General features: G+C 43.0%; 3 protein-coding genes across 6 annotated transcripts; all 3 read left to right on the top strand.

Moving 5' to 3' along the window:
• Positions 1-48,445: 48,445 nt before the first annotated feature.
• LOC140487866 (RNA-binding protein Musashi homolog 1-like) lies at positions 48,446-191,026 on the top strand. 2 transcript variants are annotated; one of them, XM_072587229.1, is made up of 15 exons: positions 48,451-48,633; positions 48,940-48,980; positions 49,439-49,520; positions 49,751-49,835; positions 62,569-62,610; positions 93,220-93,312; positions 154,374-154,422; positions 177,152-177,234; positions 178,154-178,271; positions 178,579-178,659; positions 178,821-178,940; positions 181,169-181,234; positions 181,642-181,796; positions 184,744-184,814; positions 188,122-191,026. In XM_072587229.1, the coding sequence occupies exons 1-14, from the start codon at positions 48,464-48,466 to the stop codon at positions 184,783-184,785; spliced, it is 1,227 nt and encodes a 408-aa protein (XP_072443330.1). In that variant the 5' UTR covers positions 48,451-48,463; the 3' UTR covers positions 184,786-184,814; positions 188,122-191,026. The 2 variants fall into 2 exon arrangements, with proteins under 2 accessions (XP_072443331.1, XP_072443330.1); XM_072587230.1 differs by lacking the exon at positions 93,220-93,312 and having other exon boundaries at positions 48,446-48,633.
• Positions 191,027-208,932: 17,906 nt separating this feature from the next.
• Positions 208,933-214,721, top strand: LOC140487651 (phospholipase A2, minor isoenzyme-like). The gene is made up of 4 exons (XM_072586936.1): positions 208,933-209,063; positions 209,159-209,315; positions 210,944-211,071; positions 214,600-214,721. The coding sequence occupies exons 1-4, from the start codon at positions 209,030-209,032 to the stop codon at positions 214,719-214,721; spliced, it is 441 nt and encodes a 146-aa protein (XP_072443037.1). The 5' UTR covers positions 208,933-209,029.
• A 21,491-nt stretch (positions 214,722-236,212) lies between these two features.
• LOC140487865 (solute carrier family 2, facilitated glucose transporter member 11-like) lies at positions 236,213-287,949 on the top strand. 3 transcript variants are annotated; one of them, XM_072587226.1, is made up of 12 exons: positions 236,213-236,237; positions 246,268-246,366; positions 246,472-246,632; positions 247,175-247,299; positions 249,852-249,981; positions 252,830-252,978; positions 255,597-255,784; positions 258,549-258,659; positions 272,524-272,625; positions 273,881-273,956; positions 282,521-282,648; positions 286,049-287,949. In XM_072587226.1, the coding sequence occupies exons 1-12, from the start codon at positions 236,223-236,225 to the stop codon at positions 286,220-286,222; spliced, it is 1,458 nt and encodes a 485-aa protein (XP_072443327.1). In that variant the 5' UTR covers positions 236,213-236,222; the 3' UTR covers positions 286,223-287,949. The 3 variants fall into 3 exon arrangements, with proteins under 3 accessions (XP_072443327.1, XP_072443329.1, XP_072443328.1); XM_072587227.1 differs by lacking the exon at positions 236,213-236,237 and adding an exon at positions 237,673-237,683; XM_072587228.1 differs by lacking the exon at positions 258,549-258,659.
• The last annotated feature ends 409 nt before the right edge of the window (positions 287,950-288,358 follow it).

Raw genomic sequence — 288,358 nt, 5'->3', positions numbered from 1 at the left:
TTGTAATCTGAGGTAACCCTCTTTGCTAACGCACAAAGCCATCCATAATCATTCCTTGCCTTTCCAAATACATGTACATCCTGTCCCTCAGGATTCCCTCCAACAACTTGCCCACCACCGACCTGGTCTATAGTTCCCTGGCTTGTCCTTACTACCCTTCTTAAATAGTGGCACCACGTTTGCCAACCTCCAGTCTTCCATCGCCTCATCTGTGACTATCGATGATACAAATATTTCAGCAAGAGGCCCAGCAATCACTTCTCTAGCTTCTCACAGAGTTCTCGGGTACACCTGATCAGGTCCTGGGGATTTATCCACCTTTATCTGTTTTAAGACATCCAGCACTTCCTCCTCTGTAATATGGACATTTTGCAACATGTCACCATCTATTTCCCTACAGTTTATATCCTCCATATCCTTCTCCACAGTAAATACTGATACAAAATATTCATTTCGTATCTCACCCATTTTCTGCAGCTCCACACAAAGGCCGCCTAGCTGATTTTTGAGAGGCCCTATTCTCTCCCTAGTTACCCTTTTGTCCTTAATGTATTTGTGAAAACTCTTTGGATTCTCCTGAATTCTATTTGCCAAAGCTATCTCATGTCCCCTTTTTGCCCTCCTGATTTTCCTCTTAAGTATACTCCTACTTCCTTTATACACTTCTAAGGATTCACTCGATCTGTCCTGTCTATACCTTACATATGCTTCCTTCTTTCTCTTAACCAAACCCACAATTTCTTTAGTCATCCAGCATTCCCTATACCTACCAGCCTTCCCTTTCACCCTGACAGGAATATACTTTCTCTGGATTCTTGTTATCTCATTTCTGAAAGCTTCCCATTTTCCAGCTTACCTTTACCTGCGAACATCTGCCTCCAATCAGCTTTTGAAAGTTCTTGCCTAATACCATCAAAATTGGCCTTTCTCCAATTTTGAACTTTAACTTTTAAATCTGGTCTATCCTTTTCCATCACTATTTTAAATTTAATAGAATTATGGTCATTGGCCCCAAAGTGCTCCCCCACTGACACCTCAGTCACCTGCCCTGCCTTATTTCCCAAGAGTAGGTCAAGTTTCTCTAGTAGGTACATCCACATACTGAATCAGAAAATTGTCTTGTACACACTTAAGAAATTCCTCTCCATCTAAACCTTTAACACTATGGCAGTCCCAGTCTACGTTTGGAAAGTTAAAATCCCCTTCCATAACCATCCTATTATTCTTACAGATAACTGAGATCTCCTTACAAGTTTGTTTCTCAATTTCCCTCTGACTATTAGGGGTCTATAATACAATCCCAATAAGGTGATCATCCCTTTCTTATTTCTCAGTTCCACCCAAATAACTTCCCTGGATGTATTTCCGGGAATATCCTCCCTCAGCACAGTTGTAATGCTATCCCTTATCAAAAATGCCACTTCCCCTCTCTCTTGCCTCCCTTTCTATCCTTCTTGTAGCATTTGTGTCCTGGAACATTAAGCTGCCAGTCCTGTCCATCCCTGAGCCATGTTTCCGTAATTGCTATGATATCCCAGTCCCACGTTCCTAACCATGCCCTGAGTTCATCTGCCTTCTCTGTTAGGCCCCTTGCATTGAAATAAATGCAGTTTAATTTTTAGTCCTACCTTGTCCCTGCCTGCCCTGACTGTTTGACTCGCTTCTGTTCTCAACTGTACCAGTCTCAGATTAATCTCTTTCCTCACTATCTCCCTGGGTCCCACTCCCACCTTACTAGTTTAAATCCTCCTGAGCAGCTCTAGCAAATTTCCCTGCCAGTATATTAGTCCCCTTCCAATTTAGGTGCAATCCGTCCTTCTTGTACAGGTCACTTCTACCACAAAAGCGATTCCAATGATCCAAAAATGTGAATCCTTCTCCCACACACCAGCCCCTAAACCATGCATTCATCAGCTCCAACCTCCTATTCCTGCCCTCACTAGCTCGTAGCAATGGGAGTGATCCAGATATTACTACTCTCGAGGACCTCCTTTTTAAATTCCTGCCAAACTCTCTGTAATCTCCCTTCAGAATCTCAACCTTTTCCCTTACTATGTTGTCATTACCAATGTGGACAATGACCTCTTGCTGGCCCCTCTCCCCTGTGAGAACATTCTGCATCCTCTCTGAGACATCCTTGATCCTGGCACCAGGGAAACAACACACTATTCTGTTTTTTCTCTGCTGGCCACAGAAACGTCTGTCTGTACCTCGGACTACAGAATCCCCTAATACAATTGATCTCTTGGAAGCCGACGTACCCCTCATTTCATGACAGCCAGTCTCAATACTGGAAACGTGGCTATTCATGCTATGTTCCCCTGAGAATCCATCACCCCCTACATTTTCCAAAACATTATACCTGTTTGAAATTGGTGTATCCACAAAATACTCCTGCACTAGCTGCCTACCTCTCTTACTTTTCCTGGAGTTAACCCATCTATGTGACTATATCTGAGACTTTCCCCCCTTCCTATAATTGCCATCCATCACATATTGTTGCTGTTGCAAATTCCTCATTGCTTCTAACTGTCTCTCTAACCGATCCATTTGATCTGATAAGATTCGCAGCCAACAACATTTATGGCAAATATAATCTGCAGTAACCCTTAAACTCGCTTTAAACTCCTACATCTGACAAACAGATCCAGAAAATAACACCGTCTTATTCCTCTGGAAACACTGCCCCAGGTTAAATTAATAGCTATGGATTATATTTTAAGTTTAATCAAGAGACATGGCTCTAAAAACATATAATCAAGAAAGAACCCACTCTACTCACTACTGCTGATTCTCTGTCGGCCACACTTAAAACAATGATTAACTTATCTGATTCTGTGCTGTGAACTTCGCCCAACAGTTCCTTCAAGATCAGTTGTAAATCATGGAGATGAACAGCACAAAAATAGAGCCTTCAGTCCAACCCATCCATGCCGACCAGATATCCCAACCCAATCTAGTCCCACCTGCCAGCACCCGGACCATACCCATCCAAACCCTTCCTATTCATATACCCATCCATGCCTTTTAAATGTTGCAATTGTACCAGCCTCCACCATTTCCTCTGGCAGCTCATTCCATACATGTACCACCCTCTGAGTGAAAACGTTGCCCCTTAGGTCTCATTTATATCTTTCCCCTCTCACCCTATATCTATGCCCTCTAGTTCTGGACTCCCCCACCCCAGGAAAAATACTTTGTCTATTTATCCTATCCATGCCCCTCATGATTTTATAAACCTCTATAAGGTCACCCCTCAACCTCCAACGCTCCTGAGAAAACAGCCCTAGCTTATTCAACCTCTCCCTATAGCTCAAATCCTCTAACCCCGGCAACATCCTTGTAAATCTTTTCTAAACCCTTTCAAGTTTCACAACATCTTTCTGATAGGGAGGAGACCAGAAGTGCACGCAATATTCCAACAATGGCCTAACCAATGTCCAGTACAGCCACAACATGACCTCCCAACTCCTGTACTCAATACTCTGACCAATAAAGGATTGCATACCAAACGCCTTCTTCACTATCGTATCTACCTGTGACTCCACTTTCAAGGAGCTATGAACCTGCACTCCAAGGTCTCTTTGTTCAGCAACACTCCCTAGGACCTTACCATTAAGTGTATAAGTCCTGCTCTGATTTGCTTTCCCAAAATGCAGCACCTCGCATTTATCTAAATTAAACTCCATCTGCCACGCCTCTGCACATTGGCCCATCTAGTCAAGTTCCCGTTGTAATCTGAGGTAACTTTCTTCGCTGTCCACTACACCTCCAATTTTGGTGTCATCTGCAAACTTATGAACTGTACCTTTTATGTTCACATCCAAATCATTTATATAAATGATGAAAAGTAGTGGACCAAGCACCAATCCTTGTGGCACTCCACTGGTCACAGGCCTCCAGTCTGAAAAACAACCCTCCTCCACCACCCTCCGTCTACTACCTTTGAGCCAGTTCTGTGTCCAAATGGCTAGTTCTCCCTGTATTCCATAAGATCTAACCTTGCTAATCAGTCTCCCGTGGGGAACCTCGTCGAACGCCTTACTGAAGTCCATATAGATCACATCTACCACTCTGCCCTCATCAATCCTCTTTGTTATTTCTTCAAAAAACTTAATCAAGTTTGTGAGACATGACTTCCCACACACAAAGCCATGTTGACTATCCCTAATCAGTCCTTGCCTTTCCAAATACATGTACATCCTGTCCCTCAGGATTCCCTCCAACAACTTGCCCACCATCGATTTCAGGCTCACCGGTCTATAGTTCCCTGGCTTGTCCTTATCGCCCTTCTAAAACAGTGGCACCATGTTAGCCAACCCCCCAGTCTTCCGGCACCTCACCTGTGACTATCGATGATACAAATATCTCAGCAAGAGGCCCGGCAATCACTTCTCTCGCTTCCCACAGAGTTCTCGGGTACACCTGATCAGGTCCTGGAGACATATTCGCTTTTATGCGTTTTAAGACATCCAGCACTTCCTCCTCTGTAATATGGACATTTTGCAAGATGTCACCATCTATTTCCCTACATTCCATACCTTCCATGTCCTTTTCCACAGTAAATACTGATGCAAAATACTCATTTAGTATCTCCCCCATCTCCAGCAGCTCAACTCAAAAGACCACCTTGCTGATTTTTGAGGGGCCCGATTCTCTCCCTAATTACCCTTTAGTCCTTAATGTATTTGTAAAAACCCTTTGGATTCTCCTTAACTCTATTTGCCGAAGCTTTCTCATGTCCCTTTTTTGCCCTCCTGATTTCTCTCTTAACTATTTGTTGATATTGATGACATTTTCTTCCTTTGGACTGATGGTGAGGAATCACTGAAATGACTACACAACAATATCACCAAGTTTCATCCCACCTTCAGACATACTGGGAATTACTCTTCAAAATCAGTCTCATTCTTGGACTCAGGCATCTCCATCAAGGACAGACACCTCAGTACCTCAGTCTACCGCAAGCCCAGGATAACCTCACAATGCTGCACCTCTTTAGCTTCCACCCTAAACATGTTAAAGGAACCGTCCCCTACAGACAAGCCCTGCGTATGCACAGGATCTGCTGAGACAAGGAAGAATGCAACAGACACCTACAGACACTGAAAGACACCCTCATAAGAACAGGATACAATGCTCAACTCATTGATCATCAGTTCTGGCATGCTACAGTGAAAAACCAACCTCCTCAGAAGACAGACACAGGACATGACTGATCGAGTACCCTTCATCGTCCAGTACTTCCCCAGAGCATTGACAGTTTACTCACACTGTCTGACATTTTTCATCATCTGCAAACTCTTGTTATTCAGCCTATTGCCACTCCACTCACACTATCTGTATTTATCGTTTGAAACTCTTTTGTCTATAAATGCTGTGCTTCCCTTCACTTTACCTGATGAAGCTGAATATCTTGAAAGCTTGTGATTTCAAATAAACCCGTTGGACTATAAACTGGTGTTGTGTGACTTCTGATTTTGTCCTGACTTAGAGGTAGGAATACTACCACTGCACCACAAGAATCCTAAGTCATAGTCATTGGGTAATTGACTCATACAACATGGAAACAGACCTTTCAGTCCAACCAGACCATCAGGTTCCCAATATAAACTAGTCCCACCTGCCTGCACTTGGCCCATATCCCTCCAAACCTTTCCTATTCATGTACTTATCCAAATATCTTTTAAATGTTATAACTGTATCTGCATCCACCACTTTCTCGAAAGGTTCATTCCACACCTGAACCACTTTCTGTGTAAAAATGTTATTCCTCATGTCCATTTTAAATCTGACTCCTCTCACTTTAAAAAAATGCCTCCTAGTTTTGAACTCCCCCACCCTAGGGAAAAGACCCTTGTTATTCACCTTTTCTATGCCCTTCATGATCTTATATACCTCAATAAGTTCACCCTTCAATCTCCTACAATGTCCCAGTCTTTCCAATCTACTTTGTATCTCAAACTCTCTAGAGTCATAGTCATAGAGATGTACAGCATGGAAACAGACCCTTCAGTCCAACCCGTCCATGCCAACCAGATATCCCAATCCAATCTAGTCCCACCTGCCAGCACCTGGCCCATATCCCTCCAAACCCTTCCTGTTCATATACCCATCCAAATGCCTCTTAAATGTTGCAGTTGTACCAGCCTCCACCACTTTCTCTGGTAGCTCATTCCATACACATACCACCCTCTGTGTGAAAAAGTTGCCACTTAGGTCTCTTTTATATCTTTCCCCTCTAGTCCCAGAAACATTCTGGTAAATCTCTTCTGAACCCATTCCCAGTTTAATAATATCCTTCCTATAACAGGGTGACCAGAACTGCGCACAGTCCTTTTGAAGAGGCCTCACCACTGTCCTGTACAACCTCGAATGACATCCCAATGCCTATACTCAAAGGTCTCAGCATTGCAGGCAAGTGTGCTAAATGGCTTCTTAACCACTCTGTCTACCTGTGATGCAAATTTCAAAGAATTACGTATCTGAATCTCTAGATCCCTCTGTTCTACAACATCACCCAGTGCCCTACCATTAATTGTATAAATCCTGTCCTTGTTTGTATTTTCAAAAAGTCAAATTTTATAGCGATCAGGGGAGAAAATTGAAAGGAGGAAAGAATTAAGACGGCACGATGGATCAGTGGTTAGCACTGCTGCCTCACAGCACCAGGGTCCCAGGTTCGATTCCAGCCTTGGGTGACTGTCTGTGTGGAGTTTGCACATTCTCCCTGTGTCTGCGTGGGTTTCCTCTGGGTGCTCCAGTTTCCTCCCACAGTCCAAAGATGTGCAGGTTTGGTGAATTGGCCATGCTAAATTGCGGGGGATCCACCAATGTCATTTATCGATGCCCCCAATGCGGTCTCCTCTACATTGGGGAGCGCTTTAGGGAACATCTCCAGAACACCCGCACCAATCAACCCCACCGCCCCATGGCCCAACATTTCAACTCTCCCTCCCACTCTGCCGAGGACATGTAGGTCCTGGGCCTCCTCCACCGCTGCTCCCTCACCACCTGACGCCTGGAGGGCGAACGCTTCAGCTTCCGCCTTGGAACCCTTCAACCCCAGGGCATCAATGTGGACTTCACCAGTTTCCTCATTTTCCCTCCCCCCACCTTACCCCAGTTCCAGCTCAGTACTGTCCTTATGACCTGTCCTACCTGCCAATCTCCCTTCCCACCTATCTGCTCCACCCTCCCCTCTGACCTATCACCTCCATCCCCACCCCCATTTACCTCTTGTACTCCTTGCTACCTTCTCCCCAGCTACCCCCCACTTATCTCTCCACCCTGGAGGCTCCCTGCCTCCATTCCTGATGAAGGGCTTTTGCCTGAAACGTCGATTTTCCCGCACCTCAGATGCTGCCTGACCTGCTGTGCTTTTCAGCACCACTCTAATCTAGACGCTGGTTTCCAGCATCTGCAGTCCTCCCTTTTGCCATGCTAAATTGCCCATAGTGCTAGATGCATTAGTCAGAGGGGAAATGGGTCTGGATGGGTTACTCTTCAGAGGGTCGGTGTTGACTGGTTGGGCCGAAGGGCCTGTTTCCACACTGTGGGGAATCTAATCTAATCTAATCATTGAACAACAGGAAGTTCCCATCAGAAAATAACCGAGATTAATTACATGGTAATTGAGGCAATTCACCAGATGAGCAGCTTTGTTAGACTGCACGCCAAGTTGAAATCAGCTTCTCCAGCCGATGGAATCACTGGTAAGTGTAGTAATGTTGAGGAGACACAGAGACAATCAGGCCATTATTCACTGGCTTGTTTTGTGGAGTACTGCCAACTCTCAGTAAATTAATTAAGATTTAAAGATATATTATATGAAACCCATCATCAGTAACGAGTGAAACAATTTGAGATGTTCAATGCCCTGTTTAACCTGTTCAGGCTTCTCACCATCAAGATACAAGCTTCTCTCCTGATATTTTTTTAAAGCCTAGTTTCAGAACCAATCACTCCTGAGCCAGACGTGACATGGATTTCCTGCAGAGTAAACCTCTCTTGGCTCTCCCAGTGACGAGCCTTGATCTGATCTCAAAAGGGATTCCATTACTGTGGCCTTTCCATTTCCTAACCTCATTCTCTTCAAGGCATGTGGAGGTGAAGTTTGTCATTTAATGCTAATTAGGTCGAATTAAGTGAAGTTTTGCGCCATGGGCTCAAGCAGCTAGGGGCTGGGTTGAGACAAGCCTAAACTTATTTCACTGTGGATTATTACAGCTGATAAACAGGGAAGATCTTTGTTGCTTTTATACTGTGTATCTGCTGTGTGAGTTGCATTTGGTCCAGATGCTTCGAATTCACGTAGCGTGTGGTAATTTACGTTCCGAGATGGCGGTGGAGTAAGACACTTCAGCCGGAGCTCATCTGCCCTGTCCGTTTCTTGTCATTTCCTTCTCTCTTCACCTTTTTGGGTGATTTTGTTCTTCTCATTTTTTCTCAGAGACATCCTGAACTCCGGGCCTCAGCGTGAACTCGGAGACTCTCAACCTCAGCGTGGACCCAGCAAGGTGTCCTCTTGGCCTGGCGTAGTGGTCGTTTGGCGGCCTGGCATCGTAGTTCCCCCCCTCCCCCCCCCCATCTGGAGTGGTGGTCTCTTGGCGGCCTGATGTGGTGGCCCCCAGTCTGAAGTGGTGTCCCGCACCCCCCCCCAGTCTGGAATGGTGGTCTCCCCAGGTCTGGAGTGGTGTACCCCCCTCCAGTCTGGAATGGTGGTCTCCCCAGGTCTGGAGTGGTGTTCCCCCCTCCAGTCTGGATTGGTGGTCTCCCGGTCTGGTGTGGTAGTCGTCCCCCCCCACCGCCCCAGTCTGGAGTGGTAGTTTCCCGCTCTGGAATGGTGGTCTCCCGGTCTGGAGTGGTGTTCCCCCCCCGAGTCTGGAGTGGTAGTTTCCCAGTCTGGAGTGGTGGACTCCTGGTCTGGACTGATAGTTTCATGGTCTGGAGTGGTGTTCCCCCCAGTCTGGAGTGGTTGTCTCCCAGTCTGGAGTGGTAGTTCCCCCCCCAGTCTGGAGTGGTGGTCTCCCGGTCTGGAATGGTGTTCCCCACCAAGTCTGGAGTGGTAGTTTCCCGGTCTGGAGTGGTGGTCTCCCGGTCTGGAGTGTTGTTTCCCCCCGAGTCTGGAGTCATAGTCTCCTGGTCTGGAGTGGTGCTCTCCTCTGAGTCTGGAGTGGTGGTCTCCTGGTCTGGAGTGGTGCTCCCCCCCAGTCTGGAATGGTAGTTTCCCAGTCTGGAGTGGTAGTCTCCTGGTCTGGAGTGGTGCTCTCCCCTGAGTCTGGAATGGTGGTCTCCTGGTCTGGAATGATGCCCCCCAGTCTGGAATGGTGGTCTCCCAGTCTGGAGTGGTGTCCCCCAGTCTGGAGTGGTAGTTTCCCGGTCTGGAATGGTGGTCTCCTGGTCTGGAGTGGTGTCTCCCCCCAGTGTGGAGTGGTGGTCTCACGGTCTGGAGTGGTGTTCCCCCCCAGCCTGGAGTGGTAGTTTCCCGGTCTGGAGTGGTGGTCTCCTGGTCTGGAGTGGTGTCCCACCCCAGTCTGGAGTGGTGTTCCCCCCCAGTCTGGAATGGTGGTCTCCTGGTCTGGAGTGGTGTCCCACCCCAGTCTGGAGTGGTAGTTTCCCAGTCTGGAGTGGTAGTTTCCCGGTCTGGAGTGGTGGTCTCCCGGTCTGGAGTGGTGGTCCCACGATATGGCCTCAGTAAGGACCTCCAGCATTGAGGTGATTCTAAAGCAGTCTCCTGCCTCAATAGCCTCGAGGTGAGACCTGATACGGTCTAGAGTCCAGGTCTGGTGTGGACTGGAGTCTAGGTGCCAGTGTGGATTGGGTTGGATGGACTGTTGTTCTGAACTTTCTGTTTGTTAATTTTCTGATTTATTCTTACATTGTAATGCTGGACTTCTTATTTCCTTACATTTCTAATTTTTCTCTAAGAATTCGTACTGGAGAATCTGTACCTAGGTACCTTGTCCCTAAGGTGGTACCATAAGTGGCAACTTGTAAACTTTTCACTATACTCATTTGAGTACATGTGACAATGAAGTTAATTCAATTCAAACCAAAAGTAACTTCCCAGATTTGCTCCAGTCAGCTCTCAGGAATCTTTGTGAATCAACAAGCCATTTCAGCCTTAGTGAATCGGTCAAACTTATATCTTACATCAAAGTTATACCTTAGTCTAGTGTCTCTCCTGTCTTCTCTCATGTATTCTCTGAACTCCTGTTCCTCTCCAAAGTCTGTAAATATGTTGCCATCTCCCAAATCTACATTCATCTTTCACATAGTTCCATGTTTGAATTTCTCCAATCAGGTCTTTCACCTTGTTACAGCACTGGAATTGTCCTGATCAAAATCACTGACATCATCTGATGTGAATGTGTCTGTAGTGCACTCTCAGTCCTTGTCCTTTTTGAGTTCTTTGCAACCTTTGACACATTCCACCCCACCATCCTCCTTTGCTGCATCACCTTGCATTCAGCTGAGTGGGGCTGCCTTTGTCTGGTACTACATCTAGCTGGCTAGTCTGATACAGAGAATTTCCAACAGGAATATGTCCCACATTGTGATCTGTGGAAGTTCCTCGGATTTAGCCATTCCAGCATTGTGGCTCCTGAGGAATCATGATAGACCCACAAATCCTGCCAGTCTGTGAGGGAGGTTGTACTTGTTGAAATGGGTGGGTGGGATATTTTGGTTTTCAAATTGTTTCTGCTTCACCTTCCCCTTAGCTTGGTTGGAGAGGCCTATAATGATTGGCTACTTTGCAAATGTTTCTTCTCTAAATTGGGTAATCTTGGGCTTGAGAGTCCCCCCCACATTGATAGGGGTATTACATTTTCTCAGGGAGGTTTTGGGGTCATCCTTGAAGTGTTGCCTATACCCTCTTAGTAACTGCCTGCCGTGAATCCCAGAGGAAAGAGCTTGCTTTCATGGTCTTGTATCTGCCATGTGGATGATGTGACTGTTCTAACACAGCTGACTGACTGAGACCAGTGCCTCGATATTGGTCTGAGAGAGGACACTGGTGGTGGAACACCTATCCTTTTGGTGGATTATCAGGAGTCATCGCTAGTGATATTTCTATAGGGATTCGAGATGTCCGCTGCATATTATCCATGTATCTCATGGACACAGGAGTTCTGGTAACACTGCCCTGTGGACTGGGGCTAGGTATTGACTTTCAGATCCAACTCCAGTTCTTTAGCGTCTTCTTGTTCCCTTCACGGTCTCTGTCTTGTCAGACGGCTTCGACTCCTGGCAGGGCAGAAATTTGCCCCAGTCAAATACTTGGCCTTGCGCTCAACTTCTGATCCCATATCTTCATGACCACCCACTACTGTGTCTGTACCACTGCCTGTCTCCATGTCCCACCTCAGCCTTTTCTTTATGGGATGGAGGTAACACTGGTGGGACTAACATTTCTTGCCTGTCCCTGGTTGACCTTGAGGAGCTGGTGGTGAACTGTCTTTTTGAACTGCTGCAGTTTGGTTTAGGTAACCCCACAGATCTATTAGAGAGGGGTGGGGGGTGGGGTGGGGTTCAGGACTTTGAACCAGCAACACTGCAGGAACAATAATATATTTCCAGGTCAGGATTGATAAATGAAGAGTGATTCGATTGGTTTAGGGCATCCCCAGGAGTTTAGAAGAATGAGTTGGGGTGAGGGCGATCTCATCGAAACCTATGAGGTTCTAGCAGGATTGGACAGGGTAAATACAGGAAGGATGTTTCCGGTGAGTGGGGAGTCCGGAATCAGGCATCACAGCTGAAGGATGTGGGGTAGGCCATTTACGACTGAGATGAGACGTTTCTTCACCCAGAGAGTGGGGAGCCTGTGGAATTCTCTGCCACAGAACGTAGTTGAGGCCAAAACATTGAATGTTTTCAAGAAGCAGTTAGACATAGTTCCTAGGGCTAAAGGGTATGGAGAGAAAGTGGGAACAGGGGACTGGTTTGGGTGATCAATCCTGATGGTGGAGCAGGCTTGAAGGGTTGAATGACCAAATCCTCTCTGATTTTTGATGTTTCTGTGTGAGTAGCTTGGAGCGGAATTTGCAGATTCGGTGTTCCCATATACCAACTGCTTTTGTTCTTACAGATGGTAGTGATTGAGGATTTAGAAGATGATCTGTTGAAGGCATCTTGGTGAATTTCTGAAGTGCATCTTTTATATGACACACTATTGAGCATTTGTGGTGGAGGGAATGGAATATCTCATCCAGACAGTTGGGAGTACAGTATTTTGCTTTGTCAATGATAGATGGGCTCTGGGGAGTGAGGAGGTGAGCTACTTGCAGGATTCCTAGCCTCTGACCTGCTCCTGTAGCCTCTGACCGGCTCTTGTTGCTACTGTATTCATATGCAAATCCAGTTCAGTTTCTGATCAATGGTAAACCCTGATATGTGGCCAATGAGGGATTCAGTGATGGTGATACCAATGAATGTCAAAGAGCAATGATTAAATTCTGTTTTGTTGGAGATGGTCATTGCCTGGAACTGAATTAGTGTGAATTTATTTTTTTTCTTCTTTTTCTTCCTGAACTGAAGAGACTCTGAATCTCCTGTTTATTTCTCCCCCCCCCCCCCCCCCCCCACCACCACACTACCGCCTAACAGCAAAAGTGCTTATATTTAGTGTGAATTCATTGTGGAATCATTCGGTCTTATCAATTAATTGCTGTTATGCTATTTAGAGAAATTAATCCAGTTTTGTAGCTTCACCAAGTTGACCCCCTGGTTTATTGGTAATGGTAGAGTGGAGGATATGCCAGGCCACAAGGTTACAGATTGTGCTGGAGTACACAGCACCTCATAGATGTCCATTCCTGAGTTGTTAGATCTGTTTCAAGTAGCACTTAATATGCTGATAGTACCACACAACATGGTGGTGTCAATGTGAAGATGGGACTTTGTCTCCACAAGGGCTCTTTCTGCTACTGTCATGGACAGATGCATCTGTTGGTAAGGATGAGGTCAAGTATGCTTTTCCCACTTTTTGGTTCCCTCACCACCTGCCACAGACCCAGTCCAGCAGCTATGTCCTTTAGGTCCTGATCAGCTCAATCAGTAGTGCTGCTGCCAAGCCACTTTTGATGTGGACATTGTAGTCTACCAGCCAGAGTACATCTGTGCCCTTGCCACTCTCTGTGCTTCCTCCAATTGGTATTTCACACAGACTGATTCATCACTTAAGGGAGGACAGGACGTGGCAATCGGCAGGAGGTATTCTTGCCCATGTTTGATGTGGTGCCATGAGACATCATGGTGTCCACAGTCAATGTTGAGGCCTCCCAGGTAATACCCCATGACTGTATAGCCCTGTGATGCCACCTCTGCTGGGATGGTAATGGTGGTGTCTGGGACATTGTCTGTAAGGTATGATGAGTATGACTATATCACACTAGTCTATGGGACAGCTCTCCCAATTTTGGCACTTGTCCCATTGTTGGTGAGGAGGATTTTGCAGCATTGATAGGGCTGTGTTTGTTATGGTCATTTCTGGTGCCTCGGTCCAGTTCCCTTTTTTGAGACCTGTTAGCAGCTCGAGTAACTTGTTGGGATATTCCAGAGGGCAGTTGTGAGTCAACCACATTGCTGAGAGTCTGGATTCATGTATAAGCCAGATCAGATAAGCACGGCAGATTTTAGAACCAATTGCGTTTTTGAAAAAGGAACAATTAACAATTGATTCATTGTCATTTTTACATTTTTAATTCCAGATTTAATTCAATTCCAATTCCATCACCTGGCTGTGAAATTTAAACCAGGGTCCCTCGGATTACTGGCACAGCAATACTGCTATGCCATTACCCTCCAGATCAGCGCCTGTATTCCAGAAGTGACAATTTCAGTACTCTCCAGCTGGCATCCTTCTTTCCACCCTCCAAAACCCTGAGCTTATCCAAGACTCTTCTGCCCATCTTCACCAAATCCTGTTCATCCATCATGCCTGCTTATTGCCTTACTGCTGCTGTTTGACAATATCTGTATAATCTCCTACAATCCTACCACCCTTAAGGAACTCTGGGAACTTTATCAATGGCTGTCATGCCATCAGCTATTTAGATCCTAAGATTGGAAATCTTCCCCAAGACCTATCCTCTTTGCTTTCACCCTTTAAGTCACTACTTAGAACCCAGCTCTGTTGACTCTTGGAGGGCAATGGTGGCTCAGTGGTTAGCACTGCTGCTTCTCAGTGCTAGGGACCCAGTTTTGATTCTAGCCCTGGGTGTGTGGAGTTTGCACCTTCTCCCTGGGTCTGCGTGGGTTTCCTCCGTGGGCTATGGTTTGCTCCCACAGTCCAAAGATGTGTGGGTTAGGTGGATTGGCCATGCTAGATTGCCCACAGTATTCAGGGTAGATTAGTCATGGGAACTACAGGGAGAAGGTGGGGGTCTGGCTGGGATGCTCTTTGGAGGGTTGGTGTGCCCTCAATGAGCCATATGGCCTGATTGCACACTGTAGGGATTCTATCTAAGCGTTTTGTTAGCTGCACCAATTTTGTGAAATCTCTTTTAGCTCAGTGTCAAGAGTGATTTGTCTTAGTTATATCCTTTGAGTCAGAGAATTCAGGTCCTGTTCCAGACTTGAGTGTAAGAGTGTAGACTGACTCTCCAGTGTGGTAAGTGGAATGTACTCCATTACCAGAAGTTCTGACTTTCAGTTGACTGAGTCTATCTCCATACTTACAGACTGGGACCTCTCAAGCAATATCTATGCAACCAACTGTTTCTCCCTAGTGGAGAGAGATGCCAGTGGTCTTTCTGGGCCATGGTTAGTAACCTGCCCTTCAATCGAGATATCAAACTAGTGTGACTCTCTCAGATAGATGTGAAAGATCCCACAGCACCACCTTGAAGAAGGGCAAATGCGTTATTTCTGGTGTTGTTTTTATTCCCTGATATTCCTTCCTGAAGCAACATTGCGAAAACTGACTATCTGCTCATGATCACACTGTGAGAGCAGACATCTACATTTGCATTTCCTCCAACACAGGAAGGTGCTATATTCAAATGCAATTCTTCAAAATTACACAATGGTTAGAACCCTGAAGCAGACTATTTTGCCCATTGTGTCCACGTTGACTCTCGGGAACAACAACTCGCTTCATCCTTTTCCCCTTAGCCCTCCACATTGTTTTCTCTTTGGATGACAATCCAATTCTCCTGTGGATGCCATAGTTGAATTTGCCTTTACCACATTCTCAGGCAGTGCATTCTAGAACCCAGTGATCCGCTGTGTGGGAAAATCTTTCTGTCTGGTGCATTCCTGTAAATGCTTCCAGATTTCTAGAGCACTATACAAATGCCAGTTGTTGTTGTGGCAGAGGCATAATGTTCCTGATTGATCAGAGAATGGAGCTGCAAGCTGGGGACCCCTGGTCTGTCTGGGTCACTGTCACATTAGATGGTGCACTTACTCACTGAACACTTGGGCAGCTGTCTGCTGCCTCTTTAATTCTAATCAATTTAAAGCTTAGCTTGCACAGTGATTTGTTTGAACTAGAATGCACTCTTAATCTGTCGCCAATTTGTACACGCCATGTCGGCAAGTAGTGTTTCTTTCGGAAGGGAAATGATTGCTACAGAGAGTTGCCTATATCAGTGTGACTGCAGCTCCCTATTAATTATGGGCAGGCTTGAAAATGACCTAATTCCGGCAAACAATGGGAATCATGAAGCTTTCCCCATCCCCCCCATCCCCAACTCTGCACTGCCCTGGCACCTGTGTCTGTAGAACAGGTCTTTGTCATACTTCCATTCCCCTTCTCCTCCTCCCTGTTCCCTCTTTACCCCCCACCCCCAACCTCCCAAATACATAGCTCCTCACAACGAGCGAGCTCCCACTGGCTTGATAAGAGTTTAAACAGTGGCGAGGGCTGAGCACAGATGGGCAGGTGCCAGCAGGGTGGTATCAGCCACAGCTGACACTGTATCCTGCCAGCATCTGGGTTGCCATGCAGCCTTCGAACCTGCTGGGAGAGAGGCTGATGGTGACAGGAGATCAGGGGAGGACTCTGTCTAAAGTGCACCGTGTCCCGGTAACCGCAGAATCTCAGCTGGAGGGTACGGGGCGGAAGGCTGTGGTCTCCTCAGTTGTTGTGCAATCACACCCCATGCATATGACAGTCCTTGCCTGCACTTTAATGTATTCCGGTGCCGGGTTTTACACGCGTTTACAAGTGAATGCATGTTTCTGTAAAGTTATAAAGAAGTGAAATTTTGCAATTATAGATGGAAAATGATAATGAACACATTATGTGAAGTGCACTCCCAATGGGTAAAATGCCACACTGGGAATGTGCATGCGAACAACTACCTAGGGAGTGTTGTGTGACAGTGTGCAAGCTTGTTTTGTTTCTTTACAATTTCCATCTTGTTTAAAGATACAGGCTATTCAGCCCTTATACTGAGTGGCTTGATAAACTATAAGCAGTTTAAGATCGAATCACATTATTGCGTGTGGACCAGACCAGGTAAGGGTAGCAGATTTCTTTGTCAAAAGGACATTAGTGAACCCGATGGCAATTGACTATGGTTTTTTAGTCTCCAGTAGACCAGCTTTCAATGCCATATTTGTTAATTTAACTTTTCCTCCTACTGCCATGAAGGGGGTTTGAACCTATGTCCCCAGAGCATTACCCTAGAATCTGGATTACAAGACATTACCCTTATGCCTCCATCTTTAACTGAGACATTGGGTTACTCTTGCTAGGTATTCAGCTTCCAATATGCCAATTATTTGAAGCCAGATGAAAAAGCCAAGGCAGTGGGTATCTGCATTCACTGGGAAACTTAATTGGCAGGCTATGTAATCACATGGTTCATAACTAGCCTTACTCTGTCCAAGTTCAATACCCAGAAAAAACATACGTCCCTACTTTCTCTCCTAATTTTAAGATCATGCCCGGTCACCAGGTGAACCTGCCCTGCACCTCTTCCCAGGCCAAATAGATTTGTTTTGTGGTGTGTCACCCAAAACCGAACACTGTACAGGGGTCTAACCAAACCAATTCACAGACAGTGGTGAGAAAATTGTAAAGGTTTCCTCTGTGATTAGGAATCCATTGGAGTATCTAGGAGCCCGAGGCAAGAAGCAGATTTTGTATGGCATTTGTACAAGCACTCTTTTGTGTTGTCTAAAGGGGGAGTTGAGTTCATTAATTCAGTGTTTGCACCCATTCTTGTTACAAACTCAGCATTGACGTTGTATGGAGTCATGTCCCACAAACATCCCTGTGATGAATGACTGGTGGTGCATTTTATTGGTGGTGTTTTTACAGAAAGAACTATTGGTGAAGAATCCTTCTTCTAAAAATAATGATCTCCTTGACTATGACCTCACTATTTTAACTAGGAGAAAGTGAGGACGGCAGATGCTAGAGATCAGAGTCGAAGAGTGTGGTGCTGGAAAAGCACAGCTGGTCAGGCAGCATTCGAGGAGCAGGAGAATCAACGTTTTGGGCATAAGCCCTGCATCAGGAATGGAGAAATGGTGTTTGTTGAGGGTGTGAATTCTTCTGAGAATGATGAAAAGCAGAGGTCCTTTGCAGGTCTGAGAGAGTGTGGCCCTGAGCTGGCTACAAGGAGAGTAGGTGGTGGCACATGGCTGTGAGTGTGGAGCAGAGGATCTGGAGGGAGAACCGTTTCTGTAGGTTTTGGATTTGTTGTAGGTACTGGTTCTCCTGGTCAGGTCCAAATTGCGATGGTCTGAATGTAATCCGAAATCCATGCAGGATCAGTCGGTTCCATAGGCAGGAACTGATGAAGGAGATGTGGCTGTGGTAGCGAGTCTGCTTCAAGGCAGAGGAGATGATCTCGGGGGTGCAGTGAGAGAGAGACTCACTGAGATCCTTGTACAGGGAGGAGGAGAACTTCTTCAAAGAAGGCATCCTTGGAAGAGGCTTTGCAGTAAGGTTATAATCAACTGGGAGAAAGTGAGGACGGCAGATGCGGGAGACCAGAGTCGAAGAGTGTAGTGTTGGAAAAGTACAGTATCCGAGGAACAGGTGGGTCGATGTTTCGAGCATAAGCCCTTCATCAGGAATGGAGAAGGGCTTATGCCCGAAACGTCGACCCTCCTCCTCCTCAGATGCTGCCTGACCTGCTGTGCTTTTCCAGTGCCACACTCTTTGACTTACTATTTTAGCTAAACATACACCCAACATCCCAAAGGCAACCCATTATGTTAGAGTTACAAAGTACTGAACTGAGTATCAACTAATAACCAGTTGATTGTTTCAACCAAGTTAGGCAGTAGTTTAAATATTCATTCTTGAATACAGATGTTCAAGGCTGACATTCCTAGTTACCCCTGAGAAGTTGGTGGTGATCTATCTTTTCGATTTGGAGATGCCGGTGTTGGACTGGGGTGTACAAAGTTAAAAATCACACAACACCAGGTTATAGTCCAACACTAGCTTTCGGAGCAACACTCCTTCATCAGGTGATAGTGGAGGACTCGATCGTAACACAGAATTTATAGCAAAAATTTACAGTGTGATGTAACTGAAATTATACATTGAAAAATTGATTGTCTGTTAAGCCTTTCATCTGTTAGAATACAGTGATAGTTTCACTTCTTTCATGTGTAAATCACAAAACCTTATTTTAAAGTTGCATTCTCGGGTTAGCTGTTAACAATGGTGATAGCGAGACAATATGTTGAAGGTATACTGGATTAGTGGTGTTGGAAGAGCACAGCAGTTCAGGCAGCATCCAACGAGCAGCTCGTTGGATGCTGCCTGAACTGCTGTGCTCTTCCAGCACCACTAATCCAGTATTTGATTTTCAGCATCTGCAGTCATTGTTTTTACCAATATGTTGAAGGTGTTGGCCCCCTGTGTTCTCTGTCTATGACCTGATGTTTAGATTGATTCCAATCTAAAAAGTGAGATAACGGAGTTTTACATAAATTCATGCAGTTTTTGAGCAAAGTACAATGTAAACCTGCAAGTACAAATTCACCCACAAAATATATGTATGCATGTGGGTCTTTGTCTGTCTGTCTGTGTGTGTCTGTCTGGGGTGGGGGTTGTGAGTGTGAGAAAGTGTGTGTGTATGTGTGTGTGTGTGTGAGTGTGTGTGTGTGTGTGTAGTGAGTGCAGAGTGTCTTAAGTCTGTGAGGGGTTCATGTATGAGTGTGGGAATATGTGTGTCCATATGGGTGTGTGTGGGTATCTGTGTGCGCGTCTGTGTGTACCTGTGTCCGTGTGTATGTGAGAGTGTGTGTGTGTGTGTGTGTGTGTGTGTAGGAGTGTCTGTGTGTGTATAGTGTAATGGTGATCACCTGTAATGTAACATGAACCCAAGGTCCCGGTTGAGGCCCTCCCTAAGGGTACCGAACTTAGCTATCAGCCTCTGCTCGGCCACTTTTCTCTGCTGCCTGTCCCGAAGTCCACCTTGGAGGATGGTCACCTGAAAGTCCGAGGCTGAATGTCCTGGACCACTGAAGAATTCCCCAACTGGGAGGGAACCCTCCTGTCTGTTGATTGTTGTGCGGTGCCCATTCATCCGTTGTCGTAGCCTTTGCTCGGTTTCCCCAATGTACCATGCCTCCGGGCATCCTTGCCTGCAACGTATACGATAGACAATGTTGGCTGAGTCACATGATTACCTGCCGTGTACAAGGTGGGAGGTGTCCCCACGCGTGATGGTGGTATCTATGTCCACAATCTGACACGTCTTGCAGCATCCACCATGACAGGGTTGTATGGAGTTGGTCTGAGAGCCGGGCAGCTTGCTACGAACAATGATCTGTTTGAGGTTTGGTGGTTGTTTAAAGGCAAGTAGTGGAGGTGTGGGGGAGGTCTTGGTGAGGTGCTCATCCTCATTGATAATGTGTTGCAGACTGCGAAGAACATGACGTAATTTTTCAGCTCCTGGGAAGTACTGAACAACGAAGGATACCCTGTCAGTTGCAGCCCGTGTCTGTCTCCTGAGGAGGTCATTACGGTTCCTTGCTGTGGCACATCGGAACTGGCGGTCGATGAGTTGAGCATCGTACCCTGTTCTTGTGAGGGCATCCTTGAGTACTTCCAGGTGTCCGTCACGTTCCTCCTCATCTGAGCAGATCCGGTGTATGCGTAGGGCTTGTCCATAGGGAATGGCTGTTTTAATATGTTTTGGGTGGAAGCTGGAGAAGTGTAGCATTGTGAGATTGTCTGTGGGTTTGAGGTAGAGTGTGGTGCTGAGGTGTCCGTCCTTGATTGAGACGCATGTGTCCAAGAATGAGACAGATAGTCGAGAGTAGTCCATGGTGAGTTTGATGGTGGGATGAAACTTGTTGATATCACTGTGTAGTTTTATCAGTGACTCCTCGCCATGGGTCCAGAGGAAGAAAATGTCATCAATGTATCTGGTGTACAATGTACCTGGTGTACAATGTACCTGGTGTACAATGTACCTGGTGTACAATGTTGGTTGGAGATCCTGCATAGAGAAGAAATCTTGTTCAAATCTGTGCATAAAAATGTTGGCATATTGGGGTGCAAATTTGGTCCGCATGGCTGTTCTGTATATCTGGATGAAGAACTGGTTGTCAAAGGTGAAGACATCGTGATTGAGGATAAAGCGGATGAGTTGTAGGATGGTGTTTGGAGACTGGCAGTTGTTGGTGTTGAGTACCCACACACACCCTTATGGACACACACACTCCCACACTCACACATGCACCCCCTCACAGACTTAAGACACTGCACTCACTACACACACACACACTTTCTCACACTCACAACCCCCACCCCAGACAGACACACACACAGATAGACAAAGACCCACATGCACAACTATACTTTGTGGGGTGAATTTGTACTTTCAGGGTTACATTGTACTTTGCTCAAAAACTGCATGAATTCATGTAAAACTCTGTTATCTCACTTTTTAGATTAGAATCAATCTAAACACCATGGCATAGACAGAGAACACAGGGGGCTAACACCTTCAACATATTGTCTAGCTATCACTATTGTTAACAGCTAACCCGAGAATGCAACTTTTAAAAAAAGGTTTTGTGATTTACACATGAAAGAAGTGAAACTATCACTGTATTCTAACAGATGAAAGGCTTAACAGACAATCAATTTTTCACTGTATAATTTCAGTTAAGTCACACTGTAAATTTTTGCTATAAATTCTGTGTGTTAGGATCGAGCCCTCCACTACCACCTGATGAAGGGGCGTCGCTCCGAAAGCTAGTGTGCTTCCAATTAAACCTGTTGGACTATAACCTGGTGTTGTGTGATTTTTAACTTTATCTTTTCGATCATTGAGATCAGATTAGTGTAGGTACTCCATCAGTGTTGTCAGAGATAGAGTGACCCAATGGCAATGAAACAATACCAATTTCTGTCCACGTTTACAAAATCATGAGGGGCATGGATAGGGTAAATAGACAAGATCTTTTCCTTGGGGTGAGGGAGTTCAGAACTAGAAGGCATATGTTTAGGGTGAGAGAGTAAAGATTTAAAATGGACCTAAGGGGCATTTTTTTTATGCAGAGGGTGGTGTGTGTATGGAATGAGCTGCCAGAGGAAGTGGTGGAGGCTGGTACAATAACAACATTTAAAAGTAGTCTGGTTGGGTATATGGATCGGGTGTTTGGAGGGATATGGGTCGAGTGCTGGCAAATGGGACAAGATTACTTTAGGATATCTGGTTGGCATGGATGAGTTGGACTGAAGGGTCTGTTTCTGTGCTGGTCATCTCTATGACCCTATGACTCCAAGTCAGGATGATGTGTGACTTGGGAGGAAGCTTTCAGGTGGTGATGTTCACATGTACCTACTGCCTCTGATTTCTAGATGGTTGTGGGTTTGGAAGATGCCTTTGAAGATGTTTTAGAGTGTGTACATTTTGTTTCATTTGCAGTATACCTGTTGATCAGGACACACAGCAGCCCCGGTTTGTCATTGATAAAGGGAGTGAATGTTTCTGAAGGTGATGTGGTGTTCATCAAGCTGGTTGGTTTGTCCTGAATGGTGTTAAACTTCTCAAGTGTTGTTCGAGCTGCACCCATCCAGGCAAGTGGGGAGTGTTCCATCACACTCCTGACTTAGTCATAAAGCCATAGAGATGTACAGCATGGAAACAGACCCTTCTGTCCAACTCATCCATGCCAACCAGATATCCTAAACTAATCTAGTCCCATTTGCCAGCACTTGGCCCCTATCCCTCCAAACCCTTCCTATTTATATACCCATCCAGATGCCTTTTAAATGCTGTATCACTTCCTCTATCACTTCTTCAGGTGCTCATTCCATACATGTACCACTCTCTGTGTGAAAAAGTTGTCCCTCAGGTCCCTTTTACATCTTTCCCCTCTCACCCTAAACCTATGTCCCCTAGTCCAGGACTCCGTCACCCAAGGGAAAAGACCTTGTCTGTATAGCCTATCTATGCCCCTCATGATTTTACAAACCTCTATAAGGTCACCCCTCAGCCTCCAACACTCCAGGAAAAATAGCCCCAGCCTATTCAGCCTTGTGAATCTATTCTGAGCTCTTTTAAATTTCACAACTTCCTTCAGATCTGGAAAGTCAGGATGTGTCTCACATGCTGAAATGTATCCAGCTTCTGACTTGCTGTACTGGCCAAGATATTTAAGTGAGTGATCCAGCTGAGTTTTTGATCAGTGCTACCTCCTAGGATGTTGATATTGAGGTGGTTTTGATGGGGGTAGTGGAGAAATTGATTATGGTCATGTCAAGTAGACATGATTAGCCCTGTCTTTCAGGGGATGATCATTGCCAGAGAGGGAAAGGCAAGGACTGATTAGGGATAGTCAACATGGCTTTGTGTGTGGGAAATCATGCCTCAATGATTGAGTTTTTTGAAGAAGTAACAAAGAGGATTGATAGGGGCAGAACGGGGATGTAATCTATATGGACATCAATAAGGTGTTTGACAAGGTTCCTCTGGGAGACTGGTTAGCAAGGTTAGATCTCATGGAATACAGGGAGGATTAGTTATTTGGACACAGAACTGGCTCAAAGGTAGAAGCCAGAGGGTGGTGGTGGAGGGTTGTTTTTCAGACTGGAGGCCTGTGACTAGTGGATTGCCACAAGGATCGGTGCTGGGTCCACTACTTTTTGTCATCGATATAAATGATTTGGTTTTGAGCATAAGAGGTATAGTTAGTAAGTTTGCTGATGACACCAAAATTGGAGATGTAGGGTGTAGGTTTGCTCGCTGAGCTGTAGGTTTGGCTAGGTAACATCATCAGTGGCAACCTCCAAGTGAAGCGAAGCTGTTGTCTCCTGCTTTCTATTTATATCTTTCTCCTGGATGGGGTTCCTGGGGTTTGTGGTGATGTCATTTCCTGTTCATTTTCTGAGGGGTTGATAGATGGTATCTAGATCTATGTGTTTGTTTATGGCGTTGTGGTTGGAGTGCCAGGCCTCTAGGAATTCTCTGGCATGTCTTTGCTCAGCCTGTCCCAGGATAGATGTGTTGTCCCAGTCAAAATGGGTTTTTTCATCCATGTGTAGGGCTACGAGGGAGAGAGGGTCGTGTCTTTTTGTGGCTAGCTGATGTTTGTGTATCCTGGTGGCTAACTTTCTTCCTGTTTGTCCTACGTAGTGTTTGTGGCAGTCCTTGCATGGAATTTTGTAGATGACGTTGGTTTTGTCCATGGGTTGTACTGGGTCTTTTAAGTTTGTTAGTTTTTGTTTGAGAGTGTTGGTGGGTTTGTGTGCTACTAGGATTCTGAGGGGTGTTAGTAGTCTGGCTGTCATTTCTGAAACTTCTTTGATGTATGGTAAGGTGGTTAGGGTTTCTGGCTGTGTTTGGTCTGCTTGTCGTGGTTTGTTCTTGAGGAATCTGTGGACTGTTTTTTTTGAGTAGAAACATCAAAGAAGTCTCAGAAATGACAGCCAGACTACTAAGACCCCTCGGAATCCTAGTAGCACACAAACCCACCAACACTCTCAAACAAAAACTAACAAACCTAAAAGACCCAGTACAACCCATGGACAAAACCAACGTCATCTACAAAATTCCATGCAAGGACTGCCACAAACACTACGTAGGACAAACAGGAAGAAAGTTAACCACCAGGATACACAAACACCAGCTAGCCACAAAAAGACACGACCCTCTCTCCCTCGTAGCCCTACACATGGATGAAAAAAGCCACCATTTCGACTGGGACAACACATCTATCCTGGGACAGGCGAAGCAAAGACATGCCAGAGAATTCCTAGAGGCCTGGCACTCCAACCACAACGCCATAAACAAACACATAGATCTAGATACCATCTATCAACCCCTCAGAAAATGAACAGGAAATGACATCACCACAAACCCCAGGAACCCCATCCAGGAGAAAGATATAAATAGAAAGCAGGAGACAACAGCTTCGCTTCACTTGGAGGTCGCCACTGATGATGTTACCTAGCCAGGTAATAAAACGTCTGGATATCAAACCTACAGCTCAGCGAGCAAACCTACACCCTAAACCTCAACCTGAGCTACAAACCTTCACAAACCTTGCGAATTGGAGGTGTATTGGACAGTGAAGAAGGTTACCTCATATTACAAAGGGGATCTTGATTAGATGGGACAATGGGCTGAGAAGTGGCAGATGGAGTTTAATTTAGATAAATGCGAGGTGCTGCATTTTGGGAAAGCAAATCTTAACAGGACTTATACACTTAATGGTAAGGTCCTAGGGAGTGTTGCTGAACAAAGAGACCTTGGAGTGCAGGTTCATAGCTCCTTGAAAGTGGGGTCACGGATAGATAGAATAGTGAAGAAGGTGTTTGATATACATTCTTTTATTAGTCAGAGTATTGAGTACAGGAGTTGGGAGGTCATGTTGTGGCTGTACAGGACATTGGTTAGGCCACTGTTGGAATATTGCGTGCAATTCTGGTATCCTTCCTATTGGAAAGATGTTGTGAAACTTGAAAGGGTTCAGAAAAGATTCACAAGGATGTTGCCAGGGTTCCCTCCAACAACTTGCCCACCACCGACGTCACGTTCACCAGTCTATAGTTCCCTGGCTTGTCCTTACCGCCCTTCTTAAACAGTGGCACCACGTTTGCCAACCTCCAGTCTTCCGGCACCTCACCTTTGACTATCAATGATACAAATATCTCAGCAAGAGGCCCAGCAATCACTTCTCTCGCTTCCCACAGAGTTCTCGGGTACACCTGATCAGATCCTGGGGATTTATCCACCTTTACCCATTTCAAGACATCCAGCACTTCCTCCTCTGTAATCTGGACATTTTGCAAGATGTCACCATCTATTTCCCTACAGTCTATATCTTCCATATCCTTTTCTGATGCAAAAGACTCATTTAGTATCTCCCCCATTTTCTGTGGCTCCACACAAAGGCCGCCTTGCTGATCTTTGAGGGGCCCTATTCTCTCCCTAATTACCCTTTTGTTCTTAATATATTTGTAAAACCCGTTTGGATTCCCTTTAATTCTATTTGCCAAAGCTATCTCCTGTCCCCGTTTTGCCCTCCTGGTTTCCCTCTTAAGTATACTCCTACTGCCTTTATACACTTCTAAGGATTCACGCGATCTATCCTGTCTGTACCTGACATATGCTTCTTTCTTTTTCTTCACCAAACCCTCACTTTCTTTAGTCATCCAGCATTCCCTACGTCTACCAGCTTTTCCTTTCACGCTGACAGGAATATACTGTCTCTGGACTCTCATTGTCTCGTTTCTGAAGGCTTCTCATTTTCCAGCCATCCTTTTACTTGAGAACATCTGCCACCAATCGGCTTTCAAAAGTTCTTGGCTAATACCGTCAAAATTGGCCTTTCTCCAATTTAGATTAGGTTCCCTACAGGCCCTTCAGCCCAACAAGTCCACACCGACCCTCCGAAGAGTAACCCACCCATCCCTCTGACTAATGCACCTAACACTATGGACAATTTAGCATGGCCAATTCATCTAACCTGCACATCTTTGGATTGTGGGAGGAAACCGGAGCACCCAGAGGATACCCACACAGACACGGGGAGAATGTGCAAACTCCACACAGACAGTCGCCTGAGGTTGGAATCGAACCTGGGTCCTTGTGCTGTGAGGCAGCAGTGCTAACTACTATACCACCATGCCGCCCCAAAATATGTTTAATTAACATCTAAATTAGATTAGATTAGATTCCCTAAATTGTGGAAACAGGCCCTTCGGCCCAACAAGTCCACACCGACCCTCCGAAGAGTAACCCACCCAGACACATCTCCCGCTGACTAATGCACCTAACACTATGGGCAATTTAGCATGGTCAATTCGCCTGCCCTGCACATCTTTGGAATGTGGGAGGAAACCAGAGGAAACCCACACACACACGGGGAGAATGTGCAAACTCCACACAGACAGTCGCTCGAGGTTGGAATTGAACCTGGAACCCTGGTGCTGTGAGGTAGCAGTGCTAACCACTGAGTCACCGTGCTTAGAACTTCAACTCTTAGATCTGGTCTATCCTTTTCCATCACTATTTTAAATCTAATAAAATTATGGTCGCTGGCCCCAAAGTGCTCCCCCACTGACACCTCAGTCACCTGCCCTGCCTTATTTCCCAAGAGTAGGTCAAGTTTCTCTAGTAGGTACATCCACATACTGAATCAGAAAATTGTCTTGTATGCACTCAACAAATTCCTCACCATCTAAACCTTTAACACGATGGCAGTCCCACTCTATTTTTGGAAAGTTAAAATCCCCTACCATAACTACCCTATTATTCTTACAGATAGCGGAGATCTCCTTAAAAGTTTGCTTCTCAATTTCTCTCTGACTATTAGGGGGTCTATAATACAATCCCAATAAGGTGATCATCCCTTTCTTATTTCTCAGTTCCACCCAAATAACTTCCCTGGATGTATTTCCGGGAATATCCTCCCTCAGCACAGCTGTAATGCTATCCCTTATCAAAAAGGCCACTCCCCCTCCTCTCTTGCCTCCCTTTCTGTCCTTTCTGTAGCATTTGTATCCTGGAACATTAAGCTGCCAGTCCTGCCCTTCCCTGAGCCATGTTTCTGTAATTGCTATGATATCCCAGTCCCATGTTCCTAACCATGCCCTGAGTTCATCTGCTTTCCCTGTTAGGCCCCTTGCATTGAAATAAATGCAGTTTAATTTATTAGTCGTACCTTGTCCCTGCCTGCCCTGACTATTTGACTCACTTCTGTTCTCAACTGTACCAGTCTCAGATCGATCTCTTTCCTCACTATCTCCCTGGGTCCCACCCCCCACCTTACTAGTTTAAATCCTCCGAGCAGCTCTAGCAAATTTCCCTGCCAGTATATTAGTCCCCTTTCAATTTAGGTGCAATCCGTCCTTTTTGTACAGGTCACTTCTACCCCAAAAGCGATTCCAATGATCCAAAAATGTGAATCCTTCTCCCACACACCAGCCCCTCAGCCATTCATTCATCTGTTCTATCTTCCTATTCCTGCCCTCACTAGCTCATAGCACTGGGAGTGATCCAGATATTCCTACCCTTGAGGACCTCCTTTTTAAATTTCTGCCTAACTCTCTGTAATCTCCCTACAGAATCTCAACCTTTTCCCTTCCTATATCATTGGTTCCAATGTGGACAATGACCTCTTGCTGGTCCCTCTCCCCCGTGAGAACTTTCTGCACCCTGTCTGAGACATCCTTGATCCTGGCACCAGGGAAGCAACACACCATTCTGCTTTTTCTCTGCTGGCCACACAAACGTCTGAATTGGAATCTAGCTGATTTTGGAGGTAGAAAATTGATTAAAAGGGAAAAGTGATTGAAAATACAGAAGAGGTAATGCCAGTGAAATTTGAAGATAGAGTGTACTCTTGAACACCTTCAGCAGGCTTCTTTTGCCTCTTGGGCACAGGGATCTCCGATTTACAAATGAAGTATGGTTCATCTTCTGCAACGAGATTTTCAACTTTGCAGCAGTCACTTGCTGAGATGCACTGGGATACACTGTCGGCTTCCAACAATACATAGAACTCAATTATTGTAGCTGGTGGATTCCTTCACAAAGTAAAAGTTTGTGACCTCCTGCAGTCAGGCCAATCACTGCAGCCCAGTGATTGTTTAGACTACTTCTGTCCCTGACAACAGATATTACAAGCCAGCAATGCATAGTGTTTACTTGACAATGTACCTTAGAGATAACACATTGCCAACAATAATTTCTTTCCTCAGTCAGTCCTTTCCCATCCAAATCCCTAATATGTTTAATCTCACTCAAGGTTTCCTCCTTTCTCATTCCCATTGCTCGTCTGTTTTTCTCCCAAAGATGTTGGCAGCTCTTTATGGTCATCCCCCCTCTTTGAACTCAGATTGTGATTGCTGCTGGGCTCTTCAGCCTTCGCAGCTAGGCCAGAAACTATTCTAAAACAATATCCACTCATCTGCCTCTGGCAGGGGTTGGGGTAGGAGTGAAGGGGGACATTAGTGGGGGGGGGGGGGGAGGGTGTCAGCACTGTTGGAAGAAAGAAAGAATTTGCATTCCTAATGGGACTGATGGTTTGAAGTATGTTTATTTTAATGCAAGAAATGTAACAGGTAAAGCAGATGAACTCAGAGTCTGGATTAGTTTATGGAGCTACAACGCTGCAGTCATTACTGAAACTTGTGTGAGGGAAGGGCAGGATTGGCAGCTCAATGCCCCAGAGTCTGGATGTTTCAGGCATTACAGAAGGATATTACTGCTTGAGGAAAATGTCACAGCTGCATGCAGAAAGGACATCTTGGAGGATTCATCCAACGAGGCCATATGGGAGAACTCCAGAATAAATAAGGTGCAGTTACTATGATGGAGTTGTAGTATAGGCCTCCCAATAGCCAGTGGGACATAGAAGAACAGATATGTCGACAGATCAGGGAATGATATAAAAACAACATGGCTGTTGTAATAGGTAATTTTTAACTTCTCCAATATTGACTAGGATCCCCTTAGTATCAGGGGCTTAAATGGAGCAGAGTTTGTTAGATGCATTCAAGAGTGTTTATTGATAGTCCAACTAAAGAGGGGGCAGTACCAGTCCTTATATTGGGGAATGAACATGTCCAGGTGATTGAAGTTTCAGTGGGATAGCCTTTGGGAACAGTGATCATAATTCTGTAAGTTTTAAGATAGCTATGGATAAGAGTGAAATTGCGAAACTGGGAGAAGGCTAATTACAACAGTTTTAGGCAGGAACTGGAGAAATCAGATTGGAGACAGCTGTTTGAGGGTAAATCCACATCTGGAATGTAGGTGTCTTTTAAAGATCAGTTGGTCAAAATTCAAACCAGCATATTGCAGTGAGGGTAAAAGGTGAGAATGGCAAGAGATATTGAAAGCTTAGTTAAAAAGATAAAGGAAGCAGAAGTAAGTTTTAGGAAACTGAAGTCAGGCAAGGCCCTTGAGGAATATAAACAACACAGGAAAGAACTTAAACAAGGAATTAAGAGGGTTAAAAGGAGCTACAAAATGTCATTAGCAAGTAGGATTAAGGAGAATCCCAAGGCATTGTATTAGGACTGAGAGGATAACAAGGGAAAGGGCAGGTATACTCAAAGACAAGTGAGGGAATTTCTGTGTGGAGTGGAGGAAGTGGGTGAGGTCCTTAATGAGTACTTTGCATCAATGCTCACCAAGAAGAAGGACATGGACGATGGTAAGGTTAGGGAGGGATAAGTTGATATTTGAGATCATGCTGATATTAAAAATAGGACGTGTTGGACATCTTGAAAAATATTAAGGTTGATAATTCTCCAGGGCCTGGGATCTATCCTAGGATACTGAGGGAGGCAAGGGAGGAGATTGCTGGGGCCTAGACAGAGATCTTTTGTTATCTTTAGCCACAGGCAATGTCTCAGAAGACTGGAGAATAGTCAATATTGTTACTTTGTTTAGGAAGGGCAAAAGGGATAAGTTAGGAAATTATAGGCCTTACATCAGTGATAGGGAAATTATTGAAGAATATTCTTAGACACACGATTTACTTGCATTTGGAAAATAATAGACTTATTCTGGATAGTCAGCATAGCTTTGCATGGAGGAAGTCTTGTCTCACAAATTTGATTGATTGTTGTGAAGAAGTAACAAAAGGATTGATGACGGTAGGGCAGTGGATACTGTCTACATGGAGTTTACTGAAACATTAGATAAGGTCACTCATGGTAGGCTAGTCCAGAAGGTTAAGTCACATGGGATCCACAATGAGTTGGTAAATTGGAAATGAAATTGGCTTGATCATAGAAAACAGAGGATAGGAATGAAGGGGTGTTTTTCTGACCAGAGGTCTATGACCTATGGTGTTCTCAAGGATCAGTGCTGTGACCTCTATTGTTTGTAACATATGTCAATGATTTGGATTAAAATGTAAGTGGCCTGATTTGTAAATTTTCATACAACATAAAAATTGGTGGAGTTGTGGATAATGAGGAGAGTTAACAAGAGATACAGACAGGATATAGATCAGTTGAAAAGTTGGGCAGAGAAATGGCAGATGGAGTTAACTCAGACAAGTGTAAGTTAATGCATTTTGGGAGGTCTAGTGCAAGAGGAAAATACACAGTGTGTGGCAGGACCCTGAGGAGCGTTGATATACAGAGGGATCTTGGTTGGGGTGTAAACCCATTGATCTCTGAGAATGGCCATCGGGGGAGAGAGAATGCGGGAGAGAGAGGTGGATCAGGTGGTAAAGAAGGTGTACGGCATGCTTGCCTTCATCAGTCAGGGCACTGATTATAAAAGTTGGCAAGTCATGTTGCAACTGTATGAGGCTTTAGTTAGGCCACATTTGGAGTATTGCATGCAGTTCTGATCACCAAGTGAAGGGATGATGTGAAGGTTTTGGAGGATGTTGCCTGGGTTGAGGTGTATGAGCTATAAGGAGAGGTTGGACAAAATATTTTGTTGGAGTGTTGGAGGCAGAGGGGTGACCTGATAGAGGTATATAAAATTATGAGAGGCATGGATGGGATGGATAGTCAAAGTCTTGTGCCCAGAGTGGAAATGTCAAGGGGCATGGGTTTAAGGTGAGAGGGGAAAAATTTAAAGGAGATGTGTGAGAAATTGTTCATAAAAAGGGTGGTATGTGCCTGCAGAGTGTTGCCAGAGGAGGTGGTGGGAGCAGATATGACAGCAATATATAAGTGGCCTTTGGGCAGACACACAAATAGGCAGAAAACAGAGGGATAGCTAGCCCCTGATGAAGGTGCAGCACTCAAGAAGCTAGTGTTTTCAAATAAACCTGTGTTTTCAAATAAAAATATAGCCTGGTGTCATGTGATCATTTGACCTTGCCCACCCTAGACCAACACCGGCACCTTCACATCTATGCTGCACTATTCTATAATTTCCAAGATCAGGAGTGACTACCCTGATTATTCCCCTTCTTGGCCAAGGATGCTGAACTGTTATAATATTCTCATTACCATCCCATTGAAGATCATGTCAACTCTGAACTAGGATCAAACCTGAGATCACCCTGTCCATGATACATTGTAGATTCACTCACGTAGCTGTAAAACCTCAAAGAGCTGAAAAGAAATTCTCTATGATTTTTTTTCTGCCTAATCGTCTCTCTGCCTTAAGATGTTGACTCCTTGATAGGCTACGTTTCCCCATACAGTATTCTAGCAGACGTCACTGTGTCCTACTCTTGCTCCTAAGCCTTGTGAATAAGCTGGAATAGGAAGCCTGATTGATTTTCCTTTTTCCGAACCTTGCGAGGCTGAGACCAGCAACAAGAAAGAAGGAAACAACTTGCATTTTCATGGCTACTTTCATGATGTATCTAAGTGCTCCATACCAAACTAAGTACTTTGAATTCTAGTTACTGTTGTATGGAGGATGATAAAGCAGCCAATTTTTATTTTGTTCATTCATGTGATGTGGATGTTGCTGGCTAGACCCTGTAATTAATTAGTGAAACAGTAGACAAGCTTTTTCTTTGATGGAAGAATAAATATTGGTCAGGGACAAGAAAAGATCCGTCTGAGAGTGCAGACAAAGCCTCATTTTAATATTTCTTGCAAAAAAAGTACTGCCCCAATGTTACAGTAGATTATGGGCATCAACTCTGGAGTGTGGAGCTAGAATGCATAGACTTTTGATGCTAATAGAAAAGTAATCCCTCTCACCCATAGTTGATACCTGATTGCAGTAATACGATTGTTATCAAATAACTCATTGCTCAGGAACCTAACTTCCACATCTTTATCACTCAGCCACTTAACGTATAATCAAGCACCTCTAAAGATTACATAGAACGACAAGATATGCAGATCAGTGATAAGATGAACACTGATAAGAATTGGATATCTTCCTTTACGGTATTTAAGATTGCAAGACTTCCGTAGCTTTAAAGAGCACAATCTTCTCTGGATGAACTATTTTTCAGTGACACATTGTGGAGAGTGGAGCACAAACATTGGACTCAAACATTATATTCTGCTTGCTGGTTCTGCATTTTGCCTGCTTAAGATCTGAATCGTCTTTGCAATGGTCTCAGTCCCAGTGTTGTGTCAAAAGTCCTTGTGAAGTTGGCTTGGGTGTATCAGGCTCTGAAACAAAGCGAGAGATCTCGAGCGAAAGTTAACAAACGAACCTCTGCAAAAAAAAAAGCAGGGAACGCTTTCATTAACCATAAGCAACCCGTCTAAGCGTGAAATGCAAGCATTTATACTTGTCTTGCTGCTGCGGCATAAACAAAAGAGTGTTGCTGGAACATTGATATTCAACTCTCTATGCTAAGTTCCCCCTCCCTCCCCCCCACCCTGCCAACTAATAACAACCAGAGCACGACTGTGTCTCTGTAACACTTTTCCTTCATATGTACCAGCATTTAACTTACTAAGTAAGATATGTACAATACAGCCAATTTAGGGAAAAGGTACAATTTCTTCCATTTTTACAATATTTAGAAAGCATCTGTTTGTTATAGTTCTTTTATTTTTACCCCTTCCTGAGGATGATTCATGTTAGACACAGAATTAATGAGTCCTGTAGTCCATGTTGGGATGCAATCCATGGGTTCCAAAGCAAGTGGCCATTCTTTGATGAGGCCGTCCACTTGGGTAGGGGTAGGGTAGTATTGAGCAGGGTCAAGTAGCACCAGAAATGGTACAGTTTGTGATAGGAGTTCAGATCTAGATCAACCCTCTGCAGGAGTAGATTATTGCAGAGGCCTAAGGGAGCCTTGAAGACGCCCACAGCCTCAAACTATGAACCATAATGTATAGTACCTCTCAAATTGTAAATTTAATGTTGATCCCGCTCTCTGCGCACCTTCTCTGCAGCTGTAACGTTGTATTCCTCGTTCTAGGCTATTATCCTACGGACTTTGTATGGTACCATCTGCCTGTACTGCACGCAAAACAAAACTTTTCACTACACCTGTAATAATGAGAAATCAAATTTTAAAAATTGTTTGCTATTAAGTGCAGTGTGTAAACATTCTGTGGTTTAATATTTCCTAAACATTTTAGTTGGATTATCTTGGGAGTTATACAGGGGGCCAGAATGTTAATTGATAGACAGGGCCCAAAGAATTCTCAATTCTGTTTCAACCTCTCAATCCAACTTGACGGCCCAAATATTGAAACAAATACCTCAGTCTACTCCAGGACATCCCTATGACCAATTGGTCAGCTGGAAGATGAAACCTGTTACTGTCAGATGGGAATTTTGTTCAAGGCAACCTTGGCTAAAGCCCTCATAGGCGAAAGTGAGGACTGCAGATGCTGGAGATTAGAGATGCTAAGATTAGAGTGGTTCTGGAAAAGCACAGCAGGTCAGGCAACATCTGAGGAGCAGAAAAATTGACATTTCAGGAGAAAGCCCTTCATCAGGAATGAGGGGCTTCCCCATTCCTGATGAAGGGCTTTTGCCCAAAACATCAATTTTCCAGCTCCTTGGATGCTGCCTGAACTGCTGTGCTTTCCCAGCACCACTCTAACCTTGACGCTAAAGCCCACAAAGATTCAGTCATCGTCACTTTGTGATGGATGGCAGTTATAGGAAGGGGGGAAAGTCTCAGATACAGTCACGTAGATGGGCTAACTCCAGGAAGGGTAACAGAGTTCGGTAGCTAGTGCAGGGGTCTTTTGTGAATATACCCATTTCAAACAGGTATGCTGTTTTGGAAAATGTAGGGGAAGATGGATTCTCAGGGGAATGTAACACGAACAGCCAAGTTTCTGGTATTGAGACTGGCTCTAATGCAATGAGGGGTACGTCGGCTTCCAAGAGATCAATTATGTTAGGGGATTCTGTAGTCCAAGGTACAGACAGACGTTTCTGTGTCCAGCGGAGAAAACGCAGAATAATGTGTTGTTTCCCTAGTGCCAGGATCAAGGATGTCTCAGAGAGGGTGCAGAATGTTCTCACAGGGGAGAGGGACCAGCAGGAAGTCATTGTCCACATTGGAACCAATGATATAGGAAGGGAAAAGGTTGAGATTCTAAAGGGAGATTACAGAGAGTTAGGCAGAAATTTAAAAAAGAGGTCCTCAAGGGTAGTAATATCTGGATCACTACCAGTGCTATGAGCTAGTGAGAGCAGGAATAGGAAGATAGAACAGATGAATGCATGGCTGAGGAGCTGGTGTATGGGAGAAGGATTCACATTTTTGGATCATTGGAATCTCTTTTGGGGTAGAAGTGACCTCTACAAGAAGGACGGATTGCACCTAAATTGGAAGGGGACTAATATACTGGCAGGGAGATTTGCTACAGCTGTTTGGGAGGATTTAAACTAGTAAGGTGGGGGGGAGGAACCAGGGAGATAGTGAGGAAAGAGATCAATCTGAGACTGGAACAAAAGCAAGTCAAATAGTCAGGGCAGGCAGGGACAATAAATTAAACTGCATTTCTTTCAATGCAAGGGGCCTAACAGGGAAGGCAGATGAACTCAGGGCATGGTTAGGAACATGGGACTGGGATATCATAGCAATTACAGAAACATGGCTCAGGGATGGGTAGGACTGGTAGCTTAATGTTCCAGGATACAAATGCTACAGGAAGGATAGAAAGGGAGGCAAGAGAGGAGGGGGAGTGGCATTTTTGATAAGGGATAGCATTACAGCTGTGCTGAGGGAGGATATTCCCGGAAATACATCCAGGGAAGTTATTTGGGTGGAACTGAGAAATAAGAAAGGGATGATCACCTTATTGGGATTGTATTATAGACCTCTTAATAGTCAGGGGGAAATTGAGAAACAAACTTGTAAGGAGATCTCAGCTATCTGTAAGAATAATAGGGTAGTTATGGTCGGGGATTTTAACTTTCCAAACGTAGACTGGAACTGCCATAGTGTTAAAGGTTTAGATGGAGTGGAATTTCTTAAGTGTGTACAAGACAATTTTCTGATTCAGTATGTGGATGTACCAACTAGAGAAGGTGCAAAACTAGACCTACTCTTGGGAAATAAGGCAGGGCAGGTGACTGAGGTGTCAGTGGGGGAGCACTTTGGGGCCAGTGACCATAATTCTATTCGTTTTAAAATAGTGATGGAAAAGGATAGACCAGATCTAAGAGTTGAAGTTCTAAGCACGGTGACTCAGTGGTTAGCACTGCTACCTCACAGCACCAGGGTTCCAGGTTCAATTCCAGCCTCGAGCGACTGTCTGTGTGGAGTTTGCACATTCTCCCCGTGTGTGTGTGGGCTTCCTCTGGTTTCCTCCCACATTCCAAAGATGTGCAGGGCAGGCGAATTGACCATGCTAAATTGCCCATCGTGTTAGGTGCATTAGTCAGCGGGAGATGTGTCTGGGTGGGTTACTCTTCGGAGGGTCGGTGTGGACTTGTTGGGCCGAAGGGCCTGTTTCCACACTTTAGGGAATCTAATCTAATCTAATTTAGATGTCAACTGAACATATTTTGGGGCGGCATGGTGGTATAGTAGTTAGCACTGCTGCCTCACAGCACAAGGACCCAGGTTCGATTCCAACCTCAGGCGACTGTCTGTGTGGAGTTTGCACATTCTCCCTGTGTCTGTGTGGGTATCCTCCGGGTGTTCCGGTTTCCTCCCACAGTCCAAAGATGTGCAGGTTAGATGAATTGGCCATGCTAAATTGTCCATAGTGTTAGGTGCATTAGTCAGAGGGATGGGTGGGTTACTCTTCGGAGGGTCGGTGTGGACTTGTTGGGCTGAAGGGCCTGTAGGGAACCTAATCTAAATTGGAGAAAGGCCAATTTTGACGGTATTAGCCAAGAACTTTTGAAAGCCGATTGGTGGCAGATGTTCTCAAGTAAAAGGATGGCTGGAAAATGAGAAGCCTTCAGAAACGAGACAATGAGAGTCCAGAGACAGTATATTCCTGTCAGCGTGAAAGGAAAGGCTGGTAGATGTAGGGAATGCTGGATGACTAAAGAAAGTGAGGGTTTGGTGAAGAAAAAGAAAGAAGCATATGTCAGGTACAGACAGGATAGATCGCGTGAATCCTTAGAAGTGTATAAAGGCAGTAGGAGTATACTTAAGAGGGAAATCAGGAGGGCAGAACGGGGACAGGAGATAGCTTTGGCAAATAGAATTAAAGGGAATCCAAACGGATTTTACAAATATATTAAGGACAAAAGGGTAATTCGGGAGAGAATAGGTCCCTTCAAAGATCAGCAAGGTGGCCTTTGTGTGGAGCCACAGAAAATTGGGGAGATACTAAGTGAGTCTTTTGCATCAGAAAAGGATATGGAAGATATAGACTGTAGGGAAATAGATGGTGACATCTTGCAAAATGTCCAGATTACAGAGGAGGAAGTGCTGGATGTCTTGAAACGGGTAAAGGTGGATAAATCCCCAGGATCTGATCAGGTGTACCCGAGAACTCTGTGGGAAGCTAGAGAAATGACTGCTGGGCCTCTTGCTGAGATATTTGTATCATTGATAGTCACATGTGAGGTGCCAGAAGACTGGAGATTGGCAAAGGTGGTGCCACTGTTTAAGAAGGGTGGTAAGGACAAGCCAGGGAACTATAGACCGGTGAGCGTGACGTCGGTGGTGGGCAAGTTGTTGGAGGGAATCCTGAAGGACAGGATGTACATGTATTTGGAAAGGAAAGGACTGATTAAGGATAGTCAACATGGCTTTGTGCATGGGAAATCATGTCTCACAAACTTGATTGAGTTTTTTGAAGAAGTAACAAAGAAGATTGATGAGGGCAGAGCAGTAGATGTGATCTATATGGACTTCAATTAGGCGTTCTACAAGGTTCCCTATGGGATACTGATTAGCAAGGCTAGATCTCATGGGATAGAGGAAAAACTAGCCATTTGGATACAGAACTAGCTCAAAGGTAGAAGCCAGAGGGTGGTGGAGGGTTGTTTTTCAGACTGGAGGCCTGTGACCAGTGGACTGCCACAAGGATCGGTGCTGGGTCCTCTACTTTTTGTCATTTACATAAGAGGTACAGCATAAGAGGTACAGTTAGCGAGTTTGCAGATGACACAATTAGAGGTGTAGTGGACAGCGAAGAAGGTTACCTCAGATCACAACAGGATCTGGACCAGATGGGCCAATGGGCTGAGAAGTGGCAGATGGAGTTTAATTCAGATAAATGTGAAGTGCTGCATTTTGGGAAAGCAAATCTTAGCAGGACTTATACACTTAATGGTAAGGTCCTCGGGAGTGTTGATGAACAAAGAGACCTTGGAGTGCAGGTTCATAGCTCCTTGAAAGTGGAGTCAAAGGTAGATAGGATAGTGAGGAAGGCGTTTGGTATGCTTTCCTTTATTGGTCAGAGCATTAAGTACAGGAGTTGGGAGGTCATGTTGCTGCTGTACAGGACATTGGGTAGGCTACTGTTGGAATATTGCGTGTAATCCTGGTCTCCTTCCTCTTGGAAAGATATTGTGAAACTTGAAAGGATTCAGAAAAGATTTACAAGGATGTTGCCAGGGTTGGAGGATTTGAGCTACAGGGAGAGGCTGAACAGGCTGGGGCTGTTTTCCCTGGAGCGTCGGAGGCTGAGGGGTGACCTTATAGAGGTTTACAAAATTATGAGGGGCATGGATAGGATAAATAGACAAAGTCTTTTCCCTGGGGTCGGGGAAGATGGCATAGGTTTAGGGTGAGAGGGGAAGGATACATAAGAGACCTAAGGGGCAACATTTTCACTTGGATGGTGGTACATGTATGGCATGAGCTGCCAAAGGAAGTGGTGGAGTCTGGTACAGTTGTGACATTTAAGAGGCATTTGGATGGGTATATGAATAGGAAGGGTTTGGAGGGGTATGGGCTGGGTGCTGGCAGGTGGGAGTAGATTGGGTTGGGATATCTGGTCGGCATGGACAGGTTGGACCGAAGGATCTGTTTCCATGCTGTACATCTCTATGACTCTATGACTCTAAGAAGTAGGAGTTTTACTAGCTGGGCTGGATTGAACTTGTTAAATGCTGATGTTTACATATAGCTGCAGCTTTACCCAAGTATGATATATTCTATCAGAAGAAATACATGAGCTCGATATTGGCCAATCAGGTACCTTTGGATGTTTCAGCTGCTTTGATTAAAGATCCAGATATAGTGCTGTATTATCATTGTTATTATCATCTTCATCATCATCGGCAGTCCCTCTCTTCCACTCTCAGAGTGAGTCTGTAGGGGGCTGTACAGACCATTCGACTTCTGCAGGCTCTGTTACACTTGGGGCAGAAGGTGGGCATGGGAAGGGATGGATGAAGTGTTGGTGTGGCAGTGCGCTCCTTAGTGTTTTCGCCCAACTTCCCGGTGGCGAGTCTCGAGGTGCTCGACACCTTCCCGGATGCTTCCCCCTCCACTTTAGTTGGTCCTGGGCCAGTGATTCCCAGGTGTCGGTGGGAATGCCGCCCTTTGCCAGTGAGGGTGGTCTCAGGATAGTGAATGTATGAAGACTGTTTCACTGGCTGTTTCAATGGGGTGTGGGTGCTGTGGTGTCACGGAAAAAACATCCGAGCTCAATCCTTACTCACCAGGGAACCTCGGTTTTTCACTGTATCCCTGCAGTCAGAAGCTCCAACCCAAGTTGATTACCACAACCTTTCCTTTCAAGACCATCAGTATAACACCTCCTTGACTGAGGTCTTTCCAATCAATGCTTATTCAAACATCAAACTTGACTGGTCTATGTTCTGTGTGTTTCAATGCACCATTGGGATAGGCAGCTGTTAAAGGAAGAAGCCAATGTATTTTAAAGTGGAAGGAAAGGTGTTCATATTTTAAAACACAAACAGCTCTCGTTACTGTGGTACGATTCCTTGTATTTTCCCAATAACTGTTGATGGTAATAAGAAAGGTGACATAGTATTTTAGTATAAGCAGCTATCTCCAAGAGATGGAGTGAAGGGGAAGAGTGGTGATTGTCAAAAAGGTATTATATATGAGAAGTAAAAGAACGAGAGATACATGCAACAGGAAAATGAGAGTTAGTCCAGATAATTCTAACTTGCTGAAGCTAGCATTGCAGGGCAGCAACAGCCTCAGGATGGCATTGCTTGGATTACTGCCATGTTAATATAGCCAATTTTTGGATCCCCTCACTCCAAACTCCACTCCCTAGTTCCCAACACCATCCCTTTCCCTGGCAACAGTCTGAGATTAAGCCAACCTGCTCACAAATTTGGTGTTGCATTTGATCCTGAAATGAGCTTCCAATCCCAAATTTATGTCATTACTAAGACAGCCTGATCCCACCGCTGTAAAACTGGCCAACTGTACCCCAGCTCGTCTCATTTCATCTGACGCTGAGACCTTCTTTCATAACTTTGTTAGCTCGGTTTTTGACTATTCTAACATAGGCTTGGTTGGTCTCCCACATAACCACCACAAACTTGAAATCATTTCAAAGTTCTATTGTGGCATAGCTTGCAGCAAATCGTGTTCCTCTGTCAGTGTCCATGGACCTTTCTGATGATCATGGATTATAACTCTGGATCATTTATAGATTTATTGAAATTTTAGTTGCAAGATGTGTATTTTTTTTTGTTGAAAAGTGATTGAGCCAAAAGGTGACTATGGATGTAAGTTCAATGGCTGTCTGGGAAATCAGGGAAGCTTCAAAGGGATAAAGTCACAATTAACTGAACTGTAATCCATGTCAGTATGTCGGACTGTGGACATGCTGAGAGAAATAATGACAATCTGGGCAAGAGACGTGTCAGCATTTTCGCTTTTCAAGAATATAAGGGGCAGATATTTAAAAATAAGTGTCAACTCTAGTCTATGTGGGCTGAAGTACTCATCTATACTAGCCTGGGTTTGAGTGCTGGTGTGCTATGAAAGTCACAGTTAACAAACTGACTGCTAGACACTCCTGCATTGCAGGTAAAAGACTTTGATGCTTTGACTGTTGGTAGCTAGCTAGCCAGTTAGTTCAAAAAGAAACAGAACAAAAGAATTTCTGCTAACTTGCAAAGCCAAGAATCTCAAAATCAATTACTCAAAAGTCAAAGTTTATCTTTCTACTCAAAATGGATTGCTCAATTATCAATGGTGAATGGTTACTCTTTACCAATGATCCAGGGATTGATCCATACACCTTTTTAATTTCTTGCCCGCTTATCATTTCTAATTTGTGTGTATGTGCAATGCATTATTATTTCTTCTCAAGTTTAGTAACTAATGAACTCATTCTTTCAAAAAAGCCAGGTTAAATTGGCTCCTTTTAAAACATGAATTCATTTGGTCTGGGAGTAAGGTATCCACAAAGAGAGGAATTACTTTTAAATTAACCTTGTGACTGACGGGTTGGGTGAAAACAGAGTGGGAGTCAGTTCACCTCTGCTCACCCAGGAGCTTAATGATTCAGGATATCCCATCTGGAATCATAATAAATGGGGGAATTCCATCCATAGACTGGTAGTAACAATCTACATTGTTCCAAATGCGACAATGGCTGCTCATCCTTGTTTTCAAACTGTCCATGACCTTGCACCTCCCTTTTTCTGTATTGTCCATACCCTCTGAGATAGCAGTATTCCTTTAATTCTGATGTCATGTGCATTCCCAATTGTAATTGCTCCACTAGCAATGGTTGCACCTTCAATTCCCTGGGCTCCAATCTCAGGAATTCTTTCTATTCACCTCAGTTACCTCCTTAAAAGCTACTTCTTTAACCAAGATCGTGGTCACCTCAGCTAATGAGTCCCTATGGGGCTCGGAGACATACTTTGTACTAAAATGCTCCACTTTTACAAGTTTTTATTGCATTAAAGATGTTCTGCCAATATATCAATATCCTGGGGTGGAGTGATTCAGCTATGAAGAGAGACTAAATAGGCCAAGGTTATTTTCCGTAGAGCTGAAAAGGTAGTGAGTGTCCTGATTGAGGTGTATAGAGTTATGGAGAGCATAGATTAAGTAAATAGGGAGAAACATTACCATTTAGTAGAGGAGGGTCACTAACCAGGGAGCACAGTTTTACAGTAAGGAGCAGGAGGTTTAGAGGAGATTTGAGGACACGTTTTTCACATGGCGGGGTGGGGGGGGGGGGGGGGGGGAGGTGATGGGTCTCTGGAACTCACTGCCTAATATGTTGACAGAGGCAGAAACCCTAAAGACATTTCAGAAGTATTTTGATGAGCACTTGGAATGTTACATCATACTAGCCCACAAGCCAAGTGCTGGCAAATGAGTTTAAAATTTAGATTAGATTACATTACATTACAGTGTGGAAACAGGCCCTTCGGCCCAACAAGTCCACGCCGACCCGCCAAAGCGCAACCCACCTATACCCCTACATTTACCCCTTACCTAACACTACGGGCAATTTAGCATGGCCAATTCACCTGACCTGCACATCTTTGGACTGTGGGAGGAAACCGGAGCACCCAGAGGAAACCCACACAGACACGGGGAGAACGTGCAAACTCCACACAGACAGTCGCCAGAGGTGGGAATTGAACCTGGGTCTCAGGCGCTGTGAGGCAGCAGTGCTAACCACTGTGCCACCGTTCCGCCCACAATTGATAGATGCTTGAAGAACAGCATGGACACAAATGGCTGAAGGACCTTTTCCTATGTTGTAAAAACTCCATAATTCTAAAGGATGTTGTTAAGGCTCTCGCCACTTTCATATGAAGTTTGTTATTGGGCAGCCAATGGATCCTCATGACTTTGGTGGTAGGAGCCTTTAAATACCTATCGGAGGGATGTTGTGAAACTTGAAAGGGTTCAGAAAAAAGTTACAAAGATGTTGCCAGGGTTGGAGGGTTTGAACTATAGGGAGAGGCTGAATAGGCTGGGGCTGTTTTCCCTGGAGCATCAGAGGCTGAGGGGTGACCTTACAGAGGTTCATAAAATCATGAGGGGCATGGACAGGGTGAATACCCAAGGTCTTTTCCCTGAGGTGAGGGAGTCTAAAATTAGCGGGCATTTGCTTAAGGTGAGAGGGGAAAGATTTAAAAGAGACCTAAGGGGCAACGTTTTCATGCAGAGGGTGGTGCATGTATGGAATGAGCTGCCAGAGGAAGTGGTGGAGACTGGTATAATTATAACATTTAAAAGGCATCTGGATGGGTATATGAATAGGAAGAATATGGGCCAAATGCTGGCAAACAGGACTAGATTACCTTAGGATATCTGATCAGCATGGATGAGTTGGACTGAATGATCTGTTTCCATGCTGTACACCTCTATTACACTAAATAGACAAATCAGTCACTGTTCTGATTGCTAGTTTAGGACACTGGAAGCCACAATGTACACACTGCATTCTCTGACCAGTTTCACCAGCAATACAGCTGCTGAGCCTGCAGAAAGATAAATTTTAATTGAGTTCTGGAGAGCACCAAGATGCAGTCCACCAGATCCCATGTATTGCAGCTAGTTAAATCTGGCTAGCTGTGTTGGGATGTCCGTTTAAGGTGCGTAGCTAGTTGATTCTATCGAATTGATGGTGTAACAAATTACCGCATTTTCCAGATTCACTACCCAAAACTAAATTATACTTTGTGTACTGCCTGAAAGGATGGGAAAGGATATGGTATGTTTTGAAAAGTAATTGGGTATAGGCTTGAAGGGAGAGTAAGTTGCAGGGCTTGAGAAAATACCAGGAGGTTAGGACTCATTGAATTGGTCCAGGCATAATGGTCTTAATGGCCTCCTTGTGTACTGTATGATTTTCTGATTCACTTTTAACATTTATACATGTGAGGGTGAACATAACACAAGGGTGACGAATATGTGACCCATTATACAAGCTGCTCAGTTTTCCTTAGTGATTTGAGAGAAGTGAGAAAGATGTACAAAATTTGCAGACTGACAGAATGGGAAAAAAACGTTGGATAAATAGGTGAAAAACAGGATTGACAAGAAGTAGAAAGAATTAGGAAAAGATGGCTGGATCAGACTCTTCTGGGATAACAAGGCCACATTGATAGTGGCTGTGAGTAACAAAAAACCTTGTGTTGGAAAGCTATATTAAAGTGTCATGGTGGCTCAGTGGTTAGCACTGCTACCTTGCAGCACCAAGGACTTGGGTTCGATTCTAATGTCGGGTGACTGTCTTGTGTGCAGTTTGCACATTCTCCCCGTGTCTGTGTAGGTTTCCTCCCACAGTCCAATGATGTGCAGGTTAGGTGGATTGGCCATGGGAATTACAGCGGCAAGGTAGGGAGTGGGTCTGGATGGGATGCTCTTCAGAGGGTGAGTGTGGATTTAAAGGGCCAAATGGCTGCTTCCACACTATACGGATTCTAATTAAATAGTTAATTGTCTCAGAAATGCTTTAGGACATCTTGTAGTTGTGAATAGTGCTGTATAAATGTGAGTCTTTCTGTAAGAACGTGGTTCAGCATAACTGGCCTCATGTATACGTGTGTGGGAAACAGTCAAGGTTATAAAAATACAAGAAAAACCTGCAGTAAACAAAAAAAAATCTGATTTTTATTGCACAGGACTCATTGTCAAGGATGCTAATTGACTGGTGGAAATATTGCCATTTAATCAGGTTGACTGTTAACTATAATTTTGATGATGACAGGCATTAAGTGTACTTTCTGGAGACAGAGCTGTAGCAAACGTAAAACAAGTCATTAAATTGTCATTTTAATCCTCATCACTGTTCTTGTCCTGAATGGATAAATGAATTGTCTGTTGTGCTGGTGTGACTAGGGGAGATCAAGGTACACGTCCCACTCAGTCAGTGCTCAAGTTTATTGATCTCAGATGAGTTAGGATTAGCAGTATCAACAGCATCCTTATTGTAGGTAGGTGAAAATCAGCCAGATATTGCTCCTGCAGTATCTGCTGGAACATGTACATTGTTGCAAAGGTGATGGAATGTTGATTGATGGGTGATGGTCCTCATTCTCTGATGTCTAATGATGCCCCTTATAACAGTGTGAGCCTTGATTGAGAAGCAGCAGCCTCATCTTAGCAGCAGAAGATTGTGACTTCAAGACCCACACGCATGACCTGAGTATATTTGGACTGGTACTTCAGTGCACTGCTGTGCGGCCGCTGCCCTGTTGGAAGCTCCTTCAGGCGAGATAGTAAACAGTTTTTGTTAGTCTTTGCAGGTAGTTGCAAGTCATCCCTTGACACTATTCAGGGAATTGCAGGGAAAATCTCTTGGTATCCTGGCTGACATTAATTCTGTACTAACACTTTAAACAGATGTTCTGAGTCATTTTCAATTGCCTTGAGTTGGATTTTTCAGGGTTATTTTGTTTACTTTTATTGACATGGGTTAGCTCTCTGCTTTTATCTCTGTCTAGCTGTAGCTAGGCAGGCAGTGTCTAAGCACCATGTGTTGGGGAGGCCTGTTTCCTGTCCATTAGCTCTCCCTGCCTCCTGTATCTTCAAAAAGTACTTAATGGGTTGTAAGCATTTTAGGGCTTCTTGGGTTGGTAAAGGGTTCCATCAAATGCAAGCTATTTCTTTTCATCGTCGAGGTCAAGCGAGGCTAATACCACAGTATAAGACGGCAACCTCTGGAAAGGAGGGAAACTGCAAAATAAATCTTTTCAAAAATGCCACTGAGTAGTATTAAGGCCAGGGCTGCATGGTACTGAAGCATTAACTGAAGTAAACACCTGGATCTGAATCTTTGCCCCTTCCCCCTCCTGCCAACCCCTACATCCACGCAATGCATGCGTCTAATTGTAAGCTGACACTGTTCAGCGTTTGGAGCAAAGGTGAATATAAACACTGGAGGGGATCACATTCAATGTGTATCAATGGAACCAAAGTAAATTCCATCTGCCAGGGTAAAGTTTCCACAGTCTCGCTTAATGAGCAGAAAAAAACCCAACTTAGAACAAATTAATTATTACATTTGAAAAAAAGGCAACTGCGTAATATTGCAAAATGAGAACTGGTATGTTTTGTCTTTTAAAAATGTGATTAATTACCGGTCGCTTTGCAATTAATTCTTCGATTTGTTTACTGTTTCGATCATAGGCTTTCCACTTAAGCAAGTGAGCATTAGTATATGCTTTAAAACCGGCTGCGTGATGCTTGATTCTTGGTAAGAACCACAATTTGAAATCATTTTGCCCACAACCGTCAGCAACTGGGTGAAGTGAGTGAGCTGACCGCCACACAGTGAAAATACAAATCACGCTCAGGCACTCTGCTTCCCAGAGAGCCCTCTGTAAATCCGCCTGCAGCGTGCCAAAAACACAAGGTGAAATCCAACTCAGAACATTGCAGTGATTTTTCCCCCCCCCCCCAAAACAAATAAACTGCCGGATTATGTAAAGTTTAAGCAATCTTTTAAGCTGGCAAAGGGCGACGCATTATTTTGACATATGGCCTAAAACGAGAGGGAAGACCATCTCTGAACTACTGCTCTCTCTCTCTTCACATCTGTGGTGCACAGCCCCAGGTCATATTTTGATGTTTTGTCCTCTGCCGCCGTGCCGCACATGTGTAAACTTTAAATTGGTCCGTCCTTTCCCTGTTGGCATTCTCCCTGGATCCTTTTGAACCGATTGATGAAGCATGTGAAAACATTTCTGTCCCTATTTAGTGTAATCGTCGTTGTCAAATTGCAAGCTTAGTGTGTTCTGTCTTATGCCCTCTCCCACATTCAAACAAAAACGCATTACCCCGGGGATGTGAATTTGTTCGAAATAAATGACTCCTTGTTTGAACAATCGTGCACATTCTGTCAAAGACTCAATGGGTGGAATGTCCAAATGGTCACCTATTATAAAAGGTGAAGGGCACTCGGAACTACGCTATAGGATCATTTACATAACTATCCTTTTATATCCGGTGGAACAGACACTGGTGTGAATCCTATTTAGTCTCCTGTGCTGTAACTTCTTAGCTGATTATCTTCCTATGAGTGACCTTTTCAAATGAGATACAGCTAGAGATTTATTTTGCCTCATCAGCCATCACGTGCCGTGGTTTACTGGAGACCGAAATACCTTTTAAAACAACATTCTCTGACCATTTTAAAAATGAGTTTTTGTTTATTATATTGAAGGCGTTCTAGTAGAAAATATGGTCGTTTGAATGTTTTGAATCGGTGCTTGATATTAAAATTGTTTCAGAGTTTTTATAGGGACCTCAATGTTTGTTTATACCCTTTTTAATGGCTTTGCTAGCCCCACCGACTGAAAGCCAAATTTTATCGCGCTCTGACAACAATAAACAAGTTTAACGTTCGTGGAGGGAAAGCAGAGTTAAAAGTTTCGAGTCTAGTGACCCTTAAGATCTTTAGTATTTGCAGTTCTTTGTCTTATTTGATTTACGTTTAACGTTCGTCTCTGAAAGCAGAGGTTTCCAAGATAAACTAAAAATAAAATGCAACCCGTCAGGGATTATAAAATTAAGACATTTTCATAAAACGTCTTAGATCAATATAATCTGCATTGCAGATTAGTAGTCTGTTGAAATATGTGCTTTGTAGCAGGGGTTATCTTTTTCGAGGTTGATAACCTGCATTTCGGTCTCTTTGTACATTCGGAATGATTGGTTACGATTTCGAATTAAATGCGGACGGCAAGTCCTTTTACCTGTTTGAAACGGCACGGTTCCAATGTGGAGTGAAATTCTCCATTACTGGGTAATGAGTGAGACGCCACGTGTAAAGATAGGTTCCGTGTAAATTTAATTACAACCATTAAACGTGGTAAATTCACAAACTCTCATTCAAGCAGGACGGAGATTTACCTTTACTGAATCTGGAGTTTAGGCGATTCTCGTGATTAAAAGGGAAATCCTAACATTGGTATCTGATAAGAACAGTCAAGAGATATTGTCACTCGGAGCTTGTTAAGGGAGGAAATACAGTTGGGGGACTAATAATAATTGAGCACAATGATCACAGCTAATGCCGCGGAAAAAAGCGGTATTGTTTTAGAAAATCTGCCACCTATGTTTGTCTTTAAAATATTCATCTCAGAACGAAAAATAGCTAAAAGCCTAAAGGCTAATCCTAGCGGGAGGCAGGGAAGGGAAGAGGATTGTTGTGGGGGGAGGTGACCATTCAACTGACCAATGCCGGCGCTGCCACCTCTTTCCTCTCTACATCTGCGAGTATCAATGGACCACCCACCATCACGACACTAGAATGATTCTCACTGGCAGTAGTTGAAGAAATACCTTAAGATAGAACTGATCTATTAACAAAACAGAACTTTCACAACTCCTCAGACACAATGAAATACGACCTTCAAAGGGAGGACGTGTTCTGTGATTGTCTGAAATTAATTGTCCTGTGATTGTCTGATACAGATGCTGATATATTTAGATTTTGCCCATTTCCTGATATGAAAATAAATCAGTCTTTTTTGCTGGAGAAACCTGGATGCAGAATCTAACCCTGGCCACCCCCACCCCCCCCCCACGTGGGATTTCATCCAGGAGCGATTGAGAAAAGTAGCAATGGCAATTTGCACAACACGCTCATGCCTATTGTTACATCACTAGGTTGCCCAGGGAGACGGGGTCCGAACCCTGAGGTCAGTGGAGGGAAAGGGGTGTGGCGATGACCCCGGATTGGAGGCGGGGCAAGGAGACCACGCCCTCTCCTGACAGGGAACAGGAGATCATGGCCCATACGGGTAAGGGGGCGGGGCCAGGCCGGCGGGGCGGGGCCGAGGCGAAAGGGGAGGGGAAGGGTTGGAGGAGGAGGTGAGACTGGGAGTCGGGGAAGTGGGCGGAGCGTGTCTGCGTGGATGGGGCGGGGCTGTGGGGTGGATGGGACAGGGCTGAAGGGTAAGCAGCATGAGATTGGGGGGGAGGGGGCTGGCGAGCCTGCCGATCGTTAGAGGGCAGAGCTGAGGCGTATGAGGGCGGGGCCTGGCGACGTGGGGGCGGGGCAGACGGCCAGTCAAGGGGATGAGCCGCGGAAAGGGGCGGGGCGGGGCCGGGCTCAGGCTGCGGAGGGGGGCGGGGCGAGGACTCCCGCGGGCGAAAGGGGGCGTCACTTAGCCGGCTACTGGGCGGGGCCTGCTCCCAACGGCGGGGAGCAAGGAAGAGGAGGGGGGGAGGGGCGTGACCTACCGGCGAGTGGGCGGCGGATGGAAAGTGGGCGTGGCCTAACCGGCTAGGGGGCGGGGCCCTGGCGGAGGGGGGAGGGGGTTCAGGCCGGGTCATGAGGAGCCGCTCGGCCGGGCTGCCCCTTCCCTCCCCTCCCGCCAGTGACGATCCCCAGCTCTTGCTGAAGCGGGCCCTTCTTTGCCTTGGCTGGGACTGGAAGCTCATGGAGGCGGACGCTAACCAAGCCAATTCGGTGCTCAGTGCAGACTCTCAGCACGATCCCTGGTACAGGAGCTCAAATCCAATTCATTTATTCAAGCCTTTTCCTTTTTTTTAAAAAAAAAGAGAAGAAAAAAAAAACAAATCACATTTGCTTACTAATAATCGAGCAATTTTTTTCGGATAACTACTTCAGATTTTAAACTGTAGCGTTGAGTTTCTTTTTAAAAAAAGAAAAGGTGCTTTGGGTTAACGGCCCAACTTACTTTTTTTTTCTTTAAATGTGTGTGTGAGGTGCCAACATGGCCGAATCCCATGTCTGAGTTGTGTCTTTGTCTTTTTTTCCCCTCTCTCTCTTCATATTTTTTTTAGCAAAATGTTCGTCGGGGGACTGAGCTGGCAGACCACACAAGGTAAGGAAGGTCCCTGATACACCTCCCAACTTTTTATTTATTGTTTTTTTAAAAAAAACTTCTTGCTTAAATTCAATCCAGAGACTTACTTGTGTGTGTGTGTGTGTGTGAGATTTCACCCCCCCCCATCCCTCATTGATCTCTGTGTGTGTGTGTATATGATACACATCGTTCTGATTGTATTTTTAAAACCGTGCAGCTTTTTGTTTTTACAAATCACACACTCTCTCTCTCTCTCTCTCTTGCCTCGGACAAACGTGTGTCAATCTGTGTAGCAGTAAATAACACGTCTTTCTTGTTATTCGGACTGTAATTGAGTAATGGGTAATCTTAACGATTCACTCTCGCAAGGACTGTTTATCCCCTGATTTATTTCTTGTCCCCCCCCCCCCCCCAACCTTTTTTTTCTCCCCCCTCCCTCCTTCCTTCCTTCCCTCCCTCTCTCTCTGCCCTCACAGAAGGTCTCAAGGAATATTTCTGTAAATTCGGAGACGTGAAGGAGTGCATGGTGATGCGGGATCCTGTTACAAAGCGGTCAAGGTAAGTGAGCGTCTTTCTCTCTCTCTCTCTCTGCTCGATTCTTTGCAAACTTCGCTTCGGAGGGAAAAAGGGATGTTAATGTTCCCCCCCTCCCCATGTTAAACCTCAACTCCATTCCCATTCTTATTGTGACACGGTGTTTCTATTTCTCGCAGACGCGTGTTACAACGAATTAAGTCGTGATTCGTTGCCTCTTATTTCTCTCTCTCTCTCTCTCTCTGCTTTTTCAGAGGATTTGGATTTGTCACTTTTGTTGACCAAACGGGCGTAGATAAAGTTCTAGCGCAACCCAGGCATGAACTAGATTCTAAAACGGTAGGTGATTTGTTTTTTTTTCCCCAAACAAATAAAATGCAAGGAGTTTAATAGCTGTGGTGGCAGAGGTTGCTCTTGACACGGCAGGTTTGAGAATCACGCCCCCCTCTCTCTTTTTTTTCTCCCTTAGTTTTGGCTATTACAAAGATATATATAAAGGCAGAGCCTCACGTCATGTGTTTGCTTTAACAATCCACGCATGCTTGCCCCAAGTTTCCCACACTGAAAGGTCCAGCTGGTTAAATACTACAGCGCAAAAGCCCAGAGTGTGTGGTGAAAGAGAGAAAAACTTAGGACTGGGAGGGATGGGGTTGGGGTGGGGTGGGGGGGAAGAATGTGGTGGGGGGGGGGAGGTATTAGAGAGAAAGAAAGAGTGCCTGAGCGTTCCCACGGCGATCATTGCCATGGCAACAGGGGCTGCTTGTGGAGTTGGGGGGGGGGGAATCTTAAATAGGTCAGCATTCATTCATCAGGCCAGTACTTAGTGACATTAACGAGATGACCGACTTTTTTTGGACTGGAAGGCGAATGAAAACCTGCTTCCTTTTTGAAAAGATCTGTTTGCAGAGGATCTGTGAAGTGCTATCGTACTTCAGTGCAGGGATTTATTTCATTTTTTATTGTGTTGTACAGTTTTATCAGAATGCGGGGCAGGGTCTGTGTGTAGCAGGATTGATTAAACTGGGACTGGAGATTGTCTCCTGGCAGCAGATCAGTGCAGAATGCCCAAGAGAGTGGATTCGGAGTGTACTCATGGTTTAGTTTCTGTCTTTCTCGTCCCTAGGTCACATCCCCCACTCCCTCTCTTTCACACCGTGTTTTGCATTCTTATTCACTAATCTACTTAGTGACGGTCTTGGTTCGAAATCGGCTCAAGCACTATATCAGCAGTTTGCTGCTTTTGCAGCTTATTGAAGATGACCAGTGGAGGTGATTGGGAGGGGTTGGGGGAATGAGAGAATATTGAAAATATTATGCATTTATCATTTAGGATTTTTGACTATTATAATTAGCAGACATTGTACCCCAGATTATTCTGCGTTAATAAAGATGAGAAGAATTATTTGGACTTTCAGAATGGACTGTGTAGAACTGTGGCTGATTCACTACGCTATGGGGTAGCATGTCAAATTAGCATGCATGGTTTATAAATCATGGGATCATATAGTGCAGAAGGTGGCCATTCGTCCAGGTGAGCTCATGCTACTCTTTAGAAGAGTCATCCACTTAATCTCATTGCCTACTCTTGGCCTTTCCCTTGTATTTCCATTTCCAAGCATAGATCCACTTGTCCTTCTGAGCGTTGTTATTGAGTCTGCTTCCAGCACCCTGTTAGACAGTGGATTCCAGATCTTCACAATTTATGGCCATCTGATCAATTGCCAAGGTAGTTGCCAACCATCATTAGGTTCTTTGCCCAGGTAACCATAGTTCATGCTATATGTGAAGTGTATTGCTGACAGATGATGTGCGATATTGCCAGCTGAACAATCATAGAACTTTAGATGACTGTTCTCTCACTTTCCAGCTGAGTGTCCTGGGTAATCATTAGCAGCTTGAGACCTTTGGGCATTCTGTGGCTCGGACACTTGATTTAAATTTTTTTTTACCATTTGAGTTTCTGTACTAAGGAGTCTGGACTGACATTAATTGAACAGAGCACTTAGTTTTATTTTTAACTGGATCTGTTAATAAACCAGATTTTACAGTGGTCCAGGTTGATGTCAGAAAATCAACATGCAAATGAAACTCATAAGGTTGCCAGAAGAAGGAAGCTTGTATCTAGTTAGGGAAAGTTAACTCGGGCTTGTAGCGAGTTAATGTTTTGTTACATGAGTAATCAGCGAACCATGGTAGTATTGAGAAGAGATCTGTGACAAGGTCCTGGACCCAGCCTTGACTCTGAAGCTTGAGAGAACTTGGGGAATAAAGAAAGGAAATAAATCTTTTGGCACTATTCAAGGTTTTCAGTATTTCAGGTTTTCTGCATCTTTTATTACTTTTGCTTCTCCATTCGTGTTCTAATTTTTTTCAGTGGAGTGTGGATGTTGTTGGCTAGGCCAGTATTTACTGTTCTACTACTTTATTCAAGTAGGGAATATTTATCTGTAGATGCAGCAAGTGGGCTATGAGGAAACATTTTAATTTTTGTTTTTGTGTTGATGATAAGGAAGGCATGTATTGCCCCAGGGAAGGTGTTGGTGAACTGTTGCAGTGCTGTCAGGCAGGAAATTGTAGGATTTCAACCAGGCAATAATGAAGGAATGGGGTTATACTTCCAAGTCAGACTGGGGTGTGACTGCGATGATTGTGATCCTGCACAACTCTTCTAGGTGGTCACACGTGTGAGAGGTACTAGTCAAACAGCCATGATGGATTGTGGCTCTGCACCCCGTGGATGGTGCTGCCTGCAAATGTGGTTTGCTGATGGTTGAGGGAATAGATCTTTAAACAGATAAGGGGCTGATTTGTTCTGCATAATGGTGTTGGAGCTGCATGCATTCTGGCATAAAACTTATACCTTGGTGGCACAGAGATGATGAGTGATTGTCCCCACTATCAAGTTTGCTGATAGCTGTAGTATTTAGAGGGCTGGTTTTGTTGAGATTCTGGTTCATGCTGACCCTCTGTTTTTGAGGTGAGGGAAGATTTTGATAATACGATTGAATATCAATGCGGTGGTGGCTACACTCTCTGCCTGACACCTTTCTTTGTGATGTGAATGTCACTTGTCGTTTGTATAGCCTAATCTTGGATGGGTCAAGGTGCGTGAATTGCTTTAGGTTCTGAGAAATTGCATGTGGCATTGAACATCGCAATTGTTGGTGAAGAGCCCCACTTTTGTCTAAAGGAAGAGAGTTCAGGGTGAAAACTTGGAAGTGAATCAAAGTTTGAATTGTGTATGAAATGGAGGCGAACTTGGGGATGATGGTGCCATAAAACTGTTTTCTTGATGGGAGTAGTTGTAGGTGTGAGGTGCTATCAAGGAAGCCTTGATGAGTTGCTGCTGGGGAGAAGGTAGAGAGATTTGATTGAAATTTTAAAAATCATTGGTCTGGATAGAATAGAAAGGGAGAAACTGTTCAGGTAGTAAATGATCAAGAACCAGAGACACCAGTTCAAAACCTTTTACGAAAGAGGCAACTGCAAGATGAGTGCATAAGGTGCAAAATTTACATATAGTGAGTAACTGGGGACTGGAATGTGTTGCCTGGACATGGAGTGGAGGAAAGTTCAATTGGTTCAGGATGGCATTGCTTCTATTTAATGAATTATCCAATGTTCAATGTCACAGGGAAGGAGCATCAGCAATAAGTTAAAATGATCAGAGAGCTGATTCAGACACAGTGGACTGAACGGCCTCCTTCTGCATCATAACAATTCTGTGAAGATATTGGAATTAAAACGCTTTTCCTGATAAAAGTCGTAACCCTGAGACATTTGATCTCCAACAGCCACCCACCATTATCTTTTTGTGCGAGGTATGACTCCACCCATAGGAGATTTTTGATGTTTCCCATTAATCAGTTTTCCTAGGATATCTTAGTGCACCACCTTACCAAATCTTGGCTTGGTGTTAAGGCCAGTCAATCACTCTTCACCTCTTGAATTCAGCTCTGTCCTTCGTAAAAGGACCAAGGCTGTAATGAGGTCTGGAGCTGAGTGTCCCGATGGACCCGAACTGACCATTCTTGGGAATCTTATTTGAGAATAAGTATTGCTGAATAGCACTTGATGTCTTTGTTTGAGAATCAGCTGATGGGGTGATAGCTGGCTGAATTGGATTTATTCCATAATAATAGACAGGAAATTCATTGACTATTTTCCACATTGTCGGGTAGATGCCACTGTTGTGCTGGAACAACTTGTTTAGAGCTGTGACTATAATCAGTAACCATGGCCTTTACTGTGTTCAGCCATTTTTGACTAAAAGAATCAAATCGTTTCAAGAATGGTACCTTTGTGGTGGGACACCTGGGAAAGAGACCAAGAAAGATTCTCACTTGGTAGCTATAAATGAAGGTTGTTGCAAATACTTCAATTTTAGTTTATTTCCAGTTGTGCTGGGTTCTGCCATCATTGAGGAGAGAGGTGAGGAGCAGTAGCTAGTCTATTTGAGTACGATCATTTGTGGTGATTGGAGCAGAGTTGCAGAGTTTTGACCTCAGCTGTTGGTTGTGGGATCTCTTCCTTACCATGTTGCTTCCATTGCTCCAGTTTAGCAAGTATTTGCCTTGTGTTCTAGCATTATCAATTTTGCACCTTATTTTCAGACATCCAGGTCCTGGGAAATCTAATTTAATGGAGGGGTACTACATGGTGTCACAATGATTAGTGTTTGGGTTACCTAGACACCTGCTTAATGATTCTGAGACAGAATCGTTTTAAGTCCCATCATGACAGCTGAGGGAATTTAAATTTAATTTGATTAATAAATCTGGAATGCAATGCTAGTCTTTTTTTAATAATCAAAAAAGCTACTTGCTTGTTGTAAAGACTCATCTGGTTTGGAGAAAATCCATGCCTGACCTGGCTTAGATGCAACTCCAGATCCACAGCAATGTGTTTTACTCCGAACTGCTTTCTGAAATGGCTTGGTAAGCTAAGGATAATTAAGGATGGATGATAAATGTTGGCATTGTCTGCAACATTGATGTTACAGGAAGGAATTTACAAAAGATTCCGTAATGATAAAAAGATCTGTAAATCTATTAAATTAAGCAAGTTGTTCTTTCAAGGGATTTGGGTATCACCATCTATTGCCCATTCGTACAACTGATGTTACTGCCACACAGTTCAAAAGAATGTGCCTTTAGAGTCAAGACATGCTAGGTCTGCATATAGAGTCATAGAGATGTACATCATGGAAACAGACCCTTTGGTCCTTCTAAGAGGTGGTCACATCTCTAGTCCAGTCATTGACAGATGAATCTAGAACAGATTAGTGAGGATAAAGTCACCCTATTTTTCACCTTGTGTTGATTCTCACTGTCATCAGCTGTGCCCTCTGTCCTTCAGTGATCATATCGTCGAGATGTTATGGAGGTTGAAGTCCCTCACTCAGAATAAATTTGTGGTGTTTGTTGGAAGGGTGTGGGGGTTAATGATAGCTAGGATTCAGCAGGAGATTTCGATGCCCAGTTTCGAAACTTCATGTATATGGATTTATGCTTGAAAACTCTCGAAGCCACTTGCACCCAACCCTTCCTGCTGTTCAGTTCTGACATGGGAGCCTGATTGATTTTCCCACTTCCTATTGTTTGTAAGACCACCTCAAACTCTGTATAGACTCTGAGGACATTTGTCCAAAAGCAGCTGACATGTGGGGAAATGAAACCATCCAAGAGAAAAATAAGGCATCGTTTTGAATGTGAGTTGTACCTCATGGTGTCTGGATCATCCATGTCACATCTGAATACATTTTGATGTGAATTAGGAGATCAATACATTGTTTGTAACTGGCTCAAACCTGAAGCTGCAAAAATGAAACTATATTGATAAATATACCGTTGCTTGCTTGATAATGAAATGACCTAGAATGATCTGTGGAATTGTTTTTTGAAAATCTCTGCACAATTAATGCTTTTTAAAGTATGCATTTGTGTTTTAATTTTATTTGGGCATCTAGAGACTTTAGCATTTGAAAACAAATGACATACTAAATGTTAATTGATTCACTGTGGAATCAGCGCTAGGTTATGAACAGGATGAGACTGGGTGAGGAGAGAGTTTGCAGATTGAGCCTTTGGGTACTTTGTACTTGCACTCATCTCAGCCTTGACTGGACTGAGCTTGAAATAGAGGCTGCAATGTACACCTTTTCCTCTACTTACTATCTCATTACTCAGCATTTTGAACCTTCAGAGACCTGTTTGCGGTTTTGTGTGCAAGGCAATCCAGTTTGTGAATTTAACATGATAGAGACAGATTGAAGTTTCTGTAAACGAGCCTTGCAGCTGCTTAAGGTTCATAGTTCAGTCCAAGGTACATGCTGAGTTCACAGATCTCAGTTTTTTGGAGAGTCTTGTGGATGCTACAATGGGCTACAGCATTCCTGGGTTTGGGAAAAAAGACTATTGTCTTCTGATTGCTTCATAGCACCCCCTACTGGACCCTGGGTGAGAGTGACATTACTTGGGACATCCTTCTGACTCCTGAGGCTTGCAAACTGATCATATCCTTTTGGGTGAAGGAACGTTCATGGATCCATTCTTCAGTAAAAGATTCAAAGCTTTTGGAAAGTGAGGGTGGGAAATTTGGAATCCCTTCAAATCTATTTTTAAAAGCTTTCTTTATGTTAGTTGAAGAAATGCAGGTGAATATGGCTTGCAATATGCAATATTGATTTTTAAAATTGCTAGATTCTGCCATGACTGAGTTTGCCCATTTAATAGGATCTAATCGCTTTTCTGTTTGACCTACAAAAGCTATTTTTACATTAAAACCAGTGTGTTGAACAGTTCTTTTCAACACACCCAGATTTCTATTTCATACAATTGTGTTTAAAGACAATTGTAAGCTTGTTGTTTCCCCAGCACGGTTCAGGAATCCAGGAGAAATCTATCTGGTTATTCAACAATTGATTCTTTGAGAATTTGTAAACCTGAGTGCCAGACTTTTATCGGTCCACAAACTACCGGGCATGGCACCAGCACAATACTTGGATGGGACCAAACCTGGCAGTTGACGTTGACTTTTTTTTAAAGGTGAAATAGCTTCTTAAAGTCCCAGGATCCGTGGCTCTTCAGGGTGTTTTGTCTAATTCCTTGTGCCTATGGCAACCCAACAAAAGCAGATCAACAGTTTCTTCATCCAAAAAAAAGGGCAATCCCTTTTTAAATGCTGCGAATCCAAAACCTGTTTATTTTACCAAGCTCGGCTTAACTGTAATCAGGTAGACCACCTAAGTTTGAGAGAGTGCATTGTTCTTATGGAGCATTGTGGGGACAAAAAGGCCCTTTTTACATTAAAAAAAACACTACTGAATGTGATACAAACTGTTTTAACTTCAGGACTTTCAGAAAGCAGACTTTTTACTGTTGCCACTTTGACATTTCATAGACTTTGCCCATACACAGTGAGTCTTGGAATAATTGCAGTGGTATTGTGGGCTATCAAGAAGTGTGAAAGTTTGGAATAATAACTGCATTCATGCTGTCTCCAATGTTCTATGCCTTTCCTTACACAGGGGCTGACTTCTCCCAAATTACTTCACTTCACTTCATGCACAATTCCAGGCCCTAAGTGTGAGCTGACTCCTAATCCTGTTGCACTTAATGTCTACACTTGTGCAGTGGTCACCAGATAGTGAAAAGTGGCAGAAATGCAATTGATTCATTTTTTTAACCTACCAAACTGTGGGTGTATTATCTTGATTTTATGGACAATAGAGAAAGGCCACTCAGAAGTGAAATGAGCACACCCTGCTCAGCACGCAGGGTAATGCATTTCCCGAATGCCTCTTCATCTCTCCCTGCCAATGTCCTACAAAAATGACCGTCTGTCAACTGAGCTGTTGAGACTGGAATTGGTAGTGTGGTGTTAGATAAGGCTGTCAATAGATATGATGCAAAACTGGGCAAATGGAGCTGAAGTTTAGATCAGCCATGATTTAATTTGCGCTATTCTTTGGGCTAAGTTCTGAGACTCATTTCCTGTGTTATAGAGGTCCTACTGATGTTTCTTAAGATTTGAAAATTAGTTTGACAATTAAACATGGATCCTTATTTTTATTCTGTTTTTCAAAGGTGAATAGACAATTGATTGCACAGTCTCCAGTGCAGTCTTTTGATAATGCTATATAGAGGGGGGGGGGGTTGGGAACTATAGGTAATTTGTGAATGAAAAGCTTTTGTATCCTGTTGACAAGGTGAGGGATTTTTTTAAAATAAAAAAAATCCTCTTCCTTGCATCAGTGCACCTAATAGTGTATGGTACTAGAATTAAGAGATGGTCCTGAGTTTGGGTTTCAATGCATCACTGATTTGTGCCTAATTAACATTAGGCAACAGATAATTCAGGAAACAATCATGACGAGAGTGCATAGCTATTGAACATTCATCATCTCCGTTCTTGTGATATTTCACTTCATTTTTGAATGAGGAAATCTACTTCTTACTGTTAAATCTATTTACTAAATGAATAATTTAAGACTCAATTGTATATTAATTCCATAGCCTTTAAACTAATTATATAAATTTGATATAATATTTATTTTTGCAACCATCAGTCAACTGTCAAATTAACAGAATGTGATCTGAACCTAGTCTCTAAAGCCCAGAATTGTTGGTAACCACCAAAGTGAGTAGGTGAGAGAAGGGGAAGATTTCCTTTGGTGACTCCATTGTTACCGCTAGTTAGACATTATTCAGTGGGCGCTGCTGCTCTTTGAATCAATGGAGGAAATCTGTTATTTCTTCATGCAGCTGATAACCTTGTTGCAGTATAGTACCTTTTGGCCCATTGCTTTCTCTTGCGAGTCCGAATTAAACTACCTCATAGTGTTTGAAGTACAATATTCTCCCTGACCTGATCTTGCTTGTAATCGCTGTGTTGATTTAGTACTTTATAGGGAACCAACTAAACCGAAAGGTCTGACTGGCCACCTCTAACTTCAAAATGAGGTAAAGGTTATTAGTTAGGAATGTGATTAAGAGGACAAATGAAACTCCAGTTTCTATTAGCCATTCTTGGTGCAACCTTTCACTGAACTGTGGACCCTTGTTTAAGAACCTCTGAATTAATTAAATCGTGGAACTGATTCGAGGGGCTGAATGGCCTACTCTGATTTCCATGAGGGCAGCTGCAGTGCCCTATTCTTGGGCCTAACTCAGATCAGCTAACTCAACAGTGCAGAGGTGGGACTCTGATCTTTTTTGGTCTGTTTGGACCAGCTATGGAAAATAAAGTCAGACTGGTTTAGTTCCCATTTGCTGCAGACAACACTGAGAGTTGATGTACTTCACATCGCCATCAATCCTGACCTTTTATTAAGAGCAAGTCTTGTCAGGAATTTCTCACTTCTGAGTAAGAAATTCCTGACCAGAGACGCTAGGAATGCAAGAGTCAGACTGTATGTGGAGGTGTCTCTGTGATTTTTGACAGGGTGGGCCTAGTACCTACTGAATATCCTGGTGAGATAGCTTGACTTGCAGGAATATCACAAGACTGATTTCCATGAACTGGCACATATCAAAAATTGGCAGGATCTTTCTGAATTAAGTATGTTCATTGAGTCACTCTGTCTGGTACCAGAGGAAGTTGAATAAATAGGCTGTCCAACTATCACTGAGAGTAGGATGATTGTGAGTGCAGTTTTAAAAAAAAATTACGGAAAAACTATTTTATGATAAAGCCGATTGAGAATCCATTGTGTGAAACCCTTGCTTTTCTTCTTGAAGCAGACTGCTGGGGAAAAGGTAAGGTATCATTGATGCTCCTCAAGTAACTAAACAGAAACCAAGGATTGAATTGTGGCTGATATAGGTCAGGGTTATATCAGATAGGCCCTTGTCCACTGAGTGTTTTGAAAACATCACTGGATTTCCTGTACTGTTACTCAGATTGTGTTATAGTACAATATCTGATATTGCATCACAGTGCAGGTTCCCTACTTTTACCATACAGCACAGTGAATTCTTTCAAAATATATTTGTTCATGGGCTGCAGGAGTCACTAACAAAGCCAACGTTTGTTGTCCATCCCTAATTATTTGGACTGAGTGCTTGCTAGGCTGTTTGAGGACAGTTGACGATCTATCACACGACTGTAGGTCTAGAGTCCCATATAGGCCATTCTAGGTAAGGATAGCAGAGTTCTTTCCCCAAGGGCATTTAGGGGACCAGGTGGGTTTTTATAGCAATTGATGCTGTGGTCTTGGTCATTGTTACTTTACATTGTAGATTTTAAATTCCACCAGCTGCCATGGTGGGTTTTGAAACCATGTCCCAGATCTTTAGCCTGGGTCTTTGGGTTGCTAGTGTAGAGTCACTATGCCATCGTCTCCCCTTACTTTTGTTTGCTGAATGTTTCAAACCGCAAATTTTCTTTGCCTCATTCAGAATCCCTGATTTCAGTTATTTCCCTCCTTCAATCTCTATCTAATTGCCTGATTGTTCCAGGCTCAGTTCTCTCTGTGGCCTCTGATTAGTTTGATTTGTGACTAATGTGGTGACCAGCTGACAGTGCTTATGTTTCCCAGCCTTCCCCACTCGCCACAGTAATGTTTCTGTGATGGAGTGGTCATTTGGTGCTAAAAGGGCCTTCTTGGGCTGATTGTATGTCACCTGTTTGACATTGAAGCTATCCTTATCTGCTATAGTGCTCCCTGATTTCAATCAAAAAACAAGGCCAGCAAATTACATTGTAGCTTTCATTTGTCTAGTGCCTTAACGTAATGTAGTGAAATGTCCCAGGTTGCTTCATAGGCATGCAATCAGACAAGAATAATCAATCAAAATTTAGGGCATGTGGCAGGATTTATACACTTAATGGTAAGGTCCTAGGGAGTGTTGCTGAACAAAGAGACCTTGGAGTGCAGGTTCATAGCTCCTTGAAAGTGGAGCCGCAGGTAAATAGGATAGCGAAGAAAGCATTTGGTATGCTTTCCTTTATTGGTCAGAGTATTAAGTACAGGAGTTGGGAGGTCATATTGCTGCAGTACAGGACATTGGTTAGGCCACTGTTGGAATATTGCGTGCAATTCTGGTTTCCTTCCTATCGGAAAGATGTTATGAAACTTGAAAGGGTTCAGAAAAGATTTGCAAAGATATTGCTAGGGTTGGAAGTTTTGACCCATGAGGGGAGGCTGAACAGGTTGGGGCTGTTTTCCCTGGAGCGTTGGAGGCTGAGGGGTGACCTTATAGAGTTTTACAAAATTATAAGGGGCATGGATAGGATAAATAGACAAAGTCTTTTCCCTGGGGTTGGGGAGACCAGACCTAGAGGGCATAGGTTTAGGGTGGGAGGGGAAAGGTATAAAAGTGACCTGAAGGGCAACTATTTCACACAGGGTGGTACGTGTATGGAATGAGCTGCCAGAGGAAGTGGTGGTGGCTGGTACAATTGCATCATTTAAAAGTCATTTGGATGGATATAAGAATAGGAAGGGTTTGGAGGGATATGGCCCGGGTGCTGGCAGGTGGGACTAGATTGGGTTGGGATATCTGGTTGGCATGGGCGGGTTGGACCGAAGGGTCTGTTTCCATGCTGTACATCTCAATGACTCTATGACTGAACGAGTAGTCAAAGAGGAAGGCTTTATGGAGTAGAAGGGGAAAAGCTTGAGAAGGAATTCCAAAACTCAGTGAAGACTATAGAATGCTTGACTGCTGAAGGTAGGACAACGAGTTGGTGGAGGGATTGTGAATAAATGGCCTACACTAGCAGGATCATGGAACTTCTACTGTGTGTAAGTGGATGGGAGAGCACCTCTCCAATGTGCAGTGATCTTATTACAAGTGCAGTGTTTACCTGGGTGTAAATAAGAATGCAGAACTCCCACGTGAAGTTTGCGATAGTTCTGCAAACTGAGGGATAGAGATCATTTGGTACTTAGTTAGCTTGGTGAACTCACTTCTGAGGTGGATCAGTGAGTCATTTCTGTCGGTGCTGATTTGGCTTAATTCAGTTCTTTGGCTGATGTAGTTTTGGGATTCTGCGTGGATTGAGGTGGATAGTAGCATGGGCATTTGCACCGTGTTTCAATCTTTCCCTTGTCCAGTCAATCCTAGCTGGCCGTGTGCATTCCCTTGCAGTAGCAGTGGGGGCCCATGCACATCTTGAACTAGGGGAATATAGTGTATGTAAAGTGATTGATTGTGAGTTTAAGAAAAGGAAGGTTACAAAATATTGAATGTTATTGGCATGAGGATTAGTTGAGAGAGTGACAATTTCATTTTTGATGGAGTAGGGTGACGTATTAGAAGGGGAGAAAGATGCAATGTTGTGGTGTCCCTTTGGGTCTGTGAGATTTAGTTCTGGATTGTTTTGGTGAAGAACTTCCACAGACTTGAAGGGCCAAAGGACGGGTTTGTAGAGTTCTGTAGTCTCCATATTAAAGTTCCAGAAACTAGCCAAGGCATTGGGCTCGTTTTAAGGTTCTTCCAGTCGCCCTTCCCATCAAATCCATCCTATACATCATTGAGGATCTGCTCTTCATGGCTCAAGAGGATCTTGGGCACAAACCCCACTCCTGAGTGAGTTGACCTCAGTGGGGAAGAGATTGTGCAAAAGTTGGGTTATAGATGGAACTGGGGTCCGATTAATCTTCGCCTCTGGTTTGGAGAGAAAGGACCCATAGTGAATTGCTGTCTAAGTGTTCCTGCTGGAAAGTGTGTGTAGGGTGAGGACAATGATTTTGCCCAAGCCTTACTAGCCTGATCCAATAATGACCTTTTCTATTCCTGCTGTTGACTCTTGCATATGAAGAACTCAATGCCTCTTCTCCCCCCACCTCCTCAGCATTTGTGAAATCGTATCCTTCCACCCCAAACCCCCTAAAGTCAGTCACTTTATCTGTATTTTACATTTGTGTGCTGTGTTAAGCTGAAACAGAGCAGCCTGGAATTTGTTACAAATGGCTTTTTAATGGAGTTATGGTTCCACCTATTTTGCTTACACAAAATAACTTTGTTTCTCTGGGTGTTCCCTTGTTTTGCAAAGTTGTTCTTATAGCAACTTTAATCTCTGAGCTGAAAATTTAATTTTCTATTGTGTTTTTCCTCCAATGCAGATTGATCCTAAAGTGGCTTTCCCACGTAGAGCGCAGCCAAAGGTAAGAACCTTGTCAGTACTGGCTTGATATCTCCTGTATATTTTTTTTTGTTCTGACCTTGTTTAGAGACTATAACGGAACAATTGTCTGTAAGTAATGATCAGGTTTCCACATGTCCTAGTTTTTCCCCAACTCCCGAGTTGCATTGGCCTGACAGCTGCAAAGCATGAAGCAACATGGTTGCTAGTATTTAGTTCCAATCCCCTTCCCCCATTTCACTCGTCTTCCTGAAGGTGCTGACTGTTCTGGGATACAATTGCACGGTCACCTTCCAGCTGCGTTACTTACCCACACTGTGTGCAACAGGCTGTGTCACCATAGGAGGCATCAGATGTGATGTCTGTAGGGTTGCCCCAAGGGCCACTGGCCTCCACAGTGTTCCTCATTTTCCTAAGCAGCCTCCTACTTTCATCAAAGGGAACCCTCTGAAGTAGCAGTGATCTAAGGTGAGCTGTGACTAAAACCTGGAAGTGCTGGAAATATTCAGCAGGTTCAGAGAGAGTAAGAGTTAATGTTTCTGGTAAGAAGCATTTCACCCAAGATATACTGTATCTAACTGGTAAGAGAGAAGAATATTTGGTTGAACCAAACCTGGGTTGTAGTGTGATTTGGCACACAATGTTTTCCTGAGAGAAGAAATCTGTTAATAACTTCTGTTATACATCTTCGAATAGGATCACAAAGGTGGGTTATTAGGAAAGGACTCTGTTCCAAAGGGGGAGAAAAAATTGATTGGGTTAGCAAGTCAGTAACCTGAAAATTAATTGAGTCACAGTGATGTCTGTAAGCCTAGGTGAAGTTTCTGTTCCTGGTCTGTTGAATGGCTGCTTGGTTTGAACATTGTTCTTCACTGCTCACTGGGTGAATGTACTGCATGGTGAGGTTGGTGTTTCTGACCCATTTCATCCCGAGCTCAGTGTTGGAGTTCAATTAAGGCTGTCAAGTACCAAGAGTTATCGCCATTTCCAGAAAATATTCTCTTCTCTGGCTTGAATTGGGTAACTTCATTAAATTTGTGTATGACCACATAATGGAAGAATGTGTAGCTGGCCAGGAAATTCTGGTGTCACTGTATATCCGTTTTCCTGGACGGTCTGTCTTTTCCCAAGGGAGTTGTGGTACGAGTGTGGAAGCAGCCTAGGAGGCATTTTGGATCAGAAATATTGCAAAGAAAAAGTTTGTTACTTCAAACGATAAGTGTTTTAGACCCAGCAGGCTATTTATTAGAAGAAATATCTTGATGGTGTTAGGTGAATAATAGTAAGCTGGCAGTTTGTTCTGCATCGCTCCTGGTTGTGCTTTCCAGTTGGCCAGCCAAAATGCAACTGGATGATGGATGGCAAAAGTTATTGAGTTGAGGGGGGGGGATGAGCTTTGATTGAATGAATGGGCTCTTTCTCACCATTGACGTTTTTTTTCGTAATTCTAATTTGTGAAACTTGCATGATGTCTGAGTTTATGGAAATGTGTTGTTGGTTTTAAAAGGCCCCCTGGCATTGTGTTCAGAATACGTTGGCACTGTGTGGTATTTCATTGTAAGACTGGATGCCACTGCTTGCATTCAGACCTGGTTGACTTGGAGAGGGGCTTGTGTAATTAAAATTTCTCATTTTGTTTTCTGTCGAATTGCATTTGAGTTTGTTTGCTGTGCCGCTCTGTGGGGACTCTCTCTCTGCCTTAATATGCTGTTGGTTAATTGCTGATAAGCATTTTAGGAAGCTGCTTACAAGTTCCTTCTGACATGTCATCCATATTAAAGTAGTGGCTTAACTGCCACAACCATCTTGCTGAATGCCAAGAACTCTGATTCTCGTGCTGCACATGCTGAAATGCATGTCACAGTTTAACGGTGGAAGATGTCTCTTGCAAAAGGCTCATTAATTCAGCAGGGAAGTCCAGTGGCAAAGGATGCACTTGTACCAAGATCCATATCTACTCTTACGCTGCACTTCTGAACTTTTTAACTGTCTTGGGCACTCTGATCGAGGGTAACTGGTTTGGCCAATGTGCTGCTTCTAAAGAGCTATTCAGTCAGTCCCTGTCCCCTCCTCTTTCTCATTGGCCATGCAATGTATCATTTTCAAGTATCGGTGTTTACTGTGGAGAAGGATATGGAAGCTAGAGAACTTGGAGAAATAAATAGCAATGTCTTGAAAAATGTAACCATATTGCAGAGGAGGAGGTACTGGACATTTTAAAACTCCATGATGTGGATAAATCCCTGGGATACGTGATCAGGTGTACCCTACAGCTTTGTAGAAAACTAGGGAAGTGATTGCTGGACCCTTTGCTGAGACATTTGTATCATCGATAACCACAGGTAAGGTGCCGGAGTATTGGAAGTTGGCTATCATGGTGCCACTATTTAAGAAAGGTGGTAAGGAAAAGCTGGGGAACTATAGACTGGTGAGCCTGAGGTTGATGGTGGTCAAGGTGTTGCAGGGGATCCTGAGGAACAGGATTTACATGTATTTGGAAAGGCAAGGACTGATTAGGAATAGTCAACATGGCTTTGTGTTGGAAATCATGTCTTACTAATTTGGTTGAATTCCTTGAAGTAACAAAGGGGATTGATGAGGGCACAGTGGTGAACATAATCTATATGGACTTCAGTAAAGTGTTTGACAAGGTTCCTCATGATAGACTGGTTAGTAAGGTTAGATCTCAGGGTGAACTAGCATTTGGACACAGAACTGGCTCAAAATTAGAAGACAGAGGGTGATGGTGGAGGGTTGCTTTTCAGACTGGAAACTAATGACCAAAAATGTACTTCAAGGATTGGTGCTGGGTCCACTGCTTTTTGTTATTTATGTAAATGATTTGGATGTAAGCATAAGAAGTAGTAAGTTTGCAGATATCACCAAAATTGGAGGTGTAGTAGACAGTGAAGAAGATTAACTCAGTAAAATGGGATCTTGATCAGATGGAGTTTAATTTGGCTAAATGTGAGGTGCTGCATTTTGGAAAACCAAATCCGAGCAGGACTTACACACGTAATGGTAAGGTCCTGGGGAATGTTGCTGAACAAAGAGACCTTGGAGTGCAGGTTCATTGTTCCTTGAAAGTGGAGTCCAGGTAGATAGGATAGTGAAGAAGGCATTTGGTATGCTTTCCTTTCCTGGTCAGTGCATTGAATATAGGAGTTGGGATGTCGTGTTGCAGCTGGACAGAACATTGGTTCAGCCACTTTTGGAATACTGAGAGATTCTGGTCTCCCTGCTATAGCAGAGGTGTTGTGAAACTTGAGATTTGCATGCATGTTGCCAGGATTGGATGATTTAGAGTTATAAGGGAAAGGCTGAAATGTCTGGGGCTATTTTCCATGGAGAGTTGGCTGGGGGGTAATCTTATCGAGGTGTATAAAATCATGAAGGACATGGATAGGGTGAATAGACAAGGTCTTTGCCCCTGGATAAGGGAGTCCCGAACTGGAAGGCATAGTTTTAGGGTGAGAGAGGAAAGATTTAAAAGGGACATAAGGGGCAGGTTTTTCATGCAGAGGGTGGTGCATGTATGGAATGAGCTGCCAGAGGAGGTTGTGGAGGCAGACATAATTCCAACATCTCAAAGGCACTTGGAGGGTATTTGAAGGGTTTAGATGGAGATAATCTAGTCCTATTTGTTAGCATTTAGACTAATTTGGGATATCTGGTCAGCATGGATGAGTTGGACCAAAGAATTTGATTCCATGTTGTACAGCTCTATGACTCTATTTGATCAATTCATTTTTAGAAAGTATTGAATATTACCACTAGCTTTTCAGGCAGTGCTTTTCAGAGCATAGCTCAAATGTATCATTGGTGATGAAGCATCTCCAATTTTGACACTTTGTCTCCGGATATGGTTTTTTTTCATGTAGTTGGTAAATAAATTACTGTCTGTTTACTGAGGTAATAGTCGTAAAAGTCCTGTTTGGTGACATCGGATCGCCTTGAAATACCCCAACCTGCAGGTATGTTGAGAAGCCATGCTATACCATGAGTATGAAGCCAGATTAGAAATACCATGTCCAAATCTGACCACCTCTTTATCTCCATTCTCATTGGCTTCACAACTGTTGGTTGTGGATTCAGCTTCAAAGACTCAAAGCTCTAGAATTGGCCACCTTAAATCTCTCAGCCTCTTGACTGCATAAAACCTTCAACTAAATGTTGCCCATTTGTGCCACAATGTCCAATTTTATTTGATCGTGCTAATTGCGAAGTGCATTGGGAACTTTTACCACAATGAAGACACTTCATAAATATGAAACACTGGCTTCAATTTGGGGAATTTTGGGCTTGCTGCTGCAGTTGCTCAACGTGTCTCTGGGTTAGAGAGTTGAACGTGAGTTTAGATTCTCTTCATATTGCAATTCAGCAATCCTTGATGGAAATAGGTACGCATGGGTATTGGAAATAGGACATTTTAAATCCTGCAATGGGGTGTAGATTGGTTAAGTAGATGGGCAGATGGAGTATATTGTGGGAGAAGTGTGAACCTGTCCACTTTGTCAGGAAGAATAGGAAAGCAGGATGTTATTTTAAATGGAGAAAGATTGCAGAACTCTGAGACAGAGATCGGAGTGTTCCACTACATGAATCTCTCCAAGTTGGTAAATGGATGCAGCAAGTAACAAGAAAGCAAATCAAATGTTTGCAAGAGGAATGGAATATTAAGTTTGGGCATGTTTTGTTTGTGTTGTATAGGCCATTGATGAGACCATATCTAGAATGCTGCATGCAGTTTTGGAGTCTTTATTGAAGGAAGGGTGAACTGCATTAGAAACAGTTCAGAGAGCATTCACTCAGCTGAATCCTGGGATGTGGGGGCTTATTTTATGAAGAAAGATTGGATAGGAAGGGCCTGTATTCTTTTGGTGTTTAAAAGGATGAAAGGTGATTCATTTTCCTCTTGAAATATGCAAAGTCCTGAGGGGACTTGATGGGACGGATGCTGAAAGGATGTTTCACATATGGGAAAGATCAGAACTAGGCAATAGAGTTTTAAAATCAAGGGTGTCTCATTTAAGGCAGAGATGAGAATCTTATTCACGGAGCTTTTCTTACCCAGAGATTGATGGAGGCAGAGTCATTCAATATTTTTAAGGAAAAGATAGATTCTTGCCTACCAAGGGATTTGAAGATATTGAGAGAGGCAGGAAACTGGGGATGAGGCCATAATCAGATTAGCCATCATTGTATTGAAGAGCCAAATGGCTTATTGCTCCTCTTCATTCATGTGTTGATTTGTATTGATTGAGGACAAGATGGAGCTCTGCTCTGATGTCGCCTATGGTTTTGTAGTCCCCCCAATGGTTTCAGATGAATGGGTGCCCTGTGGTTAACCATGTATAGCATTAGCAGAGAAAGGTGACTGTTTTATTGCTAAGAAGGAAGATTGATAGATGGGGTACAATTCAATGGGCTGAGAGCAGGAAACCTGGTGTGTTCGAGGTAGTGGAATGTAAAATTTCCAACAGGAGAACAGCTATACTGAGGCTTTGGGCCACAAAGGTTGAGGAGAGGAAAAGAAAGTATGGAGTGAAAAGGGAGTGCCTGGTATCCTGGGAGGAGTGATGGAAGTTGTCAGTAAAAGTTCCAAAACAAAATTGAATCAGTAAGAAGCAGGATCTGTACTGTCCAAATGTGGGCCCATTTTCGAGGTATTGCTGGCATGGTCCTTACGTGTTTTGAATTCACCTGTCATTTCAGTCACCCCCACTGAGACCAATCTTGAACAATTTCCTTTACAATGCATAGAGAATCAACTGACCCTGCACTCACTGTGGCAAGTACAACACTGGATACCAACATGAATAATGTAGTGCTATTATTTAAGAAAGGTAGTAAGGAAAGTCAGGGAACTGTAGACTGGTGAGCTTGACGTCAGTAGTGGATAAGCTGTTGGAAAGGTTGCTGAGGGGCAGGATTTGCATGTATTTGGAGAGGCAGGGACTGATAGGGAGAGTCAACTTGGCTTTGCATGTGGGAAATCATGTCTCACTAATGTGATTGGGTTTTTTTTTGAAGAGCTGATAGAGAAGACTGAAGGCAGAGCAGTAGGTGTTGTCAGTGTGGACTTTGAGGTATTCAACAAGGTTCAGCATGGCAGACTGGTTTGGAAGGTTAGATCACATGGAATCCAAGGGGAGCTAGCCAATTGGACACACAATTGGCTTGAAAGTAGGAGGAGGTGGTAGAGATTTTGTTTTTCAGACTAGAGGCTTTTGGCCAGTGGTGTACCATAAAGATCAGCTCTGGGTCCACTGCTTTACATCACTTACGTAATTTGGATGTGAGCATCGAGGGGATGGTGAGTAAAATTGCAAATGATCCCAAAATTGGTGGCATAGTGGTCAGTGAAGATGATTACCTCCAGAGTACAATGGGATCTTGATCAGATGGGCCACAGGATTGGCAGTTGAAGTGTAATTTAGATAAATGTGAGGTGTTGCAATTTGGTAAGTCAAATTATGGCGGCATTTATACAGTTAATGGTAGGGCACTGAGGAATGTTGCTGAGCAGAGACCAAGGGTTGCAAGTTCATAGTTACTTGAAAATGCAGTCACAGGTAGACAGGATAGTGAAAGATTGTTTGGCATGCTTGCCTTTGCTGGTCAGTGCATTGAGTAAAGGAGTTGGGATGTTATGTTGTGGCTTTATAGGACATTGTTGAGACCACCTTTGAAATATTGTGTGCAGTTTTCGTCTCCCTGTGACAGGAAATATGTTATACTTGAAAGGGTTCTGAACAGATTTACAAGGATGTTACAGGGATTGAGGGTTTGTGCTATAGGGAGAGGCTGAATAAGCTGGGGCTTTTTTCCTTGGAGCATCGGAGGCTGAGGGGTGAATTTATAGAGGTTTATTAAAAATCATGAGGGACGTGGGTAGGGTGAATAGCCAAGGTCTTTTGAGTAGGGGAGTCCAAACCTAGAGGGCATAGGTTTAAGATGAGATGGGATAGATTTAAAAGGGATCTGACAAGCAATGTTTTCATGCAGAGGGTGGTACAATTACAGCATTTAAAAGGCATCTCGATGGGTATAGGAATAGGAAGGGTTTAGAGGGATATGGGCTAAATGCTGGCAAATGGGAATAGGTTGGGTTAGGATATTTGGTTGGTGTGGCTGAGTTGGACTGAAGGGTCTGTTTCTGTGCTGTATATCTCTGACTCTATGAACATTCAAAAGTGGACAAAAAAAACTTATTTCTTCCACAAGATAAGAAATGTCCCTTAGATCTCTGGAATCAACAATGCGTGCCAACCATGATGTGCTGATATATTTAGCTTTCTGACTAAGCTAATCCCTGCAAATAAAGATGATGCATATATGAATGAAGTGAAACCAGTGTAATGGGAAATATTTAAAAGTTCAATTTAAAATTTGAAACTAACACCAACAAATCCCGCTCACCTTTGTGCTTTCAATAAGTCTTTGCACTAATGGTAGTGGAATTGGGAAGGGAAGTTATGGGTATGATGCGGAGTCACCCTGTTTAACCAGGATGCTGTTCATAGCTTTTCCTCTACTTATAGGGTTGTCAATGGTGGCAACATTTAGAATTGTGTTACCGGTCTATACCACAGGCTCTGTAAGATTAAATTGTAATTGCTTGAAAAGCTGGGAAAAGTGAGAGTATAGAAGTGGTGCACATTAGTTCTGCCATCAGAATTAGTACACTGCTGACAAAGTTCCACCCAATAGGTTATGTTTATAATAGAACCTGAGACATCCCAAATTGCTTTCAAATGGAATTGAATACTTTAACAATGTAATCCATGTTGCAGTCAGTTTGCATACATTAAGATCTCTTGAATGGTGACCATGACCAGTTAGTCTGTTTGGGTGTTTTTTGAGGGATAAATATTTGCCAGGACAGTAGGAAGAAAACCAGAATTTATCTGAAGTAGTACCATGGGATCTTTTTACCCACCACAAAATGCATGCGGGGACCTTGGTTTAGTGTCTTGCCTGTAAGACAGTACCTTGCTCGAGTGATCCCTGCTCAGCACAATGACTTGTATTTTGTAACATGTCTTTAATGTCAAACATTCTATCTTGCCGTTAGAATCTTATTGTACAGTATTTGATGCTGAGAAATTGAAGCAGATGTTAGGAGAAGTGACGAAAAGCATGTTCAAAGGGGCAGGTTTTGCATAGCATCTTAAAAGACAGACAGACGGATGGAGAAGTTTAGGGAGGAAATTTCAAAACTTTGGATCTTCACACAGCTGAAGGCAGGTGGTAGAGTGGTTTTAATTTCAGGGATACACCGAGCAGCGTTGGACTGATGTTTTCATGGCACAAACTCTAAAAGGAAAACAAAAATAAAGTGAGTCTGAAGTGTTTAAATAAAACTTATTTTGTGCTTATGTTTTGCATCCCTCAACAAACACCTTGGCCTCTGTTTGGCAATGTAACCAGCTCTTTAGTTTAACTTGGCTGCTTATGTCAAAGCCCACTGTGTACCTGTGAACTCTCACCATAATAAATTGGTGACCTCAAGTGTCATTTGAATGAAAGAAGACCTGGCTGTTGTCACTCTCAGCTGAGTCTGGAATGCTTAAACAGACCTCCCAGTTTTGATAGCTGTATTGTTAATGGTCCTGTTCGATCTGCTATCTGCAATCTAGTGGATTCCATTTCCTTTCTGGTGCTCAGTCTCTTCACTCTACACTGCCTTAGTTGTGATCCATTCTTGTTGGAATCTACTCCCATCGCACCCAGTAACTTCTGGTTTGCTGTTCTTTGCTGCCTATGGCTGGTGACATTGGTACATTTTTGTTTTAACTCCACTTGCCCTCCCTGCCTCAAAATAGCATTGGGACATTAGGGAGGGCAGTGCAACTGGGATGAATGCCTTTGGCTTGGCTTGGGTAGAAGACTGTGATTTAACCTGAGCCTTTGCTCACTGTGGTTTCGGCTATGAGCATATATGCTGACTGACTCATGGGGGAGTTTCTGATGCAGCTGCCGGGCCATTTTATTATCAAGGTGATCAGTTGAACCATAAAATTGGAAGTATTGGCTTCCAGCCCCAGGTCTCTGTTACCAAATCTCTGCAGGAACTGTCTGGATGACAAGTTGGTTGAAAACTCAAGCACTTGTTCTGTCAGAGATGGAATGTATTGTGGGACCACAATTTGCTAATATAGTTAACAACCTGATTGTTGGTAAACCCATGGCTACCGCTGGTTTTCTTCACTTGTTTGGGGGGGTGGGGGGGAGAAAGAGAGTAGCTTAAACGAAAGCACTTAAAATGTTATACCTGTATCCTTCATATGAGATGTTTTTAAATCACTATTTCCCAAATGTCCCACTCCAACTGCGCTCAATGAGAGATCAGAGAATCCCAGTAATTTATCCTGGCATTATGTAGCTTGTGGTACTCTTTTTGAAGACTCTGTCCAAGGTTGGAAGGTCAAAATCTTGAGAGTTGTGAATGCTTTTCACAGTCAGATATGACACATGAGAATTATTCTTGATCAGTGTACCTTTTACTGAAACCCTGTTGACACACTGTCAACCTGTAAGCATGCAGCATGTTCTTGGCTCCATCCTATATATAGGCTGTTGTTGGTGTAAGGGCTTACATTTCTGTCCTCCTGCTATGGCTCAATGTTTAAATCATGATGGTGGCTGACACCTAGCGATTCAAAATCGAAGTTAGATACAGAGCAGGAAGGTCAGAGCTGGATCTATGTTATTTAGAGCCTATTACTATTCAACCCAGCTTCCTTTTACTGGTGCTTATACTTCACATGAACTTCCTTCCCAGTCATGATTTATCTGAACTTGGCCAAGCTTGCAGTTTTCTCCCAGAGATGACCATCCTTGCATTTATATAGGGCTTTGTAAACCACCTTGACTTCTCTTTCAACCAATGTTAAATGTTTGAAATCCCAAAAGTACAGTAGTCAGTTTTCACACAGCAAGCTCCCACAGTTATGTGATAAAGACCATCTGTTGTGTTGTTTGAGGAATAATGACATTCTGAAGTTATCCTTTTCAAAAACAGAACTCCACTGCTTTTAGAGTGTAATAGAATGTTTCGCAGCCCTAAAAGCTGGCACCGCAGACAGTGCAGCACTCATTGTGTACTGCATTGGAGAGTTGGCCTTGATTTGTGTGCTCATGTCTTGGGGTAAGACCTGGGCCTGAACCATGTGACTCCAACAAGATTATGTTGGGATGAAGAAGGGATGCTCAACTTTGGTCCCAATTTGGAAAGCACTTGAATGGAAGGTAGTTGTGAAGATGGGAATTAGTTTGTTTATATAGAATTACATAGAATTTGAGGCACAAAATGGGCCATTTACTCCAAATGGTCTGTGGTAGTGTTTACCTGTCAAATTAGCCTCCTTCCAAACCTCCCCTTTTCACATTCTGGTGTTACCTGGCTCATTCTGAAATTCCACATGCACGTGATCGCCATCAATTTTTTTTCTCTCTCTTAATTCCACACATCCCAGCCAAATTTTGGATCCAAATAAACTTTTGTACCCTATTCTTTCCTAACTTGTTGGGTTCAATCTTTTAAAAACCTTGCTGGCTTTCATGAATCTGTTAATTGGATTTCAGTTTCTTTGACTGCAGAGTGCTATACCTGCAGTTCTGAGTTAAAACTCTCACAACACCAGGTTATAACCCAACAGGTTTATTTTGAAGTACAAGCTTTCGGAGCGCTGGAATTCAAAATTAACCTGTTGGACTATAACCTGGTGTTGTGATTTTTAACTTTGTCCACCCCAGTCTAACACAGGCACCTGTGTATCATTCAGTTCTGAGAGTACAGCTAAGTCGGTTGTGGGGTGGTTGCAGAGACGTTGGGTTATTAGAGTCAGCATCCTGTGCAAGTGGAAAGGCCACACGTTTTGCTGAGGGAAAGCAATGTCTGGTTTGCTGATGATGCTTTGCAGACTTTTAATGGCTGAATGCAGATCTGCTTTTGCTTCCGATGAGAATGAGGCTGTGCTTTGCTTTGCTTGGACCAAAGGCAGCTATTGTTTGAGGCAACTTGAAAGGCGCGAGAGGAAATTGGATTCTGGAATTCATAAATAAGGATTACCGCATTCTTCTATTTCTTTTGATGTTGTCGAGCGCTGCTCTATTCAGAGCTCAGCTGTGGAAGCTGGCATCCACCCTCCACCACCTCCCCCCCCCCCTCCCCCCACCAACCCCCCAACCCCACCCCACTCCCAAACCCCAGTCTGAATGAGCTACTTCAATTTAAAGACCATCTGAGTGGTAATTGAGAATTGGGGTCCAGGACCCCAATGTCTCGGGATGGAAATTTCCACTTGCCATCTCGCCCTAGGGCAAGTTACTGTTTGGCTCAGCCTTCAAATAGAAAACAAAGGAAACCACCAGCCAGTGTGTAATGCTAAAGTGTTCATCTCTCCACCCCAAATCCCTTTGATCTTTACCGTTTGTAGCTTCTTTTGTGTCTGTATCGGTGACTCTTTGTTACAGTTGTTCTCAGTTCATTGCTTCCTTTTTTACTTGCACTAGGGGTGCATCTTTACTAGTAGGTTGTTGCTTAATTTTCACTCCTTCCCACCTTGAGATGTTGACACTTTGCTGAGGAGTGGTTTTATATTACTTTGTGTCTTGCCCATTTATGTGAGACTATTGTTGTAAGCCAAGTTGCACTCCCGCATCCAAGTGTGACCGAACCTGCTGTGGATAATGCTATTCTTGCCTTATTTGTGTTTTTCAGAAGCCCTGGGTGCAGGTAGGAGAGTGTATGTAAATATTGGGATCTTGTGATGCAATGAGATCCATGTGCGAGTATACCTTCTCTGGACCTCCGATGTATCTGATTTTGGGATGTGAGCATTGCTGACAAAGCTAGCATTTGTTATATCCTACTTGTTCTTTGAAAAGGTAATGGTGAACTGCTATAGTCCACTTGATACAGCTATACTTACAGCTGTTTAGTTAAATAGCTGTTTTACACAGTGTAGTGGTTTGCTAAGCTATTTCAGAAGGTATTTAAGGGTCAATCCCATTGTGGGTTCGGCATGTATGTAGGCCAGAACTAGTAAGGATGGCCGATTCCTTCCACTGAAGGACATGAGTGAACCAGATGGCTTTTTATGGCAATTCAGTAGTGTCATTTGTTTTTACGGACATCTTTTTAAAACAAAATTCTACATGAAATAATTGCATTTAAATGCCTCCAGGTTCTGTGACAGTTGTTGGATCCTGTGGCAGGGGTAAATCAATAGAATTACAATGGCAGACACTTGAAGGATGTTTCAGAATACACAATACATATAATCTAATGAGAAAGGAAAAATTTCCAAGGGATGTGATTAACTTTTTTCAAAAAAAGTTAAATGTAGTGTCAAATTTGAAGAAGAAACTTAATTGAGCATGGGTGGGTAGCAAGCAAAGATAGATAAGAAGATTTTCTTTAGATATTTTAAAAAAATTGATATTTATTCTATGGAAAGTGTGTCTGGGGGATTAATGGGAAGGGCAGGTGAATTGAACAGATACTTTGCATTGTTGTTCAGCGTAGAGAATACAAGAACATTATTAAAATAGCTATAAATTAAAAAATGAAAGGAAGGGAGGAACTGGAGAAATCCGCAATCATCATGGGAATTGTACTGAGCAAATGGTTAGAGCTGCATGTTGACAAGTCCTTGGATCCTGATGAGCTTCACCTTAGGATCTGGGAAAAAGCCCTCATGTGAGAGCTGGTGTTTTTGTCTTAATTTTCAAAAATTCTCTCGATTTTGAGGAAGATTCAGTTAGAATGAAAAGGCAGATTAAATAGCGTTATTCAGAAAGGAAAGGAAACAGAAAGCAGGAAATTACAAGGCAGTTAGCATGACATCTGACATGGGGATAAGTGAAGATGTTACAGCAGGGCACTTTGAAAGTTCGAAGTAATCCACCAGAGTCAACGTGGTTGTGTGAAAGGGAAATCATGATTAATTTATTGGATTTTTTGGGGTAGTAACATGCTGTGGATGATGTTGAACTGATGGAAGTAGTGTACTTGGATTTTGAGATGGCATTTGGTAAGATGCCATGTCACAGGTTATTGCAGAAAATAAGAACTTGAGGTGCAGGGCATGACGTACAGAAGATTGGCCAGGTAACAGAAAACAGTAGTCATAAATGTGGTCATGTTCTGGTTGGCAAGATGTAATGAGTGGTGTCCCACAAAGATTGCTGCTGGGGCTGTTTACAATTTATGTAAATTACTTGAAGGTACTTGATTGAATTGGAGGTATGGCTGCTTAGATTTGCTGATGTTGCAAAGATACGTAGGAAAAATAAGTAGTGAAGAGGACATAAGGAGCTACAATAGGATGTAGATAGGTTAAGTGAGTGGGCAAGATCTGGCAAATGGAGTATAATGTGGGAAATTATTAAATTAGTTCCTGAAGAAGGGCTCATGCCTGAAACGTCGATTCTCCTGCTCCTTGGATGCTGCCTGGCCTGCTTTTCCAGCAACACATTTTCAGCTCAGAAATTATTAAATTGTTAATTTTGGCAGGAAGAATAAAAAAAAATCAAAATGGTGTGAGATTGCAGAGTCTCAGATACAGCAGGATCTGGATGTCCAAGTGTGTGAATTGCAAAAGATTGATATGCTAGTGCTGTAAGTCATTAGAAAAGGTAATATTATATTATCATGTATTGAGAGGGAATGGAATATGAACTCAGAAACATTGTACCTCACTCAGGGCAAGAGTGAGACTACATCTAGACTACTATGTTCAGCATTGGTTTTCTTAAAGAAGAAGTAGTTCAGAGATGGTTTCCCATTACCTAGTTATAGTTTTATGAGGAAAGTTAGGACAGGCTAGGCCTATATTCACTGGAGCTTTGAAACATGTATAATCCTGAGTGATCTTGACAGGATAGATGTAGAAAGATGTTTTCTCTTGGAAACTCTAGAATAGGGCCGATTGTTTAAAATAAGTGATTGCCCATTGAAGATGATGAAGGTTTTTTTTTCCTGAGGGTCACAAGGCTTTTGAACATTCTTCCTCAAAAGAATTGGGAAAAAAAGTGTTTTTTTTTTAAGGCAGAGGTAGATATTGATGAAGTTCTTGATGAACAAGGGGGCATCATGGTGGCTCAATGGTTAGCACTGTTGCCTCACAGCGCTAGGGACCTGGGGTCGATTCCAGCCTCAGGTGACTGTCATAGAGTCATAGTCATAGATATGGAGTTTGCATATTTTCCCCATTTCTGCGTGGGTTTCCTCTCTCAGTCCAAAGATGTGCAGATTAGGTGAATTGGCCATGTTAAATTGTCGATTGTGTTCAGGGATGTGTAGGTTAGATACATTAGTCAGGGGAAATGTAGTATAATAGGATAGGAGAATGGGTCTGGGTGGCTAACTCTTCAGAGTGTTGGAGTGGACTTGTTGGGCCAAATGGCCTGTTTCCACACTGTAGGGATTCTATGATTCTAAGGGGGTGAAAGGTTATTGGTGGTAAGCAGGAATGTGGAGTAATCTGATCAGCTAGGATCTTATTAAATGTTGGAGCAGGCTCTCAAGGAGTCTGCTCCTGCTACTAATTTGTGTGGGTTTATGTGAACTTTTGTTACTGGGCATCTGGGTCACTAGTCCAGTGACGCATTAGCATGTTATTCTGTTCTTGAATCTCCCTTAGTCAATGAATCTCTTGGGTCAGGAAGTCGAAAGAGAGAAAATGTGTCCCTCTTCTCTTCCTTTGTTCCACTGTCACTACTTTCACCTTTAACCTCCCATGGACAGTGGCAAATGGACAATGACCCATTCAGCCAATTTTCCTCTTTTCTTCCTGGCCCTATTTCCATATCTGCTCACCCTGAAGTGATCGTCTTTGCTTTCAAAATTCAGTTAATGTTTCAATCAGCACAGTGAAAGAAATTGCTTATTTGATTGATTTCTCTTTCTCTTAGCTTCTATCTGCTGTTTTCTGTCATGTCTTTGATCCTAGCTTTGGCCAGTTTTGCATTTATAGAGGGCAGCACACAAAATAGACCTAAATACTGACTCTGTAATGTCTTATGAGACTATGATTAAATCTTTGGAGTAGGTCTTAAACACAAGACTCCGACTCGAGGGAGAGGCCACTCCCACTAAGCCTGTAGTGATACTTAAACTTCATCATCATAAAATCTCTTCTTGAGGAATAGTACTCTGAGATTTGAAATTACTGCATGCTGTTTTCCCCGATTTATGTTATTGCTCCAAATCATGTCTGGCCGCAGCAAATTCTTCTTATGAAAACAGAAGGAGTTTTGCTGTTTGCTCTTCGCTTAAAGTGCACGTATCCTTGCAGTGTTTTGATGTATTGGGTTTTTTGAGGTCAGGTCTTTTCTATATCAGTGCTGTCAATGGGAGGGTGGTGGGGCAGAGGTTAACCCGCGTGTCTGTCGTCAGCAGCTCTCCAGCATAAAATCACCTTGACAGCTGTGTTCATGCAACAAAGTACACACTTTCTTATGAGGCTGTGTCTATTAATATTACCTGGACTGATTTATTTGGAGAGACTGAGAGTTTTGTTGCGCTTGGTAGAAAAGCAAAGAGAGATTGGTTTACAGTGATGAGTTATGACTGAACATAATTCGAGTGATGGTGCCTTCTTCCTCCACTTAAGAAATATATTTTCTTGTGTACAGACGAAGCAAGTTGTATACTCCAGCCCCATTCTGTTTGTATGGGTGACACTGAGATGGAACCAACCCTCTTTCTTTCTGGTCAATAAAAGCAGGGGAAACGTGGGGCAGGATGTTTGTGGTGGGTAACAGCAGAATAGTTTTTGAAAATGGAATGAGAGTGCATGTTGGAAACCTGCATAAACAATGGCTGCACGGCAATGATGGCTACGTTTACATTGAGGGTGTGTGGTGGTCCCGAGGTGGGTTTCAGCACGTGTAGATGATAGTGGTCTTTGGTGTGCATGTGCTTGGCTTTGCGCGTGTGCGTGCACATTTGGCTGTTGTTTGCCATGCTTGAGTCTCAAGTACATCAATTTGAGGTTGGCTGGGCTGATTCACATTAAAAGCTACTATGACATAATCTAGCTCAGTGACATCTGTGACTATTTACAGTACATGTGGGGCACACATCCTCTCATCTTCTCTGCTGGCAACAAACTGCAAACTGTGGAATGATGAAGAAAGTGGAGAGACAAAGCAGCTAGTTTAATCTCCTTGGGATATTCTGCAAAGAATCTGAAATGTATTTGATTTTTAAAATTATATTTTGGTAATAGTTTATTTTTCACTTATTTTGCAGCTTAATAGGGAACTGTAAAAGAATAGACTATCAATATCTAGTAAAAACAAGCAAATATCTCTGTATTCGTCCTAGCTGAGAGTGGGCATAACTTTAGCTTTGTAATATGTCAAGGAAATTATGGCTTATTAAAGGGTCATCTTGAATTTGGCAGATGCTGAGGATCAAGCTTGCACTTCGGTACTACTGTCGGGGACAAGCAGTGATTTTTGGGAGAGATTGATAGGGGAGTGAGCCTAGCACCAGAGGAAAGGCAGCTTGAATCATTTGGTGAATCCATTGTCTGTTCGTATTCAAGAGGATTGAATGGGAGATTAATGCCTCTTCCACCGTCCTTAACCTTTATGGACATGCTGAGTTCAATATTGGTTGCCATAGGAAGCAAGGTAAAATAAACAGTGGCATTCCATTAATCATTCTTTTCTCATCATCCTCCACTCGGCTTTGTTTCACTGTTTCCCACACTGTTGGTCTGTCTAAGCGGACTGGCAGTGGAATAGATACAGTACAAGAGTTTTGTCTTAAATTTTGTTTCCAATGAGAGAAAAAAGATGGTAAAATAAGTAAATTGCTTCAGTGTTTGTTGTAGTAATTGTATATCACGAGAGACAGATTTGAATTTAATATAGTACCTTTCTGAAGCTCAAAATGCTTGAAAGCACTTCACAACCACTTGAGTATTTTTTGAAGTGTAGTCACTGTTGTAATGTAGAAAACATGCCATCCAATTTATGCATAGCAAGTTCCCACAAGCTGAATTGAGATAAGTGTTTTGCTTTCCTTGGTCGTCATTTATTGAGAAAGATATATTAACTGTATGGAGTAGAACTTATTTGCTCTTCAAAATTGTACTGTGGGATCTTTACTTTCACCTCTGAGGATTTAATCTTGTATCTGAAAGACAGCCTCTCTTCCAGTGCAGTACTTGCTAGATATCAGGTTAGATGATGTTCCACCCAGCAGCTGTCACTACTGAATCCACAACCATCTGATATACATGAAACTTATCATGGGCAGAGAGTGGTGTTGTATTCGAGACTTGAGATCTTTAACACTCTAATATATTGCTACCTGGGTAAGGTTTGGCTTGATGGTACATTTGTTAGTTGTTGTGAATTGGAAATTTCAGACTCTTAAATCACTGGCATACCAAAACAGGCAATGATTGCTGAAGCTGCAAGACAATGCATTGGAGCACCAACATGAATTGGCAGAATGTCTTCTGTAGCCCACAGTTTTTGTATGTGATCATAAGAATGAAGACAGTGAGAGGATTGGGCCATTTAGCCCCTCAAACCTGTACCACTCCTCGTTTAGATCATGACAATACCTCAACCTTATTTTCCTGACTTTGCTCCATATCCTTAGGTATAGCAAACAAAAAGCTGTCGATCTTGAATCTTGACTGTTTCCTCAACTTCTTAGATTTCTGGAACTGTGTATAAGGAGCTTCCTTTAAAACCCCCTCTGAATCACTTAGCTCTTATTTTAAGGTTACACTCCCTCGTTTTGGACTTTTCCATCTGAAGAAATAGTTTCTTCCAATGTACACAATCAATCCTTTAATTGTCTTGAGTGCTTTAATTATATCACCCCTTAAATTGCCTATATTCAAGGGTGTGCAGACGTAGTCTTTAAATTCTATCTTTGTAGCCTCTCTGTTTGGTCTTTGTATCATTCTGGTGACTTTGACTTTGATTTTGGAGGGTATATGTGATAATAGTGTATCCTTCCTGAAGTGCTGCATCTAGAACTCAACTCCATATACCTAAGGTGTCTAACCCAAACTTTACACAACTTTAACACAGCTTTGTAAATTCTTATTTGAGCCCCCTTGACTAAAAGGCCAACTCTTCATGAGCCACCTAATTATATTTGTACTTCTACATAAGTATGTAGAGCTATAATTCCAATTGCACTGGGTTTAGCAGACCAAATAATGAATCCCTTTTGATATGAAAGTTTGAATAGTGACTTGCTGTCTCCCATCTGTGGTGATCTTTTGAGGTATTGACAAATCTGGAAGGAGAATACTTGTCTGCATCTGGTCAGTGATGAAGAAACCGGAACTAAGAATTGGATTTAAATGTATTATTTTGGTACTTAGTTTTCTAGGGCAGAGAACTGGAAGATGAGTAGTTAGCTGGCATTCTTTCTTTGGATAGTTATTGAATGACACTGCTTGAGCATAGACATGTTGATATCAGCTTGAGGGGAGTGTGGGTGGTAAAAGAAGAGCTGCATCATTCTTATGAACCAAAAGCGCAATTTTTATTTCATTGTCTTTCAGAATTGAAAGAATTAGTTGTCAAACGGCTGGTCCTGCTGACTATGCAGCTGGTTAGATCTCTAATAGAATAGTTGTATCAATTATTGAAATGATCATTGAATATTCATAATGCCATTCAGCTTGACATCAGCATACCACTGTACTTAGGAAGTGCCATAATTTCTATTTTTAGAAAGTGTACCATACCACTGGATACAGAATAGTGGTTGATCCTAGTTGTAACAGATTGTGTCTCCCCAGCTGTCTTGGGGTGCCTTGCAGGTTATGGAGGGCAGTCTATGGATAAGACATCTGTTTTTATCAGGCTTGCATAAGTACCTTCCCTTAAGATGACTCTCCCTTTGTGTCTTGGCCCCCTTTGTGTGCCCTTGTTATTTTCCCCTCTTTCCTATCTTTCTGCACCGTTCTGTTCTTGGATGTGATAATTTGGTCCTAGTTTGGCGTTTGTGGCACTGTAGATGTTTTGTTTGCTAATGCAATTCCCCAAGGCCCAGTGACTTTCCTGGGCCTCGGAAGTTCCTGCGCTCCTGGTTTATGAATTCATTGCTGCTGGACAAATAGGTTGACTGCTGCTGGTTGGTCTCCATTTTTTGGGAAGTGTTGTGACTGTCAGTGAGTACTAGATCTGACTTTGGTGTGAATTCCTTCGTAACACACTGCGTATCTATTTATCCATGACGTACAGGCAAGAATCATGAAAATGTGATTGAAGTAAATGAGTATCATTTTTAGAGAAGTGAAAATGAAAAATAGTGAGGAAAAGTGGTCCTTGGACCAGTCCTTCAGTGTAATAAGCACATAAGCTGATACTTTCAGTCACCCTACAATAGTCTACTTTTAATACTGGGTCATGCACTCTCCAGTGTTCATGTTTGTTTTGCCAATGAGATATTAACTTACCTGAACAAAATTTGGTCGTCTTTTGGGATGGCTTCTATTGACACACATGAAAGCAGTGGTACTACCAGGTCTGAAGGCTGGGGGCAATTCTGGGATTTGGACTAACTGGATAGATAGGAAGTTGACAGCTATGTTGAAAGAATTGACCAATTCTTACTAAGTGGTAATACTCATTGAATATCTTGTCATAGCATGTTTGGCACTAGTAGTTCTAGTGTAGCCAGTAGTATTTTGGTGGCAGTGGCCGTGCTAAGAAAAGCAGTAGTGTTTCCGGTAAGCACTCTCAACAGCGGAATGCTGCTCTACTTATGTTCTGTCCTCTCTGGGTCTCCTGGAAAGCACTGTGCTGAGGCAGCAGGCAGAGTTACTTCTGTTTCCAGAACTTTGTGAATGCTGCTCTATTTCTGTTTGGATCTATTCCGAGATGTTGGGGTGTTCTGCCGCAGGTTGACATTTCTCCCTCTTTCTGTGGGAAGGTCTAAATTCTATTTTTTTTGGAGTATACACTTGGGGATATTGTTTGGATGGGAGTGAGCTGTACAGCTGGGCATTACTCTGTGATGGTGTGGATATGGCTTCAGTGCACTGCACATAAGCAGAGTCTTTCTTTTGTCCTGAAAATTGTAATGACCAGCCTGGTTGGTAAAAGCAAGATTAAATTTTTGCTAAACTGGTTGATTTCAGCTAGTATAGGAGGTGCTGCAACATTTTGACTCAAAGAATCACTTTTTTTAGATGACAATCAGATTATTGCTATCTTTGAGCATTTATTCTCTTAACTTGCTTGAGATGAAGGTTGACATTTTGTGCTGGATTCAATTCCATTAATGCTGCTTGCCTTTTTGTGTTCAGCTCATTTTCTGCATTGGTAAGGCTACAGAGCCCACTGATTGTGGCTAACACAGCACAGAATATTGGCACTTGGTGATTTGCACAGCTCAGTCTGTGGGAATCAGGTATCTCCATGATTCTTATACTTACTTTAAAAAGCAATTGAGCAGACTCGTATTTGCACACCAATAGTCTCTGTAATTAAATTTCCTTAAAGCTTTGTCCATATTGGTAAAGCCAAATTCTTTGTTCTTGTGTATTATTTGCTCGTCAGATTGCATGCAACACTTCTACAGCTCCACGATCCTTTTAACAAAACTTTGCCTCTTAACCCATAACTGTAGTTTCTCAGGACTTTAATCATAGCCTTTATTGTGTCAACCTGAGCCCTACAGTTCTATGGGTTAAGAAGCCATGTGCTAACCTTGCGAGTCCATAGCTCCTGTCAGCACCAGATCCAAAAGACAACAGAAAAACAAACCACTGATTGTAATGAAATGTGTTTTGAGGAAGGTAATTCAGCTTCTAAAAGGTGCGTCAAACATGATCAATGAGCGATTTAACGTACGTCGCAAACTGAATAGAAATACCCTCCAAAAGCTTGGGTGCTTATTGTACCTCACCAGTGATGATCAGTTTTGATCTTTCAGTACATGTAGAAGAATGTGACAAGTATGTGAGAGCTCGGATGTTCATGGAGCTGTTTCAGTTCCCCACCCTCTGAATGAGAAGTGGTTGGTTGACTGTTAGTTTGCTCTATATTTTGAGACCTATATACTTCACATTTCATGAGACTCTTGACTTAAACATGAAAATAAATGTTTGCGTGATAACAATGAAGCATTGATTCAGTGAATGATTGGAATGCCAACAAAATTGTCTGAGTTTGTGCTAATAGTTGCTTTTTGTTTGTATGTTATATGGTAGATATGAAGAATATTTAGAGTTGGAGAGGACAACCCTCGAAACCCAGCTTTTGAAATCTTGCTATTTTATTGAATATAAAGGAATATGATCATTCAGCCAGTGACTATATAGTTACTTGCAGTCCTTTGTATGTCAGTAGGAAAACTACTGATTTAATTTTCTTTTTGTAGAAAAACAGATGGGATTATGATTTCCAAACCTTTAGTTAAAATCTCCTGCAATAAAAATGGCATTTGCCCACTGATCCTAGTTAGTGGTTCTGTGCTCACAAAAGTACCTTTGAATCAACTCAGCTACTGGGATGATTGAAACATTCTATTTAAAATAATGACTGCGATTTAAAAACAAGTACTTTGCAGAACTGTTATGGACCTAGTGATTTTGTTTTGGAAAAGAAAATCAAAGTTGTAAGCAATTTTGCAGCATCCTCCTCCAGTCAGTCAGGTGAGGTCTGTTTGCTTACATCACACAGACTTGTAACGTACACTTGCTGGCCTGGTTCCACTAGGCTGTTCAGTAACTCAGAAGATTGGTGAGTCACCAGGAAGTCGAAACTTAAAGTAAAGCAAAGCATGAATAGTTTTTTTTGAAAGGAATATTTTAAACCAAACTACTTTGTAAGTAGAAGGTTACCAAGTAACTTAATCTATTGAGTGCGGGCACCTTGTCTATGGACACCCAAAATAGTGGCTCAACATTGAACAGCAAATTTGGAAGATTTTTGTTCTTAAAGGTAACTATTGTAGATACTTATGTGGATTTTTTTTTTGCTAAGAATACAAAAAGCGGCAGACACTTTCCAGGTTTTCAGATTTAAAAATAGAAATTATTTTTATGGAATGTAGGAAATCAGTCTGTAAAATATTGTCAAAGTGTAGTAATTGTATTATTTGCACTTGGCAAACTTGAACAAGCAGTAATAAGATAGACAAGGAGTTGATTTATTTCTTGTTGGTTGAGGGATAAATGTCGGCCATGACACCTTTTTGAATAGTCATGGGAACTTGTATTCCCACCTGAGCGAGCAGATGGGTCATAAGACCATTAGACACAGATGCAGCAATTAGGCCATTCAGCCCATCAAGTCTGCTCTGCCATTCAATCATGGCTGATAAGTTTCTCAACCCCATTCTCCTGCTTTCTCCCCATTACCCTTGACTCTCTTGACAATCAAGAACCCATCTATCTCTGTCTTAGATATACTCAATGACATAGTCTACACAGCCTTCTGTGGCAGTGAATTCCATACATTCCCCACTCTCTGGCTGAAGAAATTTCTCCTTATCTCCATTCTAAAAGGTCTTCCCTTTACTCTAAGGCTGTGCCCTCGGGTCCTCATCTCTCCGACCAATGGAAACATCTTCATAACATCTACTCTGTCCAGGCCACTCAGTATTCTGTATGTTTCAATTAGCTTCTCCCCTCATTCCTCTAAACTCCATCCAGTATAGACCCAGAGTCCTCAAATGCTCCTCATGTTAAGCTTTTCATTCCTGGGGCTATTCTCGTGAACCTGCTCTGAACCCGTTCCAGGGCCAATACATCCTTTCTGAGATATGGGACCCAAAACTACGCACGTTACTCCAAAGGTGGTCTGACCAGAGCTTTATAGAGCTTCAGAATTGCATCCCTGCTTTTATATTCAAGTTCTGTCAAAATAAATGTCAACATTGCATTTGCCTTCCTGACTACTGACTCAACCTATAAGTTTATCTTGACTAGAATCCTGAACTAGAACTCCCAAGTCTTTTTGCACTTGACTTCTGAATTTTTTTCCCCATTTTGAAATTAGTCCATGCTTCTATTCATCTTACTGTCATCTTCTATTCATCTTTCCCATTTTGGACTCCATCTGCCACTTTGCCCACTCTCCTAATCTGCCCAAATCCTTCTGCAGCCTCCCCACCTCCTCACTGCTACCTGTCCCTCTACCTATCTGTCTCATCCAAAAGGCGACATTCCCTCCCTCCGAATTACGAAGTGCAAGGTGTCAGCCTTGGACTCTGTGCCCAGTTCTGGGGAATGTGGCTTGAATGCACAGCTTCATGTCAGCTCAGAGGAGACAGTGCTACTACTCGGGCTGAATTTATTTTCTAACAATGTTTTTCTGTGTATATGAACAATTCTGGTTTGGCCACATTTATTGTAAATTTTGTTTTTTTTTTGAGACCAATCCTAGTGATGTTGATGAACCCATGAAGTGGTTTGGTAGGAAATGCCCAGTAGTGATAGGCTGTGTAAACAGATCATGCTCCTGTGACATTACTGTCCTCGTGCTTTGTGCTCAGTTCTTCATGGGAATGAGATACAGTCTTAAGTAATCAAAGTGAACTGCTGGAGAGCAATCTGCCAATAGCACATACTGCAGTGACAGTAATTCTGTTTAGAACTACTTAACATATCCAAAGCTGCTGATTTTTCAATTTGCAGAGGTGAAAGGGCTTTTCACAATTGTGAAAGTCCACTTTCAGGATGCTTGTGGGGTTTGGGATGAAGACATTTTGCTCGAGATCAGTCTAGTTTAATCAAAAAGCATGTTCTGCATGAGCTTACAACCAATGCGCTTTCAGATTTAGCTAGCTGTCTGGCTTTGCGCATGTTTTTGTAATCCAGTACTGTGTTGATATTAGCAATGGTGAGATTAGCAGGATAACGCAGTATTTTCTGTGGTCTGGTTTATCTTGCTTCCTGTTTTGAAGGGGTTTCAGCACCTTGAAAGAATGCAGCTGGTTGATGTCTGCTTCTGCTACGTCTGTACGTGCCCTTCTCTGAATTTTCTTCTGGCCTGAAAGCAAAGGATGTCTATCTCAGCAGATCTACTCAGAGACCATAGGTTCCACCTCTCTGCGGCACACCCCTTGTAGGCATTAATTGGTGCATCAAATAGACATAAAAGCATAATGTATTGAATCCTGGGAGTTTTTGGCTGTATTCCTTTTGCACCACATTCTATGGTCTTCAGTTCTAGTATTCGCATCGTCAAATGTGTAATCTGATCTTGGCTTCTCACAACATGCTATAGGATCTTGGCATGACACGAGTATTGATTGCTTTTGGGAGGATGAAAAGAAAGCAAACTCTTTTCACTTTATTTTCACTAACGTTCTCTTGAAGGTGCCTACCAGTGGTGCTCTGGTAATTCATCCAAGTGACTACACCTGATCTGAGATGGGTACTGCCAATCGGGTGTTTTGCCACTGGGAGACGTGGAGGGGGTGCTGCACAGCAGCCAACTTGTTACCAGAACTGAAAAGTTTGGGACAAAACTGATACAATCAGTAACTGCATCCTGTGCTAAGGTCTCAGCTTGTTTGATCTTGCTCACTCTTTATTGTTAACAAACTACCCCCTGCATCCTTTTGGGATATCTTGTTAATAGACAACAGTAGCTTTTGAGTTCATTTGCGTTTATATAATAGAGTTGTTCACAACCTCCAAGCATCTTGACATGCTTTGCAATGTAAAGCATGTATGAATTATGGTAGCCAATTGTACATCGTAAGAACCCACTGCCAGCAGTATGATAAAGACTGATGTCTGTTGACATTGACATTGATATTGGCCAGGGCTGAACTTCCCCTGCTCTCGACAAATCAAGTATCAGGGTTTTTAAAATTCATCTTAAGAGGGCAGAGGCTTAATGTTTCATCTGAAAGCCAGCACCTCTGACAGTGCAGTGCTACCTGGATATGGCAACCCAGGTCGGGATATGGGCGCATTTGAGGAAAATAGAAATGCCAGGAAGCTCAGCAGGTCTGGCAATATCTGTGCAGAGAGAAACCAAATTCACATTTTGACTCTGATAAAGTCCAGCATGACTCTAATTCTGTATCTCTCTCCACAGATACTGCCAGACCTGCTGAGTTTCTCTGGCACTTGGTAGTTTTATTTCAGATTTCCGGCATCCGCAGTGCTTTACTTTTATTTGACAGGTTATACGAGCACCTGATGTATATCAGACTTTCCAACAGATTTGTGTTGCCATCAGAGGCCTATCAGATCTGTAGAAGCTCTGTCTTTTTAATGTTGAGACTGAGCACGGTGTCAGGGTGTGTCATTAACAAACACCATACGTGATCCCAGAATAGCAAGTGTCATCTTTGCATTGTCAGCAGTGCTCCTGCTGCATGTTCATCTGGGGCTGAAAGGAGATTTAAATTGGTTCCCATTGCACCACAGGAGAGTATTTATTGAAAATAAACTTCGAGTCTGCTATATGTCTCCTTCTGCTCCTTATGAGTCATACTCCCCGATAGCAAGGACATCATTATGTAGTTATTTGTATAATAGGAGTTAGAATTTTTCAGCTCAAAGCCAGTGCCTGTTTGTTTTATTTAATCTTTATTTTTGACCCATAAGTGCTGACTCCCTGGCTTAGGGCTGCCTTGTATTAATGTGATAGCCGCGCTGACTGCTTGACGAGCAATAAAATGGAAAATCGAGACAGCTTATTCCTGTAGTGAAGACAAGTGTTTGTGCCTGTTCTCGGACCCCGTGGGATCGCTGTTTCAAACAGGAAGTTCTGTGGGGTCACTGAATCCAGATTTCACTGGGCACAGAACTTGATCATTAAACATTTAAAAAAAAAATATAATTTCTATCTATTTCCTATCATTGTCAACTGAAGGTGTTGTGTTAGAAATTGGACCTTGCCCAGCCTGTTTTGAAGGCCAGTATCCTGCTGTTCAAATGTACCTGAAGGAATTTGAGTCTAAAATTGGGTCACTGGTTTTATCAAGTGTCCCCTGATGGGTATCCTACTCATGCATTTAATCTAATATCTGTTTCGGATGCTTTTGGCAAATTGGGTAGTGTGAAATAAAATACACTCCGTGCCTGAATACTGCGCCACTGAAAGATATTTTTCAATGAAAAGAAGGAACTTGCATTTATAAGGCACCCTTTGCTTTGCAGCAAATGAATTACCTCTGTAGTTACTAGTCTGTGGAGGAAATGTGGCAACTAAATTACCAGCAGCAAGGCCCAAAACAGTGATGTGATAATGACGTGATATCTGTTTTTAGCTGGTTAATTGACCAACAGAGAGAACTGCCCTACTGAGTGCTCTGGTTTCCTCCCACAATGGGGTGGCACAGTGGCTCAGTGGTTAGCACTGCTGACTCACAGCGCCAGCCCGGGTTCAATTCCAGCCTCGGGTGACTGTGCAAACTCCACACAGACATTCTCCCTGTGTCTGCGTGGGTTTCCTCTTGATGTTCTGGTTTCCTCCCACAGTCCAAAGATGTGCAGGTTAGGTGAATTGATCATGCTAAATTGCCTGTAGATTCAGGTGCATTAGTTAGGGGGAATGTGTCTGGGTGGGTTACTCTTCGGAGGGTCGGTGTGGACTAGTTGGGCCGAAGGGCGTGTTTCCATACTGTAGAGAATCTAATCGAATCTAATCTAATCCAAAGATGTGCAGGTCACGCTAAAGTTGCCCATAGTGTTCAAGGATGTGGAGGTTAGGTGCGTTAGTCAGGGGTAAATGTAGAGTAATTATGATAGGGGAATGGGTCTGAGTGGATTACTCTTTGGAGGGTCGGTGTTGACTTGCTGGGCCAAATGGCCTGTTGCTGCACTAAAGGGCTTCTTCAGAAAATACTCAGTCATTCAGCACAGAAACAGACTTGTCCACGTCAACCAGATTTCCTGAAAACTCTAGTCCCATTTTCAGCACTTGGCCCATATCCTTCTAAACCCTATTCATATACTCATCCAGATGCCTTTTAAATGCTGTAATGTACCAACCTCCCCAATTTAGTCTGGTAGCTCATTTCAGACATGCACCACCCTCTGTATGAAAAAGTTGCCCTTTTAAGTCTTTCCCCCTCACCCTAAACCTATGCCCTCTAATTCTGGACTCCCCACCGCAGGGAAAAGACTTTGTCTATTTATCCTACCCATGCCCCTCATGATTTTGTAAACCTTTATAAAGTCACCCCTCGGCCTCTGACACTCCAGGGAAAACAGCCCCAACCTATTCAGCCTCTCCCAATAACTCGAACCTTCCAACCCAGGCAACATCTTTGTAAATCTTTTTGGAACCCTTTCAAGTTTCATAACATACCTCCCATAGCAGGGAGACCAGAATTGCATGCAGTGTTCTAATGGTGGCCTAACCAATGTCCTGTACAGCCGCAACACGACCTTCCAGCTCCTGTACTCAATACTCTGACCAATAAAGGAAAGCATACCAAATGCTGCCTTCACTGTCCTATCTACCTGTGACTCCACTTTCAAGGAGCTATGAACCTGCACTCCAAGGTCTCTTTGTTCAGCAACACTCCCCAGGATCTTACCATTAAATGTATAAGTCCTGCCCTGGTTTGCTTTTCCAAAATGCAGCACCTCTCATATTGATCTAAATTAAACTCCATCTGCCATTCCTCGGCCCATTGGCCCTTCCGATCAAGATCCTGTTGCACTCTGAGGTAACCTTCTTTATGCTGTCCTCTACACCTGCAATTTTAGTGGCATCTGCAAACTTACTGTACCTCCTATGTTCATATCCAAATCATTTATATAAATGATGAAAACAGTGGACCCACCACCGACTCTTATGGCACACCACTGGTCATAGTCTGAAACGCAGTGCTCCACTACCACCCTCTGACTTCTACGTTTGAGTTCGTCCTGTGTCTAAGTAGCTAGTTCAGCCTGTATTCCACGTGATCTAACCTTACTAACTAATTTACCATGAAGAATCTTGTCGAATGCCTTTCTGAAGTCCACACAGATCATGTCACCGCTCTGCCCTCTTCAATCCTCCTTATAACTTCCAAAAACTCAATCAAGTTAGTGAAGCACGATTTCCCATGCATAATGTTATGTTGACTATTCCTAATCAGTCCTTGCCTTTTCAAATTACTTGTATATCCAGTCCTCCGGATTCCCTCCAACAACCTGCCTACCACCAATGTCAGGCTCACCATTCTATAGATCCCTGATTTTTCCTTACCACACTTCTTAAATAGTGGCACCATTTTAACTAACCTCCAGACTTCTAACACCTTCTCAGTGGCTATTGATGATCTAAGTATCTCAGCAAGTGGCCCGGCAATCACTTCCCTAGCTTCCTACAGGGTTCCAGGATACACCAGTTGTGGTCCTGGGGATTTTGTGCATTGTAAGATGTCCAGTACCTGGTCTAGTCCCATTTGCTTGCGATCAGCCCATATCCATCTAGACCTTTCCTACTCATTTACCCATTCAATTGTCTTTTAAATGTTATACCCTTATTTACCACTTTCTCTGGCAGCTCGTTCCATACACTCACTACCCTCTGTGTGACAAAGTTGCCCCTCTGGTCCCTTTTAAGTCTTGCCCCTTCCCACCTTGGGAAAACAATCCTGGCTATTCACCTTATTTATGCCCCTCATGAATTTTAATTTCACCTTTGTGGTTTAATGCCTCATTTGAAAAAGCATTCCACAGGAATACCTAGATTTCATGCGAAAGTCTTTGTAGAAATAAAAATCGCAAACTTTCAATTTTGGAAGTGAGTTTTCTGTTATTGAGATGAAGTACAACAACACTTCCTGCGAAAGCAAAGGTGGACCTGAATTTTTACCCCTTGGACATGACAGTATGCCATTCCCTTCCTCCCCACTGGGCAATTTGGTCTGAAATTAATTTATTTAAAATTAGTGTTCAATCTGTGCAAGTGTGACAAATGTTTGGCAAAAAGTCTGAGACCCAAGGCCCAGTTACTTTGACTGTGTCTTAAGACTGAGATGGACCTAATGAAATTTAAACCTCATTAAATCTTTGAAGTATGACGTATATGGTGACAAATCTCCACCGATTCTTGATTTAAATTCCTGATATCCGAGAGTGGCCTTTTATTTGAGAGTGTTAGTTGGCTGGCTGTTGGGGTCAATGTTATTAAACCCAATCTAAACCTTCTCCCCCTATGTCTGAAGATTAGATGCCTTGGCATGGTTTGGGGTGGAATTCAGGAACATCCTGCACCTCAAAGGCTGCTGTACATGTCTATTGACAAAAGGCAGGGATCTCTGAGTACAGTGTTGCAAGGCAAATGAGATGCACTGAGATTTGGGAGTTGTTTTGAAACAGTTGAAGAGCAAATCTGGGGTCTTGGCATCTAAGTACTGTCTGGCTTCTGGCTTATTTAGATCAGATTGCCCCTACAAACACAATCCTATATCTTTGGGCAGGGGTAAATGGCTTAAATTCATTGTGAACACACTGAGCTAGTGTATGCATATAATTCTGCGATCTGAAGTGAAACAGAGCAAATTTGGGCACAAGCCTTTAGGTTGGCCCTCCATTTGAAAGGGGGCTTTGCGCTTGCCCTCATAAATGTGGAATTTCCATTTAAATAGATTTTCAGTGAAAAGTGTCTATTGATTCGTCTCTGCACAGCAAGAGAACAGTTTTCATGTGCTAGTTGATTGTTAATTTTTGATGTGTTCTTCAGTATCATGCTGCTTTGTTTTTTGGTTAATCTTTAAATGAAAGGGCATTTGCCAGAGCTGTGATCCTCAATCCTCATTTCTCTTGTCCAGTAACCGATGACAGGTCGCAAAATGCATTTAGAGAATGCATAGGTCGTGGTGAATACCTCTTGTGTCTCTCCAATGTAGACTCCCAGAAGGACCTGTGCATTTGGATCACTGGTATTCCCCTTAACTGCTCACAAAAAAAAATCTCAAATATTGTCTTGCTCAAATGTGAGATTTCTTGTTGTGGGCTTGTACTGGTTATCCTTCAGTATCTTGCTCAGTCATCAATCTTAATGTGTTGGTGTAATTATTTGGTTGCTAGGGTCTTCACAGCAAAGCTACATTGTCTACATGAGCATGTCCCATTTTGGCTCCTGACAACAGGAATCTTTGCTAGTTTTGTTCTTTGATTCCCCCATCTTTACCCCATTCATTGAGATTCCAAACAGCTTTCTGACATGTGTCTCAGTTATAAGCCGAGAGTGCGATTTTATTTTATAGGATTGATTGTGATGTAATGGACAGTGTATTACTGTTTTGCTGCACTATTTGAGGTGATGCTTTTAGGATGGGATGTTAAACAGACTTTTTTTGCACTCTTGGGTAGAAGAGGAGCTAATCCTGGTCAATATTTATCCTTCAACTAAGATTATGACTGAACTTGGCTGGCCGATTTGTGTTTGTGGGTCTTTGTGGTGCAATAAGTCACCAAATTTCTAAAGTATGTACTTCACTGTAAACTGGTTTGAGACATGTTATGTTTTTGAAATGCGGTGTGCATGCTCCTGTATTGGTAGAAAAACCAGGATGGCTGCTGACAGAACTTTGTTTACTGTGTTGTTGGCCTGTTGTTGTGTTGGGTGCGCTGGGCTCGTTTGTTTTTGGGCTGTTTTGAGACATACTGGAGAGAAGCTTGGTCTCTTTAACCGGAACCCATTCCCTTTTTGATAGATGGTGACCAGAACAAAGAAGATCTTTGTGGGCGGATTATCTGTAAATACCACAGTGGAGGATGTCAAGCAGTATTTTGACCAGTTTGGAAAGGTGAGTGAAATGCGAGCCTCGCTGCATCTTGCATTCATTATGTTTCTGTTCACATCCGTCCTCGAATCTGGGTCATGCCGTTTTTTCTTGCTGCAGATTTTTCCAGGTTAAGCCTGAAGTTTCTCTGGCAGTGGGCCCCCCTCTTCCCCACCCCCAGAATAAGGTGAGACGAAAGGGTCTTGGTGCTTGTCGTTTTAGTGTTGTGTACTGAGCAGCTGCACTCAGAGCCGCTGCTGCTGTCACTTCCTCCTTCTCCTCCTCCCCACTTCCAACACCCAGCCCCCCACCCCCACCTCGCCAACTCCACACTGCACCCTCCCCAACACATACATACACACAGGCGCACACACACACACAACCCATCCTGCCCAACCTTCCCTGTTGATGCCACGGTCACCATGGTGACAAGACGAGAGGAGCAGTCATAGACAGGTTCTTTTGTTCAGGACTCAATTCAGCGCTGGCACGCAAAGCCGGTCAGAAGTGACAGGAGAATAGGCGAACTCTCCTGCGCGCTCTCCAGGGGAATGCTAAAGCAATGGGCATGAGGAGAATTGCTGCCACTCAGACTTAACCTTCAACTGTCTGAGATGACTGTCCACCCCTCAGCCGCCATCCAGCCCCGATTGGTCAGCTACCCCACGGTTTACTAATCTTCTCTGTTTCCATGGCGCCTCGGACGGCTTTAGGATACAAATTAGGAGCTGTGAACAGTAGCCTGTTGGCCAATGGGAATGTGGGATCATGAGAATTAACAATGGATTGCTCGGCTCTTTTGTGCCGCTCAGAGAACTAACAAAAGAAATTGTAAATCCTTTTGTCAGATTGAAGTCTCTAGGCTCCCTTTCTTCCGAGGCCCCGCTGAAGACCAGGACTGATACTTATTTGAGGGAGGTTTACAAAGCACAACCAAAGTCAGTTGCACTTGGCCAATAATTTGAACATACACTACTTGAAAGTCCAGTTTCTTCTGATCAATTATGTTGCACCTAAATTTGAATTTGGCTTGACCCTTCTAATTTTCCCAGATTTTTATAACTGAAGTTTAAACAGCTATCCCTCTGTTCTGTAAACACCCCTCATGCACCAACAAAAGTACCTTTTGAACGCGTCTGTGGGTAATGGGAGTTGCTGAAAGTACGATTGGAAGTAAGGTTCTGTGGGTGGGAGAGGGCAGATTTTGACAGCGGGCAGAGGAGGTGCAACATTCTGACTCATGGAGAATGTTTGAGAGGGAAGGGGCCAAATCTTTGACCGACTATTTATTGAGGGCGGTACATAGAACAAAGGGTGATCCAGTGTTTGAGGCATGTGGGACTTTATGACTGGAAGAGTTTGTCTAGGTTGAGTGCAACAAAATGCTTTGAGTTTGAAGACTTTGCTAGTTTGCTTGGGCACACTTTGGAAAGCTTGGATTTATGGGCTAGTGAGATGGAATTGTCCTTTTTCTGTGTGAAGTGTGCTGGTAATTTAGTAAATCACAGTGGACTCTCTGACTTATGTTACCCTTCTATACCCATCCTCAGTACTTGTAGATAAGCTGCTTCAAGGACTGGGTAACTCAGTATGTGCTAGAGAGTACTGAAGAAGCACAAGGTTTAATGGGTAAACAGGACTCTAGTGGGTAGCTTGTTACATCCTGATTAGTAAATGTGGCTTTGTCTCATTTCAGTTTCAGATTTGACATGGAGCTTTTGAGATGGGCCTCAATGCACTGGATAGCTTCTCAATTTTAATGTCTTGCTATGTCTGTTAAAGGACAGGCAATTATAGCCAGCGCATTAGGCACTTGAGCTACCCATTCTGTGTCTCTCTACTTGGGTGTTCCATATTCTTGCTGTCTTGCTCCTTCTGGGTCTGTGGTGGGGTGCTGTGAATGTTGGTGTGTCCTATTCATTCAGATCTGCACTCTAACCTTGTACTGATCTCCAACCACCAAGGGAGCCAAAACCAGTCACAGACAATGAGGAATGACTGCTCAGCCTTGCCTAACTCCTAACTCTAGTCTATGAAACTCACATTTTGTAGCCAGCAGCAAAGCCATATTGAGTATGAGAGCTTCCCCAGTAATAGTTACTACATTGGACCTCTAGGCTGAGGGAGGTTACCCAGTTTTGTTGCTACCTGGTCACTGCCAAGCAGCTAGTGCAGGTCTGCCATTTTCCAAGGATAGGGTAGGTTTCAGCCCCAGTCACCTTGACCAAATGGCCAATTCATTCCATCCAGGAGGGGAGGGGGTAAAATAACCAGCGGCTCCTGTGCAGTTGTTGCTCCTGTTTTGGCTGCTGTGGAATCCACTCCCCTTCCCTCCTCTAACATTCCTGGTGGCTTCCACAGTAACCGGAGCCAGAGGCAGCTTCGAAAACTGTCTCTGATAGAATGACCATGTAGGTGAGATAGTGGAGGACCATAATATCTTAGTTATAGAAACCATTTACTTTTTAGTCTATAGTCTGTGAGCCTTAAGTTTTAGTTTCATATTCTCTGGAAGAAACTTTAGTCTTAGTTTTAGTCTAGTAATTTTCTTCACAGACTCTAGTGATGCTAGTTTTAGTTTTGGCTAGAATTTCACTCAAAATGTTATTTGCTGCTTTCCTTATTCTCGTTCTAGTCTTTTCAGGAGTGTTTTTAAAATTGTTGTTTCCAAAAAAATTTCTTTTACTTCTCACACAACGAACAAGAAATGCTGAGAGATAATCAAACTGAAGTTTGAATGAGAACTAAAGGGAAGATTCCCGCTGTTTGTAGCAAAATCGTAAGTGTGTTCTTTATGCCTGTGTTTACAATTTCATTAGATGTAGCGATTGTCAGAAAATGGTTTGTCCATTCTTTGTGTTAAAATATTTATTCCTCAGGTTAGGAGGTTGACTATTTGAGTTCTAGACAGAAATTTGAAATCCTTTTAATCTTAACTTTTAGTTTAAGTTTCATGGGAAATTACTTTCCAGTTGATTTTTAATTGCTGACTGTTTTATTTATTTGGCCTGTTGAAGATCTGGTGAGGAGTCTGTCTGTCAGTGATGAGAGAGGTGCCAGCAGTATGACAGGGCACTTTGGAGAGGGACAGTGCCATGGGGTGGTTTTATAGCAGGACTGAAAAACGGGGTGGGGACAGGGAGCAAATTACTCCAATTTTTCTTTTAAAGCCTTGGGAAAAACCACATGATCTATTTGGCACATTTCAGACATGCAAGTTTGTAATCAAGTGTTTGAGGACTGGGTATTTTTGAAATGATTTCTGTTCCTTTGCCTTGGCTCTTTTTGCTCTTTAGCACTGTGAATACAATCTGTGAGGGGGCTGATCTATAGCCGACGTCTTCAGTGCTCTGCTTCAATTCATTTCTGTCTCCCTCCTGTCCAAGGTTTATTCCAAACAAATTTGCAACACCCCACCTAATATGGTATCCTATTGAATGGCAAATGAGGGTGTTTGGGAAGAGAGCAAACATACTAATTCTCAGAATTATCGGTTGTGATTTAGAAAGCACGATGGAGTTGCATTAGAAGACAAGTCATAGCGTCTGCTGCTGTTCTCAGTTGCTTGCCTGTGGAAATTTATTTTTACTGAAAAGAAATGCAAGTTCTGCAAATCAGCAGTCTGATTCCTGCTAATGATAATTCTGTGGTTTAAATCTAATATTTTGGGTTTTTCTAACTTCCCTGCTTTTGTGTTACATGTCAGCCCTAGACACCACTCATTCATAAAATCAGTTGAATATTTTTTGGTATAGAATTATTCTAAAGATTTTACTTTTGCTTACTGGTTAAAGTGACGCTGTTGTGAATTACTGTGTAACATCTGGTAACCTATTCCAGGAAAGCAGTTGTACTTCGAGGGTTAGTGGAGGGGAGCAGGTGTTGGTCTTTGTGGTCCTCCTGTCATCAGTTGCACTTAGTGGGTGTAATTTGAACTGCATGGAAACAGTGATATCGTAAATCCATTGAATTATGGACCAAAAAAATTAAAAGGCATGATCATTCAAAAATGGATGCTAAGTCACAAAGAGACATTCAAAGGTATGCCAAAATTTTGATCGAAGACATAGATTTCAAGAAAAGTAGTGAAGTATGACAGGGGACAGACAGGATTGAGAAGAGGATTCTTGAACATAGTTAGTTGAAGTTGAAAGCTAGTTGGAGGATGCAACTGGAGCCAATGTTTCCACTTTTAAAATCTTTGATTTACAGAGTTGCACATTACAAGTGAATACCTCTTAACCCAGCAGACACATTTTCAATTAGTTTCTGTTATTAGGGGCACAAGCAAGTCACTAGCTCCCACCCATTACAGCAGCAACAAAACAAAAGGAAGACATGACAGCTAATGATTACTGAAGGGCAGGGTTGATGAATAAGAGACCGGAGTGAGAAATGAGAGTAATGGAGGAGCTATATGTCTAAATGAGTTTGCAGATTCATGGGTAGGAAAGGCGTTGAGAGTACTGGGGTTCAAACCATGTCACAAAGTATCAGGAATGGTTGGTAGCAGAGCTTTTGATAAGTTGAAATGTACAGAGAGTGGGTGCCTGGTAAGAGTATAGAAGCAAGCTTTAGTGGGAGACAGGTGATAGTATTTAAGTGCATACATATATGGAGCATACAAGATCAGTGGATTCATCAGTGTGTAGCCTGACCCAACATAAAACAATGCACTGAGAGTTCTGGATTTGGGTTTTAGAGTTTGTGGCAGGGTTAGAGTTTGCCTTTCAGCTCCTCCATGTCTAATTGGGCTAACAATGTTTAATGCTGAACAGAGGGAGAAACTGGCACCTGGAAGTGATCTTGTAAGGAAATAACAAATGATGGAAATAATAATTACTGGAGTGAATTAAAGATAACTGGTGAGGAGAGGAATGCAGGAGAAAATCATGAACAAATGTTCAAACGATTTTTGGGGTTGGGGTGGGGAGTGAAGAAATCTGTCAAATGTACAATGTTGTTTCAAGTTGAGAACTTACTTGCTGCTGAACAAAAACAATGGGCAAATAAAGTAGTTTAGTTCCACGTGAAGAAACTGTCTACCAATTAAGAGTTTGTTGGGAGTTGCGATTTAGTGGTTTGGGTTGGTTGGGGGAGGGGTGCGCGGTGGGTGGGGGGGCACAATAGTGCTGGGGGCTTGGTGTGAAGCATAACAATAGTGAATGTACTTGAAAGGTAGTTGGTGTTGAAGTGACTTGGCATGTTGGACCCTACATCAATGTATTTTCATTGTTCATCTCCAATAAAACATTAGAGGGACTGCATTCCCTGCTCTCTCCAAGTGCCTGCGTCGCTGTGTGCAGTTGCTGCTTAATTTATTCCCTGCTGCTTCTCTTACTCTGTGGAATACTCAACTTTCCACAGCTAGATTATGTTTTTGGTTTCTCCACACTAATAACAGCAAAGCAGTTTGTATTGGAAAGAAAAACACTTACAGGGCTGACTTTCTCAGCTCAGTGCCTCTTCAGTGAGTTTTACTTCTAGACATATTTCATTAAGCTAGACTTTCTCCCCTGTCTTTGGTGAGAGCTCATTTTTTCCATTGAATCTCCATTTTGAGTTTAAGTTTTGTGACTTTCATATTTTGGGTGGACCCTTGCTTTGTTTTTATACACAGAACTTTGCCTCCAAATGTTTAGAATTTCCCTGTGTTGTTGTTCTTCCTTCATTTGTCATTGAGGTCTCTTCCTGCATTGTGTACCCAGAGTCTCCCTTCACTTGACACAGCAACATTTTTAACACGAAAACTCAGATTGACAGAAAAGGAAGCAAATGCTTTATTTTAAAACACAAAGTGCAACACGACTGGCTTGCTGGTTTTGAAAATATTCTTTCTCCTACCCAACCTCCAGATTTGGGTCACCTTGAATTTCTCTTTCTGTCTGCGTGGAGAACTTTGTGAAATTGTCTCTGTTACTTTGACCTTTTGCTCCTCAACATCTGAGCCATTGGGCTTGGAAGTAATGGGGTCAGGAGTTTGCTGCATTATAAGATTTCATTCTGTGCTGCTGCTTTAAATGTCCTCCGTAAGAAATGTGTGCGAAACTTTTTTTTGTTACCCTGAGAGTGAATGTACAACTTGTTTCCACAATGAATAGTTTGGGGAAATAGTATTGGTGTATTTAAAGGGGAAGCTTGGTGAATGTAGGAGAAATAAAGTACTTTTGTGATACGTTGAACGTAATAAAATAATGCAGCAAAGAGGCTTGTGTGGAATGTGAACACTAGGTTAGACCAGTTGGGCCAAAGGCCTGTTTTTGTGCTGTAAAGTTGGTAAACTGGATAATGTGGGCCTCTTATTTAATTACATCTCTTTCCTCTTCTTCCCTTCTCCCCCCCCCCCCCCCCCCCCCCCAAAATTAACATTTAACTTTTAACTAAGAAATGCTCAGTCTTAAAGGGTCCAGATTTTTTTTCTAGTGATATTTGCGTTGAAAGATCATTTTTTAGGAGATTTTAATTAAAGGCTCTTGGGGGTTCAAGTGGAGCTGATGTTACATCCGAGTCTGACAATCTGGAGTTTGTGGCATCATTGCACCACATCAGTTGCTCACTCTCCCCGCACACAAGAGCCTCTTGTGACTGTCTCATTCAAAACCCCCTGCGCTTGGGTCTCACGGGTGGGGGAGGGATGGCTGAGCAGGACAAAGTTTTCCTTTGCAGAACGCTGCTGTTGACTAACATGCCTGAACCAACTCGGAGAGACTGGATTTCTGAGTGGAGAGGAGACTGGGGGGGGGGGGGCGGATTGGCTGTTTGGTTGGTGGGGAGGGGGGGGGATGTGGAGGAGGAAAGAGATGTGGAGGGGGAATGGGGAAGCCAACACAGGGACATTGTACACCAACCTGAAACACACACAATCAGTACTGTTTGAATAAGGTGTCTGAAAAGCAGGAACGGTTGGCATGGGGGAGGGGGAATGAGAGTGAGCACATGCTATATGCTGTATAAGAAGGCGAGATTGAAATTTTAGTACGCTGGACTTCACTTGATTGAATTCTTAATGAGCATTTCAGTTGTCGATATAAATTCCTTCTTCACATCACATTCTATTCATCAAAGTTCACTGAATAGTTCAGTTGTAGGATCCTTTTTAAAAAAAGAATGTGTGTAAAGATGCTTGTGATTATATATACGCAGTGCATCCAGGATTATTTTTGGAGAGTGGCCGGTGATGGCTTGCTCTGTTTCATGATGTTGCTGAGATATGGAACACTTACAAATGTTTAAAAATAAAACCTGATTTAAAGTTGCTGTGACGTTTGGTAGCTGCTTCGCCAGGACTGAGTGAGCTCCAAGGCTAGATCAGATAGTCAGCATTGCCATACATTGTTTGTGAAATAATTCTGTTGTTTGAGTTTCTCATAAACTAAAACATTGTAGTTTGGATCTTGCTTCCTAGAGCAATTAGGCCAAACTATTGAGTGTCCCATTTAGAGTCATAGAGATGTACAGTACCCTTTGGTCCAACTCATCCATGCTGACTAGATATCCTAATTTAATTTAGTTCCATTTGCCAACATTTGGCCGATATCCCTACAAACCCTTCCTATTCATTTACCCATCAGATGGCTTTTACATGTAATTGTATCAGCCTCTACCACTTCCTCTGGCAGCTCATTCCATACATGCATCACCCTCTGAGTGAAAAAGTTGCTCCTTAAGTCCCTTTTAAATCTTTTCCCCTCTCACCTTAAACCTATGCCCTCTAGTTTTGGACTCCCCTATTTTGGGGAAAAGGCCTTGCCTACTTCTCCTATCCATGCCTCTCATGATTTTACAAACCTCTAAGGTCACCCCTTAGCCTCCAACACTCCAGGGAAAATAGCCCCAGTCTATTCAGCCTCTACCTATAGCTCAAACCCTCCGACCCTTGTAAATCTTTTCTGAACCCTTTCAAGTTTAACAACATATTTCCAATAGCAGGGAGACCAGAATGGAATGCAGTATTCCAGAAGTGGTCTCATCAATGTCCTGTTCAGCTACAACATGCCCCCTCAACTCCTATACTCAATGCACTCACAATAAGGGCAAGTATATCAAACACCTCCTTCACTACACTGTATACCTGCGACTCCACTTTCAAGGAACTGTGAACCTGCACTCCAAGGTATATTTGTTCAGCAACACACAGTAGGACCTTAACCATCAAGTGTATAAGTTCTGTCCTGATTTGCCCTACCAAAATGTAGACTATAAGATTTACCTAGATTAAACTCAATCTGCAACTCCTCTGCCCATCTGATTAAAGTCCCGCTGTACTTTAAGGTAACCTTTGCTGTCTACTACACCACCAATTTTGGTGTCATTTGCAAATTTACTATCCATACCTCCTACATTTACATCCAAATCATTATATAAATGACAAAAAGGAGTGGACCCAGCACTGATTGTCATATATTGGTCACAGGCCTCCAGTCACAAAAGGGAACTTCAATAACCACCCTCTGTCTCCTACCTTCGAGCTAATTTTGTATCCAAATGGCTAGTTCCCCCTGTATGGGTACTATAGAAGAGAGATCCCATATTGTTTAATTGCAGGAGGGGTTGCTTGTGAAGAGACCCACTTGGAGGAAGAAATTGTACAGCACTTTAGTTGGAGAGGGAGGTGGTTGCAGAGACCTAACTGAGAGTCTGGTGGCTGCGGGCTTGTTATACAGGCCCGGTTGTGGGGGAGAGTATGGTGAATGATGAGGTTATACAGGCCCAATTCGGGGTGGGAGGTCTACAAGTTGGGTGTAGAGGATTGGTTTGCCGCAAGATAATTTTTGTATCTTCCATTTCCATTTCTTCTGAAGTGAGGAATCTCCAGATACATTGAATTTCAAGAGTCATGCAAAACGAGGGTTTACCAGTTAGCAGCTCAGTCTGTATGGCACTGACTTTCATTTTCACAAAAATATGAGTAGTTACTTGCCATTGGACAATTCATGTTTAAAGTAGAACACCAATTTTGGGCTTGAAATACCATTCTCCAGGTCCAGGTGCAGCAACAGCACCACGCCCGCTATGAGAAAAAAAGCCAAAATTAATTAGTTCAGCCTGAATCTCAGGTCATGTTATCGGTGTTATGGAGAGCAGGGAAGTGGAGTTAAGGCTGAGATGAGATGAATCATCATATTAAATGGTGGAACAGGCTTGAGGGGCTGAATTGCTTATTCCTACTTTTATGCAAAAGCTTCCTGCTTTGTACATCTCTTTGGGATTTTCACACCTTTCTTTATTGGGGCAGCCTGGTAGCTCAGTGGTTAGCACTGCCTCTCAGCACCAGGGACCCAGGTTTGATTCCATCCTCGGGCGACTGTCTGTGTGGAGTTTACACATTCTCCCAGTGTCTGCATGGGTTTCCTCCGGTTGCTTAGGTTTCTTCCCACAGTCCAAACATGGCAAGTTAGGTGGATTGGCCATGCTAAATTGTCCTGTAGGGATGTGCAGGCTGGGTGAATTACCCATAGGAAATGCAGGGTTACAGAGAGGCAGGTCTGAGTGGGAGGGTTGGTATTGACTCGATGGGCCAAATGTCCTGCTTCCACACTGTAGGGATTCTATCCTTATTGAAGGAATAGCAAATAATTCTTGTCTGTGCAACATGATGAAACATAGAGGCACGATAATCTTCAATATCTCCTGGTAATCACCAATTAAGTCATGTTCTAAAACCAAATATTGTGATTACATGTGAATACAGGTGTTTCTGGGATAATGCATTTTGATAGTGTTATTGGCTATAGCAACATTGAATTAAGGAACAGTATTTTCGAGAGCACTTACCTCTGTTGACAATAGTGCGATTCCAGCAGGGATCGGTTCTTGTGCTTTATTCAGTGCATGTGCGACATCAGCACTGGTCTTTGCGCCATTCTGCGCATGCACTGATGTCAGCTGCCAACAGAGCAGCTCTCAGAAGTACTATACAGAGCGCAGCTTTCTTAGATTTTTAAAAAAATGTACTGTTAAATTTACTTCTTGTTAATAAATAGATTTCAATCTTCATTTCAGGCTGTGCTATACTTTGCGTCAGATGGTGGGTGACTTTTCAGCGATCTTGAGTGGTATTTTTTTGTGGGTCTGCCCCAACCTCACTTTTCCCATTTAGGAGTAATTTTACAACCCCCCGCCCCCCACCCCACGCCAAAACATGTCATTCAATTCGTTGAGGAATCCAGTGATTCCCTCATGTTAAAGTTGCCCTTTGTTAAAGTGGTGTAGAAAGCCTTTCTCCCCTGATTGATCTCTTTTAAAGGATGGTTGGCATTGGATGCATTGAAGGCAGAACCATTACCAAGTAGCACTTTCACAACCATCTGTGGTGCATACGTTAGTGCTTTTTTTTTACACTTCTATCCATCAAAGCAAAGTTTCAAACTCTAAATAAAACCAGCACTTGGAGGGAAGAGTATAAAATGTGAGATACTTTGGCCTTTTGAGCACCATCGTGCTTTTAAGTAGGTAGCAAGGGTATATTTTCAAGTGATCTTGAGGGACTTTGTCCCAAATGTCTACTGTCTGTCATTCGGTCTGTGATTATTGATTTGTACCAGCTGGAGTATCTCATTGACAGGGCCAATCAATGCTATATAGGATGAATTTTGTTCTGATTACAAGAACAGTCCATAGTAAATATTAATGTCTTGATTATACATATTGATTTTTTTTTGAAAGAATGTCATTAGTATAACATCCATGAAGTTGGGACAGTTATAGTATCACATTCCCAGCATCTGTTGCAGTGAGACCATAGGATTAACTGGACTGGGAGTATGGCCAGTGTACAACATAGGATTAGTGATAGACCAGGCTGCGCACCTCATGAAGCTATAGTAGACATGATAAGGACTATAATTACTGAAGTAATTTTCTAATCTGTTATTTAACTGTCAGCTTGGATAGGATGGGTACTTCTTTCTTTAGTGCAGACTGAATAAGATGACATTAGATTGGTTGACCATAACCCAAGTTCGTTGCTCTGGCAAAAATACAGGGTGAGCCAAGGTAGTTGTTTCTGCACTCTGATGGTAAAAATGCAGTGTCCTAATAGAAATCAATTGGGGGGAAGAAAAACGAAGACTGCCACTTAGATGAGAATATGAGCAAACATATTTTACATTTCAGTTTTACTTTACAACTTTCAAACATTTTTCATCTTAATTTGTCTAATATCACGCAAGTGGGTTGGGTGTTGGTCAGGTCTCAGTGGCCAAGTACGATAGAGTTCAAGATTACTTTCAAAAATGGTTCTTTTGGCAGCAAGATTGCTCACTGTGGTGATATAAGACATCACTGACCTTGGTGATTTACTGCTTTCGTGTGACAATCCTGAATCAAAACTCTGGGTATAAACTGGCTGAATGCTCACTGACTCAAAATTAAAATGTGTTTAGTCTCTGCTCCGTATCTACTGAAGCCTTTAGTTCAGTCTGACACAGGTTAATTTTTATGGTGCCCTTCTAAAAAGAACTTTACAGCCAAGGTGGTGTTTTTGTGGTATGATTGCTGTAGGAGCACAGCAAACTCCAGCAGAGCTGCAATTTGAGATGATAATGCTTTTGGTGATGTTGTTTGAAGGAAAAGTATTCACCAAAACCTAAGACTGGTTGTTAAGTGTGATTCTTGGCATGATCGCTTTCTGGTTTAATTGTGTAGGATGCAGTGCTGAGCCAGATGGTTCCATAACCCAATGTCCTATCTGATTCTTTTGTTCTGTCTTACTGATTTACCAGTTATAATGACACTGGGGATGGCATGACTCGAGGTCGAGATATTAGTTTGCCTGGGCCTGTGTTCACCAAGTTTGAAAGGAAGACAGGGTATCTGATTGAAATGAATTCTAAGAGTGTGACAGACTAGACGCAGGGAGGATGATGTGGGGAGTCTAGAGCCAGGGATCACAGAGTCGGAATATGATAAATTCTTTACTTAAAGGGTCGTGAACCTATGGAATTCTCTACCACAAAGCTGTGGAGGTCAAACCACTGCATATATTCACAAATAAGATTGATGCCTTTTCAGCCGTTAAGACATCAAATGTATAGGGAGGAAGTGGAAATCTGGCATTGAGATAAAGGAGCAGCTATGATCATATTGAATGTTGGAGCAGGCCCGAATGGCTTACTGCTACTCTGAGTTTCTATGTGACTCAGTCCAGCTGAAACCAAGTGAGCTAGCAATGATCAAAGCTGAACCTTTGTGCTACCTGGCTACCCATGTGCACATTCCCACCTTCTGAAGCTACAGCGACATAGCTATTTGAAACATATGGAAGAGGGTGAATTCGGTATTGCTGTTGGTGTATTATTTATTAAAATGTGTACCATTTCTGCATTTTAACAGTGACTTTGCTTTGAAAGTTCTTTATTGGGGTAAAGTGTTTCAGGACATTTTGAGGTTGTGACGTACATTATCTAAATGTAAATATTTTTATATAACCCTACAAACGTAGTTGTATTGTCTCAAATTGGATCTCTCCGTGTTTTAGGTAATGTGGTTGTCTGTCATCCTGGGAAACCAGTGAAGCACTGGAATGCTTCCACTATCAGGAAATGAGGTGGAGGCAAGTTAAATTGAGGCATTCAAGAAGGCTTCAAATTGCTTCTGTTTCTGTATAAATATAGTGCAGGGTTATGGAAAAGAGGCAGGAGAATGGCACTAAAGCTCGTGTAGACATACTCCGTTGATTACTTAGTGTGGAAACAGGCCCTTCGGCCCAACAAGTCCACACCGCCCCGCCGAAGCGCAACCCACCCATACCCCTACATCTACCCCTTACCTAACACAACGGGCAATTTAGCATGGCCAATTCACCTGACCTGCACATCTTTGGACTGTGGGAGGAAACCGGAGCACCCGGAGGAAACCCACGCAGACACGGGAAGAATGTGCAAACTCCACAGAGAATCGCCTGAGTTGAATGAAGTATCAACTTGTGTGGTGAGATTGAGGCATCAGATATGCAGGACAGTTTTGTCCACTACTGTGTATCCATCACGCGGAGTAACCATAGGTCAACTTGCTGATAAACACAAAACAAAACACGGACAGATATTGCTGCTGCTGCTGTTTCTCAGTGGAACTGAGCCGGACCTTTTGGCCTTTTGCTGAATAGTCAGGGATGAGCATCAGGCCAGGTATTCAACACTGGAAGCCATCACGGCTGAGCTTGATTCTTCGCTGGCCCAAATACCCACCCAGACAAACCACCCAATTAAGAGGAAAATTCAGCAGTTTAGTTTGTTGGAGGGAGAACTGCCCAGAACTAGCTTGTTTTGAATTCTAAGTTTAGAAAGAGCCCTAGGGTCAGCTGATTCTGATTTTTTGATAACGTAAATATTATTGTGTTTTACCTCTTAGTGTGATTAAGCAGTAGCATGATGATAGTTAAAAGATGGTTTCCACACCTGTTCCCATAACTCGTTTTCTAAGTCAGCTGTTATTAACTAATAAGATTGCGGTGTGCAGTGTGTGACAACTACAGGCTGTTTGTTTATTAAAATCCCCTTCTCAGATACACACCTTGATACTGGGGCCATTGTTCTACAGCTGCTCCCAATACCTTGCTCTTTCTAGACCATGGGCTCTGACGGCACAGAGGAAGGCCATACAGTGCATTGTACATATACTGACTCATTGAAAGAACAATCCAATGACTACAGCTGATCTTTTCTCATAGCTCTGTAAATATTTCCTCTTTAAGTATTTAAAGGATCATCTATGTGCCAAGAAAACAAGTAGATTTATTACTTCCAACTCTTCTCCAATTTGAACAACACGCATTTACCTTAACGCACCCACTCTTGCTGTCACCTATTCTTGTATCTGTGCTGCTATGAATGCCTCTTGTGAATGCCTCCTGAGAGAGAAGTTATGGAATGTTTTTGGAAATCCACAGGCTGCATTTATTGCATGCCCTTTATCCAATCATTCACTTCTTCAAAAAATAACTTAACTCTGTGGAAGTCTTGCTCACTTTTAGCAAATGCATAATAATTTGGCTTTCCTTCACCTTTTTCTGAATGACTTGCATCAGAATAAATTTCCTAGTTTATCCTTCTTTCTCTTCATGAACCTTTTTTCTTACCATCACTTCCTCAACAGCTGAGCACCCCCCCCACCTTCAGCTGGCTGCGTGTGCATTATTAATGTTTACCAAGCCTGTGGTGGTTGTTTTCATAACCTCACACCCTTCCCTGGAGCACAGTGTGATGCAGTGGAACCTAATTAATATTCTAACATGAATATTCCTTTCTTGATATAGTTGTCTTCTATATCACCTGAATCTTTAGTTAGTCCTATATGTTAGCAGCATTTTATGGGCTCCCACAATAGATGATGTGAGTATTTCTCTCAATGGCAACCTACAGTTTTGAGCAGGAGCACTGACTTTTACCTGCTGGGATTGTTTGTGGCAGGATCCATACGCTGCCTCTTCTGACTCAACGCAGCCATACAACCAAAAGCTCACTCCTAATCTAAATGGTTTTAGTCCATAGTTACACCTGAGAGTTTTATAATGCAACCATTAGTCTTTGATTAGTAATTCTGTTCATGGCTGTTTGCACATTGAGGTGAAATCAGATTGATGCATGAGAGATGTGCTGACTGAATTAATCTGAAGGTGTAACAGGAGCTCTGCCCTCTTGTTTGGGAGCAGAATCATTGGAACATAAGAAATAGCATGAATCGGCCATTGAGCCCCTCAAAATTGTTTTACCATTCAAGCAGATCGTGGCTGATCTACCTCAGTCATTTTCCTGCACCATCTGTGTATCCCAGGGTGTCTTTATTATTTAGAAATCTATTGCTTTCTCTGTCTTGTATATACTTTGACTGAGCGTCCAGTGAACAAAAGTCCAGAGATCCATCACCCCCCAGGTGAAGAAATTCATCCCACCTTGTAAATGGTCTGACTCCAATTCTGAGACAATAGTCAGCTGTATAAGTCTGGCCATGATATGTTTTGGTTCCACTGATTTAATCGAATATACATTCTAAATATGTACAACTTGGAAATCATTAAATATGATGCCACAACTTCATTTAGCTGTGGTGAGTTGGGGCAGCACGGACATTCTGTTGTGACCTTTCTGTTGACATTTGAACTCCAATAGAATGAGTACTAACAAACCCTGAGTAGTTTTTAGAGGAGCAAGTTTAGAAGTTTGTTACATTAGCAACTTTACTTTCTTATGATATCATCATAGTCTCAGAGGATTGTGGGGTGGCACTCTCATTAGAGAGAAATGTCTGCTGGTTGTTTACTCTGAGGGTCATCATGGCCCAGCTGAGGGAAGCATTTCAGAAGGAGAATCCTTCATGGTGAGCTGTGCCAATGTGGGAATTGAACTCCTACTGTTGGTGTTACTCTGCATCGCAAACCAGCCCACCAGCTAACTAGCCCCCAAGGTGACTCCAAATGGTCACAGAAGAATTTCTCTTTAACCCTGCTCTGTTTGAGAAGCTGTTTCCACAAAAATATGTTGCACTTGCCAACATGGTGCAGTATTGAGAATTTTCGGTTGTCCTGCAATGTAACTGGTTTTAAAATGGTTGTTGCTTTGCATCTGAAAGCAATGTAGTTCTGTGCTTCCTCTAAGAACTCACCCTGTGCAGATGAAGGGCCCCAGTTCAGTCACTGATCTCACCCTGGATATTGGCAGGGATAGCGTGCATTGGTTCAATTGGTTTTTGAATGCCACTGGTTAAGAAAGGGCAAATTTAGTATGTGCCTCTTGAGTGCAGATAGCCACAACTTGTATTTAATATAATACCTAAGAAAACATTCCAGGGTGAATTGCAATTTTTATCAATCAAATGTTGATACTGAAGTGAAGGTGACTATGTTGGTTCAGATGACCAAAAGCTTGATTAAAGTCAGACAGCACCTTGAAGCTGGTGTGGGTATTAGCAGTAAAAGCATCTACTCCCTCCTCAGCTGACGCTCAGTTGCAGCAAGTATACTATTTACAAGATGCACTGCAGAAATTCACAAAATCCCAGAACCACTTCTATCTAAAATGACAAGGGCTGCAAGTATATGGGAACACCATCACCTTCAAGTTCCCCTCCAAGTCACTCACCGATCCTGTCTTGAAAATAAACTGCTGTTCCTTCACTGTTTCTGGGTCAAAATCCTGGAATTCCCTCCCTAAGGACATCATGGGTCAACCCCCACAGCAGGTGGACTATAGCAGTTCAAGAAGACAGCTCGCCATCACCTTCTCAAGGGCAACTAGGGGCAGGCAATAAATGCTGGCCAGCCAATGATGCCCACATCTCAAATGAATTTAAAAAAAATGTTGGTTCTCCGCTCTGTTTGTACCATGCATTAGCTGGCTGATATCTACTGCCTGCCTCATACATAAAGAATGCCTGCAAGGCTGACATGTTGGAGGGCATATACTGGATTAGTGGTGCTGGAAGAGCACAGCAGTTCAGGCAGCATCCAACGAGCAGTGCAATCGACGTTTCGGGCAAAAGCCCTTCATCAGGAATAAAGGCAGTGAGCCTGAAGCATGGAGAGATAAGCTAGAGGAGGGTGGGGGTGGGGAGAAAGTAGCATAGAGTACAATGGGTGAGTGGGGGAGGGGATGAAGGTGATAGGTCAAGGAGGAGAGGGTGGAGTGGATAGGTGGAAAAGGAGATAGGCAGGTTCGACAAGTCCGGACAAGTCAAGGAGACCGTGCTGAGCTGGAAGTTTGAAACTAGGATGAGGTGGGGGAAGGGGAAATGAGGAAGCTGTTGAAGTCCACATTGATGCCCTGGGGTTGAAGTGTTCCGAGGCGGAAGATGAGGTGTTCTTCCTCCAGGCGTCTGGTGGTGAGGGAGCGGCGGTGAAGGAGGCCCAGGACCTCCATGTCCTCGACAGAGTGGGAGGGGGAGTTGAAATGTTGGGCCACGGGGCGGTTTGGTTGATTGGCGCGGGTGTCTCGGAGATGTTCCCTAAAGCGCTCTGCTAGGAGGCGCCCAGTCTCCCCAATGTAGAGGAGACCACATCGGGAGCAACGGATACAATAAATGGTGTTAGTGGATGTGCAAGTAAAACTTTGATGGATGTGGAAGGCTCCTTTAGGGCCTTGGCTAGAGGTGAGGGAGGAGGTGTGGGCACAGGTTTTACAGTTCCTGCGGTGGCAGGGGAAAGTGCCAGAATGGGAGGGTGGGTCGTAGGGGGGGGGGTGTGTGGACCTGACCAGGTAGTCGCGGAGGGAACACCATGTTGGAGAGCAGCAGTGTCACTTGGCACATTGAGCTTAAAGCTAGATCTCATCAGTGTGGCAAATCCAATGTGGAATTTGGGACATATTTCTTTACACCGATTTAAGGCTGTGTAACTCTTCTGTGCAGAGCAGTTGAAACACAGAGCAGAGATCTATTTAGAAAGAGGCGAGTTAAGCACTTAAGGGAGAAGGATTGAATAGAATATACAGGTTAAAACAGGTCATTCTTATATCTGGTTCATATCTGTGTTAATGGTCCATGTGAATGTCCAGCCATCCTACCTCTTCTAACCCTAGAAACTTGTTCTATTCCTTCCTCCCTCAGGTGCTTATACTTTGCTTAGGAATAGGTATGATGAAGTAAGGTGCAATGAGGCTGGTGTGGAACCCAAACACCAGTGTTGACCTGTTTTTTTTTGAACAGACAGTTGTGTTATAACGCGGTAGTTCCATTCTTGTGTAATAGCAGTGCCATTTAAACTAATGGGGCCAGAATCGGGTTATAACCAATACACACTTTAAAGTTCGTGCTGTAGAAATATTGTTCTCAATTTGACAATCGCATCATAGCGTATTCTCATTAATAAAGCATGAGTTATAGGAGAATGACCTATAATGACTGTTATAGGAGAATGACTGACGGTAAATTTTCTTTCATTCTTTAATTCCCCACCCCTAGTTACATCACTGCTTCTGATTGATCACACACTTTAGCAACACATGAATGAATCTTCAAATCACTGAGTTGTCAGTTGTGTGTTTTCTTGGTTCCCACTAACCCAACCATTTGTACAAAGTTGGGCAGTGGTTAGCACTGCTGCCTTACCGCATCAGGGACCTGGGTTCGATTCCAGCCTCTGGTGACTGACTGTGTGGAGTTTGCACATTCTCCCGTGTCTACGTGGGTTTCCTCCGGGTGCTCTGGTTTCCTCCCACGCTCCAAAGATGTGCAGGTGAGGTGGATTGGCAATGCTAAATTACCCATAGTGTTCAGGGATGTATAGGTTAGGTGCATTAGTCGAGTAAATGTAGAGTAATAGTGTAGGGGAATGGGTCTGGGTGGGTTACTCTTTGGAGGCTCGGTGTGGACATTTTGGATTAAATTGCCTGTTTCCATACTGGAGGGAATCTATGACTGAATTTGTAAAATGTTTGACCTAGTTTAAGATAACTAGAAGGCATTTATAAATATGTTATATAATGCTGTCATATAATGCTGTTTGCTGTCCTGCAAACAGGAGCGGTGTGACGACCAACATCCTGTCTTAGTGATTGTGGCTGAGGCATACAGTGTTGTCCAGAACACTCTTACTTTACCTCAAAGTAGCATGTGATATGTTAGATCAATGTGATGCAGTAGATGGGGTCAGTGTTTAACATCTCTAATTTAATGATGAAACCTCCAGGAAAACATCTGACCAGCACTGGATCTCTCAAACTGAAACTGGAAAAAATGGAACTCATTGCAGTCATGAGCCCATTAGAAAAGGAAAAGTAGCCTGTCATTGATTGTGACCTCTTCATTGCAACTAAAGAGACGATTAACAAAGTCTCCGGTGATCCAACAAAGGGACTGATTATCCAAAGTCCACAAAGCACCATGCACTGTCCATTGGGGGCAATAATTGGTCATATTTGAAGGGGCACCACTTAAATCAAGTGTGGGGACAAAGCAAGGAGGCAAGCATTCTTGACTCCCATAACCTGTTATGGGGTGTTGGTCATGCATTGGGGTTATGCTGCTTCAGACACGAGCAATCTAACCAACTAAACTAACTAATTCTTAAAATGGAAACTTCTTTTCTAACCCTTGAGGTTGCATTCTATTTGCCCTGGCAAAGTCAGGAGTGATTTAAGTCATGGTGAAGTATGTAGGTATAGGGCAGTTCAACTAGAGTATAATTGTTTTTGAAGTGAACCTCCCAATATAGAAATTTTAAAAACACCTTGAGCAAAGAGCTAAATTTCTTTTAAAAGTTCTGTGCTTGAGGACTGCCCGTGAGGAAGCCAATACCTCTTAATGCTGAGTTCAGCAAGCTTTTGAAGCTGAGGGCTGTCTCATTGTGTCTTGCAGAAGTTCAGAGCTGTGGGCAGACATCTGCCTTCCAGCAGTACTCCATTAGCTGGCTGCCTTCTGTGCCAGAACACTAGCCACCTGTTGGGAGAGATTGCTCAGCTCTGCTCCTCCTTCCCATGCTTTGGAAGCTGGACAAGGAGAAACAGTATTTCACTGTACTACTCTTCCAGGGGCGAGGGAAATGGCTATCTGAGCCAGGTCTCCCCACACTCTGGATCGTAACAGTAATTTTTGTTGAGCAGAGAGCTAGAAACTGTCCTTTCCTTTTTCGAAAGGAACAAAAGCAGCCATTAGGTTTTACCGATGACTTGCTAAGTTTTTAACATTAAGAGCCAGTGCCATAGAAATGTTGAAGAACTCTGCCTCAGGGCACTGCCCTGGCCCCAGCCCCCTGAGGAAGTTGGAAAGGAATCCAGTTTCTGATTGTTATCCACTGACTTCTGTGAGAAGCATCCAAGTATGGATGCCAGACCAGATTGCCTGCATGGCTGGGTAGCCATCGCAGCCAAATAGCCAGTTAATACCATGCTTCAGATGAAAAGGTGGGGTCATTTGACTGATTATACATACGTACATGAAGGACAATTATGAAGCCTTCCATTTAATGGGAAATGCATGGGTGGCCCATACCCGACAGAATGTCTGTACAAATGTACCTATAAATTGTGTTTCTAATTTGGCATGGCATCTACCCCTTCAGGATGGGAGAGACTGGAAATTGCATACAGGAAATGTATTCCTCAAACTTTCTTGCCTTTGTCTGAAGTAACTGACTTGTATTTGCTGATGCACGGTACCATGGTCAACCTTGGATATTTACCCTATGTGTGACTTGCTGTTGGTTTCTTTTGAGGAAGGTGTATTACAGCAGTCTCCAATCATGTACTAACCCAGCAGTCAAATGCAATCCCCCTGGGCTTTTGAGTAGGAGTCATCAGGAAGCAACTAAGAACAGGATTGATGATTTCTGTTTTCCAGTCAACAGGCAGAGGGTGATCTCAACAGCTGTTCCTCCATTTTCTGTTGAGGTTAGCTCACTTTGCCTAAACTGGGATTTTATTCAATTGAGCTTGGCGCAGTGGTGTGCTGGTATATTTAGAAACCCAGACTAGAGGTTGACAGCAGTGAACTGTCCTTTGTGACACCACCTTCGTGATCAACATCTGTATTTTTCAACAGGTACGTCTTATTACAAAACCAAGTTTTAAAAAAAAAATGCATATATGTGAATTGACCAGTTCTGCAAATTGTGAATTATCTGATGTGAAAACCATGCACAGAGTTCTCTTAAATCCTTCACAGCTTCTTTTCACAAATCAGCTTTTTGTGCTGTCTCAGTGTTCATGCTAGAGAACAGAGTGCTTGTCCATTTATTTTTGCTGTCTGTCGGAATCAAGTAAGTGCTCCCAAGCCGAATTCAACATTGGCCAGCTGCAGAATAAAACTCTTTCTGCATCACTCTATTAATTATTACACTATTACAGGTATAGCACCAGATATAGTTGCAGATTGAATTATTGTGCGTATTCTCATTGAGCCCTCTTGGACCAAGTGCTGCACTGTATTTTGGTAGGGTTGGGTTTTATATCCTTGGTGCTGAAAATGTGTTGCTGGAAAAGCGCAGCATCCAAGGAGCAGGAGAATCGACGTTTCGGGCATGATCCCTTCTGGAATGAGGAAAGTGTGTCCAGCAGGCTAAGATAAAAGGTAGGGAGGAGGGACTTGGGGGAGGGGCGTTGGAAATGCGATAGGTGGAAGGAGGTTAAGGTGAGGGTGATATGCCGGAGTGGGGGTGGGGGCGGTGAGGTCAGGAAGAAGATTGCAGGTTAGGAAGGAGGTGCTGAGTTCGAGGGTTGGGACTAAGACAAGGTTGGGGGAGGGGAAATGAGGAAACTGGAGAAGTCAAAGTTCATCCCTTGTGGCTGGAGGGTTCCTAGGCGGAAGATGAGGTGCTCTTCCTCCAGTCGTCGTGTTGCTATGGTTTGGCGATGGAGGAGTCCAAGGACCTGCATGTCCTTGGTGGAGTGGGAGGGGGAGTTGAAGTGTTGGAGCCATGGGGTGGTTGGGTTGGTTGGTCCAGGTGTCCCAGAGGTGTTTTCTGAAACGTTCCGCAAGTAGGCGGCCTGTCTCCCCAATATAGAGGAGGCCACAATATAGAGTATAAACTGACTGACTGACTCCCACAGCTACCTAGACTATACCCCCCCCCCCCCCCCCCGCCCCCTGTAAAAACGCCATCCCATATTCCCAATTCCTTCGTCTCCGCTGCATCTGCTGCCAGGAGGACCAGTTCCAATACCGTACAACCCAGATGGCCTGCTCCTTCAAAGACTGCAATTTCCCTGCAGATGTGATCGATGATGCTCTCCACCGCATCTCCTCCACTTCCTGCTCCTCTGCCCTTGAGCCCCGCCCCTCCAATTGCCACCAGGACAGAACCCCAATGGTCCTCGCCTACCACCCCACCATCTTCCATATACATCGTATCATCCGTCGCCATTTCCGCCACGTCCAAACAGACCCCACTACCAGGGATATATTTCCCTCCCCTCCCCTCCCCTCCCCTATCAGCGTTCCAAAAAGACCACTCCCTCCGTGACTCCCTCGTCAGGTCCACACCCCCCACCAACCCAACCTCCACTCCCGACACCTTCCCCTGCAACCGCAAGAAATGCAAAACTTGCCTCCACACCTTCCCCCCCACTTACTTCCCTCCAAGGCCCCGAGGGATACTTCCATATCCGCCATAAATTCACCTGCACCTCCATACACATCATTTACTGCATCCGCTGCATCCGATGTGGCCTCCTCTATATTGGGGAGACAGGCCGCCTACTTGCGGAACGTTTCAGAAAACACCTCTGCGACACCCGGACCAACCAACCCAACCACCCCATGGCTCCAACACTTCAACTCCCCCTCCCACTCCACCAAGGACATGCAGGTCCTTGGACTCCTCCATCACCAGACCATAGCAACACGACGGCTGGAGGAAGAGCGCCTCATCTTCCGCCTAGGAACCCTCCAACCACAAGGGATGAACTCCGATTTCTCCAGTTTCCTCATTTTCCCCTCCTCCCCCCCCCCCCCCCCCCCCATCTTGGTTCAGTCAAATCCCTCGAACTCCACACCGCCTTCCTAACCTGCAATCTTATTCCTGACCTCACCGCCCCCACCCTCACTCCGGCATATCACCCTCACCTTAACCTCCTTCCACCTATCGCATTTCCAACGCCCCTCCCCCAAGTCCCTGTCTTTTTATCTTAACCTGCTTGGCACACTTTCCTCATTCCTGAAGAAGGGCTCATGCCCGAAACGTCGATTCTCCTGCTCCTTGGATGCTGCCTGACCTGCTGCGCTTTTCCAGCAACACATTTTCAGCTCTGATCTCCAGCATCTGCAGTCTTCGCTTTCTCCTTTGGGCCAGGTACAACATGCAAAGTAAAGTTGCCTTGACTCCTTCCCAAACTGACTCTCTGAGTCTAGTTGTACCTTGAGAACTGCAAGAAACACTCTGCATTCCACTGATTACGTCTCAGTTTTCCACTCTGTCTAATTGCCAATTTGCCAACATAGTAGTAATTGCATTTCAAAAAAATTGTATATTAAGTGTTTTAAGTGCAATGTGATAAGGGCACCAATATTTATTAATAATTCCTGCTAAATTAAGAACAGTTTTACACTGAGCCTAAACACAGTTCCAAAGAACATTGGACCATGTTCAATCTGGAGATTTTTACAGTCCTGACCAAGAGGAGGGGTCTCTCTGGTCTGGTTTCAAACCCTGGCTTTAGAGTTGAAAGGGTAGAGCAGTGTGTGATCAGTTGCACTGTCTGGTTGCCTAACGCATGTTATTTTACAATTTTTGATTAACACGCAAGGTTCCAAAGTAATATCTCTGATCTTGACAGCATGTGAAAAGTCTATATGAAGTGCTTAATAAAAATATAAATATTTGATTCAAAATCTGGAATTAAAAAACTAGTGGAATGATAACCATTGATATTGATAACACACCAGGTGGGTTTTCATGGTAAGACCTTTAAGGAAGGAAATCCGTCATCCTTAACTGGTGTGTCTTAGTGTAATTCCAGGTCTACATATCTTCAGTACTCTGACTGAAGTGTGCTATATGGTAATCAGCAAGATGTTTCCTTGCCCCTGTTTGACCTGACACCATTAGACTTCATGGGGTATGAAGTCAATATTGAGGACACAGATGCAATTACTTTCTGACTGGATATCACTGCACCACTAACTCTGGTCACTCTGCCCTGATATTGAGGTAGGATATGCACCAAAATGGTGACAATGATGTATTGGGCATTGCCTGTTGATATGATTCCATTTGTACAACACTGTCAGGTTTTTCTGGAGTAATCTGTGGGACAGGTCCCAATTTTGGTGCAAGTCTCCAAATGTTAGTAAGATAGTCTTCACAGGGTCAATAGGGTTGGGTGTGCTGTTGATGTTTCCAGTGTTTAGGTCCGTTCAAGGTGGTCTATTCATTTTCATTACTTTACAGTGGTATTTACTACAACCTGAGTGGCTTGCTCACCTATATCAGCGGACAGTTAAGAATCAACTGCACAATCTTTGAACTGATTGGTTGGTTCTGTAAGCCATTTCAGAGGGCAGTTGAGTCAAGTACTTCAGAGTACTGAAGACATGCGCTGCTGGACGAGGCACACCCCTAGCCAAGCTGTACCAGTATGCTACAAAAATGGCATCTACTTGACAATGTGGAAATTGTCCACAAAAAGGAGGACAAATCCAATCCAATCAGTTAGAGCCCATCAGTTCAAACTCAATCATCAGTAAAGCAATGGGAGGGGACATTGAGGATACAGTCAGGTGGTACTTGCAAAAGAAGTTTGGGTTTTGTCAGTGTCATTCAGCTCCTGATCTCATTATAGCATTGGTCCAAACATGAGCAAGAGAACTGAACCAAGGTGAGGTGAAAGTGACTTCCATTGACAACATTTAACAGTGCATGGCAATCGCCTTTGCTAAAACTAGGGTAATTGGATATTGGGGAAGTACTCTTCACTCTTTGCAGTCATGCCGAGCACAAAGATCGATGTTATTGAGATCAATCATCTCAGCCCCAGGGCATCACTGCATCTCTCAGGATAGAGTCCTGGATCCAACTACCTTCGGCTGCTTCACCAGTGCACTTCCCTCCGTCAAAAGGTCAGAAGTGGAGATGTTCGATAATTACACAACGTTCAAAAAAATTCTTGATAGGTCTGATACTGAAGAAGCATGGATCCATGTTGAATAAGTCAGGGTCAATGTCCATGCTTTGGATGTCAAGTTGCAAGTAACATTTGTCTCACACATGTGCCAGGCAAAAACCCATCTCCATCGAAAAAGGATCCAACCATCATCTTCAACATCCAATGGTATTGGCATCACTGAATCCCCCACAATCAACATTACCATTGACCAGAAACTGAACTGGACTAGCCAAATAATACAAGACTGACCAGAAGCTAGGAATCCTTTAGCAAGTAACCCATTTCCTGTCTCCAAAGCCTGTCCACCAGCTACAAGTCCTCCAGTCCAGAAGTGTGATGGAATATTCTCCACTTGTTGGAACTGTTCTCATCCAGACAACACTTGAGAATTTCTGTCTTCCAGGGGGAAGAAAAAAAGCACCCTGCTTTATTGACACTCCATCTGCCATTTTAAAATTTCAGTCCTGTCCCTGCAGACCCACAATGATAGCAGTGTGTCCTGTCTGCAGGGTATACTGTAATAACTAAGGCTCTCTAACAGCAGCTTCCATACTGGCTGACATTTTACCAAATAGGAGGACAAGGGTGGCTGATGCATTGAACACTGCAACCTTCAAGATCCCCTCCAAGCCACACACCATCCTTACTTGGAAATATATTGCTATTCCTTTGCTGGGTTAGAATCCTGGAATACAACTTACAACCACCTTTTCCAGGGCTATTGGAACTGGACAACAAATGCTAGCAATGCCTGCATCCTATGAGCATTTTTTTCAAAGTGGCTGATTTACAGTAACAGCTCAGTTGGAGTTGCCAATATTTGATGCATCCACCTTATAGGGTAGATCATTGTGCATTGCAGCTGTGAGTTACAGGCACTCTGAAAGGTGTCTTTCGCTCAATTAACAAATGTCTTTTGAACCTGAGAGCTACCCAGAGTCCTGGTTGGAGGTTCAGATGATAGCAAGGAGAAGTATGGGCTAAGAACAACCACAGTAGAGAGTCATACAAAAAGAATTACCGGTTAATTTTAACTTAACCTGCATAATGGGAAAATGTAACCTAATTAAATGGTCCACTTTCACCTGAACATCCATTGGGACGACACTGTACATGGGAGGTCCATCTGATCTTGTTTTCCTGCAGAAGATAACATTCAACATATTTACTTTAGATAAAGTGCAGCTTTCTACTGTCGGGTCCTACCTTTGACTTTGAGCCTTTGGCTATTTGTTTATTTCATGGAGTTCCCTAGATTTTCTGTTTCGAGATGATTTGCACAACTACTCTCCTTCGTGGCTAAAGTGAGAAAATCTTCACTTTTTAATTTTTCCCCAAATCTCCGGTATTAATGTTAATAGAATCAATAGCTCAGTAAATTTATAGTGGGAATACTATGTAATCTATAATGAATGAACAGGATGACTAATCTGCAGTCAATGAATCGAGCAAATTGTGTTTTTTTTTATGGAATTACATAGAATTTGCAACATGGGCTATTTTCAACCTACTGGTCCATACCAGTGTTTTGCTCACTTGACTTCAAACTCCATTGGCTGCAAACTCCTGGTATGTTTTCTGGATCAAATTTTATAATTTTCATCATGAAAACTGTAAATCAGTATTGTGGATGATCTTCATATGTTTCTGAATATTACTGGATAGAGATGTACTGGAAACAGACCCTTCCATCCAATTTGTCCATGCCAACCAAATATCCTAAATTAATCTAGTCCCATTTGCCAGTATTTGGCCCATATCCCTCTTAAACCCTTCCAATTTATATACACATCCAGATGCCTGTTAAATGCTATAATTGTACTAGCCTCCACCATTTCCTCTGGCAGCTCATTCTATATAAGCGCCACTCCCTCCACCACTGCATCTGGCAGCTCATTCCACATATAAAAACCCTCTTGAGTGGAAAAAGTTGCTCCTTTGGTCCCTTTTGAATCTTTCTCCTCTCACTTTAAACCAAACCCTCTAGTTTTGGACTCCCCTACCCTGTGGGGGGAAAAACCCTTGGCTCTTTACCCTATCCATGCCCCTCATGATTTTATAAACTCCTGAGGTCCACCCTTCAGCCTCTGATACGTCAGGGAAAATAGTCCCAGTCTAAAATAGTCCCAGTCTATTCAGTCTGTCCCTATAGTTCAAGCCCTCCAACCCAGCAACACCCTTATAAATCTTTCTAAATTCTTTCAAGTTTCATAACACCCTTCCTATAGCAGGGAGGCCGGAATTGAACACAGTATTTGAGATTTGTTTTAAAAAAATAATTTATAAAAGCAACATGGCCTGAATCTGAGAGTGTGCACCCATGGTAGAATTTTAGAAATCACCTGCTGTAATTTAGGAGTTGGAAGGAAATACTGTGAACAACTGTTGATCCAACATTATTAGCATTTCAAGATGGTCGTCCTTTGAAAATCTGGTGGGAGATTGAAGACCCACCACTGCTTGATTCTGTTCAGTTGCTCCGTGGAGAGCAAGAGGGGGGTGGGGGTGGAATGTGTGTTAACAGCTCAGGGAGAGTGGGTGGTCCAGGAGTTTGGAAAAACTATTGAGGATCAAGAATACTTCATGTCTGAAATATTTTCACCTAAAAGAAATATAGGCTCAGATCCTCTTTCTTGTACAGCTGCATTAATCACAATGTTTCCCATAGCAGTATAAACAAAGAGCAGCCACCAGTAATGAGCTTCTGTCCTGTGAAACTTTCAGCTCAGCAGCTTTCACAACATGACTTGAGGGGAAAGCTGAGAAATCTTTTCTAGTGGCAGGCAGTGAGAAAGCATAACTAAACATTCTCTTAACAATAATTGCTGTCACAAAATAAAAGCACAGGTGATGGGGCTATGGCTGCCCACTTTCTTCCTTTTGTCTCCTTGGCTTTTCTTTCTTCTTTTCTACTTTCTTTTTGTTTTGTTTATCTTTTGAGCTGCCATGTTTTGCCAAGCCATATATCAAGCACACTCCCAGCTTACTTCAACGTCTGATATCTCGCCTTTGATACATTTCTGAAATGTGCTGTTTCTCTGAACTAAAATGTAAGCTGTTGTTGAAAATAAAGAAGCTCATTACGTAATACCATGAGGGGAACAACCTATTAGAATCTGTTCTGGCTCCTGATTAATAGTAGGAAGTATAATGCTTGTGTTTCAATGGCAGTGTGCTTGCAGTCACTAAGAGTTAGCTATAAGGAAAACAGCAAACTCTAGCCTGCACTTCTGATTGGAAGAGCGACTAAGGCCTTCAAATAAACATTTAATCCATGTAACAAACAGAAGAACAGAAATTGCTGAAGAAATGTGTCTGGCAGCATCTGTGGAGAGAAAGCAGTAAATATTTCAAATCCAGTTACTCTTTAGAACTGATTGCAACTAGGAAAAGGTGGTAGTTATATTGATGATTGGGTGAGTAGATAGCTGGACAGGGATCCCAGAGAGAATGTTTGAGAGAGATATAAAGGTAGTCAAGTAAAGGAATTATTGATAGTAAATCCGGGAAGGAGAAGGTGGGTAAGTGATAATAGGGACTGTAGATAGTTAAAATGGGTTGCTGTACTAAAAGCAACCTGAGGAAATGGTGTAACAGCAGGAAGAGAAAGCATGATAGATTATATTCTGACAAGGGTTAGATAGATGCTAATAGTAACCATCCCAGGTGAGGGGAAATGGTGGCTTAGTGGCGATGTTACTGTACGAGTAATCCTTACCCTTTACTTATTTGTTCATGAGATGTGGGCATTCCTGGACAAGCCAGCATTTATTGCTGATTCCTTATTGCCAGAGGGCAGTTTACCACATTGTTGTGGGTCTGGAGTCACAGGACAAACCAGATAAGGACAGCAGTGAATGAGTGAACTAAATGGGTTTTTCTGACAATTGATGATAGTTACTTGGACATGTTGGGCAAACAGGTTTTCAATAATTAAAATTTCACCACCTGCCATGGTGGGATTCAAACCCATATCTCCATAATATTGGCTTGGAATTCTGGATTGCTAGTCTAGTGATGTTAAAGCCATGCCACTGCCTCTAGGCTAGTAGATCCAGCAGATGTCTTGCAGATGTGTGATAACATGTCCAAACAAATTACTGAAAATAACTAGAACTAGGTGAGTACATTCCTACCAGTTGGAGAGGAATGCGGATGTGATGTCGGAAAATGCCATAACCAACTGTGTAAACACTGCAGGCAGGTCAAGAAGGATAAGGGTGGATCGTTTATATTCGTATAGTTAAATTTAAGTCTATTGTGACTTTTCCAACAGACATTTCAGTGGTACGGCATACACACCAATTTAGACTTGGAATTTCAGGAAAGATGGGCAAGGATTTGGGATACAACAATGCATTTGAGAACTTTGAAGAGGAATGGGTAGCTGTAGATGAGGCAAGAGTTTGCAATGATGGCTAGGTGAAGGATTGATTTGTTATAATTGACACTTGGAGGAGCCTGTCAGGATCTGATTTAAAGGCTTGCATAATGGTATACCTTTTACTTCCAAAAGTAACTTGATGGATTTCCAAATAAAAGTTTGTTTGGCCCTTGGCTGTGAGAATTGAGAACGAACCTTGAAAAGGATTCCATACTGGCTGATAAAATGACAGGTATTGGTTACGTAAGATGGAGATGGTGAAGTCATAGAAATCTACAGGGAGTTTGATGGAGACTTTGTTGAGGTGGCTTTACTTTCAGTTTAAAAGAGCAGAGAAAGCTTTACTCTTCATCTAACTGCATACTGTACCTGTCCTGGGAGTGTTTAATGGGGTGGGGTAATGCTGAGAGAACTTTATTTTCAGTTTACATTTAGTTTAAGAGTAGACTAAGGCCATTTGATCAAATCTGTGCGAGTCAATCATCTAGTATAATTATTTTCCAGCACTTGGCCCATAGCATTATATGCCTCTGCATCACGACTGTATATGTCAATGCTTTTTAAATGTTACGAGGCTTTCTGCCTCTACCACTATTTCAGGTGGACATTTCTGGGTTCCCACCATCCTCTTGAGTCGGGGAAAAAGAAAATCACATTCTCGCTAAACCTTTTGCCCCTTAGTTTAAATCTATGCCCCCGATTGATTCCTCCACCAAGGGGAAATGTCTCCTCTTCGACCCTGTTTGTGTCCCTCATAGTTTTATGCATTTGAAACATATCCCCCCTCAATCTTCTCTGCTTTAAAGAAAGCAACCCCCATTTATCCATTTTCTCTACATAACTGAAACTCTCCAACCCAGGCAACATCCCTCCTATAATGTGGATTTCAGAACTGCATACACTACTTGTGGCCCGAACAATGTTTCAAATAGTTCCAACATAACCTCCCTGCTACTAAAATGCTGGTGTAACTAATATGGGCAAGAAACCTATATGTTGCCTTAACCACTTTATCTATCTGTCCCACTACTTTAATGTAACAGTGTGCATACATACCAAAGGGCTCACTGATCCTCAGCACTCTGTGTCCTACCATTCTTTGGTATTCCCTCTCCCACCTAGACTGAGTTCAATTTGCCACTGATCGGACAATCTGACTAGCCATCTGTATCCTCTTGTAATAGAAGGTTACATTCCTCATTATTCAGCACTACATTAGTAATCAGTAGGATGATGTTGAAATCTCTATAGTCTTCAAATTGATGGCTTGGAATTGAAAATTCAATGCAAGTCTGTCTGAAGATGATACCAAACTCTGTAAGATTCACCACTTGGTAGACATTTGCCATTCTATATTGGTTCAATCAATAATACAAATCAAATAATGGACCATAGCGGTAGAATCCTTGATACAAGAAGAAGTTTTGCCACAGAATTCTTCAGATAATAAACTGAGTTGTAAAAGTAAATTGTTAACGTCATGGTAAACTAATTAGCAAGAGGAGAAGGACATGGCAGATATAGAATGTGAGGAAATAGATGGTGACATCTTGGAAAAATGTCCATATTATAGAGGTGGTGATGCGGATTGTCTTCAAAATGCATAAAGGTGGATAAATCCTGAGGACCTGATCAGGTGTACTCTAATTCTGTGGGAAGCTAGGGAGGTGATTGCTGGGCCCCTTGCTGAGATACATATATCATTGATTGTCCCAAGTGGGATGCCGGAAGACTGGAGGTTGGCTAACATGGTGCCACTATTTAAGAAATGTGATAAGGAAAAGCCAGAGAACTATAGACCGATGAGCCTGACATCCGTGGTGGGCAAGTTGTTGGCAGGAATCCTGAAGAAAGGGGCTTGCATGTATTTGAAAAGGCAAGGACTGATTAGGGATAGTCAACATGGTTTTGTGCATGGGAAATCATGTCTCACTAACTTGAGTTTTTTGAAGAAGTAACAAAGGACAGAGCAGTGGATGTGATCTGTATGGATTTCAGTGAGGCATTTGACAAGGTTCCTCATGGTAGACTGGTTAGCAAGGGTTGATCTTGCCATTTGGATATAGAACTGGCTCGAAGGTAGAAGATGGTGGTGGAGGGTAGCTTTTCAGACTGGAGGCTGGTGACAAGTGATGTGCCACAAGGATCGATGCTGGATCCACTGCTTTTTGTCATTTATATAAAGGATGTGAACATAGGTATAGATAGTAAGTTTGCAGATGGCACCAAAATTGGTGGTGTAGTAGACAGTTACCTAAGAGTACAATGGAATCTTGATCAGATGAGCCAATGGGCTGAGGAGTGGCAGGTGGAGTTTAATTTAGATAAGTGAGGTGCTGCATTTTGGAAAGGCAAATCAGGGTAGGATTTATACGCTTAATGGTAAGGTCCTGGGAGTGTTGCTGACCTTGGAGTAAGGTTCATTGTTCCTTGAAACAGGAGTCACAAGTAAATAAGATAGTGAAGAAGGTGTTTGGTGCACTTTCCTTTATTGGTCAGAGTATTGAGTATAGGAGTTGGGAGGTCATGTCGCGGTGTACAGGACATTGATTAGGTCACTTTTGGAATATTATGTACAATTCTGGTCTCCCTCCTATAGGGAAGATGTTGTGAAACTTGAAAGGGTTCAGAAACGATTTACAAGGATGTTGCCAGGTTTGAGCTACAGGGAGAGGCGGCTGAATAGGAGTATCAGAGGCTAAGGGGTGACCTTCCAGAGGTTTATAAAATCATGAGGGATATGGATAGGGTAAATAGACAAGGTCTTTTCCCTGGGTTGGAGAGTCCAGAACTCTAAGGCATAGGTTTAGAAGGGAAAGATATGAAAGGGACCCAAGGGGCAGCTTTTTCAAGCAGAGGGTGGTGCATGTATGGAATGAGCTGCTAGAGAAATAGGTGGAGGCTGGTACAATTACAACATTTAAAAGGCATCTGGATGGGTATATGAATAGGAAGGGTTTAGAGGGATATGGGCCGAGAGCTGGCAAGTTGGACTAGATTAATTTAGGATATCTGGTTGGCATGGATGAGTTGAACTGCAGGGTCTGTTTCCATGCTGTACATCTCTGACGGTTAGAACCTTAGGGAATAGGTTAAAATTTCAAACCCTATTCTAGAACCTGAAGACATAATCCAGGTTGATAGCTAAGTGAAATAACTCGTGATTTATCATTTGCTGTTCATGAGACCTTGTGCAAAAATAACTGTTTTTACTATCTATAAAAAAAGTGTTTGCACTTTGAAGTATTAATTAGCTGTGAACTACTTTGGGACAACTTCAAGGTGTGAAAGCAACTGATGGTTTTCTTGTATTTTTTTTCCTGTAGACAAGGGGATACTCAATTTTTTAAGAGGCAAAATCAGCTAGGTAATACAATGTACTTGTAACTAATGGATGATTGTGGTTGTTTCTCATATGTTTGAGAAGCTGGTAGTCCTTTGGGAAATAGTCCAAGTCTTCGCTTTTGTCTTTCAATATTGAGACTTTTCTTGCAAGCCCAATGATGGATGGGCTAACAGGAAACTATAGAATGATTTGATTTAAACATAAGAACAGGATAAGGCCATTCAGCCCCCTGAGCCTGTTCCATCATTCCACAAGATGATGGCTGGTCTATGACCTAACTCCATATAGCTACCTTTTGTCCCAAGTTCTTTCATGACATTGGTGAGCAAACATCATCAATCTCAGACTTAAAATTGATCTAACCTTCATGCTAACTTTTGGAAGACAGCTCCAAATTTCTACCACCCGCTGGATGTAAGAGGTGTTTCTTAACTTGGCTTCCCAGGTGAAATTTTAGACAATGGCCCCCTTTTTGGAAACTTTCTGCAAATATTTAGAGTCATAGAGATGTACAGCATGGAAACAGACTCTTTGGTCCAACCAGTCCATGTCAACCAGGTATCACAACCCAATCTACTCCCACCTGCCAGCACCTGGTCATTACCCCTCCAAACCCTTCCTATTCATATATCCATTCAAATGTCTCTTAAATGTTGCAATTGTACCAGGCTTCACCACATCCTCTGGCAGCTCATTCCACCCTCTGTGTGTGTGAAAACGTTGCCTCGTAGGTCTCTTTTTTTATATCTTTCCCCTCTCACCCTAAACCTATGCCCCCTAATTCTGGACTCCCTGACCCCAGTGAAAAGACTTTGTCCATTTATTCTATCCATGCCCTTCATAATTTTGTAAACCTCTATAAGGTCACCCCTCAGCCTCCGACACTCCAGGGAAAACAGCCCCAGCCTGTTCAGCCTCTCCCTATAACTCAAATCCTCCAACCCTGGCAACATCCCTGTAAATCTTTTCTGAACCCTTTCAAGTTTCACAACATCTTTCCGATAGGAAGGAGACCAGAATTGCACGCAATATTCCAATAGTGGCCTAACCAATGTCCTGTATAGCCGCAACAAGACCTCCCAACTCCTGTACTCAATACTCTGACCAATAAAGGAAAGCATACCAAACGCCACCTTCACTATCCTATCTACCTGCGACTCCACTTTCAAGGAGCTATGAACCTGCTCTCCAAGGTCTCTTTGTTCAACAACACTCCCTAGGACCTTACCATTAAGTGTATAAGTCCTGCTAAGATTTGCTTTCCCAAAATGAAGCCCCTCACATTTATCTGAATTAAACTCCATCTGTCACTTCTCAGCCCATTGGCCCATCTGGTCAAGATCCTGTTGTAATCTGAGATAACCCTCTTTGCTATCCACTACACCTCCAAGTTTGGTGTCATCTGCAAACTTACTAACTGAACCTCTTATGCTCGTATCTAAATCATTTATGTAAATGACAAAAAGTTGAGGACCCAGCACCAATCCTTGTGGCACTCCACTGGTCACAGGCCTCCAGTCTGAAAAACAACCTCCACCACCACCACCCTCTGTCTTCTATCTTCGAGCCAGTTCTGTATCCAAATGGCTAGTTCTCCCTGTATTCAGTGAGATCGAACCTTGCTAACCAGTCTCCCATGGGGAACCTTGTTGAACGCCTTACTGAGGTCCATATAGATCACATCTACCACTCTGCCCTCATCAATCCTCTTTGTTACTTCCTCAAAAACTCAATCAAGTTTGTGAGACATGATTTCCCACACACAAAGCCATGTTGACTTTTCCTAACAAGTCCTTGCCTTTACAAATAAATGTACATCCTGTCCCTCAGGATTCCCTCCAACAACTTGCCCACCACCGACGTCAGGCTCACTGGTCTATAGTTCCCTGGCTTGTCCTTACCACCCTTCTTAAACAGTGGCACCATGTTTGCCAACCTCCAGTCTTCCGGCATCTCACCTGTGACTATCGATGATACAAATATCTCAGCAAGAGGCCCAGCAATCACTTCTCTATCTTCCCACAGAATCCCAGGGTACACCTGATCAGGTCCTGGGGATTTATCCACCTTTAACCGTTTCAAGACATCCAGCATTTCTTCTTCTGTAATATGGACATTTTTCAAGATGTCACCATCTATTTCCCTACAGTCTATATCTTTCATATCCTTTTCTGATGCAAATACTCATTTAGTATCTCACCCATTTTCTGCAGCTCCACACAAAGGCAGCCTTGCTGATCTTTGAGGGGCCCTATTCTCTCCCTAATTACCCTTTTGTCCTTAATATATTTGTAAACACTCTTTGGATTCTGCTTAATTCTATTTGCCAAAGCTATCTCATGTCCCCTTTTTGTCCTCCTGATTTCCCTCTTAAGTATACTCCTACTTCCTTTGTACTCTTCTAAGGATTCACTCGATCCATCCTGTCTATACCTTACATATGCTTCCTTCTTTTTCTTAACCAAACCTTCAATTTCTTTAGTCATCCAGCATTCCCTATACCTACCAGCCTTTCCTTTCACCCTGACAGGAATATACTTTCTCTGGACTCTCGTTATCTCATTTCTGAAGGCTTTCCATTTTTCAGCCTCCCTTTACCTGTGAACATCTGCCCCCAATCAGTTTTCGAAAGTTCTTGCCTAATACCTTCAAAATTAGCCTTTCTCCAATTTAGAACTTCAACTTTTAGATCTGGTCTATCCTTTTCCATCATTATTTTAAATCTAATAGAATTATGGTCACTGACCCAAAAGTGCTCCCCCACAGACACCTCAGTCACCTGCCCTGCCTTATTTCCCAAGAGTAGGTCAAGTTTTGCACCTTCTCTAGTTGGTACATCCGCATACTGAATCAGAAAATTTTCTTGTACACACTTAACAAATTCCTCTCCATCTAAACCCTTAACACTATAGCAGTCCCAGTCTGTTTCTTTCCCATTAGTTCTTTTTAATAATTTGAAAACAAAAATGAAATCACTCATTGCTGTAGGGAATACAAATCCTAGTTTTATAATCTGTCGCTGGAGTCCTGAGAACATCCTGGAAAATGACATTGAACTTCTAAAGTTATGTTTCCAAAAGTGTGGTGCTCAGACCTTTTCACTGTTCTCCAAATGTGGTCTAATTAAGTCTTAGTATGCATGAAGCATGACTTCTATCCTAGTCTGCAGTATAAAAAGATCATTTGCTTTTCTGATCATTGTCTGCACCCGTTTATGATGGTTTAATCTATGCAACTGGTCTCCCAACTCTCTTTGCCACTGTTTAGAAATTACCCTATTCAAATCATCAGCAAATTTGTGTAAGACTTTCTATCATGCCATCCGAGCCAGTAATGAATAGTGAAGTGAATAAGTGTGACCCTTGCAGGACACCACTGCTTCTATGGAGATCCGATCAGAGGCTGATGAGAGACAGGGACTACTGCCAGGGTGACCTTGCTCAAGGTCAAGGATCCCAGGCCACATGAGTGAAAATTGTTCCACTTAGGGCTTCTCTCAGTACTAGGATGGGCAGCCTGCCCACACAACACTCATACCCCATAAATGCCCCATGTGCCTACCCCCTCCAAAAAAACCAAAAACCTGCCATGGAGGGGAAGGCCAACTGCCTGATTCTCTGCTGTGCATTGGAGACCAATGTTCTGATATACAGTAGACCCATTACTAAACACAGACTTGGACAACAGGGACAAAGTTCATTCTTCCCAAATAGGATCATTTGATGCAATTGAAACCACTTTTAAACAGGGCAGTTTGAACACAAACTTTGTACCAAGTTTGAGATGGGGCAACTTGCTATGATAGCATTTCACAAAACAGTTAGTTAACTTGAAGTGGTTGATGGGCTGGGGGCACATGGAAATGATGTTTCACTTCCTATGAGAGCATTTGTAGCTTTGTCTGGGGGAAATGGCTCACAAGGAGTCATTGTGCTTGTGGATGTAATGAACTCCAGCTATTGAATATTGAAGTGTTAACTTATTTCTTTATTTTTCTACTCTTTACTAAGATCTCATACCTAAGATGGTACTATGAATTGTAATATGTAAGCTTTTCACTGCACTCTTGCATCCCTGTACACGTGACCAATAAAACCTAATTCTAATTCGAGTATTGTGAGAAATGCTTTTTGTCCACCCTCGACAATGCCTCCCCTTGCCTTGCCCTGCCCTGCCCCGTTGCCCGCCCAGTTCCTTGTCTCCACCCAATAAAGGTTTTCTCCACATTATTGCTGTCTTTTCAACTGTGTACTTCAACAAAAGTGAGTTTTTGTTTTGAAGACGATGTTGATGTTTGTTAAATGAGCAGCAAAAGAAGGAAGCTCATTCTCATCGACTCTGTCCAGTTCTGATGTCCAAGAAACTTCATTGTAATCCTGCAAGTTGCTTCACGACTGCACGGTTGTCAATGTTTTGAGTGGGAGATCTTAAGCTGATGCCTTCAAAGTGCAGACTAGGTGTCAAACAGTTGTGGGGTAGACTCCATGTTACTAGTCTACTTGGTGGTGGCTATTCCCCCTCAAAGAGCAATTGCCCTTTTGTGTGAGGATTCAATACCACCCAGATGGAAAATTCCACCCTGAGTCGTTGTTGTGCTATGACTAAACTGACTACCATAAAGTTTGTGGAAGATGGTAAATCTCTGGAGCACGATCCAGAGAGGATCATGGTTTACTGAGTCAGTTAGTGAATGCAGTGACAAATTCTTGGTGTTCTTTGACATTTTTTGGGGGGATTTTTCTGGCAACAAACATCATACCAGAGAATCCTTTGGATGATCCAAAGCCACACTCTCTCTGAGAGGATTTTTTCAGCCATAGAAAGTAAGCAATTCAAGAGAATCTGTATCAGGATTTTTGCAGCTTGAACAAAAGGGAAATCCCTCAATAGTTACAAATTGGCACCTTCCACTGAAATGGGAAGAGCAATGTGAGTCTTTTTCCTGTCAAATCAGTCTGAGTGTATCGAGTCTCAACCCTCAAATTTCTCTAAAGGAGAACAAGTGCAGCTTCTCCAATCTATTCACACAACTGAGGTCCCACCTTCCTGGGAAGATCCTGTGGATCTTTTCTGCACCCTCTTACCCCTTGGTGTACTTCATAAAGTGTGGTGCATAGAATTAGTTACAGTTGTGATGATGCTGTCACTTTAAAAGGGTTATTTTGTCTTTGGGTTTTATTTTGAAGAGCGGTCATAAAGGCAGATGTGCATGAGAAGTCTAGAGAGTTTAACAGTTTAACAATAGACCAGGAATGGCCAGCTTTCCCAGTTCAGGATGTTCTAGTTTTTTTTTAGCTGTAGTAGTCACAAGATGTTAGTGTCCAGGAGTGTTGCAAGCTTCAGTGACAGATTCCTTTTGCCTTTCCCTGAAATCTCTTTTCTGGATGTTAAGTTAGTCTAAATTCTGGCTTCTTTTGTTTATGTTTCTGTGGTAGTCATAGAGTTATACAGATGCACAGCTCAAACAGACCCTTCAGTCCAACCCATCCATGCTGACCAGTTATCCTCACCTAATCCAGTCCCATTTGCCAGCATTTGGCCCATATCCCTCTAAACTTTTCCTTGTGGTGGAGGAGTCCAGAACTAGAGGAGAGGGGAAAGATATAAAAGTGACCTAAAGGAAAACTTTTTAATGCAGAGGGTGGTGCGCGTATGGAATTAGCTGCCAGAGGAAGGCTGGTACAATTCCAGCATTTAAAAGGCATCTGGATGGGTGTATGAATAGGAAGGGTTTGGATGGATATGGGCCAAAAGCTGGCAAATAGGACTACATTAGGTTAGGATATCTGGTTGGCATGGATGAGTTGGACTGAAGGGTCTGTTTCCACACTGTACATGTCTATGACTGAGTAAACCCTTCCTATTCATTAAATGTTGTAATTGTATCAGCCTTCCTCTGGCAGCGCATTCCATACACATACTACCCTTTGTGTGGAAAAGTTGCCCTTTGGTCCCTTTTTAAATCTTTCCCCTCTCATCCTAAACCTGTGCCTTCTGTATTCTGAACTCCCCCACCCCAGAGAAAAGTCCTTGTCTATTTACCCTATCCATGCCCCTCATAATTTTATAAACCTCTATAAGGTCACCCCTCAGCCTCCGACGCTCCAGGGAAAACCGCCTCAGCCTATTCACCCTTTCCCTGTAGCTCAAATCCTCCAACCCTGGCAGCAACATCCTTGTAAATCTTTTCTAAACCCTTTCAAGTTTCACAATATCCTTCCGATAGGATGGAGACCAAAATTGCACACAGTATTCCAAAAGTGGCCTAACCAATGTCCTATAAATTTTGTTTTGCTTAAAGCCAAGTGGTTTGACCAGTTGAATCATACCTGGAACACCCACTTCACATCTGCCTTTAAAATAAGAAAAAGTTAGTGTGTAGGCTACCTTATAATATTTTGAGGGGGTCTGGCCCAGTCCATAACACAGTACTTCAGTTGATGTTGCACTGGGATTGACAAAGACATAAAGCTTCCTCATTTTTGTACTGTATACTGTACCTCAATTTGTAAAGCCCAGGGTTTCATACGCCTTAGCAATCAGCTTTCTTAACCTGTCCCGCTGTCTTCAATGACTTGTGCACGAGTATCCTAGTTCCCTCAGCTCCTGTGCATCCTTTAGCATTGTGTCTTTAGTTTATATTGTCTTTCATTATTCTTCCTCTCAAGTTATGCTACTTCAGATTTCTCTGCATTGAATTTCATCTGCCATGTGTTTCACCCATTTCTTTCCTCAGCCTGATTTTTTTTCCTCTTGAAGACTATCATTTCCTTCTTCACTGATCACCGTACAGGCTGCCTTTCCTTTAAAGTCAGGGTTGCATTCTTGGAAGTCACAACTTTTAAGTGAAGTGTTGCTTCCCATAGCAATTGATGTTAAAGATAGAATTAGGTTCCATTTCCCAGAGATGCTCATGTAAATACTTTGCCATACAGGGGCAGCACTGTGCATTCCTTATTGAAATAAATTGAGTCAAAAGCAGGAGAGCTTTGGTGAAGAAAGGCAGTTCTTGCTTGCAAAGAAACCTTTAAAGAGGATTATATTGAGTTACGTACAAGCTGTTCTCAGCTACTGCACGTGAATAGGGAAAGTGCTATGCAGTAAGTTCAAAACCAAAAATTAGAAGTGATGTATACTGAAGTACCTGAGTTAGGAACTGCTTTTCTTAAAAAAAACTTTTCAACTGCATGGGCACAGACTACTCTTGCCCCACAATGAGGAGGCCTCATGAATGACATGATGATGATGTGCCTCATGTAATGACATGAGGCAGAACAAAGAAGTCAGGGACATCAAAACAGGTTATGATACCTTAAATGAGAAAAGAGCTTAAAAATGTGTCAACGTTAAACCAAAAAAGCTTCAAAATGAGGTGTCCCTATACTTGAGTTTTGTCAATGGCAAATTTTGAAATTTTATGCCTTTATAACTAGACACCTAAGTCTAGGTCATTAACGTCTCAAAAAAAAGACAGTTGACCTTGTACTGACCCCTTTTGATATCTTCCTCCATTTAGCAAAACAGTATCTCCCTAATACTGACATACAGCAGACAAATAAAACAAAACATTACTATAGGTAGGGGAAAAGTGCTGTGGTAATATAATTCAATAGTACCAGTCCACAAAATGTGCTGAGATGGTCTTTTTGCTTCCCAAGACCTCTGTACTCTGATCGCTATTATGTATTTTTTTCATTTCTTCTCAACACGCATAGGGATTGATATTCTAATTAAATATTCTTTGCGTTACTGGTTAAAGGCAACAGCTTACAGCAACATCTGGTTCATGAATGTCCTTCAGAGAAGGAAATCTGCCATCCTCACCTGGTTTGGCCTACATGTGACTCCAAACCGACAGCAGTGTGGTTGGTTCCAAATTACCCTGTGAAATGGTCTAGCAAGCTACTCCATTGTATCAATCACTACAATCTCAACAAAGAAATGAAACCAGACAGATCACCTGGCATCGACCTAATCACTGGAAAAGACCACAGGTAGAAACAGTCCTATCAACATCACCAGGCAATCCTTAGCAGCATCTGGGGCTTAGTGCCAAAATTGGGAGAGCTGTCTCACCGACTTGTCAAGCAACAGCCCAACATACTCGTCTTCATGGAATTGAATCTTACAGATTGTGAATTGAATTTATTTTTATTGTCACGTCCTTAAATGAGTACAATGAAAAGTTTATAAGTTGTCACTTAGAGTATCATCTTAGGTACAAAGGTACTTAGGTACAGCTTCTTCAGTCACAAGATTAGTTACACTGTAACTAATGTCACCAACATTGGCACAATCTTACATAGTGTGCCTAGGTACAATCCTTAGTTATAGAATCAAGAAATGAAGAAAAAACAGTTACATTGGTTATACGGTGTATAGTTGTAAAGGTTAGAAAACAAGAAGCGAAGTTTAAAAGACAATGTCCCAGACACCACTGCCCCTGGATATGGTCCTGTCCCACCAGCAGGACAGACCCAGCAGAGATGTTGGCACAGTCGGGAGGGAGTTACCCTGGGAATTATCAACATTGACTGTGAACCCCATAAAGTCTGGCATCAAGTAAGACATGGGCAAGGGAGCTATCTGCTGATTACCATGTACCTTCCTCCCTCAGCTGATGAATCAGTACTCCTTCATGTTGAACAACATTTGGAGGAAGCACTGAGGGTAGCAAAATGTACTCTGGTTAGGGGATTTCCGTGTCGACCACCAAGATTAGCAGCATTACTGATCAAGCTGGTCAGGTCTGAAAAGATATAGCTGCTAGAGTGGGTCTCCAGTAGATGGTGAAGGAACGAACAAGAGGGCAAAACCTACTGTATTTCATCCTGACTAATCTGCTTATTGCAGACCCATCTGTTCATGACAGTATTGATAAGAGTGACCGCTGCACAGGCCTTCTGGCGATGAAGTCCTGCCTTCACATTGAGAATTATTGCCATTGTGTTGTGGCACTAGCGTTGTGCTAAATGGGACAGACTTCAAAATGGATCCACCAACTCAAGCCTTGGCATCCGTGAGGCAGTGTGGGTTATCAATAGCAGCAGAATTGTACTTCACAATCTGAGACCTCATGGCCTGACATATTCTCCCAATCAACCATTACCATCAAGCCAGGGGATCAACCCTGAATCACTGGAGAATGCAGGAGGCCATGCCAGGAGCAGGACCAGGCATACTGAAAAACGAGTTATTAACCTGGTGAAGCTACCAAACAAGTCAACTTGCACACCAAACAACAGAAGCAGCAAGTAACACAGTTAAGCTATCCCACAATGGATCAGTCCTGCCACATTCCAATCATGAATGGTGGTGGGCAATTAAACAACTCACTGGAGGAGGAGGCTCCACAAATATTCCCATACTTGCTGGAAGGGTCCAATACCAGTGTGTTTAAAAAAAAGTAGAAATGACAAGTTAGTGATCCCACTCTGCTGACTCCAAAGGTTCCTAGCATCACGGATGCCAGTCTTCAGCTGATTTGATTCACTCCGTGTGACATTAAGAAACAGTTGGAGGCACTGGATATGGCAAAGGCTATGTGCCCTGACAAAATTCCGGCAATAGTACTGAAGACTTGTGCTCCAGAACTTGCTGGTCCACTAGCAAAACTGTTCCAATACAGCTACAACACTGTCATCAATGCAACAACGTAGACAATTACCCAAGTGCATCCTGTACACACAAAGCAGGATACATCCACACCAGCGAATTACCACCCCATTGGTCTACACATGGTCATTAGTAAAGTGAAGGAAGGTCTCATCATCGGTGCAATCAAGCAGCACCTGCTCAGTGACACCCAGTTTGGGTTCTGCCAGGTCCACTCAGCTCCTGACCTTATGAGAGCCTTGGTTCAAACATGAAAAAAAGAGCTGAGGTGAGACTGACATCAAGGCCGCATTTGACCAAGTGCAGCATCAAGGAGCCGTAGCAAATAAACTGGAATCAATAGGTAGCAAGGCAAAAACTCTCAATTGGTTGGAGTCATACCTGACACATAGAAAGATGCTTGTGGTTGTTGGAGATCAGACATCTCAGCTCCAGGGCATCTCTACATGAGTTCCTCAGGGTGGTGTCAAAGGTCCACCCACCCTCAACCACTTGATCAGTGACCTTCTTTCTATCAAAAGCTCAGAAACAGGAATGTTTGCTGTTGACTGCACAACATTCAGCACCATTCATGACTGCTAATATACTGAAGCAGTCCATGTTCAAATGCAGCAAGATGTAGACAATATCCAGGCTTGGGCTGATAAGTGGCAAGTAACATCCACTCCACGCAAATGCCAGGCTATGACCATCTTCATTAAGTGACAATCTAATCATTGCCCCTTGATATTCAATGGCCTAACCATCACTGAATCTCCACTATCAATATCCTGGTGGTTACCATTGAACAGAAATTCAACTGATATCTCCATATAATTACAGTAGCTCAAAAGCAGTTCAAAGGCTAGGAGTACTGCAGCGAGTAATTCCCCTCCTGATTCCCCAAAGCCTGTCCACCATCCCCAAGACATAGGTCAGAAGTGTGATGAAATACCCCACGTTTGCCTGAACAAGTGAAGCTCCAACAATGCACGTGCTTGACACCATCTAGGACAAAGCAGCCCGTTTGATTGGAACTGCACCTGCTCCCTCCAGCACTGATGTTCAGTAGCAGCAATGTGTATTAACTACAGGATGTGCTGCAAAAATTCACAAAGGCTCACCAAAGATCTTTAGAACCTTTCAAACTCATGACCGCTGCCCTCCAGAAGGATGAGGGCAGCAGATAAATGGGAATGCCACCACCTGCAAATTGCTCTGTAAGCCACTCGTGATCCTGATTTGGAACTATATTGCTGTTCCTTCACTGTTACTAGGTCAAAATCCAGGAATTCTCTCCCTGGTGCCACTGTAGGTCTGCCTACAGCACATGGACTGCAAGGTTCAAGAAGGCAGTTTTCTTTGAGGGCAACTAAGGATGGGCAATATATGCTGGCCCAGCCAATGACACCCACATCCCACGAGCGAATTATTAAGAAAACTGATGGGAGAAAATAACTGGCTTGCTTCAGGAATGTTTATTGTAGAGATACACAAAAACCTGTGCATTGTGCAGTCTGGCAGCATCTTTCCTTCCCTCACGAACACCCAAGTTGTCCACCTGCCCAGGAGCTAATCAGATTTGTCCTGGGCTGATGACTCTCTCAATTCCAATTGTGTAAACCAATCAGCAATCTGTTGCAGGACAAATTTTACTCTACACACATGCCTCAGTGCCATAGCATCTTATCTCTTCTCTTCCCTACTGTTTGAAAAACAACTGTGTAAATACAACTCTTGATGTGTTCCAATAGTTTGTGTTTAAAAGAGTATCAATTCTTTCTGCATTCCTTGGTTTTAAATTTTGGTCCACTGACAAAAATAAGGAAAATTACAAACTGCTGTCTTTTACAGGTGTGCTTACTTAAACATATCCTTGTCTATATGTCCCTGCCATTTAGGGGTGAGAAGATCGTGATGTGAGGTGGCTTGAATAGGTTTGGCCCATTTTTCCCTGGAGTTTAGAGCGGTGATCTCTGATCTTCCTGAAATGTGTTAAGATTCATAAGTGACCTGCCAGTATGGATGCTGGGAGGCTGTTTATCGTGGGGATCTAGATTGAGGATATGATTAGGGATCCAGAACATAGAGTCAGAGTCAAAGAATAACATGTCAGCCAGTTTGGACTGAGAAGATTTTTCACTCCAAGAGCTGAGTCTTTGGAATTCTCTCTCCCTTTACAGATTTTATGATGGATACTGTCGGTGAGGATAAAATGGCTACCTTTAGGAGGAACATATAGTTGAGAGTCTAGTCCCTAGGGGGAGAAGGAAAGGTTGCAAAGGTAATAGATTATTGGTGGCATTATGGAGGAGCCCTGTGCTGTTCTTGCCTAAGATCAGATTGACTTGGTAGTGATTGGAAGTGGGCAGCTTGGCTCATTCTTGTTTTGGCCTTGCACAGGTCAGAGATATTGAATTACATTAGGGAACAAAAGAACGTGCCTTTATGTAATGTCATTCACATCACTGGAAGAAAGCAGTGCCTTTCATAGCTTATAATGACTTGCAAAATGTAGTCTTTCTTTTTGAAGGCAAGTCTGAGGCCTATTTCAGAATTCTCACAGCTACTGAGCTGAGGTGTCACAAGGATAAACTCATCTATTTCTATTCTGTCTGATTCTTTATGACAGTGGGGCAGCACACCAATCTACAGAGTAACATTGTTTACTTGTTTCCCATCCCTACTTTACTTGAGGGTGGTAATGAGGCTATGAATCTAGACTATGCACTGTTGTCTTTTCTACAACTGCAGGTGATTTTTATTACTGAGTTGGGGAAGTGCAATTTAGGACAAGAACATAGTGGTGACACAATAATGTCCCAGGGCCATTGAGAGCATTAACAAATGTTTATGAACCCACATGATTGGGAGCGGAAGTGGGGGGGCAGGGTGGAGAGGGGGATATAGAATGTCACCAAGGTAATAGGGATGCTGAGAAAGCCTTAACTGGAGAAATGCAACTGCTTTGGTGTACTCCAGGAGGCTACAGAGATGAAGATGGTTGCAGTTTTGCTGAAATGGGAGTCAGTGTAAGATTGTGAGGGTAGTGCTTCCGCCATCTGACCATTTCAACTGTTGGTGTGCACCTTTCTCCAATCCATTCCTGCCTCCCAGTCACTTCACTGGTATTCAGTATTAAAACCAAACCGACTGGGAAACAACTGACTCACGTCCCAAAGAGTGGTTGTTACTTTGCAAGATTTGTTTTTTTTCAAAAGCGTCATTTACTCTTTTGAAGAGATGATTTGTATTTGCTCCTGTGCTGTTAGTTTTGTTAGTTTCATTATTAACACCAGTGCTGAGTTGGTTAGTTATGTGCTTTTAATTAAAGTTACTGGAAGGAGGGTGACATGATCTGGTGGTAATGACCTCTCAGGGTTGTACACAATTACCAGACACTAACCGCAATGGTTTTGCTGCTAATCAAAAACAAGAGGCTGCTTCCTCCCGACGGATCAGTTACAAGCTACAGAATTAATGGTATCCCTTCGCTCCCTGAAGCTAGCAATGTTATTGGGTTACTGAAGCTCTGTGTGTGTGAAGGGCGCACATCAGCGTTTGTGTATTACCAGAGAGATGCTAGCCTCAGCAACATGTTTTTTTAAAAACACACAACCCTCCCCATATGTATGTATGTGTATAAACAGAATATACTGGTGATGTTTCCAGTGACCTCTCCATGTCTCTGTGGCCACCAGCATTAGAATTGAAGCTGTTCCTATGTTTTTGTTTTGGGCCCCAGTGTTATTTATCCCTTGGTTCCCTGCTCCCCCCACCTCTAACTTCCTGCATCCCTCTATTCTGAGAACTCACTGCACCCCATGTGCTACAGAACTGTCTCTTAGTGCGGTCAATTCACTTTGAGAAGGTGGGGGGCATTGACCTGAGGGCTTGGTCTTGACCATGGAAGAAGATTCTTGCAGAGGTAGAATTGTTGCATATTCAGTTGGCCCAGTTCCTTTAGTGTTAGGAATGTTCTGACTTGTTCCTCTAAATAGTCTGAATTGCTGTTTCTCTGTTCAATGGAAATATAGGAATAGGTCATTTAGCCCCTCGAGCCAGCTCCACCAATCAATCAGATCATCTGTGCCATGACGCCATTTTATCCATTTACTTCCTGTACAGTTTTTATTAGCTCGGGGTATCAATCGATAGTATTCTTGAAACTTTCAGCTAATCTCTAGTGTCCAAAACATTTTGTGAAAGAGGGCTCCAGACTTCCACTAAGTGCTTTTGTTTTAAAGATTCTTTGGGATTTGGGCATCACTGGCAAGGCTGGCACTTTTTGTCCATCCGTAAATTGCCTTTGAACTGAGTGACTTACACGGCCATTTCAGAGGGGAGTTGAACAGAGGCCAGGTTGGGTAAGGATGGACCTCAGTAAACAGGGTAAGTTTTTTTTACAACAGATGTTTGCAGTTTTGTGGTCACTGTTTCCATGACCAACTTTCAATTCCAGGTTTATACTGGTTGAGTTTAGATTCCATTAGTTGCCATAAGATTTGAACCCATGTACCCAGAGTACCAGTCCAGTGACATTACCACTGCAATTCCCCTTCCTGATTTTACTTGTAAATGTCCTAATTATATGATTGTGTCCCTGATTCTGGATTGTCACCAGAGGTAGCAGTTTCTTTGTTCCTACTGTAGCAAATGCTTTTAATAGTTAAAAACCTGAATTAGAGTGTTGTCGCACATTTTCAATTAGGGAATGATTAGATTAGATTACTCAGTGTGGAAACAGGCCCTTCAGACCAAAAAGTCCACACCGACAGTCCGAAGAGCAACACCCCCAGACCCATTCCCCTACATTTACCCCTACACCTAACACTACGGGTAATTTAGCATGGCCAATTCACCTAACCTGCACATTTTTGGACTGTGGGAGGAAACTGGAGCATCCGGAGGAAACCCACACAGACACGGGGTGAATGTGCAATCTCCACACGCAGTCGCCTGAGCCCGGAATTGAACCCGGGTCTCTGGCGCTGTGAGGCAGCAGTGCTAACCACTGTGCCACCGTGCTGCAGGACAGGTTTATACCACCTGTCCTCATAAATTAATCATTTAATCTGAAAGCTTATTTCAGTGAATTTGCACTTTACTCTATTTGAGGATATAATTCCTGAGTGGTAGTGCTTAAAATTGAATGCAGTACTTTATATGGGGTCTCAGAGGTTTGGCACAATTCCTCTTGTATGTGGGCTGTTGAAATAACTGAATTTGTTTTATTGCAGTCCTCCCCCAGTGATTAATATCGCTGAATCAGTGCTTGGGTGAAGCAGATACAAATTGACTGTCTGTGAGGCCAAATCATAGTTTAGGACAGTTTAGAATTCAAGATAAAGTATATGTTGTGTTAAAATGATTTGATCCAAAGTTGCAATTGCATTCAATATTCCTGGGCCATACGAGGGTGGGGGCATGGGTATTTTGCATGCATATCTTTTTTTTTAATTGGCAAAACTTTTCTTAACCCAAGATTCTTGTGTTCCACAAATCAACATAGATTAGAGCCCTTTAAAACCTGAATAGAGACAGGCACCTGCAACATGTGTACAGCTGGGTTGTCTGTCACTTCGAGTACAGTATAGAATTAAACTGGACCACCTGGAGCTGACGGTTGCATTTGACACTGATGTAGCATTAAAAGTGAAATCAATGAGATTAATGGGTTGGGTGGTATTGTCTAACTTTTTTAATTCCATGCAGTGATGGAAATGACCAGTTTGTTCTGTCTCAGTTTCTGTTTGGTCTAGATATAGATCATACAATTGTAAGCATCCTTGAGGAGGAACTTCCTGAGCCCCTGGCCTTGCAGTATTCCCATCTTACTGTTTGAGGTGCTGCACGTTTGTCAATATTGTCTCAACAAAGCAAGAATTCCAGTTTTTGCTGGTTCTGTACCTTGTGTGTCCATGCAGAGTCGTACACTGTGGGTGTAATGCCCTTTCCCTTTTGCAACTCCATTTTAACTCCAGTGAGACTGATTGGTAGCATCCCATGATCAATGTGCCTGAGCAAGACTATCCTAGTCAATGCAGCAAAATTCCAGGATTGGTTTTCTCTCCTCCATAGCATGAAACTGTTAAAATAGCTAATGATTTCTGTCTCCATTTTCCAATCCTGAAGTATACCTTGCACATTGATACTTTTGTGATCACCTTTCAGACACAGGTCCCATATTTTTGTTTTGTCAGTTTGAACCTGTTCTTGCTTTGGATCAATAAGTGGTTAGATGCTCTGTTGTGCATGACTGTTATTTAGTGTTTAAATAGATAAGCTAGGACATGCCAAAAGGCTGGCATCATTCTTACCCCATCTGCTCTCTTAACTTCAGTGCAGATAGAATCAGACACGGTTGGCAGAAGTGAAAGGGCAGGACATTAACCTAAATCAACAGCTCTAAAAGTTATTATTTAGCTGACAGAATTTTCCTGTACGCAGCTCTCTAGAATAGTCTTTTTTATGCAGTTTAATATAATGTTTGCCTGTGAAAGAATGCCAATTTGAGGAGTTGGCAGATTTCCTATCAGACAGGTCCTCATGCTGTATGCAATCTGAGATAGTTAATGCCAGTGGATATATTAATGTATTCACTCCCCAGTACCTTTACCTCAGTGAGAAAGTTCTTCAGAGCAGTTTTGAACAATTGGCCATTTTGCTTTGAGAAATTGATTTAAGCTCACCTGTGTTTTAAGATGGTTCATGTCTGAGACATGGCCATTACAGTCATCTGATATGCTAGTGACACACTGGCCTCACAGTGCGATCACATGACTGCCGTCTCCACTCTGAGCAGGGTCATTCAATAATCGGTAAAGGAGCTGCTTGTCGTTTGATTGGGGACCTTCAGTTTGCGGCAAACAGGAGAAAGCACTTCACTTCACCGACAGCTGCTGCTGCTGATGGGTTGAGTGTTGTCAGTTCTAAACCATGGCACTCCCCCCACCCCCACCTTCATCGATCTAAATCAGTGCAAATCCCCTGATGCGTGCAGAGCCTTGGGCAGTGCATCTCTTCCCATATTTGCTATCCATCTGGAAGGAGTTAATATGAATAGTGAGCAGATAGTTTAATAAGATTAGGGTAAGGTGTTGTGATCTAGGGCATCCAGCTTCCTCCTTTTGACGAATGCTAGGTTTACTCTGCTGGTGGGAGCTTCATGTTCTGTGAATGTGTACAGAGTCGTGTCTTTTTCAACTGACCTCCCTGAGTACTAGCTGTGCTATAATCAACCTGGTTCAAAGGCTGGGGGAAGGGCACTGAACTAGGATGAGTGGCAGAAGTGGATTGGGGGAAGGGTACGGAAATACACATTTCCTTAAGCCTTTTGTCTTCATGTGCCTCATAGGTGCACTCTGTGGAGCCTTGGGCTACAAATGCGTTTTAAATTCGTATTCCTATTAGTTTGCATATCACTTGGATTGCTGATACGAACTGATCTTGGCATCCTTATTGAGGAATTACCCAGAAACCCCTTCCAAACCTTCAGGGCTACGAAATTCAAACAAGAAATATAAATGTAAACTGGTTGCCCTGCTTGGGAATCAGAAGAATGGGACCTGCGGTTACAAGTTGATGCTATAAAGGCAGGGGCATGTACAAAATTCTAATTGAAAAAGAATTGCAACCAGAAATCCTCTTTTTTTTAAAATTATTATTATTAATCCCTTAACCAGAATGTTTTTATTCCTTGACTTTGAGGAAGTCGAGGCAGAATTCTACCGGTGCCAAAACTCCAGCACCTGCCCACAGCCCCACCACCAGCAGCAGCTAATAAGTCACTGGGGAACCCGTTCACAATCCTGACAGTAGCCCACAGCAATGTGAAACGGAGAGCGTCAGGAATTGCAGAGTTGCATTGCTTTCCTGGGAGGAAGTCCTGTCTTAGAGAGCTACTGGGCAATTGGATTGGCTGGCAGCTCAGTCATCCCAGTGGTGCCAGACAGGAGCAGTGGCCACTCCTGCAACTACTGGCAGTCCCTGTCCGCGCCCCCCGCCCCCCCGTGCTGAGGAAGCTCAGATTGACAGGCAGATCCAAGCTTTCTGGAGCTGGTGTTGCTGAGGGAGTGTAAGTGGAGGGCATCAACTTCAAGAGACCAAAGTTGGTGCAGGTATGGTTGGACCTAAGGAGCAATGGCTGGCTTAGTGGTGCTGGAAGAACACAGCAGTTCAGGCAGCATCCAACGAGCAGCCTGAACTGCTGTGCTCTTCCAGCACCACTAATCCAGTATTTGGTTTTCAGCATCTGCAGTCATTGTTTTTTACCTAAGGAGCAATGGACCTAAGAGTCCCCAGAGTAGAGGTGTCTCTTCCCCCCACTTACTCCCTCTCCACCCCACCCTTCAACTATCAGGTTGGGGAAGGAAATGGTGTTGAATGCTTGTTTAGAAGTAGGCCACCTGCTAGTTGTTCATCAGCAATAGAGTGTAAGATCCAGTCCCAAATTACATTCTCCCTCCCTTCCCCAGTCAGCAGTGTGGAGCCCCTGCTTTATTTTTTCATACAGCAGGAGCTGATCTTAATAGCAAACTTCACACTGTTGTTCCCTCTCTTCTGAAGGTGCTGGCTTAAACTGGTACTATGGCCCCATCTTATTCACGATAAATTTTCTGCAAACAAGTTTAAGTGGTGCAAATCTTTGGCCCCATATAAGTTGTCATCTTCGAGCTGGAAACGAAGCAGAAAATATGAGATTGGGGTTAAAGCCAAGGAACTGAAAGGGCAGGGCCCACTAACTTATTTCCAAGTGTGATCTCCTTTGCCAGGTGTCATTTTCCCATGTAAATTCTGGCCTGATAGTTGCGTTAAATCAGTACCAGGGGACTGTATGTTCCAACAGGACAGGAAGTGAAGATCACTGAACCAGGACTGCCTAATTACCAAGCAGCTGAGTTTAATGAGTCACACTGAACAGTCCCAGCATCCTGTACCATACTACCTACCTGTCAGAGGGCAGAAAAAATCTTTCTAGCAGAAAACCATCTATTGTCTGGCAGAGCCATTACAACAAAAGACAGCAAGGATAAAAGGTGATCCGCGGATATGCTGATAGTCAGGGAGTTCTGGGTAACACTTATCTGATCCAGCAAAAAATTGGCCTTGCATTTGTATAGCATCTTGCTTTAGCCTGAGGGCATCCACCTTTACAGGTGGGGAAGTGTTTTGGCACATAGTCATTGTTTTAACATTGTTTTGATGTTATTGAATGTGCACAGCAAGATCCCACAAAGTGTTATGATAACCAGATAATCTCTCCTACTCATGTTGTTTGAGGGATGAATATTGTCCAGGACACTGGTGTGAGCTCCTACTATGCATTTAATTTGAAATTAGTGTAGTGAAGTAGCTTACGTTTCTGGAGATGACACACAGGCTTAACATGTCCATTAGAAAGGTAGCACCTCTGACCATGCAACACTCCCTCAGCGCTACACTGCAAGTGTCGGCCTGGATTTGGCATTCGGGTCTTTGATTCTGTAAATAGTGATATTACATCCATTACCAGCATCTGTTGTTTGAAAGGAAACAGGAGCACTGGTTATGATCTGATTTTGTTGAACTCAGTGTTGAGTGAAGAAGGCTTCAAAGTGCCGAATGCTGAAGGCTAGAGTCTCCAAAGCTCTGAGACATTGGGAGTTAAAGTTGAGACCTGTATGACTCATTAATGTTATTTAAGCAGTGAGTTGTCTAGCTTTGTTGGCAATGGGTACAAAGACCCAGCTGAGGTGAGATCATTACTTGGAAGATTTCCTGATGCTGTGCTCACTGTAGTGAAGAGACAGTAGGTCCACAATGTAAATTGTTCAGCTTTCTTAAACGGTTAAGTTAGTATGACACAGAAATGTAATATTAGCAATTCTAACACAAATGTCACATGGCTCCTAGTATTGAAGGCAGTGCATTTTGTAATGATTCAGCATGTGGATTATTGGTAACTTAGTTTAGAAGTTGGAAGAGGATTAACTTCAGAGCTATCTGGAATTGACTGTTGATGAAATCAATGGCCATAGGCCCTAAACAGGGGACTGTAGTATGCACAGGATTTCCCAGTCTCTGCTATCACTTGCTTCAGTGTAGTAAATACCATTAAAAAAAAATCAAGTTATGCAAGTGGTTTCTCTTCAGTCAATGGATTCCTGCATGAATTAAGTTTTTGATGTTGATGGGAAAAAATGGGTTCACCTCAGTAACTGTGGTTCTCTCCACAGCTGAGTTTTCCCCTCAGTTGCTATCCAGCCACACTTGGATCTCTTTTGGACACAGAACCCTGACTCTGAACTGCTCCGGTGAGCTCAAAGCCTCCTCGCCACCTGCACTGTGAGCAAGCAGAGCTATTGCTGAAGCTTTCTGCATGGAGTTTTGCAGAATTTTAAGGTTGCAGGAACAGCAAGGGTTTCATCCAATTTCAATTATTCTGAGTTACAAAACTGACCTGGTTACTTTGGAAGGCTGCAGTGGTGGGGCTGGTAAAATCACTGGTTATTGTGAGGTTGCTGTTTGCCTAACTCCATGACGACGCCAGAGGCAGCTGATGCCAAAAGGGGCACATCTCGAACATCAGCTGAGAGCATGAGAAAATATCGAAATGTTTTTGAGACTTTTATTTTGAGAGAGATTTCCCTAGTGTTAAGGAAGGCAATCAAAGCTCTTTGTGTGCCACCCTTTTTTTTTTGTAAGCTGCCTTTGAATTCAGACTGTTATTGGGAATTCTCCTAAACCCTTGTCATAGCAACCAAAAATAGTGCAATAAGAGAATAACTTGTGTTGAGAGCTGGAATCTGGTGTTTGAAGGGCTGTTAGCCCCAGTGCAGATTGACACTGTTTCCTGAGGTCATGCCTTTCTCATGCCTTTAAAACATGGGCTCCCCTAGTGTGTGGGTGTCTGAATGTATTTTTATGACTACATTGGCTGTTGGTCCTGGTTACTCTCTGACCTTTCTTCCTGTCCAGTGCTGTGCTGTTGGAGTGGCAACCAACAGGCTGTTCAACTGCATGGGGCATTTGCAGAGTAGAGTGGAGAGTCACTCCACTGACTGAATCCATCCCCGCATAATGTTGAAGAATGCTGCAGCAATTTATGGCACCTCCATTGCCACGGAGATCAGCCAATGCAGTACACAGGCTCAAGTCAAACCTGGTCTGTTTTGTTTGGGGGAATAGCCCACTGGATGGGATAAAAATTGAAAGAATTGTGGATGTTCCAAATCAAAGAGAAAAATAGAAATTGCTGGAAAAGCTCAGCAGATCTGGCAGCAGCTGTGGAAAGAAATTAGAATTAACATGCCTGGCAGAGTGACCCTTCCTCAGAATACAATTCTGAGGAAGGGTCCCTTGACCCAAAAAGCTAACTCTGATTTTTCTCCACACATGCTGCCAGACCTGCTAAGCTTTTTCATGGGAATTTTGGAATGGTAGTTTTCCAAAGTTTCCTTGATTCTCTTGTTGCATGATCAGACTGGAAAGTAGCAGATATAACTCCCCTGTTCAAGAAGCGAGAGAGTCATTAAATAAAATCAAGATAACCAGGAAGAGTCAGCATGATTTTGTCAAAGGGAAATAAAATTTAACCAATTTGTTGGAATGCTTTGAAGGAGGAACATGGGGGCCCTCTTGTGGCACATTGGTAGTGTCCCTACCCCTGGATCAGAAGGGCCCAGGTTCAAGACCCACCTCTCCAGTGGTATGTAATAACATCTCTGAATAAATCGCTTAGAAAAATAGGTTAAATAAAAGAAATTTAAAAATGAAGGAGTAATAATTGCCATTGGATAAAGGCTAACTTATGGTGACCTGAATTTGGATTTCCCGAATACATTTGACTAAGTGCTGCATCAAAGGTTATTGGGGGGGGGGGGGGGGTGAAAGTTCATGGTGTAAGGGATAACTTATTTGCCTGAATACAAGATTGGCTGGCAATAAAACAGAATATGCAGAAATAGATCCATGTCTGATCAGCAGGATGAGATGAATAGACTCCTGCAAGTGTTTGATCCATGCCCTCAAATGTTTAACACTTTGTTGCCCTCATCTATCTAAGCCATTGATACAAAGACGTGGTAACTAAATTTGCAGATGACACAAAGATTGGTAGGAAAGTATGTTGTGAAGAAGACATATGGAAGTTGCAGATGGATATAGATAAATTGGGCGAGTCTGCAAAAATGTGGCAGATGGAGTATAATGTGGGAAAATGTGAAGTTCACTTTAGAAGGAAGAACAAAAAAGTGGAGTATTATTAAACTGGAGAAAGAACTCCTGTAGTCAAAGGTGGAGGGGGATTTGGGTGCTCTGGCATGAGTCACAAAAGATTAGTATGTGGATGCAGCATGTGACTGAGAAGGCTAATGAGATGTTATCCTACGTTTCGAGAGACATTGAACATAAGGATGTTATGTTTCAGGGCATTGGTGAGACCACATCTCGAATACCATGTGCAGTTGTGTCTCCAGTTTTAAGGAAGGATATAAGATGTAAGAGGTGGTTCAGAAGAGATTTACCAGATTGATACCTGGAATGAGTGCATTGCCTTTGAAGCTGGGTTTGGACAAGCGGGGCTTGTTTCCTGTGGAGTTTAGAAGAGTGAAGGGTGATTTGGTTGAAGTATACAAGATCCTGAATGGTCTTGACCAGGGTGGAGTGGAAAGGATCTTTCCTTTTGTGGGTCAGTCCAGAAATAAGGAACACTGTTTTAAAATTAAGGCAGATTAGTTTTTTTTTGTGTTGTGTAGTAAAGGCAGTGTTATTGAATATTTTCAAGTTAAAGGTAGATTTGTATTAGGCAAGGGCAACAAAGATTGTCAGAGTTAGGTGAGACATAGAATTCCGAAATATGAGTTTATTTGAGTTACTATGAGTGGACAACACTCAGGGGCTACCTCTGCTCCTATTTCATCTGTTCATAAGTAGCTGGTAGTGAAGAACCCACTCAGGCTGGACTATTACATTTCAAGGGTGCAGAAAAATACCTTTGGCTTCTGTAGTCCTTTGGTAAAGCTGATAAGGCCACACTTATCATTCATTCAAGCATTGTTGGGCCTCTTTAAAGAATCACTGATGTTCTTGTAGTGATGTTGCTGCCTCTGGCATTGTCCAAGCATCCTATTGCCCAGTGCCACCTTGGTGAAGGATAATCGAGAACCAAGTGTGATTGAATGAGAATCTGACAAGCAAGGACTTTTCGGTCTTTTATCTCTGCAGCACTATCTGATTTTAACAGGGGTGGTAGGAATGCAGAAAAGAGGGATTCTAATTGAACTAGGCTAGGGGAAGGAAATAACCAGGAGAAAGTGAGGACTGCAGATGCTGGAGATCAGAGCTGAAAATGTGTTGCTGGAAAAGCGCAGCAGGTCAGGCAGCATCCAAGGAGCAGGAGAATCGATGTTTCGGGCAAGAGCCCTTCTTCCTTTCGGGCTCATGCCCGAAACGTCGATTCTCCTGCTCCTTGGATGCTGCCTGACCTGCTGCGCTTTTCCAGCAACACATTTTCAGAAGGAAATAGCCAGCCTTGTCTGATTGCCTGTCCAGTGACTCTGGCTGGAAAATATGGAAGTTGAGTAGGGCAGGATTCGAATTGTTAGTGCTACCTCATAAAACAATTAATGACTAGTTGTGAGAGGTAATGGAAGCCTGCTGGCAACCATGGAAGCATATCCCAGCATGAGTCAGCATCTTCTGGAGAGAAGTTAAGGAAAAGAGAGGAAAAAAAAGCTCTATTATGCTACTGGCAGAACTGGCATGAATGAGCAGGCCTGGTCTGGTTCATTGTCCTTGAAGGAGCCTCACTGGTTGCCATGGGAGCCAGAGGCTAGGGGTCATGCTCTTTACTCCCCGTAAGGTTGATTGACTGATGTAGGGTTTAATAATGCAGCTGTAATTTTTTTTTTCTTTATCATCGTCCTTTTGGCTGGAAAATTGAAGATGACATTTAAAAAGGCCATATTACACCGCAACAGTAATGAATGAAGGCTTGTGCGTATTGTGCCGTGGGATGGAGGTTAGACCAGTGGAGTGAAAAGACAAAGCTGATGGGCCAAGTCCTTTTAATGGAGTTGCCTGTCCTCAGTTCCATGGTCTGATATGTACGTAAGATTATTGCTGCTGGTTGATTCTGTATTGCCTCTTTTATCTTGGGACAAAATTGGATTTTTTTTTGTTGTTGCTGAAGTATTTTCTCTGAATGTTGAGGCCCTTCAGTTCAAATCCAAAGCGCAATAGCAGTTTGGATCAGTAATTGTTGCCCTACTGGCACCCTGTGGGTGGTATTCTTGTCCCCCAGTTGTGGAGTTTTGGGAGGTGGCTATTCAGCAAGGGGATGGCAGCTTGTATTTTGACTTGATGGTGCGACGTTGCAGCTTGAAATATTTCATTGCTTGGGCTCAACTGATCGTTTTTAAATTAATTAATTTAAAATTAATTGTATCAATTTGCTTGAATATTGTAAAGCAAGTTAACACCGGGGGACCAAGTTAACAAAATGGAACCAGAATCAAAGGGGAACAAGTGTATTGTTGCTAACCAGGGCTGGTTTATATGCTTACCCAGTTGAAGCTGCAGCTCTCCCTTCATTCCCAGGGTATTGAAATACAAGTACAGGTGGTGAAGATGGTTTTTGCAGAGTAGAATTAAAATAGGATTCTCTTTAGAAAAACCTTTTTTTGAGTTGAGGAGCAGGGGCGGAGAGAGTGTGTGTGAGAGAGCACCTAATTCTCAGGCGCCAGTATCCAAAGTCCAGCTTGGCTAACAAAACCCTGCTTTCTGTGCATGACCTCTTGAGTAAAGTGGATGTGTGTGCTTTTGCACTGCAGAGTAAGCTCTGAAGAATAAATCAGTCCTTGGGGACTGGGGAGGACAAACAGCTATGTAAATGCTTTCTCAGAGGAACAATCTCAGCCTTTCACGTTGTAAATGATTGCAGAATTATTCATGCAGGAGGTATTTTCTGGCACAAAGCTGTTCCAAAGTGAGATCTGAACCATTGTGGATTGTAGTCAGTCCAGTAATTGAGGGCAAAGCTGTAATGAAATTTGAAGGTGTGTGTTAATCTACTAATATGTTGGCATTTAACATGGGTACTAGGCACAGTTTTGTTTAACCCATAGCTGGCAAGGCCAATTACAGCTACCCACCCCTCCCCCAATACAGGCCCATTCGAGTCCAGCTAACTTTGTAGATGCCAGGGACTGAGTCTGTCTGAACTGTCCAGTATTACTGAGTATTGGTGTATTGGAACCCTTCTTCCCAACCTGTAAAAGTCTGAGTAATTCTGGTCGCCTGCTTGTTACACGTTCCAACATTCTCTTTTAAGAGACAATGAAATTGTTGTCTACAAGAACAAACATGTGATGCTGAAGTTTGAAGGGATTGGGTAGGGAGTAATTGTATAACTCCCTTTTACCTCACTGAACTAGCTAGTCTCTTGTTGCTTCAATTTATCTTTCAGTTGCTACCTCTTTCTTCTCACTTTTTTAGGAAAGGTCCTGCTACAGTTATACACTATCTCCAATCACCCTGCTCAGCACTCATTCTGTCTCCGCCTGATGTGCTCTCTCTCTGTCTCACTCTCTCTCTGTCTCACTCTCTCTCTGTCTCTCTCTCTGTCTCTCTGTCTCTCTCTCTCTCTCTCTTTGTCTCTTTGCTGGTGTGTATCTGATTTGTTTTCTCTATTGCTTGTGTGATGCAGTTTGTATCTGGAGAGAATAGGCTGCTTTGTTTTTCTTGCTGCATATCACTCCCAAAGGAACAGGTATCAATAGTGACCAGAAAAGCTTTGGTTTGATAAAATTCAAACAGGGTGAAGTATGAAACTAATGGTCTTGAACACAGGCATTTCCACAGTCAAGGAATATCTGGTGCACAGTACCTGTGCTGGTATTGCTGAAAATTGAGAGGCACTGTGTATCTGCAATGCCACTGTTGAGTAAAGTGTGATGCACAATACCTGTGGCAGCAGACCCACGGAATGTGCACTCTCCTGTTAGTTGCGAGATCAGAGTGTTTATAAAGCTGCTGCTTTGTATGGAAATCCTTCTATAATTGAAAAAGAGCTTAATGCTGCTACACACTGACATTCTTTGTGGCTGACTCAGCCAGTGGCACACATGGTAAGGTGCAGCTTAGACTGTAATGTGACGTCTATTTGCACAGCTTAGGGCCTTAAAAAGCAGGGATTGAATCGGATTCCGAGCAAGAAGACTTTGGCAGAAGGAAAGGAAGGGAGGAAGTAAAAAAAAAATGTCAAACAGCGTAATGTGGTATTAAATCTGAAACTTCTTAAAGAGACATGCTCCTTATTCAAATTAATAATCAGTCACTGATTTAAAACCCTCAAAGGTGTTATGCTGGGTTCTGAAACTCTTGTGCCAGCTTCATTCTGGTGACCAGGCAGTGTGCAGGAGTTATCCGGGATGACCTAAAGTGCTTTACCCTTCCTGGAATGCTTGTTATATGTTGGAATATCTTGTAATACTGAAGGTCTTTTACAGAAGGCTACTTCCTGCCAACACTTGCATTTTGGAAAAAAAGACCCACTGCAACATCATTTAGAGGAATCACTGCTATTTAGCATATTTGTATTTCTTTTTCTGCTGTTTAAAAGCAAAAGAATTTCAGCCTCATGCATTGAAAATTGAAAGCAGACTTGAGTGGTATTTGATGTAAAGATTGGAAGGTCAGTGTCGCTCACTGCCTGCACCCCAGAACCCACACCCCAAATTTATTGCTAAGTTATGGTTTTGTTTTAGCACAGCATGGCACATCACATTAGGTACTTGCAAACCTTTGTGACTTCTTTGGTGGTAAACTTAGTCTCAACAACAAGATTTTTCATTTGTACAGCACTGCTAACCTGCAAAACATCCCAATGTGCTTCCAGTATAGCTCAGAAATGAGTCAGGAGACAGTTGGAGCGAAATAATGAAAGCCTTGAGAGCGTCAGTGAACCTACTCACTGAGAGATGTCTGAACACACGAATTCTATGGCTCTTTTCCTACCTTTACCAATACCAACTTCACCATTCTGTGCCACACCCTTCAAAGAAGTGCAAATTTATTCTGATGCAGAAGAAGGCCTTTTGACCCATTCTGCCTGCACCATCTCTCTGAGCATTTTAACTTAATACCAATTTCCTGCCTTTTTTCTGTAACCCTGCATGTTATCTACATAGAAATTACCACCCAATGCTCTCTTGAATGCCTCAGTTGAACCTGCCACACTTCTAGGCAGTGCATTCTATATCCTAACTACTTGCCGCAATTTGCATTTGCTCATTTTGCAAAACATTTTTAAAAATATGCCCTCTGGGTCACAATCCATTTGATTGGGAAAAGTCTCCCTTTCCTTTCTATCCAGACCCTCCAGGATTTTGAAAAATTCTACATCTCATCTTTCACTTCTACCCTCCAAAGAAAACAGTCTTAACTTCTCCAATCTTTTCTCTCAGTTGAGGTGTCTCACTCTTGAACCATTCACAGAACTTTTTCTGCACTGTTTTCAATGCTTTAACAATGTTTTTAAAGTGTGGCACTCAGAGCTGTGCACACACCTCCAGCTGAGTCCTTACTGGTGTCTTGTATAAGTCCATCATAAGTGCCCAGCTCTTGTACTCTGTGCCTCTATTTGTGAAGCCTATAATATTGTATGCTTTACTAACAGCTCTTTCTACTTGTCCTGGTACCTTTAACGACTAATATGCATTAGTCACCCAGATCTCTGCTCCTGCGCACCCTTTAGAATAGTGTCTTTTATTTTATACTGTCTTTCAATTACTTTTTTGTATTAAAGTACATCACATCACACCTCTGTGCGTGGAACCTTATCTGCCATCTATTCAGTCACTCCGCCAGTAGATCATTGTCCTTTTGAAATTATATACTGTGTCCTCCTCTCAGATCTCCCAAATTTTGCATTGTCCACAGACTTTGAGATTGTCCTCTGCATGCCAAGATCTAGATCATTAAAATATATCAGGAAAAGCAAGAATCCCAATACTGACCTTTGGGAATTCCACAACAAACCCATTGACTGTTGCACTGTTTCCTATTCCTCAGTCAATTTTATGCTCACTTTATTGCTTCTATTATCCTGTGACCTGTTAACTTTTCCCTCAAGTTTGTGAGACACTATTTTATGCCTTTTATGCCATGTACACTATATCAGCGGCCTTCCCCTCATGAATCCTCCCTGGCACCTCCAATAAGTTAGTTAGATGTGATTTTCCCTTAGCAGATCCAAGCTGACTCTTCCAACTGCTTCCACATTTTTATAGGTGACTATTAATTCTATTCTGAATAATTGTTTCCAGACATTTTCCCAACTTTTTCTCTTTTCTCCATTCCCGGGTTTCTTGCTGAGAAAATCATTCTGGTTACCCCTTGTTGTGAGAGCAAATAATGAATGTCAGCAGGTCATTTGGCTGTAGGACTGTACAGTTGAGCTAGGTCCTGCCCTGGTTGAGTATTGCTCCTTTGGACCACTTTGCTACATTAAAGGAGCTATATAAATGCAAGATGTTGTTAGTCACAAGTGCACTTTGCTTCAGAAAGCACTGAATGACAATCTGGAAGGGAAGGAGTCAAACAAGGCAGATTTTCTGCCCTTTCCCCAGTTGACACTGGAGTAAAGTCTAGAATTGGTGACACAGTATCTGGCTTGTTGCTGTCGGGCTGGGGATTGAATCTGGGATCATCCTTATCTCACAAGCTCACATATTCACTTAACTATTCAGGCAGTTGCTACATCCACAAATTTGGAATCATTCCTGTGGCCATAGTGCAGCTTTCACAGATGCTTTTTCTATAATCCCCTCCTCAACCCAAGGCCTTTTATAAAGGGAGATCTAAACTCGAACATCTTGCTGATTGCCCAGTGCCACTAGAATTTCTGGAGTACGTTTTATCTTTCTCTTTCACTGGCTCACTACATGGGTGAGATTGAAGGGGGGAACAAAAGGCAAATAACACTAAACTGATGCAAAAATGGTAAGTACTAGAAATGCATAGGCCAGTCAGTATCTATAAACAGTGATTCAGATGATAGGCTCTTTATTATAGCATGCTTCATGAGAATCGATCAATGTTACACTATGGGAATAAGCCTACCAGTCCATTTACCGACTATGTTCCATTACCATCAGCTCACTAGAGTCTTTTACTCACTACATTGCAGACTGCCAAACTTGGGATTGTCTAGAGGAAGTATTATGATGCCTTGTTTTTTTCCCAACAGGTAGATGATGCAATGCTGATGTTTGACAAGACGACCAATCGACATCGAGGTAAGTGTCTGGTTTGAGTTCACTTTTTCATTGTTTTGCTGAGATTGATCTGCATGGTGGATGTGGTTTCATGAATTCTGCACTTGCTTTTCAAATGGGCACAGCTGGGAATCCTAATCTGAGCAAAGCAAGTGTTTGAATTCGAGTTGCTGTCCCACCCCTTTCCCTGAATTTTTTTAATAAGTTGTTGCTTGTACTCAAGAAGGCTGAAATCTATAGCTTTTAAAAAAAAACTTTCAAATATATTTAGCCATTTCCATCTCTTCTTACTGAAGAATTCATCTCCTTTACACTGCGTATTTCACTTCTGTTAATACTATATAGTATACGTCTATAATGTATAGTGCAAAGGAAGTTGCATCTATTTATATTATCCTTGAAGCTAAACCCTGAGTCCATGGGTCTGATTTACTCCTTGATTCCTGTTCACAGCCGTACAGCTCCATCACAGTGAGGGCCGTCAGGGACAGAGGAGACTGAGGATTTCATTCCATCCTGTAATGCACTGTCCAACACATTTGTGTAAAATTCCTTTGTGTGCTGTATTTACATAGTTGCTCACCAGGAGAGAAAGCATGTGAGTAATGGAGCAAAAGAGAGAAACTCTGTGGCAGAGAATAAGAGAAATGTAGAGTAGATGGTAAAGAGTGAGAGAGATGAGAAACATTGTTGTGTTCCCTTTAGCAGTGCATGAACCATCTAATGATTGGAAAAAGATGATGGCTGACAGGAGTATTATTAACTAATACAGATAGTGATGCTGTGATGTTGTGTTCTCACTGACTGATGTCTCTATTAACACCAGTGACCCGTAACACCAACATCAAAATGTACCAATATTACGTAAAGTAGTTTAACAAACGCAATGACTTTGTTTAAAAGCTGACATTCTTGCGTTGTTGACATTAATCAGTAAATACCTCAAATTAATGTCTCCAGAATCTCATTATAGCATAGCCTTTAGGCAGATGCTTAAAAGTCTAAAGTGTTAACATGCTCAGTAGCACTTTGAGTAGAACAGAACCATACAAGCTAGATGATCCCAGCTTTGATTACCCAGTGTCTGCTGAGTCAGCCAGCTTAGGCTTGTGGTAACTACTGGGTTGAGGTGACTTAAGTATAAGAAAATAATTAACATTTGTGTCGTGCCTTTCATGACCTCTGAAATGTTGGCCTTGCTAATGACCTAACAATGAGCAAGAACAGCATATATTGCTTGAAAAAAAATGATGTTGAAGCTGTTCATCCTGTATTCATCAGGAGAGATGCCAAAGTGCCATATTTCAAAGGAACCAACGATCTGGTCTGCCGCAAATTACCTTGAAAGAACAAATTCTCTCAAAATATGGACAACACATGAAGTTAGATGTTTCATGTTGCTGCTAGCAGTAACAGCATCAGTGATGTTCTCCACTAACAGGATTCCGCCTTCCACATATGAATGGTTTATGAATTTCAGTGCGGGTGCATAGGTTGTTCTGTTTCAATGACTGATGGGATCATATCAAGTAGCATGGCAGTTTGGCTGTTAGTGATAGGTGGAGCTTGTGAACCTGAGCATAGAGTCAAATAGAACATAGAACGTTACATTGCAGTCCAGGCCCTTCAGCCCTCGATGTTGCGCTGATTTGTGGAAACAATCTGAAGCCCATCTAGCCTACACTGTTCCATTTTCATCCATATGTCTATCCAATGACCATTTAAATGCCCTTAAAGTTGGCGAGTCAACTACTGTTGCAGGCAGTGCATTCCATGCCCCTAATATTGAGTAAAGAACTACTTCTGACCTCTGTCCTATATCTATCACCCCTTAATTTAAAGCTATATCCTCTCGTGCTAGCCATCACCATCCGAGGAAAAAGGCTCTCCCCATCCACCCTATCTAACCCTCTGATTATCTTGTACGTCTCAATTAAGTCACCTCTCAACCTTCTCTCTATTGAAAACAGGCTCAAGTTCCTCAGCCTTTCCTCGTAAGACAATAGACATTAGTTGCAGGAGTAGGCCATTCTGCCCTTCGAGCCCGCACCACCATTCTTTATGATCATGGCTGATCATCCTCAATCAGTATCCTGTTCCTGCCTTATCCCCATAACCCTTGATTCCACTATCCTTAAGAGCTCTATCCAACTCTTTCTTGAAAGTATCCAGAGACTGGGCCTCCACAGCCTTCTGGGGCAGAGCATTCCATACAGCCACCACACTCTGGGTGAAGAAGTTTCTCCTCAACTCTGTTTTAAGTGGCTTACCCCTTTTTGTTAAACTGTGTCCTCTGGTTCGGGATCTTCCCTTCCCTTCATACCAGGCGACATTCTAGTAAATCTCCTCTGATTCCTCTCTAAAGCTTCCACATCTTTGACAATGTGGTGATCAGAACTGAACGTCATACTCAGTGCGGCACACCAGAGGTTTGTAAAGGTACAGCATGACCTTGTGGCTCCAAAGCTCAATCCCTCTACCAATAAAAGCTAACACACCGTATACTGCCTTAACAAACCTATCAATCTGGGTGGCAACTTTCAGGGATCTATGTACATGGACACAGAGTTCTCTCTGCTCATCTACACTACCAAGAATCTCACCATTACTCTGCATTCCTGTTGCACCTTCCAAAGTGAATCACCTCACACTTTTTTCCGCATTAAACTCTATTTGCCACCTCTCGGCCCACCTCTGCAGCTTGTCTGTGTCCCTCTGTAACCTGCAACATCCTTCACTATCCATAATTCCACTGACCTTAGTGTTATCCGCAAATTTACTAATCCATTCTTCTACGCCCTCATCTAGGTCATTTATAAAAATGACAAACAGTAGTGGCCCCAAAACAGATCCTTGCGGCACACCACTAGTAACTGAACTCCAGGATGAACATTTTCCATCAACCGTCACCCTCTGTCTTCTTTTAACTAGCCAACTTCTGATCCAATCCGGTAAGTTACCCTCAATCCCGTGTCTCCGTAATTTGTTCAATAGTCTACCGTGGGGAACCTTATCAAACGCCTGACTGAATTCCATATACACCACATCAACCTCTTTGCCATCATCACCTGTTTTGTCACCATGTCAAAGAACTCAATAAGGTTTGTGAGGCATGATCTACCCTTCACAAAACCGTGTTGACTATCCCTATTCAACTTATTCCTCTCTGGGCGACTATAAATCTGATCTCTTATAACCTTTTCCAACACTTTACCCACAACCGAAGTAAGGCTCACTAGTCTCTAATTACCAGGGTTATCTCTACTCCCATTCTTGAACAAGGGGACAACATTTGCTATCCTCCAGTCTTCTGTCTGCAGGAATAGTGTCAATGACGATATAAAGATCAAAGACAAAGGCTCTGCAACCGCCTCCCTGGCTTCCCAGAGAAACAGAGGATAAATCCCATCCAGCCCAGGGGACTTAACTAATGTTAAACATTTACGATAGTTCAGCACTTGCTGACCATCTAGAGTGTGTTAAGAATTACATTGACAATCAGTCAGGCGTGTAGTATGGTTTACTTGCCCTTAATGAAAGCTACATAAAATCATGTGCATAGACCAACATCTTAGCCAGAGTTGACTTGTCAACCAATCATCACCCCTTTCTCATACATTATAAATTGTTACTCCCTTTGAAATTTGGATTTCTTTTGTCTGTCCTATTGAGTACAACATGAAAAGGCTCAACAACAGCAATACTCAAGTGATACCAAGAGACTATTTTGAAGAGAAAATAAATAATATTGGGGACAAGAATCCTCAGTCATCGAGTCCTACAGCATGGAGATGGGCACTTTGGCCCAAACTGGTCCATGCTGACCAAAATGCCCGTCAACGCTAACCCCATTTCCCTGCACGGCCCATATCCTTCTCAACCTTTCCTATCCACGTATTTGTCCAAATGCCCTTTAAATGTTGTTAATGTACCCACCTCAACCCATTTCCACTGGCAGCTCATTCCATATACATACCACCCTCTGTATAAAAAAATGTTGTCCCTCAGGTTCACTTTTATTCTTTCCCCTCTAACCTTAAACGGATGCCCTCTAGACCTCGATTTCCCCAACCCTGGGAAAAAGTGAGTGCATTCACCCTCTCCATGTCTCTCATGATCTTATACATTTCTGTCAGACATTCCCCCCCCCCACCCCCCCCCACCCCCATCTCCCACGATCTAAAGAAAGAAGTCCTAGCTTGTCCAACCTCTCCCTATAACTCAGCTCATTGAGTCCTGTCAACACCCTTACAAATTTCTTCTGCACTCCTTCCAGTTTAATAATATCCTTCCTATAACAAAGTGACCAGAACCGAACACAATACTCGGCCTCACCAACATCCTGTACAGCTGCAACATAACTTCCCAACTTCTATGCTCAGTGCCCTGACTGATGAAGGCTGGTGTGCCAAGAGCCTCCTTCACTGCTCTGTCTACCTGTGACTCCACTTGGAGTGCACTTGACCTCCAAGGTCCCTCTGTTCCTCTATACTCCTTACCATTCATCAAGAAACTTCTGCCTTGATTTTACTTTTCAAAATGCAAGACCTCATACGTATCTATGTTAAACTCCCTTTGCCATATCTTGGCCCACTTCCCCAGCTGATCGAAGTCCTGTTGCAGTTTCTGATAACCTTCTTCACTGTCCATGATACCTCCGGTTTTAGTGTCATCTGAAAACTTACTAATCATGCCTTGTACATTCTCATCCAAATCATTGATACAGATAACAAACAGTAATGGACCCAGTACCAACCCTGAGACACTTCACTAGTCACAGGCCTCCCGTCCAATAAGCATCCTTCCACGATTACCCTCTGTTTCCTACCATCAAGCCAAGTGTGTAACCAGTTTGCTAGTTCCCCCTAGATTCCATGCGATCTAACCTTCCAGAGCAGTCTACCATGTGGAACCTTATCAAAGATCTTACTGAAATCCATATTGACTATGTCCACCTGCTGTGCTTTTCTAGCGCCGCATCTTTCAACTACGTCCACCGCCCTGTCCGTATCAACCTTGCTGGCCACTTCATCAGGAAACTCTTAACCAAATTTGTGAGTAATGATCTCCCATGCACAAAGCCATGTTGACTATTCCTATTCAAATCCTGTCTTTCCAAAACTTCCCTGAGCTGAACTTTATTCACCACATCTGAACAAGTACACTCCCTCTCTCCTTTTGTTTGCCCAGTGATGCTGAACCCAGCTTTAGGATCCCATCTACTGTTCAACAGAAACCATTTAACTCAGCACAAGTCCAGAATTGGTGGGAGAAGACTGTGTGTTGAATGACTTAATTTCTCCTCTGCTGCCAGTGATTGTTACTGGAATCTTACTGTAGGTGGAAGTAAATACTGCAAGAGGCTAATTTGACTGGATGTAAGGGCAGGATTCAAAAGCTCCAAAAGACATGACGTGAATTTGGGACTAATTGGCAACTGCACAAGGAAGTTGAATTGAATCTGGAACTGAACAGTGCTTACAGGAAGCAAATGTTTGTTTGATTAGGCTTGTGCAGATGGGAATTGTCCATTCACCAGCTAATAACTAATTTACTGTTGAGCCTGATATTAGATAACCAATAATGTCACCAGTTGTTCTTCATTGGGGTACCTTGCCCACTTTGAGGTTCATTGGAAAGGGGTGCTGAGCATTTTATCAGCTGCTATAATATTGGGGGAAGGTTGGTAGAAGCTAGAAGTAGGGGGGCTCAGTTTCAAAATAAGAGGTCACTCATTGCATTCAAAGATGTGATTGGATTCTGTGAGGGCCATTGGTTTTTTTTTTGGAATTCTCTTCCCCAGAGAGCGATAGAGACTGGGTCATTGAATAGAATCAAGGCTGAGATAGGTATTTAATCTGGAAGGGAGTCATTGCTTAAGTGGGCAGACAGACCGGAGAAATTTCGTTAGGTCTTGTTCCGATCAACCATAATTTTATTGAATGGCAGAGTAAGCTCAATGACCCTTCTGTCCAATTCCTGCCTATTCTCATGTTCTTGTATCATTGTAATGAAGGAAACTGATTGTTATTTGAGAGAATTTAATACGTTTACAATGTGATAATGGCCAGACAATATACTTATTTCAACCTACATGAATTACGATATGTATATTGGTCAGGACAAGGAGATCTGCTCTCCCAGTAATCAAATGGGATCTTGTATTTTCTTCTGAAATTTAACATCCTATCAAAAATACATTTAATAACACGTTCCTGGTGCTGCATTAACGTGTCTGCCAGGATTAAGTGCTCAAAGCTCTGGAGTGGGACTTGAACCCGCAATCTTCCGTTTCTGAATTGAGAGTGTAACTCACTGAACCACCTGCGAGTGTGTCGCTCACAGTCAGTAATTTACTTGGTGTTTTGGAAACCGTGGACATGTTCTGTTACAAGTTAGGAGAAGGAGGTTATTAAAATGCTTCCTGGCAGAACTTAATGTAATTTTTGAAAGGGAGCTGGGAATAATTGGATGGGACATGATGTCTGGGAATGAAAGGGGGAGAAAAGCTAGCTTTCTAAACAGCTGGATGGATTACAAGGCCCAAACAAAGAGCAGATTGTCAGGCTGAAGGCGTTGTGTTTTGAGAGAAGCCTGAGATAAAAAAAAGCCCCAAATGAATGCTGTCATGTGAGCCCCTAACCTGTTTGCTGATTGTTTTCAGTATTCATCCCAGGTTTCAGCAGCCTTGATCCCAGCATTAATGTAATCCTTTGCTGCTACTGACACTGAATGACTTGAGTTGTCCTGTGTTACAGCTCTGTGCCTCTGAGGTTCTGTGGGTTTATTTGTGTCTTGTAAACCTTTACCCAACCCAATCTCTCAGCACTTCCCTGCCCTGAACCATTCTCCTTGTTCCTTTCACTCACTCACTTGCTCACTTTCACACAGGAACAATCTCTGGTTTTCTGGTTGTTTAGTTTTTGATCTTCTCTAGTCTTTCCCCTGTCACTCACCTTTCATCTGATTTCTCCCAAACTTTCATTCTAACTATTCCTATTCTCTCTCCTGTCTCCAACTACTAGGTTCTCGATATGACTTTCTGAATGTCTTCCTGTTTTGTTTGTCTCTGAGGTGTATATGATACTAGTGTAATGTTATCAAGGACAGTCCCTCAGATCAAAGATTCTGGCAGAATGATCGTGAAAAGGTTGACTGTTAGGCAAATCATGCAGAGAAATCATGCTGTATAGACTGAGAGAAGAGGGAGAGAAATGTTGAAGACTGGAGGGGAAGAGGGAAAGAGTGCTAAATGACTGAGGGAAGACAGAGAGAATAATGTACAGATTGAAGGGGAAAGAGATAGGGAGAGCACTGTGTGTACTTGGAGTGATGGGGCGAGAGAATGTTGCATAGACTGAAAGTAAGGAGGGAGGTGTGGAGAATGTCAAATGGAGCAGATTTTCAGCCAGAGAGACTGATTGGGTAGGAGAAAGAGCACAGCATATGGCCTTAAAGGAGAATGAGAAAAAGCCCATGAAATAATGTGGAGGACAGAGAGAATGACGTATGGACTTGGTGGGGGTGGGCGATGTGGTACATTGGGCATGATTGGGGAGGAGGTGGGAAGAACATAGTACAGTCTTGATAGGCAGTCATAACTGTCTGTCTTACCAATATAATGAAAGGAAAATATTAATAGTATGCTGAGCATTCATTCTGGGGGTCTCGATTACTTCTTAGATGAAGTGTTGTGCACAGTAGGTCTTTGATATATATATATATATATATATATATAAGTATGAATTAACAGTAGAATGCATACCATTGGCAGGTATTTGCATAAATAGCCTGATTCATTGGCTACTTGGTTCTACTGAAGTGAGGAAAGGGTCACAAATCACTTTGAACTGGGGCAATCTTGTGTATCAGGATTTAGCCAAAACTGACAATATTCACCACATTGAAATGTTGTTGCTCTGCGTAGCTGACAAAAGGTTTGCAAATCTTGATCTTCAAGGCTCCAGTGGACTCCGATCATCTGCACTGAGATAGAGCTTCATTCGGTCCTAGTGAATGGCCCAGCTCCAGCTGTAAAAGATTACCTCTCAGGTTTTGGATTCCCACAAATTCCTTTCATTGTTTTAAACATCTAAATTTGATCACCCATCATACCGGTAAACTTTGAGGGGCAACAAGCCACATCTATCAGTTTATTACAACTTTAAAACCAAAATGAATTAAAAGTCCTTTCCTTGGCACCTCTGCTTTGAGTAACATTCTGCTGGCAGAGAGCCTTGAGGGGTGTACGGTGGGTGACCTACACTGACTGGATCTATATAAGCTCCTGAGGCTGCAGAGCAGAGGTACTGGTTTGCCTAATTAGAGAGACAGTGAGTTGGCTCTAAAAACATAAAGCTTCCTTGCTCTGTGGAGACTGATGAATTGCTTGTGACAGCCAGTGGCTTCAGAGTAAATCCAGGGTGGGTAAACCTAGGTCAAACTTGCTGACACCAGCCCATTGTCCAGGGAATGCTTTACTCGGCATGGCGAACAACGCAGCTTGGAGCTTCTCCACTGTTTTCTCAGTATGTCGAGTGCTCGGTTTAAACTGATGTGCTGTACACCTTTTGGTATAGTCTAGTTTAGAAATTTGAAAGTGGTCCTTCCTTGGCCCCTGTGAATGTTTGCCCAGATGCCTTCAGGGTCTAATGGTGTTGGGGGAGGGCAATTGATTTTTGTGGGGGGGGGCGGGTTTAAAAAGATTGTAATTATTTCCTTGCTCAAAAAGGGTTGGAAGAGGCTGTGTTTGAGCATATACACTGAAAGGCATATATTTCTGTTCTCTAAAAACCATGTAATTCGATATGAAGTGTATTTGAATCAAATCTACATTGAATGACAGCTGTTATGTGTTGTCACAGACTGTTAAGTGAGAGGTGGATAGCTAGCTCAGGAGATGGGGAAATTGGATGCAAATGTTTACTGTGCATGTTGGACAGAAAGGGTCTTAGTTGCTGGGGAGAGAAGGTTCTGTTATTTAGTTTGCAGCAAGGCATCAGGGTGGGGAAGGGATGGTGTGTGTGGCGGGGTCTTTATAAGTTGAACAGTAACAATCCTTGATAAGGGGGACCATCAGTCTACTCAGCTCATTTAAAGCTCTCTTCAGCATGCCAGGGATTGACTCGTTAGCCACTGCTGGCTGGTGCCTGCTTATCATTGTGGCATGTTGGAGAGAGATGGGGTAATAATGTTGGGGTTGGGCAAGGTTGGGTGACAATTAATATAAAGATCCAATGTCAAAATGATCCAAATTCTGGAGATTAGTATTTCAGCCGTAAGGATGCTAAATGGTCCAAAGTAGCTTTGTATATTGTACTAGAGCTGGTTTCCTGCTGTCCTTTAAAGAAGCTCTGGTCTGGTCTGTAGGTGACTCCAGCCTGCAAAAAGTGCAGTAGCCTAGCAACCTAGCTCATTAGGGAACAGTATTAAATGCAATCTTAGATCAAACTTTGAAATAAGTGTATCCAGTTTTCACATTAAAAGATTATTTTTCTTCTTAATGATAAAAGGCTTAAGTAAAGACCGCCTAAAAAAATTGTCATTAATTGATCAGGCTGTGGGCACCCTCTGTTTGAAGTCTGGCCTCTTTGACCCCTGACCTCCCTTAATGACTCAACCCTAGCCCCTGAATACACAGATTAAACTCATCCAGCATTGCCACATCTGTCGCAGTAATTTGGGAATGAGGCGTGTAGCCATGGCAACGTGACTGGAGCTGTCCGTCATCACAATATATTAACAGCAGGCAAGCAGGCCAGGCTTCCTTGTGCAAGCTGGACTTTGCAATTATCAGGTTAATGTGGCAGGACAGACTCTCAGACACACAAGCAGAAAGAGACAGACTCTGAGACAGACACACACAGAGGTTGCTAAAAGGCAAGTATTTACATACAACAAAAGAAAATATTCCAGTTGTAAATTGCTTTCCAGCAGAAAGAAAACTGATTCTCATAGAACTTTGACTCAAAGTTATGGATTGTGAAAGTTCTCTCCATAAACCACCTTCCCACTGGTAAGTAAACAGGAACAAGCATTCATTTAAATAGTGCCTTTCACCAACGACCAGATTTTGTGGTGTAGGGAAGCATCTGAGGATGTGTAAAATGGTGGGTGAGACTTGGGTATGGAAGAGCTGACTTCCATTTCTGCCAGATCCAATATTTGCCAGCGGAGAATCGGGGAGGGTGAGGAAGGGAATTCCACACACTCGAGATAATTTGAATTTAGTCCTGAATTCAAACAGACCCCCTTTTGCCGGTTCCAAGAGCCTTAACCTGTGGATTGAGTAGGTGCAATTTTTCTTGAAGTGTGTATCGCTGCCATATTGGAAGATTTTTAAAAAATCCTTTTGTTCCTTTAAATATTTTTTTAAAAAAAGTTGGACTTGTCACTGAATGTTTATAATTAAAATCTTCTGCTGAACTGTTTTAATCATTAGGCCATCTGGAGCAGGTTAATAAAATAAATTTGGTCATGCAATTTAAATAGACTTATTTGTTGACATTTGTCTAAGGGCTGTTATTATGTCTTTGAGGGTTTGGCTGAATTTCAATTATGTCAGCAGGAATTCATTTTGATTGACAGTTTAGAGAGACTATTAAAGGATTAGCTGTATTTGCAGCGTCTGAATTGAAGTTTATTCATATCCAAGATTAGCCACTGAGATTTAAAATCTTTGATTGGGTTTATGAGTGAAAGATCTTTTCACAATCAAGTGTGCAGGGCATGAGAGCTTATATAAGACTGTTAGAAGTTTGTTTACTTTCCATTGCACCTTGGATGCTGAGGTTTACTCATGTTGGATGCTGGGTAATTGGATATGAGGGATCATGTGAGTGAATGAGGCTTAATAGCCTAGCAACTTCTAAATCTCCCAGGGAACTGAGGCAGACCTTCCAGACAGCCTTCCTTGACAAATGCCCCAGTGACTGCTTATACTGAGACTCTGAATTGGTGGGTCCAAATCCATACCATACCTACCTCTCTAATTCCAGTGCAAAACAAATTCTCACTATTTGGTGCATTTTGTTTTTACTGAGTTAGGTCCAGCAAGTTTCAAGCTATCAGCCTTAGTAGAACAAAATCCGACCACAAGTGTTTTGTGGCTTGTGGATAGTTGTTGAATTGCATCTACTGATACTGGAACTTGACAGGCCATTCCCTATGAAGCGAGAGCCAACCTGGAGTGGAGGACATACACCTGTCTGTATCAGTGGTGCTGACGTGGAGGTGGTAGAGAGCTTCGAATTTCTAGGAGTAAATGTCACCAACCATCTGTTCTGGTCTATTCACTTTGACCCTGCAGTCAAGAAAGCACACCAAAGCTTCTACTTCCTCAGAAGGCTATGGAAATTTGGCATGTCCACAATGATGCACCGGGTGCTGGAAGGTGGGACGAGTTTGGGGTGGGATATCTTGTTAGCATGGACATGTTGGACCAAAGGGTCTGTTTCCGTGCTGTACATCTCCACGACTCTGACACGAACCACTTTTTATAGATGCACCACAGAAAGCATCTTATGCAGATGCACCACAGTTTTGTATGGCAACTGCTGTGCCCAAGACCACAAGAAATTAGAGTTGTGAATGCATCCCAGTCCTTCCTTCCATTGACTCTGTCCACCCTTCCTGCTGCCTCGAGAAAACAGCCAACATAATCAAAGACCCCTCCCACCCTGGTTTTACTCTCTCCCACCCACTTCAATTAGGCAGAAAATGCAAAGTTTAAAGACATTTATCAACAGATTTAAGAACAGCTTCTTCCCTGCTGTTATCAGACTTATGAACTCTCATGTATTAGAGTTCATCTTTCTCTGTAGCTGCAACACTATATTTTGCATTCTGTTCTATTACCCTGATGTACTTATGTAAGGTATAATATGTCTGGATAGCACGCAAAACAATACTTTTCACCGTATCTCGGTACATGTGACAATAATAAGTCAGCTTTTCAACAGCCATTTGAACTGATGGGTCTGCCTAGAATATGTAGATAAATCATGATTGGAGCTTAAACCCACTGTTTTCTGACACCGTTTTTGAGACTATTCCAAATGGTTTAAGCTGCTATCTTCTTAGTGGGTGATTGATCTCAGGTCAAGAAGGGCCCCATTTTGATAACTGCTGAGTGAGATAAGTTCACCAGAACTAGTGTGAGGAGTTGGCAATGGCGGACTTTCCCTAGTGCCCCTGGGCAGGTGAGGAAATTCAGACAGTGTTGGCTCCTGCTCTCTGCCTCATAACTGTTGCTGTGGGAAAGGTCCACACGTCTGGCTTAAGGATCATACCTTGGGAATGCCTATTGAAAAAAACATTAGAGGACAAATAGCACCATTGTTCCAATGTTTGAAGAAATAGAAGTCATAATGTAAGTGTCCTGGCTCAGTGGCAGGCCTTCCCAATTCCCCCTTTGCCCTTCTCACCCTGGCTTTCCCCTTTTTCCAATCCTCCTTCCCATCCCCATCCCCATCCCCTTGTCTGTTCCACTTTCCAACATTGTTCCCCTCTTCTGCTTCTTACTTATCTTTGTCTGAAGCGACTATCTGTCTCTATCCCGCCAAATTCCCCCTTCACGTTGCATCTTACTCTTTCGCAGTTATTTTTTCTTGAGGTGTAGAGGTAACATCAGTGGGCTTTTAATCCAGGTACCCAGGCTTATGCTTTGAAGGACATGGGTTCAAATGTCAGCCATGGCAGCTGGTGGAATTCAAATGCAAATGAATTAAAAAGATATTTAAAGCTAATCTCAATAATTGTGATCATGAAACTATCATTGATTGTTATAAACAAAAAACCATCTGGCCTACACGTGACTTCAGACCCGTAGTAATGATCAATGGAAATTTAGGGATGGGTAACAAATATTGTCCTTGTCAGTGATGCTCACATCCCATGAAAGAATAAGTGAAAAGATTATCTATTGATATCTGTACACAAGTCCTTTTCCTGTATCTGGCAGAGTTTAGCGTTTGCTGCATGTTTTCCTGTTTGGATGGTACTTTCTGTTGGCACATTCTCAGTAATGTAATGATTAAGATTTTAACACCAAAGGAAAAGATCAGCAAGCCACTTAGTTTTGTCTGTGTGCAGCTCAGCAGGATGTGGGGTGTGACTGAACTGTAAGCTTTGTCCTGCACCACACGCTGTTCCAGGCTTGTACTGGCTGGCAGGCTGTTGAGGCAGGTCATCTATTTAAATTTGCTATCTGTTCTTATGAAGGGCAGTGTTCTCTTTAGTTTCCCACTCCTTTTAATTATTTCACGACAAAGAATTCCTTGTGAGAACTCCAAGTCTGTAATTTCAGAGTGTTCAAAGCTGCATGTTCCCATTTCCACAGTTTGAGATGTTACTATTGCTTCTCATTTGAAGCTGATAGCAATTTACAGGTGTCCTCTTGTTCCTTGATCAAGGGCCCTTTCTTCACATTTGGGCAAATGTACCGGTGCCAGCTCTTTGAGAGAGCTATTCAGTTAGTTCCCATAGATTCAGAGTGTTTGCACAGAAGGTGGCGATTTGGCCCATTGTAGCTGTAACAGCTCTCTGTAAGATCAACCATCCCAAACCCTCCCAGCAGCCCTGCAGTTTTATTTCAAATAATTGTTCAGGTCTGAGCTTTTCTTTACCTGAGAGTGTATTCCGGATTCCTAACCATTTGCTCCATAAACTTAAATGTTGCTTCACGGTGTCAGATTAGAAATTGAAGCAGAAATTAGGCCATTTGACTCCTCAAATTTGTTTTGCCATTCAACACGATCATGGCTGATCTAGGTAAAAACAATGACTGCAGATGCTGGAAACCAGATTCTGGATTAGTGGTGCTGGAAGAGCACAGCAGTTCAGGCAGCATCCGAGGAGCAGTAAAATCGACGTTTCGGGCAAAAGCCCTTCATCAGGAATAAAGGCATAAAGGCCTTTATTCCTGATGAAGGGCTTTTGCCCAAAACGTCGATTTTACTGCTCCTCGGATGCTGCCTGAACTGCTGTGCTCTTCCAGCACCACTTATCCAGAATCATGGCTGATCTACCCTGGCCCTCGATTCCCTTTTCTTTTCAAAAATCTAACCATCTCCTTTTTAAATACTTAAGTGATCTAGCTTTCACAACTCTTCAGGGAAGAGAATTGCAGACACATCTACCCCCTTGGCATTAAAGCTCCTTCGCACGTCCATTTTACATGAGTGTCCCCTTATTCTGCAACTGTGTCCCCCGGCCTGAGATTCCCCCACTAGTGAAAACATCTCAACATCTACTCTGTCAAGCCCCTCAGAATCTTGTATGGGTCAGTAATATCAGTCAGGAGAAAGTGAGGACTGCAGATGCTGGAGATCAGAGCTAAAAAATGTGTTGCTGGAAAAGCGCAGCAGGTCAGGCAGTATCCAAGGAGCAGGAGAATCGACGTTGCGGGCATAAGCCCTTCTTCAGTAATATCAGTCCTCAATCTTCTAAGCTGGAATGAATAAAGGCCTAAACTGTTCAACTATTCTTGATAAGTCAACCCCTTCATTCTAGACAACAATTTAGTTAATCTCTTTTGAACAATTTCCAATGCCAATATATGTCATAGAATCCCTGCTGTGTGGAAGCAAGCCATTCAGTCCATTGAGTCCACACTGATGCTCTGAAGAGCACCCGACCCAAACCCATCCCCTAACTTATCCCTGTAACCCTGCATTTCCCATGGCTAATCCATCTAACCTTAACATCCCTGGACACAGTAGATAATTTCCCATGGCCAATCCACCTAACCTGCACATCTTTGGACTGTGTGAGGAAACTGGAGCACCTGAGGAAACCCATGCAGACACTGGGAGAATGTGCAAACTTCATACAGTTGCCCGAGATTGGAATTGAACCTGGGTCCCTGGTGCTGTGAAACAGCAGTGCTAACCATTGAGCTGCCTTTTTCCCCTCCACAAATACAGGGTCTAAAGCTGTGCACAGTAATATATGTCTGGCCCCACCAACACACGGGAGAGTTGTAATATGACCTCCCTGTTTTTAAAATCCAAACCCATAGCAGTAAAGGCCAAAATTTCATTTGGTTTTTTAATTACTTGCTACCCCTGCATGCTAACTTGTGTTTTTCTACACAAGAACACCCAGATCTCTCTGTGCTACACTTTCTCTCTCTTTCTCTCTTTCTCTCCTCCTTCTCTCCTTCTCCTCTCCTTCTCTCTTTCTCCCTCTCTTTCTTTCTTTCTTTCTCTCTCTCTCTCTCTCTCTCTCTCTCTCTCTCTTTACTTAAATAAGTCTACCTTTAATTCTTCCTAGTAAAGTGTATGACCTCACACCCTTTCCTACCTTAAACTCCACCTGCTAGGTTTTTGCCCAGTCATTCCCTGCAGATTCCATTTATGTTCATCACAGCATCTCCTCCCACCTATTTTTGTATCATCGGCAAATATGAGTACTTTGTACTCTGAACCTCCTCCAAGGAATTAGTAAAGACAGTAATCACTTGAGTACCTAGGACTGATCCAATGGCATTCTACTAGTTGCATTGTTCCAAGTTGAAAAAGATCTCAATTGTCCATTTTGCGTGTGTTAACTAATCCTTAATTCCCGCTAATACATTGCCCCCAATACTGTGAGCTCCTAATGTATACGTTAACCATTTATGTGGCACCTTATCGAATGCCTTCTGAAATTACAAATGCACTGCATCTACCAGATCCCCTGTATCAGCTCTCCTTGTTATATCCTGGAAAGAGCTCTAGTAAATTTGTCAAATGATTTCCCTTTCACAAAACCATGTAGACTCAAATTGCATCAAGTTTTTCTAAATGTTTTGCTCTTCCTTCCTTAATAATGGGCTCTGGCACTTTCTAAACAATAGTCACCTTGACTCAATGCTTCTTTGTTGACATTGCTTCCACCATTGTGAACATTTTCCATCAATCTGACCAGACACCTTGTTATTTTGAAAGTCTCTATCAAACTTCCTTTGCATAATTTCTTCAAGGAGAACAGACCCAACTTCTCCACTCTTTGTTCACGAATAAATTTCCTCATCCTGGAACCTTGTGAATCTTTCCTGTCCCTTTCAAATATCTTCACGAGTTTCATTAAAGTTCACAATATTTCCAGGTTTTGTGTAACCTGCAGATTTTGAAATTGTGTCCTCTATACCAAGGTCTCTGGATCATTAGGCAGAGCAGGGATCTTCATCCTGACCCCTGTGTAACCTCACCAGACTGTAATTCTTGCGACTGAAACTATGGGAGCTGCATTCACCGCCCATGTACTTGCAGTTCTTATGATGTCACTGCCAACAATGCAGCAGGGAAGTCTTTGCGTCAAAGAATAGAAGCAGTGAAATAAGTCTTTTGCAAAAGTTTTAATTGAATTCAAATCCTGGGATCACAATTTGCGCACTGCCCCGCTACAAACACCTGTCCGCCCAAATCCTGACCCTTCAATGCCTTTCTGCTGTTTGTCTTTGTGCTGCTTTACTGTTTACTATCCCCAAGAGCGATGGAGCAAGGTGGCCAAGTGCAGGCGAAGTGATGAGTGCCCAGGAGCAGAGTGACTGGGGAAGTAGCTATGTGGGCAGTGAGCAAAGTGCCAAATGCGAGGAGAAAGGGGCATGGTGCAGCAGCAAACGGAATGCTGAGGGGAGCAGTGAGTGAAGAGTATATGGGCAAGTATCAGTGGCACTGTCCGAGTTCATGTGGTTCAGTCAGCACCAGCTTCTGGCTCTTGTTGCACCCGATCTCAGTGGCAAGAAATGCACAGTTTTACAACCATGCTGGAGCTGTGGTTTTTATTCCACGGCCTCCAGCTCTGCCTAACACCATCTATAAGATGGTACTTTATTCTATACCTTTTTGCAAATCCATGTTACATCAACCACATTAGCTGCTTCAGCCCTCTCTATTACCTCATCAAAAAATTAAGTTTGCTTTTAACAAATCCCTCCTGGTTTTCATTTTCCACATCTAGAATTGAATTCCCATTTGGAAGTTATATTGAATCTGCTTCCATCACCCTTTTAAGACAATGAATTCTAGACCAATGCTCCTTGGTGAATAAAATAAATTCTCATCTTCCCATTTTCTGAGTGATGTGCCAGCTATCTTAAATTCTTCGTACAAATTGTTTTCTGTTCACCTGATGTCTGCACACAGACTTTGCAATGTTACAGATGGGGGGCTGAGGAGAGGGATGAGGAATGGTTGTAGTAGCTGGACCAATGGGTCATTCTGGTCAATTCACACCCCCATGGACAGTACATGTGTGCAGAGAATTTAAATTCAGTTATTTGTTTAAAAACAAAACGGGTGAAAAAAAAAGACAAAAGCAGAACTTACTGGAAAAACTGAACAACTCTGACAACATCTGTGGAGTCAAAGCAGAGTTAGAAATTCACAGAATTGCTGTGTTTTTCCAGCAATTTCTGCTTTTGTTTCTAATTTCTAGAATTCACAGTTCTTATGGCTTTTTTGGGAATACTGAAGAATTAGTATTAGTAAAAGTGACCTTAAAATGGTCAGTTTGGCTTTAAAACCCAATGATGCACCAGGTCGTTATACAGGCAGAAACCGTGTTCAAGCAGCCTAGAAGGCTAGATATCAAGATCGCTGGTCAGTGGTTAATGAAGACCCACCACAACAAAGGGTAACAAGGAAAAGCAATAAAACTGTCCTTGCCGATGCCACACTCAATCTCTGACTGAATTTAAAAATAAAACATTCTCCTGAGAACCAAGAACAAAAACAAGCTCCAGGGTTTTTAGTAGAACTGGCGCATTTATTTTGGTGTTTGTAGACTGATCTTCAAGAGACTATGTACCTGCAGTTTGCGCTGTGCTAGTGTGGTTCAAAATTGTTCACCTCTGATTGTAGAGGGACAGTTTTAGGATGGTTTAAAGGTTTACAGAGTTTATTAGTGGATAATGAGATCTTGAAGTGACCCATTTAAACAAGCAATTATCAGATTAGTGTTGGTAGAGGTGAGTCTTAGAGATACTGATCTCTGCTGCTGACATGTGCATTGTGTGGATGGGCCAACTGACCAGCCATTGAGAAGAGTTACACGGTACCATTATTCTCATTGACACCGCCAGAAACAGGAGTAGACCGTTCAGCCCCAAGAGCCTGCTGCTATTCCATTTTGCTGCTGTTGGAGTTGCTCCATATTCCTTGATCCTCCTTGTGTAATATAAGTTCCATTGATCTCCATTGCAAAAATCTCCATGTGTCCATCAGCATCTGCAGCCCTTTGGGGAAAGAGAGGTATTCAGATTTCCAGAAGTCTTTATGAAGTGCTTTGTGATATCACCCCAAAAGGCAAATTTCTAATGTCTCTTTGTTCTGGATTTCCTTATTCGAGGAAATTGTTAAATTCTGTCAACAGCTGATACATAACGTGGCAGCGTAATGATTCTGTTACTGAGGGGCCGAGGGGCCTGGTCTGATCATTGAGATATGAGCTTCAATCCCACCCTGCCAGCTAGAGAGTTAAAATTTGCATCCTGGTGGCCATGTAACTTTGGAATTACTGTAGAAAACCCATCAACTTTGCTTGCATCTTTACCATGTCTGGCCAAACCCACAGCAATGTGGTTGCCTCGTAATCTTCACTTGAAATGACCTTGCAAGCCAGCCTGTTTATTGTACCTCAGGGCAACAAAGGACCACAGTGGTTTAAGGAGATGGCTCTGTGCCATCCTTTCGAGGGCAATTGGGAGTGAGCAATAACTGCTTAGCCTTACCACACCCTGAGAATGAATGAAATTTAACAAAAAAGTCTTTTAAACACTTCAATTAGATTGATCTTCTGAACTTGGAGGAATGCAAATCTAGTCTGTGTGACCTGATTTCTCAATGTAACTCAGCATCATTGTGGTGAATGTGCAGTGACTATCCGCTTTCAAGCTTTTTTTTTATTCCTGAGATTCCACATCAGGAATTGAACATTAAAATTCCTGTACCAAAGCAGAGTTATTTTAATTTGTTGATGGAAAGTGGGTATCACTGGCTGGGCCAGCACTGTTGCTCATCCCCAGTTGATCTGGAGAAGGTGATGGTGAACTGCTGTCGTCCACTTGGTGTAGTTAGTGAAAACTCCGCAGGTTTTGTGCTGCAGTCATGGTGAACAGACCAAATTGTCGTGTTACAGGAATTACATGGAAAAGCAAATGAAATGACAGGAGCATAGCCTCAGCAGATTGATCAGACCGTGTGACCTTGGGAGTCAATAGACTTCAAGCCTAGTGAATCCTGTGAGACGGCGCACATTTGATGCAGGAAAAAAGTGGCAAATAGAACACTGATGGTCGTAGTTTAACACTTGGGGAATGGTTCGGACAATGGGGTCCAACCTGCAGCACTTTGCATTATTCATGTGAACAGAGTTGTAGATGAATTATTGATGGCAGAGATTGAGCAGGTGTGAGAGCACGATTCCAATTACAGCTCAACTGTAGACGCTGTCGACTGTGTCTCAACACTTCACTATCACCACTTTACACACAGCATCAAACTGGATCCAGTCCGCCTGGAGCAGCTGTTAGGAATCTCTTGCTATCCCTCACATGCTGTTGGGGAATTCAGTGCTGAGGGTTTGCTATCTTAGTATGTCGGAGTTATTTTTATAATCATTCATGGGTTATGAGAGTTGCCAACTGAGGCAGTATTTATTACCCATCCCTAATAGTGCTTGAAAAGACAGTGATGACCTTCCCAAACCACTCCAGTCCATGTGGTGTAGATACACCCACTGCTACTTTCCCTAATGATTTGACGTAATGGCCAGGCCAGTTCAGGGTAGACCACACTGCTTTGTGTGTATAGTTGGATGTAGGTCAGATCAGGGAAAGATGTCAGAACATTCACCGGTTTTCAAAATCCAATCATTTAATAATCATAATTAACAAGATTAGCCTTTATTCCAGGTTTGTTAATTAATTGTATTGGAATTCTGCCAGGTACCATTTGAATTCCTGTTTCTAGATCATTGGTCCAAGATTGTAAGTAGCCCAGTAAGATGACCACTGTGCCAGGGTTCCACAGGGTTTAAAGTTTGCCTGGGTATGTGATATAGGTGTACATGTGTGCGCGCGCACATTCCATTACTGCTGATTCTCTCTCCCTTTGAGTCGATCAAGCTGTGCTCGGAAAGCACACAGAATATAATTAAAAGCTTGGGAGTATTAGAGATTGGTATTCATCAGCAGATCTTAGTGTGATCCTGTCACCTTCTCCTGCCTCAACACCTGAACCTGCTGAAGCATTTGTTTGTTTGTATCTTGCTAGGTTTACAGCTGTCCACTTCAGTGATTTATGAACAACGAACAAGAGTAGACCACTCAGCCCTTCGATTAAAATCATGGTTGATCTGATTTTACCTCAACTCTACGTTCCTGCATATTGCCGATAATCTTTCATCCCTTCAGTAATCGACAATCAGTCTAACTTTGCCTTTTGAGGCAGGACATTCCAAAGATACTGAGAGAATGTTTTTTTCCCTCTTCTGTCTGAAATGGGCAATCTCTTACATTTGAACTAGCGCTAGGTTCTCCCATGAGAGGAAGCCTGTTTTCCATATCCACCCCTTCAATGTTTGAGCAAATAGGGGACCTTCAGTGTTGTTTGGCATTACAATTGAACCCAAACCCTTCTTTATCCAGTGTAAACTGAAAAGTGGGTGTCTAAAGGCCTTAGATGTTGGTCAGCATTGGCCATCCTGGCTATAAATACACTGTTCTCACAACACAATAGTTCCATTCCCATGTTATAAGAAAATTGCGTAATAGCCGTACCATTTAAAACAGTAGGACCAGAATCGTGTTATAGCCAATACAGATAAGGAAAGTTTGTGTTCTACAAGTAATGGTCTAAATTCTTCAATCACGTTGTAGCCAATTCGCATTGAAGAAACGTGTGTTATAGCAGAACCGATTACCTGTTTATAACTCTTCCATGTGAGCCAAGAGGGAATGGTTTCCTGTTGAGTTAGAGTTGTGGGGAGGGTGGAACCAGTGTGGAGAAATTTAGCTTTACGAGTGTACCTGACACAAGCACTCCTCCCCTCCAATATTTTATATTTTCAGTAACATCAGCTGAGGTGAGTGAGAAATCTTTTTAATTTTTAGGAGTTCAGATCAACTCCTGAAGTGAGGATTAGGGAATCTTATCAGCTGGTCCGGTCCCTGAGAGCCCCCTGCTGCTCAGTCCATGCTTTGCAAGAAAGTAAGAAATAGGACGTGTGAAGGTCTGTTTTATTCTGCAAAGCGCATCACACTGTTACTGCTGCCCTAGCTAGGTATGCACTTCACTGCTGACCCCCTCCAGGATGTGGGCTATCCACACAAAATACACTGACCCTGGTTTCCAGGTCTGTGTGGGCAGTTTTCCAGCCCTCTATTTGGGGTGCCTGGAATGGTGGTTGGTTCACCTGAGAATGTGGGTTTTGGAAGAGTTGGGGAAGGGCCAGTAGAGAGAAGGGTTATATCTCTGGCAATGCTCCCTTAATATTAGACAGAATAGAGAATGCAAAATCCCCTTGTCCTATCCACTCAGTGTAGGTGTTTACATTACTTAAACCTTCTCGGTTTTGTAATCATTCTATCCCTTTCTCTCTCCAATGTATCCAGCTTTCCTTTAAACGTATGGATACTATTTACCATGACTACACCATGTGGCAACAAGTTCCTCACTAATGAGTCACTGGTTAAAGAGAGGTTCTCCTGAGTTCCCTGTTGGGGTTAAATAGTGACTATCTGTATCCATGGCCCTAATAAATTTCTCTTCCTTGCATGAAGTCTGTAGGACCAGTTGGAGACCCCAATCTGCTATAGAAACTTGGGGGCAGGAGAAAGCCAATCAGCCCTTCAAGCCTGTACAACCTTTCCAATTAGATAATGACTGATTTGTCTTGGTGCCTATTGCTTAATATGATTGCATATTTTAAAAAAAATCATCAATCAGTGTTAAAAATTTTCAACTGACCAATCATCATCAGTTTTTAAAAGGAAGAGAATTCCAGATTTTCACTGCCTTTGTTGGATATATGCTTTATGACATCACCCCCCTGGAAGATTAACTTGATTTTTAAGGTCATGACCACTTGGTCTGGTCTCCCCTGCAGAGAAAATACCTTCTGATTGAATCGTTTAATCTTTTTTTAAAAAAAACACCTCCACTCCCTGGTCTTGTATATTTACAGGATCAGACTTGGATTTCCTTGGTTCAGTTAACTCTAAGTGCTGGGCGCCTTCCTGTCCCAGCATATATTGGTCTGTCCGAATGGCCTTTGAGAAGCTGGTGATGAGCTGTCGTCTTGATTTGCAGAAGTCCTTGAGGTATAGGAACACCTGCAGTGCTGTTAAAATGGGAGTGGAGGGGATCCAGGATATTGTGATATAGTTCCAGATCAGGATATGTGTGGCTTAGAACTTAGGTTGGAGATGCTCCCAGGTATCTGCTGCCCTTGTCCTAGATAGTAGAAGGTGCGAGTGTGGAAGATACTATCAAGGGAATCTTGGTGAGTTTTTAAAACTATCCGCAACAACTAGATCCAGTACGATCACATTGAAAGCTGTACATAATTGACTGGATAGGGCACCAGAGGGTACGATATATAAATATTGATGCCATTTTAATTAGTTAGTTTTTTGTGATCAGTAACACTTCAATTTCTGTTCTTCTGGCAAATGACAAATGTTTGAGTAATGGTGCCTGACCAGCTGGTCGGAGGAGAGAGTTCACTATTGTTAAAACCTCCAAACCCTTTGATTCTGTTGCAGGCTTTGGGTTTGTAACATTTGAGAGTGAAGATATCGTGGAGAAAGTGTGTGAGATTCACTTCCATGAAATCAACAACAAAATGGTGAGTGGGAGTGCGGGAGGTGTACTGGGGTCACTTGCTCCATGCTGCACTCGCAGGATTGCACAGGGATTGTGTGAGACAATCGGAGGAGGGGAGGATCCATGTGCTGCCCATCCTCCTGGGCGAACGGGCCACATTTGGTGAAGAGTTGGGTGAACGTCGCCTGTGGCGATGTGAGTGGGCTGGAGGAGTTTGTCTGGTTTTTGAAGCAAGCCGGAGTGCATTTTTGACAAATATTTCTATACTGGAGAGTCATTGCATGCCAACTGCCAACATATTCCTTGGCTTCACCACAATAGGACGTTTTCTGGGTCTGAACGCTAGTTGGCTCTGTTTTAGGAGTCCATTTCTAGGTCAACACTCTGAAGTTTTGATAATTTAAATCTTGAGAAAAATTGTAAAACACAAATTGTCCCTTGGGAGTGACAGTACATCTTGGATAATTTCCCGTGGGATTAAGAGAATTTGCTTTACTTACCTTTGGCTCACTGTCCATTCATACCTGGAGACTGTTCTGGGACATGGCACAAGAGATCATGATGGTGTTAGTCTCTTGATTTGAGTAGTAAACCTTTGTTTGAGGGAGAGGCATTAAATCGCCCTTTCCTCATGTTAAGATGTCCTTTCTTCAGCATCATTTGGTGGACAATGATCAGGTCTGAGAATTCTGGCTCATAGTTATCAGAGTCTTCACCCTGGGAGTGGAGTCTGGCTCTAGTTTACCAGCTTCATCTCTTTACTCTCCCGTTCAGGTGGTCAGTGTCAATGCGAAGAGTTACTGTTTGGCCGTTACTCTCTTGAGAACTTATTTCTTCTTGTTCCTAGACTGTATATTCCCTGTGCAGCTGTATGTGTGAGAGAACAGTGGTGTCCAGTCACTGTAAAGATAGTGCTAACAACACTGTTTGGTATGCTGTAGGTGGAGTGTAAGAAGGCCCAGCCCAAGGAGGTGATGTCACCAACAGGGACCGCCAGGGGTCGTTCTCGAGTGATGCCCTATGGGATGGATGCCTTTATGTTGGGGATTGGCATGCTCGGTAAGAGTGGTTGATCACATGGTGATTTTGAGAATTCACTGCATATAACCGGACACTGGAATCTCTTTACAAGTCCCTCTGTCCCTTACACTCACCCCCACCCAATGTGGCCAGGACCACTCTGTGGCAGAGCACATGCAAGGATTGGCTGACAGTGAAATGCTGTTCATCTCTGTCCCCATGCTGATACTGTTCATTCTTGACCACACTATCTATGGCAGGTCAGTCATTCAGACTGATCCTGCAGCTTGTTTGTGAGTGCACATTTCAACGGTGGTCTTGTGAATTTGTCGTTTGTCTCTCACAGGGTACCCAGGCTTCCAGGCTGCTTCGTATGCAAGTCGTGGTTACACAGGGCTCGCTCCCGGTTACACCTACCAGTTTCCCGGTATGTTGGACTGTCGGTGCTGAGAGATTTGATAATGCTGAGCTTATAACACCCTTTCTCTGAGATTAATTAGCAAAGTTTCCCCTGTTTTCAGAGCGTTAGCTTTTGTCAATCATGAGGTTTAACCTTTCTCTCATCTGTATATATTGCTCACTCTCTAGGTCCCTTATTGTTGCCTCCAGCCACTACCCTTCCATCTTCAGCAGGCCGGGCAGGGCAGTCTGGGGTACAAACCTCACAGTGGCCCCCATCGATGCTGCTCCAGGATTGGCCGACGGGAGGTGAGTTTGTGGAGGACAGGATGCGTTTGTCTTTATCACTCCCTCTCCAACCTCCATTCACTCACTGACGGGTCACCCGTGCAATTTAAATAGTGAAAAAGAGCATACACAGAGCTTGAGAGTGTGTTGCTGGAAAATTGCAGCCAGTCAGGCAGCACCCGAGGAGCAGGAGAATCAACGTTTCGGGCATCAGCCCTTCATCAGGAGTAGAACTGGCAGGGTCATGACCTGGGTGTGGTATAGTTGGCACCAACAATGTTAGAACCAGCTACAAGAACCTGGCACCTCCCTATTGTCAATGACCCCTGGTCTCAAAGTGAATACCCACCCTGCCCATGCCACAGTCTCACTCCTCCTCTCTCCAAAGAGAAGCAGTATCTTTTTATTTAGGGAGAGAGTGGCATTGGGTCATTCATGCTCAGAATACATCCCAAGATGGACAAAGGAAAGACCGCTTAAAAACATGGCTGAACTCTGATGCATGGGAATTGTTTACCTGGAATGCACAAACTGGACAAAGAGCTTCCATGATGGTGCCAACCACTTGTCCCACCCTGCCTTCTCATACACCGCCTCCCCGTCCTGTGGCAGAGTCTGTGGCTCTAGGATCGGACTCTTCAGCCCCTGCAGAATCACCCTGAGGAAGCCCTTGACCCTGAGGCAGCGCTAAAGCAGAAATGCTGGATTGTAATTGATGCTTAGCCAATCAGCACGAGAGTGTTGGGGAGAATCACTGGAAAAAGTGGCTGAAACTTTGTTTTATTAAAATTGCTGCGAGTTGAAAACGTGACTGATTTTGGTGAGCAGGCAGTAATGTGAATGTGTGTTCACTGGGTGGCAGTGTTGTTCACAAATCACAGCTGCTGCAGTTTCAAATCCCCTGTTTTCGAATGAGTTTTTTTACCCAGTTGCCTGACTTTGTTTTGAAGTTGCAGGGATTGTACTGTACACCCAGCTCAAGGGTTCTCGGTCCTAGCAGAGTTACTGAGAACTGATACCCCTGAGACAGATACTCGATGAGCTAGACTGTAGCGTATCACAATGTAAATCACCTTCTGTAACAACCTCAAACTGGTGTCCTCAACGAGCGAGAACTCAACATTGAGGCTGAATGGGGAGGCACATGCTAGCCTGGGATTTGCATGCAGTTGCACTGATTGAAGGCTTGACAATTCTAATATTGCCTCTCCTTTTCCCTCTTCTGAAGGTGCTGGCTAATTAGAGTACAGTTTCACAATGGGCACTGATCATCTGATCTCTTGCCAGGAAGTGTTGGCATATAACTTATATACCTGAGGATCACCATAGGGAGTCTTGCCTTGTGTTCAGCTCACGTTGATTGACCAGCACCACTGGGGTCACTGTGGGTTTGAGGAGGTGGCGGGGCAGGGTGCTGCGACTGCAGCTCTGATTCTATCTTTGACCCAGACACATCGAAGCCAGTTGTTTTGGATGTAATCTCACTTCCCTATTCTGATTAAGACCAGCTAGGTCTTCGTGGACTGGGCAAAAGACGTGTGGGTTCTCACATATGGATAGTTCTGTTAAGTGCCCAAGTGACTTCCAGAAAGAGGCGACAGGGGTCTGGGTTCAATTCCAGCCTTGGGTGACTGTCTGCATTGAGTTTGCACGTTCTCCCCGTGTCTGTGTGGGTCCCCTCTGGGTTGGTGCTTCCTCCCACAGTCCAAAGATGTGCAGGTTAGGTGAATTGGCCATTCTAAATTATCTGTAGTGTTCAGGGATGTGTAAGTTAGGTGCATTAGTCAGGGGAGATGTAGACTAATGGGGTAGGGGCATGGTTCTGGATGGGTTACTCTTTGGAGGGTCGGTGTGGTCTTGTTGGGGCAAACTGGCCTGTTTCCATACTGTAGGGTTTCTATCATTCTCTTACCAAGTATCAATTGACTGTACGTTCAGAATAATGTCTGTATGCAGGCAGTTGTGGACGCTGAGGCACAAACTGGAACTGGAGCAGGGAAATGGTAAGTAGATGATTATAGGGGAGTTTGTCTTGTCTGGCTCTGTTTGTGTGAACCTTGCTTGGTGCCAGGGTCAGGTAGCATAGAGCAGCTGGAGGACCTCAGCTCTGCTGAAATGGGCTGATGGAGGGCAGTGTCTATGCTACCTAGCTCCTGGTCATTGTTGACTGGTGGATCTCTGGTTTTATGTTGATCTCTGTGACGCTCTCTCTCTCTCTCTCTCTCTCTCTCTCTCTCTCTATTTCTCAGCAATCCCCCTGACTGCATATGGACCAATGGCAGCAGCTGCAGCAGCAGCGGTGGTTCGAGGGACAGGTAAGGCTGGTGGGGAGTTTGAGTCCACTTTAGAATCAAACTCTATCCAAAAGGTTGGCACATCAAGCCCCTCAAACAGGCCACAGAATCAGATCTCATGGTACTGACTATGGAACCAGCCCCACACCAGAGTTTCCCTTGGCTCAGACTCGTTCTGGGGTCGCCCCAGGGTCACCTTGGGACCCCTGCCTCTACTTTGAGGTTCCCCCTCCCCGACTCTGGGGTCGCCTAGGGTGCCCTGACTGTGGCATTATTGCCAGTCTCCCCTCAGCCCTGAATCACTGTTATACCACAGTCACTCAATAAATGGGTAGAGTTAGAGGGCATGGGCGTCCCTGGTCTCTGGGTTGGTCAGTGTCAATGAACTGTGTTAACGAGCTGTGACGTACTGTTTGTTTTTTTGGTAGGTTCAACCCCAACCCGCACTGGAGGGTTCCTGGGCACCACCAGCCCAGGCCCCATGGCAGACCTGTATGGGGCAGCTAACCAGGACTCTGGGGTCAGCAGTTACATCAGTGCAGCCAGCCCAGCCCCGAGCACTGGATTCGGCCACAGTCTAGGGGTAAGTGTCACCGATATGTCACTGAGGTAAATCTTTACATTTACCACCAGAGGTCAGCTGTGAGTCAGAAAGCTGCCTGGAAGATACGACTAAGATATCATTCTCCCATTTCAAATATATTGCCAGGAAATGGTGCTGGTCGATGCTTGTCATGCATTTAATTATCTCAGAAGCCTCTTTCAGTTGGATAATTCTTTGATCGCCCCGTTCATTGCTTCCGGCTTCATCCCACAGTAACTATTTTGGCTGTGGGAGGTTGGATTGGTTGGGCTTTGTGTTCGTAATCTTACAGAAACATATGAGAACACCCCTGGGAAGGTGATTACCTCTTGGGATGGGAGTGTCAGTGCCTTCAGATGGGAGCAGAATGCTCCAGGATGGGAATAGAAACTCCCAGAACGGGAATCGGATTGGGAATTCTTGTGGACAGGTGCAATGGGGAGGGGGAGTGGGTTTGCTGTAAAGTGACATCTGGTGCCCCATTGCAGGCAGGATCCCTACAATGGCTCCCCATCCCTGTAAGCAGACCTGGCCCTAATTTAAATGAGGAGATTGGGTGAAGATGGGGAAGCTTCGTTGCACCTGGGATACTGCGAGGTGAGCGGAGGTGACACTGCACCATCCAGGGGAAACCGTTCTGTTGTCTGCTGGGCTGGTTTCATGGATCCCTGTTCCTGGAGCATTGCTGCGCGATGGCAGTGCTGGATAAGTGAATTGGCAGTTCTTTCAAACCCTGTCTCAAACCTGCACTAGCAAAACAAGCTTCTTTAAACTATACCCTTTAGAGAAGGGCGGCACGGTGGCACAGTGGTTAGCACTGCTGCCTCACAGCGCCAGAGACCCGGGTTCAATTCCCGCCTCAGGCGACTGACTGTGTGGAGTTTGCACGTTCTCCCCGTGTCTGCGTGGGTTTCCTCCGGGTGCTCCGGTTTCCTCCCACACTCCAAAGATGTGCAGGTCAGGTGAATTGGCCATGCTAAATTGCCCGTAGTGTTAGGTAAGGGGTAGATGTAGATGTAGGGGTATGGGTGGGTTACGCTTCGGCGGGGCAGTGTGGACTTGTTGGGCCGAAGGGCCTGTTTCCACACTGTAAGTAATCTAATCTAAGAAGGAAAGTCAGCATCCCTCCCTGGTTTGTGTTGCCTATGATGTCAATCCCTGTAACAAAATGGCTGACTATGAACTGCCTTTTGACATATTAAAACTGCTGCCAGAGGTTCAAGGAGGAAAGCCAATAGACAATAAATATAGCTCTGACCAGTGTGGGAAAAGTCCTGAGAGTTAAATAAATAATTGGTGGCACAGTGGCTCAGTGGTTAGCACTGCTGCCTCACAGCGCCAGGGATCTGGGTTCGATTCCAGCCTCAGGCATCTGTCTGTGTGGAGTTTGCACATTGTCCCCGTGTCTGTATGGGTTTCCTCCGAGTGCTCTGGTCTCCTCCTGCAGTCCAAAAGTTAGGTGAATTGGTCATGCTGAATTGCCCATAATGTTAGTTGCATTAGAGTCATAGAGATGTACAGCACGGAAACAGACCCTTCGGTCCAACTCCTCCATGCCAACCAGATATCCCAACCCAATCTAGTCCCACCTGCCAGCACCCGGCCCATATCCCTCCAAACCCTTCCTATTCATATTCCCATCCAACTGCCACTTAAAGGTTGCAATTGTACCAGCCTCCACCACTTCCTCTGGCAGCTCATTCCATAAATGTACCACCCTCTGCGTGAAAGATTTGCCTCTTAGGTCTCTTTTATCTCTTTCCCCTCTCACCCTAAACCTATGCCCTCTAGTTCTGGACTCCCTGACCCCAGGGAAAAGACGTCGTCTATTTACCCTATCCATGCCCCTCATAATTTTGTAAACCTCTATAAGGTCACCCCTCAGCCTCCAACGCTCCAGGGAAAACAGCCCCAGCCTGTTCAGCCTCTCCCTGTAGCTCAAATCCTCCAACTCTGGCAACATCCTTGTAAATCTTTTCTGAATCCTTTCAAGTTTCACAACATCTTTCCGATAGGAAGGAGACCAGGATTACACACGATATTCCAACAGTGGCCTGACTGACAATGTGCAAACTCCACACAGACAGTTGCCTGAGGCGGGAATCGAACCCAGGTCCCTGGCGCTGTGAGGCAGCAGTGCTAACCACTGTGCCACCAATTATTTATTTAACTCTCAGGACTTTTCCCACACTGGTCAGAGCTGTATTTATCGTCTATTGGCTTTCCTCCTTGAACCTCTGGCAGCAGTTTCAATATGTCAAAAGGCGGTTCATAGACAGCCATTTTGTTACAGGGATTGACGTCATAGGCAACAGTGTCCTGTACAGCCGCAACATGACCTCCCAACTCCTGTACTCAATACTCTGACCAATAAAGGAAAGCATATCAGACACCACCTTCAGGGTAAATATAAGGTAGGGGAATGGATCTGGGTGGGTTACTCTTCAGAAGGTCAGTGTGGACTTGTTGGGCCGAAGGGCCTGTTTCCACACAGTAGGGAATCTAATCTGAAAGCATCCCTTTCAGGCTGCTCTGTAGTGTGCACATAGCCCATGTCTGGAAACAGGGTTTGAGCTCAATCTAAAAACTGCTGATTGCAGGATATTTGACGGTGGGATGTGTTGGGATTTGTGCTGCTCCTTCGTCAGGTGAAGTGTCACTTCACTGTGCAGCGTTCCAAAAGCAACAAACCTGTTGAACCATAACCTGGTGTCCTGCAACTTCTGACTTTGTCCACCCCAATCCAGCACCAGCACCTCTTCTACCCTGAGGTCCCTCAAACTCTCCACGTTTAGAAGCTGGCAGCAGTACACTTATTTCAAAAAACTGCCTGTGGGCAATGAGACAGGGTGATTCAATGACCCGATTTATTAGCTGACCCTCTGGACAGCCCAGGTTTTACTGACCTCTGTCTAAGTCTCTCTCCCCCTCTCTGTGTGTGTTCCAGGGGCCTTTGATTGCGACAGCTTTCACAAATGGTTACCACTAAAGCAGAGGCTCGAAAATCTGAAAAAGGAAGTAAGTTATTAAATGCTGTTGCTCCGAGCAATTGCTTAGTTATCTTGTATATATGCGTTATTATCGTTCTGTAGCCATAACTCCTTATAATATCCTGAAATGTGATTGGAGGACTAGGCTTTGAACCCCAGTTTGTCCAGGGTTTGTTGGTCTTGGGGAATTGAATTGGGAACAACTCTCACCGCATCCAGGAGGTGGAAGAGAAAGACGACTTCAATCTGCGTTGTCCTCTTCTGCTCAAATTATATACTGAGAGCTAGTTCAAGTGAGATATGGATAAGTTCACCTCAATTCTTGATTCACCCATAATTATCACTGATTTCAAATATATGTCTAGACTGAGCAAATCAGATTGGAAATGTAGCTGAGAAAATTAGTTCATTAAAGTTTTTATTCATCTGTGGGATGTGGGTGTTGCTGGCTGGGCCCATCCTTACCTGTGCTCGAAGGCATAGTGATGGGCTACTTTCTTTAACCAATGCAGTTGTTAGGATGTAGGCACATCTATAAGACTTGGGAAGGAAATCCAGGATTTTGTCCCAGTGACCCTACTGCTGGTACGGTGGTACTGCAGTTGTTACAACCTGTCAATCTGACGAAGATTCCTATTCTCTGCTTCATAGAAACATAGGTGGCCATTCAGCCCCTTCGAGGCTGCTGTGCCATTCAACATGATTGTGCCTGATTATCTCACTTATTGCCCTGTTCCTCCTCTTTGCCCATGGCATTTGATCCGTTTATTCGTAAAAGCCACATCTGCAACTTCCTTGAAAGTCTTCAATGTGTTGGCTTCAACAGTTTCCTATGGCAGTGAATTCTACAGGCTCACTACGTCTGGATGAAGACATGTTTGCTAATCACTTCCTTTAGCTGAGTTAATATGTTACCCCCTCTTACCTTGTTTATGAGCCCTTTGATATGGCACCTTGTTAAATGCCTTGTAGAAATCCAGTACGCAGCAACTTACAGGTTCGCCTTTAACCACCTTTCATGGTACTTCCTCAAAGAATGCTAATAAATTTCACGAAGCCATGGTGACTCTGCCCTGATCACATTAAGATTTTCAAAGTATCCTGCTATAATGATTTTGATAATTGATTCTAGCAAATTTCCTAAGACAGATATTGACTAACTGGCTTATAGTCTCCTGCTTTTTGTTGCCCTCCTGTCTTGATTAAAGGTGTTATATATTGGCTTTTTTCTAATCGGCTGGAACCCTTTCAGAACCTAAGGATCTTCTGAAGCTTAAAACTATTTCTGCTACCACTTCTTTTAAGGCTTTGGGAAGTTTTCCAAGTCATTTAAGTAGAGAGAGATGCAAATACAGAGGAACCTCGATTATCCGAATATCAATTATCTGAATATCGGAACCTGAAGGAGATCTCAAGGTCTCGATGGAAACATTACATCAAAGATGTGTTTCCAACAGTCATCGTGTCTTTTGTTTACAGTGATTAAACAGGCACTGTCTCCAAATGACTGACTCCCCCTTCCCCACCATTTGTCTCTCCCTCTCTCTGTCTCTCTGCCCCCACACTTTCCCTGGAATTCTACACAGGGGTGAACCTTAAACCCCTGTTCTCCAGATAATCTCTCCAACATTGACCTGCACAAGGCAAAGGTGAAACCTGTCAAAAAGTTGCAGTAAAAAGGTGTGTATGTTTTTTGGAGACTAACCACCCCAAAGGCGGGGTGGGGGGTTGGGGGTGGGGGGAGCTGTGTTGGATGGGGGTGGGGGCAGGGGCTCACATGCACGTTGTGCTGCTGCCTGGTTTCCTGAACGGGGAGCACACTTAACAGAAAACTCCGAGCCCAGAGGAAAGGCATTGAATTGATTAACCAATTATCCGAATGAAATAGTTCCTGCCCATCTCGTTCGGATAATCGAGGTTCCTCTGTAAATAGCTGTTTATCTCTACCTCTTGTTATTTCCTTATTTTCCATATTCAGATATACCATTAGAGGACCAGCACTAGCTTCATTTACTCTTTCTCTATTTAAATGCCTGTAGAAACACTTCTGCTTTTATATTACAGGCTAGCTTGTTCTCTTAGGTTACTTTCTTGTAAGAATGTGTGAATTGTGATGGTGCATGTTGTACGTTATGCTGGGTTGGTGTAGCTGCCAAGTGAATGCACACTGAGATATGTGGGTGTGGGATTGGCACAGAGCCAGGTGTGAGAGGATAACATGAATATAATAATATTAGATATGAGTCCTGTTTGATAGTTGCTAGGTTCATCAGGTGAGGGTAGTGATTAAGCAGCAGTTGAAGCTAATGGTGCAGTTCAAAGGTTGTTGGAGGGTGTGTTCACAGACCTTGATAACTTGTGTGAGGTTCTGAAACTTCTTACTGTTGTCCTGTCAGCGGTCTCCCCACTTCTAACCCCTCTAGATTCCAGGTCACTCCTGCCAAAACCTCCAGTGCAGTGTTAGAAAACCAGGAAGCCATCTCTCTCTCATGGTCAGCCACCTGTTTGTTCACTGAACTACTTGGAATAATGTCAACATCTCCAGGAGCCAGAATCCACCTTCCAGTTAACTGCTGCAGGCCTGGTTTTGGCAGCAGTGGCTGGGTTTCAGAGGCACAAGTCAGCAGCAGTTTGGGGCCCTTCTGATCAAGGGTATGGTTAATGCAGATTGCAAGTAGAAATCACGCTAATGAGCTGGCTGCCAAAAGCCTGGCTCTGTATTACATCAAACAAATGAGTTCATTGTGCACCTCAATCCTAATATCTGTATTCAGGATCTTTCCAAATCAGCCCCCTGGAAGTCGGGCGCTTATGTACTCCTTATATATCCCCATATATAATCATTGCCATTGTCAAGGACAAAAGATGTGCTACAGCCTCCGTTAGCTCAAACCTGGAGTTACTATGAGCAGTTCTGGGTGTCACACCTTTGACAAAGATGTGTTGATTTTGGATGGGGGAGCATATTTTGGCACCTGGGGTCACTGGAACATGCCTAACACCCCATTCAACCTCCCGATTATGAGGTATCCTATAGCCCTGAGTCACATTGATATTCTTTTTCCTGACTCTTTACAAAATGTTTCAGAGCTCAACAATATCACTGAAAGGACCAACGCACTCTGGCTTCAGAGAGGTTAGAGTTGCCACTCGGCAACACATGAGGGTCTCTCGGACCTTGTTCATTGAAGGTGAATATATTTGCATCCCCACAGGGCAAACAGATATCAGGAAAACTGTAGTTTATTCCTCTGAAAGCAAATTGACATATTTTCTTGTGTTTGCATCAAAGTTTTAATTCCAGTAATAGCAACTGTCTTCTTCTTTTCCTCCAGGGCCCCAGCCCGTCAGCAAGAGGAGGGGGAAAACATGGGTTTTGGTGGAGCTCAGGCGACTTTTTAATAATTTTACTGCACACACTGACTTACTACCATAAACTCAACTCCGACCACCCCACCCCATCAACTGAAGAAAACATCTCACTCCTTCACTAACATTTAAAGTTTACGCTTTTGTTTTTCCTGATTTTTTTTTTTGTTTAATTTATTTTATTTTATTTTTTTTAGCTTAATGATCGACCAGTTTTAAGCAGTGTCTTTTTTTGTTGCTTATTTGAAAGTGTTTAGATGCGTTATTTTAAAATGGGAGTTCTGTGATTGTATTAGAATATTTTGCTAAGGACATTTTTCTTCATTTATTTGACCATTTTTTTTTGCCAGATATTGTTTTTAATGAGTAAGAGCTAAAGAGGATAATGTAAAACACTCCTGAAGAAAATGGAATCTTGTCTAAATACAATTTATTTTGATATTCTTTGTAAATGTCATCTATTAACACTGAATTCCAGTTATCATGGAACAAAAAAAACAACATCTGCAGGACAAAAATGTATATTTTGGTAAAAAAAACACTATGAATCATAAAAGTATTTTTTTCTGAAATTGGATAAAACGTTTCTGTAAAATATGTAAATAGAACAAGCTGGATTTGTATTTGCCTTCTGCACAAAAGGTTCTTTTTTGAGTACGGTAGTATTTTTTGAGAAAAGGTGAGGCCTAAGGCCACTACACAGCCTGAGACTTAGCAATACTGTAGATGACCTTTGACTTCCCAGGAGATTCTGTAGTTGACTTCGTAAGGGGTTTAATTTACTGTAGAATTGTTTTTTTTCTTTGACTTCTCATTTAAATGAAGGACATTGGTAGGAAATGAATGGTACCTCAAGAGGTCATAAAGCTGCTAAACAAAACAAAAAGTAATAAAATCCACACACTACATATCGATAAAGGTTGTGTAGGCCAGGTCAGGTCTCCATTTTTGACCCTAGTTTGAGATAAGAATGGTTGTTGCTCTAGCTACCACTGTTTTACCTCAGCTGGTCACTTCACAAAGCTGTCAACTCTCCCAGTTTTTATCTGTAGTACTTGTATGTGCTTAGTCTGTTTTTGTTTTTGTTTTTGTTCATTTTAAACTCTTGTAAAACAGCCTGTACTTCCATTTAGTAGCAACAGGCTAAGTAAGTCACCGTGCGTAACGTAATGTGGGAAACGATGCCTTCTCAGCTGTAGATACGAGAAGAAGGGAGTTTCCTGAGCAAGGGCAGTAGAGCCAAATCAAGTCATACCACTGTTTACTGTGAAGGGCAAACTTGCACGTTGGGGTTGTTGGGAGGGGAAGTGGTGGTAGGACCTTTGGTTATTCCTTTTTTGGTGGGGGGGGGGGGCGGCGCTTTACACTACATTTTAAGTTTTCTATTAATCTCCCAGTTCCTCCACCCATGTCCCCAGCCTCCTTCACGTAGTTGTTTCTGCTGGTGTGTCAGTGTGTGAGGGGGGTTCAGGAGCAGAGGAGGCCAATGCTGGTTCCCAAGCACTTCCTGGTGGTCAGCATTAAATAACTTCAGCAGAAGTTTGCAAGGAACCCCTCGCTGTCCATTCATTGAATGGAACACAGCCCTTCAGAACCTGCTGGAGAAGGAGCCCCCCAGAAGCAGGAGTAAGTAAAGAACATGTACATGAACATCAGAACCTTTTGTTTTGAAAGATGAGGAATCAAGTTGACCTGAGGAGGCTTCTCATTGCCTCCCCATGGGTTTAACGACACGTTTAATATATGACATAATCACAGGCAGAAAGAGTCGCATTGAATTATTGTAAAATACTTTTTTAATTAATGTGTTTTAGAGGGAGGAAGAAAAGAAAAATCAGGAATTGATTTTTTTTTAAAAGAAGATTAAGGCCAGTTTAGCGCTTACAGTGAAAAGAAAATAGCAAAACAGAAAACTGTTTAAAATGATAAGATTTTTAGGGCATTAAATGCTGCGATTCTCTGTCAGTTTATTCCAGGGGCATTTACTTGTCCTATGTCAGTGGTTAGACTGACAGTTCTGTGGAGAGTTGCTAGCTTTGCTCTTAATTTTTAAAAAAAAACTACTGGAATTACAAACAAACACTTGTTTGTGAAAGCAATAAACGCTATTTTGTAAAAATGCATCTTGGGGAGCAATTTTTTTTTTGTTTGTCATTTTGTTGTTTTTTTGTTCTGTCAGCCGGGCCTCAGTTGGCAGCACTCTCACCTCATGGGTCTCAAGGTTCTGGGTTCAGGTTCCGCTCTAGGGCTTGAACTCTCAACTCAAGGCTGACACCCCAGTGCAGTACCGAGGGAGTGCTGTTCTGTCAGAGGGTGCCGTCTTTCGGATGAGACGTTAAAGCAAGGCCCCGTCCACCCCCTCGGGCGGATGTGTACGATCCATGGCACTATTTGCAGAAGAGCCGCGGGGGGAGTGGGGGGGGCGGGGTTATCCCAGGTGCCCTGGCCAATGTTTATCCCTCAATCAACATCACACACAAAAAAAACAGATTATCTGGCATTAACCCATTGTTGTTAGTGGGAACTTACTGTGCACAAATTGACTGCCACAGTTTGTACATGACAACAGTGACCATACTCCCATTAAAAGTACTTCATTGGCTGTGAAGCACTTTGAGATGTCCGGTGGATATTAAAAGCGCTATGCGAGCGCAAGTCTTTCTTTTTAAATGAAATGATGTTTGGTGAATAATGTCTTGCTCCCCCAGTGCATTGTACTGCCAGGCAGAGGTTTTTGCTTTTTAATCCTTTTTACATTTCTGTCTATTTTTTTTGCCAGTAAGTTATTGCAATCTGAGAAATGTCATCTCTGGCTCTGTAACCCTTTTTCAGATTTCATTTAAAATTCCTAATAAATTATTTGAAACTTTCCATGTGTGCCTTGTTTTATTTGATCTCTGATCTCCCTTTCCTTAGGATGAACCACATCAAATAGGGAGAGGTTGAATAGGCTGCTGCTGTTTTCCCTGGAGCATCAGAGGCTGAGGGGTGACTTTATAGAGGTTTATAAAATCATGAGGGGCATGGATAGGGTAAATAGACAAGGTCTTTTCCCTGGGGTGGGGGAGTCCAGAACTAGAGGGCATAGGGTTAGAGTGAGAGGGGAACGATATAAAAGAGGCCTAAGGGGCAACTTTTACACGCAGAGGGTGGTACGTGTATGGAATGAGCTGCCAGAAGAAGTGGTGGAGGCTGGTACAATTACAGCATTTAAAAGGCAACATTTAAAAGACATTTGGATGGGTATATGAATAGGAAGGGTTTGGAGGGATATTGGCAGGTGCTTGCAGGTGGGACTAGATTGGGTTGGGATATCTGGTCGGCATGGATAGGTTGGACTGAAGGGTCTGTTTCCATGCTGTACAACTCTGACTCTAAATACCAAAAGTGATATTTACTGGAAATTATCCATCCATCACACTGTTGCCTTCCCCAGACCTGCTTTTGTTCTCTTGTTTCCATTCCCACGGGTTTTAAATCCATGACAAGGAAACAATCCTGGTAAGGTTTGTAGCTCAGGTTGAGGTTTAGGGTGTAGGTTTGCTCGCTGAGCTGTAGGTTTGATATCCAGACGTTTCATTACCTGGCTAGGTAACATCATCAGTGGCGACCTCCAAGTGAAGCGAAGCTGTTGTCTCCTGCTTTCTATTTATATCTTTCTCCTGGATGGGGTTCCTGGGGTTTGTGGTGATGTCATTTCCTGTTCATTTTCTGAGGGGTTGATAGATGGTATCTAGATCTATGTGTTTGTTTATGGCGTTGTGGTTGGAGTGCCAGGCCTCTAGGAATTCTCTGGCATGTCTTTGCTTAGCCTGTCCCAGGATACATGTGTTGTCCCAGTCGAAATGGTGGGTTTTTTTCATCCATGTGTAGGGCTACGAGGGAGAGAGGGTTATGTCTTTTTGTGGCTAGCTGGTGTTCGTGTATCCTGGTGGCTAACTTTCTTCCTGTTTGTCCTACGTAGTGTTTGTGGCAGTCCTTGCATGGAATTTTGTAGATGACGTTGGTTTTGTCCATGGGTTGTACTGGGTCTTTTAAGTTTGTTAGTTTTTGTTTGAGAGTGTTGGTGGGTTTGTGTGCTATTAGGATTCCGAGCGGTCTTAGTGGTCTGGCTGTCATTTCTGAAACCTCTTTGATGTATGGTAAGGTGGTTAGGGTTTCTGGCTGGGTTTGGTCTGCTTGTCGTGGTTTGTTCCTGAGGAATCTGCGGAATGTATTTTTTGAGTATCCGTTCTTCTTGAATATGTTGTACAGGTGGTTGGACAGGTGGTTCTCCTCTCTTTTCCGAAGTTTGTCTGTGCTGCAGTGTGGTGACTCATTGGAATAGTGTTCTGATACAGCTTCGTTTGTATGTGTTGGGATGGTTGCTGGTGTAGTTAAGTATTTGGTCAGTGTTTGTCGGTTTTCTGTATACACAGGTTTGTAGTTCTCCGTTGTCCTTTCTTTCAACTGTGACGTCCAGAAATGTGAGTTTGGTGTCGGTTTCTTCCTCCTTGGTGAACTTTATGCCTGTGAGGGTGTTGTTGATGATGTTAAATGTCTCTTCTATCTTGTTTCGTTTTGTGACGACAAAGGTGTCATCTACGTAGCGGACCCAGATTTTTGGTTTGATGGTTGGTAGGGCTGTTTGTTCCAGTCTTTGCATTACCGCTTCTGCTATGAATCCCGAGAGCGGAGATCCCATGGGTGTGCCGTTGGTTTGTTTGTAGACTATGTTGTTGAAGGTGAAGTGGGTGGTGAGGCACAGGTCCACTAGCTTCATGATGTTTTCGTTGGTAATGTGATTGATGGTGGTTGGGGTGTGTGTGTGTGATGGTCTGTTCTAAAAGTGTGGTAAGTGTTTCCTTTGCCAGGTCGATGTTGATGGAGGTGAACAGTGCTGTTCCGTCGAATGAGATCATTGCTTCATCTTCCTCTATTTTGGTGTTTTGATGATTTTTAGGAATTCCTGGGTGGAGTGGATGGAGTGCTGTGAGTCGTCTTCTAGGTATTTCAGTCTTGGGTGTAGTTCTTTGGCCAGTCTAAGTTGGTGTTCTGGGTAGTGAGACTATGGGTCTGAGGGGGGGCTCCTGGTTTATGGATTTTTGGTAATTGAAAGAAAGGACAACGGAGGACTACAAACCTGCGTATACAGAAAACCAACAAACGCTGACCAAATACTTAACTATACCAGCAACTATCCCAACACACAAATAAAGCTGTATCAGAACACTATTCCAACGAGCCACCTCCCACTGCAGCACAGACGAACTTTGGAAAACTGAGGAGAACCACCTGTACAACGTATTCAAGAAGAACGGATGCTCAAAAAATACGTTCCGCAGATTCCTCAGGAATAAACCATGACAAGCAGACCAAACACAGCCAGAAACCCTAACCACCTTACCATACAATAAAAGAAGTTTCAGAAATGACAGCCAGACTACTAAGACCCCTCGGAATCCGAGTAACACACAAACCCACCAACACTCTCAAACAAAAACTAACAAACTTAAAAGACATCCCATGGACAAAACCAACGTCATCTACAAAATTCCATGCAAGGACTGCCACAAACACTACGTAGGACAAACAGGAAGAAAGTTAGCCACCAGGATACACGAACACCAGCTAGCCACAAAAGACACTACCCTCTCTCTCTCGTAGCCCTACACACGGATGAAAAAAACCCACCATTTTACTGGGACAACACATCTATCCTGGGACAGGCTAAGCTAAGACATGCCAGAGAATTCCTAGAGGCCTGGCACTCCAACCACAACGCCATAAACAAACACATAGATCTAGATGCCATCTATCAACCCCTCAGAAAATGAACAGGAAATGACATCACCACAAACCCCAGGAACCCCATCCAGGAGAAAGATAGAAATAGAAAGCAGGAGACAATAGCTTCACTTCACTTGGAGGTCACCACTGATGATGCTACCTAGCCAGGTAATGAAACGTCTGGATATCAAACCTACACCCTAAACAATCCTGGCTGCATGCACGTACCCACAGTTTTCCTTCATCACCCCTGGTCATTATTCACCTTTGAAGGTGATGGCTGAGGCTTTCATTGTTTCTATGTAAATATTCATTATCCTGTCTCACTCTTCACTTTGCTCTCCCAGCTAGGGAGTGAGAGGGCAGCGTTTGAGATCGGGCAGGAAGGTGAGTTGTGGCTAGTGGGCTTTCAAACTGAGGAACTCCATCCCACAGCACTTGGTGCTGTTAGAACACGCAGCCACCCATAAGGAGATTCTTGATAAAGGGCTTTTACCCAAACGTTGATTTTCCTGTTCCTTAGATGCTGCCTGACCTGTGCTTTTCTAGTACTACTCTAATCTTACTCTAATCTCCAGCGTCTGCAGTACCCACTTTTACCCATAAGGAGGGCAGAGGCCACCTTTCTCCCAGTGCAGGGTGGTGTTCAATAATTGCCAGTGTCTGGGCTCCCCTGAATTTTCAATTTTGAAACTGGAGAGCCTGAATAATTGGCTGAATTTCTAAAGTTGCTGCAGCCTGCTTTATGGTCAATTACCTTAGCACCCGCCAAGTTTGGGATCTTCCTTATTGCATACAAGTCTCCCTGATCGAGTGCAGTAACACCACCGTGATGATATCATGGGGACTTGGTCAGAGACTAAAAGAGGAGCTTGTAGGAGACAGACCTTTGGCTAGAGTTGTAGTGATGTTGATTGCATTCATGTTCTCTGTAAATAGTTGCAGCAATGTGATATACTTCTTGTTTGCTCAACAAGCCTCTTCTACTTAAACTAGATAGGTGGACATCGTAATTCACACGCGACGACTTCGAGCTTCAAGAAATCCATACACGCCTAGATGGCAACAGTGGGTAACTACAGGATTGGGAGTTTAACAGCTGGTCTTATTGTTCATCTAGTGGTAAATGAAGCACCAACAGACTTGAAGGGGTTTTGGAAGCCTTTAACAAATATTTCAACCTTCGATTTAATACCATTCTTGAAAGATCAAGGTGCAAGAAATGAGTGCAGCTTTCATGAGAGTCCCTGGATGTTTTCATTAATGATCTCTACATGAAAGTGGAGATATTTATTACACTCCATGAAAGACCTGACTCTCGAGGAAGCTGTTAACATGTTTAGTGAAGCTGAGGTCTGGAACCAAAAACTCCTCAATCCTAAGAGGACAAAATAAAACTTGGTCCAGGCTATCTACAGAATTAATTAATTTCTTAAGGTGCCAAATGATACATCAGTAAACCAATGCAGCAGGTAAGACAGGTACGAGCATCTTTGTCAATGCTGAGAAGCAAATAAATCAGCAATGCTGAGAAGCATGAGAGTGAACAGTACCCAGCTAAACCGAATGTGAAAAATTATTCATAACATTCTACTTTCTTCATATTTAAAAAAAAATCATTCCAGCCTAATGTGTTAATGATCCAGTTCTTTAAAGAATGAAAAGCCTAACATATGAGGAACGTTGAGGACTCTGGGTCTATACTCGATGAAGTTTAGAAGGATGAAGGGGGGGGGATCTAATTGAAACTTACAGAATATGGAATGGCCTGTACGAAATCGATGTAGGAGAGACTGGGCCTGAGGAATGGCCTTAGAATACAGGGAAGACCTTTTAGAATGGAGTTAAGGAGAAACTTCTTCATCCAGAGAGTGGGGAATCTATGGAATTCACTGCCACAGAAGGCTGTGGAGGCCTGGTCATTGAGTATATTTAAGACTGAGTTAGATGGGATCTTGATTATCAAAGCAATCAAGGGTTACTGGGAGATAGGGGTTGAGAAACTTATCAGCCATGATTGAATGGTGGAGCAGACTCGATGGGCTGAATAGCCAAATTTCTGCACTTACATCTTATGACTCAATAGCAGAAGCTGTGAACATTCAAAACCTGTATCTTGTGTAAATGATGTGATTATTTGTTTTGCTTTAAAGTCATGGGAAATTTGTAGGCAGAAGTAATTGAAGTTCTGGACTTCAACCACCCAGTTGGCTATTGCTGGGATTACAGAGATAGGGTAGGTGGGTGGGTCAGGGGGGGATGCTTGTCGGAGGGTCGGTGTGGACTCAATGGATCAACTGGCCTGCTTCCACACCATAGTGATTCTACGATTACTGCATTCCAGTTCAGCTGCTGTCTTCATATTGAACATGTAAGCTCATGGCAACATCTATTGGTCCTATAACTCACAGTCATTTACCATTCCTGCTCTTAATACTTCATGTACATAGGCTGTTATTTGTACAGGTGCCAACAATTGATGTTATCATTTTAGAAGGTATTTTCTATGATTTTTGCTCAATATTGGAAACTTGCCTGATTGAGGAGGGAGAATGGCATGAGAAGTTTTCTCATGCAGTGAGTGGAATGCATTATCTGAGATTCAATCAAGGCTTTCAAGAGAGATTTGGATTGTTGGGTTAAATACTCATTCAGACTCATTACAGACTTGACGGGCTGAATGGCCACCACTGGTTCTGTAACTATTCTAAGAAGAAGAAGAAGAGCTTCCTGCTCTGTCCAAACAGGTCGATGATGCCTTGTTGAATATCGTGCAAAAGATGGCGTCTCCAAAATGCAGCACCCCCTCAGTGTTGGCCTCTGTTTTACACTGAAACTTTGGACTGGACTCGAACCTAGAACCTTGTGATTCACACTTCACATGAAAGCAGAGCCACCTTACGAAACAAGTGCTCACTTAGTTTTTATTGACCCATTTGCTGTACTTATTTCATGGATTTTAAGGCATCTGATTACAAGCTAACAGACAATAAAGGAAGGGGTGTAGGGAGGGTAATCGTTGGGCTGCTGGTAGAGTACACAGGATGAACAGTGGGAAGGGCAGTTAGGGCGGGCTGGAGATAGAATACTCACCTCCCAGAGGATTGGAAAGGAAGCCAGAGAGCAGTGTGACAATGTAAACTTCACAACTTTAATAACTGTTTGTGAACTGAAAGAATCAGCAATACTTCTGGAATAAACTGTTTCTCAAGATGAAAGAGACAAGGATACACTGTTATAGAGAAATAATTCAAAACAAGATGTGAATTAGCCATCCCTGGAAAGGGATTGAAGCAACAGAAGCAATCTGTTTCCTGGAAGCAAAGAGATAGCAACAGCCTCGACACCTGTTTGATCAACTGGATGTTTTATTGCCGGAGAGGTTTTGGACAACTGATTGCCCTGCAGAAAAATTGAAAAGGTAATTGCAGGAAAAGCTGTATTTTAAACAGACAGTTAACCCCAAATGTAATAAGGAACAGAGGAGCTACTTCTGATAAGAAGGCATGAAGTCTCCAAAAGGATAATCAATGTTGGGTATGAGAGAATCTGTTGAATCGTCAGTAATATCACACTACAAATGCGAAAGACAGAAAATTGTATAAGAATCCAACACCAGAACAAATCAGTAGCAGAATATTGGGCCGAAGGGCCTGTTTCCACACTGTAAGTAATCTAATGTAAAAAAAACTACACTGTAGAAGGATTGAATCCAAGACATTTTCAGAGACACATATTGTTATTAATCGGGTAAAAGCCAAGTTGGGTTGCTTTCTTGAGGGGTCTTATATCACATGCAATAAAGTTTAAATCATTATTTCAGTTCTTGGTTGTGAGATTTCTTAAGAAGCTGAACTAAAGGTAACTTGTGATGATTTACCCACAACAGGAGGGTGGGGCTGCAAGGAAGCAGTGGCCTGGTTTGGTGCCCCTTCCCAGCAGGTCAAGTGAAGCACAGAAGAACACTGCAAAGTTTATCCAGGAGGAAGTTAAGCCTGGAATGGTAGAAGAGAACCAGGAGGTCAAGGCAGACTGAACAGGTCGGCTCTTCATTTGGGAAAGCAGAGTACATGATGCAGCTGAAATCAAAAGTGGTTGTAACAGCAAGTCAAAAGGTGTGGTGCTGGAAAAGCACAGCTGGTCAGGCAGCATCCGAGGAGCAGGAGAGTCGACGTTTCAAGCATAAGCTCTTCATCGGGAATGTCATTCCCGATGAAGAGCTTATGCTTGAAACGTCGACTCTCCTGCTCCTCGGATGCTGCCTGACCAGCTGTGCTTTTCCAGCACCAAACCTTTTTACTCTGATCTCCCACATCTGCAGTCCTCACTTTCTTGGAACAGCAAGAGAAAGGGGAGCAGCCTGAGAAATAGAAGAGAGAAGTCACCAATAGACCTGGAACTGTGGTCTTTAAACCTTTTCAAGCACAAGATCCCTTTTGAATTTTAGTGCATTGTAGGTTAGAGGGATGCAGTTAAATTCAAACTACCTATCTCAAACAAAATGAAGAATAAATGATTTATTTTTAGTGCTCTATAAATCTAAAACTTGTCAATTTGTCTACTCACAAGTCTTGGTATGACACTTGTGACTGCATGTTATTTACCAGTGTTTTGAAGTCTGGATTGTAGTTTGAGAATGCTAGTTATATAATGTGCATCAAATGAGTATCTGAAATGTTGGTGTGATACTTGGGTTTGATTATCTTCATCTGGGGGAACAGCTCCACTTAATTCTGTGAAACAGCAATGTCAGCTTTCCTTTTTAAAAGCAAAGGATGGAAATAGACGTTTTTCTGAGTCCCCAAAAATCTCATCCCTTGATCTGACTTCTGATTCACGATCATTTTGTATTGTAATTATCTTTGTTGCTTTGTCAATCAAATACCTTATGGGATTGGGAGTCTAATCTCTCCTTGATGTAATGGACTTGAGACCAACGTGAAATATGTTCCATCAGATTCAAATCCAGAAATCACCAGTTTTGAGGTCCTCAGCTAACTTCCTTAGTGTGCTTAGATTTTTTCTGGGTATTTTCTCCAGACTCGGAAAGTGTTGCAACATTTTATTTTTAAATTGAATGGACCACAGATAAAATTTCAATTTAAATGCACTATGTTCTAATATGTTCTAAATATCTGTCCTTTCAATGCAGTTTGCAGTTCAACTCGTTCTGTGTGTAAATAACTTGAAGTCAAGCAGCCAGACACTATCTTAACAGCTCACTGCAAGCTTCACTCCTTGATTTAAGAAAAGTGATGATTTCAGGCATCAGATCTAAAAATATTTGCCGGACCTTCCCTCCATTTAACTACATATACTTACTTCAGCATAAAGTTAAAAATCACACAACACCAAGTTATAGTCCAACAGGTTTAATTGGAAGCACACTAGCTTTCGGAGCGACGCTCCTTCATCAGGTGATTGTGGAGGGCTCGATCGTAACACAGAATTTATAGCAAAAATTTACAGTGTGATGTAACTGAAATTATACATTGAAAAATTGATTGTCTGTTAAGCCTTTCATCTGTTAGAATACAGTGAAAGTTTCACTTCTTTCATGTGTAAATCACAAAACCATTTTCTTAAAGTTGCATTCTCGGGTTAGCTGTTAACAATGGTGATAGCTAGACAATATGTTGAAGGTGTTAGCCCCCTGTGTTCTCTGTCTATGACCTGATGTTTAGATTGATTCTAATCTAAAAAGTGAGATAACAGAGTTTTACATAAATTCATGCAGTTTTTGAGCTCAGAGTTCTACATGAATGCATGCAGTTTTTGAGCAAAGTGCAATGTAACTCTGCAAGTACAAATTCACCCCACAAAATATATGTGTGCATGTGGGTCTTTGTCTGTCTGAGTGTGTCTGTCTGGGTGGGGGTTGTGAGTGTGAGAAAGTGTGTGTGTGTGTGTGTAGTGAGTGCAGAGTGTCTTAAGTCTGTGAGGGGGTGCATGTGTGAGAGTGTGTGTCTATAAGGGTGTGTGTGGGTGTCTGTGTGTACCTGTGTCCGTGTGTATGTGAGAATGTGTGTGTGTAGGAATATCTGTGTGTGTGTGTGTGTGTGTGTGTGTGTGTGTGTGTGTGTGTGTGTGTGTAGTGCAATGGTGATCACCTGTAATGTGACATGAACCCAAGGTCCCGGTTGAGGCCCTCCCTAAGGGTACCGAACTTAGCTATCAGCCTCTGCTCGGCCACTTTCCTCTGCTGCCTGTCCCGAAGTCCATCTTGGAGGATGGTCACCCGAAGGTCCGAGTCTGAATATCCTGGACCACTGAAGTGTTCCCCAACTGGGAGGGAACCCTCCTGTCTGTTGATTGTTGAGCGGTGCCTATTCATCCGTTGTCGTAGCCTTTATTACTTCATTACTTCAGCATTTAAGACTATTCTGGGCAGCATTGTGTTCATCAACTAAGGATTGAAACAACTGGTGCTGAACTGCTTGAATTAAGTTTGCAATTTTAATACTTTAATTATATTAAGAAGGTCCATTAATTAACGCTTGCTGCTGAATTATTACAGTGGTGATTGACAAAAGAGAGGAAATCAGGATCATTTTTGCAAAATTTGCACCAAGCATCACTTTGTGATGAAAGATGGTTCTTGACTGGAACGTGTTTCTCCAGCTTGTACACCTTTTGAATTTATGGTAGATATCCTCACCCTGTGTTCTTTAAGTGGCAAAAGGGGGAAAAAGAAGCTCTTTAGTTGTTATTTGCTTAAAATCTTGCAAAAAAAGGATTTGTTTGTCTACGTTGGTCATAGAGTCATAGAGATGTACAGTATGGAAATAGACCCTTCGGTCCAACCTGTCCATGCCGACCAGATATCCCAACCCAATCTCGGCCCATATCTCTCCAAAACCTTCCTATTCATAAACCCACCCAAATGCCTCTTAAATGTTGCAATTGTGCCAGCCTCCACCACTTTCTCTGGCAGCTCATTCCATAAATGTACCACCCTCTGCGTGAAAGATTTGCCCCTTAGGTCTCTTTTATATCTTTCCCCTCTCACCCTAAACCTATGCCCTCTAGTTCTGGACTCCCCAACCCCAGGGAAAAGACTTTGCCTATTTATCCTATCTATGCCCCTCATAATTTTGTAAACCTCTATAAGGTCACCCCTCAGCCTCCAACGCTCCAGGGAAAACAGCCCCAGCCTGTTCAGCCTCTCCCTGTAGCTCAAATCCTCCAACCCTGGCAACATCCTTGCAAATCTTTTCTGAACCCTTTCAAGTTTCACAACATCTTTCTGATAGGAAGGAGACCAAAATTGCACGCAATATTCCAACAGTGGCCTAACCAATGTCCTGTGCAGCCGCAACTTGACCTCCCAACTCCTGTACTCAATACTCTGACCAGTAAAGGAAAGTATACCAAATGCTGCCTTCACTATCCTGTCTACCTGTGACTCCACTTTCAAGGAGCTATGAACCTGCACTCCAAAGTCTCTTTGTTTAGCAACCCGCCTTAGGACCTTACCATGTTGATGGATTCGTCAAACTGCAGTGAGAACCATTCATAGTCCTTCAGGTCCTGCTGTTGATGCTGAAAGATTTCTTTGAACAAAGATTCTACTCTCCTTGTTAGTGTGGAAGCACTGAGTGACGTGTTCTGGACTGCTGTTATTATTTCTTCTTTGCTTTTGAAATCTTTGAATAACGAGTCTGCAGCCATAGTTTTTGATTACTTCTGCAACTCAATGGTTTCTTGTGGGTTTTTTTCAGAAATGGCAAACACAAAATTATGTTTTGCTGCAGGTCTTACCTTACGTTGATTTAGTCAACAAAAGACTTGAACTTCCAAAACTCTGTTCCACTTGTCAACTTTGTCTGTCTGAAGTTTTCCCTTGAACAGTATACTATCTTACATTGTTGTATGATGTCATTCCAAATTCACTCTTCTACTTATCAATATACTTTGGTGACATATAATTAGATTAGATTACCTACAGTGTGAAAACAGGCCCTTCGGCCCAACAAGACCACACCGACCCTCCAAAGAGTAACCTACCCAAACTCATTCCCCTACCCTATATTTACCCCCTGACTAATGCACCTAACACTATGAGCAATTTAGCATGACCAATTCACCTGACCTGCACATCTTTGGACTGTGGGAGGAAACTAGAGTACCCAGAGGAAAACCCACGCAGACACGGGGAGAATGTGCAAACTCCACACAGACAGTCACCCGAGGCGGGAATCGAACCTGGATCCCTGGTGCTGTGAGGCAGCAGTGCTAACCACTAAGCCACCGTGCCTCCCCACCATAATGGAAACACCTTTTGCACTTATGACCAGTAATTCTTTTCCCATTCTGCATAGGAATGGTTCAGTTTTGGTTTCTTTTTAGATGGTCCAGGTTTGTCACTCATTGTTACTTTACCTTGCAATTAATGATGTGGCTGTGCTGTTGGCCACGCTGCAGATAGGCTTCAGGATCCACACCTCTGGAACACCCAGAATGTTACTGCTGCTTTCAAGTGTAGATGCTCAGCTCTGGTCATGATTTGCTTCTGCAACTCTGTTCAGCTTGCGTTGCATGGATATTGAATGTCAAATGCAGCTGCTTTCTCCAAATTTCTTCTTCTTCCTGCGTGTACCTATTTAAATAAGTAGTTGAAGAAAAAAAGACTGCAGAACAGCAAAGATTGGGCAGAGGTGTGGGGCTAGCTGAGCTGCTCTTGCAGAGAGTCTGCATGGACTTGATGGGCTGAATAGTCTCCTATGTTTCTAGCACTGTAATATATTCACGACATGCATCAGTTCCTAGAATATTTCTTATCCATTTCTTATTACAAAGCACGCTTTACCCCCATTTGGGACAAACTGTAACAAGATATAATAAACTGGTAATATTTGTTCGGAGTGTGTACCTTTCTCTAGGTGCATGGCTTTCAGAAGCAGATGCCATGCAGTAGCAGCATGATTGACAGGCACAGTGAGGGATCGACTGTTTGAGACTCTGCAATCAACCAGGTGATCACAACCTGCATGCCTCAGACCGCAGATCTCGAAGTAACAAGGAATAGTATTTCAACTTTGGACAGTAAGTCTCTGGTTAGAAATCAGTCTGTAGCTGAAGCTAGTAAACTAGTAAAGCCATGGGTTAAAGTCAAGATTAGAATGGTACTGGAAAAGCACAGCAGGTCAGGCAGCATTCAAGGAGCAGGAGAATCAATGTTTCTGGCAACCGCTCTGCATCAGGAATTCCTATGAAGGACTTTTGTCCGAAATGTCGATTTCCCTGCTCCTCGGATGCCGCCTGACCTCCTGTGCTTTTCTAGCACCACTCCAATCTAAATTCTGATCTCACAGCATCTGCAGGCCTCACTTTCGCCAAGCCAGGGTCAAATTCTACTGGCAGCAACAAGGGGGAAGAACTGTTTTACATGTATTACACCTTGTGGGTTGACCGCTACTTGTAGAACAACTCTATCGGTAGCTTTTACCTCATAAGGTTCCTGCTTTGAGAGATTTTGTTATACAATATCAGTAATAGTATTACAATAACAGTATTAGCTCTATAAAAGCAAGTTGCTGACAGCATTGTGATTGCCTCCAGAACAGTGCTCTAATAATAGGCACGGCACACTTATGAAATACCCAGGGCGTCTGCAATCTGTAGATGTCTATTCCAGTGAGGAATCAGTGCCTCCAACAAGGGGAGGATAGATGTGGGACAGTGACTTCCTTTTTTTGTGTAAAATCTAACTTGAAGCTTCCAAGCACCTGCAGTGCACAGGATCTTCTATTCTCGGCAATCAAAGAAATACACTTCACCAGATGAAGAAGCAGTGCTCCGAAAGCTTGTGATTTCAAATAAAGCTGTTAGATTATAAACCGGTGTTGTGTGACTTCTGACCAAGAAATGCCCAGCAGAGTGCCCGCTGGTAAACACTACTGGCAGTGAGTAAATTTGGGGATGAGAGGACATGCTCCACATTCTTACAGCAGTAAATACATACAAAGGTACGTTTAAGGTCCTGTCCTTGAGTGTGAATTAGTGCATGGATACGTGAATGGATGAGTGAGAGGGTCAGTGCATAAATGGGTGGTTAGTGGTTCGCTGTGGAGATGGGCGAGACAGCTCATCGAGTGAGTGAGAAGGAGTGAGAGGTGTGAAAATGAAAGTTTGGCTTTCATTCCTCATTCCTGATGAAGGGCTTATGCCCGAAATGTCAATTTTCCTGCTCCTTGGATGCTGCCTGACCTGCTGTGCTTTTCCAGCACTACACTCTCAACTCTGATCTCCAACATCTGCAGTCCTCACTTTCTCCTCTCTTGTTAATTGGGAAAAGTACACCTTGTGGGTCCAGTGTGATGCCTGGGGTCCTGGTCCAGCTGTTCTTGTACAAAACGTCTCTGAAAGAGTTTGTTGCTATTCTTTGTATGAGTGCATTTGCAAAATTCCCCAGCACCAATTGTGTATATTCAGTGACGTCAATCTTTGTGCAGGAGAACATCAGACTGACAGCCATCTCAACATCTCAAACCTTATTCTCCTTGCTTTTCCCTGGGTTGGGGGAATCCGGAACTAGAGGGCATAGGCTGAGGGTGAGAGGGGAAAGATTTAAAAGGGACCTAAAGGGCAACCTTTTCACACAGGGGGTGGTGCTTGTATGGAATGAGCTGTCAGAGGAAGTGGTGGAGGCTGGTACAATTACAGCATTTAAAAGGCATCTGGATGGATATATGAATAGGAAGGGTTTAGAAGGATATGGGCCAATTGCTGGTAAATGGGACTAGATTAGGGTTGGGATATCTGGCCACCATGGATGAGTTGGTCGAATGGTCTGTTTCTGTGCTGTACATCTCCATGACTCTGTAACGAAGACTCATTGGCTAAAAAGAATTTTTAAATGAATTTCTGCAGAGAGAGGAATCCACTTTGTACTTTTTTTCCAGTTGTGTGTATGTTTGTACATGTGTTTTGGGTTATTCAGTGGTTACTACATTTTCATTCTACAAACTTAGTGTTGATTAGTTTTACATCTTCACCAAATAAACCTTATTTCCACAAAAAAACCAATATTGCTTATCTACCCAGTCAATGGGTTTTTACAAAAATAATTCTAAAACTCATATATTTAACATATCCAATTGAGTATATCAGGAACTGGGTAAAATGATTACATTTAAGGTGTGACCCGTGAGTGTTGGAACGAGAGAAGGAAGGTATACAGAACAACCTTGATTATCCAAACAAAACAGGCAGGCAGTATTTTGTTTAGATAACTAATTGCTCGGATAACTGATTTGATCGTAAACAAAGGAAGCATTTACGGGACCTTGAGGTCTTGTTCGGATAATCCAAAATTGATGTTCGGATAACCGAGGGTGTTCAATACATTTTCCATCTCAGATTCTAACAATTCTCACTTGTGAACAATGATCAGAGCAGTGTGTTGATGGTCTTCAATTCACAGGGAGGTGTTAGGAATATCAAGTTTTCTAAATGGTTACACTTTAAACTGTCTGTTTAATTCCAAGACAAAATGGAGTTGGGATTTAAAATATAGTTAATCAGCATTTCCACCATGGGAATGGGCCTTGAGAGTGGAACAGGACATAGAAAGCAGGTGTAGTTTCAGCTTATAGAGCTATCCCTGTACTTCATGATAGGTTGTTCGTCAAGAATCTGGGAGACAGAGACAGCAGGAAGGTAGGGCAGCTTATTTTTCAGCAGAAGCAGAGAAAAGGTGGAATTCAAGTGAGAGCTTGCATTGGGTGATTGAAAGGTTTGTGAGCTATTAGGCTTACATACATATTTATGGAATGTGAGAAACTGGAATATGGAAATCTCTGGACATTTCTGGATTAGAGAAGCTTTATCATATAATTTCTCAGAAATGAAAACTTGAAATGTCAAATGGAACTGTTATTTACTGGAAAGAAAAACAAGTAATTTTGGGAGAAGACTCTACTGGAGCTTTTGAGAGAAATAAAAGGTATATTTCATGGTAAACCCCTAGGATCTATTCATTGCCTAGCAACAGCCTCTGGACTGAGGTGCTATTTGTTTTCACAGGCTTGGATATCAGGAGGAGTTTACAGCAGAAGTCTCTCTCTCCTTCTCTCTCTCTGACAATCAGTAAGAGACAAAACTTAAAGCAGAGTAGTGTAAAGCACTAGTTTAAACAGTTTGAAAACTTTTGAAAGTTTCAAATATTGAGAGACCTAACAGTTTCCTATCTGAAGATAAAATCTGGTCTGATGATCTTCCATTATTCTGTGATTGTCAGCAATTTACTCTCATTGGCAGGTGTTATGAAGTCGAAAGAATGTATGCTCACTTTAAGATAGATAGTGATTTCTGATTTTTAAAGTAAGCCACAGCTGCTAGAATAGAACAGCAAAGAGACAGACCATTCCAAAATAGATATATGTAGCAAATGGCTGTTAAATGTATACCTGAGTTTTGGTTGCTGTTTTGACAACAATTCAAATTTAACCAATTAATTTAAATTATGCCCAGGATACTAAAACACTATTGAGTTGGAATTGATTGTATTGACAGCATTGGACCAATGAGAGGGAATGATGCTGGGGATATGAAAAATGCAGGCATTTTGAAAATTGGTCAGAGCATTTGCCGTAGAGCCGGAGAGCTAACTGCCCATCTAACATCTTGCTCTCAAAGAAATTTCAGAAGGCACTATCTATCAAAAGCTACCTTTTCCTGTAAAAACAGTAAAAAGAAGGAAGATGACCCAGGAAGAGGACAGCAGAGTCGGGAAAAAGAGGAAGGAAGCCTGAAGGGAGAGGAGAAGACCATCTGTATGGATTTTGAGGAATTAAGTTAATGTAATGTTTAATGATTGTGTTTGGAGCAGCAGTTGGGGTCAGATAATTATTAGTTAAGAAAAAAGGAGGCTTGGATTTGTTAATGGCTTTTGTTTAATGTTCACTATTAGAGTTAGGTAAATAAATTGTTATTTTTCCTTCAATAGTGGAAGTTAGGAGTTCTCCTTCACACACTCACATTTTTAACAGATTATAAGGTGAGGCGAGCTTTTCTGGGTGTTGGTTTTAATTAGCAAAGGGGTTTGTTCTCCACATCGTAACACAGGGGATCAAAGGAGCTCTGGCAAGTCAACCCATTCTACCTTCTCAGGTTGTAGCCTTGACCTAAAATGGTGTTGTTCCTTTTTCACCTTTATTTACAAAACTCAATACCTCTGCAGATCCACGTTGTCTTGTCTGTGTATGTTAGGATTAAGAGGGCCATAGTTAAATTCTGCATGGTAGCTAGTTGATAGCCAGGTTTTCAACATGTTCAAAGAATAAGTTTGTTCTAAAAAACAAGTTGTTATTGAAGAAATCTGGTGAAAGTTTGTTTCATTCTTGGTAATTAATAAAGAAATACAAGTTGATCATTTTGGTAATTAAGCAAGACTTTTACACTTTTGAGTAGTGCAGTAGTGGGGTTGATTACCAGTTCATTTCTTCCCTCAGTCATAATAGATGATTTAAACCAGATTGGAAAATTCACCTAGTTTGACTAGAGGAATGGATCTCTGTCCCTGTGGAAATCAATTCGGGGATTAGAACTCATTCAACTGGAAAAAGAAACAATTTCTTGGGAGTTGAAAATAGTTTTTGACTCCACTTAAGGAACAGAGTTAGTTGTAACAGGTGAAGAGGGAATTTTTATCAGTTTAAGAGTCAAACTGTATTTTAGACAATAAATTACTTAGTGAATAGTATTCAATAATATTGCTTCTAGTTTGTTTATTACAGTAAATATATTGAAATGTGAAATTTTGTCATAGAGACATAGAGTTATAGAATCATGCAGCATGGACACAGACCCTTTGGTTCAACCAGTCCACGCCGAACATAATCCCAAACTAAACTAGTCCCACCTGCCTGCTCCTGGACCACATCCCTCCAGTACCTTTCCTATTCATGTACTTACCCAAATGTCTTTTAAATGTTGTAACTGTGCCCACCACACACTCAGTAAGTTCATTCCACACGCAAACCACCTTCTGTAAAAAGATTGTCCCTCATGGCCTTTTGTAAATCTCTCTCCTCTCAGCTTAAAAATGTGCCCCCTAGTCTTAAAATCCCCCATCCATAGTCCTTCAAGAGAATGGAGTTCATAAGTAGGAATGTCTTACTGCAGTTAGGCAGGGCTTTGGCGAGGCCACACCTGAATATTGTGCACAACGTTGGTCTCCCTTTCTAAAAAAGGATATAGGTGCTGTGGAGAGAGTGCAGCGAAGGTTTATAAGGCAGATACTGGGGATGGCAGGACTGTCCATAGGGAGAGATTGGTTTGACTAGGTCTTTAATCACCCGAGTTTAGAATGGTGAGAGGAGGATCCGATTGAAATGTAAAAAGTTCGAACAGAGCTGTGGACAGGTGCAGAGGATGTTTCCCCTGACTAGGGAGTGTAGAGCTAGGGTACACAGTCTCAGGATGCACCACTTTGGACTGAGCTGAGGAAACATGTCTTCGCTCACAGCGTGGTCAACCTGTGGAATTCTCTACCATAGAAGGCACTGAGTATATTCTTGTTAGATAATTTTTGTTAGATAATAAAGGCATCAAGGGAATGGAGAGAAAGTGAGAATAGGGTTGAGGGAGAGGATCACCATGATCACACTGAATGGTGAGCAGGCTGTAAGGGGTGAGTGGTCTACTTCTGCTCCAGGTTTCCAGCCAGGCATCGGAAAAGACGATATATTTGCAAATATAGTGGCTGTTTGCAGGGATTGCAACACTCACACTCCCAGTTCCCCTGAACCACTACCTCCCCTGAAGCACAGCTCCTAGCGTGTAGCAAGCTGAGCCAATGGGTGAGGTCAGCTTACAACCAACAGGAGCAATTTTCTTTATCATATCCATTTTAAATCAAAACCTGAGAACGCAAATGCATTGTTTCTTGTTTTATTAGGGAAGTACTGCCCTTACAGAGACCAGAGAGTGAACATGTCTGGAAGGAGTACAGGAAATTAAGACAGTTTGCTTGTTCTGACCTGAAACTGTAACCCTGTTTCTCTCTCTCTGTGGAACCTACTGGGTATTTGCAGCATTTTCAAGTTTTCTTTTGAAAATAAATTCAGGTCGAGAGCTTTGGTGGCGATTTGCTTTGGAAGGATGTTCTCGCTGCTGGCTGTGGTCCTCCTGGCAGGTAACTCCCGGGAGTTTCTTGTTTGTTTCATGCCTTTGTTTTGGATGTCTGACCATCACTCCTGGTTGAACTTGCTCCTCTTTCCCTTGTCGTAGTGGCTGACAGCAAGGCCATTCAGCCCAGAGCCCTCTGGCAGTTCCGCCATATGATCCTGTGCAGGATTCCAAGCAGCTGGCCCTTGCTGGATTTCAGTAACTACGGCTGTTACTGTGGAGTTGGGGGATCTGGGACCCCGGTGGACGATCTGGACAAGTAAGTCGACAACAAATGTGTTCGTGCTCTCGACTACAACCTCACTTCTGCCAAAGAAAAGCCTGGACGTGACACTAGCACCTGATTCAATGTAGACAACCTTAAATTGATTAAAACTGCATGGAGGGAGCTCATTGTTCTTGTTTACCAGTGCGTTGTGAAAGATGTACTTTGAAAGATGTGACATGTCACAGACCTTAATAAGAAAACAAGGAAATGCAAGGGGAGGGAAAAACTAGCCAGTCAATTGAGTCTGTTGCACACTGGAGTAATGTAGCTTCTTATCTCCACTCCTCCTGACATAGAATTGCAGGGAGTGGCAAACAAAGCATGAACGCAAGAATTAGAAACAGGCTGTTCAAAGAGGAGAGAGGGAACAGTGGAATTACCAAGACAAAGCTGGAAAATTCCCAGCCACCTGCGTTTTGTCATTTATACAAATGATTTGGATATGAATAGAGGAGGCATGGTTCGTAGGTTTGCAGATGACAGAAAAATTGGAGGTGTCATGGACAGCGAAGAAGGTTACCTCAGAGTACAGCAGGACCATGATCAAATGGGCCAGTGGGCCGAGGAATGGCCAATGGAGTTTAATTTAGATAAATGTGAGGTGCTGCGTTTTGGTAAGGCTAAACAAGTCAGGATTTATACACTTAATGGTAAGGTCCTGGTGAGTGTTCCTGAACAAAAAGACCTGGGAGTGCAGGTGTACAGTTCCTTGAAACTGGAGACGCAGGTAAGCAGAGGGGGGAAATAAGGGTTTTGGTGTGCTTGTCTTCATTGGTCAGAATATTGTGTGTAGAGGTTGGGACGTCATATTGTAGCTGGACAGGATGTTGGTGATGCCACTTTTGGAATACTGCATTCAGTTCTGATTGCCCTGCTATAGGAAGGATGCTGTTAAACTTGAGAAGTTGCAGAAAAGATTTACAAGGAAGTTGCCAAGACTGAAGGTTTTGAGCTATACGAAGAGGTTGAATAGGCTGGGTATTTTTTTGCCTGGAGCATTGGAGGCTGAGGGGTGACCTTATAGGGCTTTATAAAATCATGAGGGGCATCGATAGGGTGAATAGACAAGGTCTTTTTCCTAGGGTGGGGGAATCCAAAACTAAAGGACATAGGTTTAAGGTGAGAGGGGACAGATTTAAAAGGGACCTAAGGGGCAACCTTTCCACAGAGAGAGTGGTGCGTGTATGGAATGAGCTGCCAGAGGCAGTGGTGGAGGCTGGTACAATTACAACATTTAAAAGGCATCTGGCTCGGTATAGGAATAGGAAGGGTTTAGAGGAATATGGGCCAAATACTGTGCAAATGGGAGTGGGTCAGAGTGGGATGTCTGGTTGGTGCGGATGAGTTGGACCGAAGGGTGGCACAAATTGGAACTCACAGTGAATTACACAAACTCAAAAGACATGGCCTAACCAAATCTGGTTGTTGTGATGCAGTGTCCCTGATCCCCTCGGTAAGATGACCTGGGTTTAAGTCCCACCTGCTGCAGAGGTATGTTAAAACGTGTCTGCGTGGTCTGTTTAAAAGTATCAAACTGTGGCTGGTGGGTGAAGCTTTAAATTAATGATCTGTAAATTCAAGCAGTTGTCTCAACTGAGGTGTTATCTATGTTTTAAAAGGTGCTGTCAAATCCATGATAACTGTTACAGTGATGCTGTGAAGCTAAAGGAGTGCTGGCCAATCATTGACAATCCTTACACCATCATCTACAGGTATACCTGTTCTGAGAACACTATTGCCTGCACCAGTAAGTATAGACTGGGTCTTCTAAATATCGTACAAACTCTATTCTGCAGAAATCAGGTTCAAATGCAAGAAAGAATTTGCATTTATGTAGTGCCTTTCACTGCGTCAGGATGTCCCAAAGCACTTTACAGCCAATTAAATACTGTGGAAGTGTAGTTACTGTGGCACAGTAAGAAACATGCCTGCCACTTATTCCTTAACGTTGGAGCAGATGTATGACAAATGTTGGCATCTGTACTGAAAAAAAAAGTGTTGGAAATCACAGTAGGTCAAGCAGCATCCTGAGAGAGAACAAGCTAATGTTTCAAATCTCAATGACTCTTCATCAGAGTGCTTCGTCGGATGCTGCCTGACCCCGCTGTGATTTCCAGCAGTTTTTGATTTGTGTTCTTTCGTGCTGTTGCACTGCTGCCCTCAGCAGCCTGCATGGGAATGCTACTTTTCTCTTGAGCTATTGTGAAAGCTGCCAGTCCGCAAAAACTCAGTGCTTATACTCTGTTAAGTTCTGATAAGCTTTGTCAAACTGGTCACAATATTTCCAAGCAAAAGGAGAATGAGTGATGGGTAGAAAACGAATGGGAGATCTAACATTTTGCAAACACCAATGAGACAAGTTCTTTCTTCAGTGCTATCCAGACAGTGGGGGGCCCAGGGCACACCCCCCACTGACAGTCATACATGGAGAGAGGGTCATTGACAGGGAGGCAGTCAATGCTCACCAGAGAAAACATTTTGAAGAACTTATCAACTTGTGTTTTCAACTTTAACATTCTCAACTCCATTCCTCAATACTCCATCTGGCTCAGTCTTAAGCCAGGCCTGGAGCAAACTTGCAAAAGATTAGATTAGATTACTTACAGTGTGGAAACAGGCCCTTCGGCCCAACAAGTCCACACCGCCCCACCGAAGCGCAACCCACCCATACCCCTACATCTACTCCTTACCTAACACTACGGGCAATTTAGCATGGCCAATTCACCTGACCTGCACATCTTTGGACTGTGGGAGGAAACCGGAGCACCCGGAGGAAACCCACGCAGACACGGGGAGAATGTGCAAACTCCACACAGTCAGTTGCCTGAGGCGGGAATTGAACCCAGGTCTCTGGCACTGTGAGGCAGCAGTGCTAACCACTGTGCCACCGTGCTGCCCAGAGGTTTCGAGTTGTATTGTGTAAATCGACAAACAAAAGTTTCACCTTCTTCTTCTGACTTTTTCCCATCCAAAAGTCAACATCCACGAGGGAAGAATTGAGTTTTTTAAAAAAATAATCTAAATTAAAAACAAAACTATGCTTTGGGTTATAAGGAGAGGCTGAATAGGCTGGGTCTTTTTTTCCTTGGATTGTTGGTGGCTGAGGGCTGACCTTGTAGAGGTCTATAAAATCATGAGGGGCATGGATAGGGTGAATAGTCAAGGTCTTTTCCCCAGGGTAGGGGAGTCTAAAATTAAGGGCATATGCTTAAGGTGAGAGGGGAAAGATTTAAAAAGGACCTGAGGGGCAGCTTTTTCACACTGCTGGTGGTGCGTGTATGGCACAAGCTGCCAGAGGAAGTGATGAAAGTTGGTACAATTACAAATTTAAAAGGCATTTGGACCTGTACATGGATAGGAAAGGTTTAGAGGGATATGGGCCAAATGCATGCAAATGGGACTAGTTCTATTTAGTGGTCCTGGTCAGCATGGACAAGATGGGCCAAAGGGCCTGTTTCTATGCTGTATGACTCTATGACAGTGACTGGAGACATTGAATCAGACAATAAATCAAAATATCATGGGAGTTGATGCACCCAGCTCCTGCAATGCCCACCTATCCCAAAAAACTTCAAGAGTATTAGTGAGCACCTTGGGCTCCCTCTCCAAGGATAACGGAGTGCGGATGTGGAGACGTGAGTCTCTACAAGGCCTGAGACTGTTAGTGGCTGTTTTAACCAGGGCCCCATGGAGGTTCTCCAACCTGCCTACCCCACTCCGCACCAACTGCCAAAAGGCCAGGAGTGTGAGGCCAAACTGCAACTAAAAAGATGATAAACTTTTTTTTTCTTAAATAAACCCACTCAGCAAGGAAATAAATGACCAATTCACCAATTTACACATATCATCCATGAGGGGTAAGTGTGGCAAGATTGAAACAAAACAAAGCAAAATGGGGAAAAGAGGAAGGGACGAAATCAAAGTGGTTTCGGGAGGGGAGATAACACACTCCAGTCTGTACCTTGAAAAGTCCCAAATGCAAATGTAGACATTGCATGGTCTCTCCCCAAGAACACCCAAGCAGTATTCAGCCCTTTTAAAAAAAAATTAAACTGGCTAATGTATAAACATCTGATACTCCACATTGCCCACCAGAGAGGGGAATGGGGCAAGTCATGAACCTACCTCAGCCAGAACAGGGATTTCTTAGTACCACTCATAACCATCGTGTATGTGAGTCTGTGTGTGCGTGTGTGTGTGTGTGTCTGTGTATATACACGTGTATGTGTGTGCGTGTGTGCGTGTGTGCGAGTGTCCCTCCATCCATGCAGTGGAGCTTGGGCTCCAATCACTGTTGGGAAGTACATGAGGATGGATATCATTTGAGCCCAGATTAGCTCACAGCCAGAAAGGACCCACAGCAGACTGAAGGAAGTGGATGTCCATGGGGCTACTTAACTGACTGCTATAGCTCTGTTGGGAAAAGACCCAATAACACGATTCAACTTATTTTCCCTTGGACTATCCAAAACTCTTCTGCTGAATTTAGGGTGGATGATTAGGAGATGTCCCCCCCTTTAATTCGGTCACACAGTGTTGGCATTGTATGGGCCTGGAGACTTGCTCTTGACCAATTGGGTCACAGCATCAGTTATCAGACGGTTCACCCTGAATAGGCTACATGAATGTTTATGTTCCACTCACCCTTCTACATCCAAATCTTAGCTTTTTCAAAACCATAGCTTTTTCTAAAGCCACATTCATGAAATTTTAATAAATGTTAAAATTTAATAACAATGCAATGAATTATTACATTTAAACAGTCTGTTCCTTTCTCCATCATACACTTATCTATCTTCTCCCAAGAGCATCCTTTCTGTTCAACACAACCACTTATCTACGTTAACAAGTTCTGCACTGGCAGAAATGTTTCAAATGTTTACCCTGAATTGTCTATGTTTTGTTGCCTATTATTAATGCATAGCCCTTTGTTTTGATATCCCTACAAAAGAAAGCATTTCTCTGGGTGACATTGTTTATTAAGGCCTATTCTTGATAGAGGTAAGAGGGTGATGAGCAGGGATTTGGATCAGGCCCAATGTTTATTAATCTCTGTCAGGCCTCTGTCACAGCAGCCACCTGCAACAAATGGTGAGGAATGCACAAGGTGGTGATCTCTCCTGTGGAGAAACATCCATCATGGCGTGGCGTTGAGAATTCACATAGCATAGAATCTCTTCCGTGTCACAGTTCCCAAGCACAACACCCTTCTAGAACCATTGATACATGTGGTTTCCAAATGAATTACTGATATTTTCCCATGTATTTCTTTCAGGCAGAAATAGACCTTGTAAGATGTTTGTCTGTGAATGTGACCGTAAGGCAGCCATCTGCTTCTCTACAGCAAAATACAATCAACAGTATAAGAATCTGGACCAATCTCAGTACTGTAAATAGGAAATGAATGTTATTAACCATATGTTACTTTGAAATATGAAATCTATATGTATCTATGCAGTTTATTTCAAAATATTTCTAAATATCTTTGATTTCCATATTCACACTGTTCTCTACAAACTGTAATCTCATTTAAATCCAAAACTGTATGTTCTGTGCTAACAGTCTTTGACCAAAGTTAAAAATCACACAACACCAGATTAGAGACCAACAGGTTTAATTGGAAGCACCTGGTGTTGTGTGATTTTTAACTTTGTACACCCCAATCCAACACCGGCATCTCCAAATCAGTCTTTGACCGATGTTGCATTTACATCGCGCATTATCTGTCATTCTGAAGACCTGGATCATATAGAATCACTGTATTGTGGAAGCAGACCAAGCAACCAATTAAGTCAAAATGACCCTTTGAAGAGCATTCCAACTAGAATCAACCCCCTTCCCTGATGTCTATAATCCTGCATTTCTCCTAGCTAATCCACCTACCCTGCATCCTTGGGCACTATACTTAACCTGCACACCTTTGGACTGTGGGAGGAAACCAAAACACCCAGACTCAGACACAGGGAGAACTCTGTGCATACTCCACACAGACAGTCACCCGAGGCTGGAATCGAACCCAGGTCCCTGGTGCTGTGAGGCAGCAGTGCTAACCACTGAGCCACCGTGCCGCCCTAAGTGTCCTTTAATCTTCTTTTCTAAATCCTCACAATTTTAGAAATCTAAATCTGGGATCATTCGTATCAATTTTCTTCAAATCGTTTCCAAAATGTACCATCATTTAGAGCTTTCTTTTGTCATGCCAATTTAAATCTTGCTATTCGGTACAACATGAATTCCACAAGCCTTAGCTTTTTCTAAAGCTACACATATGGAATTTTAATAAACGTCTTGTTTTATTCCAAGTGAATTAAAGCCATCTAACACTAGATGTTCGTGGAATTTCTTTTAACAATGCAATGAATTATTACATGTAAACAGTCTGTTGATTACTGTCAGTGGCTTTTGTCAATATGGAAATAGTGCACTGTGTATCTCTATGCACAAACAGAGTATCCTTCACTTAGGGCATAAGAGAATGGGGCCAGTTCTAAGGGTATTCCAGGCTAGACAGGAAAAAATCCAGTTGGAAATATGAGCTGTGTGACAGTCGGAAACAAGATGTTATGTAGGATTGTAGGAATGTATGAGACTATTTTCGGTTCTGAAGAGTTCTGTTAATTGTAAGGAAACTGAGACAGCAAAGAGAGATTGCAATGTTCGGTGAGAGTGACTCTCTATTGAATTAAAATGCAGTGAGCATCAATGTAACTTTCACTCCAGACTCACCATGCTGCTTCTGAGCTCAAGGCATTCATGGTGTGCTCCTGTTAAAGTTCAGGTCATAGCGATAACATTGAGGTAGCATCTGAGGTAGCATTGAAATCTCTGCTTCTATAGTTCTCAGCCCATCCTAGATGAAAGCTGAAAATGTGTTGCTGGAAAAGCGCAGCAGGTCAGGCAGCATCCAAGGAGCAGGAGAATCGACGTTTCCTGAAGAAGGGCTTATGCCCGAAACGTCGATTCTCCTGCTCCTTGGATGCTGCCTGACCTGCTGCGCTTTTCCAGCAACACATTTTCAGCTCTGATCTCCAGCATCTGCAGTCCTCACTTTCTCCATCCTAGATGAAGTAAAGGGTAGAGACCACAGCCTTGCATTAACCAGGATGAGATTCTACTGGAAGGCCCAAATGCAGGGACCACTGAGGTGACCACACATTCTGTAGTGGGCTGCAGCCATGGTCTCATACATGATGGTAGAAAATTTATCCACATGCTCTCAACTCTTGGGGAAGCTTCACAACAGTCAATTCAATTTATTCAATACATTCTTCTCTTTGAAGCTGGGGGCGTAATGTTGACTACCAGTTATCTTTGCTGGGAAATAGCACAAATCAACAATCTGGAGACCTGAGCTGAGAATTCACTCTCATTATTCACCTCTGAGATAGGGACATGGGATAGTATGGCTACCACACTAGACAAATTAAGCCCTGTAGATCCCCACCTTAAAGGAAGATGGTGGCAGAAGGTCTATCCTGTTGTCACCAAGAATCCAGCCAGCCCATACAACATGTGATCATCTAAAGATTTACTTCAGCTGCACCATTACAACAACAACCACTTAGGAGGCCACCTCTAGGAAGGTCATCCAACTGAGGATGGTGGGTGGGGTAGATAACTCGCTGGCTCAGGAGGAGTCCCAATAGCTTAGAGAATGGGAGGGCAGCTCAAAATGGGGGTCCCCTCTGGAACAGATAAAATTATAAACATTTAACGGGCACAGCTGCCAGCCATCACTGTGGAGGAGAACTCTCACTCAAGATGGCAGGGGGCAGCAGCTGCAAGCCTGTGAAAGAAGTAGCCCCTGGTGGTTGAGGGGTGAGTTAAATAAAGGAGACCTTGCTGACCCCTCTCTGCTTGCTGGCCCAGATCACCCCCCAGACTCCTGCTGGGCATGAGGTATTGACCACCCATTAACGTCCCAGTGGCATCTCTAACCCAGGTATCAAATACCACCAATGGCCCACTGGGCAGACCTGCTGCTCACCTGCCATTGGGCAAGATTTTCTGGAAGGGGTCGAAACGGTTCTGAAACCCACGGCGATCCCTTTCAGTCGAAGCCTTCCCTTTCACAGGCCGATTTTGATTAGTCTTTTCTGTGAAAGGAGTGGTTTCAGAACCACTTCTCAACAGCAAGGAGAGGAGTGGAGCAGAGAGCTAGATTGGCCGTCCCTGGTCCCTCACTCTCATTTGGGGGAGTCAAGTGAGGGGCTGGAGCAGGGTGAATTCTCCTAAGGATTTGGAGGGATATGGGGAGACAGCAGACTCTCCAAATGCACAGGAATGGATGAAAGTCATTGAGGGAGTTAGCAGCAGAGGCATGCTCCCTCCAACCTAGACACAGTGTAGTAGGAGGACCTCTGAAGGCTATGGCAGGTGGGTAGAGTGACACTATCAGGTGGCAAGGCTCACAATCTTGACTTTCCTGACATTCCCCTGCACAGCCTCAGGTCAATACACATGCAGTCCCAATCACCCCTCTCTGTAATAAGCTGCCTACATCCCCATCTGAACAGCCACGCTCACATACACCTTCAATCTATTGCCTTTCTGTACAAATGCCTCACAATTTATCCTCCAAAAGTGTTGCACTTCATGCCTTAACTCTGCTTTCTCACCTTGCAGTAGAGGAAAGCTCATAACTTGGCAAAAGGCAGAGATCTGGTGTAGGGGTGGGGCTGTTGTACTACAGTGGCGGGGAAGGGGGGGGGAATGGTAACCTCCACTCACTGCCTGTTCAGCTGCCCCTCACTGGGAAGAAGGCCTTATTCCAGGAGGCTGCAGGTATCAGCAGTAACCTGCTGTGACAGCCCTATGCTCCTGAGGTGCTGGTGCTCAGACTTGTCGAAACAGCTGACCTTTAACCTGAGTTGGGTCTTGCCTCCTTTCAGCTGGATCCTGATTCCTATCCCATCAGGATATAAATATCTGGAGGCAGAACTTTCATGGATTTTGACTATGGCACAAAACAGATTCGAGGCTATTTAGCCAAATGCGCATATCTTCCATGGACATTGGCGTCTGCCAACTGATCACACTACAACCTGACAGTTTGCAGCCAAGGGTTTGAAAGGAAGTGGCTGCAGAGATTGCAAAGGCGTTGGTCAAAATACTCCTGAACCTCACTGAGAGGGCTCGAGCAGATTGGAAAACTGCTAATGTGTTCTTGAAGGGGGGAGGAGAGCAAGCAGGAAACTATAGGCCAGTTATCCTGAATCTGTCACTGGGAAAATGCTGGAGTGTATTATTAAGAAAGAAATAAGAGGGCTTTTAGAGAAGCTAAACACCTATCAAACAGAGCTATGGTTTAATCAAAGGGAAATCATATTTGACAAATTTGCTTGAGCTCTTTGAGGATATAACTAGCAGAGTTGATAAAGACTAGATGGAAATATATTTGAATTTTCAAAATGCAGTCGGTGGGATATTGCACAAGACAGGAGCTGACAGTATTGGAGATAATGTATTCACAAGAATTGAAGATTGATTTATACACAGAAGGCTGAAAGTTTATATTAGGGGGTGTCTTCAGTTTTGAAATGCATGACTAGTAGAGAGTTACAAGGGTCAGTCCTAGGGCTTCAGCTATTTACTATCTGTATGAAAGACTTGGAGAAGGGAACATTGATATCCAAACCTGCTGATGGTACTAAAATAGGTGTAAGGGTATGTCGGGATGAAAACATAAGCAATCTACAAGAAGCGAGTGGACAAAAACCTGAGAGATGAAATTTAATATTGGGAAGTGTAAGGGTGAACTATGGTAGTAAGAATCAAAAGGCAGACTATTATTTAAATGGATAGATTTCAAAAACGTGCCAACACCACAGGGTCCTCTCCTGTCTGGGCCTGAGCAGGTGGATGGTCTCAGCTGGCGTGCTCTCTATTTTAACCGCTTGAGTCGGGGTGTCAGTGTCTGGGCTAGTAGGGAAGGAGACAACCCACTGATGCTTCCCCTTAGGTCTTGGTACATCTTTCCTTAGAGATCCAGGAGAGGACTTCTTATAGAGCCTGGCATTTCTCTGTCGGTACCACGTTAGCAGTCCTAGTCTATGGTTAGGAGTGGTGTGCAATGATTGCGCGACAGTGGTGTTAGTGGAAGAATTGGTATGCAATGTACAGTGGTACTTACTCATTTGACACAACATAGATATCTAGGCATCCCCACAGGTGTGGTCCTGATCTTCTGGCACGACCAGAGAGTCCTAAGTTGTTCATTCACACTCTGCTCGCTGCTCCTTTTAAACTTTCTTTTCTATTTGGTCAAAGGAATTTGGGTATCACTGGTGAGATCAACATTTGTTGCCCACCCCCAGTTGTTCTGGGAAGGTGGTGGTGAGCTGCCTGCTTCAGTCTCTGAGGTGTAGGAACACCCACATTGCTGTTAGAAAGGGAATTCCAGGATTTTGACCAAAGGAACCGTGATATAGTTCCCTCAAAGCAGATATGACAAGGAATTTCTTTCTTCAGAAATTGTGGAATTCTTCACCACAAAAGTACTACGTGCATTTCTGGTCTCTCTGCTATAGGAAGAATGTTGTGAAACTTGAAAGGATTCAGAAACGATTTTCAAGGATGTTGCCAAGGTTAGAGGGTTTGAGCTATAAGAAGAGGCTGAACGGGCTAGTCCCGTTTTCCCTGGAGCTGAGGGGTGACCCTATAGATTTATAAAACCATGAGGGGCATGGATAGGGTGAATAGCCAAAGTGTTTACCTGGGGTGGGAGAGTCCAAAATTACAGGGCACAGGTTTAAGGTGAGAGGGGAAAGAATTACAAGGACTTAACGGGGAACTTTTTCACGCAGAGGGTGGCGTGTGTATTGAATGAACTACCAGAGGATGCTGGTACAATTACAACATTTAAAAGGAATCTAGATGGGTATATAAATAGTAAACGTTTAGAGGGATATGGGCCAAGAGCTGGAAAATAGGACTAGATTAATTTAGGATATCTGGTCGGCATGGATGAGTTGGACCAAAGGGCCTATGTTCATGCTGTACATGCTGAGTTCCAGGGATTTGACTGAGACAAGGTGGGGGGAGGGGAAATGAGGAAACTGGAGAAATCTGAGTTCATCCCTTGTGGTTGGAGGGTTCCTAGGGATGAACTCAGATTTCTCAAATCCCTCGAACTCAGCACCGCCTTCCTAACCTGCAATCTTCTTCCTGACCTCTCCGCCCCCACCCCACTCTGGCCTATCACCCTCACCTTGACCTCCTTCCACCAATCGCATTTCCAACGCCCCTCCCCCAAGTCCCTCCTCCCTACCTTTTATCTTAGCCTGCTTGGCACACCCTCCTCATTCCTGAAGAAGGGCTGATGCCCGAAACGTCGATTCTCCTGTTCCTTGGATGCTGCCTGACCTGCTGCGCTTTTCCAGCAACACATTTTCAGCTCTGATCTCCAGCATCTGCAGTCCTCACTTTCTCCTGGGGCTTATTGATGCCCAGTGAAATGTGGCCTTCATGTCAAGGGCACTCTCTTCACCTGTTGAGTTCATGTCGTGTGTCCATGTTTGGGCCAAGATTGTAAGAAGGTCAAGATCTCTGGCAGAACCCAAACTGAGCATCAGAGAGCAGGTTAATGCTGTTTAAGTGGCCCTGGATAGCACTGTTGACAACACGTTCTATCACTTGGTTGTTATGGACCAGGCCAGACCCCCCTCAAAACATTTCAAGAAAGTGGCCCAGTCCCTAATTTTGCTCGTTGGTTTCAGGTGTAACACATATATTGCAGGAGGAGTGCAGTTGGGCCAACCACTTAGTTGTAAACAAAACAGAATTTATTTACAAGATTCCCAAATGAAGCACAAACAAAAGAGAACAGAATACTGAATAATCTAAACTATCCATAAACCCAAAGATCATCCCAACTTAATGATGCTATTCCCAATACTTGCAACAATCCCCATAAACACCCCCTTGGCACAAAAAGGTAGAATCAAACACAGGGTCTTATAGGAGAGATGTCGGAGGGAGAGGGATCAGCATGGATCTGCTTCATTCATGTCGCTGTTTCTTGGATTAGCAGCCTCACTGACTGCCTGACTGCTTTCAGTGAATAGCCAGACCAAACTAAACCAGGGTAAATGTGAGTTGGGAGAACTGGCCACACCCCTTTCACTCTATGAGTGTTTTTTTTTATTTGAAAGCCTTTTTACCTGAGACAGTGTCTGTTAGCTATCATCAAATTGGCCCTAAAACCTATCCAAGCCCAGACTTTTTGGAACTTGTGTTTTTATGACCTCCTGACAAAAGAACCAAGCACAACATATCCTTGTTAAAGGAGCAGCAACATCACATTCTTGATAATCAAGACAAGATTGATGACGCTGTAATTGGCTGAATTGGATTTGTTCTGCTTTTTTCTGGTCATGACATACATGGGAAATGCTCTTCACTGCTGGGTTGACAGCAGTGTTGTAGCTGTACTGGAACAGCTTGGCTCAGGGCCTGGGTGGTTCTAAAGCACAAGGTGCCAGAGTGTTGTCAGCCTTTGCAGTTCAACCAATTCTTGATATCAAGTGGAGAGAATAGAATTCAATAAAGACCATTTGTGATTTTTGGGGACTACAGGAGCAGGCAAGATGGACCAATCCACCTGACGCCTTGTTGGAGATGGATGCAAATGCTTCTTCCTTGACCTTTGTGCAGATATGCTGGGCTTCCCAATTTATTGAGAATGGGAATGCTTGTGGAGTCTCCTCCTCCAGTTCGGTGTTTAATTGTCCATCACCATTTATGACTGGATGTGACAGGATGGCAGAGATTAGAGCTGGAATTATTGGATACCAGTTCATCTCATTCCCAGGACATCATTGCAGGCTTTCCCAGGGCCGTTTGCCCAACCATTATCAGCATTCTTAATCAATGATGAGGAAGTCAAGATGTCCACTGTAGAATATACAATGTTCAGTTCCATTTGCAACTTTTCAGTTTCTGTGACAAAACTTGGATGTGACCAAACCTGCATAAGGTTGGCGTGGGCTTCATAAGTTACAAATAATATTTATTCCCCACAAAAGCCAGACAAGAACCAGCTAAAACAGGGAAAAGTCAACCACTTCCTCTTGATATTCGACAACATTCCCATCACTGATTTCCCCCAAGATCAACATCCTGGAGGTCACCATTGACTGAAAACTTTACTGAGTCAGCCACCTAAATATTCTGGCTATCGCAGCAAATTTGGCTTTTCCGTGTTGAAAGGCTCACTTCATGATATTCCAATGATTTTGCACCAATGACCAGACAGACTATGATACAATGTTTTCCATTTGCCTGAGTGAGTACAGATCCAGCTTCAATCAAGAAACTGACCGCCTCATAGGATAAAGCAAGCTGCTTTCCTGGCACTCCATCCCCCACCAGTGCAATGTCACTACAGTACTACATGGACAGCATCCATTAGCCAATGTCACAGCAGTACTACATGGACAGCATCCATTAGCCAATGGCACTGCAGTACTACATGGACAGCATCCATTAGCCAATGTCACTACAGTACTACATGGACAGCATCCATTAGCCAATGCCACTACAGTACTACATGGACAGCATCCATTAGCCAATGTCACTACAGTACTACATGGACAGCATCCATTAGCCAATGCCACTACAGTACTACATGGACAGCATCCATTAGCCAATGTCACTACAGTACTACATGGACAGCATCCATTAGCCAATGCCACTACAGTACTACATGGACAGCATCCATTAGCCAATGTCACTACAGTACTACATGGACAGCATCCATTAGCCAATGCCACTACAGTACTACATGGACAGCATCCATTAGCCAATGTCACTACAGTATTACATGGACAGCATCCATTAGCCAATGTCAATACAGTATTACATGGACAGCATCCATTAGCCAATGTCAATACAGTATTACATGGACAGCATCCATTAGCCAATGGCACTGCAGTATTACATGGACAGCATCCATTAGCCAATGTCAATACAGTATTACATGGACAGCATCCATTAGCCAATGTCACTGCAGTACTTCATGGACAGCATCCATTAGCCAATGTCAATACAGTATTACATGGACAGCATCCATTAGCCAATGTCACTGCAGTACTACATGGACAGCATCCATTAGCCAATGTCAATACAGTATTACATGGACAGCATCCATTAGTCAATGTCACTGCAGTACTACATGGACAGCATCCATTAGCCAATGTCAATACAGTATTAAATGGACAGCATCCATTAGCCAATGTCACTGCAGTACTACATGGACAGCATCCATTAGCCAATGTCAATACAGTATTAAATGGACAGCATTCATTAGCCAATGTCAATACAGTATTACATGGACAGCATCCATTAGCCAATGTCACTGCAGTATTACATGGACAGCGTCCATTAGCCAAAGTTTCTTCGATAGTGCCTCCCAAATCCACAATCTCTAGCACTGAGAAAGACAACAGCAGCAAGCTCATGCAAACATCACCCCGTTCAAGTGTCTGTCCAAACTATCCGCATCATTAGTGGGTTGAATTCCAGTTCAAGAATGTGGATCACTACATTTTCAAGAATCCGGGGTGGGTAATAATAGCTGCTCTTGCCAAGGACATCCATATTCTATTCATGAATAGATTAGAAAATAATTCCAATTACAGATCATCACCTTGGAGGAGTAAAGCTGAGGTAGATAACAGAATGATTCCTGAGGAAGGGTGACTTGTCCCAAAACGTTAACTCTGATCTCTCTCCAAGATGCTGCCAGACCTGCTGAGCTTTAATATTTTTGTTTCTGATTTACTGCAGTTGCAGTTCTTTTGGTTTTAATTAGAATGATTCCTAGTGAAAGGCCCAAAGTCTAATTTATATAGTGTACTGTTAAAAAATGAGATGATTTTTAATGGATTTTCTTTTGGAACTAACAGTGGATAATCAGTGACAATGAACAAGAGACTGTCATTTTCTAACCCTCATCAAATACCATTAGCCAGGTATTGGTCACAATCTTTCAAAACATCACAGAAAGTGCAAATCTGCCAGATATGCAGCAAACTATCAGTGTTGCCTCACGTAAAATCATAATTTCAGTGAACAATGATAGCAAGAACAGTAGCTTGTATTTCTCAGATTAAATTCAACATTTGGAAATATAAACGTGTGTGACCTGAAGTTTGGTCACAAGATTGTAGGGAGCAGCTTCAGGGAAGACAGGGGTAGACAGATTTAGGGTGAGTGTTTGAAAATTGAGGGTCTTGGCAGCTAAAGGCATGGTCACCAGTAAAGGTGAAAAATAAAGACAAGTGTGAAAATATAAATCATGTGAGTCATATAGTCAGTTTGCTCAGTCATAGTACTAACTGGTCATGGCGTCACCATTCAAAGCTGTCTTGATGCCTGAAAATTGTTGTGTCACCTACTCCCCGTTCCAGGACAAGGGTTTAAAACCTGCCTTGGAAACAGCCTCTGGAGAAAGCCTTTAGATAATGTGTCTTCCCAAAACTCAGGCATAACTTATTTCAATTGCTAACCACATGAGCAACAGAGCTTACAGTGTTGTATGGATGACGAGGTGGTCATGTTTTCTTTGGCAGCTGGATGTGAGATGGCTCGGTGAACAAGGGATTACTGTTCCAGTTGTAGGACATTAAGTTTAATTTATATCTGACACATTAACCAATTTCATGCGAAGTAAAATACTTTATGACTCACCAACAGCGAGTAAACATCATAGCTGGTATAGTCTCTATTCGACATGTCCTCTAATGATCCCATTAAGTTCATAAAACAATGGATAAAATTATATCTTTTCATTTTTATTTCATCTTAGTTCTTTGGTCCTGAAGCTCCTCAATACATGAAGAACCTATTTTATTCAGCAACTGACGAGTAATTTATATGTGTAATATATCTGTCCACAATTGTTACAGGTCAGAAGGTTACTCACTGCCATTATACTATGCTGTATCTATTTCTGAAGTGTTCAAATGTGTTTTAACTGAATAGTATCTTCTTTAAAAATTGATGTGGATTCGTACTGTGGCATGAATCTCAGTGTAGCGATGGTAATGAGCTCAGCCAGCTGGACCTCATACGAGTTCCCTGATTGGGGCTGTTAACCTGGATCAATCAGGGAGCAGTGGCTAATAGAATATAAACAGGAGTGTCAGAGATTCTGTTCACTCTGAGAGCTGGCTCTGACGGAGCTGGATCAGTGTCAATTCTCCACATATAAAAAAAGGGTGACTTGGTAACAGGAAACCAGTCTCTGTAGAGTTATTAAATTCAGCAGTGTAAATATTTATCAGGATTACTTCAGCAGTACTATTCTCCTTTGTGATTGTAACCGTGAAAATAAAACCAGGAATTCTATGGGAACATCCTGTCCTCCAATATCCCCTCCAAATTCATACACTTTGCTAACTTGGACATGTATCAACATTTCTTCATTTTCACTGGTTCAACATCTTGGAAATTCCTTAATTAACACCACTGAGGGTGTAACACCAAGAGCATCAACTGGTTTAATGAGCAGAGACCCATCATCTTTTCTGAGAAACGAGAAAAGGACAAGTAATGTGCCTTTATCAATATTGGCATTAACCATACCCTGAGTTTACAGAAAATCACATACATTGATTTATTTTGAAAATGCAGTTATTATTAACAAGTCAAATTAAGCAGTTATCTTGCATAAGAGAAATGCCTAGTTCACCTATTTTTGGTGGAATCGATGTGGATAAGTCTTGTTAGTTCAGAAGTGCTACACAATCTTGAACACTCATCTGAGCTAGGGGGTCCCTTTCAATACGTCTTTGGAAGGCTGACATTTTCAGCAACACAGCACTCGCTGTACTTGCTGCCCTTGTCCTTCAAGATAGCATTGGCCATGGGTTTATAAGGTACTGGCTAAAGAGCCTAAGTGAATTTCCATAGTGCATCTCGTAGATGGTGCATTCTGCTGCGACTGTGCATTGGTGCTGGAGGAATATTTCATGAGTTGATGCCAGTCAAGCTTCGACCTGGATTGTGTCGAGCATCTCGAGTGTAGTTGGAATACAGTCAATCGACAAGTGAGGAATATTCCATCACATTCCTGATTTGTGCCTAGACAGTGTCCAGGCTTTGGGGAATCAGAAGATGAGTTACTTGTTTTAGGATTCTTTGCCTCCGACCTGTTGTAGCCACAGTATTTATGTGGCTACTCCAGTTTAGTTTCTAGTCAATCGTAACCCATAAAATGTTGATAGGTATTCAGCAATGGTAACACCATTGAATGTCAAGGAATAATGGTTAAATTCTCTCTTATTAGAGATGGTTATTCCCTGACACTTGTGTAGCACCAAGGCTACTTGCTACTTGTCAAACCCACCCTGAAAATCTGTGGGTCTTGTTATATTTGAACTTGGACTGCTTCAGTATCTGAGAAGTCATGAATGGTGCTGAACATTGTGCAAGCATTGGCAAACACCCCCACTTCTGAGCTTATGTCGGAGGTACAGTCATTGGTGAAGCAGCTGAAGATAGGCCTGGGACACTATCCTGAGGAACTCCCGCAGAGATGTCCTTGGGCTGAGATGACTGACCTCCGACAAGCACAACCATTTTCCTTTATGCCATGTATGACTAACCAGTGGAAATCTTTCCCCCTGAATCCCATTGAGTCTAATTTCGATAAGGCTCCTTGATGCCAAACTCGGTCAAATGTAGCCTTGATGTCAAGGGCAGTCACTGACCTCAAACATCTGGACTTCAGCTCCATTGTCCACATTTGGACCAAGGCTGTAATGAGGTCAAAAGCTGAATGATCCTGGCAGAATCCTAATTGAGTGTTGGTGAGCAGGATATTGTTAAGCAAGTGCTGCTTGCTACCACTAGTGATGACAACTTCATTACTATAGCGATGATTGACAGTAGATAATTGACTGAGCTGGATTTTGTTCTGCTTTTTGTGTACAGGAGAAACCTGGGCAATTGTCCATATGGTCTGGTAGATGACAGTATTGCAACTTGACTAGGTGTGTTGGCAAGTTCTGAATCACTAGTTTTCAGTAGTATTTCTGGAATGTTGTTAGGGTCAAGAGCCTTTGCAGCACCCAGTGCCTCCAGTCATTTCATGGTATCATGCGGAGTGATTTGAATTGTTTAAATTTGGTGTCTGTGATGCTGGGCACCTCTGAAGAACGCCAAGATTTATCATCCAATTAATACTTGTGTTGTAGAGTGTTGCAAATTCTCCTGCCTTATCTTTTGCATTGTTGTATTGGGCTCCCTGGTCATTGATGCTGGGGATATTTGTGGAGCTTCCTCCATCAGTGAGTTGCTTAATTGTCCACCACCATTCATGACTGGATGCGGCAGGACTGCAGAGCTTCGATCTGATCTGAAGCAGAAGAGTCACATCATACTTGAAATATAACTCTATTTCTCTCTCTCCACAGATGCTGCCAGATCTACTGAGTTTCTCCAGAATTTTCTGTATTAGTTTCATATTTCCAGTATCAGCAGTATTTTGCTTTTATAGAGTCATACACCATGGAAACAGACCCTTTGGCCCATCTTGACTTGCCGGAGACATCCCAACTGACCTAGTCCCATTTGCCAGCATTTGGTCCATATCCCTCCAACTCCTTCCTCTGCATATAGGGGAGGCGATGATCCAGTGGTATCATCACTAGGCTGTTAATCCAGAGACCCAGGTAATGCTCTGGGGACAATGGTGGAATTTGAATTCAATAAATATCTGGACTTAAGGATCTAATGACTACTATAAATCCATTGCCAACTGTTGGAAAAACCTTTATTTAAGAAAGATGGTAAGGAAAAGCCAGTGAACTATAGACTGCTCCACCTTACATCAGAGGTGGGTAAGTTTACAAACGTCCTTTCGGGAAGGAAACTGCCATCCTTACCTGGTCTGGCCTACATGTGACTCCAGACCCACAGCAATGTGGTTGACACTCAACTGCCCTTTGGGCAATTAGTATTGGGCAATAAATGCTGCCTAGCCAGTGACATCCTCATCCCGTTAAAAGAATTTTAAAAAGCTATCCAGTTGCCTTCTGAATGTTGTGCCCACCTCCACCACTTCCTCTGGCAGCTCATTCCATACACCCACCAACCTCTGGGTGAAAAACCCAACGCTCAGTTCCTTTTAAAACCTTTCCCTTCTCACCTGTGCCCTCTAGTTTTGGACTCTCCTACACAAAAGATGTTGGCGATTCACCCTATCCATGACTCTCGTGATTTTATAAATCTCTATAAGGTCATCTTCAACCTCAGATGCTCCTGGGATTAAAAAGCCCAGTCTATTTAGTCTTTCCGAAGAGCTCAAACCCTCTGGTTCCAGCAACATCCTTCGAAATCTTTTCTTGCACCCTCTCAAGTTTAACAATATCCTTCCTACAGAAGGGTAACAAAAATTGAGCACAGTATTACAAGAATGGCCTCATCAATGTCCTGAACAGGCACAACATGACATCCCAACTGCTATACTCAATGTTCTGACCAATGAAGGCAAGGATACCAAATGCCTTCTTCACTATTCTGTCTACCCATGACTCCACTTTCAAGGAACTGTGCACCTGCACCCCTAGGCTCTTTGTTCAGCAACCCTCCCCAGTGCCCTACCATTCACTGTATAAATCTTACCTGATCTGCCTTACCAAAATTAAACACCCCACATTTATCTAAAGTAAACTTCATCTAGCACTCCTTGGCCCATTGACCCATCTGATCAAGATCCCATTGCACCCTGAGGTAATCTTCACTATACCACCTATTTTGATGTCATCTGCAAGCTTACTGAACATATCTCCTCTGTTCACATTTAAAACATTTATATAAATGATGAAAAAAAATGGATTCCAGCACCAAACCTCATGGCATATCACAGGTCACAGGACTCCAGTCTGAAAAAAACAACCCTTTACCACCAGGCTCAGTCTTGGATCTTCAAACCAATTTTGTATCCAATTGGCTAGCTCCTCTGGGTCACATGTGATCTAATGTTCCTAATCATTCCCATGCAGAACCTTGTCACTTTTCTGAAGTCTATATAGACCACATCCATTACTCTGCCTTCACCAATCTTCTTTGTTACCTCTTCAAAATACTCAATTGAATTAGTGAAAGATGATTTCACATGCACAAAACCATGTTGACTATCACTAATCAGTCCATGCCCTTCCAAATACAAGTAAATCTTATCCCTCAGCAACCCCTCCAACAACTTACCCACCTCTGATGTAAGGTGGAGCAGTCTATAGTTCCCTGGCTTTTCCTTACCATCTTTCTTAAATAATGGCAGCACATTAGGCACTCTCCCGTCTTCTGGCATCTCACCTATGTCTGTCAATGATACAAATATCTCAGCGATGGGCCCAGCAATCACTTCTCTAGCTTCCCACACAGTTCTGGGAAACATCTGATCAGGTCCTGGTGATTTATCCACCTTTATGCGTTTGAGGACCTCCAGCACCTCTTCTTTTGTAATGTGGACACTTTTAAAGACATCACTATTTATTTCCCCAAGTTCCCTAGCTTCCACGTCCTTCTCCACAGTAAATACTGATGGCCATATTGATCTTTAAGGGGTCCTATTCTCACCCGAGTTACTGTTTTGCCCTCAATGTACTGATATAATCTCTTAGGATTCTCCTTAGCTCTATATAGGGCAGCACGGTGGCTCACTAGTTAGCACTGCTGCCTCACAGGGATTCCACCCTCAGACGACTGTCTGTGTGATGTTTGCATGTTCTCCTCGTGTCTGTGTGGATTTTTTCCAGGTACTCTGGTTTCCTCCCACAGCCTAGTGATGTGCAGGTTAGGTGGATTGGCTATGCTAAATTGTCCGTAGTGCCAAGGTAGATGATTAGCCATGGGAAATGCAGGATTACAGGGATAAGGTGAGGTTGGTCGTCTGAGGGTGGAATCCCTGTGAGGCAGCAGTGCTAACTAGTGAGCCACCGTGCTGCCCTATGTAGAGCTAAGGAGAATCCTAAGAGATTATATCAGTACATTGAGGGCAAAACAGTAACTCGGGTGAGAATAGGGCCCCTTAAAGATCAATATGGCCATGTATGTATGGAAATATTTTCTGTATGGCCTACTTCCACACTATAGGGATTCTATGATTTGCCAAAGTTATTTCAATACCCTTTTTTGGCTCCCTGATTTCCCTCCTAAGTATATTTCTACTGCTCTTATACTCCTCTAAGGATTCACTTGCTCTCTGTCATCAATATCTGACATATGCTTCCTTCTTTTTCTTGATAAGAGCATCAATTTCTCCCGTCATCCAGCATTCTGTACACCTACCAGCGTTGCCCTTCACACGAACAGGAACATGTTGTCTCTGCATTCTTGTTATCTCATTTTTTTAGGGCCTCCCACTTCCCAACCAATCCTTTATTTGCGAATAGCTTGCCCAATCAACATTTGAACGTTCCAGTCCAGTACCGTCAAAATTGGTCTTACCCCAACTTAGAACTTTAACTTTTTGATCAGTTCTATCCTTTTCCATAGCTACTTCAAAACTAACAGAATTATTGTCACTTGCCCCAAAGTGCTTTCCCATTGACCCCTCAGTCACCTGCCCCTGCCCCTGCCTTATTTTCCAAGAGAAGGTCAAGTATTGCCCCTTCTCCAGTAGATACATCTTGAATATGAAAGTTTTCTTGTACACACATAACAAATTCCTTCCTGTTCAAAACCTTAACATTATAACAGTCCCAGTCAATGTTTAGAAAGTTAAAATCTCCTACCATTACACCCTAATTTACTTAAAAACACCTGAGATCTCCTTACATATTTGCTTCTCAATTTCATGCTGACTATTGGGGGATGGGGGAGCCTATAGTACAATTACAACAAGGTGATCATCCTTTACTTGTTTCTCAGTTCCACCCATATAACATCACTGGATGAATTGCCAGAAATATCCTCCATAAGTACAGCTGTAACGTTCTCCCTAACTAAAAATGTTACGAGGAATGAAACATTAACTCTGATTTCTCTCCACAGATGCTGCCAGGCCTGCTGAGCTTTTCCAGCAATTTCTGTTTTTCTGTCTGCTGGAGCTATCCCTTGAGTTGCATGAGGGCTGATCCTAATATCAAATAGGAACCAGGACAGTTGGTATCGAGTTCAGCTGTCAGCTGTTTCTTTAAGCCTGCCTTCAAAGTTTGGATTGGTCTTTCTGTCAGACCATTGGATGATGAATGGTACAGAGCTGTCCTTAAATGACAAATACCATTTGACTTTAGGAAATACTCAAATTCCTCGCTGGTAAACAATGGCCTGTTAATTGTGACCAACACTTCCAGGAGTCCACGTATTGCAAAAAATATTCTCAGTTTTTCTATTGTCGTCCCCGTGTTTGACGAATGAACGCTATGCACATCCAGCCACTTTGAGTGGGCGTCCACAATGACTAAGAACATTGTGACCATGAAAGGATCTGCATAGTTGAAGTGTAACCGAGTCCAGGGTTACCTGTCCATTCCCATGAATGTGGGGAAGCTGCTGGCAGTGGCTTCTGCCCTTGTTGGCACTCTGGGCACTGCCCCACTAACACAGCTACATCTGCATCCAATCCTGGTCAGCAGACATAACTCCTTGCCAACTTCTTCATTTTGGAAACCCCTGGATGACTCCCTGATGGAGTTCAGCCAGTGTCTGGTGGTGACCTTCATTCAGAACAATCACACTTGCTCCCCATAATATTATGTCATCCTCTACTCATCTCTCTAGATGCAAAAAGGTTTTAAATTCTGGATGAGACAGCCCTTTTGTTTCCCCCATCAATTTTGCCAGGACTGGATCTTCCTATATCCAAAGTCTGATATTATTAGCTGTGACTGGAAGTGTGTCCAGAAAATTTTAAATTATTATGGACTTTTCGAGTGCTATATCCACCAATAGGAGGTGGCTCAATGCATCCACATTTGCTACTTGGTCTCCCGGATGGTGGAATTATAACTTGTAATTATACACTCTTAGAATTAGAGAAGACTTTGGATCGTAATATTCCTTAAGCAAGGCTTTAGTATCTGATGCCTCAGGGAAAGTTAGGCTCCCGATAACCAAAAAAGCTGTAGGTCCACAAGCTGTCGGGAGAATTACCTGTTGCTTTTCATCTGCCCCAGTGTCATTTGCATGAAGAAAATGCATTCTTTCCAAGTACTGGGCACAGTCTTCAATGGCAGGATCGAATAAGCCAAGCTTCCTAAATAATGGCAAGATACCAGAAATGTTTACCACAACTCAAAGATGACTGGTGCGAGCAAATTTCTTTAGGAATGTGCTTTGCTCTCATTGCCACTGAAATAACTTCAGAGGCCGGTATCCTGTCACCCTTTATTTACACGTGGAGAGTCCTTGCCACTGATCCAGTTCCCTCAGAGCCAGCTCTGAGAATGAACAGGATGTCTGACACTCCTGTTCTTATCTGTCAGCTCCCTGTTTAAATCAGATTAACAGCCCCAATCAGAGAACTCATATTCTATGAAGTCCATGGCTGACCTCATTACAATCACTACAATCATCATCTAGTGTAACTTTGGAGAAGTCTACGAAACCCCTAATGTTGCATCAGTGTTATCCAGTACTTCCTAATCAGCTGGTACTCTTGTTCTACTATCTTCATCATGGTTGGAAACCAGTTCTCTCCTTGAGACTTCCACTGAAGTGTCTTGTACCCTCCCTTGATTTGTCAGGATTGTCGTCTGACATCACTGTGGCATTTATATCGATGAGATTTATATCTATTTGTCTTCTTCCTAGGTAAACACCTGCATCCAAAGCGGGTTGGCTTTTCACAGTTAATACACTGACGTCTCCATGCTGAACATGCTTCCTTTAGTTTTGTTTGATTACTTCTGTAATATTTGCAACGTGACTGTGATCTTTCTTCTGGTCCTTCTATGGATGCTTCCTGCTTTTCTCCACATTGTTTCACTGGAAAGGTCTTGGTAGCTTTGCTACATAATGGATAGCTCTGAGCTGCTTATCCAAATAGTGCACAGGAGTGGGACTCCTTCTTCACCTTCTGGACTTACATGTCTGTCCTCCTGTATATGTGTTCTACCTGTTGATTTACAGGCTCACAGTTTCTGCACATGGTTATAACTTCTTTGAGAGTCAGTTTCTTTTCTCTTAATGGTTGCACTCTCAGAGTAGGATCTCATATGCTAAAGGTAATTCCAACTTTGATAGGTCATTTTCAGGTGTCTGAATGCACCTAAAGCCTCTGAGCTTTGCCTGCAATGGTAGTAGATTCGCCAAGTTTACGTGCATTGGACAGGCAAATGGACTTACATGGAATAGTGTAGGTGGGATGGGCTTCAGATTAGTATGAGAGGGTGGCGCAACATCAAGGGCCGAGGGGCCTGTACTGCACTGTAATGTTCTATGTTCTATGTAGTCACATATCTATCAATATGCCTTGTTTTACCTTGAGCTCTGATGTTAAATATATGCCACTTATAAGTTATCTTCACTTTACATTCAAAATGTGCCTTTAACAATTAGATTCCCTACTGTGTGGAAACAGGCCCTTCGGCCCAACAACCCCACACTGACCCTCCGAAGAGTATCCCACCCAGACCCATTCCCCTACATCTAAACTGACTCTTGCACTAACATACACAACCCTGAACACTATGGGCAATTTAGCATGGCCAATTCACCTAGCCTGCACATCTTTGGATTGTGGGAGGTAACTGGAGCACCTGGAGGATACCCACGCAGACATGGGGAGAATGTACAAACTCCACATAGTCGGTCACCCGAGACTGGAATCGAACCAGGGTGCCTAACACTGTGAGGCAGCAGTGCTAACCACTGAGCCACCGTGCCGCCAAAATTTGGTTGTATTGTGGGCTTCGTGGGAAAATTTGTTCTGGGACAAATGGAAATGTTAGGAGTGGGATTTGAACCCACACCTCTAGGAAGGGACCAGGCTTTTTGAAATTTCTGTAATTTGTTTTCTGTTCTTTGGGAAGATTTAGGTGGAATACACTTTGTAACTCCAACTGTGATAAAGTGTATCTACTTGTAGCTGCTCTTGTTTGTTCGTTTTATGAGGTTACTTCACTGACAAGAATATGTTTCGAGGCCTGACTGTGGCATGGACTAGAATATTGAGGCTTCAAACAGGAAATGAGAGGAAGAATCTTGAAGAGTAGTAATATTTGTAAGTCACTGGTAAAAATGGTTGAAGTTTTTTGTATTTTCCTTTAGTTAATTGAATTTCATTCCATGACTTGGTTTTATCAGGTAATAATTTTGCATATTCTTGTTTTTTCCCTGCCAACATTTACCCTCCCCATTAGAGCTGGACAAAGAGACAAAAAATGCAAGTTAACATTTTGCTGCATCATTGTACTGAATCAGGTAATTTCAAGTAAGGGAGCTTGATTTGCCTCATTTTCTCTCCTACTCCTTTCAACTTTGGAATTTGATCCTAAGGTCCTCATTGAAAAGATTTGTAGATGGTGGCATACTGTTACTAGTAGAGTTTTCCGTAAATAACTGACAGCAGGAATGGAAGAAAGCGACAGTCCCTATCAATAAATGACATTAAAATAACAAGCTTTCACATTTATAGGAGAAGTGAGAAGTGGGAAGTATGCATAAAGGTAATTTGCAATATTTGTTGTTAAAAACCCTTGAATCATTACAGACTGCAGATTCTTCTGCCGTGTGTTTCACACGCTCTCTCTGAGCTATCCATTCTTTAGCATTTGAAAAGAATCCGAACAAGAGTATTTGTTCAGCTCATGGACTACTGTCTCCATGTAGACGCACTGTTAACCGTAGCTGATTTTATGATCTGAGGATCTTTTGCAGTTTGCCTTCTGCATTATAGGCTCGTCTTTGTGACTCAAATATCCCACCTTAACACGGTGCTGCACCAAATTTAGGTTAATAAATCAGAGGATGTATTTCCATTGTAATCACTGACTACTCCTTTCACTAGATGAGTTGGTCACTGAGGAACAAGGACGTAGGTATCAGGCTGACTCCTCTGGCCTGCACTTGCAGGCTAGGCCGTGGCTCTGGGTTCACAGTTGGGCCTGGGTGCCTGAAGGAGGATAGTTGACGGTCTGGGCACAGTGTGGTGGTCTCCTGGTGTGGCTGCCTTGTTGTGGCGTGGCGGTGTTGTCCTGGCATAGAGGCCTCTTCCCCATGTGAAGGCCTTCTTCATGTTTGTCTTCCAGGTACTCCAGCCAGTAGTGGTGACAGCCCCTCATGGCAGTCTTCCTTGGCGGAGGCTTCCAGAAGAGTGTTCCAGCAGCCCAAGGGTGGGAGTCTTGTCCCACCTGCATCTTCAGGGTATTCCATCATTCCTTAATTGGCTTTCCCCAAGCCCAGGAGCCATTAACTGAACTGTGATGAGTTTTGTCTTAATTTTACTTTATTTTGTTATTACATATGATTTCTGTCATTGATATAGGTGCCGCAGTGGGCCAACTTATCAAATTTCACTCTGTCCTTCACTTAAAAGTACACATGGCAAATAAATTTTGCATCTATTCAATTCTATATTCAAATATTACAGATCTTTTAGTTTTGGCTTTTGCTGCTTAGGACTTTTCTTGTAATGCCAGCCTAGGACAGAATCTGCAGAGAGAAGCATAGTCAATAACCCCTGGTTAACACTGCAGCACTCATCTGACTAGATGTAGATAGGTAACTGTGTTTAGTGTCACTGCACATATGAAGTGAATGAAAAATCATTCATAAGTCAACCACTTGTGAAGTAAACAAATGATCAAACCATCCATTTAACTGGGATTTTATCATGTGATCCTGGAAAGTGCAGATGCATACCATTTAATACAATACTAACTGAATAGATTGGCCAGTATCAATGACCACTTAAGTAACTGAGGGCTGAAGACTCCAAAAGCAGTGATGCTGAGGAAGTTGGTGAGGGTTTAAATGTGCTTTTCTTCAGTTGAAACAGTAAAATTGATAAAAGGTTTTTAATTGAATCGGCAACATTTCTTCTGGAAAATGCTGTCCAAATGATCCCAGCAAATGTATCTTTTCAGTGGTGGATGAGATAATTTATTGTGATATTATTAAGTCAAGAAGGGGAACTGAATACGTGCAGATTAAGTGAAAGGTGTTTCCTTTTGAATAATGTTTCCAATTTCTATCAAGGTTTCACATAACGTGTTAAATTTATTCTGGTAAGTGCACCTTCAAAATGCTTTTGCTAAGAACTCGTATAACTTGAAGTTTCGTGGATAATGTTTGTGATGGATATTTAATGTGCGGTGTCACAATGTGCAAATATCCAGGGTTAGAAAGAAACAAGTGTAAACAAAGTAAAGCAACACTACAGTTGAAAAACAAATTTCTACACAGGATTTGTCCGTGTCAGAGTCAGCATGTATCGCCCATTTTTAAATACTCTGAAGAAGCTGGTGGCGAGTCTCTATGGGACTCCCAAAGTACAGTTAGGTAGGGAATTCTAGAATTTTGAATGATGAAGGATCAACAATCTATTTTTGAGTCAGGATGGTATCTAATTTTGAATGAATTTGAAAGTATTGTTTCTGTCTTCTAACTTGCAGTTATTGCATGTTTAGAAGGTGTTGTTGATGCACCTGTGATAAATTAATGCAGTCTATCCTGTGGATGGTTTATGTAGCAGCCAGGGTGTTGGTGGGAGTGAGTATGTGGATGGGGTGCCAATTAAATGCACTGCGTTGCACAGGATGATGCTGAGCTTCTGTTGGGGTTGCACAAATCTACCCTATTCCTAATGTGTGTCTTGTAGGTGATGGAAATGTCTTGGGGATTTGGGAGGTGAGTTACCTGTAACAGTATTCTGTTAACAATGGTGATATTTGTAAGATTATATTTAAGGACTATATATTTTGATCAGTAAGAGGGTTATACTTTGGGAGTGTACTTTTAAATTCAGGGTAAATGAGAGGGTCATGTGTGTCTGAGCTGAAGTCTACCTGACCGTAAAAGCTGGCTGGTAATTAATGAGGATCAAATGGAAAATGCATATTGCACAGCTGAAAAGGGGATGTTAAGCATCTTTACATTTGAAGGCAATTATAACTGTGGCTATGTCCACAACTGAAAGTCTCCTGAAAGCCATCAAGACATTACCAGGATACTGTTCTGAAACCTAGCATTTTGTTTCTCAGATGAAAGGCTATTTGGGAAAAATTTCTGGTTGTAACAGCTGCTCCTTTTTTTTTGAGGTATTTTAGGTGCTGGAGGGGATTTCCTCGAATTCAAGGAGCAGCAATTACTGTTTCATATGCTGTTGCATTGTTTTGGAACTTTGGGAAAAAAAGTCAAAACAACAGCTGTTTTAAAAGGGAGAAGAACAGACAAAGGAAGCACATGGTGAGGACAGTGCAGGAGAGAGAGAGCGAGAGAGAGAACGTACACAGTTACTGCCTTTGCTGTTTTTGAATTCATGTATCGCTGGACATCGAAGTACGTCTGGGAAAATTAACAAACAGTGAAACTCACAACTAATCTTGGAGGAACCTGTTTGGGTGAAGTTCACAACACAGAATCAGATAAGTTAATTGTTGTTTTAAGTGTGTCCAATAGAAAGGCTGCAGTAGTGAGTAGAGTGGGTTCTTTCTTGATTATATGTTTTTGGAGATATGTCTCTTGATTAAACTTAAAATATAAGCCATAACTATTAATTTAACCTTTTTGTGTTTTGTAGAGGAATAAGATAGGTTTATTTACTGAGTCTGTAGATTATGAAGGAGCAAAAATGGCCTTTAGTACAGTGATATGTACTTCTTGTCAGATGTGTGAGTTTAAAGAGTTTAAGGGTTCCTGCAGATTATATCTGCCATAAATGCTGTTGGATGCGAATCTTATCAGATCGAGTGGATTGGTTGGAGAGACAGATAGAAGTGATGAGGAATTTGCAACAGCAACAGTATGTGATGGATGGCAGTTATAGGAAGGGGGGAAAGTCTCAGATACAGTCACATAGATGAGTTAACTCCAGGAAAGGTAAGAGAGGTAGGCAGCTAGTGCAGGAGTATTTTGTGGATACACCCATTTCAAACAGGTATGCTGATTTGGAAAATGTAGGGGGTGATGGATTCTCAGGGGAACGTAGCACCAACAGCCAAGTTTCTGGTATTGAGAAAAGCTCTAGTGCAAAGAGGGGTACGTTGGCTTCCAAGAGATCAATTGTGTTAGGGGATTCTGTAGCCCGAATCAGACATTTCTGCTGCCAGCAGCAAGAAATCAGAATTTGTGTTGCTTCCCTGGTGCTAGGATCAAGGATGTCTCAGAGAGGGTGCAGAATGGTCTAGTGGGGGGAGAGGGGCCAGCAAGAGGTCATTGTCCACATTGGAACCAACGACATAGGAAGGGAAAAGGTTGAGATTCTGAAGGGAGATTACAGAGAGTTAGGCAGAAATTTAAAAAGGAGGTCCTCGAGAGTAGTAATATCTGGATTACTCCCGGTGCTACAAGCTAGTGAGGGCAGGAATAGGAGGATAGAGCAGATGAATGCATGGATGAGGGGCTGGTGTATGGGAGAAAGATTCACATTTTTGGATCATTGGAATCTCTTTTGGGGTAGAATTGAACTGTACAAGAAGGAAGGATTGCACCTAAATTGGAAGGGGACTAATATACTTGCAGGGAGATTTGCTAGAGCTGCTTGGGATGACTTGAACTAGTACGGTGGGGGTGGGACCCAGGGAGATAGTGAGGAAAGAGATCAATCTGAGACTGGTACAGTTGAGAACAGAAGTGAGTCAAACAGTCAGGGCAGGCAGGGACAAGGTAGGGCTAATAAATTAAACTGCATTTATTTCAATGCAAGGGGCCTAACAGGGAAGGCAGCTGAACTCAGGGCATGGTTAGGGACATGGGACTGGGATATCATAGTAATTACAGAAACATGGCTCAGGGATGGGCAGGACAGGCAGCTTAAAGTACCAGGATACAAATGCTACAGGAAGGATAGAAAGGGAGGCAAGAGAGGAGGGGGAGTGGCCTTTTTGATAAGGGATAGCATTACAGCTGTGCTGAGGAAGGATATTCCCGGAAATACATCCAGGGAAGTTATTTGGGTGGAACTGAGAAATAAGAAAGGGATGATCACCTTATTGGGATTGTATTATAGACCCCTAATAGTCAGAGGGAAATTGAGAAACAAACTTTTAAGGAGATCTCCGCTATCTGTAAGAATAATAGGGTAGTTATGGTAGGGGATTTTAAATTTCTAAACATAGACTGGGACTGCCATAGTGTTAAAGGTTTAGATGGAGAGGAATTTGTTAAATGCGTACACTACAATTTTCTGATTCAGTAAGTGGATGTACTACTAGAGAAGGTGCAAACCTTGACATACTCTTGGGAAAGAGGGCAGATGAGTGAGGTGTCAGTGGGGGAGAACTTTGGGGCCAGCAACCATAATTAGAGTCATAGAGTCATAGAGATATACAGCATGGAAACAGACCCTTCAGTCCAATCAGTCCATGCCGACCAGATATCCCAACCTAATCTAGTCCCACCTGCCAGCACCTGGCCCATTTCCCTCCAAACCTTCCTATTCATATACCCATCCAAATACCTTTTAAATGTTGCAATTGTACCCACCTCCACCACTTCCTCTGGCAGCTCATTCCATGCATGTAACACTTTCTTTGTGAAAACGTTGCCCTTTAGGTCTCTTTTATATCTTTCCCCTCTCACCCTAAACCTATGCCCTATAGTTCTGGACTCCCCGATCCCAGGGAAAAGACTTTGTCTATTTATCCTATCCATGTCCCTCAATTTTGTAAACCTCTATAAGGTCACCCCTCAGCCTCCGACACTCCAGGGAAAACAGCCCCAGCCTGTTCAGCCTCTCCTTGTAGCATAGATCCTCCAACCCTGGCGACATCCTTGTAAATCTTTTCTGAACCCTTTCAAGTTTCACAACATCTTTCCGATAGGAAGGAGACCAGAATTGCACACAATATTCCAACAGTGGCCTAACCAATGTCCTGTACAGCCACAACATGACATCCCAACTCCTGTACTCAATACTCTGACCAATAAAGGAAAGCATACCAAATGCCTTTTTCACTATCCTATCTACCTGTGACTCCACTTTCAAGGAGCTATAAACCTGCACTCCAAGTTCTTTTTGTTCATCAACACTCCCTAGGACCTTACCATTAAGTGTATAAGTCCTGCTAAGAGTTCCTTTCCCAAAATGCACCACCTCGCAATAATCAGAATTAAACTCCATCTGCCACTTCTCAGCCCATTGGCCTATCTGGTCAAGATCCTGTTGTAATCTGAGGTAATCTTCTTCGCTGTCCACTACACCTCCAATTTTGGTGTCATCTGCAAACTTATTAACTGTACCTCTTATGCTCGTATCCAAATCATTTATATAAATGACAAAAAGTCGAGGACCCAGCACCAATCCTTGTGGGACTCCACTGGTCACAGGCCTCCAGTCTGAAAAACAACCCTCCACCACCATCTTCTGTCTTCTACCTTTGAGCCAGTTCTGTATCCAAATGGTTAGTTCTCCCTGTATTCCATGAGATCTAACCTTGCTCATCAATCTCCCATGGGGAACCTTGTCAAACGCCTTACTGAAGTCCATATAGATCACATCTACCACTCTACCATCATCAATCCTCTTTGTTACTTCCTCAAAAAACTCAATCAAGTTTGTGAGATATGATTCCCCCTGCACAAAGCCATGTTGACTACCCCTAATCAGTCCTTGCCTTTCCAAATACATGTACATCCTGTCCCTCAGGATTCCCTCCAACAACTTGCCCATCACCGACGTCAGGCTCACTGGTCTATAGTTCCCTGGCTTTCCTTTCCACCCTTCTTGAACAGTGGCACCACCTTTGCCAACCTCCAGTTTTCCGGCACCTCAGCTGCGACTATCAATGATACAAATATCTCAGCAAGAGGCCCAGCAATCACTTCTCTAGCTTCCCACAGAGTTGTAGGGTGCACCTGATCAGGTCCTGGGGATTTATCCACCTTTATGTATTTCAAGACATCCAGTACTTCCTCCTCTGTAATATGGACATTTTGCAAGATGTCACCATCTATTTTCCTACAGTCTATATCTTCCATTTTCTTTTCCACAGTAAATACTGATGCAAAATACTCATTTGGTATGTCCCCCATTTTCTGCAGCTCCACACAAAGGCTGCCTTGCTGATCTTTGACGGGCCCTATTCTCTCCCTAGTGACCCTTTTGTCCTTTATGTATTTGTAAAAACTCTTTGTATTCTCTTTAATTCTATTTGCCAAAGCTATCTCATGTCCCCTTTTTGCCCTCTTCATTTCCCTCTTAAATATACTCCTACTTCCTTTACACTCTTCTAAGGATTCACTCCATCTGTCCTGTCTATACCTTACGTATGCTTCCTTCTTTTTCTTAACCAAACCCTCAATTTCTTTAGTCATCCAGCATTCCCTATACCTACCAGCCTTCCCTTTCACCCTGACAGGAATATACTTTCTCTGGATTCTCGTTATCTCATTTCTGAAGTCTTCCCATTTTCTAACCATCCCTTTACCTGCGAACATCTGCCCCCAGTCAGCTTTCGAAAGTTTTTGCCTAACACCGTCAAAATTGGCCTTTCTCCAATTTAGAACTTCAACTTTTAGATCTAGTCTATCCTTTTCCATCATTATTCTAAATCTAACAGAATTATGGTTGCTGGCCCCAAAGTGCTCCTCCACTGACACCTCAGTCACCTGCCCTGCCTTATTTCCCAAGAGTAGGTCAAGCTTTGCACCTTCTCTAGTAGGTACATCCACATACTGAATCAGAAAATTGTCCCAATCTATAATTCTATTAGATTTAAAATTGTGATAGAAAAGGATAGACCAGATCTAAAAGCTGAAGTTCTAAATTGGCGAAAGGTCAATATTGACGATATTAGGCAAGAACTTTCGAAAGCTGATTGAGGGCAGATGTTCGCAGGTAAAGAGACGGCTGGAAAGCTGAGGGGGAGCCTGCCCAGGTAAACAAATGGCTGCCTTTCAGTCATTTATTGATCAATTGGACTTTAGTAGGGTATAAGTGGGATTTACACCCATCTGGAGCAGCAAGTCCCACTTCAGAGAGTTGCTGGCCAATTGGGTGACTGGCAGCTCTGTCATCCTATGTGTGCCAGACTGTAATGGTGATCACTGCTGGCACTACAGTCTGACCTCAATGAAAACATCAATGGAGCTGAACCCTAATTGGGTCAATTTCACCAGGGTGAGGCTGGACCCAGTAAGAAGGGTGATGAGCCAGTTTAAATTGAGCATACGTAGATATGGGGTGGGCATTGGCAGAAAGGGAGGTGTTGGGTAAAGGGGAAGTTGTGAAATTGGGGGTTTAGTCTAATTGGTACAGGGGACTCCCATTTATCTCCACATCTTGGCTGGCACCAATGAAAGCTCCTGTGCTTCCTCCATGCTATGGATCTCCCCTGCTACAGGTATAAAACACTGGAGACTATTAATTGGCCACTTAAGGGCCTCAATAAACCCAAGGTGGCAAGCCACTTGACATTTACACCACCCCCAGTAAAGTTTCATCCAAGTTGAGGCTGGGTGGGTAGGTAGTGGGAAGGCCACATGCTGGATTTTACAAACACCCACCCACCAGTGGGATGTCTAAACTCCAGCCGTATAGAACCTGAGCAGAACAATAAAAATTGTACTGAGTAGAACTAAGGAAGGCTGACATTGAACTTGGCAGTGGGGAATGTTAATTGTCATCTATGAGACCAATCCTGACTGTTGTTCAGATCTCACTGCATTCAGTGTGGATTGCTTCATGGTGGTCAAATGCTCTCTTGATGTCAAAGGTTGTATTCTCACATCTCTGAGAAATCTGAAAACCAGATGTTTTGTAAAACTAATGTGGAGAAAGTGAGGACTGCAGATGCTGGAGATCAGAGTCGAGAGTGTGTTGCTGGGAAAGCACAGCAGGTCAGGCAGCATCCGAGGAGCAGGAGAATCGATGTTTCGGGCATAAGCCCTTCATCACCAAAACCAATGTGGGAACAGGTTGGGCTACTGACACAGGACTTACATTGTAAGCACTTTTTAAATACAAACAAAGAGGATTGATAAGGTCCTGGGGAGTGAACAAAGAGACCTTCGAGTGCAGTTTCGTAGCTCCTTGAAGATGGAGTCGCAGGTAGATAGGATAGTGAAGAAGGTGTTTAATATGCTTTCCTTTATTGGTGGAGGCTGGTACAGTTACAAATGTAAAAAGGTATCTGGATGGACATCTGATCAGGAAGGATATGGGCCAAGTGTTGACAAATGGGACTGGATTAATTTAGGATATCTGGTCGGCATGGACAAGTTGGATCAAAGGGTCTGTTTCCATGCTGTACATCTCTATGATTCTAAGTGCCTGCCGTTTACTCTGCTTACATTGTATGTTTTGTTAGGTTTCAGCTTCAGAAAATAGTCACGTCTTTGCTAGCTGAGATGTTCAACACTGTGTTTGAGGTCTGACAGGAAGGATAGGATAATTTTTTTTATTCACGCATTGGATCTGGGTGTCTCTGCCTAGACCAGCATTTATTTCCCCATCCCTAATTGCCCAGAGGATAGTTAAGAGACACCCACATTGCCATGGGTCTGGAATCACATACAGACCAGATCAGGTAAGGATGGCAGATTCCCTTCGCTGAAGGACGTTTGGGAACCAGATGGGTTTTTCTGATAATTGGTCATCATTAGACCCTTAATTCCAGACTCTATATTGAATACAAATTCCACCACCTGCAATGGCTGGATTTGAACCTAGGTCCCCAGAACATTAGCTGAGCTTTTGGATTAATAGTCTAGCAATAATACCACAAGGCCATTGCCTCCCCTAATGGTCTCAACTGTTACTGAACAGTAACTTTAACCATAGCTTCCTACCTCTGGACTGTTTAGGCCAGTTTTGTGATCCCAGCAAAACCTGAGCCTGAATATTACTTACTCTCTAAGCCAGAAGGACGGGTGTGATGAGATGACTGTCACTATGTTTATGAAGTTCGTTTAATTGAGTAATTTGTGAAAGCCCTCAGCACAGTTTTGGCCTTGTGCTAGAAACCGACCAAAAAGAGCTGGCAAACCTTGCCAGAAACTCAAAAACAAAATGTGTGCTTAAGGTAAGTGGCTACATACAGAGGAAAGAACAAAATGCCAGGCAGGCTGAAGTGAAAGGAAATACAAATTGGACGCATGAAATGGATTCTCTGGAAGGAGATGTTGTGGCAATAAATATTTAGCAAGATATCCATATTCCTGTACCAGTTAGGTGCAAGGAAGTTTGTATTGCTTGTCATTTCAGGGCACCACCTACAATGATCTAAATTAACTTAGTCTGTCAGAGGTGAAGCCAGGCTCAACAACCTGTTCAGTATTTAAACTTCTTAGGAACTCTGATATTGTGGGGAGTGTTTTGTTGAGTTGTTGACTCCTTTGCACAGGAGAAGTAATGTCATATTGGGGTTCTCCTCTTTTCATGTTGGAAGTTCAGTTGAAAATTGTGATTTATGCCATTTCCCTGTCAGTGCTGCCAATTTGTCATCTTTTTTCTGAACCAAGGGACCTGGATTTGATTCCACCCTTGGGCAACTGTGTAGAGTTTACACATTCTCCCCGTGTCTGCATGGATTTCCTCCGGGTGCTCTCGTTTCCACCCACAGTCCAAAGATGTGCAGGTCAGGTGGATTGGCCATACTAACTTGCCCATAGTGTCCAGGGATGTGCAGACTAGATGGATTAGCCATGGGAAATGTTGAGTTATAGGGATAAATCTGGGCGGGATGCTGTTTGGAGGGAAGTTATGGACTCAATGGGTCAAATGGCCTGTTTTCACACTGTAGGGATTCTATGATATAGTGAGAGACTTGAAGAGAATCTCTGTGAAATATCTGCAAATGAGACTTCTTGGTCATATTTCATACATTGAAGGACTGTAGACTGATTTTGCATCAAGTCATTGGGACTACCTGTGTTTTGTAATGGCTTCATATCATTGTGACCTTCATACTGCTTCTGAGCAATCGCATTACAAAGTGACAGAGTATACAACAAGAGAAGGCTACTCTGATGTGAGCAGAAAGAATTATTTGGCCAAGTATATGAATCCTGGGGGTGAAGATGAGTTTTTTTAAAAAAAAGACTTAGACTCCCTATGGTGTGGGAACAGGCCATTCGGCTCGACAAGTCCACATCGACTCTCTGAAGTGTAACCCACCTCGACCCATTCCCCCTAACTAATGCACCTAACACTATGGGCAATTTAGCATGTCCAATTCACCTGATCTGCACATCTTTGGATCGTGGGAGGAAACCCACACAGACACTGGGAGAATGTGCCAACTCACACAGAAAGTGACCCAAGGCAGGAATCAAACCTGGGTTCCTGACGTTGTGAGGTAACAGTGCTCACCACCGAGGCACCGTGCCACCCTGTGTTTTCATAATGTTTGAGGAACAGTAACTCTTGCCTTAAGTCCTCTCAAGAAATGTTCTTCAGCCTCTGAATCCAGGCCAGCAATTGGAATATTGGAACCTCCACCTCACCAGCTCAAAGGCTTTCCCATCCTGCCCATTTGGGTTTCTGAAACAAAACAGCAACCATAAGGCAGACTGTTGAAATAAACTGAGTTGAAAATAAGTTGGAATGAAAGCAAAATCAGCATGATCACTGCCACAGAACAGAACCAAAAAACATACTAATAATAAAAAAAGTGATCTTTGTTGTAACCAAGGTCAGAGCCCAGTGTACAAATTGCTGTACCTCTTGCATCAAAAGATTGAATGACTTCCAAGAAATGGATCTGAAATACTTTGGGACGCACTGAGAATGTGATGTGCTCTATATAAGTGCAAACTCATTTAAAAAAATTTTGATACAGATAGACGTTGCAGAAAAGTAACCGTTTCTATTTCCTTTGTGTCCCTGTAGCTGCAGATCAGATATCTCCTCCTGACTATCTTCGCTGCTTGTATTGGTGGCACCTTCCAATACGGGTTTAACCTGACAATCATCAATGCGCCAACAACTGTGAGTCCAGAGCAATGGTCAACTCAAAAAGGTTAGATGCCTCCACATTGGTCAAGGCACAATTAAAACTAAAGTTGTATTTTCTTTCTATCATCAAAATGACAGTTTATCCAAAATTTTATCAATGAGACTTGGATTGAGCGCTATGGCACAAAACTGGAGAGCTGGGTCATCACACTGCTCTGGACCTTTATCGTGGCTGGTTATTCTATTGGAGGATTGGTCGGGGCACTAATTGCTGGACCCATGGCCGTAAGGTTTGGAAGGTATGAACTACACCAGGAAATGTTTGGTGTAAACCAATATTGGCTGTTAACGTCAAGAGGTGTATCAGGACTTACATAAATCACGGTTAATAAAATCTCAACAGGTCTGTCTAAGATTAGAGACAATGAGTTGACACTTTCTCACACATTAATTCCCATTCATCTAGGTGATGAAAACCGCTTCTGAGTCAAACCAGCTGCATGGTTGCATGTACAACTGCCTCCATGATTTGCAGATGTCCTAAATACCCTCCTATCTCATCATCCACCCCCTCCAATGAAAAAGGTTGGGGACTGGTATGGGGATGGGACTTCCCAAAAAAAGATGAGCAGAGCTAAAATATCTGCAGTGAGGATGCTACCACATTAATCATTTATAGGAATTATGGATAGTTAGGAAAAGTACAACTTTTTTGCTATGACTGGGAACATTCTTGTGAAAAGTCTTGCGGGAGAAAATTACAATGGCCGTAATTGCCATCACATGGGGGCACTCCCAGCACGTTTTATTGACAAACTTTCTTCATTGTGTTTTCTTTCAGGAGAAATTCACTTTTGCTAAGCAATATTTTCATACTCGTTGGGGCTTTGCTAATGGTTCTGAGCAGAACAGCAACATGCTTTGAGTTGATCATAGTCGGGAGATTCTTTTATGGAGTAAACTCAGGTAACAGTTTTAATGAATTCAGAGGCAGAATTTGGTTTTGGGGAGGGCATAAAATGGAAGATATAGAATTGGCTGCCATAGTTTATTCCTGCCTGGAATACCTGCTACCCAAATGCACCCTAACAGATGCACACCCTGTCTGATATACACACTGCCCAACATATAACACTAATATATTTCCTTCCTGATGTACACCCCACCTGATATACTTCATGCCCACTGTCCTAGAAGTGTTATGGTGCAGAAGGAGGCCATTTTGTCTGCCCTGGCTCTGCAAATGAGCATCATGACTCAGTGCCATTCCATTATTTCTGGTGTTTCTCAGTTTATTTCAAGCATAGCTATTTCTTTAAGAAGATACACTTGTCTAATTTACAGCAATTTTAAGAGAATACCTAATTCAGTTTCAACCAATGAACCTATTGAGAAAAAGTGAAAAGGGAAGCACTTCCTCCCTACCATTCACCAAGCTCCTGGGTTAGCACACTTTACTTGTGGCAGTAAACCTGAGTAAAATCACCTCTTTCCTCCACTGCATTGAATTCTCTCATTGAATCAAATTCTAGATGTACCCACTTGGTCTCTGATTCTCTCCGGTGAAGTCTCTCTCACACTGGCTGTGTACTCTTACTACTTACCTGACCTGTAACCCATCCCCTGTCTTATATACAGCCACCCATTACACATCATGCCTCATATACACACTGCCCAGTATACATCCCATCTGACATACTCCATGCCCAATATATAAACTGACCAATATACACTTTTCTCAATATCCACTCTGACTGATAAACACACTGCCCAATACGCACAATGCCTAGTGCATTCCCTGCCCCATGTGCATCCTGCTCAATATATACCCTACTCAAAATTCACTTTACCTACTGAACTCCCTACCCAGTATACTTCCCACTTATTATATACCTGACCTGATATACACAGTATCATTATACATGTGCCCAATATATACCCGCTTGATATACGCAAAGGCCATATACACCTGCTTGATATATTCTCTGCCTGATATACACATTGCCCAATATGCATCCAACCTAATATGTTCCCTGACCAATATAGATACTGAATTATGTATATCCTTCCTGTATTCCCTGTTCAATATGCTTCCTGGCAAATATACATCCTGTTCAATTATGCTGTGCCCAATACTGTCCTCATCTGATAGGCTCACTACCCAAAATAACTCCGATATACTCTCCCAACCACTATACTCCCCTAGCACAGTCCCACCAACTGTACTCCCCCAACCAAAGTTCCTTCCATCTAATATACTCCTAAATTGATGTTCTTTTTAACTAAACCTTTAGTATTCTGGTGTAAAACTCCCTGTCAAAACTCCTTATAGGGCTCCTTGTCAAGGTTGGCTTAATAATGCTCTTGGAAAGCAGGTTTATTTAATTATGTTAAAAATATTGTACAAATTCCACTCGTTGCTGTTGCAGTGCAATGTTGTGCTGTGACTGCCACACTGCGAGATCTAATTATAACAGTTGTAGCAATGTTGAGTGTGTGGGGTTGTGGTGAGTCAAGGAGTGGGGCTGCTTAGCTGGGACGGTGAGGTGGTGAATGAAACAGGTATGGTGAATGGAGAAATGTGTCACACAAGTGGTTCACTTATAAGGACATGAATGGTAAAAATGCACTCACTGAGCTTGACCAGTTGTGTGAGATAATTGAACTACTTTGCAGCACTGGATTCAAGCTCTTGTTTAAGCACACTATGACCTGCAGATCCTTGTTTGCTATGGTCTGCCTGTACGGCTTGCAAAACAAAGTGTTTCACTGTATTTAGGTTTATGTGACAATGATAAACCAAATCAAATGAAAAAAAAAGACTGTTGGCATTAACAGTGAAGAGTATCTCTGTAACGTCTGTCTGAAAGTTCACTGGCCACCTTACAGTCAGGAACCTCTCTCTTTCTGTCAGCCACTTGCACCAACCTTTCCAGCGCAGCACTGGAGTGCCTAGGGTCACACTGTCTGGATTATTACTGCAGTTCCAATTCTTCCGTCTGCTTATAAACTCCTCAGGCAGTTCCAGCTGCTTCTGCAGCAACAGCATGAGCACATGTAAGAAATGCAGACTAACTTTAAATACAACTCACTTGCTTTAAATGAAATAAAAACACAAGATACTTGAGATACTTAACAGATCTGTGGAGAGACAAACGGTCAACGTCTTAGATTGATGATCTTTCATTGGAAATATTGGTGTGAGTCTAAAACAAAAATGGATGCCTTGCTGACATATCCATGCTATGTCTTTAAGTAAGAAGGCAGCACAAATTGCTATTCCAGATCGTGGGCCAATCATACCCAATGTAGTCACCATACCAGGTTACCCGCTCAATCCAATTTCCTGTGCTGTGATTCTCCATTGTTAATTTCCAAGCTAAATGCGAATCTGTCATAAAGTACCTTGAAAGCAAACGTACAGGTTGAATCGCAGTGTTGCATGTGTTCAGTGAGTACAGATTAGAAAAGAATGGTTGATCTGTAACGGTGTGATGTATCTTTCCTTTTGCTCTGAGGTGTGGGATTGAACATTAACCCCATGTATCTTGGTGAGAGTGCACCAAAGGAAATCCGGGGCATGGTGGCCTTGTCATTTGCTCCGTTCACTGCAGCTGGATTAGTGCTCGGCCAAACCATTGGACTCAGGTGAGTGCTGTGTTTCACAATAGCTCTACAATGCCCGTGAGTCAAGGCACGGAAATAATTCTCATCGTGGGCTCACCTTAAGATTTCTCCAGGGTACTTCTCTAATTTCCGGGGCCTACCTTTTGGTTTTCAGGAGCTCCTTTCTCATTCTCTCTCATTCCTTCATTGCATGATGCAGTCACATAATATACTGACCTTCTGTAGTTGTGTTGATGTGTGGATTATTTGGACTCACACAGAAACAGATTGGAAGAAATTATCAATATCCTAAATAATTATGATTGCTCAATTAAAAATGAAAACATAACGCTGAAAGAAAGCATTGATTTCCTAGATGCCACAGTGCTCCTTGTAGTCTCTAACTCCTCCTTTTGGTTTCTCTCTCATTCCTCTCAGTCTTGCTGTCACACTCTCTCCCATATTCCCAGTTAATCTCCCTTTCTCTCCCACCACCTTCCCTTGTAGCTGTCTTCTCTCTCTCTCTCTCTCTCTCTCACACACACACTCCCCCTTTATAGATTCCCTGTCATACCTCGCCTCTCTAATGGCCTCCCTTTTATACCCCCATTCTGTAGCAGTCTCCCTCCACCTCCCTTACAGCCTCCCTCCACCCTCCAAACACCCACTGAAAATTAAAGTTTCTTTCTCTCACCTCTCTGCCATTGAGCCCTTACAGTGTAATCTACCATGACCTGTTCCCATATATCATTCAATGGTCTAGTGGCATTATTGCTAGACTATTAATTCCTGAAATGTCTAGGGTCATGGGTTCAAATCAGGTGGAATTTAAATTCCATAAAGAATGTGGAATTAGGTGTCTAATGATGACTGTGAGACCATTATTGTATTGTTGGAAAAAAACCCAGCTGGATCACCAATGTCCTTTCGGGAAGGAAATCTGCCTTCCTTGTCTGGTCTGCTTTTACATGTGACTCCAGACCCACAGTGATGCAGTTGAGTCTTATCTGCCCTCTGGGCAATAAATGCTAGCCTAGCCAGTGATGCTCTCATCCCATGAATGTATTAATAAAAATCAGGGGAAGGGGAAATGACTGAGCCATATGGTTTGGTGTAGAGCTAAGACCGTTGTAAGTATTGTCCTTTTTCTAGCTGCAGGTTAAGCCATGTCCTGGATGGTATCTAGAAGAACACTGCTTGTACATATAAGCAGTTCAAAAAAGGAGAAACGGTTATTAACATTCTCTCATGCCACCACAAAATTGTAATTTAGAACACGGCACATTTTTACATTACATATGCATTCTTCCTATTACTAGACTATCATTTGGTGCATCTTGGGGGCAGTTGTAACTCTGTCTTGGTAGAGCGTTACATGCTGAGGACAAGGACAATGGTGGCTTTTGGCTTCTCTATTCTGAACCGGTCAGCCCCAGAAAAGATTTTCTGCAGATTGTGTCACCACTGCAATTGCATGGGTGGCATTCTCCTACAAGTAAGACTTCATGAGTCTACCAAATTGTTGTAAAATATTCTCTGGTTCACTAATATCCTCTAGGCAAGGCCACCTGCCACGTTTACCTGATCTGGTGCACATGTGACTGCAGGGCTACAGCAATCTGGTTGATTATAAGCCCCAGTGTAGTAGGAGACGGTTATGTTACTTAGCTAGCAATCCAGACGCCTGGACCAGCACTCTGATAACATGAATATGTATCCCATCACAGAAATCATTTAAATTTGGACTAAATAACAAAACACCAATTTTGGTGATCATGAAATGACACGAAATCCACCTGGTTCATTAATTAAGCAAATTCACTGACCGTAACAGGCCTGGTCTGTATGTAACTCCACAAACACAACTGTGGGCTTGATTCTCGACAGTCTTTTGAAATTGCCAAACCATCCGTTCAGTTGTATTAAGTCACTGCAATAAGGTCTAAAGAGTATAAAGTCTGATGGACAACACAACATCCAGCTAAGCATCAGACGCAACAAATCCCTCGGTCAAGCTAACTTTGACTTCCTCTTCACCAACATCTGGAGACTTGTGATAATATTGAGAGAGCTCTCCAATAGACTACTTAAATAATAACCTCGCAGTCATACTTGCTAAATAGTCCCTAACGTCACAGGCTCCTCCTCCACAATCCCTGAGTATTCCCTGGCCCATTGGCTGGACCGACCCACCTGATGGTGGTGGCACTGTTGATAGGGTGTGGTACTATTGCACCACACTGAATGAAGCACTTCAAGGTCGCAGCTTAAACCTCATCAAGGGCAAATAGGGGTGAGTAATAAATGCCAGCTGTGCCCATATTTCATGAACAAAAAGAAAATCTCTGATTATATCACAGGAGCTGGATCTGATGGCCTGTCCTCTGTACTTCTTCAAAACCTTTGCTCACCCAATACCAATTTCCTTGAAAGTGGGGGCTTGTTAGCTAATCATTGAATTCTGTAAACCTTCCTTCACTTCTGACATTGTCTGGGTAATGCATGAAGGAGAGTCAGGCACTCAAGAAAAGATGAACTATAATAGATATCTTCCCTGGCTTGCTCTCACAAGGTTGTTTATATGGCAAATAATTTCTAGTTTGCAGAATAACAATTTTGATGCAAATAAACCTATCAATAAATCTTAGTTAATAACTGGGAAATATTCAGTCCGTATATATTTTTGGATATATGTGACATGTATACATTCTACTTTAAAATAATTCTTTAGAATGTGAACATCATTGGCAGGAGAGATATATCAACATTTTCCCTTCACAGATCTCCATTCACTGCTAATCCTTTGCCTGTTGTATGAATATATTGTTTGCGTTGCTAATGCAATGTGTATTGATAAGGAGATGAAACAATTTCACAACACTAATTGCAGGGAGATCTTGGGCAGTGAAGACTTGTGGCCTCTACTTCTGGCATCCAGTGCAGCTCCAGCTATAATCCAACTCATGACTCTGCCATGGTGTCCAGAAAGCCCCAGGTACTTGCTGATTGACAGGGAGGACAAGAACATGTGCATGAAGGGTAAGTGGTTGGGAGAGGGGAAGATAAATTCATTTGTCTATTGGTTCAGGGATTGTGGGGATAGCTCCAACAGAAGTTACACCAAGTTGCTCTGTTCCTCCATTAGCACACTCTTCACATCATAGTGACACAGCTTTATTTATTTTTATAATTATGGTTTGTGAAGAGATTTTTATTTTGTTTATCTGCCTGCAATAGATAATGAAGATGGTACTTGCTTTCCAGTAATTGAGAGGAAAGAAAATCAATCACTTCATTGTCTGAACACACTGGTGGCACGGTGGCACAGTGGCTAGCACTGCTACCTCACAGCGCCAGAGACCTGGGTTCAATTCCTGCCTGAGGCAACTCTCTGTGTGGAGATTGCACATTCTCCCTGTGTCTCCATGAGTTTGCTCTGGTTTCCTCCTACAATCCAAAAATGTGCAGATTAGGTGAATTGGCCATTCTAAATTGCCTGTAGGGGGTGGGTTGCGGGTCAGTGTGGACTTGTTGGGCCTGTTTCCACACTGTAAGTAATCTAATCTAAAACCTCTGTGGGAATCTTTATGAAAATAAATCACTTCATTGTCTGAATACACCTCTGTGGGAATCTTTCAGAATTTCTTCACTGAAAATATGCTGTCCATTTCTATTCCTCCTGTCACAGAACAACCTCCAAATCTTCATGATAAACCGCATTGGATATCTGCTAATCCAACTAACACAGTGGGGACAATCAGTTAATGGGGACTGTAAGAAATCTGAAATGTTTTATCCAAGCTTAAATTAATATTATTTTTCTCAATCAATTAGTTAGGTAGAAATATATTTACAAGGATGTTGCCAGGGTTAGAGGGTTTGAGCTATAGGGAGAGGCTGAACAGACTGGGGCTGTTTTCCCTGGAGCATCGGAGGCTGAGGGGTGACCTTATAGAAGGTTTACAAAATTATGAGGGGCATGGATAGGGTAAATAGGCAAAGTCTTTTCCCTGGGGTGGGGGGTCCAGAACTAGAGGGCATAGGTTTAGGGTGATAGGGGCAAGATTTCAAAGAGACCTAAGGGGCAACTTTTTCACTCAGAGGGTGGTACGTGTACAGAATGAGCTGCCAGAGGAAGTGGTAGAGGCTGGTACAATTGCAATACTTAAAAAGCATCAGGATGAGTATATGAATAGGAAGGGTTTGGAGGGATATGGGCCGGGTGCTGACAGACGGGACTAGATTGGGTTGGGATATCTGGTCAGCACGGACGGGTTGGACCGAAGGGTCTGTTTCCATGCTGTACATCTCTATGACTCTATAAATCATAGATATCCCAATGCAGTATGGAGCAGGATCAGCTCCTCACGTCTGCTCTACCATTCCAGATCATGGCTGATCATCTACCTCATGCCGTTTTTCCATGCCATCACCATATCACTGAGTGTCTGTAGTACCTAGCAGTCTATTGGACATACTCAATAAGTGAGCTTGCACAGTTCTTTGATATAGAGAATGCCAAAAATTCATTACCCTCTAGCTGAAGATATTCCTCCTTATCTCAGTTTAAAATGGCTTGCCCTTTGTTTTGAGACTGTATTCTAGACCCTTCAGCAGGGGAACATCCTGTCAGGATCTGCTGTGTCTACCTCTTTAGACTTTTTTATGTTTAAATGAGATCAACTCTCATTCTTCTTAACGTTAGATTAATCCAACTCTTAATCTAAAATAATACCATAACAATGATTCAGTTGCTTTTTAGATAGTTTGCGGGGTTGGAGGGTTTGAACTACAGGGAGAGACTGGATAGGCTGGGGCTGTTTTCCCTGAGCGTCGGAGGCTGAAGGGTGACCTTATAGAGGTTTATAAAATCACAAGAGACATGGACGGGGTGAACAGCCAAGGGAGTTTTCCAAAATTAGAGGACAAAGGTTTAAGGTGAATGGAGGAAGATTGAAAATGGACCTAAGGGGCAATGCTTTCACGCAGAGGGTGGTGCGTATATAGAACAAGCTGCTAGAGGAAGTGGTGGAGGCTGGTACAATAACAACATTTCAAAGGCACCTTGAATAGGAAGTGTTTAGAGCCCACCTCTCCCTCGCATCTATCTCTCCATCCCGGAGGCTCCCTGCCTCCATTCCTGATGAAGGGCTTTTGCCCGAAATGTCGATTTTCCTGCTCCTCGGATGCTGCCTGGCCTGCTGTGCTTTTCCAGCACCACTCTAATCTAGACTCTGATCTCCAGCATCTGCAGTCCTCACTTTTGCCCAGTGTTTAGAGGGGTATGAGCCACATGCTGGCAATTGGGATGACATTCATTTAGGATATCTGGTTGGCATGGATGGATTGGATTGAAGGTTCTGATTCCATGCTGTACATCTCTATGACTCTATGACTTGAAGGAGGAAGCAAGTAACCGAATTCATCTCCAGGTATTTTGTATGAATGCTCCAATGTCTTTAATTGGTAGCTTTGTGAACGTCCAGATATGTAAATATGCTTGATTCCAGTCACGACCTCATCAGCCAACCTCTTTCAAATCCTTTCACGGTTGAACAGGAGCATTCTAAGAAAGGTTATCTATTCTAATTAGAGTGGAATAATATGGTCTCATTGACCCTCTGCTGACCCCAACATTGGCCTTTCCATTCCTTTAGCATTGAGGAAATTACGTGGAGAGATCAATTTCAATGCCGAAATGGATGAAATGCTAGAGGAGCAAAAAGCGCTCGAAGGTCAAAGGTCAAAGAAATTGTGGGATCTGTTCCGAGACCGCTCTGTCCAACGGCAATTGATCATCACGTTTGTGCTGGGTAGTGCCATGCAGTTATGTGGGAATGATGCTGTAAGTAAGACTGAGGTCCACTGGACAATTACCTAAAATGGCCCCATTTTAATTTTTTTCTTTAATTGTGAATCAAAATGTAAAAACAAAGGCCTGTTTTAAAACCAAGGCCTGTGGAAAGAATTGCTGCACTTTTGAAATCAAGTTATTGAAACTCATTTGAGTTTAGTATGCACTGTTGCTTTGCAAGATGTCAGGAAGGTCAGATAGATTGTAGTGGCACCAGGATGTGTGTGCTGTGAGATTCGGCCAGCAACAGGTTGCTGATTGGTTTGTCCAATTGTGACCAGCTGTGGATGCCAAAGGTCATTAGTCTGGTAACAGCTATCTGATTGGCGAGAATGAACAGTATAGAGGCAGAAGGTTTCTAGACTGGAAGAAGCGGGTATGTTTCTATATTTCTGCAATAAAAGTACCTAAGCCATTTATTTTCTCCCATCAATTGCTGCAAAACCTGCTGACTTTAACCAGTAACTCAAAGACTTTATAATTAGTATGCCTCCTGCAAAGAAGTGAAAGAATCTGGAGCAGAAGATCAGAAAACAGAAGGTCATGGTAAGCAAAAACATTGAATCCTGAGGATTCGCGCTTTTGAAGTGTGTTTCCCAGTACTATTTTTCTCCACCCATAACACCAATGTACTTGTACATGCCTGGGTGTTAGAGGGGTTTTAAAAAGGGGACAGAGCTACAACTAATAGAGTTTTATGTTGAAAATTCATAGCTTTGTTTGCTTGCGGCCAGGATTTATTTATTTGGTAGTAACTAATAGTTCTTGTTAGGTACAGGAGCCTGGCCAGAGTTTTCTGTTAACCTGATTCCAGTAAACAGGCAAATTGAGGACATTGCATAATACAATTAAATCATTATCTTTCCTGGCAACACCAGTACTGGGGATTAGCAAACAGAGAAATTTCCCAAATTTCCCATAATAATGAAACACTATCTCACTGTACTAGTGTACACCTCCATCTGAATATGCTCATCAGTTGGGGTTTTCTGGATGCTGAAAGACTATGTTGTGTTTTTGCCTTGTCGCTGCAGTCAGGTGCTCATTGTCTATCCAACATGTGGTCATGGTAAAAGACAAATGTTGCACAAAAGCTAGTAGGAAGTACTAGATTCCTGTGTTTATTTAATAATATGCATAGCTATACAGACCATGTGTGTAACAAAATGATCCTAAAAGTGCTCTTTCTTTCAAGTGTTCTTGCCATTACTCCCTCACTGCTTTCATTGAATTGTAGAATCCATACAGGTCATTTGATCCATTGTGTCTGCACTGACTCTCTGGTGAGCATCGTCCTATCCCTGTAACCCCCCCATTTACCATTGTTAACCCACCAAGCCTACACACGAGCCAATTTAGCATGGCGAATCCACCAAACCTACATATCTTTGGATTCTAAGATGAAACCCACACAGACAGTGGGAGAATGTGCAAACTCCACACAGACAGTCATCCAAGGCTGGAATTGAACTCAAGTACCTGGCACTGTGAGGCAACAGTGCTAGCCACTGGGCCATCCTTTCTTGGATTTCCTGATGACTTCTTACTAACTTCACCCATAAGTTGTTCTCCGGTGTCAAGTTCCCAGCCTAACTGTTAACTCTGTGCAGAATCGAGTTCAAGCAATGCCTGGCATGAGGGAGATAGTGGTGGTGGTTGGGGGTGGGGTGGGGTGTGGGAGGTGGAAGGTCTTCTCGCCCACAGATTCACGGGTGGCATGGTGGCACAGTGGTTAGCACTGCTGCCTCACAGCACCAGAGACCCGGGTTCAATTCCTGCCTCAGGCGACTGACTGTGTGGAGTTTGCACATTCTCCCTGTGTCTGTGTGGGTTTCCTCCGGGTGCTTCGGTTTCCTCCCACAGTCCAAAGATGTGCAGGTCAGGTGAATTGGCCACACTGAATTGCCCGTAGTGTTAGGTAAGGGGTAAATGTAGGAGAATGGGTGGGTTGCGCTTTGGCGGGTCGGTGTGGACTTGTTGGGCTGAAGGGCCTGTTTCCACAATGTAAGTAATCTAATCTAATTGGGTGGCCTGGCTTTCTGGAGTCAGGAAAGTGGAACAGCGTGGGAATCGTTTCGAGTGGGGGGGCCTGAAACAGAGCAGGGTCTTACGTTTCCACAGTACCCAAAAGCTGAGTCAGTTAATTAAGCACTGACTACCTGTGGATGAGCCAGCAGCCCACTGGTAGACTTTTGGGAGGCATTGTAGACCTGGGGAAATAATGAATGCAAAAGGTATTTTTAAATGTCAGTGGATTTGAGGAGAATGTGTTTTGAATGACTCATTAATATGTCTAATCAACTTCCTGTTGTCGGCTGGTGGAGTTCCTGTGTTGGGCCCTTCCTGTGCCAACACTAAATATAAAACAATTTATTTACTTATGAAAGTTAGATGGAGATATTCCCACACACTAATGGCCACCATGTCTGCTCTGGTGAGTTCTGTTAAATTCCTCCCTCTGTGCATCTAAGCACATTTGCAGCATAGCTTTACCTTTTTAAGCCTTGTTATAAATAAGCAATTGGGTATACACTATTTCAATATGTAGAAGCAACCACTACATTGTAGGAAAAGCTGATTCTGTACAGAAGACTTTTATAGAATAAGATATTTAATTAATGTATGCATGTGAGTTCATCGTTAGGCTCCAAATTTTATTTACACTTTATCTACTTATTACAAGTTTTCTGTATTAACAGAGCCTCACTATATTTTGTTGGACTCGAGAAATTTTGACACCTTTTCTTTCCACCAGACATATACATATGCTGTGTATATATTTAATGCTGCTGGAATTCCTAAAGAAAAGATTCAATATGCCACAATTGGAACTGGGTGCTGTGAGTTTACCACTTCACTAACAAGTGTACGTATTGTTTAATTCCTATTGTGCTCCACAGTGAAACAATTTCTGTCTGATTTCTTCATTTTGTTTAGTTGGGTATCATTCACTTATTTTCAACGTCTGATGTTCCCTTTCCTCCTCACCAGAATCAAACGTATTGATCTGCATTCAGCTTCTTTGATTTTGACTCATAATCAGTTGGTGTATCTAATACTGTGAAACTTAGAACTATTCAAGTCTCCTGTCCCTTCTCAGAGTCTAAAGGGTAATCCACAATTGAAAATATGTTATCTTATGGATAATGTGCAAGGTAATGTGGTGGTTCTCAAACTAGAGTCTGTTGATTTCTGAGAATCTGTAGAGGTTCTATGGACCTTGTAAAGAGACTGGGAACAAGTGCAGCCACCACATAAGCAACACAGTGTGATTCACCTAGGAGGAACGCACACAAGGAGAGACAGATAATGCAGTGAGAAACAGACACACCTATCCCACTGATTTATGCAAGTAAATAACCATTTTTCTAAATTCATTGTTCAACATTGTTTACATGCAGCGCTTTCATACGATAATATAGTGTCATAATTTAGATGGGACTACTGATCAATTTGAATTCCATTTTAACCAGATAAAGTTTGGGAGTCTCTGCCTATAGCTCAAACCCTCAAACCCTGGCAGCATCCTTGTAAATCTTTTTTGTGAATCCTTTCAAGCTTAACAACATCTTTCCTATAGCAGGGAGACCAGAATTGAACACAGTATTCCAGAAGTGGCCTAACTAATATCCTGTACAGTATTAAGACACGGGGTAAACTCTCCTGCTTAATTTAAAACTAGCAACACAGAAAAGATCTATCTCCTGCAGTAGTGTGTGAAAATTCAATAGGCCAAGAACTAGTTAAGTAAAAATTAACAAGTTTAATTCTTAAAGTATAACAGAGAATACTTAACTAACAACTATTAACAAGTCCTTACTCTAACCTATCTTTTACCTTCCCTTATATACTAGTCCGATAAAACTCCAAATTACAATTTACAAAATAAAACTTCTTACCTCAATATCCAGGTAGCTTTCAGTTCTTTTATTTGGATCTTCCTGTGTCTTATTTTCGTCTTCTTAGGGATTCTGCTTCACAGGTTACTGATCGATAAAGGGACTTTTAAGAGAGCTATTTTTCAGGCTGTCTTTTTACATGCTGGTAGTTTGGCAGTCCTCCTATCAACTGTTCAATTTTCCCCAGTCTAGTACCCCCAAAGCATCAGATTGTGTCATTGGCTTTTAAGATTGTCAATTTACTAAAGTCAAACTGGATTGGAGTTTGGAGTTTTTAGGGGTACAATTTAAACTGATTAGCCTAATTCAAATCTGCTTTGTTGTTTCCAGGCAACCAGCTACCCTAGCTACCCCAGTAGCTGGAGTTCATGTTACATTGTATCTTATTGAGAACACTTGGTGCTGTCACTGCGAGCTTTTAAGTCTCTTAAAGGTACAGTACACCCACATCTTCATAATAACTGCCACAACATGACATCCCAACTCTTATACAGTACTCTGTTAACTGACAAATTAAGGCAAGCATACCAAATGTCTTCTTCACCAATACTTGTGACTCTACACTCAAGGAACTATCCACCTGCACTCCAAGGTCTCTTTGTTCAGCACACTCCCAGGGCCTTCCCTTAAGTGTATAAGTCCTGCCCTAATTTGCCCTTCCAAAATGCAGTGCCTCACATTTATCTAAATTAAACTCCATTTGCCACTCCTCAGCCCAGTGGCTCATCTGATTAAGATCCCGTTGGACTCTGAGGTGACCTTCTTCACTGTCCACTACACCTCCAATTTTGGGGTCATCTGCAAAAACACTAACTGTTTCTCCTATATTCACATCAAATCCTTTACATAAATGACAAAAAGCAGTGGACCCAGCATCAATCCTTGTGGCACACAGTTGGTCACAGGCAGGGCTTGATTGGCAGGGGTACTGGAAGAATTCTGAGCAATTGGACTTATACATTTTATGGTGAGGTCTTGGAGAGTGTTGCTGAACAAAGAGACCTTGGAGTGCAGGTTCATAGCTCCTTGAAAGTGGAATCACAGGTAGATAGGATAGTGAAGAAAGCATTTGGTATGCTTGCCTTTATTGGTCAGAGCACTGAGTATAGGCATTGGGAGGTCATGTTGAAGCTGTACAGGACATTGGCTAGGCCACTTTTGGAATAATGTGTGCAATTCTGGTCTCCTTCCTTGCTTTGGGAAGGATGTTGTGAAATTTGAAAAGGTTCAGAAAAGATTTACAAGGATGTTGCCAGGGTTGGAGGATTTGAACTACAGGGAGAGGCTGAATAGACTGAATAGGCTGAGGTTGTTTTCCCAGGAGCGTCGGAGGCTGAGGGGTGACCTTATAGAGATTTATAAAATCATGAGGGGCATGGATAGGATAAATAGACACGGTCTTTTCCCTGGGGTAGGGATGTCTAGAGCTAAAGGGTATAGGTTTAGGGCGAGAGGGAAAATATTTAAAAGGAACCTAAGGGGCAACAGTTTCACACAGAGGGTGGTGCGTGTATGGAATGAGCTGTCAGAGAAAGTGGTGGAGGCTGGTACAATTACAACATTTAAAAGGCATCTGGAGGAGTATATGAATAGGAAGGGTTTAGAGGGATATGGGCCAAATGCTGGCAAATGGTACTAGATTAACTTAGGATATCTGGTCGGCATGGACGAGTTGGACTGAATATAAGAAAATAAGAGAGTGAAGTGTAAGGTTAAGGGTAGCCATGGGGATCAGAATGGGTGTAGTGGAAAGAACAGGAATATGAAGGAAGATTGTGTAAGAGCCAATCGTCACAGGTGGGTAATGAAGAATGGAAGGGAGTTCCAGATGAAAGAGGAAGGCCATCCACATTAATGGTGGAAAAGGTGGAGAGAAGGAGGGTAGAGAGCAGCCAAGTTAAATGACTACTTCTTTCTGAATTCACAAAACAAGACTTCATGGAGAATGTACAGTTCATATGAGAGGGGTCCAAGATGTGTTTGCACATGTTCCTGCACAGCACAAAACATCCAACTTAGCAAAATGAAACAGTAATTGAAAAATATTGTTGTACAAGCACTCAGGTCTAAGCACTGAAGGGATCCACTCACTGAACAATAACAGTGAATAAGCTCTAAATCCTAACATCAACATCCCAACCATTCATTGAACTGCAGAGGGTATCTAAGACTCACCAACCATCATGATGTTGGTAAGGGAGGTGGTTATCCTACATGTAGCTCTGCAGTAGCATTCCTAACCCATGTATCTGAACATTAAAAATGGGGGGATGAAAATATTATGCAGGCTGTTGATTCTAAGTTGGTAGGTCTGCATTGCAGGGGATAACAGAGGTCATCAAGAGTCAGATTGAGCTAATTGTAGCATGCATGGAAAATAAAGAGATCTTGCACATGACAGAATGAGGAAAAGGAAGTCATGCGTCATGGAGGATGCACCTCACCCTGAAGAGATGGGTGTAAGCTTTTGCCAAACGCATGTGCAGCCTGAGAGAGACCCAAAAGGCATCACGACTGTGTCAAGATCTCAAATGGAAAGCAACTATCTCATTCCTGTTGTTTCTTTACAGATGAACACTTTCATGATAGATCTTTGACTAATTAACTGTAGCAGCTGCACTAGCATTACTGAGGTTAAGGAGGGTGGGGAGAGGTCGGAGGAATGGCCAGTGCCAATAGAACCAGATACATGAAGCTCAGCAGGGGCCATTGTGGGTGAGCATGCAGTGCCTGGAAACAGGAACCACTGTCTTCGGTACAACTGATCAGTGTACTGAGGCAGGATAGGTGTTGCCATTACCTACGGATGATTAAAACGTAGCGCTGAGACCTATTTGCATGACTAAGGATGCTGTCACTTATACTTGCTACTTTGTACAGGCAGATCTGTAGGTGACTGGCTTCGGACACAACCCGTGGCACGAAAGATCACAGCAGCCTTAAACTGCCTTGCCCTTGGCCCCTCTCAAACTTCATCAGGGGGCATTTGTGGCATCTCCCAATTAGTAGCCCACAAGTGAGTTCACCATTACACTTTACAAGAAAGCAATCCCCTTTGTCCAGTTCACCGTGGACCCAGAGAGCCAAGGTGCCCAGATGTGCAGATTTTGCAGCTGTCTCTGGGTTCTCTCAGGTGTAAGGAGCCATCGATTGCCGTGAACTCAGAACTCCAAGGCATCATCCAGCCAGATGCTTGAACTGAAAGAGACTTTACGCCCTCAATGCCCAGTTTGTTTGTGACCCTCACAGACATCAATTCCTGGAAGTATATGCTTCCTATCCATTTTGCACAACTCCCAGGTTCCTCAACTATTGCTGTCTTCACCATATTGTTATGACACAGAGGTTGAACCTCTCTGTCAATTAAAACCAAATACCCAGAAAAGTTTACCTCGCTTCGTAATCTGTTAAAATCTGAGTGAGTAATAGAGAACTCCTAAGTTCCACTATTTAAAGAAAAAAAATTTTTCCTAACTCTAATAGTGAACACTAAACAAAAGCTATTCACAAATCCAAGCCCCATTTTCTTTATTACTTACTGTCAGACCTCAATTGTATAAAAATGCTGTTTCAATTATCAACCATTACATTGACTTAATCTTAAGTCCATACAGTCTCTGTCTTCTCTGCTGTCTTCAGTCTTCTGTCTGCTGATCTCCCAGGTCATCTTCTTCTTACTGCAAGTATGTTTTACAGGAAAAGGTACCTCTTTGATAGAAAGTGTCTTCTAATTTCTTTGAGAGCAAGTTATTACATGTGCAGTTAGCTCTCCGGCTCTAAGGCAGCTCTCTGCTGATCGGTGGCAGTTGCTCTCTGACCAAATTTTCAAAATGCTTTGGTTTTATACCCCAACATCATTATTTTCATGGGTCTGATATTGTCAAAACAATAAACTTAACCTTGATTGGGATTTAGTGTTGGGAGCATAATTTAAAGTAATTGGTTAAATTTGAATTGTTGTCAAAATAGCAACCTAAACTCGGGGTATTCATTTAACAGCCAACTGTTACATGTATTTATTTTGGAACAACCCGTTTCCCAGCCTTTCCATTTGGGCAGCTGAGCCTGCATTTTAAGCTTACTTCAATATTCAGAAAACACTCTCTATTTTAAAGTGAACATACACTCATTCGACTTTGTGACTATACCATCTCCATGCTGTGTCATGGAGAACCAAAAGGTATAGTGCACAAAACTCAGACAGAGGCTGATTAAAATAAAATCAGGGGATGTCAGCTTTGCTACTGTTGCTCATCCCGAATTGACCTGAAGAAGGTGATGGTGCTGATTATACATTCACGGGAGCCATCATTGAACAGAGAATTGACCTTCTGAAACTGTGCTTCTGTTGCCTGGACTGCACAGCTGGAACACTTCAGATCTTGGCTGGACAAGGTCTTCAAATTGGTGACTGTTCAATGCGCCCTGCACAGTTTAGCTCTACGATGGGGTGAGAATTTAAAAGATGGGGAGATGGACCAGCCACCTGACTCTACAGATGAGAAGAAAGGGGGAATCTGACAGCGATGCTGAGAGAGGCAACACTGATGTTGAGGATGCTGAAGAAGCCCGTACAGTAGTGAGACAAGACTGATATGTCCGAGAAACCCTGACAGTGGCTAGATTTGAGGGTGATTAACTTTGCATTAACGTGTGAACAATCAGCACTAGAAGCCAATTATGGCACAGAGATGTTCCTGCCATCAAGGAATTGCTCGCTTTAAATCTAAACGTGAAGATACTTTATTTGCAATTAATTGAAACTTAATTCATTCCCTTGACACCAGTAACCTCCTGTTCAATTTCCTAGACAGAATTTGTTTGGAATAATTACAGAGTATGTGCTTCTGAGACTCAAACCTCAGTGAGTTACAGGCATTTTCCATGAGACAGCATAAATGGTTAGAAACTTTAAGAGATTGGAAGTGACCACAGGACTGTCATACAACATGTTATAGTTGTGTCAAATGTCTCACTGTGCAGAACGTTGAAACCCAGGTGCTCAAAGTGATATCAGAGTTGTTTAATCTTTCTTTTCATACTGCCATTTCCTGGTGCCAACTCGGCAGTAAAACTTGAGGGCATTGTAGCACTGTGGTAGTGTCCCTACCTTTAAGTCGTAAGGCCTGGATTCAAGAGCTACCTACTCTAGAGTTGTGTGATAACATCACTGAAGGATTGATTGGAAAATATAAAAAAATTGTAGAGTGGGTATATAATTGGCTAATGAAGTTCAGCACAGATCAAAGTAAGGTAGTACAGTTTGGTCGGAAGAATAGTGAGGTCAGTTATTACTTGGAAAAGTCCCAGGATGAAGTGAGGTAGGAAATAAAGGTCATTGGAGTACAAAAAGCACTAATTATAGAAAGTTGCACCACAGGTTAGTAAAGTTACAAACCAAGTTTGATGCCAGGCTTTATTTCTAATGGGACAAAACTAAAAAGTCAGGAAGTTGTCCCAAACCTGCAGCCAATCTTATAACAACTTAAGTGTTGCTCTAATTGTAACATCATAAAAAAAAGATGTTGGACCACTGGAGAGGGTGCAGTGGAGATCAACAGGAATGATACTAAAAAATGTGTGGGTATACATTTCAACAGAAGATTGAGATGCTGGCTGTCTATTCTTGATAAAAAGAAGGCTGCAGGGTGAATCAATAGAGGTACTTAAAATCATGAGAGGTTTGGATAACATAGATATAGAAATAATTTTTCCTGTTGGGGGAAACAGCATAAGTAGAGACTATCAATATAATCAAATGCACTGTATGGTATGTGTATACTTTAGTGTATATGCATATTTATTCTGTGGTTGTACCATCCTATATAAAAAAAGCCACCTTTTCGTCCTTTTGATTATATTTTAAGCCCATCCATGATGTTTTGATGACTGATACAGCTGCTCAAGTGTCTTTGGGGTTCCATTGTTTTCCAACTTTTCATGATTTAGTTAGTATCATATTCTGTCCATTGAAATTAGATAATATCATATTCATATGCATTGAAATCTATTTGCCTCAGTTTTGCGCTTTCACTTAACCAATATTTCTTTGTAAAGATATGCTCCAATGTATTGCTTACAAGGCTACCGATCTTTGAGTCATTGATAAATATGAAGCTTTCTATTCCATCATTTATAAATACAATGAATCACTGATGACCCACCACAGATTGCTGCAGGAAGGCGCCAGTAATGTCCAGTCAATTCGATTACCTGAACATCATCCTTACTCTTTGTCTCCAGATGATCAGCCAATTATTGAATGGCACAGGTCAACAATTTCTTGCAATACTTTCAACTTCAACAATAGCTAACAGTCGCTTTCAATACACTTTACCCAGTAACTGCTGTTTAAATGCTACCCAGGGACATTCCACTGTCCTACTTTATGGTACCTCATTCAAAAATGTAATCAAGTTCATTTGGCATCACATACTCTTCAGTAATCCATGGCAGTTCCTTCTAATTAAGTAAGGGGGTGGCTCAGTGGATTTATCGCTGGACCAATCAATCCAGTAATTCCAGTAATGACCAGAGGTCCCAGGTTCAAATTCTGCTATGGGAAAATATCATTAATTCAATTGAACTGAATTCAACAACAATCTGGAATTAAGAATGTAATGATAACTAAGAAACCATTGTCAGGGAAAAGCCCATCTGGTTCACTAATGCCCTTTACAAAAGGAAACTGCCATCCTTATCTGGTCAGGTTTACATATGACTCCATACCCACAATTTGGTCAACTCTTAACAACCCTCTGGCCAATCAGAGCTCAATTGAATGAATTAAAAAAACTATACTGAAACTGTCTATGATTTAATATTGAGCAAGTGGCCCAAATAGATTAGATTACAGTATGGAAACATACCCTTCAGCCCAACAAGTCCACGCCAACCCACTGAAGCCCAACCCACCCATACCCCTAACCTAACACTACAGGCAATTTAGCATGGCCAATTCTTCTGGCCTGGGGGAGGAAACCCACACAGACATGGGGAGAATGCACAAACTCCACACAGTCAGTTGCCTGAGGCAGGAATTGAACCTGGGTCTCTGGCGCTGTGAGGCAGCAGTGCTAACCACTGTGCCACCGTGTTGCCCACAAATCACATTAAGTTTCAGAATCATAACTCAACTGCATGATGACATTTCATGAAGTTTAGGATAGATTGCACATTGAAGTCTGTGTTCTGCTATTATCTAACTGGTGTAAAAGTTTTGAAAAAAAATATTTTTATTGAAAATAAAGAAACTTTTTTGGCTATTAGAACAAATACTAAACAAAACAATTCAAAACAATACAAAGAAACCCACTAATTACATAAGTAAATAATAACTAATAACTAACTAATAAGTAATGACAGTAATAATAATAATACCACTCAATGAAACAAAGTAAAAGCCCTTGACCATCGAGAGCATACGTTTATATATATCCATGTGTTTGTAGTTCCTTTTGTCTAGATACCAGATTCATTAAACAGAATCGTCATGGCCACGTAAAGGCCCTTATTAGTACGGCAGACACATCTGTACCCAAGTAGTCCAGAAAGGGCCGCCATGTCTTACAAAAATTCTCAGTTTTATGGTGCACCATACTTGTAAGAAAGCCCAAAGAGATGTGTTCCATGGCTAGCTTATGCCATCCCGTCAGTCCTGGGGGGTTTTTGGACACCCACCCTAACTGAATGTTCTTGTGCAAAAAGTGAGGATACTGAAAAGCCTTTTTTTGATGCATGATTAATGGAAGTAGATTATCCAGGCCAAGAAGAAGAGTCACTGGGTCCATCTCCATCTCTATCCCCAAGATCTCCTCTATTTCACCTACCACAGCTCTCCAATATGCCCACAGCCTGTGACAGGACCAGAGACGATGAGTGAGCATGTTCACACTCATCTTGCATTTAGGACACATTGGAGATGCTCCCGCTTTAAATTTTGAAGGCGGCCTGGAGCCAAGTGGACCCTCTGGAGAATCTTCAATTGCTAAGCATGGGTCCTGTTACAAATGGAGATCCTCCTGGCATTTTCCCAGATATCATCCCAGACTTCAGAAGAGATCTCAACGTCAAGCTCTCTCTCCCATACCTTACAGAGCCATTCGGTCTCGTCCAAGGGGTCCTCTCCCAATGGGTGATAGACATTGCATTCAGAAAGTGTGTTCTCAGCACTCTGCACCCACTTCTCCGTGTCAGATCTATAAGAATCAGTTCGGCACGGTGACACAGTGGTTAGCACTGCTGCCTCAGAGTGCCAGAGACCTGGGTTCAATTCCTGCCTCAGGTGACTGGCTGTATGGAGTTTGCATATTCTCCCTATGTCTGTGTGAGTTTCCTCCCACAGTCCAAAAAATGTGCAGGTTAGGTGAATTGGCCATGTTAAATTGCCTGTAGTGTTAGGGGAATGGGTCTGGGTGGGTTGCACTTCAGCAGGTCAGTGTGGACTTGTTGGGCTGAAGGGCCTGTTTCCACACTGTAGGTAATCTAAAAAAAAAGAAATGTGGTCTCTTTTTGTATGAAATTCCTAATTTGAAAAAAACAGAAGAGGTCCCTACTGGGCAACTTGTATTTCTGAGCCAACTGGTCAAAAGACAGCAATATATCCCCCTCGAATAAGTCATCCAGGCAAGACACACCCCTAGCTGCCCAAAGTTTAAACCAGAGTCCATCATCCTCAGCTGAAAACCCAGCATACCAACTATGGGTGTAAAAAAAGATGTTTTGGCGATATTGCCCTCAGTCTGACACATTGCCCTCCATGGTTTAACACTATTAATAACTATTGGGCTATGGCAATATTCCTTAACTCTCCTCATTTTGTCCAAGAACAGCTTGCCTGAGTTGCTTTGATGTCCAACTATAGTAAGTGAGCGTCCCCCTGGGCCCAATCATTCACGTTTTTGTTATCAGGGAGGTCCACTCCTCCTAGTCTGTGGAGTAGCTGCAGTTTAGTCAGTTTAATAAGGGATTGCTTGTGATCCCAGATAAAGGAACTGAACCAGCCACTCAGTCTTCTAATTGTTTGCTTCGTAAAAAGCAGAGGAAGCATTCACGTAGGATACATCAGGCGGGGGAGAATGTTCACTTTAATGAGGGCTGTCCGACCTAACCAAGAGATTGGAAGCGCCTCCCATCTTTTGATGGTCTTGTTTGATTCTGTCGAATAAATGGGCCAAATTGGTTTAATTAGCAGATCAAAGACTGGAGTAATGAATATACCTAAGTAGAGAAAGCCCTCCGGTGACCATTTAAAGGGAAATCGAGATTCGTCCTCAGGGCCAGGTATTTTCAGGAGACCACCAGGCCTCTGATTTCACAAAGTTGATCCTGTAATCTGAAAAGCTGCCAAACAAGTTAATGTATTGTATCAGATGAGGCACCGAAACTGTTGGGTTTGATAAAAAGACAAGAATGTCATCTGCATACAATGCAATCTTATGTGAGTTTGTCTCCACTCCTGGAGCAGGTATGTTGGGATCCATATGTATTGCCTCCACCAGTCGTTCAATCACCAATGTAAATTGCAGTGGTGATAAGGGACAGCCCTGTCAACAGGCCCTAAGGATATTGAAATTGCTTGACCACACACCATTGGTGAGAACTGTGGAAAGAGGGTCACTATACAAAACCTTTACCCACCTGGTAAAAACCTCACCCAAGCCAAACCGCTTTAAAGTATAAAAAAGATATGGCCACTTGACTCAGTCAAATGTCTTCTCTGAGTCTGGAGAGATCACTAATCTCTGTAGCGATCGTTATTGACATACCTGGATCATATTAAGTAACCCATTGACATTATTCAACGATCTGCGACCTTTTCTAAAACCCGCCTGATCCTCCTTAATGATGGAGGGCAACACAGTTTTTAGTCTTAGTGCAAGAGACATTCATAAGTGAGATGGGCCTATAGGAAACTCAGTCCTCTGTGGCCCTCCCTTTTTAAGAATAACAGAAATGTTTGCCTCTCTTAAAGATGTGAATTGTTAAACATACTAAGCATCGGTCCTGACAGTATATTTATAAATTCCTTAGAAAACTCACTGGGAAGTCCATCAGGACGAAGCGCCTTCCCATTCTGAAGCTGCCTCACAGCCTTCTGCACCTCTTGCACTGACAGTGGGACATTAAGGAGCGGTCACTCCCGGGAGGTCCAAATTCTTAAAAAAAAACTCCATCCCATCCTGCCCATCCTCTCAACTTTCAGACTGGTAAAGTTCACAATAAAATTTCTGATTTGCTGCGTTAACCCTTTTAGAATCCATGGGTTAAATTTCCAGTGTCTTCCCTGATCAGATATGCTAAGTACTTACCCAGTTTATGCCCATGCTCAAACAGCCTTTGATTTGTAAATGTAGGCTGTCTGTATGAGCGTGGAGCTCAGTGTGGACCGAAGCGCTGTGATTCTCTGCAGTTTAGTCAGCGAGGGCCTATCAAAGTCTACCATTTCAGCTGCCTTCAGACTTGTTTTGAGCAAGCGTTGCTGCTCACCTTTCTGCTGTTTCTTACTGGCAGAATAGGAAATAACTCCCAAACAAATGCTCTAGCAGTTTCCCAGAGAATGGATGGATTACTGGCAGAGTCTGAATTAATGTCTTAAAAAAGCCCTGAATTCAGTAGAAAAGGATTCAGTCAACTTGCTATCCTGAAGGATGAAGGGATTCAGTCGCCAGTGCCTCGAACCTACCATAGTATCCTTATTCTTGACCATTAGATACACTGGAGCGTGATCAGAAATAGTGATATTGCCAATTGAACGTGACATCACCGAGCCCAAATGCACTGTGGGCGTCCAAAAGAGATCAACACTGGTAAGGCATTTATGTGGATTCGAGAAAAATGTAAAATCCCTGCCAGTAAGGTGAAGGTGCCTACAAACATCTACCAGTCCTAGTTCAACACACATCCCTTAATTGCTTACATCGTGAATAAGATATTGGGGGGGGCCTTTGGGCAATCTGTCTGCCGTAGGATCTATCAATTAAAATCCCCCCCAACGATAATACGCTGAGATGCAAGGTTAACCAGTTTAGAAAGTGCATCCATCAAGAACTTGAGGGGGTGGGCTGGGGGACAATAAACATTTAAGATCCTATATTCTTCCCCATTTATCAAAGTTTTAAGGATTACAAATCTCCCGTGTGTGTCTTTAATACACTCTACCAAATGGGAGATTTTTCCTAACAAGTATGTCCAGCCCCCACTCCTACTATTGAAAGATGAGAAATAAACTCAGTCATACTTGTATCATCTAGGTGCATTTCTTGCAATAAGGCAACATCCACCCTCTCCCTTTTAAGACTGGAGAGACTCCCCTTACACCACTTGAACACATCCTTAGCCATAACCCTCTATAGCACCATTTAGACTCCTGAGAGGGAGAACTTGAACTCCGAATCGCTGAGCTTCAGTACAAGAAAGTCCACGAAACACAAAAACGACATAAACTTAAAACAGATACAACCCACAAACCTACAAAACTTGCAAAAACTATGTACACCAAAAACGGAAAAACAAAAAAACACTGAAGGCACTGATTAGAAGAATTTACAAGATTAGTAATATACACAAGTAAGTTAAAAGTAAATATATCACTCATCCCTTGGTATAACTTAACTTAGATATTAAAGGTAAATACTCTATCCATCTCGAGCATAATTTAACGTAACTTATTACAAACAAAAGGAGACTCCACCATGTCCTCTCTAAAGAAGGACAAACCTGAACAACTCTGTTATCTGTTCCTTTTCAATCATCCGGCTTAAGTCAGCATGTCTACAAAGTTCCTCACTTTGTCTGGTGAGCCCAATAAATGTATAGTTCCATTATGATTAATCCGAAGCACTGCTAGATATCTTAGAGAGTACTGGATCCCAGGCTCTCGCAGTTTCTACTTGATGCTGTCACAGGACTTCCTTTTCTGAATCACCGCCACTGAAAAGTCTTGGAAAAACGTGACCCTGGAGCCCTCGCACACCAATGCCCTCAGATTCTTCCCTTGGGTTCTGGAAGCTTCCATGACTCTCTATTTATCTTTATAATGATGGAACCATACCAGGACAGGGTGAGGACACTGGTCCATTCCTGGCCTTCGTGCCGTGACCCGGTGGGCTCTCCCTATCTTTATCCTTCCCCTTTCAGCCTCCAAACTAAGGAATTCCGGGAACCACTTCTCAAAGAGTTCCACTGACTGCTCACCTTCTGTCTCCTCTGGCATGCCAATAACACAAAGATTCTTTCTTCTGTCCCTGTTCTCAAGGACATCCACCGGATCTAGTAAACCATGGACCTGTAGTTTCCAGGGCATTAATCTGACTCTTGGATGAATCAGCGTCTGCCTCCATCCCTGTGGCCCGGTGTTCGAGCTCATCAGTCCTTTCCCCCAGGTCTTGCAGCAGAGACCGGGGCCAGCTTTACCTCTTTTCTTTTTTCTTCAATCTGCTTCCCCAGGACCCCCTCAACCAAGGCCTGGTGAGTAAGCAAGCCCACCGCCTCAGTGGATTGAGCCGCGGCCCTGACCCTGGGCGAACTTCCTCCTTTTTTGGCATTCTCCCGCAGCAAAAACGAAGGTAAGTGAAATTTGCAGGTTCTGTAGCTCTCTTACTGCTTTTTTACTCACAGTAACATGGATGGGTTCTAGCTCTGACCTGCCGATGTTGTGGCATGAGCCCAGCAAACGCGATCCTCCTAGGTCACCGCCATCTTGGATCCCCTGGTGTAGGGGTTTAACAGATTTGCAGTTCACTGCGTCACTGCTTGTTGGTTCCAATGAAAGAGTGTATTGGAGGAGGTGCGATCAGCTGACCTATTCTAACAGCAACTTTCCTTCATTAGAACCTGTTTATTGACCGGCTTGGGCGCAGAAAACTGCTCGTGGGAGGCTACAGTTTGATGGTTGGTTCGGGAATATTGTTCAGCATCTCACTGACTCTCCAGGTAAGTTACAATCCCTTCTCTCACAGTTTCAAGTAAGGAGCCAGTTACAATGGGTGCACTTTTCAGGAACTGTGTAAGTTATATTTGTGGTGAGGTTTTCAAATGAAGGACGATGACATTTTTGAGACTCTGGGGAAGCAGAGTATTGTCCTAATTCCCTTTTGTATTCTGGCGTTGCACATTCAGGTGTTGTCTAGAGCATGTGACTCATCTGAAATAGCATGGGATTAGTGCACCCTTTTATTGCAACAATTGCATTTCTGACACTCCTCTCCGGGATGTCACAAGGTCTGGAATAGCTGGCTCTGGCCCAGCCTCCTCTAGCTTTGTTCTTCTGACCCCACATCCTCCAGCGTGTATCTTACTCACACACCTTCTCGTTACTCCTCCAATCAGAGGCCACTGCTCTCTGTGTCTGACCGGCAGCTTACCGAGGTTCCTGCATCGTCAATTAAAGATCTCAATTAAGAGCCTCAGGCTATTGACTACCTCAATAATAGTCCAATTTGCATCTAATTTCCTCAAAGTGGAAAAGACCACATCGGGAGAGCCCGGGTGTCCTTGGAGAAGGAGCACGCGGTGTCCACCAACACCCTGGAGTCATTCAGGGAGAGGTGGGCGCCGCAGGGAGTGGAGTGCATCATTTCTCCCTCCAACTCTATTTTGATTTAGTCCCTACCCTCCCCTTCACTGTTTTGCTCACACAGCATTGCCCTGTGGTTTGAAGGGCAGTGCTTGTCACTGGCCACTCGGGTGTCTTTCCTGTCTTCCTGGTGGTGGAAATTGAATAAAGATTCGTGCACTTTGTGTCTTTCACTGTGTCTCACACCTGCACACACACACCATGGGTGCTGGGGAAAAAATAAGCTCTACCGCAGTTAGGCGGTAGTGTGGGGGTAAAGAAAAAAAAAAGAAAAAAAAAAGGAGGAACGGGTGTCCTTGGAAAAAAAAAAGAAAAAAAAAAGACCACATCGGGATGGTTTCCATAATTCTGAATTTACTCCTGGCCATCAACTAAAAATCTACTTCAACAAACACTTTGATTTTGATGAGAGAGATAGCAGCAGTCCATCAGTACCAGCACCAGCTTTCTCAAATTGCCCTGAAGTGGTGCTCAAAGCACAGTCTCCTCACTCAGATAAATGTAACTTCTTGAGCCTTGCCAACACGGCCAGTTAGTTGTAACTAATAAACGGAAAAAGGAAGGGCTAAACTCTGCATGTTTTACTGACACTTTCTATATGTGTTGACCCAGGACAAGATTACCTGGATGCCATACTTGAGCATGGCTTGCATCTTTGCGTCTATTCTAAGCTTTGGAATTGGGCCAGGTAGGTTGTCAACTATGAATCGTTCTTATAACACCGAAAGAAAAAGCTCCTCATTAGGAAGTACCTTGTGTGAGATGCCCTGGCTACAAGAGTTAGTGTGTTTGACTTACAATTACAACATTCAAAAGGCATCTGGATGGGTATATGCGTAGGAAGGGTTAGGAGGGATATGGGCCAAGTGCTGGCAAATGGGACTAGATTAAGTTGGGATATCTGATCGGCATGGATGGGTTGGACTAAAGGGTTTGTTTCCGTGCTGTACATCTCTGTAACTCTATGACTTCTCACCCACACATTGAGACTGCATGGGGGTCACATCTAGGATGAGCCAGATTGAAGTAGATTCACACTGAATTCTTTTTCCCAAGTGTCCCACTGGCAAACACTGGGTGCTTCACACACAAACAAGCGTTGGCATAATGAGCTGGCTAATGAAGGATTTCCTTGAGTGATGGCCTCCACCTTAATTAGCACCTTCCAGCAGGATGTCAGATCCAGAGGGTAGCAGCTGGTGAGTCAGGAAGTACTGGGCAGGAAATGACAGCAATTTCCAGGCACAGAGACCACAACAAAGGCAGGGTTGTACCACCACTGAATATAGCTTTGTGTAAATTGACAACAACTTCTATTGTAAAGTGCAGAGTTATACAGCATGGAAACAGACCCTTCGATCCAACTCATCCATGCCTATCAGATATCTTAAAATAATGTAGTCCCCCTTGCCAGCATTTGGCCCATACCCCTATAAACCATTCCTATTCATGAACCCTTCTTTACCCTCTCACCTTTAATCCTATGCCCTCTAGTTTTGGACTCCCTTACCCTGGGGAAAAGATATAGTGAATGAACAAAGAACAAAGAACAAAGAAAAGTTACAGGAACAGGCCCTTCAGCCCTCTAAGCCTGAGCCGATCCAAGTCTACTGTCTAAACCTGTCGCCCAATTCCTAAGCATCTGTATCCCTCTGCTCCCCACCCACTCATGCATCTGTCCAGATGGATCTTAAATGAGTCTACCGTGCCTGAATAGGCTGTGGCTATTTTCCCTGGAACATCGGAGGCCGAGGGGGTGACCTTACAGAGGTTTACAAAATCATGAGGGGCACGGATAGGATAAATAGACAAAGTCTTTAACTCAGGGTAGGGGAGTCTGAAGCAAGACAGCATTGGTTTAAGGTGAGAGGGTAAAGGTTTGAAAAGGATCTAAGGAACAACCTTTTCACGCAGAGGATGATGCATGTATGGAATGAGCTGCCAGAGGAAGTGGTAGAGGCTGGTATGATTAAAGGGCATCTGGATAGGCATATGGATAGGAAGGGTTTAGAGGAATATGGGCTGAATGCTGGAAAATGGGACCAGATTGATTTAGGATATCTGGTTGGCATGGACAAGTTGAACTGAAGGGTCTGTTTCCATGTTGTACAACTCTAAGACTCCGTCTCTCTGTAACTCCTACTGTAAAGTGCAGATTCATTTAACTTTTCACCAAAACAGTATAGGAAGAAGGTATACAGAGTGAGTATAAACTCAGTGACAATCAAAGGAAAATGATAAACAATATTTATTTTATACAAAAGTGTTGCCTGGGCCAACAGCATTGCTTATTGGCATGTTATGTTTTACACATTAAATATGGGAAAAACTCTACTTACAAATTCAATGGAAGGAATCAGTTATAAAATATTTCTCATTTTAAAAATAATGTGATGCAAAAATCTATAAATTTCTTCACATAAAATGTCAATGACACCATCAAAAGGAAAGGGAACTGGATACATAAGCTTTTTATTTTCCCACAGGCTGTGAGATTTCTTTCTGATAACCAGTAAATAACCACAACCAAAGGGGTAGCACTGATATTCCAGCAGAGATTATTCAACATGATATGATGTGAAGCAACTGGGTCCCACACAGTTACTATGTTATTTGTTGATATTGGCAAAATACATGCAAACACAAATTTTGCTCAAACTAACTTGGAATTTCTGGGCATTATTTGGAGATGCCGGTGTTGGACTGGGGTGTACAAAGTTAAAAAATCACCAACACCAGGTTATAGTCCAACAGGTTTAATTGGAAACACTAGCTTTTGGAGCACTGCTCCTTCATCAGGTGGTTGTGCATCCACCTGATGAAGGAGCAGCGTTCTGAAAGCTAGTGCTTCCAATTAAACCTGTTGGACTATAACCTGGTGTTGGTGATTTTTAACTTTCTGGGCATTGTAATGGAATTGTTTTCATCCAGCTACCATTTTCAGTTGTTTGAAATCTGTGGAGGGTGACTGAACAACTTCCTACAGTCAATTTTAAATGATATTTGAAAGGATTGCTATCTTCTTAGATGGGAATGTTTGATTTAATTTGATATAATTTGTCACATGCACTGGGATACAGTGAAATGTGTTGTTTTGCATGCTCTACAGGCAGATTGTACGTACAAAGTGCATCAGGGTAACAAAACAGAGTGCAGAATACAGTGTTACAGCCACAAAGAAGGCGCAGAGAGATTAACATTAACATTTGAGAGGTCTGTTCAAAAGTCTGATAACAGCAGGGAAGAAGCTGTTCTTGAATCTATTTGTACATGTATTCAAACTTTTATGTCTTCTGCCTGATGGAAAAGGGTGGGACGAGGGTATAACTGGAGCCGGGGCGGGGGGGGGGGGGGGTCTTTGACTGTGTGGGTTGCTTTCCTGAGGCTGCAGGAAGTCTAGGTGGAGTCAATGAATGGAAGCTGGTTTGGGTGATGGACTGTGCTGTGTTCACGACTCTCTGTAGTTTCTTGCGGTCCTGGGCAGTGCAGTTCCCACACTGTGATGCATCCAGATAGGATGCTTTCTACGGTACATCTATAAAAATTGTCCTTGTGAACATACTGAATTTCCTTAGCCTCCTAGGGAAGTAGCTTTGTTGTGCTTTCTTGATCGTCACGTGGCTTGGGTGGACCTGGACAGATTGTTGGTGATCATTGCTCCCAGGAACTTGATGCTGCTAACCATCTCCACCTCAGCTCCATTGATGCAGACTGAGGCGTACCCTCTCCTCCACTCTCTGATGTCAATGACCAGCTCCTTCATTTAGCTGACATTGGTGAAAAGCTTATTGTCTTTAGGCCACACTGCTAAGCACTCTATCTCTTTCTTGTCCTCTGTCTTGTTGTTATTTGAGATCCAACCTACAATGGTGTGGTGTCAACAAACTTGTAAATGGAGTTGGGGTGGAATTTGGCCATGCAGTCATGAGTATATCAGAAGTACAGTAGGGGGCTGAGTACAATGCCTTGTGGGATACTGGTGTTGAGGATTATCATGGAGGAGGTGTTGTTGCCTATTCTTACTGATTGAAGTCTATTTTTAGACTGTATTGATGCTGCACAGGAATGAATTTTGAGGTAAATGCCCTTCTCAATAGACATAAATGACTTGAAATTAGACAGGGGGGCATATTATTAAAAATTGCACCTGGCCTAATTATGAGAGTAATTAATCACAGAGTGGAATTGGTTTGAGCAGTACAGAGGTTGGTAAATTGGGGAGATAACTGTCAAATCCAGTTCAGAGAGGGGAGTACAAGGGCTTCTACCTCAGGTCCAGAAGGCCTGGGGTTCAACTCTTGCCTTCTCCAGCCATGTGTAATAACATTGCTCAATAGTTCATTACAAACAAAAACAAGTATTGCCAGAGGAACTCAGCAGATCTGTGTAGAGAAAGCAGAATTAATGTTGCGGTTCAATGACCCTTCTTCAGAACTTTAGCTGATTAATAATATCGATAGCAGAGGACACAAACACGAAATGGTGACATTTAGAAGATTAGAGCAGCAGGGAAATCCATAAATCTTTGAAGTGGGAGACACAAAGGGTCTGTTTCTGTGCTGTACAAGTCTATGACTCTATGACTCTAAGTTGATAAAGTTGTCGGAGTAAAATGTGTAAGAAGCTCAATTTTATGAAAAATCATTGAATACAAAAGGAACTGTGAGCAAAGGAAATATGAAATAGGAAGGGGTCATATAGTGTTAGACTGGTAAACCAGAGTTCTAGACTAATGTTCTAGGGAAATGAGCTTGAATCCCACATTTGAATTCAATAAAACGCTGGAATTACAAGATTATTCAATGATGATCATGCAGCCATTGTCGTAAACAGCCCATCTGACTCAAGAGTGTCCTTTAGGGAAAGAAATCTGCCAGTTTTACCTGCTCTGATTTATCTATGTTATTTGACCCATAGCAATGTGGTTGAGACTTAAATACCCTCTGAAATGCTAGAAAAGCGCAACTGGATAGGCAGCATCCGAGGAGCAGGAGAGTTGACATTTCAAACATAAGCTTTTCATCAGAATTGTCATTCCATTATGTTCGAAACGTTGATTCTCCTGCTCCTCAGATGCTGCCTGACTGGCTGTGCTTTTCCAGCGCCACTCTTTTTGACTCTGATCTCCAGCATTCGCAATCCTCACTTTCTCCAACCCTCTGAAATGGCTTATTAAGCCATTCAGTTCAAGAACAATTAGAAATAGGCAATAATAAATACTGACTCAGATAGTAACGCCTCCATTCAATGAAGGAATAATAACAGAAAGTGTATGCAGGGTTTAGTGACGCACTATCTGAATTCCACTGTGAAATGGATGAAATGACAAGACCATTAGGAATTCCTTCAGGTTTCAACATCATAAAAGGCAACTAAATATGAACAAAAGAGGATTGTGGTTTTGCATGTTTAACAAAAGCTTGCTGTGAATGATCAGCAGTGATACACATACACTGTTGCTGACTGATAGCAAACACGGCATTTTACTGCTAAAGACTGCCAAGTACAAAGGAACAACTCTCCACAATTTAATCTTTTGGTAAGCCAGATATTGAGCCAAAGGGGAGAAAAACAATCTTACATCAGGGGTTGAGGGGTGACCTTATAGAGGTTTATAAAATCATGAGGGGCATGGATAGGGTAAATAGACAAAGTCTTTTCCCTGGGGTGGGGGAGTCCAGAACTAGAGGGCATAGGTTTCGGGTGAGAGGGGAAAGATATAAAAGGGACCTAAGGGGCAACTTTTTCATGCAGAGGGTGGTACGTGTATGGAATGAGCTGCCAGAGGAAATGCTGGAGACTGTTACAAACTGGATCCTCAGTTTCCTGACCCACAGACCACCATCAGTGAAGACTGGGGACAATATTTCATCCTCACTAACCCTCAACACTGGAGCCCCTCAGGGGTGCGTACTCAGCCCCCTACTGTACTTGCTGTATACCCATGACTGCGTTGCCAAATACCAGACAAATGTCATTTACAAGTTCGCTGATGACACCAAATCTCAGATGGCGATGAAACAGACTACAGACAGGAGGTGAAAATCCTGGAAAAATGGTGCACTGAGAACAACCTAGCTCTCAATGTCAGTAAAACCAAGGAACTCATTATTCACTTTCGGCGGGATGTTACTCATGTCCCCCTACACATTAACAGCACAGAGGTGGAATGAGTGGAGAGTGTCAAGATCCTGGGAGTGGTCATCCACAACAAGCTTTCTTGGACTCTTCATGTGGACGCACTGGTTACAGAGGCCCAACAATGTCTCTTCGCCCTCAGGCAACTGAGGAAACTTGGCATACGGTGAATACCCTTGCTGACTTTTATAAGTGCACCATCGAGAGCATTCTGTCTGGATGTAACACTACCTGGTATGGCAACTGTACCATTCAAGATCGGAGACGGTTACAGAGAATGGTGAACTCAGCCTGGACAATCACAAAGGCCAACCTCCCACCTATAGAATCCATCTACCAGGCCCACTGTCAATGAAAGGCCACCAGCATTCTCAAAGATCCATCCCACCCTGGCAGTGCTTTTCTACAATCTCTACCATCGGGGAGAAGGTACAGAAGCCTGAAGACATGCACCAACCGGTTTCAAAACCGTTTCTACCCTACTGTTGTTAGAATACTGAATGGACACACAAACTCTTAACATTTGCCTGTACCTGTGTTTTTGGTTTTGCCCCTTTTTATCTATTATTTACTTATCTATGCTATTTAACTCTGCGATCTGCTTGTATTACTCGCAAGACAAAGCTTTTCACTGTGCCTCAGTACACGTGACAATAAATTCAATTCAATTGCACCATTTAAAAGGCACCTGGATAGGTATATGAATTGGAAGGGTTTAGAAGGATATGGGCCGAGTGCTGGCAAATGGAACTAGATTAGTTTAGGATATCTGGTCGGCATGGGTGGGTTGGACTGAAGAGTCTGTTTCTGTGCTGTACACCTCTATGACTCTGCTATCCCCTATGAGCTGACTGTGGGATCCACAGTCCTGGATTAAATTGTTGAGATGGAAGTGGTGCTTTTGAAAATATGGTAATCCTGTATATATGTTCAATTTGAAACATTATGTTTCTCAACCACAGATGCTGTCAGACCTGCTGAGTACTTCTAAAATATTTTGTTTCATGATTATAGAGAATTATAAAGCATTTACTGCACTGACAGGCTGTACAAACCAAATGATCTGTGCAGCTAGTTATGTTCCACACAAGCCCCCTCCTACACTCCTTCATCCAGTCCAATTAGCAAAAAAATTCCTCAAGTGCTTATCTATCTTACCTTCAATAAATCTTTGGTATTTCTCTCAGGTATTCTAAATGATGCCAGGTTTCACATACCAACCAGTCTCTCGGTTTTGTCTGAATTCCTTTTCAGAATCATTACAAACTATCTCTTATTTATGGCCTCTATTTACCAACGCTCTACAAAGGGAGGTACTTTTTCTGTGTTTACCCTATCGAAACCTTCCGTAATTTCAAAGATCTCTCTCAGATCACCGCTGGTCTGCTCTTTTTTTTATTTTGCCCTGGCCTATTGAAACTTCTTGTTTTTCTCAGTTCTGGTGTCAATCTTTCGAACCTTGAAATGTCATTGGACTCTTCACAAGGTGAAACATCGACTCTGATTCAATCAGTGGGTTGATTTCTTTGATACCTCACCCACATTTCTCATTTGGAGACTCCCTTCCATTACATTTCTCCCCTCTGCATTTTTCTCCTTCTTCCTTTGGGCCTTCCAGCTCTTGCTCCTGAGTATTTCACCCAACTGGAGGGGGTTTCATCTTGATTCTAGCCTCACTGTGCTCAGAAATGGTAACTCGGTTTGTGACTTCTCTCTACCTCTGAGCTGACAGCAAATAAAGATGATAAAAATCACCCCCCTGGGCTCGGGGCTTCATGAACAGAATGGACAGTGGCCCAGAGATAGTACATGAAGAATCACACCATTGAAGGTGTGGGCTGCAGAGCACCACTGTGCGTGCCTCCATACTGAGTGGATTGTAGCACAGTCCGTTACCAGTTTCTCAAGGGCAACAGGGAGAGGCAATAAATGCTGGCTCAGCCAGTGAAGCCCATATCCCTGAGCTAATAAAAATGAGAGTGTTGTACAGCTGTCATTCTTACCTAAGTGGGAGGTAGGAGGATGCTGTGATTTCTGTATTTATGATTAGAATCCCTGCAGTGTGGAAACAGGCCCTTCAGCCCAACAACTCCGCTCTGACCCTCTGAAGAGTAACCCACCCAGACCCATTTCCCTCTGATGAATGCACCTAACATTTTGGGCAATTTAGCACGGCCAATTCACCTGACCTGCACGTCTTTAGATTGTGGGAGGAAACCAGAGCATCCAGAGGAAACCCACACAGTCATGGGGCGAATGTGCAAACTCCACGCAGACAGTCACCCGAGGCTGGAATCGAACCTGGGTCCCTGGTGCTATGAGGCAGCAGTGCTAACCACTGAGCCACCATGGTGCCCCATATATCCCCATTTATCTTGAAGGGATGGGCCCTTTATGTGAAAAATGATGAGAACGAATGGTGGAGCAATTCCAACTGGGCACTCCTGAACCTGACTATCTACCTGTAAATGACATTTCTCGGGCTGTCGTGGTAAGGTCCTGAAACCAGTTGGTCACATGTAGGACTCACTAGTGAATGTGAAAAGCTCTTGATACCACTGCTGTTCCTATCTATTTGAGAATAATCTGGATTGGCCCCTTTGTAAGGGTTGAGAGTGTGGTGCTGGAAAAGCACAGCAGGTCAGGCAGCATCCGAGGAGCAGGAGAGTCGACGTTTCGGGCATAAGCCCTTCATCCTTTGCAAGGGCCCAAATCAGAGCAGTTTCAGAATGGGTATGGGTGTGGCCTAGTGAAACCACCCCATCCCCACCAATCCCTATCCCCTCCTGCTACAGGAAGATGCTCAGGTTTGTCGGCATTTGGGGCTACTGTTTACCAAATACGTACATGAAATAGTATTTACACCCAGCTGCCCCATGTTATACAGGAGACTTTCCAGTAACTGCAGATTCTGGCAGAGATCAGTGTTGGAGAAATCATTGCTCCGGATTGCGGTCTATGGAAATTCACTGTGAGGTTTCCATTTCATTCAGTGTCACTCCCTACACCGATGCTCTCTGTTACAATGACTATATTGTGTGAACATTATTTGTGCTCTTGTTGAATATTGTATTAATGCTCCCTACCAAATTTGTTGCTTGCCTCTACCCTCAGCTGGAGTGACCGGAGTCATACCAATGGAGATCTTTGACCAAACTGCAAGGCCCGCGGCCTACATGATCAATGGCTCCCTCCTCTGGATAAACCTTACTATTGTTGGCATGCTTTTCCCATTCATTGTTGTAAGTACCTCACACACAGACTAAATTTAACTTCATACCGTGAGTCCATTATAAAATAAACTCCAACAATACACTCCCTTTGTTGTCCAGTGAACCTGTTCTGGATCCCTCCTTTTAATGCTTATAATAAATTTCCCCTGTTTAAACAGATTCTTCTGCCTCCCTCACTCCAATTCCTGAGATCTATGTTTAGCAGTCTCTGCTCTTCAGTCAGCTGCTGGGTATTGGTGGATATTGGTGTCCAGCTGATTTGCCATTGATGCCAGCAGGGATTTGATTCAGCCCTCCTGGGCAGTTCTGTGATCTGTGGTCTAACCCCATGAAACCTATGAGCACACGGCAGCACTGATACAGGTCGTTCTGCTGTGTTACTGTTCAGAAAGCTACAACCCTTTCAAATGGGGTTGCATTCCAGATTAGATCAGCTTGCCGACCCAGAAAAGGGTTCTGCGTGTCTCCAGGGATCTAGAATCAGGGGTAAACCATTTAAGACCAAGATGAGGAGGAGTTTCTTCACTTTGGAGGCAGGTGAGTCCTTGAAAAGGATTGTGGAATGCAGTCATTGAATTCATTCAAGACAGAGACTGACAGATTTCTAGATGGTGACGATATTATGGGAAACTGGGGTAGAGGTGCAGCCTTGATCTAGTTACACAGTGGAGCAGCCTCAAAGGGCTGAATGGTCTACTTGCACTCCTATCCTCTATGTTCCTGTATTGCCTGGTTCTTTTACCCATTGTATATAATCTTCATCCTTTTGTGATTGACTCTCCTGCCAGTTGAACCAGTTTGTTTTCCACCAGCAAACTGAAAACCCCTTCAGAATTTTGAACACCCCTGTTAATTCCATCCTTTACCTTCTCTAGATGGTCCTTCTTAAATAAACGCCAGCTTGGGGGAATGGCCAGTTTCTAATGCATTCCACCTTGCAATGCCTTGACCAATAGCGACCCTTGCCAATTATGCAGCATGTTCTTCCCATGCAGTATGTTCCCTTTGAGATTTGGTAATTTTTGTGATTGTGTTCTGATCAATGCAAGACAGCATTCCCTATTTTCAGCAGCAATCAGATATTTCAGGAGAACCATCATTGAACTCAAAGTGCCCAGCTAACGTATTTCAATTTGAATTCATGCCTCTATCATTAGCTGAGGTCGCCAGATTACCAGTCCATGCTGCAGTTTCCTATATTCAAGTTCATGACTGTGATAAAGATTTATGAGGTATATTGTCATTATAGAATTTAAATGTTCAAGTAGAGGTAAAGGAGATTTGTGGCTTTGGTCCTGACAAGTTGACCTATTTTTCAAAACAGAAATTAATTTGGACCAGCAACTAAATACAATATTTCCAATAAAGAGTATGACTTAGGATAAGTGCCTAGTGAGATACCTGTGAAGTTAATTTACAAAGAGTTTACTTTGCTAAGTTTCATGTCATTCCACAAAGTGATGAGGGGCCACTTATAGTTTTGTGTTCAGGAGTATCAGGTTTCAGTTCAGAAGGACAGTTCCATCCGGGTTTTTTGGTTTAGAGAAAATCTAGGAATCTCTTGGTAGAAGTCTTCTGGCAGGCAGGCTAAGGAAAGGAATCTAGGTCCTCAGAATTGGAAAGAAGTCTTTAATTTAACAACTGGCAGGAGTCAGTTTACTAAAAAGTTCAAGAGTTAAGTTTAGAGTGATACTTCACTAGGATTGAATATCTGTAAAGGATATTGCAGGGAAAACAGTTGAATCTTCATCTTTGTTCTGTACATTAAGATCTTTTTTAACTGTCTTACGTAAAAGGAAGTGTTTATTCCTTTAGTTAAAGAATACCTACAGCCCTCTGTCAATATGATCAGTAACTCACCACCACAGAAACCAAACTGCAAAAATAAAACTTATGATCTATCAAGCTAGGTTTCTCTCTGGAAGCTAGCATCTAGTAGTACCATCAGCTGTGATCATAATATGACCTTTCCAAAGAATAATACAATGTTATTACATGGATCCACAGCCTACAAAGGACCATATGATCTCACCTTTAGAACAAAGTTATGTGTAGTTTGAGGCTAATCACTCCACAACTTGGAGCAAGGTGAGGAAACATATCTCCATTCACTCCTCCACCCAGTACAGGGACTGAAGCTGCACTGGTCGCTTTATTCAGTTGTACGGTATAGTCAACGAGCTAACGAAACTTAACTGACCATCCCGAGAACTTTAAGATAGCTGCCCAGAAACCCAATGGGGAATTCAGAAGAAACTTCTTTACCAAAAGATTGATGAGAATGTGGAACTCACTAGCACAGGGAGTGAGTGGTTAAGGCAAGTATTATTGATACATTTCAGGGGATGTTCGACAAAAATATGAGGAATAAATTGGTATATGATGGCTGATTTAAATAAGGAAAAATGGGAGGAGTTGCTTGATCACTCTGTGGATTGGTTGGTCTGAAAGGCCAAATTCTTTTCTGTATCGTGTGTAAGATTGGAAGGGTCAGATATGTAGCTGGTTTAGAATGATTATAGAGAAAGGAAAAGAAGAGAGAGGACGATATATGGTGGAGGTTGAGGAATTAAACCTCAATATGGTCAGACAGTGCAGAAGAGGCCTTTTATCCGATCGAATGGGCACTGACAGATCAGAAACACCTGAACTGCAACCTAATCCTGTTTACCAGCACTTAGCCCACAGCCATGGATGTTATGACATGCCAAGTGCTCATCCAGCTAGCTTTGAAAGAATGAGAGGCAACTTGTCTCTCCCACCCTCCCTGTTGAATCCCTACAGTGCAGAAGCAGGTTATTTGCCCCGTCGGGTCTACACCCACTCACCGAAGAGCATTCATCCCATTCACACTCCCCCCTACCTAAGCCCTGTAACCCTACATTTCCCATGGCTAACCCACCTAGCCTGCACATCCCTGGATACTACAGTGCAATTTAGCATGGCCAATCCACCTGACCTGCACATCTTTGAGCTGTGGGAGGAAACCGGAGCACCCCAAGTAAACCCACGCAGACACGGGGAGAATGTGAAAACTTCACACAGATGGTGTTCTGAGGGTGAAATTGAACCCAGGTCCCCTGTGAGGCAGCTGTACTAACCAATGAGCCATTGTGCTGCCCCTGGGTAGCGCAATGATTTTGCTCACATCCCTTCAAACCTCCTGCCCCTCACTTTGAACCCATGTCCCCTCATGATTGACCCTTCAACTCAGATGCTCCTTGCCCACTCTGTCCATGCCCCTCATAATATTGTACACTTCAGTCAGATAATAATATGAAGCAAAGCAGTGGTGAGACGAAAAAAAATCTGAAAATGGTTCTGGAGAAAGTGTGAAAGGCAGTAACAGAATCTTTGCTACATTTCAAGCCTGTTCCATTTGTCCTCACTCTGCTGTTCCCTCTTTCAGGAAGGACTGGGCAGTTTCTGTTACATCCCATTTCTTTCCATCAGCTTCCTCGCTGCTTTGTTCATTGGGTTCTTTCTGCCAGAAACGAAAGGAAAGACTCTTCTGGAAATTTCTCAGGAGTTTCACAAGTGCAATTTCAAGACTCAGCTGGAACAGACCGAAACGAAATTGTGAAGGAAGTGATAAACCCGTTATCAAAGTTTGTCTGTTTCTGTGGCATCATACGTTTGCTTTTTTCTGATGACAGGTCTCGTATTTCTCTCTGTTTGGTGATTGGTTGCCGACGTTCAGAACTTAAGGGAAGTGTAGTTTATGTAGAAGATGGCACTGGATAAGGCATTGGATAAAAACAATAGGAAATGATGAATTCCTATTGATGATAGGAGGTTGCCTTCTGCCGGGTGGGATTTATGGGAAAATGGTACCTTCCAATGTGTCGCTGCTCCATTTGGGAATTTCTCTCCATCTGCGTGCTCTTCTCATCTCTCCCTCTCTTCCCGTCTCTCCCTCTCTTCCTGACTCTTTCCTTCTCTCCCTCTCTCCCTAAATAGCAGTGGGGTGGCCTTTCAATCGCATCTATATGTCCATTATCATCAAATCCCAGCACGAAGCTGATAATGTGCATCTGAAATCATAGAATCCATACAGTGTGGAAACAGGCCATTCAGCCCAACGAGTCCACACTGACTCTCCATTGCCCTACCCAATTATTCTACATTTAATTATCTAACTCGCAAGGAATTAGGGGATACGGGGAGAGTGCGGGTAAGTGGCGTTGAAATGCCTGTCAGCCATGATTGAATGGCGGAGTGGACTCGATGGGCCACATGGCCTTACTTCCACTCTTATTTCTTATGGTCTTATTTACCCTTTACTAATGCACCTAACCTACACATCCCTGAACACTATGGGCAATTTAATATGGCCAATTCACCTAACCTGCACATCTTTGGACTGTGGGAGGAAACTGGAGCATCCAGAGGAAACCCACACTGACATGGGGAGAATGTGCAAACTCCACACAGGCTGAGGTTGGAATTGAACCCAGACCTCTGTCACTGTGAGGCAGCAGTGCTAATCGCTGAGCCACCATGCCATCCTCACTAGCTACATGGGCTGTTTGGGGGAGCTGGGGGCTGGGGGGGTTCCCAATGGAGGATTGATGGGTCTCCTCTTCCTTCTTTTCACTCTGGGACATGCTGATTAGAATCATCACTGTCAGCACAGACTTATAATGGATGAGCATTTCTCATACTGAACGTGCTTCTTTCCCTTTCGTGTAACTCACAAAGTGTTCAGGAGTGAAAGCTACCAACTCAGATTGTATGTATCGACTGAAGTTTCAACCATGAGGTTTCCAACCACCTTGGATGCTCAAATAGCCACAACTGTAGCATTTCAATAACTTTATCAGAGAAAGTAAAAGAGGTTTCTAAGATCATGAGGAGCATAGGTGAGTGACAGGATCTTTTCCCTAGGGTGGGGGATTTCAAAACTAGGGGGCAAATCTTTTAAGGTGAGAGGAGAAAGATTTAAAAAGGACAAGGGGAAACTTTTTAACACAGAGAATGATTTGTGTGTGGAATGAACTGCCAAAGGAAGTGGTGGCTGCAGGTAAAGTTAGAACATTTAAAAGATGTTTGGATGGTTATATGAATAGGAAATGTTTGGAAGGATATGGGCCAAATGGACTGGTTTAGTTTGGGAATATGGTCACCTAGTTGGACCAAAGAGTCTGTTTTCGTGTCGTTATGAATCTACAGAACATCCCATAATTTCTTAATCACTCAAATTGTATAATGGTTCAAATTTTGAGGATTCTTAAGAAAATATATTTTTCCTTTACGGTCAAAACAGCAAATTTCAAGAATTGAATGAGAAAATAAAACCATTGGACTCGATGCACATTATACATCACTTGGACAATTTGGTGACACGCGCACATTACATGTCGTGATTCCAGCCAATGTCATTACTGCACAAGTCAGATCCCAGACAGGTTCCTGGGTTGACAGATCATACTTTGATTTGTGTTGGTTTTAAGAAAGTGATCTCTTGCTGAAACACAATGCTGCGGATTTTCCTTTAACAATAAAACTGAAGTCTATTAACAAAAGAAATGAAGATAAAAGAGTGAACGAAGTCATCTCCTTACAACAAAATAAACAAAGATTTTAAACTCATGATAAAAGCATTAAGCCCAATCTCAAAACACTCATAGATTGAAAATCAAAACAGCTTTTGTGTAGTACCCAAATGCACCCCTGGTACACAACCTGAAACCCCACAAACAATACTCACACCAGAGTC

The sequence above is a fragment of the Chiloscyllium punctatum genome, chromosome 17 (genome assembly GCF_047496795.1).
Source record: "Chiloscyllium punctatum isolate Juve2018m chromosome 17, sChiPun1.3, whole genome shotgun sequence".
In the NCBI taxonomy this organism is placed as follows: Eukaryota; Metazoa; Chordata; class Chondrichthyes; order Orectolobiformes; family Hemiscylliidae; genus Chiloscyllium; species Chiloscyllium punctatum.
Note: the sequence above shows the minus strand (reverse complement) of the source record. Positions and strands in the feature narration are given on the sequence as shown.

Excerpts from the sequence above, each read along its gene's own strand:
- LOC140487866 (XM_072587229.1), top strand. The coding sequence starts at position 48,464 with ATGAGGAGCCGCTCGGCCGGGCTGCCCCTTCCCTCCCCTCCCGCCAGT. Across the intron at positions 49,521-49,750 it reads CCTGTTACAAAGCGGTCAAG|AGGATTTGGATTTGTCACTT; the intron begins GTAAGTGAGCGT and ends CTGCTTTTTCAG. Across the intron at positions 154,423-177,151 it reads GACGACCAATCGACATCGAG|GCTTTGGGTTTGTAACATTT; the intron begins GTAAGTGTCTGG and ends ATTCTGTTGCAG.
- LOC140487865 (XM_072587226.1), top strand. Across the intron at positions 249,982-252,829 it reads GGCCAAACCATTGGACTCAG|GGAGATCTTGGGCAGTGAAG; the intron begins GTGAGTGCTGTG and ends CACTAATTGCAG. Across the intron at positions 258,660-272,523 it reads TTACCACTTCACTAACAAGT|AACCTGTTTATTGACCGGCT; the intron begins GTACGTATTGTT and ends TTCCTTCATTAG.
- LOC140487651 (XM_072586936.1), top strand. The coding sequence starts at position 209,030 with ATGTTCTCGCTGCTGGCTGTGGTCCTCCTGGCAG. Across the intron at positions 209,316-210,943 it reads CCGGTGGACGATCTGGACAA|GTGCTGTCAAATCCATGATA; the intron begins GTAAGTCGACAA and ends ATGTTTTAAAAG. Across the intron at positions 211,072-214,599 it reads GAACACTATTGCCTGCACCA|GCAGAAATAGACCTTGTAAG; the intron begins GTAAGTATAGAC and ends TATTTCTTTCAG.